General features: G+C 36.8%; 8 protein-coding genes across 13 annotated transcripts; 6 read left to right on the forward strand and 2 right to left on the reverse strand.

Annotated features, from left to right (window-relative positions):
- The first annotated feature begins 37,056 nt into the window (after window positions 1-37,056).
- Window positions 37,057-139,880, forward strand: b3gat1a (beta-1,3-glucuronyltransferase 1 (glucuronosyltransferase P) a). 4 transcript variants are annotated; one of them, XM_030152683.1, is made up of 10 exons: window positions 37,057-37,725; window positions 53,288-53,342; window positions 83,911-84,145; window positions 113,419-113,592; window positions 120,614-120,756; window positions 123,475-123,546; window positions 123,652-124,163; window positions 132,962-133,258; window positions 135,808-135,913; window positions 138,437-139,880. In XM_030152683.1, exons 5-9 carry the CDS (start codon window positions 120,645-120,647, stop codon window positions 135,892-135,894), a joined length of 1,080 nt encoding a protein of 359 aa, XP_030008543.1. In that variant the 5' UTR covers window positions 37,057-37,725; window positions 53,288-53,342; window positions 83,911-84,145; window positions 113,419-113,592; window positions 120,614-120,644; the 3' UTR covers window positions 135,895-135,913; window positions 138,437-139,880. The 4 variants fall into 4 exon arrangements, with proteins under 4 accessions (XP_030008543.1, XP_030008544.1, XP_030008545.1 ...); XM_030152684.1 differs by lacking the exon at window positions 53,288-53,342; XM_030152685.1 differs by lacking the exon at window positions 53,288-53,342 and having other exon boundaries at window positions 83,918-84,145.
- Window positions 139,881-148,046: 8,166 nt separating this feature from the next.
- On the reverse strand, window positions 148,047-171,717 carry LOC115432258 (beta-galactosidase-1-like protein 2). The gene is made up of 19 exons (XM_030153155.1): window positions 171,371-171,717; window positions 167,959-168,147; window positions 167,659-167,727; window positions 167,198-167,293; window positions 166,397-166,505; window positions 164,693-164,785; window positions 164,437-164,518; window positions 163,738-163,802; window positions 163,456-163,540; window positions 161,381-161,524; window positions 160,477-160,557; window positions 158,625-158,731; window positions 156,103-156,249; window positions 155,818-155,889; window positions 153,564-153,642; window positions 153,323-153,410; window positions 151,961-152,075; window positions 149,688-149,804; window positions 148,047-148,580 (listed from the first exon to the last, which is right to left on the reverse strand). Exons 1-19 carry the CDS (start codon window positions 171,472-171,474, stop codon window positions 148,494-148,496), a joined length of 1,929 nt encoding a protein of 642 aa, XP_030009015.1. The 5' UTR covers window positions 171,475-171,717; the 3' UTR covers window positions 148,047-148,493.
- A 4,875-nt stretch (window positions 171,718-176,592) lies between these two features.
- Window positions 176,593-185,474, forward strand: LOC115431698 (beta-galactosidase-1-like protein 2). The gene is made up of 19 exons (XM_030152324.1): window positions 176,593-176,694; window positions 177,241-177,426; window positions 178,377-178,445; window positions 178,556-178,651; window positions 178,735-178,843; window positions 178,956-179,048; window positions 179,141-179,222; window positions 180,256-180,320; window positions 180,510-180,594; window positions 180,860-180,997; window positions 182,351-182,431; window positions 182,558-182,664; window positions 183,067-183,213; window positions 183,319-183,390; window positions 184,148-184,226; window positions 184,428-184,515; window positions 184,815-184,929; window positions 185,038-185,154; window positions 185,292-185,474. Exons 1-19 carry the CDS (start codon window positions 176,636-176,638, stop codon window positions 185,400-185,402), a joined length of 1,899 nt encoding a protein of 632 aa, XP_030008184.1. The 5' UTR covers window positions 176,593-176,635; the 3' UTR covers window positions 185,403-185,474.
- Window positions 185,475-186,113: 639 nt separating this feature from the next.
- On the forward strand, window positions 186,114-193,992 carry ilvbl (ilvB (bacterial acetolactate synthase)-like). The gene is made up of 14 exons (XM_030152846.1): window positions 186,114-186,541; window positions 187,000-187,201; window positions 187,459-187,586; window positions 187,779-188,029; window positions 188,214-188,313; window positions 188,664-188,761; window positions 188,880-189,016; window positions 189,276-189,410; window positions 189,990-190,104; window positions 190,281-190,450; window positions 190,762-190,832; window positions 190,923-190,994; window positions 192,260-192,365; window positions 192,506-193,992. Exons 1-14 carry the CDS (start codon window positions 186,428-186,430, stop codon window positions 192,682-192,684), a joined length of 1,878 nt encoding a protein of 625 aa, XP_030008706.1. The 5' UTR covers window positions 186,114-186,427; the 3' UTR covers window positions 192,685-193,992.
- Window positions 193,993-196,574: 2,582 nt separating this feature from the next.
- fam118b (family with sequence similarity 118 member B) lies at window positions 196,575-205,384 on the forward strand. 2 transcript variants are annotated; one of them, XM_030152847.1, is made up of 7 exons: window positions 196,575-197,033; window positions 197,584-197,673; window positions 197,861-198,170; window positions 201,394-201,621; window positions 202,868-202,996; window positions 203,282-203,579; window positions 204,213-205,384. In XM_030152847.1, exons 2-7 carry the CDS (start codon window positions 197,591-197,593, stop codon window positions 204,281-204,283), a joined length of 1,119 nt encoding a protein of 372 aa, XP_030008707.1. In that variant the 5' UTR covers window positions 196,575-197,033; window positions 197,584-197,590; the 3' UTR covers window positions 204,284-205,384. The 2 variants fall into 2 exon arrangements, with proteins under 2 accessions (XP_030008707.1, XP_030008708.1); XM_030152848.1 differs by having other exon boundaries at window positions 196,577-197,033; window positions 197,918-198,170.
- Window positions 205,385-205,456: 72 nt separating this feature from the next.
- On the reverse strand, window positions 205,457-212,265 carry srpra (SRP receptor subunit alpha). 2 transcript variants are annotated; one of them, XM_030152845.1, is made up of 15 exons: window positions 212,156-212,265; window positions 211,895-212,036; window positions 211,521-211,604; window positions 211,238-211,401; window positions 210,537-210,697; window positions 210,220-210,382; window positions 209,779-209,929; window positions 209,503-209,621; window positions 209,292-209,413; window positions 209,111-209,197; window positions 208,533-208,705; window positions 208,069-208,282; window positions 207,426-207,589; window positions 206,796-206,894; window positions 205,457-206,691 (listed from the first exon to the last, which is right to left on the reverse strand). In XM_030152845.1, exons 2-15 carry the CDS (start codon window positions 212,015-212,017, stop codon window positions 206,563-206,565), a joined length of 1,953 nt encoding a protein of 650 aa, XP_030008705.1. In that variant the 5' UTR covers window positions 212,018-212,036; window positions 212,156-212,265; the 3' UTR covers window positions 205,457-206,562. The 2 variants fall into 2 exon arrangements, with proteins under 2 accessions (XP_030008705.1, XP_030008704.1); XM_030152844.1 differs by having other exon boundaries at window positions 210,220-210,397.
- Window positions 212,266-215,113: 2,848 nt separating this feature from the next.
- On the forward strand, window positions 215,114-220,567 carry tirap (toll-interleukin 1 receptor (TIR) domain containing adaptor protein). The gene is made up of 3 exons (XM_030152850.1): window positions 215,114-215,290; window positions 217,823-218,392; window positions 219,627-220,567. Exons 1-3 carry the CDS (start codon window positions 215,284-215,286, stop codon window positions 219,785-219,787), a joined length of 738 nt encoding a protein of 245 aa, XP_030008710.1. The 5' UTR covers window positions 215,114-215,283; the 3' UTR covers window positions 219,788-220,567.
- An 11,026-nt stretch (window positions 220,568-231,593) lies between these two features.
- st3gal4 (ST3 beta-galactoside alpha-2,3-sialyltransferase 4) lies at window positions 231,594-274,412 on the forward strand. Its single transcript, XM_030152849.1, has 12 exons — window positions 231,594-231,946; window positions 239,954-240,020; window positions 241,731-241,802; window positions 245,448-245,529; window positions 245,823-245,912; window positions 247,787-247,884; window positions 249,650-249,713; window positions 252,492-252,587; window positions 260,267-260,456; window positions 260,870-261,007; window positions 273,127-273,279; window positions 273,401-274,412. The coding sequence occupies exons 3-12, from the start codon at window positions 241,745-241,747 to the stop codon at window positions 273,488-273,490; spliced, it is 1,059 nt and encodes a 352-aa protein (XP_030008709.1). The 5' UTR covers window positions 231,594-231,946; window positions 239,954-240,020; window positions 241,731-241,744; the 3' UTR covers window positions 273,491-274,412.
- The last annotated feature ends 13,946 nt before the right edge of the window (window positions 274,413-288,358 follow it).

Raw genomic sequence — 288,358 nt, forward strand, 5'->3', positions numbered from 1 at the left:
CTTCGTGTTTCACCTTGAAAGTGATGATGAGGGTTTGTTCTTGTTGCATCGATCGGGTGGAGATGCAGATTCACATTTTGAAGGAGTGGCTGCTTGGATAAGGACTGCTGACCTGATAAGTGTGACTGTCGGCTGACATTGGCTGCGTGGACGGTTGTTGAACTCATTAGACTAATGAATGTGGGGGGGCAGTGAATGATGCTTTGGAAGAAGAAGAGAGGGCGAGATAGACTGACCTCTCTGAAGATTGAGGAAAGTGAAATATGAGAGGTCCAGGTTGGCTGTGTCAGCGTTATCTGGAAAGCTGGAGTGTTGGGCCTGAAGGTACATGTGTATAAAATTATTACCACAGTGTGAGTACACTTAAAAACACTTACCAGTTCAGGATGGGCATCTGTGGGCATTCACTATGTACACTTTATTTTGCATCCACATTTTCTAAATCCCTTGAATGTTTTTTTTTTTTTTTTCCAGCATTAATACAGCAACAGGAGGCATTCAGAGATGAAAAAGATCTTGTCGGCAAGTGTAATGCACCAGATGAAAAAAAAAACAAAAAAAAAAACACATAATCACAGAGGAACATCTGCATCTCTCCTTTTTTATAAACAATTGTTTTATTCTGAATGCTCTGCTGCCAGAGCGCTTCCATTAAACCTCAAGCTGAAGCAGAACAAATGTGAATTAAATTGGGTAGCAAGAAGAAAAAAAAATACTAGATTTACTTTTTTATTGTATTTCTGCTTAGCCTTAGTTCTGTATGTACAAAACATTTTTCAAGTAGGGAAACAGAAGAATCCTTTCACCCAAAGTAATGTGTGTTTCACGGTATTTATCTTTATACATTGTGCATAAATACGAAGAGGCAAGGGCCTCAGCTCCAAAGTGAAACCAATACAAAAGTCGTTGTACACTGCAAAAATCTAAATCTTACCAGAGTGTTTTTCTCAATTTCTAGTCAACATATCTCATCCAACCTAAATAGACATAATCACCTAAAGAGGGACTTTTTAGTGAGATATAAGAACTTATTTTTAGAGAATAGATCTTGACCAATATGATGAGGAATTCTTTGGTTCTGGCAGCCATTGTTCTGCTGAATAATTCTTTGTAATGTTGGTGCTATGTCCTTTAATGGACTATTATTGTATTTATTGTTGGTTTGTTGTGATACTGCTGGCTTTAGAACAAATTGCCCCTCGGGGATAATAAAGTTTACCTTGACCTTGAAAATATAATTTCAAGACATCTTACCAAGATAATTTTCACTTGTTCTACTGGCAGATTTTTTTTTTTTTTTTTTTTTTTTTTTTTTTTTTTTGCTTGATATAAGCAAAAAAAAAAAAATTGAATTAAGCAAAAAAAAATCTGCCAATGGTACAAATGAAAATTATCTTGGTAAGATTTCTTGAAATAAGATTTTCAAGATCTATTGTCTAAAAATAATTTCTTATATCTCACTTACAAGTTACTCTTTAGGTCACAGGTGTCAAACATGTGGCCCAGGGGCCAGAACCAGCCCGCCAAAGGTTCCAATCCGGCCCTCAAGACAAATTTGCAAAGTGCAGAAGATATTAACAGTCAAGGGTGTCAAACTCAAAAATAATAGCATAATAACCTAGAATTAATGACTCCAAATTTTGTTCTTGGTTTCATGTGAAAAAAATAATATGACATCATGACTATAAATAATGTCAACACCATTTTTTTTCTCTTTGATTTACTGCAAAGAACATTAAATTCTGATATCCTTTAATAATAAAACATCAATAACTCAAACAAATATGAACAACCTGAATTATTTACAGAAAAATAAGCGCTATTTTAACAATATTCTGCCTGTTTTGTGTGTTGGTAGATCTGATCTGTAATGCACATTTATAAATCATAAGTTGAGGCATATAATATTGATCAGATTTTTCTTCTTATTTCTTCTTATTTTCTTCAGAAATTTCAGTTTTTTCAGGTTATTCACATCTTTTTTGTTTGGATGGTTTGTAAAATGTAAATGTTTTCATAATTTAATGTTTATTTTTGCATATAAAAAAATGGACTTGTCATTATTTATAGGTTATTATGCTGTTATTTGACTGGTGTGGCCCACTGGAGATCAAATGGGTCTGAATGTGGCCCCTGAAAGAAAATGAGTTTGACACCCCTGCTTTAGGTGATTATGTCTTATTTTAAATGTGATGAGATATTTGACTAGAAATGAGAAAAATATACTTGGTAAAATTTAGATTTTTGCAGTCTACTGCCTTTTTGGTTTTGTATTTTTTTTTTGCCAGGACTTATTCTGGTCTCTTCCATTTTATTTGGCACCTCTAATAAGAGATTTGGTTGTCCATCTTTAAATTGTTCCTCCATAAAAATAGCTTTGTTCCTGTCGCCGTCACTGAGCTCAATAAGAAATAGTGACATTGCACTTTACTAATTTATTTAGTTATTTATTCCATTTCTTGCTCTATTTATTATTATTATGACTTCAAATTTTTAAATTTTTTTTATTTTTTAATTTTATGTTATTATCCTGGTTTTTATCCCATACTGTTTTATTTTATCTTTTCTGGTTTTTATTGTGTGTTTTATTGCATCTTGTTTTTATTTATTTGATCTTATTTATTTTATTCTTTACTTATCCATGCTGCTATACCGATGAATGATGAACACTGAGCTCTTTTGTCCTGTCTTTTTGTCCTGTCTGTAAGTGTGATCAAGTGCCTGTCTTGCATGTTCAATGTATGTTTTGTTGTAATGCCAAGGCAATCACCTAGACTGCTAAACCAAATCTACCTACGGTATAAATAAAGTAACCTTGACCTTGATTAATCACCTGAACTATTTGTTTCCAATTGGAATCATTTTCCATGTAAAACAAAACAATAGATTAGGCAAAAGTAGAAGCTTTGTTCATATAAAACCAAGTTATAATCAGAAAACAGCTAAGGTAAGGTTCCCTTCTTTGGCTCGTTCTTTGAGTTCAGTGGTAGAGAATAATATTTGTACAGCTCGATCTGCTTAGTGCTGCAAAGGTTGTCACACTGGTCTTTTGTTTTATGAATTTATTCATGACATACACTGGTCTTGTACTCTCAGCTTGGGTTAGATACTTGTCCATTTAAGTGCTTATTGTTTGGATTGTGTTCTGTTTTCTGAATATTGGTTTTGTTCTGGTTCTGTGGATGTATAGCATCTGTGTACTGCTACAAGCGTTGCATAGTGTTACCATGGTAATACAGGTAGAACTGTGGCTGTCCATGGTACCGGGGGTAACTGGATTTAAGAAGACCGGTCAAATAGAAGCTTTCACCTCTGACTCATCAGGCTCCTGTGGTACCCTCTCTTTCGTCCAACTATGGTCCCTTCTAAGCCAAGAAGCTAACACTCATATTGGAACACTACTGGCTTCAAAATGGCAGTGCAAAAACTAATGGATCCTCCGTCCAATTATATTCAGTGATGACAAACACACACATATCAACTGCATCAACGTTATTAGAATTATTAGAAATCATGAGTTAAATATTCAAATCAAGTGCATTAATAAATCCACCCTAGTTTAATGAAGGAAGTATTGATTACACATCTGTTTCATATTCAACCTGTGCTCATATATGGGTGTAAATATACAAACACATAATGCACACTGGTATGCAGGCACTTTGCTCCTTGAACAAAGGTGAGGTAACAGGGTCCTGTGAGGTTTACAGCCTGTCCTGCCAAAAGTCTGCATGGAAAATTACTTCCACAGGGGGGAAATGACAGTGAGTTTCCTACTGAAAAGGCAAACACTGCTGGGGTGAAATGCAGCAGAGACCGAAGGAGAAATGAGGGTCAATGAAAATATCCCATGGGCTGAGTTTTCTTTTTTTTCCTTCTGTTTCAGCAGCAAAACTACACTTCCACAGTAATTTCACTGAAAGAGCTGGTCATGAAGATTACCCTCATCTCTGCTGGTTTTTGTTTGGGCTTTTTTTGGAGGTGAAAGGACCTACTTTTTGATGTAATGGTAAGGCACCCAGTTCAGCAGAAGACCAAAGATTTCTGCAGGTTCTACTTGACAACACAGCTGTCAGAAAAAAGCACTGCCATTGTGCAACTCTAAGTGTCACCGTAACATTATTTGCCATTAAAGGCTTTAGTTTTTTGTTGTTTTTTTTTACTCTGACTATATAGGCATGAGGTTGTTGGAGTGGATGCTGCATATCCTCCTATCTCCGGCAGGTTTTTAGGTTTAGACAACCACTAGGATTAGGTAAACATCATGGTTCAGTTGCTATTTCTTGATCATTGCTTGTTTTTTGTTGTTGTTTTTTTAAAAATACAACCAGTCTCTTTCTCTGACCTTCACCAAGGGCCATCAGTGTAGAAGTCTTAACATTAAAATTCAATGAATACATATCTGTGCAACTGAAACACTGAATTTCTGATGCACAGGTATTGAAATATCACAGTTAAATACAATGATGTCCCAGAAATATTGAGATTATACGCTTCCATTATTTACACAAGCATACAATGGGCTTACACTGGTGAATGGGTTACCATGAAATTTCTCTATTTTCAATATTTCTGTATTTCTCTACATTTTTTGTATATTAACCATCTTTCTCTGTGTGAAAGAGTATCATCTAATAATAGCAGCTGGCAAAATATCAATAAACAATTCATAGGAGGAGATAATTTCAGAATATATATATATATATATATATATATATATATATATATATATATATATATATAAAGCATTTACAGAAAAGCCATAGTACAAATAACATGAAAATCCTGGAATCTGTTTATTAACAAAGCTGATTGTCTTTAGCCTTGTCCTCTAGATCTTATAAAATTTTATTCTGTTGTATTTTCTTTATCACCACAGGCCTTTACCAAGCAGTATTATCAGCAATCCTCTCACACACAGATTTTTATTGCTGAACATGTATGGTACATTTGACTTTATTGCACTATTTTCCATGAGGACACTGGAATGCTTTACTTACGCTGTAATAGCTTGGTACAATATAGAAAGTATATAGTTTTCTTGGTGGAAAAAGGAATAAAAATGAATTACAAACATAAAAGCATTACACAGTGATACCGTGTTTCATTTTACAGTCCAATTCCTTTATTTTTCCTCTGTTGCCCTGTGTCACTATGGTGAAATTGTAAGGGATGAAACAACCGTAATAGACCCTGAAAAATTAAACTTCTGCGTATGTTTAGCTCACTGAACATCTACAACTACTTTACATCTTTCTAGGAAATCATCCACTGCTCAAATGAACAATAAAGCTCTGCCATTACTTGCAAACCTTTCTGCATAGTAAAGCATACCTAATCTGTGTAGATTTACTGACATTGTTCGACAGTGTACATGGTCACTTGAGAAATAAAGCTGCTGGAGCGGGCTGAAAAGCCACTAAATCTACCAATAAATTACTAAAGTCGCAGCAGAAGGGCAGCAAAACTGGAAATGTAGCACAGTTTCAACAACTTGTCATAAACATATTTGTAAATCAAGAAAAGAATAACCTTCCACAGTAATAAGATGCTGCTTTCCACAGTGTTAGGAGCAGGGCGCTGCTGCCATGCAAGGCGCTGCCTGGCCCTACTGGGAGCAAGTCGGTTTCAGTGTCTTGCCCAAGGACACTGTCGACATCGTGGACAGTTGGAGCCAGGAAGAGGAGGAGACCTATAACGCATTACAATTCTGCGACAGTAATATGTAAGGTAAGAATACTTCAAATAACAGTAACAAGTAATCTAAATGTATTACAGTTTGGAAGTTCTTATCTCAACACTATTTACTTGTGCTAAAAATAATTACAAACCACCCATACTACTGATTATCCCATCTTGCTAGAAATTGCTTAAATATAGTATTGAAAGTCAAACTAATTACATGCTCAAACTACAACCTCCAGTAGGATAGAGAACTGAGGTCAATCACAACACACTGGAGAGGTGATAATCCATCTGGCCTTGGAGGGCTTCAGGAGGCTTTAAGGAGGTGGTCAGGGAGAAGGATGTTTGGACAGCGGTGCTCAGTCTACTGCCGAAATGACCTGCAACCAAATGAGCTGTAAAAGATGCCGAGATGGATAGGTGGGATTACCTTGCCCTGCAGCTATGTACCCTCAGACAGATACTTCAGGTGACTGTAAAAGCTTTGACACTTTTCACTCTCAAGGTGGGCCTGTACTTAGGGCTTGATCAGTGGCAAACAAAGACGCAGAGAAATCAATGCAACAATAACACTTGCTTCACTCCTTGGCCAAATCAATGTTTGTCTGAGATGTTTTTTTGTTTTTTTTTCTTGCCACAATTTATTGAAGCAATTCACCTCACTCCAGTTGAAGAAATGTGGTTTGTCCTAAAGTTCCATTCCTCACAGAGTACACCCTGGAAGGCTTTCCTTAATATTTCACACATCTTCACTTCTAAGTCTGTAACACTTGGTGCACTTCACTCATGGTGATATTTAATCTTCATACTTTTTATCTATCATATATAAAGAATGAGATTAGATCACTCAATGGAGCGACTTCTTCACAGTATACATGGTGATCAATATTTTTGACAGCTTGAATTAGTGCACATTTCGTTGAATTTCATTTTTTTCCCATTTGTACACTAAAAACTAAACTGCTGCTTGGAGCATTGTTGTGTGTTGTTGCATCCTTTGTTTTTGCTATTGACTTCTCATTTCTTGCACCCGTGTGTCATATTGGAGAGTCACAAAAAAATGCTGCAAACAGCTGTGTCGTATAAATAAACAAAAGCCGAGCACAGCTGCATGTTGATTTGTTTTCCTGGACAAGACAGTATTCACTGCTGTCTGCCCACTAATGAGGATTTGAATCCACACTCCGACAAGCACGAACACAGAGCTACAAGGATTTAGCCTCAGTGACAACCACATTGGACATAATCAACATAATTTCAAGGAAATGTTCAAATAACCAATGCACAGTCAAAACATGACAGCCACTGTTTTGGGATGTTTTGTTTTCTGCCTAAAAGTTGTAATCATACAACATTGGAGCGACCCCATTAAACTGTTCTTAGTACAGTTTTCTGCAAAAATATTGAATTCAATTTTTTCGCAAGTGCATAAACCACCTCCTACTTCTCTGGTCCTTCCACAAATATAAGACACTTTTCTCATAAGAATTCCAGGAAATGTCTGAAGAGTCCGTTTCAGAGACTATCCAGAGTTGCTTTGTCATTCATGTGGCACAGAAAAGGGGATCGTCAGAGTCAGATGGATTAGAATAAAATTGAAAATGCTCTGCTTTAGGGTCACATCTGCATGAATTATACAAGCGGAGATGTATGTCGCAGAAAAAGCCGGTTCACTGGAAGTCACACATGGTGATGGTGTTGATGGAGTCATCGAGGATGGCGACATGTTTTGTGTTTGTACTGATAATGAGTGTCATGTGAAAGAGTGGGAAACAACTGAAAATAGAGGAGAGATTGAAGATCGTAAATGATCAACACAATGGTTCTGATATTTTATGGTCTCTGTTTAATCCATTTTGCAGTCACTTAATGAATACACTGCAAAAATCTAAATTTGACCAAGTGTATTTTTCTAATTTCTAGTCAAAATATCTCATCACACTTAAAATAAGACATAATCACCTAAAGAGTAACTTGTAAGTGAGATGTAAGAACTTATTTTTAGACAATAGATCTTGAAAATCTTATTTCAAGAAATCTTACCAAGACAATTTTCACTTATTACATTGGCAGATTTTTTTTTTTTTTTTTTTTTGCTTAATTCAAGATTTTTGTTTGTTTGTTTGTTTGTTTGTTTTTTGGCTTAATTGAGCCAAAAAATAAAAAATAAAAATCTGCTAATAGAACAAGTGAAAATTATCTTGAAAGATTTCTTGAAAGAAGATTTTCAAGATCTATTGTCTAAAAATAAGTTCTTATATCTGACTTACAAGTCACTCTTTAGGTGATTATGCCTTATTTTAAGTGTGATGAGATACTTTGACTAGAAATAAGGAAAATACGCTGGGTAAGATTTGGATTTTTCAGTGTATGTGATTGACGCGACTCCTTTCTTAATGGAAATATCCCAGACATGTTAAGTTTGGAATCTAAGATTGGTGTCAGAGGTCTTTTTTTTATTGGCTCACAACACTGGCCAAAAAAAGGACTTAACACCTGGATTTAACCCATAAAGACCCAAACATCCACCGCTGACTTAAAGCATTTACTGATCTAAACTGCTGATCCACTAATCCTATCTATACATGTAAATAATTGGTGTAAAATGCAATTTCTCATCTTTTCATGGTCATCACATATGACCCATTTGGATGTTCAGAGGCTCCTTAGTTTCCGTGGAAACACTGTCTTCTTCTATAATATTGATTCACCAGTAAAACCCATGGAGTTTAATAAATGACAGTGGATGGACACACTTCTTTTATGTTCAGTTAGTGATATGCACTGAACAAAAATATAAATGCAACACTTGTGTTTTTGCTCCCATTTTTCATGAGCTGAACTCAACAATCTAAAATTTTTTCTATGTACACAAAAGACCTATTTCTCTCAAATATTGTTCATAAATTTGTCTAAATCTGTGTTAGTGAACACTTCTCCTTTGTCCTTTGCTGAGATAATCCATCCACCTCACTGGTGTGGCATCTCCAGATGCTGATTAGACAGCAGGATTATTGCACAGGTGTGACTTAGGCTGGCCACAATAAAAGGCCACTCTAAAATGTGCACTTTTACTGTATTGGGTGGTCCAGGGGGTCAGAAAACCAGTCAGTATTTGGTGTGACCACCATTTTCCTCACGCGGTCTTCTTCATGAATTCTCTGAAACAGCTTTGGAGATGGCTTATGGTAGAGAAATGAACATTCAATTCACAGGCAAAAGCTCTGGTGGAGATTCCTGAAGTCAGCATGCCGATTGCATATTCCCTCAAAACTTGTGACATCTGTGGCATCGTGCTGTGTGATAAAACTGCACATTTTAGAGTGGCCTTTTATTGTGGCCAGCCTAAGGCACACCTGTGCAATAATCATGCTGTCTAATCAGCATCTTGATATGCCACACCTGTGAGGTGGATGGATTATCTCAGCAAAGAAGAAGTGTTCACTAACACAAATTTAGACGATGTGTGAACAATATTTGAGAGAAATAAACCTTGTATGTACACAGAAAAAGTTTTAGATCTTTGAGTTCAGCTCATGAAAAATGGGAGCAAAAACAAAAGCGTTGCATTTATATTTTTGTTCAGTGTATTTTACTGAAAAAGTCACGTTTTCCAGTTTTTCCTGTTTTTATATAATAACCTTTGAATTTACTCTGAGCTTTTGTGAACATCTACATGATCAGTGAATTAAATATAGAAAAATACCAGATTTACACTGAAAAACTACAAAATACAGAGGATAATATTATAATAAATGGTGTTAAATCAATTAGGAAAGGTTAAATAGAGAGAAAATTCCATTTGGAAACTGCCACAAGTCACACTGGGTCCTTTAAGAAAGCAAATAGGTAAGAGCCTTGAGCATTTTTACTACAGTGATTACAACAGTGATTAATACATTTCAGCTGACACAAGTTGTAACTGGTGCACTTAATAGCTTCTCATTTCTGAAACAACTATCAGTTTGATAGAGAGCATAAAGACTGGACAATGCAAAAAATCACAGGGCTCATTGTGTTTGTGAATGAGAAGATCAGCATGACACATTTTCACACATGGACTAACCATCACAGATTCTGTCTTTAAACCTATTGAGGATCTTTGAGATGTGCATGAGAAGACTTTAAGCAGCGGTCCAACTCTCTTTCATCAATACCAGATCTTGGTGGAAAAATGAATGCAACTACGGATATAAAAAATGTATTGTGACATTGCATAAGCGTTGCGTGGCATAGAGGGTGCCGTAGTAAATGTGTCCTGACATCAAAGCTAAAGGCGGTGCAAAAAAATATTGCATGCGATTTTTTTAAGGCCATGCAATGTATGCAACAATATTATTACATGTGAATTCATTTGCCCAATTAAAATAGTAGAAAAGTGAAATGCAGAGGAGAAGTCTCTGTCATAAATAGGTTCCAGACAAAAGTGACAAATATGAAACAAGAAAAAAAAAATGTAAAAGATAAAACAAGATGAAAGAAACATAAAAAACATGTTACTTTTCTAGAACTGAATTGGATCTGAATCATTCACTGAATCATTCTAGCAAAGTGGATTTATTCCACATGGATTTGACGCTGGAAGAATCAGTCAAATGTACACTGATCACTGACAGGTGAAGTGGTAAAAGTGTAGATCATTTTGTTACAATGGGACCTTTCAGGGGGTGGGATATAATAGGAAACAACTGAATATTTAGCCTTAAAAGCTGATGCACTGGGAGCAGCAAAATGGGAAAGTGAAAGGATCTGAGTGACTTTAACGTGGACTAAACTGAAATGGCCAAATGACTAGATCAGAACATCTCCAAAACTGCAGGTCTGGTTGGACTGCAGTGGCTCTACTACCATCTCATCCCAGTAAAGCACTACTATTTCCTTGATTCCATCATATTCACTTTCTGTCAGATAAATCCCACCCACTGACAAAAAATGCACACTGTTACCACTACATCTGTCAGTGGTCATAACATTACAGTTGATTGGTGTAAAGTTTTCAATTGTTTTTAAACAATGACAATTATCTTATCTTATCTTGTTTCACATATGTATTAGTATAGACTCATATGAGGCAAAAAAACATTTAACATTATAATGTAAATGTGTAAATGTTAAATTTGAATTGTAATTCTGCAGTGGATAGCACTCGTGCCTCACAGCAAGAAGGTCCTGGGTTCAATTCCAACACCAATTGATGGGTAGGGATGGGAATCGAGAACCGGTTCTTTTTGAGAACCAGTTCCCAGTAGCTCGATTCCTTGGGATCGTTTGCCTGCCTGCTTAACAATTCTGCTTAACGATTCCGCCTTCGTTGTGCATGCGCGATGACGTCACACGTACGCTGCATTGTTTTGGTCAGAACGTAGCCAACATGGCGTTGAGGCAGAAACGGTCTAAAAAGATGACACCAGGTCCACTTACTTGTAACACTTGCAAAGCTTCCATGTCTTCAAAAGGGTGGAATCCCTCCAATATGCTCAAACATTTGTCCACAGCACGTGATTCATTTACAGGAATGTCACATATTTGATTCGCTACTTAGCGGCACTTGTGAATGTAGCAGCAGAGTGAACGCCGGGCCGGTTTCGGTTCCGGTGTGGGCAAACAAACATCGTAACTCCTCAAATACAAGTTTCCGAAGGTAAGAAGGGAAAGGAAATGAGGTGCACAACAAAGGGAGACAAGCCGAGTCGAACCGGTTCTATGTAGTAGAAATGTGGCAATAGAGGAATTAGTAAAGCATCTTTAATTTCACTTTCACTGTATGCCCCCCCCCGCCCCCCCAGACGGGTCCGGCATCATCTGTTATTATTATTTGTAAAGACTGTATATGTTATATTTTCTGTGCAGAGATGGAAATATAAAAGACAGTTAATGCAAACACACCCGTTTTTACTCTTTTATTCCCTCACCCAATGAGAATCGATAAGAGAATCGATAAGGAATCGGATCAATGAGCAATATCGATAATGGAATCGGAATCGTGAAATTCTTAACGCTTCCCATCCCTATTGATGGGGGTGGGACCTTTCTGTGTGGAGTTTGCATGGTCTCCCAAGTCTGAGTGGGTTCTCTCCGGGTACTCCGGCTTCCTCCCACCATCCAAAGACATGCACTGATAGGTTAATCTAAATTGCCCATAGGTATGAATGTGAGAGTGATTTGGTTGTCTCTACATGTCAGCTCTGTGATGAACTGACAACATGCCCAGGGTGTACTCCACCTTCACCCATAAGTAGTTGGGATAGGCTCCAGCAACCCCCATGACCCTAGTGAGGATAAAGCAAGTTCAGATAATGAATGAAAGAATGAATGAATTCTAAATCTCTATTATTATAAATGTTCATTAAATACCAAATTTCCTATTTTTCTCCTTATATTTGATTTTTCACTCATTTGTGTTTTTTTATTTGCACTTGCTGTTGTATGTTGCTGCTGTTAACTGCAAAATTTTATCTTATCTTATTCAAAAATTATAGAAGTTCATAATTCATGGTCTTTTGCTGAAAAACTTTGTTAAACTCACCAAGGCCATGACATTGAAGTTGAAACAGGCAGGATAAATGTCTGAGTCAACTTACTTAAACGTATTCACTTTAGGAGTGAAAGGGGCTTTATACAGCTCCTTATCCCCCAGTTAATGAAAGTGAAGTGCAAAAAGCTCTGTGTACATTTTGGCCTTTTGGGAGTTGCTCCAGATTAAGAGTGTCAATAAACCACTGACATCAAACTGCTAGCTCTTTTACATAGTGTATCATTGATTGGTGGATAAAACCTTATCCAAAAGAAAATGTCTAATCTTGTGCGTTTTTGAAGTTGCCCTGCATTATGGAGGTCAAAAAACTGGGCTGGTTATCAGAGAATAACATATTTGAATTCTGGGACCACCTGGGGAAAAGGGGGTGTTCGGAAAATATTAACACCACCTCCTATCCTCCCCTGCTGAGGTGCCCTTGATCAAGACATGAAACAGCCCTTTGCTCCAGTGAAGCAGCTGAGAGGCCAACGGTGGATGACGGTGGCTGCACCGGGCAACCCCCCCCCCCCCCCGACATGCTGCTACTGTTGTGAGTACATGGAAGCCTGTGAATATGAAGCAGGGGGATGCAGGAAACGCATGATCACATGACTTGGATAAAGGTCAGAGAGAAGGTGAACAAAGAATTTATTTATTCATGACTGTGTCACAAGTGAGCGCTGAAATCATGCTGTGAGTGTTTTTCTTTTAGAGGGATTTATTTTCGGTTTGTATCAGAATGCTGGAAGTGCATACTGCCCCTTGTCTAGACACGTGTTAAAACTGGTTTATAAAGAATATGTTCATCTTGGCCTGTTATCAATAATGCATCATATTTAATGTACAGTCAGATGCATCATTTATTTAAGTGCTGAAACATGAATATCTCTCTCTGAACAATTGATCTGCACATCAATGAGGAGGATTGAATTACCTATTTAACCTTGCCAACCTTCCCATCAGTAATCAAACAAGGAAGAGAAAAAAGACTGAAAGCATGTACTCGATAACTCTCAGTGTCAAATTCACATTGAGAACGCACTCACATCTTCACATGTGGAGCTGGATTTATTCTTCCTCAGTGTTTGTTTACAGCATTCTATGTAGAAATACCACTCATATTAATATCCCCAGTTAGACGGAGATTAATTCCAGCATCCTTAAATTTAAATAATGCTTTACAGTGGGTCCTCAAACTGATACAGCCGTCTTTTTGTGTTGAAAATTCACAAGCATTGGTAAGTCATTTTGAAATAGGCCTAGGTCCTAATATTATTATGCTTTATTACTGCACAAATCCTGAACTGTTCAGGGGCAGCAGGGGATTAGTGTTGGGATTTTGGATGGGAATATATAACATATGTCCGACAGAGTCCTCCAATCAGGGGCCAGCTATGCACATAAATCCTCATCTCTCTGCAGAGCGTTTCCGTCAGCTGCATTTATAACGGATCTGAAGTGAGTTGAGCTTTGATCTCCTGATGAAACAAATATGCTGACTGAATTCAATATTTCATGTTTTGTTTGCGAGGCTGTTTATGTGCATGAAAGCCCGAGGTAGGGACAGAAGGCTAAAAACAGTGTTGTGCTGCCAGTGTTTGTTTGAAGCCAGGACTTCATTGATTACATCACCAGCTTCAAGGTAGCGGAGGATTTTCCTTTTCCGGCGCTTTCTCACAGTGCTCTAAGTGCACTCCAGTAACCATAAATTTCAAACAAACCTGCCTTGCAAGCAAATCATGGGCATGCGTGAAAAAAAAAACTGCAAACTCCATTCAAATGCAGAGAGTGAATGCCACTTTTATGCTCCTGTTGCTCCAAGCAATAATAAAAATAACAAACATTCATATTAAGTTGAGTCGGTGTACTGCACATACAATATATTTGTCTTTTAGAAACTTTAATGAAGATCACTCTATTTCTCGGAGGGAACACTTCAGCTATAAAGACTAAATAAAGACTATGCACTGAGTTGCTGGGCTAAAACCAACATGTTTTAACACTAATATTTGATGTATGTAAAATGGGTTTTACTAACCTAAAGAGACCCCAATCTGTCAACTCTGATCAACACTACAAAAACATTAATTAATCAATCAATCAAATTTATTTTATATAGGGCCAAATCATAATACAAGTTGTCTCATGACACTTTACATATCCATCCATCCTTCCTTCCTTCCTTCCGTCCGTCCGTCTGTCTGTCCTTCCTTCCTTCCTTCCGTCCATCTGTCTGTCCTTCCTTCCTTCCGTCCGTCCATCCGTCCATCTATCCATCCATCCTTCCTTCCTTCCGTCCATCTGTCCATCCATCTGTCCGTCCGTCTGTCCATCCTTCCTTCCTTCCGTCTGTCTGTCCATCCTTCCTTCCTTCCATTCATCCATCCTTCCGTCCATTCATCCATCCTTCCGTCCATCTGTCCGTCTGTCCATCTACCCATCCTTTCATCCATCCATCCATCTGTTCGTCCGTCCGTCCGTCCATCCATCCTTCCGTCCGTCTGTCTTCTGAACCCGCTTTATCCTCACTAGAGTCGCAGGTGGTGCTGGACAGAGGTGTAAACTAATGAAGTACAAATACTTTGTTACCTTACTTCAGTAAACATTTAGGTTATCTATAATTTACTGGAGTAATTATTTTTTAGCTGACTTTTTACTTCCGCTTACATTTTCACACAATTATCTGTTTTTTCTACTCCTTACATTTTAAAAATAGCCTCATTTCTCCCATTTCATTTCGGCTTGTTGTCGTTCCGGCTTGTCATTGTTCAAATAGAAAAAACCTAGATAGATAAATGGTGCCAGATAAATGGTGCCGTCCAGATAGAGTAAATATGATTGTGGTTGGATTAAAAGTACAAACATATACCATTATGACACCCTATTGGTTTGTACGCGATCCATCGGACCTGCACATGACACAAATCACTACTCCAGCAAGGACATAGCAGACATATGTAGCCTAGTATGAAGATGTCCACAGCAGAGACTCAAGAGAACTCCAGTGTCCCAACCACTCCACTGTATATAGACAACCATACAAGGATAAGTGTTACTAAGCCTGCCCTGGGTACACCAATGTTCTTGTCCAGTTTTTACCCTCAGCCACACTGGCCTGAAGGGCATTGTCATCAGTTCATTGTCTGTCCATCCATCTGTCTATCTATCTGTCTGTATGTGCAAAAATTTTGGTATGCACTGATAAGTCAGGCCACTGGGTGACAGTAGTGTCTCTGATAAGTCAGGCCGAGGGTTTTCAAATTCACGCAAGTTATGTTGTTCTCTTATATCCGTTGTCCTCACAGGTTCCTGCAGCTAAGCTTGGATGTACATTTACATTCCAATAAAGGTTACTGATAACATGCCTCTGAAGTTTGACTTTTTGCACCATTCCAATACTTATATTCAACTAGTCATCATCTCTTCTGCTCCATGAAGCACGTTAATGCTCAGAAGTACACATATATGGTTCTTCAATACATTTGCATTGGCGTTCATTTTCAATAGGCATATATGCAGCTGAAACGGGTAGCCTAGTGCATCCCAAATTTTTCAACATGACAGTCATTATAGCCTTAGTAAAAATGTTTTTTGGGGAGGTAGGTAGTGCACTATAAGCCCCTGTGGCACTGCCTAAGCTTTTGTCCTAATGACCCCCCCACCCCCCCCACCCCCATTTACTTTTATACTTGAAGTAGTTTTGAAACCCGTACTTTTACACTTTTACTGCAGTAAAAAGCTTGAGTGGATTCTTCAGCTTCTACAGAAGTCTTTTTAAACCTTAGTATCTGTACTTCTACCTGAGTAAAGAATGTGAATATTTTTGACACCTCTGGTGCTGGAGCCTGTCCCAGCTACCTATGGATGAAGGCAGGATACACCCTGGATGAGTCAACAGTTCATAAAAATCATCCACACTTTATTTAATAAAAAAAAAGATCAATGCCATCTTCTTAAAATATCTCTTTGGATGCAATGGCAAAAGAATGGAATTGTTTCACCTTAATTTGCTGGAAGTGGAAGAGATTATTCATCCTACTTTGTTTTCTACAGCAACAAAAGCCTAAAGCTCTCGAACAGGACAGGACAGAAAAATAAAATAAAAACCAAAGCTTGTCTCTGCTGACGAATTCAGATGGAAATGTGCTGCATCTGTGAAGGGGGAAGGGGCTGTTATGCAGTGAAAAATCGACACTAAAGAGAAATTTCTCTCTGAAAGCAGAGTGATCTATGTTGTATATTTCAGATATGGAAAACAGGCCCGGGGTCACCGAATAGATAATCTAAAATATGCAGCAAATGTGCTGTTGAGAACAGCTTTCAGTCTTTTTTTCTTTCATTTTTTTTGTTTACACCCTCAGTTCTGAAGTGCCAGACATACTGTAGATGATAATATTTTGTTTGGATGGTAATCATTTACCAACACATACCAAGGAAACCACTGCCTTCTCAGTATAGATAGAAACAACATGACCATATCCTTGATCACTATCACACTTAGACCTTTCAACACTTCTGAACTCTCACACATCAACCTGTAAATGAGCAGCAGGAAAATACTGCACGGTGTGAGCGCGGTTACCTGTAAATGCCTATTTGTGAGGTGATGCATAATTCCAGGAAGTATACTGTGTGAATCTGAAATAAGATGTAGTTTTCTCTTCATTAATGATGCAGACGGGGGGGAAAACAGACTGGGAGTTGGGGTATTGAACTGGATAAGGATACTCAGCGGGATTTAGAAAAAATATCATCTCACTTGTGTAACCATTGAACAGTGAACGCAACATTGAACTCAGCCTCAAATGTGCTCTGTATAACCAATGTTGAAGTAAACATGTTGATTAAATATTGGTATTTTACTGCTTCATGACAGCAGACAGCAGTTTAGTTTTGTAGTTAATAAACTTTCTGTTTTTCCCTCTAAGCTACAGAATTATATTAAATACAAGGACACCAGGATACGAAGACACTGTCAATGATTCGTGAGGTTTGATGTATTAAAAGTAAAACACAGAAACCTGCAGTTGAACAAAATAGAAGCATTATGTAGAAGATCACTGAGGTTAGAACTGTAGTATTTCACATCACCTATTTGCACGGTTTGCTGCATTCTGAGTTTGCAGAAGCATCATTAAGGAACCTGCCTTTTGCCTGTTTGCTGGGGTTGAATTCAGGATGCAATTTATTGGGTATTTGCACCACAATCTGCTCCTTTCTGATGGATGAGCCACATTCTCATACCCCACCTATGTTGTATATCACTACATCAACCTGTTTTAATTTATTTCTCTGCTACAGCTATTGTTCTTGTGAGAGATGACATAATTGGATGAATGAGACAAGCACCATTTCCATACTTTAAACATGAGGACTTTGTTCATATGTAAAAAACCTTTAAAATCAGTGTTGTTGTTGTTGTTGTTGTTGTTGTTTTTTGGATGGATGGAGTTTCTCAAAGAGAACAAAAGGATGTTCCTCAGATACATGTTTCATGTAATAAAGAATAAAGGTCGTACAAACTCTCTATTAGAATATGAATGTACTGAAGGGATGGCCCATTGAGATTCAGCTTCTCAGTTCATGTCCTACAGATAAAAATACAAAAACTATGAAACATACACAAACAAAACAAGACTGTCCCACATAACATGACATGGCATGACATGACATGACATGACATGACATGACATGACATAACATAACATGACATAGCATGACATAACATGACGTGACATAACATGATATGACATAATATGACATAGCATGACATAACATGACATGGCATAACATAACATAACATAACATAACATAACATAACATAACATAACATAACATGACATAACATAACATAACATGACATAACATGACATGACATGATATAGCATAACATAACATAACATGGCATAACATAACATGACATGACATAACATAACATGACATAACATGACATGACATAACATAATATAACATAATATAACATGACATAACATAACATGGCATAACATAACATGACATGACATAACATAACATGACATAACATGACATGACATAACATAATATAACATAATATAACATGACATAACATAACATGACAAGACATGAAAAGACATAACATAACATAACATTATGTAATGTAACATGACATAACATGACATGACATGACATGACATGACATGACATGACATGACATGACATAACATAACATAACATAAATAGCTGCTTCTATGAAAATGGTCCCTAAAAACAGGACAGGGGGGCTAAAAATTCAAACCAGATGTAGACTAATGTTATGAAGCAAGTTTGGAAGCACTTTGGGTCTATTTTAAAAATAAATACTTACTGAGATAAAAGATAAACTATTTTCCAGATAAAACACATTTGTATTTTATTTTACGTCATATTTAATACAAAAATCTGCATGTAACATGGTCAAAAGGACACAAAAATTACATGCTACTGTTTTTTTCTAATATTTTTTTATTCTCTCACAGGTACATTTTGGTAATCAAACTAATTATGCAAGACAGAGTGTTTCACAAAAATGACCACTGTTGCAGAATCATTCGCAATTTATATGCGTTTAAATGAGCAGGTTTAACATGTAATGTGAGTGGACACGATGGGTTACACACAAAACCTGGAATGAGACTGAGATTCATGAAAAACCCACGTCTGGGTTAGAAAAACCACTAGGATCATCAAATTTAACACAGTGTCTTTATTTATAGTGATATATAAGACTGTTTCAAGCCATGTTTTCCAGATCAAATGCACTGATACCTAGGTAGCTTTTCATGCCCCAATTTTGGTCCTATTTTTGGCCCCAATATTTCATTAAAAATTCATTAATTTTGGGCCGGCTCAGAATAAGAGTATAATTTTTGTTGCATTTATCTGAGGTCATCATTAGGTTCATCCTGGGGGGAAATATGTCTACATTTCTCTTTTATTATTGGGTCTAAAAAGCTGGCAAAGTTCCACATACCAAAATGAACCCATTGTCATAGAAGCACCCAAATACACTAAAGCTTGCTCGTTGTCTCCCACCCACGCCCTCAGACCTGAGCAGTTGTACAACAAAAAATAGTTACAAGGACTCAGATAATACCAATTAACCCTTTCATGCATAGAGGTCACTCCAATGGACAGTTATTCAAAGCCATTCTCTTGTATATTCATGGATTTTGTTGTTTTCGTTCCATATCAGCCAACACAGTGGACGCTTATGCATCATCCCATACACTGACATTCAGACCATTACTGTAACTTAGCTGTTCTTGATAAACCTGCTCTGCAGTTACATGTTTTAAGGTAAATCAATTGTTAATTGTTAGACTGTATTTAAACATTTTGTTTGTTTGTTTGTTTGTTTGTTTGTTTGTTTGTTTGTTTGTTTGTTTGTTTCTTTTCAAACAAAAAGTTTTTTTTGTTTGTTTTTTTTTTTCATATTATATCCATGAAGTGAATAATAACTAGTATTGGAATATGTTAAAATGTGAGAAAACATCAGATTAGCAGCATTAAAAATGTTTTAATTTCATTGTTTCCATATCACGTTCCGCTATTGGGATTTATATATATGTTTTTTTGCTTTAAAAATGAAATGCATGGTGTACCTGAGTGGACAATTTTGGAACTAGATGAAAAAAAAAAAAAACCTCAATCACATTGTGTTTTTTTTTTTTTTTTTTTCATGCCAAAGAAGGAATAAAAACGCTCAAGAAAAAATATCTTGACTAAGGTTCTCATAATTCATGCATGAAAGGGTTAAATTAGTACAGAGAGGAGCCATTAGTGTTCCCAGTATTTGTCGCACAAATAAAGCAAAGATTGAAAGCACACACAAATTTAATAAAAGAAAAGAAAACAAAAGCAGATTGTTTTGAAGGGGAGGCAAGGGTTATTGTTTTTGATTCAGTTTGTGTGTTTGTTTGTTTGTTTGTTTGTTTGTTTGTTTCTTTCTTTCTTTCTTTCTTTCTTTCTTTCTTTCTTTCTTTCTTTCTTTCTTTCTTCTTTCTTTCTTTCTTTCTTTTTCTTAACACTCTAGCTAGCAGCAACACTGTTGGTTTAATTCATACCAAACTGGGTTTATAGCCAGTGACCCAGAATAGATCTGATTACATTTTGGGAAAAGTAGGTCAAAGTTCAAAGTTTTTATTAATTTTTTTTTTTTTTTTTTTTTATCTCCCCCCATTTACTTATAATGGGTAAAATTTCAAATGTCTGTAGCAGCAAAACTATTGGTTGAATTCATACTAAATTGGGTTTATAGATTGCCAGTGACCCAGAATAGATCTGATTACATTTTGGGAAAAGTAGGTCAAAGTTCACATTTTCTATGAATTTTTAAAATCTTTTTTTCTTTTCCCATTTACTTATAACGGGGAAATTTTAAAATGTCTATAAAAACAGCAATTTTGTTTCAATTTACTTCAAACTTGGCACATATATAGAGGCAATTGATATGCTGACATCACGACACACATAGACATGATGACATCACCGATGCCCAAACAAACTACAGCATCTGTGAGGGGTGGGGTTTGTTGTGCCTGGCACCACTTGTTTGTTTATTTATTGATTGATTGATTGATTGATTGATTGATTGATTGATTGATTGATTGATTGATTGATTGATTTATTATTTAATTTAATTTAATTTAGTTGCTGAATGAAATCAGCTAGTTTTGTCTGGGTCCAAATGTAATATCACAAAACACATCGCACATTAACCCTTTCATGCATAGTGGTCACTACAGTGGACAGCTATTCTACATCTGTTCCCTTGTATATTCATGGATTTTGTTGTTAAAGTTCCATATCAGCCAACACAGTGGACGCTTATGCACCTTTCCATATACTGACATTCATACCATTACTGTAACTTTGCTAAAGCTGATATGCACTACCATATTTGAATGTAAATCAGTTGCTTGTTTTTGTTATGAGACTGTAATTAACAGGGTTTTTTTTGTTTTTTTTTTTAAACAAGAAGCGTTTTGTTTGCATACTATCTCCATGAAGTGAGTAATGACTAGTATTAGAGTATGATAAAATGTGAGAAACCTTCAGATTAGCAACATTAAAAATGTTTTTCTACATAGTTTTCACACAGTATCAGTAAATACATGTTTTTTTGTGTCCAGCTGAGTGGACATTTTTGCAACTCCATGAAAAATAGGTTGATAGGAAAATTTTCCAATTGCGTTGTTTTGTTTTGGGTTTTTTTTTTTTCATGACTAAAGAGGACTGAAATATTCAGGAAAAAAATCTTGATAGAGGTTCTCGTAATTCATGCATGAGAGGGTTAACAATATTCTTAGTGCATTAAAATGTGACACAACATTGATAGTCTCCTCATTCCCACAGCATCACAAGAAATTTTACATTTTTGGTTGAAATGTTAAAGAAACTACACAGTTCATATGGTACAGAGCATAATGTGAAGTACATGATAGTATACATATTGTAGTATTTGATGCCCTTTGCTGTTTAGTTTGACACTAGTTCATACTTCTGTGGGTTCTATTGAAATATTCAGTCAATTTTATTCAATCAGAGTTGAGTGGTAGTTCACAATAAAAAATATTATGTATTAAGTGTCATAAAGACAATAGAATGTGTTGAATCAATCACAACCAGTAAGGTTGTAACCTATACAGGGAAAAGAAAAGAAAATCAGTTACAAACTTAGGGTTGGGATTTCAAAATGGTTGGCAGAGCTGTTTTTATTGGGCTGCCAACTGTCAGAGTAAAAAACATAAGAGAAAAAGTGAAGAGTGTTTTCTGGAAGTATTTAATAAACTCTGACCTCAACTGAACCATGTGAAACATAGAGGTGAGGCCTCAGCCACAGAGGGTAGCAACAACACAAAAACAGCCGGGTCCTGATGAGACAAAACATTCATCTTTTGAGTCTCAAGTGGAAAGACTTTGGGAAGTACTAGGATAGAGCCACAAAAAATATACAAAAACAAAATATAAATGTGAAAAGGCAAACTTAGAAAGATGCAACAGAATGAAAACAGTGTAAAGGACAAAAAATACATAAAAGATTATAATAAAAGGAGGAAAATAAAATAAATATATGTTAAAATGTAGCAAGATTAAAACCACTAAAGGACAAAAATCTCACTGGTTTACAAGATTTAGAAATGATCTGCCTTGGAGATTAAATGTGCCAAATCTTACATACTTTAATACGATGAATTGGAAAACAAATGACAAAAGTGTTCATTAGGTGATGTTTTCAGTGTATATGATGAAGTGTTATTTGACGTATATACTGGTCGATATAAATTTATAAAATAGATTTATAAATCTTACACTAGACAGAACCTGTAAGGTGAGGGAGTATTAAAGTAGATATGCTAGCTCTGAGACCCATTCTCATTAATTTTCAGATGGCCTTGTGCAGTTATAATATCAGAGTACTTTCAAATATATATATATGTGTGCAATAAGTTTTACACAAAGACTATCTAATCTAAATTATAGAGCAGTAACTTACAACAGAATTTTACACTATATTTGGCCAAGGGGTATTAGAAGTGCACAGCACATTATGTGTTTTTTTTTGTTTTTTGTTTTTTTTTAACTTTGTTTTTCTTTATAAGTGACCCTAACTTGGTAAATGCTCTGAGGCATTTTGCTTGAACCAGTGTAATGAGACAGACACAATTAAACAGGGAACAAGACGAAAAATAAATTCCAAAAACCACATAAAAGACCAAAAATATGTAAAGTATTCAACAAGATACAACAATGTGGAACACAAAAATCAAGTAAAAAACACAAGAGGGAAAGATAAATGATATTAAAAGACACAATATGCAACAACATGGAAAAAAATATAAAAGACACAAATGATGTAAAAGACAAACCAGATATAAAAGATGAAAAAAACATGGAAAGGACAAAAAAAAAACAAAAAAAAAAAAACATAAAAATGATGTAACAGACAAATATGGTATAAGACACAAGACAAAGACATGCAGACAAAGTGATGTAAAAGATGCTACAACATGGGAAGAAAATATACAAGACATAAACGATGTGAAAGACAAACCTGATGTAGAAGATGAAAAAACAAATAAAGGACAAAAAAAGATGTAAAAAAAAAACAAAAAACAAAAAAAAAAAAATAATAATAATAATAATAATAATAATAATAATAATAATAACTAAATAAAAATGACGTAACAGACAAATATGATATAGATCACTGGTCAAAGACATGCAGACAAAATGATGTAAAAGATGCTACAATGTGGAAAAAATATAAAAGACATAAATGATGTAAAAGACAAACCTGATATAAAAAAAAAACAAATGAAGGACAAAAAAGTTGTACAAAAAACCCCAATAAAAATATGTAACAGACAAATATGATACCAGACAAAAGACAAAGACGTGCAGACAAAGTGATGTAAAGGATGCTACAACATGGAAAAAAATATAAAAGACAAAAATTATGTAAAAGACAAACCTGATGTAGAAGATGAAAAAAAAACGTAAAGGACAAAAAAGATGTAAAAAACAAAAAAAAACAAAACAATAAAAATGATGTAACGGACAAATATGATATGGGACACTGGTCAAAGACGTGCAGACAAAGTGATGTAAAAGATGCTACAACATGGAAAAAAAAAATATAAAAGACATAAATGATGTAAAAGACAAACCTGATATGAAAAAAAAACATGGAAAGGACAAAAAAAAAAACCAAAAAAAAGAAACATAAAAATGATGTAACAGACAAATATGGTATAAGACACAAGACAAAGGCATGCAGACAAAGTGATGTAAACGATGCTACAACATGGAAAAAAATATAAAAGACAAAAATTATGTAAAAGACAAACCTGATGTAGAAGATGAAAAAAACACGTAAGGGACAAAAAAGATGTAAAAAAAAAAAAAAAAAAAAAAAGAACAACAAAAATTATGTAACAGACAAATATGATATAGGACACCGGTCAAAGACGTGCAGACAAAGTGATGTAAAAGATGCAACAAGATGAAAACATGACTTAATTTTGTACATTTTGTTCCCGTGGAGCCACGTCATTATCATCTGTGTCTTGCACTGAAAAGGTTTGGGAGCCACCGGTCTGAGGGTTTGCCCTTGAATCACTGGCGTCAGACGGCGTTTTGTTGATGTGTCTGAGTCACTTGTATGTTGAGGAGCGTGTCCAGCTGATGGGCTGATTCAATGTAAATACAGTCCCTCCTCAGCCTCCCTGCTGCTGCCAAAGACAGCTGCTCATCGGGCAGACTTGGCCTCCCGCCACTCCCCTGTGAGCTTTTGAAAACACTGTAAACTACATTCTCCCATGAATTAAACCAATAAAGGATGATTTAGATTAGAATGAACATCAGTCGTATTTTCATATTTATGTGGTCAGAAGTTTATGGCTGCTTGTATTGTGGAGTTTCACACACCTCCAGTCGGGCACATCAAACTCCTTTATTGCTCAGACTAATTAGTAAATAGCCCGCTAATAAATCCATTCAATAGTGTGATATGAGCTGCTGAATGTTATTGTTCTAAACCCTGAAGGCAGGACTAATTAGTCAGTGGAAATAACAGAATCAATCTATGCAAATGCTATAAAACTAAATAAATAAATGACATATTGATTTAAATACGTGATACCGAGTTACTCACTACCCTGTATTTGTAGTTTTCTCATCCATTATGTGTGAGTTTCATGCAAATATTGATTTTATTTCTGTAGCTCTAAGATTTAATGACATCGTGTGTTCAGGGAATTTGTGTCAGCTCACAAAGTACCATGTGTGTGTTCAACCTAAGTTAATGCTGCCAAGGGACAGTGTCGTAACTCCACACCCATTTGACATAATTTCCTAAATGACAGTCAAGTAAATATGACGACAACCACCCAACCGCCCACAGATGCGCTACACCCGTCTGAACAAACATTGTAAGGAACGTTCAATGATTTTCCAGGGGGAATATCTTGAGATTTTACATTTACTTCACCCTTTAACAATACACAAATCAGAGAAGGTTTTAGCGTTTAAAGCAGTGGTTCCCAACCTTTTTTTGGCTCATGACCCCATTATAACATCACAAATTACTGTTGACCCCAGGCATTCAAAACGGAGACCTTTTCTTTTTTCTAAAATTAATTTGTTTTTGATCATCTACTAGTTTGCTATACTATGTTGCAAATAAACGTTAATTTTAGATGACATTTAGTCTATATAATGTATATTATTATGGACGGAGGCAGAAAACCTAGGTATAGATTACTGCACAAAGTGAGAATTTTATTTTCCTTGGTCAGGATATGTACAGTCAGTCCAGCTTGGATTTACAAGGCTGACAATTAATACTGAACAAACAAGAACTCAAACTATGAATTATGAAAGAGCTGCAGCATCTGAAACTGACCACAATAAACATTTGAAAGATAAACAGAACCACAGTGCTTCAGTTTCATCTTCACAGTTTGTCATGTCTTTTATGTACTGAGACTGTCTCTTTCAACTCACCATATATTTTTTATTAGTAAGTTGCTGGCTTTTTTTTTAATCAATTACTGGAAATTTCAGCCGACCCCACGTAGGGTCCCAACCCCAAGGTTGAAAAACACTGTTTTAAAGACAGCTTTAGTAACTTAAAGGTTCAATATCTGTTGGATTCTGTTGGGTTTCTGTAAATTGGCTTAGAGTCTGGTTTTTGACCAACTCTATATATAAAGTGTCATGAGATAACTTTTTTTGTGATCTGGCATTATATAAATAAAATTTGATTCATTGAGTGATTTAATTGGTTTTCCCCTGTACGTCGCTTTGGAAAAAAGCGTCTGCCAAATGCATAAACATAAACATAATATGTGAGATTTACCTGTTTTTGTGAGCTGTGTTGAAGTCTGTGAAGTTTGATGATGTTAATGGACTAAATTCTGAGCTATTTTTGCAGATTAATGCTGCTGTGGAGGAATAGAAGGTGCCCATTGAAGAACATGAGAGTGAACCATCAACTGTGTATAATCAATGGATGGAGGAACCATGATTTCACCCACAGGCTTCTGAACAGTGGTGGCTAATGAAATAATTTTTTGGTAGGACACAGTATCCAAGTCAGTTTTCAGCTGCACGATAACCACATGTCACTACTGGATCATGTATCCTAGTGGTGATATACGCACCTGATCAAAATTTTAAGACCAGTTGAAAAATTGCATGAATTTACATTTTGCATTGTTGGATCTTAAGAAGGTTCTAAGTCGAGTTTCAGAATGCAAAAAGAAGAAATGGGAATGAGACAAAAAAAAAAAAACTGAGTAGGCAATTTATTGAAAACAACAATTAGGCCCAATCCCAATTCACCCCTCAGCCCACCCCCTTACCCCATACCCCTTGACCCTTGCACTTGGCACTACCCCTTGAAATGGAGCTGCAAGGGTCAAAGGTTGAATCATTCCCCTATGAAAAGGGACAACCCTTCGCGACTGGTACGTCATCAGCAGTCATCGATGCCACTATGAACAAATGCCACAACTTTGTTTCCGAAAGTATTCCCCATGCCGTCAGCAGCTCTAACCATCTCTGTTCCATGGGCTTTGGGGATCTTTTTGCGGCTATCAACGATGAACCACAGAAATACGATCTGTAACACATTGAAACAGCATTAAACAGTCGATCAAATGATTAAGTTGTTTACAATGAAAATACATACATTTGTGTGTTTCTTTCATCACACTGCTCCACTTTTTTGCTCTGTTTACCTCCATCTTGCCAACTATTCAAACAGAATTATGGGAAATTTCTCCTACCCCTCCGTTCGTAGTGTGGTCCTGGAAAATCTCCATTTCAAGGGCTATACAGCCCTCCACCTTAGCCCTTCCCCTCTGGCAAATCAAGAATCAGGACAACACTACCCCTTCACATCTATGCACAAAACTGAGGGGGAGGGCCAAGGGGTGACGTGGGATTCAGCCTTAAACTGAAATAGGCTGTTCATCAGCCCATCAAAAGTTTAAGACCACAGCCTTTAAAAGCCAAAACCTGTGCAAAAATGTGGATTCAATGTCATTTTCTCTCTGGTATTCACACTGTCATGACCTCCTGATGGCAAAGGCTAAAAAGCTTTGTCTCTTTGAACGTGGTTGAATTGTTGAGCTGCATAAGCCATAAGGCCTCCGGCAACGCGCCATCATTGCTGAGGTTGGATGCAGTAAGATAGTTATTTTGAATTTATTAAAAGATCCTGAGGGTAATGGACCAAAAAAGTAAAATGGTACACCTAAAGAAATTTCACTGACACTAAGTGGGTGGCTGTCCATCAAGACACAGGGCAATCCGTCGACACAAATTAAGGCCGTTACTGATGCCGACTGCAGCCCAATAACCATCAGATGGCATGTGCCAGAGAAGGGCTTTAAAAACAAAGCACGTCTTCAAAGGTCTTGTCTTCTTCAACGCTGCAAAATTGCCCGTTTGGACTTTGCAAGAGAGCACCAAACAAGGAACATTGAAAGGTGGAAGAAAGTTTTATTCTCTGATGAGAACAAATGTAACCTTGGTGGTCCTGATGGCTTCCAGCGTTACTGGTATGACAAGGAGATCCCACTGGAGATGTTTTCTAGATGGCACAGTGGAAGGCCATTGCCATCATGATCTGGTGTGCTTTTTCCTTCAGTGGAAAAATGGAGCTTCAGGTTGTGCAGGGGCGTCAAACAGCAGCTGGCTATGTGGAGATGTTGCAAGGGGCACCCCTCATGACTGAGGGCCCTGGTCTGTGGTAACGACTGGGTTTAACACTGCAGTTCACAAGGCCCGGCTGACAAAGGACTGAGAACAGAGGAATAACCTCACTCTTTTGAACCATCCTGTGTGTTCCCCTGATCTAAATCCAATTGAGAAACATTTGGGGATGGATGGAAAGGGAAGTTAACAAGATGGACATCAGTTCCAGACAGTGGATTCAAAATAACTGTCTTACTGCGTCCAACCTCAGCGGCAATGGTGCGCTGCCAGAGGCCTTGCTTATGCAGCTCAACAATCCAACAATATTCAAAGAGAGAAAGCTTTTTTACCTTTGCCAGCAGGAGGTCATGACAGTGAATACCTGACAGAAAATGACACTGAATCCACATTTTTGCACAGATTTTGCCTTTTAAAGGTTGTGGTCTTAACTTTTGATAGGCTGATGAACAGCCTATTTCAGTTTAATTGTTGTTTTCAATAAATTGCCAACTCATTTTATTTTTTTTTTTTCTCACTCCCATTTCTTCTTTTTGCATTTTGAAATTCTACTTAGAACCTTCTTAAAATCCAACAGTGCAAAATGTAAATTCATGCAATATTTCAACTGGTCTTCAAATTTTGATCAGGAGTGTATGTACATACACCACTATTTTAAAATATGAATTTATTTTAAAATAAAAATGCGCTGTATGTGTTTTCAGTCATGTATTTTTTTATATGTAAATTTCACACAAAACCAAGCTGTCATACTGACCTGTCAATCAAAGTTTGGTACAGCAGACATCAAACCCTTTTACTTACCCTGAGATCTAAAAAAATTTAGATGGACCATCAGATCACATATGATAAGTTGATGAGACTGGAATGACTTTAGAGAGGGAAAATTTTTTTTTTACTTAGATCAGGGGTGCCCACACTCTTTCAGGTTGTGAGATACTTTAAAAATGAGTGAAAAAAGTCAAAATGATGTGCCTACACTAAAAATTGCTACTCACCTACTACTTAAATTGCTAATACTTTGTATATACAATATACAGGGTGTCCCATAAGTCTCCATACATAGGAAAAATAACCGTTTCTTGACATAAACCATTTTTATTTATATAATATGCTCTATAGGACTGCCATTTTGTCGGGAACAAATTGATCCAAAACACTTCCTGTTTTTTTGAACTTGACAATAAGTTTTGCCACAGTGTCGTGTGTGATACTCGTCCCATGTTTTCTGTTAAATGCGCTTGCAACCATACGACTGCTTGCTGAACCGGCCATCAGGATGATTTCAATTCGTTGCTCTTTATTCAAATGCATTCTTTGGGTTATCTGAAATATAAAGAAATACATGTTAGAACCATATATGTATGGAATGTATTATGTCTCCTATGTATGGAGACTTATGGGACACCCTGTATTAGATGTACTTTGCATAACTACATGAACCCTTATGTTACAATAAAATTCAATACATTCCTGGTCAATACTTTCCTCAGATAACTTGCATAGTCTGGACAGTAGCTGCTGGTACCAACCTCATGCACTTCCATCATCAGTCATGGTGGATCGCTATTTAGACTTAACCTTCATTATTATGAAGATTACAAAAGAAGAAATCTCAGACTGGACAGTCTGTATGTCAACCAAGTGGTAAATGCCAGAGGGAGATAGATAGATGATAGACTAACATCTATGTTTTTTTAGCAGCATGTGATCTACCCACACTTCCTTTGGGATCTACCAGTCAATCATGATCGACATATTGGCCAACCCTGACTCAAGAGAGAAGATCAGTGTAAGTCTATCGGAGCCATTGGTTTATGGAGCCACCCCAGGCACTGTCAGAAGTACTACAACTTAGAGATACATCTGCACTGGCTTCATGTTGGAACTGAGGTCCTTGGTCCTTGGAGTGAATATTATGTATTTAGTAAAAACATAAAAACAACTCACCAGAGTCTTCCATTTGAAATCACAGGCTGTTATCATGAATGAAGGCAAGTGAGACTATCATTAACGTTACCCGATGTCAATGTACTGCCCTGAATGAAACAGACTCCAACACAAAATTGATGTAAGCACAAACAAATCTTACATATTGAGCCTTTAAATGATAATGTTTACCCCATATCCACAGCTGCATTCTAATTTTGGCTGCAGGACCACTGCTCATTTGTTATGAGGAAATGGGGTCATTGCACCACGTCTCCCAGTCTTTTTGACTATCTGCGGGGGTCACCTGGCAACACAATTACCTGCAAGTAATGATACAGTCCAAGGCCATGGAAACACAGGAGCTATAACACAGGCGGTTATTGGTCTGGCCAGATGCCCATGTTTCAGTTTAATGTTCTTCATAACCATCACATACAACCCAGTGTCATTCATCCACACCAGGACGCTTTTACAATGGAGGTGTCTGCTTTAGGGACATGCACAAGTGAGACATCTTAGAAAAACAGTGTCTGCTTGCATAGTGACTCCAAACTGGTACAGTCTGTGTTTACTTATAGTTTTATCGGTCACAAACATACATATTTGTCCTCATTGTATGCACCTCTGAGAAAGAGTGTAATTGTGTCTGACAGAGCCCTGAAACTACCCTTTTCTATTCTTACTCTACTTCTATTTTCCCTGTAAGTGTGTGCCTCTAGGCTATCCTGCAAGACACAAAAGGAAAAAAAAATGCAATTGTGTGAAAGTGTTGAACACTGTGGGCTGAATACAAAATGCCTTTGACAACTGAATTTTTTGAAAAAATGTAACTTTTAGGAAGATAATCACTGTAATTGGTTTGATACACCGGGGAACATTTGTCCCCAACCAGTAACCTCAAATGACAAACATGCTAATAGTGTTTACTGCATATTGCGCACTAGCATTAAGTCAGACAAGTAAACTGAAGGACAGCAGTTAGAATAAATGTTTGTTTTCAAGCTTTTAGCCACAGATCCATGATATGATGTAAGCTATAATTTGTGTCTTTGGTCATTATGACATGTGATATAAATGCAATGGGTGTGCAGCTTAAAAAAACATGAATCATTAGTTTGTGTTTGGCTTACCCTCGCAAAAATAAAAAAGCATACAAGTACAGAGTGTTGATGAATTACAAACGGTTTATAAAGTGATGTAACAATAGCAAGATAAAAAAGTGACATCTTCTTTAACATAAAGCATTCGGAGCACATTTCAAATAAACGGTTGTATCTAGAATAGTGGGTAACAGGCTGTGTCTGGCATACTGATAAGACCTTTTAAAAGAAGACTACTCTATTTCAGATACTGACTGATGAATACTTTTATTTCGAAATTGATTTTTAGTGGTTTGGAAAAGATAATGACTCCAGTTACAATGCACCAAAGAAAGGCATTTGCGAAACAATTCCCAAAGTGCTTCTACTTTGCCAGACAAAGTAGAATTACATAGTCTGGATACAACTCCCCGCTTCAAAGTCTGTCAGAGCATTTGATATCAATAGACCCCCAATGAGGCAAGAGGGGCCTGCCCACCAGGCCTGGCTCCAACACCGGCAGCAAATCGGGGCCCTTTCCATCTGTTGCCCTCAACCAGTGTGTGTGTGTATGCATGCGTGCATGTATGTGTGTGTGTGTGTGTGTGTGTGTGTGTGTGAGCTCTGGCCTACTCAACTCTCATCTCTATCATCTGCTGAACTCCAATGTCTTTCTGTTTCTCTCTTATTAGGTCTGAAAAGACGCACCAGATGGCTTGTGGGTTAGGAAAAAAAAAAAAAAAAAAAATCATGCTTCTCCAAAATACAACGGGGCACCACCCACAGCCATAGTACAGCACTGAATGATTGAAGATGTACATGGCACACTTAAAAAAAAAATGCACATGTAGAGTATATGTACTGGGACCGTACTGGTTCTTGTCTGACTTGTACAAATGGCTTTCAATCCCTAGAAAGGAGTCACAACAACAGATAAATCAAGATCAAGTCTTCAGACGGATCCTTGATATATTGACCCAAAACACACGACCTTGGCTCTATGTCTACAATGTATGTCACACCAGGTACTGTGTGTGTAATCTGTTTGCAAACAGAATAGTCAAGTGAAGTTTATTTATAGCCTTTTACACCAGCATGTTGCAGCAGATTCATATATCAAACACACTTCACAGTCATGTGTCGTTTGGAGTCTCCTGTAGTCTTGACCTACGCCTGGAGACGACGCACATGGAGCAGTGAGAGGCTGAGATTGAAATACCCTTATGCTGTGGGGCAATGTAGTTACGTCAACAATGTAATCTTAATGGGAAATCAATACTGTTAGTCTATGGATGGCTGATGGATTTCTACTGTGAGAATCTGATTTGTTAAATGGAATAAGAATGCACAGCTATAAGAAGTGTATAAACTGAATTTAAAGCACGATAGGCACTGAATGCTTTATATGATGAAAGAAAATATAATCCTATGACTGGAAATAAACATGTAGTTAACAAAAACATTCACCTACTGATCAGCTGTGCTTCAAATAATATTTGGACTCTAAGCCAGACCTCTATTTTTTTTTTTTTTTTTTTTTTTTGTACCCAAGATAAAGACACCCTGAAACAGTCATTATGTCCAGTAAATTGCTCTGTAAATTGCTCTGCTCGATCGGCATCCCACTGTTATATTTTTTTTGATTCTGCAACTCAAGTCGGTAGAGTGCGAGCTGAGTAATGGTCTAAAGCTCAAAATACCGCATGACACTCTGCATCGAAATGTAGCACTCTCTTGCCAGATCATCTGAGGGCTTTTCTTCAGGTTATCCATGCTTCCAGTCGCACACACACCATTGTATTAGTCGCTGTGGTTTATAGAGCAACAGTGACTACATTTTCCAGTATTTTTTTTCATGCTATACAGACAAATTGTGGTAATATATGAGGCGTAACATATAAAAATCCAAATGTGGAAATGTACATTTTATGTTATATACATAGGAAACTTTTTTTTTTCCTCTTATTTTTTATTTTTCCTGGTGTGGAGTCCAGGACACCTCTAGCCTGGGCTGGTTCCAGGTCTGGTCTCCAGGCTCAGAGGAGGTGAACTGGCCGAGGTGATGTTTTTGATCCATCCACCAGACGCTGTCTCACCTCCACAGCAGACAGGCACTTTATTCAGTGACGCCTGAAATTAGATGGTGCACTTCTTTAGGGGATGGAAATGTGGTAGAATTGGTGTAAGGGTAGTCACTGTCAGTCACTAAAGATGCACACGGTGGACTTTATCACTCTAACCTGATTGCTCATGATGCTGAATGACATTTGTCTGTGCATGCAAATTTCCGCTCATTCCACCCAATTTCTGCAATATGTTTCTGCATGTGTGCCACTGTGCAGTCAGTCATGCGTGAGGGAATGCTTTATCTGTGACACAATTGCAGCTCTTCCAGAATTAATTTAGTGCTGCCAAAACCAACATATGCTCTTCTCTTATATTATGATCCTGTATATGCACAAGCTGTCCTCACTAAACGTCTTTATCAGGGATGAAAGATCTGAGCAGTCAGGTCAAATTCATCTACAAAATGAAACTGGCTTACAAGGGCAGAGCTCACACATGAGGTTCATTGTAGTGTATAGATAGTACATACAATGAGAAGCAAGGAAACAGAATAATAACATGAGGAGGTGACGTCAGATTTGTTTATTAGATTCTGTATGACAGGGGTGCCAAACATGTGGCCCGTGGGCCAAAACTGGCCCGTCAAAAGGTCCAATTCGGCCTTTGGGATGAATTTGTGAAATGCAAAAATTGAAGACCCTGGTGCTAAAAGTACTGAAGTCACAAAAAAGTCTGTTAAAAACATTTATAGGGTGAACTTAGCCAGGGGTGCTGCTACCAAATGTGGGTCTCATGAAAGCATAATCGTTATGGACCCTACAGAAATTAACTGTCTTCTCAACCTGTCTAACGGGGGATGGGCTGGGGGGGTGTATGTACGTGGGGGTGTGGTACATCCATAACGTCACTTACCCTAGCGTGAAAAGGAAACTGAAACTTAACATTTTTTTGATGTTCGACTCCTGGCTTTTTTGCTCTCTTATACAGCGGACCTTAGATGAAATTTTCACAACTTCTACCCTGTATCCACTGGACCCCCTCCACCGCTCTATGCCCCCCCCCCACAAATGCTGGGCCCCATGAATTTGTCATGTGTGTGCCCCCCCCATCAGCGCCCCAGGACTTAGCTAATCAAATACAACATCTTTATTTGGTCAACTTAAATTGTCCAAAAATATGACTTCAGTACTTATAGCACCTGGGTCTTCAATTACACTTCAGATATTAACAATCAGTGATGTCCAAATCAGGTTCCATATACAGACCAACATGAGCTCAAGTGGACCGCACCAATAAAATACTATCATAATAACCTCTAAATAATGACAAATCCAACATTTTCTCTTTAATTTTAGTGCAAAAAAGTAAAATTACATGCAAATATTCACATTTACAAAACATCCTTTCACAAACAATATGAATAACATTAACAAATACAAACCACCTTAAATGTCTTAAGAGAAGTAAATGTAATTTTACCCATATTCTGCCTCTTACTAAATGTTTTGTGTATTTGTAGATCTACTGTGATCTGTACATTGTAATGTACATGTGTAAATGATAAACTGAGGCATAATGCTATTAATATTGCACTTATTTTTCTTACAAAATTTCAGGTTGTTAATTTGATTCATATTTTTTAAGGGATGCTTTATAGACGTAAGCGTTTTCTCACTTATTGTTTTACTAGTCCTGCCCACTTGAGATCATAGTGATGTGCAGATTGATACTGAAATATCAGTATCTCCGATACCACATTTTTACACTCTAGAATTGATTCACAAATCCAAATATCGATACTTTTGATTAAGGATGCACTGATACCGATACGAGTATCGAGTATCGGCTCTGATACTCAGTGTGTGTACTCGTATTCGTACTCGTAAAAGTAATCCGATACAAATGTGCCGATACCATTTACGGCCGTGTAACATTCACAGTTCAGTGCAGCAGGTACGCAGCGGTGGAATAATGTGTGGGGAGTGTGAAGAGTGTGGAGATTTTTCAAAATAAATGACAGTGATCAAAGTAACGCTGACTGCAAGTAATGTTAAAGACACAGACGGATATGGACACAGCGTTCTGTCTGTCCTCTGCGTACATTCCATCTGTTTTCCAGGCGCTGGCAGATGCGTACCCAGACGGAGAAGGGTATGGGGCGGTGCGGACCGCTGCCAGCGGAAGTGAAAACGAAACCTATCACTCATTTCTCTTTTCTCTACATGCTGAAGCTTTGCTTTTAAACCTTACCAGTGAAAACGCTGCAATATTAGTATCACATTAGTGTTACCTCTGTCGTCTCCATGTTTGTTATTACTGACTTTCTTCTTCTTCTCAAAAAACTTTACTCTTATTCGTGGTATTTGTCCAGTATGGTTAATTAAGAGTGGCGCCCCCTGGTGGATTAATTGAGAAACGTTCACTCCAACACATTAAATGTCAGTAGCAGTGCCTTGTTCCAGTCAGACTAATGACAACGACAATAAAGCACATTTACAAAAGGAACTAAGAACTGGAATGGGATTATTAAGTACTCGTATCGGTATTCGGTATCGGCAAGTACTCAAATGTAAGTACTTGTACTTGTACTCGGTCTGGAAAAAAGTGGTATCGGCGCTTCGCTACTTTTTATACTTTGGTCATTTGAGGTAATGTATGTCAGGAACACAGTGGATAGTAGCTAAACTTTTGGGATCTTGTCAGAATGATACGCGATTGGTGGGAACTACTTCTTCTTCCGCCTGGGTAAGTGTGTACTGCATCATGCTTCTCAGTCAGTCAACTCTGACTCAGTCTGTACTGAAGAAAAGATGGAACAGACTAAAGATTAAACAGTAAATATCCTATTGTTCCTTGACAAAGGAACTTGTGAATGAGGCAAAGTGTCAATGTTGGATGCTTTTGTTGAAGTGTTACATGTTTAATATTTTCATGTTTTAATGTTAACACGTTCATTAACGTGAATTAATATGCAAGTTTTCATTTTGTAATAGTTCTTAATAATTAAGCAATAATTACTCTCAAGTCTTGTATTCTTTGTGAAGTTATGATTTGAAACACACATTTTTTTTTTTTTTTTTTCTGGACATTAAATGAATTTGTACAAAATATCGATATCGCCGATACCAGCCAGAATTTTACTCGGTATCGGATCGGAAAGGAAATCTGTGGTATCGAACATCACTAGTACCAGGGTGTATGTGTCCCCTGGACTAAAATGAGTTTGACACCCCGGCAATATGTGTTTCTTTAACCCTTTCATGCATAGGCCACTGCAGTGGACAGTTCTTCTCCAGCTGTTCTCTTATATATTCATAGGTTTTGTTGTTTTAGTTCCATATCAGCCAACACAGTGAACACTTTTGCACCATCCCATACACTGACATTCAGAGCATTACTGTAACTTTGCTGTTCTTGATAAACCTGATCTGCACTAACATGTTTAAGTGTAAATCAATTGTTATTTGTTAGACAAGAAGGTTTTTTTTTTGCATATTATCTCCATGAAGTGAGTAATTACTAGCATTAGAATATGTTAAAATGTGAGAAGACATCAGATTAGCAGCATTAAAAATGTTTTTATGTCATTGTTTTCATATCACTTTCTGATATTGGGTTTTAAACACATGTTTCTTTGCTTCAAAAATTAAATGCATGGATATTGTTGTAACTCCATAGAAAAAAAAAAAAGAAAAAAAACCCAACTTGATTGCATTGTTTTTTTCATGCCTAAGGAGGAATAAAAACACTGAAGAAAAAAATCTTGACTAAGGTTCTCACAGTTCATGCATGAAGGGTTAATTTTCTGATCACCTCTTTTCTTCATCCATTTATTTTGTCTATTCCTATTCCCTTGTCCCTCTCTACACAATTCATATTCTCTCTCTCTCTCTCTCTCTCTCTCTCTCTCTCTCTCTCTCTCTCTCTCTCTCTCTCTCTTTTCGTTGCTGCAGCCCACCCTGCTCCGAGCTTTAATGGTACATGCCATTAGAAAGCCCATCTCTGAGAGGGAGGAGGAGGGGGAGGAGGAGGGGGGTGGTCTCAATCTCAGCTAAGAGGCTACTTTAGTCCCCCAACATAAGCACATTCCCAGATGTCCCTGCACGCGTAGAGCCGTCTGAGCCGTCACGACAAGAGCTGCCGCCTGCTTCTCTGGGAACCAACGAGCCGCGGACAGAGGAAGGAGGAGAGGCAGAGAGAGGGACAACCGAGACAGAAGGAAGGGAAAAGAGGAGAAGAGAAGAGAACAGAAGAGGTGAGGAGCCAGCCGCGGAGCTGCACGCGTACATCGCTCCTACTCTGACGTCTCCCCTCACGCGCCTGTTTCAGCGCGTGTGAGCCCAAGAAGAAGAAGAGAGAGAGGAGGAAGAAGAAGAAGAAGAAGAGAGGAAAATAAAACCAGGGAGCTTCTGATCTGACCTCTCTCTCTGCTTTATATCCCCGTCTTTGTTTTTTGTTTTTTTTTATTTTTTATTTTTTATTTTTTTTTTAATCTCCATCATCCAAGGCATGAAGACGGGTGTCAGCTGGCATTGCAGAATAAAACAAAGGGATGCTTTGAATGCTGCCTCTTTTCTGACAAGGGACAAGGAAGAGGAAAGGGGGGACAACACACAGCAGGGACAAAAACAGGATTTCTAGAATGAATGGAAGTCCGTCGCATGCACTGGGAATAGCAGTCAGGAACTGAAGTCTCTGAATCAGGTAAATAAATAAATATAGAATCAGCATATTACTTTGTTTTCCTTTTCTTCTCTGTTTTTTTCTGATTGGCCGGTAGAGTACGATTCACATCTGAGATGCACTTGAAAGCATGCACATAAAGCTGAACACAGATGAACCCATTTCCATGCTCATCATGATTGGAACAGCAGCGGGGGGAGATTGCCATCTTTGTCCCCTGCTCATGTTTACAGAGATGCTGTGGAAGTGTGTGGGAAAATGTACGCATGTTGCATGCCGCAGAGAGACAGTGTGACTTGGGGATAGGAGAGTCAGTGTTGGCCTGATGAAAAGAATTGCTGATAATCCCCCCCCATGATGAGCATTTGGGTGCTGATTTAGCAAAGGAGCATGGGAGAGATTTCTTCTCTTTAGTAAGTGCCAAGCAGAACAGAAATATTCATCCTGTACAAGGTGTAATGGAAATTTATATTCACTGAGTTCAGCTGATACATGCAAATTTATTTCATTTTTTCATAAAATATAAATCTGACCTTCTATAGTGCTCATGATTAAAAAATAATGTGAATAAAATATAAAGTTACTAATACATGAGCACTCAAAAGACAGGTTGAAGAACAAAAAGAAATGTGGTGCGTGTTATAAAGTCTGACAGAGCACTTTTACTGGTGACCCTAGGGAACCGTACACTGCTTTCCAGACAGAAAATAACACACTTGTCTGCACGAGTAAACAAAAAAAGTGGGCTTCGTGGAGAAAAAGAAAGCTTGAGGTGAAGTTAAGTGGACTGTACGTTCTCCTTTCTGACACCTACCTTGAAAATCCTGGCTCTATGTGGAGAAATGCAGTGCTAGTGGTTGTTGTCTTGACCAGCAGGTGCATAAGGAGCTCTATAAAAGAAGAAAAAAAAAAAAATAGTGCAGTGGTTCTTATTCTCTAGTATTAGCAAATAGTAATACCATGTTGTGGCTATTATACTGTTATGAGTGCATGAGGTGCATAACAGGAGATCTTTTGTTCTGTACATTTAGATGGCCACTGTGAGGTAGTGATTAGGCTGAATAACTGCATGAGAAATATGTGTTGGCAATATCAATATTGCAGGGTGCAGTGTTCAATTAAATGTATTTTGGTCAGCAGGGACTCTCAGCCCTCACTGTGGAAAATGTTGCACAGTGTGGCTTCAGTTCCAGAGGTCTGGGCTGTAGTCCTAAGTTCTTACTCATGTGTCGAGTCTCATCACCCTGACTCTGCCTGGAAGTTCTGACCGGCCCAGTCAAGCAGGCTGACACCCACCATGACATCAGGCACACTGGGCGAACATGTTGTCTCCAAAGCTTCTTTTTTTTTTGGTCACAAATAACTTATTATCTATATTAATAAAGGCACAAAAAGGAAAGCACATATGTAGTGTTACAGTATGTGATAGAATGAATGAAATGACACTTAAATGCAGTGAATTAGTGGATTAGTGAACCAGTCCTATAATAAAGTGACCACTAACCTCAAGGCTGTGCATGTATTCATTCACACTAAGAAACAGACAACAGAACACAATAGCATAGGCGTCTTTAGAGAGCGAATTGACCGTTTTATTCTCGTCTTTTCATTCTTGTCTTGATCCTTCAGTTCATGTACTTACATTGACAGTAACACAACACCTGGTGCCTGTGTCTCAGTCTATATGCTTAACATGCAGCAAAAGCATGTGTGTGTCCCCAGCTGTTTCTCACAAGGGTGTTAGCATGCTTCTATAGCTCTGAACTCTCTGACCATGTATATATTTAGTTTCGGCTCTGTCCGGCACTGTCAGCAAATAGCAGCCAGATCTCATTTATGGAAGCGGACAGTTTGTCATTTCATTCTCTGGTCATGGTTGCCCCTCGCCGTGGCAATACAATACAAAAGTTCAGAGGGTCCCCAAATACTGGCCTGGTGTGATTGCAGTTATTTAACAGAATGAAGCTCTAAATCACAGTTTGGAGTTTGCACACAATACAGTAAAATACAGTAATATACTAAACAGCATAAGGAAGTGTTGTGTGGATTAGTTTTGACCATCTGTATTCTTCATAGCTGGTTTATAAATGCTAATAATCCTTAATAAACTGATTTTTTCCCCTCTATATTAACATTTTTTAGTTGCTTGCTTGCGTTTGTGTCAACAAATTGATGGTCTATTTGTTTGTGTAGTGCCTAGAGGACCCTTAAGGTAGCTAACAATAGACCTACAATATTCAATATTTAGAGTTCAAAGACATACTCAAAAGCAGGCTTCATCTTAACATATTTAATATAATTAACATTAATGGAAAAATCACATTTCTAACTGCTTATTAATCAGGAAAATATGATAAACAATTTATGAAATGGCATTAATGACAATGAGTAATAGTAATCAATGTAAATAGGTACACTTATCCTTATTTTTTCATATAAAACAACATTACATTACTAATACATGTCATGATATAGTGTACATTATATGGTACAGCTGCTATATGGGTAAATGTTATATTATAAATGCAGACGTTCTATGTGCATATGTGGGGTACACATGTTCATCACTGATACCTCAGCCACATTTCATGCATGACTGCACAGTATAATGTGTATGATGCCTGACAAGACGGAGGGATTACACTTTGCACAAATGTTTTTAAAGCCACTGACATGATTGTGTTCTGGTTTGGGGACAGAGGGCAAAGTGGGGGTGCCTGTAAAGCATATGTACACCCAGACGTTATATGTACATGCTTTTGAGTGACACTCAAATGGGCAAATTTTATTTCACATGCATGACATCTGTTCAGTATGTGCTGCAGGTTTTCATTTGAAGGTAACAGAGCTTCTCTGCAGATTCAGTCATGGCGCTGTCCAGCCTTATAGGCAACAAAGGGTTAAAACAGCAGACCTGACAATACATATCAACGTTATAACACACAGCAAAGTGTAAAAAAATAGTAGATACATACCTGCATTTACTCTGTGTGTACCAAAACAGAAGATGGATTTCTATGTAATCTGGATGTCAAGATTGACTCTCATTATAATCAAGCATACAGTGTGTTAGGGAAGTGAACATGGTGATTACTGGGGAAACAATCTGCATGGTAAATCCTCAGTGTCATACATATTAAGCACCATACCAGTTTATCACAATGACTCCTCAGAAGGCTGAACTTTGACTTATTTTAATGCCTGCATTAAAGGGTTAAATGCCGAGAACAGACGGTAGGATTAAAGTGCTGTAGCACATATTCATTACACACTACTCTTTGTAAACATGTGCAGCAAGCAGAATCCATTTGAGGAATTTGCATCTTGTGTTGAGCAAGCATTTTGAGGAACAGTAAGAAGAACAGGTTTACTCTTGACTCATCTGTATGTAAATTGTATTTAAAATGCCTTGTCAGCATTGATATAAGAGAAAAGGTTCAAGGTGTATTTTTTTTTAAATAGATAATCAACATTTTGTACTTCCCAATTGCCACAACAGCAACTATGAATGAGACCAGGATATTAGGTGTAAATTATTTCCCTTTGTTATAATTTGTCATTTTGTTTTATTTGTATAATAAGAACCTGAGTCATAAACAGGAAAACAGGGCTGTTCTCTTTAATTAATTTTAAAGGTTGCTTGTAAAGTGAGACATCTGCGGTTGTTATATCTGCTCCTTTGCACTACATCCAACACTAACAGTGCCACAGCTAAAAGAATAAATCAGAAGTCTAAATTGTATGAAAATATGTGGTGACAGTGTTGGACTTTGGCCTGGAGCCGTCCCAAAGGGGCAGGGGCTTAAAACGTACTGGGCACATGTCCTTTTATAATGAACAGCTTAGAAGTAAAGTTATGAGGCCTAAGAACAATCTGTTGGGCCTTGCAGCAGTACTGTTGTACCTCCATGGATTACACTCCATGGGGCACTTAAAATCTGTCTGGCTGCCCATTAAGACAGCCACTATCCTGGCTCATTAATGTCCTGCCGAGGAATTAGAATAAACTGTGCTCCACAGACTTGTGCTGGCAGTGCCTCTCTGTCGTTTCTCCAGCAGTGTTTTTCCCTCCAGGGACAGCAGTTGTTTGCCTGAGGTACATCTGAGCAGCTTGGAGTGACCAGCGCTTCTAAATAATTAGATGTTCAATTCCTCCAAACTGCTGTAGTTGTTGAATTCATACTGAGTAGTTTCAGCAATTTCAGCAAAGTCTCCAAGTGTAATTACTTTGTAGGACATCTCTACTCTCGTTATGGGAGATCTGCTTTGTAAACCAAACATTACACAAAAAACATAAGAATGTGGATGTATGCACAATGAAGGGGGCAATCAGCTCCATTAAAATCAAAAGAACTGGTTGCTTGAGGACAGGTTCAAGATAGATTTAAAGAAATGTCTAGTTTTGGTTTGCATGGTCAACGTACTGTAACTGTCATCTTTCAAAGACACGTCATATTTTTCTTCTGTTTTCTGTGGGATTCGTTCAGACGTAACATGAGGATATGTTTGCTTGACATGTTTGTACTTGCATTGCATTGTGCTTATATAACACTGTAATAGTACAGATGCATCGTCAAGGAGTACCTGAAAATAACAATTAATTAAAGCTGAGGGGACAGAGAAGAAGTCTAGGAGTCTAAGTGTATAGTTATCATAAATATATATATATAATCCGTCAGCAAACTGTCAAATATAAGCTCAAACATCATTTTTCTGAATTAAAGAAACATTCTACAGCTCCACTAGGAATGCATATCCTTGTCTTTTATATTTTGTTTCATAAATTGAAAATTTACAACATTTTAATCAGACAGCTTTTTGCTAACATCTGATGTTTTGCATCTGCTGAACAAGTTTGTCTGAATGTCGATAAAATGAACAGCATCGTTTTGGTTTCACAGGGATTTTCTGTTAAAGCTTGTAATACTGTTTACTGGTTCAATCAGTAATGCTGAATGATTCATATAACTTCCCACTTTTTCTTAATGAATTTTGTTGGTATAATCCCATTATGTGTGTTTGTGGCTACCCATAGTCCCTGGGGGCAGTACTGCTGTGTTTGAAAAAGGGGGTATTAGGGACAGCTGGCAGTGTGGTATCAGTTGTGTTCATATTCATCAACCCTGCTGGAGATTAAGGAGTCGGAGCTAGAGTCAAAGATGCTACTGGAGGCGTATAGTATGCACGGTTACACAGTGTACTGTATTTGCAGGCACACAGGCCCACACACACACACACACACACACACACACACACACACACACACACACATATCCATACGCACAATGATGCATATAGTCTTCTATTTCTACAAGCAAAAAACAATACGCAAAGCTCCTGACCTAGCCCTAGAGCTCTACCTCCCCCACTGTCAAACCATATTCTGCCACACACAGTGACCAAGAATAGAGGCGAAAACACGTATTCTCTCTCCTCTCGCCTATCTTCAGACATTTACTTTGAGTATTACAATTACATAACATGAGAACAGGCAGACCCCCACTCACTCTGCCCTTTATGGCAAAAATGAGCTTAACCTATTATCACTGGTGAGGTGTTCTGCAGAGGAGGAGGTATCTTACTATAGTCTATGTGTTTTCTTTTAGAGTAGATAGCTGGGTTCAAAAGGCTGAGATGATAATTTTAGATAATAACAGAGATCCTCCTGCATTATGATGTGACCTGACAGCACCAGTGTGAGCTGTGAATAAGGTACACTACTATAGTCACGCCAGCTAGTAAAAATAACATCAAGAAATATTTATGTTTAGACTTGTTTTTCACGTATCTTCATCTGCAGTCATCAGATGTGTTGCACATACAGTTGTGGAAAAAATAATTAGACCACCCCTTGTTTTCTTAAATTTCTTGTTCATTTTAATGCCTGGTACAACTAAAGGTACATTTGTTTGGATAAATATAAAGATAACAACAAAAATAGCTCATGAGAGTTAAATTTAAGAGCTGATATTTAGACATTTTCTATGTTTTCTTTATAATAACCAAAATCATTTAAGTTTTTACATCATTGTCTATGGCATTGTACTGACAAAAACAGTGCTTTTAGGCATTCCGTGTTTTCTTATCTGTCTGTTTTAGTCACATGATACACACAGGAGTTAGTACTTGATTGCATAACCATTGTTTTTGATGATTTTTGACAGTCTAACAATTTTTCTTCTGTGACTGTATGCTAGTCAGGTAAATAAAAATGCATCAAAAATAAATATACATGTATGAATCATCCCAGCTCCTGAGTACAGCTTTGGCACCGTTGAAGCAAATATCACACCGCATTGGTTTGATTGAGGAGTTTTCAGTATTTACATTACAAAAGCAATGCGGTCAAATGGTTTCCACAGTATTGGTGTAAGCGATTTCTATGATTGAATGAGAATCATCGTTTATTAACCAGGATGTAACTGCAAACAGGATTAAAAAAAAAAAAAAAAATCAACTTTCAGGCTAAAATCTAGTGTCATTCATGAAGAAAAACAAACAAAAAACCCCAAAACAAAACAAAAAATACCTGAAACTGATTCTGCTCTTTTTAGAATTCTTGCATCAGTTCCTGTGGAGATTGTGGAGCTTTAGTATCACCCACTGCTTTAAAAATATCAACTTATCTTTATAATCTGGCAAATGCGTACTGTTGTCGTAGTGTTTTCGCAGCGGGTCTTCCATATCAGCTTTCAATTTTTATTCTGTGTGACATCCAGTTCCTTCTAGGGATAGCTGCTGTAATTACTTCTAGATTAGACAAAAACACAATACTGCACAACAAAAACAGCCCTGTTTTTGAGGCACAAACAAGCCCTCTCAATTACCCTCTTGAGAAAATCCTGCAGGCTTTGTTGTAAATCCCTCAGCTTTTAGCAATAACTAAGCATTTGTCCACCTCTTATGAGAAAAAAGACACCTTATGAACACCGTTCCTGATTACTTCAGTAAGAAATCAAAGACAAACAAGACTGGCTTGTGAAAATAAACTGTCATTATCCACACATTTTTGGCAAACTAAAAATGTCTAAGTATCTTACAAGTCATTACCCCAAATCATTAAATGAATCAGCAGCAGGACATTAAACTATTGATCTTAAATCCCACCTGCATTGCTGTGAAAATCCCAAAATCCAACACTGACCTTGCTACTAAAATCATAAATAATATCCTGAGGAGACTGAGAATATGTACATGTAATAAACAGACACAACTCTGCATTTATATGTAGCTAAATGTTACTCAAACTCATATTAATCTACATATTAAACACACACAGGTAAAAGTCACAGGCAGTAGGGGCAGCCATGGCCTACGTGGCTGGGCTGAAGGGTTGCCGGTTTCATTCCCTGGACTGGTGTAGAGTTGTTGGCTGATGTGCCCTTGAGCAAGGCACATACCCCCCCCCCCCCCATTTCCTCTCCGGGCGCCTGACATGGTGAGCCCACTGCTCCAAGCATGCGGTGTGTGTGATGCATGATCTAGTGATGGATTAAAGGCAGAAGACAAATTTTGTTGTGTGTGACAAACTACTACTGACAAAATAAAGATTCTTTTCTATTCTATTATAAAAGCTGTAGCAGTAATGATCTATTACTTCTTTTTCATTTTGTTTTTGTTTTCTGCCTTGGTGCATAGTAGTTGTTTTTGTTGCTGAATTACATTCCCAGTCAGAATTGCTTTACCATTTCATTGATCAGAATTGCAAATGCACTTCTGGCAAAACACTGACCTAGATGTCAAGATACTGTAGATTTGGAGCTAATCCTGGCAGCTTCAGTTCATGCATTTAAACTTATGAACTGAATCGACGACTGTGTGTGAGGATTTGAGCCAAAAGAGTCTTAAAAGATTATTTTTTTTGCAAGATAAAGGAGAAGGAAGTACCTTGTCCACTGGCACATTATTTTTATGACTCTAAAGACCTAATGATGATCGAACCACTCGTAAATGCTTTTGTGTGTCTGTATGTGGAGTGAAACTTTGGAACAGTCTGGACATCCAACACAAGCAATGCCAAAATATCCACCGATTTAAACTGCTTTACAAAAATATGGTCTGGTCCCAGTATAAAGATGGAGGATCTTAAAACTGATGTTCCGTAAATACTCTGTTTTAAATGTTAATGTGTGCTTGTTGTTCCTCATCTAGTTGGTATGTGTTGTCCATTACCATCTGGTATTGTTCTTACCATAAATGGTATGTGCTGCTCTTTACCATTAGTGCTATTGTAGTTTTTTGTTTTTTTTTTTCTTACCATTGTTGGTATGTAATTATTGCTGTTCTTTACCATTTCTGCTATTGCAGTTTTTTGTCTTTACCATTGTTGGTATGTTATTATTATCATGTAAGTTGACGGTTAGCTGTTACCTGTGATAACACCACCAGGAATGCACTTTGTTTCTATTTTTTTACACACATTTTGGTTATGCTGTCAAATGAGTTTATTCTAATTTGGTATAGGCCTGTTTTGGTCTATTTTGTTCATTGTTCTGGCTTGAAGTCGAAGAACAGGAGTGAGTATTTAAAACATTATTATGTTCAGTTATTTGATGATGAGAATGGGGGTGGGATTAAATCAGTTTTTCTTCTTCGCACTCCTTTTCGAGCATAAGTGAATGATTTTTTGGGGGGGGAATTTTGAATTTGCTTTTATACTATAAATACTCGAAATAAACAAATGAATGAATGAATGAATGTAAGTGAGTTGTTAAAAATGCATATGTGATGTATAGGTGTATAGAGATGTCCACATAAAGGAGTGCATCTTCTACTTGTGCATTTTAGTCCAAACCAAAAGAACTGCCAAGGCTTGGACACCATTTTCTAAATGATTTTCTAGATCTGAGACAATCTGATTTGCTAATCTGCCCAACAAAAACACTATTAAAACCATGACCATTTTTTTTTTATCCACTGAAGCTGAATATGCTGAACTCATTTTGTGCCATGGTGCAATCATCCTTGTTACACAGTATGAAATAGGATTGGCACAGTGAAAGAGGGCTGTCTGGTTTTTATATTTGGAGTACACAGAGGTAAAGTAGGCAGCACTTCTGACTGTTTTGAATGAGTGAGATGGATAAACACTCATTTGCAACAGGGAATTATTCTAAATTAAATATTAATAAGTGTTCTCCTTCTGTGTTGTATTTACATTTCCACTCCAACATAGTCTAGCCAGTTCTCAATGCAAACTAACACAGAAATGTGTCAGCAGTACATTTATTTCATATCTCAATCTCTAACTTTACAGATTCCAAGCAGCCTTTTTTTTTATTTTTTTTTATTTTTTTTTATCAAGGACAGAAATGAATGGAATAGTTTGGACATTTAAATACGGCAAATGTGTGTGACTAAACGGTGGAAAGAAATTTATGCAAAAGCAGTCTTAGCAGCACCTCTGACGACCTAAAGTGTCACGTGTCATGCTGAGGATTAATAGACGTCTGATCTCCGCCAGCCTCCTGTTATTGTTCTTGTGGTTTTATGTGTGACATCTCAAGTGCAGTAAGTGGCAATTACCTCACTCTCGCGTTGGTGGGTCTCTCAATCACATAATGCAGAGAAGTGTCCCTGAACTACTAATAGGTGTTTTCATAGTAGAAAAATGGGTTTCAGCTAGGATATATATTTCTGCTTCTTATGGATGTTTTGAAATCTGACCTATCAGTTCAGTGTGATTGTCAGAAATCATAATTGTTTAATGCGGTCATTCCCAACCTTTTTGATCTCATGACCCCATTTTAACATTATGAATTTCCGGTTACCCCAGACATTCAAAATGGAGACTTTTTTTTTGCTAAAATTAATTTGTTTTTGATCATATTTGCTATACTACAGGGTGTCCCATAAGTCTCCATACATAGGAGACATAATACATTCCATACATATATGGTTCTAACATGTATTTTTCTTTATATTTCTTCTTTATAGTTCTTCAGCAGTGGAGGACACGCATTGAAATGTGTTCCCGACAAAATGGCAGTCATATAGAGCATATTATATAAATAAAAATGGTTTATGTCAAGAAACGTTTATTTTTCCTATGTAGGCTACTTATGGGACACCCTGTATATTAATTTTAGATGACATTTAGTCTATATAATGTATATTATTATGGACAGAGGCAGAAAAGCCAGGTGTAGATTACTGCACAAAGTGAGAATTTTATTTTCCTTGGTCAGGATATGTACAGTCAGTCCAGCTTGTATTTACAAGGCTGATGATTAATACTGAACAAACAATAACTCAAACTATGAATTATGAAAGAGGTGCAGCATCTGAAACTGACCACAGTGAACATTTGAAAGATAAACAGTACCACAGTGCTGCAGTTTCAGCTTCAGAGTTTATCTTGCTTTTTATGTATTGTGATTGTCTCTCTCAACTCACCATGTATTTTTTATTTGTAAGTTATTATTATTTTTTTTTATCAATTTGTAGAAATTTAAAGTTACCCCATTTGAATTCCAACCCCATAGTTGAAAAACATTGATTTAATGTCAAAGAACAGGATGACTTGTAGTGTAAACTGTGCATCTTTATTGTACGGCAGGATAGAAAAAGTATCATTTCCATGTGGTAGCTATATTAGGTTTTTTGACTGAGTGACTATCTACAAATAATGAGGTTTTGGTGCCTAATAACTGATGAAACATGATGCAAAAAAACAAGATGGGTATTTTTCCCCCCATGCAGGGCTTGCATCTCCTCTCAGATACGTTTCATTGCCTTTAGCTTTGGGCTTTAATTAATACATTTACAGGAGATGTGAGCAGAAAGTCTGACTTGCTTTGCACCAGCATTTATTTGCTAAGCTTATCCACGATAGGAGTTAATTACCGTGAACAAACTGTAAAATAGGGATACAAAATAAAGAGCTTTAACAGTTTATGGTCGTAATCACTTTCAATTTCATGTACTAAAGAAAATTGGCAAGTTTTTGAAAAAGGAGGAGCTGAACGATTCACCAAACACAGGAAACCAATTATGAAATCAAGTTCAATTTAAAAAGAAAAATGCATTATAGGGACGACTAACAGAAGCCTGCTTTTATCCTCTCCGTTTATATATGCAGTCCTGAGGGCTTCAGCTCGGTGCCCCCCAGGCTACAGCTACTGAGCTTGTCTTAACATCTTGACTTCAAATTTAATGATATCCAGTACTGATCACCTGAGACAAAGAGGTTATTATCAACGCAGATGTCTGGACAAAGACTGCATTCCTAGTCCCCATTATTGATCATCGGGGCGACGGTATTTCTAAATTGCATATTTCAATGCACAGGATGGAAACCTCTTTTAAAGGGTTGTCAACCTGCATGTAGAAAGCCATTTTAAATATGTTGCACACTAGCGTTCAACATGAGAAATACAACACTGTGAAATAGCTTTTACATCGCACACATTTATAAAAATGAAAGGCAGGGACATTTATAGTAGAGCAGCTGGAATTTATGGTATTTCACGACGGTACTCAGAAACTCAACATTCCTATATGTGTATTTATTATTCAAGTAGCACTGAAGGAAGGAAGAAACAAAAGGAAGAAAGGAAGAAAAGTGAAATATTGCTATACAGGGTGTATCAAAAAAACTATACAGTTTGAAAAATTACCCCCAGTTCCACATTTGATAATTTTTGGAATTTTCTTTTGTGGATGTCAGTAGGTAGGGCAAGGCCAAGTTAGGGTTAGGGTTAGGGTTAGGCTAACCCTAACCCTAACCCTAACCCTAACCCTAACCCTAACCCTAACCCTAACTTGGCCTGTCCTCAGAGACATTTTCAGGCCTAAACAAGTTGAATTAACTTTGAAAGGCAGGAACAGTTGCCATGGATAAAGAAATTAAATTGACATGGTGGCCAAAGTGTTAATGCTGTAACCTGACAATTTTGTGGAAAACAAGATGGATGCGCATTGTCCCCTCCCATGACCTTTGATTGGATTTAAATCTCACCACTACTTTGCGCAAACCACTTTTAATTTGGATTGCACAATTTGCCCCTGCTCACTCATGCATGAAAACCTGGGTCTTTAAATTTGGACAAATACCCACCAATCCCCTACCTACTGATGTCCATAAAAGGAAACTCCAAAAATTATCAAATGCAGAACTGGAGGTAATATTTCAAAATGTATAGTTTTTTTTTTTTTTTTTTTATAAACCCTGTATTTGGATATGGATTTGTTTACTATGTAGGAACCCCCAGCGCTACCTCCCTGACCACAAATCGGCAATGAAAACGGAGCCCCTACATGAGCATAAAGCTAAATGACTGAGCTACATTTTGCCTCATACTCTGTTAAACTAAAGTCCCTGTGTAATACCCAGAGGTGGAAGTGACTAAACGGAGGCGTAATGGGCAGAGCAGGAATAAGCTTTGTTACTTGTGCCATTGGGGCCAGGTTAATCACCTGCTTCTTGTTCATTCTGAAACCTTTGTATCTTCTTTGAGGTGACTCGGCAATCCAGAAAAAAATTTACAGCCTCTTTTAGACATAGAAATAAAACAATTCACCTGCTCGGCGTAGGTTTAAATGTTGTCATGAACCACAGGACAAAGGATAAGTATTACATCATAAAAATGTAAACATATTTTTTCAGTTCAGGTGCATTTTTGCTGAAATGAATATATTTAAAGAGTTGTTCTTCTCCATATAAATTGCAGTGGACCAGATACCACTGACCCCATATGGCAACGTGTTTTAACTGGTCCTGGTGCTTTTCAGTGGTGTCTCTCAAACACTGCAGCTTATGGTTATATTTATAGTCACATTGGAGGGCGAGGTAAATATATCAGAGCTTGGTTTAGTGCAGAAAAGTCTGCAAAGATGTGAAAAAAATGACTCCAAATCCATTGAGTATTTTTATCCAAACTCCTGTCTCTAACAAAAGCATTTTTAATACCTTAGCCTCAACATCATCACCTTAAACAAAAGCTATCTGCCTCATGTTAGTCACGTATTTTATTACATTACATTTTATTACATTTTCTTTTATCATTTATAGGCAATATGTTATTGTCTTTTAATATATTCCTCTTTTAGCACAATTTTAATGATTTACGTATTTGTCGTTTTAATCTGCTGTATCAGCTTATTGTTTTAAATTGCACTAAATAGTAAAAATAAAGTCTGACTGATCATCTAGTAGTCTTCAAAACTGTTATGGTTAATGTGCACTAATTGCATGTATATTTTTCATTTATATATATATTTTTTATATTCAGGTACATATGCACACACCCAAACACACCCATTAACACCTGCAAACATCATCCTGTTGGAATGTCAACTTAAGTATCTGGTAGCTAAGTTGGGGGATTTCTTCTCCACCACACTATCCCCCCAGTCATCGAAGAACAGGTCAGATGTCAAAGAGCAGAGCAGATACCAAAATATGGATGCATAGTGTGAACATGCTAATATGAAACATATTTCTCACAAATGCTGTTATTATTATGATTATTATATCTACTTGTGATTTAGAAGATTTGGGTACCAGTCCACCAAAACGCTTAGAAGTACAACGAATAAAAACTTACGTACGCTATTAGATCTTTGTGATTATAGAACTTTTCTGATTTTTACATAATAGAACTTCACAGCGTCCCAGACTCCTCTCCTGAAGACACTTTAGGATATTTATCACTATCTGGTCTAACACTGATCTGACCCCAAAGCAGTGCAACAACTGCAATTCAAAACAAAAATGGTATACCCACTAGCAACTAGTAGAGAGGGATATTTTTTTTCCTTCCAGACAGGTGATGTTTGATTGTCTAGTTTCATTTTTAACAGCTCAACAGAACAAGGCTCTGAGGGACCTATTATATACAGGTATCTCGTCTCAAACATATATCCATAGAGCAGTCAAAAATGATTTTAATGAGAATGAATCAGTATTGTAACATTTTGTTCCCACGAGAGACTGTGTAAGTGTAAGTTTTGTCTATGTCTGCCTCATCTATATGTTAGCACAGCAAGGACAGAGCCAAAGTATAGCACTAAGAAGACTTGTTGCAAATTACTACCGTGAACCGCTGTAGAGCAGGTAAAGTGGTGGTTTCATCGAATGCCATCTATTGTAGGTATCCTCGACAGGGTAATAATTGTTTATGCCATGTGATGACGCATCTGGTATATGACGGGGTGGCTTTTCTGATGCGCCTCCTGGTGATCAGACCGGCTCTGTGGAATTGGCAAAGACAGCATTTTCTGATGATTCCACTGCAGCCACTTATATTATAACCTAATGATGTCCAGTGCTCTCATCTCTGTGGTCCTTTTATGAATTATCCATACAACTTCTATCAGGTCTGCCCTCTTAATACTCATGTCCTTTATTTCTGCTTCACCTCCTTTTTATTCATGGGATCAAATTTTGAGATATTATCATCTAAAAGTGGATGTTAGTTCAAGGTTTGTGGAATTTAATTAGCAGAAAAAGAAGACATGAAGGCATAACATTGTAGGTGTGCAAGCGCAGACATAAAGAGCATCTAATTATTTTTCTGACTGAATGAGCCGGTTTCCAAATTCCTTATATTCTCTTGTATTATGCGTGTGTATTATGTGACGTGTGTCTGTGGGTGTACGTCTGTATATGTACCGTGCACATGTCTATTCTGTCTTTTGGATCCACATCTCTTATCAGTGTTGAAACAGAATCATTTGAATGAATGCCAAGAAGCTCCGCTGTTACATGAAGCTCAGTGTAGCGTCATCGCTAAAGATAACTGTAGACAGAACAATGTGTGCACTGAGGATAGGAGTTGAGTTATAATACGCAGTGGGTTGGAGGCCCGAAACAAATGCCCTTGTGTGATTGATTACACGCTACAAGCTAATGAGATAAACAGAGCTTGAATCGATTCAGCCGAGGAGGAATCATGCCAGAGGGGCATATGCAGCCGTGTGCAATGGCTGTATTGACACGCTCATATTCAAAGACCCAATGAAAGAGACCAAGCTGTGCTTTTGAATGAGAGTGGAACTGTGTCCTCCTCCACTGTTTCACCCACTGCTGCAGTCAGGGTCAATGCTGCTCAGATCAAATGCAAATGATGGGAACTGACAAGATGGGTACTTAGTGCTCTACGATCATGGCTAAGAAAACCTTTTTTTAGTCAACGACAAGTAAGACAAGGGCTATGTAGCAGGCAGTCTTGCATTAACTGATGGGTCTGGGAAAGCACCTTTAACTGGAGTGACAAAGTAAATTACAGTATGAGCACATGACCATGAGTCCACTTAAAGGACTGTGTGCTGTAACTGCAAACTCCTCGCTCCACAGCTAATGACATACTGATATCCCAATGCTATGATTAACCAATTAAAACCATCAAGCTTCGCCAAGATGATGGGAAGACGATGAGGGAGGCGGGTGTGATGTTAAGCATGTGTGAACTCAAAAGCATAGGTTAACACTAGAGATGATGATGTGTTTTTCTTCTATAAACTACAATAAACAGCATAAATTTGTGGAGATATATTGAGGTTAAATTTCTGTCGTGACATTTTTGAGCCTGGATTGACCACCCTGAATGCTGTGTCTTTTTTTTTTTTTTGATGCTCACAGACAAGCGTGCCAAGGAAAAAATACGAGCGGTCTCCTGGAAGGACATTCAGAGGAGGTGTGTTTAATTGATTGCTTTCTGATTGTGTCACTCAAGTCTTGTCTGTGCTCCAAAGGACATGAGGGTGAGCCATCAGTCATGGAAAAAGGGGAGGCAGGGGAGAATCTGGCAGAAATGAATGTTTAGCTTTCTTTCAGTCAGAGGACAAAGGGACGAGTGTGTCGCTTATGTGATACTAAAGATGAAAAGGCAAAATAACACGTTTTATCAGTGTCCAATTGCATATAAATTAGCCTTTAAATTATCATACGCCGTTGGGCATGAAGGCATTAGGGAGAAGAGGGACTGTCGCTTCTCCCACAGACCAGCTTTTCACAAAAGAAAGGGGGAGTGTGACATTTCCTGTGGCTACAAAGGAGAGTGTGTGCAGGTGTTAATGAGTGTGTTTGGGTGTGTGCATATGGACCTGAATTAAAAATATATATGCAATTCATGCACATTAACCATAACACTTTTGAACACTGCTAAATGAACAGTCTGACTTTATATTGTACTATTTAGTGCAATTAAAAGATTAAACGACAAACACATAAATCATTGAAATTATAATAAAAGAAGAAAAATATGAAAAGAGAATAATTTCAAAATATATGTGTAAATGATAAAAGAACTTTACAAATAAAACAAGAAAATAAATGCAATAAAATAAATGAATAACATAGGTCAGATAGTGTTTGTTTAATCACATGGTAAATGCATGTATGTAGTTAAACAACTGCACATATATTAACCCTTTCATGCATGAATTATGAGAAACTTAATCAACGATTAAATGATTTTTATACCTCTTTGGGCTTGAAAAAAAACCCAACAAAAAACCAATACAATTGAATTTTTTTTATGAACCTATTTTTCATGGAGTTACAAAAATATCCACTCAGCTGAACACCATGCATTTAATTTTAGCGACAAAGAAACGTGTATTTACTGATATACTGTGTGAAAACTATGAAATAAAAACATGTTTAATGCTACTAATCTGATGTTTTCTCACATTTTATCATACTCTAATACTAGTTATTACTCACTTCATGGGGATGATATGGAAAAAAAACACAAAATTTTTGTTTAAAAAAAGCAAAAAAAAAAAAAAAAAAATCCTGTTAATTACAGTCTAATAACAATTAGCCTTTTTTTTAACCCTCAAACATGTTACTGCATATTAGGTTTATCGAGGACAGCAAAGTTATAGTAATTGCAGTGTATAGGATGATGCATAAGTGTCCACTGTATATGGAACTAAAACAACAAAATCCATGAATGTACAGCTGTCCACTGTACTGACCACTATGCATGAAAGGGTTAAATGTGTATTTGTATGTGGGGTGAAACAATGGAACTGTCTGGATCTTCATCATAAGCAATGCCAAAATATCCACAGTTTTAAAACACTTTACAAACGTGTGGTCTGGTCACAGTACAGGGAGGGCGGGGCTTATAGTTAATTGTTGGTCCATTCCATCCTTGGCTCTTTCTTACCTTTGTTGGTATGTGCTTGTCTTTGTTTATCATGTTGGTATGTGTCACTTCCATTACCATTGTTGGTATGTAATTATTGATGAAATATATTGTATTAAAAGTTTCATTTCATTTCATAACCTTTATTTAAACTCGGAGATATATTGAGGACGCAACCTCATTTACAATATAGCCGAGACAAAACAAAACATTTGAAACATACAATGGACATATCAGAAATACCACAAAGTAAAAGTGACAAAGGCGAATTAAAAAAACAAAACAAAAAAACAAAAAAAACAGAGAAGTCTACTTAAAAAAGGAGCAGCTGGAGGTAAAATAAGGTGGAATTATGGATTTAAAACACTAAATATTTGAAACATACAATGGCATATCAGAAGTACCAAAGAGTAAAAGTCATGATGAACTAAAAACAAAGACATCTACTTATAAACAATAGCAGCTGGAGGTAAAATAAGAATGTTTAAGGCTTTAAATTGTCCTAATGATAAAAAGTTACGCAGACTATCAATTAGATATGTGTAATATACATCAGTTTTCCTAGTCTGTTTACTATCTTTTATTTACATTATTAGGACTAAACAGATGTAATCTTGTCATTAAGGAAGCAAAAGTAATGTGTTATGTTGTATAAATTCTTCCCACTCCTTTTCGAGTGATACATATTTAATTTATTTTATTACAAGTGTACATAACAGTTGCTATATTGTCTTGATCACCTCCATTTATTAATTTATTTTCTCTGCATTAGTTCCTTGTACACACAAAAGTTTTGTTTTTTTTTTCTTCTGCTCGAAGCAAATAAGAAGAAAGAAAGAAAATGAATACAGATACTACAAAAATCCTTTGAAAGAGACAGTGTTGAAAATAACCTCCTAATAAAATAAAAGCTGCTGATTTCTCCCTCATTAGTTGCACACTGAGCCCACTGTAGCAGTGAGACCAGTGATAATCACATCTAATTGACAAGTATTGTCCAAAAGTAGATTCTAACATGCTGAATTCAAACACAGACGGAGAAAACAAGCTATTACACTATGTTCAAAGCTGACTAAAGGGATGAAAATCAATATGGCTCCAGCCACGCCATACTGCTAATGAAAAGCATGCATGCCACGATAATGGATATGGATTTCTTTGTGTGTGGTTCACGTTTTATTCCTGTGTGCTGTTGAAATCTTTATATATAGCTCCACAAAAGATAATTGATGTGCACTCGTGACTAGAGGTGCACTTACATGTTTTAACATCCATTCAAAGAGTTCAATCTCTAGTTCAAAGTCTACAGAAATAGCCTTATTGTATGGTTTATCTTGTTAAAAATCTTTGTGTTGCTAGTAGTGTTGGTCATGTTATTCTAAATGGTTGGCAAATGCTGAAAGCAGTTGAATAATCAGAATTCTTATTTTTGTAAATGTAGTGTCGTTTTGTAAGAACTATTCAGTGTGAGTTTTATTCCACGTTAAAAGGTTGACTCAAGCTGGGCGATTAGTAACTGTCAGAAGAAGAGTGTGCAGATGAACTTTAGATTTCTATTCAAATGGTTAGTGAGGGACAGTGTAAGAGGTAAACATGGTGTGGAAAACTCAGCATGGAATAAAGAGAAAAAAAGAGGAGCAGTACAATATTAGCCATGCTGAGAGAAGCGGGATAGGAGCTTTGAGACACCTCATGTTGCTTGCAATCAGTAAGACTTCTGCTCTGTATCTGGCTGCCTGTTGTGCCTTTATGTGTGTGAATCTTTCATGTCGGTGTGTGTTTTTGTGTATGTCTGTGAGGGTCACATCATTGTATGGCTGGTTAGCCCGTTGTGTGTTATATGTGACTGTCTGGGATGCTGTTACCACGGTAATAGCCTTTGGTTGTCTTAGGAGCTGATGCACAAAGGAGTTGAATAGTTTTAGTCAGACAAAAACACACAGGATGATTTGGGATCATGATGATATTTTTATGGTAGATTTGTTTACACTCTAACATTGTCATATTTCCAAATAACAATTCCGACTTAAGTGTTATACATTACAATATGTGGAGAACAGTAAAAATAAATTCCGTTTCAGTAGCCTATGACTTTTTATTTCAGCTAAAATTTGCTTAGAGGTCTTATTTATGTCTTTGTCCATAAGAAATCAATATAAGTGAATCCTCAAAGGAACTTTGTGTTGGTAAATGCAAGTTATGCAAATTTAAAAGATTTTAGTTCTGTTGCAACATGTTGATGGTCATATGAACTATGTTTTCAGGTCAAAAATGTCCAATTTCGTCACAATTAATGCTATATTTTCATGTCACAAATGGCCAAGTTATATTTTAACTGAATTTACCTGAAAAAACAAATATTCTATTCTTTTAGATTCCTCAATTTTTCTTACAAGATTATACACTACATGTCACATGTTTTATTTTTACAGGTTGCAATATGGAGTATGGTGCTGATCCATCCTGCTTATGTTACGCCAATACATACATTAAGAATGTCACACATCACTTTTTAAATCAACAGTTTTCTAATAATAAGCATTTTTTTAAAGAAATAACAATTCTATATTGTTATTTACTCTTTAGTATGATGATAAACTATACAATAAATAATTCTGATCCTAGTTTTTGCACAGGGTCATTTGTGGAAACGGTGACATGGCTGCTGAGCATCAGTATGATGGGATCTGTAACAACCATGTCACATCCGTCCACTGCCACATTTTGTGTTTTTGTGTCAGCTGTTATTGTTTTAGATCCACAATACTAACATTTATGAATAAGAGGATAATTAGCAATAGTAAGTCTATAAGTTTACCACTAATAAAATACTGGTACTGACCAGATCATCATGGGTAATGTCACGTCCGTCCACCAGCAAAAGTTTTCACATACACGTGCTATTCAAAATCCAATATTTCTGAAAATGTAGCTTCTACTGTCAAATAATATCAGTAGTCTGTGCACAAATTGATTAGCATTATTTCAACACAGTTCTATGCATTTCTTACAACTGTTTTTTTTTTTGGACAAAAATGGCCACTCATTTGACCCCCTAAGTAAATTTTAGCCAATTTACATTCGTATTAATGGAACGTAGCTCTCAGTAAGTATGGATCACATCTGCTCTTACCGATAAGGCTAAATGAAGGAAATGTGGACACTGTTTTCTTTCGAGCACGGGATTTTGTATCCGCAATACAGGCGACTTAATCAGCTAATGTCTGAAGTCTCGTCACTGTGTAAAGAGATAAAACTGTAGTATCAGCTGAAGGTGGTGACTGAGATATAAAGCCTGTCCGTCTGCTTTCATGGATGGATTTAATACATAAATTCAAGTATGTTTACCCCACATTTACAACTTAAATGAGGTAACATGTACATAAAAAAATGATTCTATAAAACTGTATCTTATCTAATGAGTTCCCTGTCAATCTCCTCCTCCTCTGTTGGAAACCCTTTTACACTGTTAAAGATTAATTCCTCAGCTGTAAAGGGAAAACACTGATTATGAGACACTGCCTGACTTAATTTGAGACTTGTTGGAAGATTCGTAGATTGCTGCGGTATTAAATTAAACAATATTTAGTTAGCCCAAGTCTTGCACTTTGGCTTTTCATGGATGTAATTTGAGGTTAGTGAGGCCATACGCAGTGATAGCAGGGGGTTCTATCTGCCAAAGGGCTAAATCTAAATAGATTTAATCGATTTAAATTAAGAGGAAAGGGTATCCTTTAAAGTGTAGCAGATGTTACACTTTACACAAATCTGATAAGTGCACTGTGCGCTTCACATGAACCAATCTTTTAATACCAGGCAGGCATGATGTGAAACGCTCCACTGTTGTGTGATTTTCTCAAGTGAGAAAGTCAGAAAGAAAGGAGGGAAGAAGTGGCAAACATTCAAATACTGTACAATATTGATCACCAAGTCAGTGCAACATTAGAAAACTCATTTTAACAATACCCTGTCATCACTGGAGACATTCAAAATCATTCTGCTTTGCTAACCTTCCAATCAATAAAATCCCATTCACACTGGTCCTTATTGGTGACAGGCAGAGATAATGGGTATTGTTGACAGTGGGGTCCAACCACAGGATATTTGACAGATGACAAATGAACAGTTAAAGACAACTCCGATGCGGCATACTGCACAAAGAATGATGTCAAAGAGATAGTTGTGTATGAGCGGAGTTGATAAAAGTACATGTTTAAGGTATATTAAGTGTATTCCCTGCAGTGTAATGATGGTCTACCCAGCCCCATTTTGGGGAAGCACACAGGATGCTTAAAAATATCAATATCAGTTATATTTATAATATTTATTTGTGAATAGACAGCCCTTTAAAAGTCTGAAGCTGTTGACGTGTGGTGTGGGTAATACACTGTGTGTGGTGTGCATTGTACATAAATTCTACAGTGGAGAAAATAATAGTATCAAAAGGAAAATGTCTGACTGCAAATTGAAAAAAAAAAAAAAAAACACTTTGCGGGTAGTGTCATTTTAAAGTCAGCTAAACTCAGATATATGGAATGCATTTTATTGTGTAACATTTGCTACACAGTACATATATCACCCCAGTCCGCCTTTTTTTCTGTCATGAAAATAAGGATTAAAAATTAGACAAAATGAATGTAAACACACTATAATAGCCCCCAAGGTTGGAAACAGAAAATTGGCCCAGAGTCGGGATCTGATGAGCTTCAATAAGGGAGAAATTGTGATGAATCACTGGGTCCGAGTATCTCCAGATCATGTTGGACATTACCAAATGTAAAATGGTTAGTGTATATCAAAAATATCTAAAGAACAACAACCAGATCTCAATCAATCCAGCATCTGTAGGAGCAGAACATTATTACCACCTGTCTAATGTTGTGTACCACTTCTCCTGTCAGTGGACAGAATGAGTGTATAATGCATGTTCTCTCCAAAGATAGAATCGTTTTGCATAGTTTGACACATTCGTTTAGTTACTATACTCAAGGTAATAGGTCTTTTCAGAATGCTGTGGAGTGACTGATGGATAAACACTTCTTACATTTCAGAAATTCTGAACTATCCCTTTAAGGCAGTGAGGTTGTCAGAAACTGAATGCATGTTTTAATGTGTCACATCCTGAGTTTTAGTTTTTTCCTTGTTTATTTCATAATTATATAATCATGAGTCACCTACACCAGAGTGATCAAAACTAACACTGCTCTAAAATTTAAGCAGGTTGTGAAACTTGCATCAATCACGGCAGTAAAAACTAATAAGCTCTTGTTCGGGGCAGCGGGAACTGAATCCAAAATTATTTTGAAATATGGCTGGAAAGAATATGTCTTTATCAAAAGATCTATGATGCAACAAAGGGAGAAGAAAGACAAAGGCTGAACATTTTCCTCTGGTTAATATTAGCACACACGGCACGTATCTTACAGAGATACAAACACAGAGTTTTCTCACAGGCGAATTATGACAGGAAATGTTAACTCAAATCTATTTGCCCAAGGTAACATCTCAAGGTTAAGAGAAGCCGTGCATGATGTCTTTATTCTGTAAAAGAAAACCTGCTTCTTAAGAGGACCTGAGCACTTTCCTTTTTCTCCGGGGGCACCAACCTACATCTCCACCCACCCTGCCAATAAAATAGGAGCCTAAACCCTTCTGTATGAGCCGCTGTTCTGCCTGAAGGCACCGAGGATGATTCAAGACACTGTGTCAGCTGCAGAGACCCTCTCACACTGCCATCGGTTTGAGGTCAGTGTGAACATGCAGGTGTTTTCTCACATGGTATCACCTTGACACAGGCAGCACTGATACCACCAGCTTGTAATGTAATTGCAACACAGTCTGCTGTTAGAAAGACAGAGCTGAGGCAGGGGATGGTCTGTCAGGATGAACGAACAAGAAGCAATATGCCCTGACTCTATTACTGTTAATTGAAGTAGAAAAAAAGGCGGTATGTGGTTGGGAGATAAAGTGATAGGGGCAGCAGGAGAGAGGTAGAGACCCTACCATAAAAGTAAGCTTATCTAAGATGAACCTTTGCTGGTATATCACAGGTTAATTCAGTGTCATGCCAGGGAGACAGACAGAGTCCATTTTATTGTCTCATTCAGAAGATAGAGCAGAGACGGTATCTCTATCAAGTAAAAAGGCAATTTATCTTAGGAGTTACAACTAATTGTAGATGCATGAAGCCTAAAAAAAAAAAGCTTTTGCAAAAAGATGAAGCGTGATCCACATTAATCATCTGTTTCAGAAGTTATAGAATAACAAGCTCATAAAAAACACATCGTGTGTGTTTTTTTAAGGGGTTGCAATGAGGTTATTGTGCCTTAATCCAAATTACTTCTACAGTACAGGCGTTACAAGCGTCTGGTAATTTCTGCATCTATTATAAGACTGTAGTCACTTTTCCATTGACTCTCAAATTGCGCAAATATAACTTGAGCATAAAAATTTACCCAATGGAAAAACGCCAATTTCACCAAAAGTCTCGCAGACGCTAGCAAGAGGTGGTTTTTCGGGTGTAGCGCAAATGGTACATCATGCAAAACTGCAATGGAAAGACCTTTTTTCGCAGCTAGAGTCAAGTGAATTAAAAAAACAGATGTTGATGTTTATGTTACAGCAAGCGAAGAAGAAGAAGAAACATGTTGCGGTATGTGTGGACACACCAGGAAACCCAATCATTTTTAAATTTAGTACGAGACAGAGAAGTAACATATAGTAATAATGAATATATCTGTAAATCACCACCATATTTACATTCGTCGCTATGTTTATGGAATGACTTCTCGTGTCATCTTGCGATAATAAATAAATAAATCATCACCTTTGTGATTTAATGGAAAAACCGACATTACGCACTTCTGTTTTTTCAACATTTAGTAAATATCGGTAAAGTTTTGCGCAGATGTCCGATGGAAAAGCAACTAGTAACAGCAACAGTTACAGTGAATGAAAGAATATGTCTGTAAATCAACACCATATTTACGTTTGTCGCCATGTTTAGGGAATGACTTCTCGTGTCATCTCACAATAATAAATAAACAAATCATCAATCAGCATTTGTGATTTGAAGGAAAAACCAACATTATACACTTATGTTTTTTCAACATTTAGTAAATATCGGTAAAGTTTTGCGCATAAGTCCAATGGAAAAGTGAATAGTGAGTCAACAATCTCAGGTCCGATGTGGTCTACAGGGTCTGTAAGGTCCACCTCTGCATGAACAGTGAGTGTACCTGCTTTGTTAGGTACCATGAAGTAATGGTACTAATGTAAGGAATGATGTTCAAAGGCATAATGTGGATGTGGACAGGTGTCTAGATCAGCACTTATGTTGGTGTAATGCTCTACAAGTGATGTTCTAATGTTCTTAAATACATGTTCCTAACACCTTACATGTGGTTTTCTTGTATTTTTTATATATACTTCTTGGATTTTTTGCCACTTATGGGTAAAATGCCAAAAATGGTAACTTCATTAACCTTCATTTTCTACATGACAATAAAAAAATGTGAAAATTTCGCAAAAGGTTAAAATTTTGATTTCTGTGACTGCCCTATAAAGGGTTAAAGGCGTGAAGAACAAGCAACACAAGCCGAATAAGTGAGGAGATGGGAGTCTCATTTGTGCTCATCTGTTCCTGTAAGGATAGATTTAAGACATGTTAGGATTCCTGCACCCACCACAGCTCCAATCACATACACTGGCTCTATATTTTATTGAAAACACTCATTCAAATTGCACAGCTTACAGTATTAGTGTCGACTTATCTGACACATTAAGGAGGTTGAGTGGGCGGGGCAAGTGTGTCCACAGACTGTGGAGCTCCGTGTCTTCACGCTACCAAACCACAGCTGTCACAAAGTTGAAATGTAAGACCCAAATATATGACAGTTCTGTAAATTCTATATCTGAGAGAACCTGTATGGGCCTGGCAGTTATTTTGGACGACATATCCTGGAAAAAAATCAGTTCCGCTCAACACCTGACATAACATTCAGACAGGCTAGGCAAAGATGCACTTCACTTCAACGTTTTGACAGAGTGTAGTGACATGACATCACTCCTTACTTTATTTTAGTTGACAAATGCCCCTACCCTTTTTACAAAATCTAACTACCACTAGTTTTTTAAAGCACACCCACAAGATGTATTTCTGTAGCTTTACTTGTGCAGAAATAAGAATAATCTGATATACTCTCCTATTTATGGGTTTCCACTCAGTTCCAGACATTTTTTTAAAACCAAACACTTAAAGATAATACAACGCCTGTTTGCAATAAGATCACCACTGACCTCACCTGTCACTGCTTGATTGCCTGATCTTTGTTTTATCCTCACTACAAGTCCACACTGTGTACTAGTTGCTTTATCTTGGATTAGTCTGCTCTTTTTTTTTTACTCTGCTTATCTTCCAGCAGCTTCATATTTTTTTTATTTTCATATAGACCAGGTGTTGTGGTGAGCCATTTGTTGTTGTAAAAATGTAATAAAATATAATAAAGATAATTGGAAAAAAAAAGATAATACAATAAGCAATGTGATATCCCACTTCTTCCAAAACCAGGTCTCTCTCAGAGTACCTAAACGCCAGAGCTGTAGAGGGTGTCTGGCAAGAGTTGTCCGTCTTTAATGCTGCACATCCAGGGTACTTGATGGATGGCAGAGTAAGGACAGAGTCCCTTACTCCATTCATCAAAGCCAGACAACCTCTTGGGCCTGGTGGCCCCTGTGACAAATGAGGACTGAAGTCCCTGCTGGGGGGGGTGAAAAGGGTACGGGAGTTTTGGAGGAAGTCCCAGCTTGGCCCAAAAGGACAGACACCTCTTGTGTTTACTCTGCATGTGCTCCCCTGGCTTTAGGCATTATGTTCAGAGTTCATAAAGCACCCCTGAACTTTTTGTCTTGAGCAATGACTTGCATGACAAATTGTTCTTTGCTCTTTAAGCTGGGTTCAAAAAGGCCCCAGATTGGTACTTAAAAAGTGCAGTGACAATGAGACAGATGCAGCCGAAGGAGGCTGTGGAGACTTGTGTCAACGAAATCACATTTTACATTTGGAACCGTGAGGAGGCAGGCGGAGGGGAGAAGAGATTCTATTTGAAGCCTCATATCAACTGGAGACTTCAATGCATATTGTTAGAAGGCTGTGGAAATGGGAGGAGAGTGCTGGTTGAAGAGGAGAAAAGGCACATTAACTTGAATGTCTTAGCCGCCTAAGAAGTCCTCTGAAACATGACTGCCTTTCTAAAGAGCGTAATTCAGCTAATACTGTATTTGTGTGTGCGCTGCAGTAGATTCAAGCGTAAAGCTCTGAAATTAATAATGGGATGTATATAGCCTACTTTTATATTCTTGGAAGACAGATGACTGAACTGAATTACCAACTAAACATAGTATAACTGTCTGTTCTTAACGTTTATGTAACAGTTTTATAGGGGACATAAACACATTTGGAGAGAATAGCCATCGTTCACAGGCCCTATAGTCTATAGTTACTACCTAACATGTGACTGTGTGTCGAAATGAGAGGGACATTAACAGTAGTAGGTGCAACTGGTGTTATGCTCTAAGCAGTGAATGTCTGCCGGCTCCGATTTAAGACCGTACATGAGTGGTTTTTATATGGGGACAAACACAGACTCATGTTCTCTGAAAGAAAAAGATAATAAGACTAAACAGAAAACATTACGATCTGGTTGTTTTACCTGTGAAACGTAATTCATGAAAACATATTAAATCATGTGTATCACTATGACACAATCATATCAGTTACAACCTTATTAATGTTTACAATCAGTCTTGTTGTACAGCAGAGTGTATTTTTAGCCAGAATGGAAGAGAGTAGTTTCATGTAGGGTGAGTTTGGTGATTTTCCCTTTGGTTTTGACTATATAAAGAACAAAAGAGATATTAAAATGCATATGTGTTTGGTTTATCATTTTGTGACAGTATGTCAAGCTTTTACCTGTGTCGCAAAATGTATTTAACCTCATGTAAAGTATTGCTGGATCGTGTATTATTCACTGCTGTAGTTGAGTATCTTATATTTATTCATACATACTTTTTCTTTTGATATAGGAGTGGCCCTTAAATTTTGTCGTGCTCTGTACTATGATAAAGATAATTGTAATTCTAATATCATCATCTTATTAATATTAGACTTTATCAAGTGGCATCAAAATTTACCAGTCTATGATCACCAGAGTTCATCTGAATGTTATACAGGGTGTATAAACCCCCCCCCCCCCCCCCAAAAAAAAAAAAACTATACATTTTGAAAAATTACCCCCAGTTCTGCATTTGATAATTTTTGGAATTTTCTTTTTTTTGGAAGTAGCGGTGGGTTAGGGTTAACTTGGCCTGTCCTCAGAGACATTTTCAGTTCTAAACAAGTTGAATTGACTTTGAAAGGCAGGAACAGCTGCCATGGGTAAAGAAATGAAATTGACATGGTGGCCAAAGTGTTAATGCTGTAACCTGGCAATTTTGTGGAAAACCAGATGGATGCCCATTGTTCCCTCCTATGACCTTTGATTGGATTTAAATCCCACCGCTACTTCATGCAAACCAGTTTAACTTGGATTGCGCAATTTGCCCCTGCTCACTCATGCATGAAAACCTGGGTCTGTAAATTTGGACAAACATCCACCAATCCCCTACCTACCGACGTCCATATAAGAAAATTCCAAAAATCATCAAATGAGGAGCTGAGGGTAATTTTTCAAAATGTATAGTTTTTTTTATACACCTTGTAGAACCAACAGTTTTCCTAAAATAGCTGCATACTCAATGAACTGAGTCACTTTTCCCATTTTGTCTCATTTTATCGACCCCAAGGCCTTGAAGTGGTCACAGCTAAAGATTAGAATTCCTCTGTTTTAGTCAAAGAAGCATCCTCTTCAGTATTTAAATCATTTACGTAGTGGTCGGAGGACAGTAACATGACAATATCCAGTGTCAAACGTTTGTGTTCAAGGTCGTCTTTGTTGTGATAGATGAGGTGACGTATTTGACTCCCCTGCTATTATTAAAACAACAGGAAAAACCACCATCTGTGATATTTTAGTCACATTTTTTATTTTTCACGTAGGGATGAAAAAACCTCCAATGTGCACAGCTGTGTTGCTTTCAGAATTGTTTTCCCAGCGCTCTTCCCATAGCTTTTCTTCATCCCTGCATCCTCATGGTGCTCCTCGACAGCTAATTGCTCACCATCCTTATGTTCTAAATCATTCCAGACATCGACATTAGTCATTTTTTTGCAACATGTTTGTTATGAGTGGTATATTTTCACAATTACTGAACATCTGAACATCTGCTTCTGTTGTTTTTTTTAATGGCTGCCTGACTGCTGGCAAAGGAAGTGTCACAACATGATACCTCAACATTTGAGCCTCAAATTAGTGGTTGTACAGTAGGGTCCTTGGTTTTTTCTCTTGGAGGTTAACAAGTCACACAGTAAGTGTTTAACCTAACAACATGATAAAAGAGGTTACAGTAGTCTGCAGTGCTGCTGACTCTAAGTAATCACTAATATTAGCACTGGATGAGCAGCCTTTTAACATTACATAGATCAGGGGTGTCAAACTCATTTTAGTTCAGGGGCCATATTCAGCTAAATTTGATCTGCAGTGGGCCGAACCAGAAAAATAATGACATAATAACCTATAAATAATGACAACTCCAAATTTTTGTCTTTGTTTTGGTGCAAAAAACCCATTAAATAATGAAAATACTTACTTGTATAAACTATCCAAACAAACAAACAAAAAAACAACAACTGAAATTTAAATTACAAAACATAAGAAAATTTAGTCCAATTTTAACAATATTATTCCTCCACTTCTCATTTGTCCATGTGCATTATGGATCAGATCTACAAAGACACTAAACACTGAGGAACAGGCAGAAAAATTGTTAAAATTGTGCTTAATTTTCTTTAGACATTTCAGGTTCTTCATATTTGTTCAGGTTATTCACATTTTATTGATTCAGGATAGTTTGTAAATGTAAATGTTTTCATAATTTAATGTTATTTTTTGCACTAAAACAAAGAAAAAAAATTAAGTTGTTAATTCTAGAATTTTTTTTGCTTAATTCAAGATTTTTTTTTACTTAATTGAAGATATTTTTTAGTCTTAATTCAAGATTTTTTCCTTAATTCAAGCTATTTTTTTATTGCTTAATTCAATTCAAGACTGTGGAATTTTTGCACTTGGCAAAACATCCCAGGGGCCAAACTAGACCCTTTGGCGGGCCGCATTTGGCCCCCGGGCCGCATGTTTAACACCCCTGACATGTTGATGTTTTATTTAAGTATATCTTAAAACTGTAAATTTTTCTGATTTCAGTTTTATGATCAGGAGGCATCCATTTAAACGTTTAGAAAGAAGAGCTGTGAGTTCACTCTCTCTCCCTCTTACACACACACACACACACACACGCACACACACATTGTGTTGGCTTAATTATGAACTGACTTTGACTCTGACTTTGCAGCTTAAACCATCCATGCCCCAAATGCCAAGAAATCCATAAAATCCTTCAACTTCCCAGGGTAATTCTTATCACCAGTGGCTTTGTGAAGTGTCTCAGTAAAGTTTTCATCGCTTCCTTTTTTCTCTCCTCCACATTGCTTTTATGAAGACTGATTTGCAAATCTTGTTTGGTTTGATGTTTGCACATGTTATTGATTTTCTTGAGTGCTGAGGGTGGTAAATAATCACAGTAGATATATTGCTTTCAATGCAAGTTTAGCTTTGTTTACCCAGCCAGAGCTTTTTAATTGCACTTTGTGTGCTCCAAGCTGTGCGGCTTTATATGGAAATTTGTTGGATATAAGAAATGTGTTCAGTTTAAATGGGGTTATTTTTGTTCTCCTATTTTGTTGGTAAATCCTTAGTAAAGTGTACCTGTAATAGTCATGCTTACAACATTAATTGAGCTTTGTGTATTACTTATAAGCAAGAAAGGCGCAAATTCAGTAAAAAAAAAAAAAAAAAAAAATCTCATAAATGCACCACACTGGACCTTTTTATTATGTGAGTTGCAGAACCTATGGGGAGCAGTCATTGCTGGCCAGAAGTAACGTACCCATGTTGATTCCGGGTGCTCAATTGTGAGTAAACAAGGATGAGTCAGTGAGCGAGATTGAGTGGAAAGCACATGTTTGTACTTGTTGCGGGGTGGACGTGGCTCAGGAAGTAGTCCAGTAACTGAAGGGTTGGCAGTTTGAAGCCCGCTCTGTCCTAGTCATATGCTCTTGTGTCCTTGGCGCTTTGAGTATGCGTTCATAGAAACGCACTATATAAATCTAATCTATTATTAGTATTGTTGTTCGTGTAGCCATTAGCTTTGCAATCCACCATTCCACCAATGTCCTAGAAACGTGACTCATCACTGGCCGATAATGTGTCATCTTCGGCTGGTGTCTGCTGCACGGGGTCAGTGACCAGTTCATCACAGCCCAGCTAATCAGACAATCCAATGTCACTCCCTCACTACAGCCATGAAGGAGGCAACATGTCGCTGACCATGACTGACTGATGGAGCAGTGACTCAGTACTCGCATGTACTGTACAAAAGCCAGTATTATACGTGATCTTTTGAAATAGCTAGCAATGAAAATTCACGACAGGTACCCTTTAAAACACTATCATTAATGGTGCACAATAGGGATGTAATGATTACCGGTGTAACGATAAACCGTGGTAAAATTGCCAAAGGTTAGTATTACCGTTTAAATTCTAATTATCATGATAACCGTGTTTGATTTCCGCACTTTTCCGGAGAAAACGCCTATGTAAAGATTTGCTTTTATGTCAAATATTTGAATATAGTTTTAATTTTTTACAATTCTAATTGTATATGCCTAATATTTGGAACCAATATTCACTTTTAAAGTCTTTGAAAAGGTTTGTTAAGCATCTTTGTGTTATTTACGCAATAAATTATATACATTTTTCGAATCGGATTTTATATATATTTTTTGTGTTTTTTGTCCTTTTGTGTTGATATAGTAGGTTAAAGTGATAAAATAATAGGCAGATGAGATAGATGAAGTTGTGCTGAAAAAACCAAACAAACATGGATGTAGTAAACATTTTATATTGTGTATAAAGGCAAAATCAAAAGTACTGAAAAACTGACAAAATAGACTCAGACCACGAAGGGTTAATACTTGAATGTTTCTGCCAACAAAAAGTACATTGTGCCTATTATTTTATTTGGGTTTTTTTTGTTGTTTTTTTTTTTCAAACTACAACATGGTTCAATTATTTCAGTGTGTATTAGTACTTTTTGAACATTTTGAGAACAATTTCAACAATACTGTGATAATAATGATAACCGTGATAATTTTTGTCACAATAACCGGGATATGAAATATTCATATCGTTACATCCCTAGTGCACAACATTTATATTTTAAACCTTTTTGACCATCAACTACTTCTTCAGTGTCCTAATGAAATAAAAGAGTGATTGTTGACATCAGATCCTTCTGAGGAATGATGCATGAGTCTTATTTTGAGACTTAACTACACATTTCAACATGAATACACAGATCAGTCATAACATTGTGATCACTGACAGGAGAAGTGGTAATAATAGTGACTTTGAGTGACTTTGATCGGGGTCGTATTATAACAGTGATGACTGGGTCAGAGCATCTCCATAACTGCAGGTCTCGTTGCGTTTTCCTGGCCTGCAGTGGTTAGTACCGACCAAAAGTGAACTAAGGAAGGACAGCCCAATCTCAGGATTATTGAGCACCTATGAGAGGTGTTGGACAAATAAATCTGATCCATGGAGGTCTGGAGGAGTCTAGGCCTTGGCTCAGAGCTGTTTTTGTGGAAAAAGGGGAAACTACACAGTATTAGACAGGTGATAATAACCACAATTTCTCCCTTGTCAGAGTTGCTCAGATCCTTACTCTTGCCCATTTTCCTGTTCCTAACACACGAACTTTGAGGACTAAATATTCACTTGCTGCCTCATATGTCCCACCCACTGACAGGTCCCATTGTAATGAGATTATCAAAATTAATACCTTATACGACTAATAATTCATCATAAAAATGACCTGAAATCTTAGTAATGTTTCATATCTTTTTGCAAACACTATCTTCACTCTCCCCTCATTTCCATCCACAATTACAGACCTTGGACATTCAGGCTGCCCCTGACTTTCACTCTGTCAAAAACGTTAAAGTATAACAGGTAACTTCCTCTACAGTTACAGAATTTCTTTCAATGTCAAAGGTGAAATTATTAACATAAAACTTTTTTTTTTTTTTTTTTTTTTTTTAAAGTGTGAGCTTCTTGTCTGCTAATAAATGTTCTGCTATGTGCTGCAGGCTTAAAAAAAAAAAGCAGAGCATACATGCTACAGTTGCCCCTTTGGGATCAGATTACAGAATAAGCTTTAGACCTACATGCCCTCCAAATTCATTGTCAGTCACTCGCACTGAGGCCCATTTTTCTGTGTAACACTGTGGAGAATTCTAGGTCTCTTACCCTCAACTGCAGTGCATTCTATCATTCACCTATAAATCAGTTTTTTCCTTTCTTCATTTCTTCTTTATTTTTCTTTGCCTTGAGCAAGTGTTACGCATGGTCGAGTGTCCGCAGGGAAACTCAGTGAGCATGTAGTCTCGATATGACAGGTCAGCTCCCAAATAGAGGTTACTCCTGCAAAACTTATCCACTGAAAACTACTATAGCTGTATTAACACGGTGAAATGTGAGAAAGTGGGTGAAACGCTTGTGAAATGCAGTGGATAGGTAATTGGATTCTGACAAGATAATCAAAATTGGAATCTCTTCTGCCATTAATCTGTTCAGTAAAATATGCAGATCAGAGGATTTATCTTTCAAATAGATTCTGCACCTCTGAAGTACATCCAGCAGGGTTTTTTTTTTAATGCCAGTCAGCAATTAGATCACACTTCTGCCTCAAATGTTTGAAATGTGATCTGCTATGTCGGCATATCTCACCTTCATTAGAGCGGCTGTATCACCAAATACTTACAATTACAATGAAAATCTTCCTAATTGCAGGAAAACCCATCCTGCGACAGAGGTGTGTTCTTCCAGTGGCCAGAGCTGACATATTGCAGCTCCGCAGCAATTAAATGGAAGGAACAAAGAAGCCGATACAGAGTCATTTTCTACATAAAAGCTCCCCGGGAAACTGGCAAAGGAAAACCCTTTTTAGGCTCAAATGATGGTCAGTCTCCTGGGTTTATTCAGTGTGAGTGTGGTTAAAATGCCTGCCATCTGACAAAAACCTTTGTGTCAGTGCCAAGAGCAGAGGTCTAGACTTGCAGTAAGAGTGTATCAAATCAATTATCAGATCTTTCAACAGTGACCACAGGAAGCATTTCATGTGTATGTTTAAGATTAGATGAATTTATACAGAAGAAACCATATTATGAAATCTATTCAACGGAGGATTTTTTTTGAAAGTCTTAAAGCAATCAGAGCTTGAGATGTGTATAAAATGTACAGGACTCCACAGTTTAAAGATGTAGTAAAATTGGCACAGCATAGTGTCCTTGTGTTTCCAAATGATCTACAAAATAGATGAATGTGTGTAGTGTGAGACACAAGAATCCAGCCACATTACCCCCCCCCCCCCCCAATTCTTGCCAGTACATTTAGACGGAAAATGTGCCATTCACCAACTGTGCATGTCTCGCCTCGAATCAGGATGAAATGCCACAGTAAATCTCAGCAACTCTAGCTCCGAACACCCACTGCAGTCACCAGTGATGTTGTGACTATGGAGGAAGCATTGAGTAACAGAAATTCAGAGGTCAAAATCCCCTGATCGAATGTGAAGTAGAGCCTGAAAGAGCACAGAGTGAAGCAGACAGTGCTCTGTCAGGCCTGCTGACGGCACATGGAGGAGGGGGCCTCGTCATTTGTCTCTGTTCTGATCGGACCTGTCAGTAGAGATTTATCTGGTGAGAAAATTTGCTGTTGCCTCGTACAGTTTCTGTCACAGGTCTACATATTTGACTACAGCTAATATTACATAGATAGATAGATAGATAGATAGAGATACATACATACATACATACATACATACATATATGGGTGCTTCTATTAAACTGGACTCTAAAAACAGGATATGGGGGCTAAAAATTCAAACCAGATGTAGACTAATGTTATGAAGCAAGTTTGGAAGCACTTTCGGTCTATTTTAAGAATAAATACTTACTGGGATAAAAGAGAAACTATTTTTCTGATAAAACACATTTTTATATTATTTTACATTATGTTTAATACAAAAATCTGTATGTAACACTGTTTAAAGGACACAAAAATTACACTAATTATGCAAGGCAGAGTGTTTCACAAAAATGGCTGCTGTTGCAAAATCACTCACGATTTATATATGTATATATATGTATATATATATATATATATATATATATATATATATATATATATATATATATATATATATATATATATATATATATATATATATATGTGTGTGTGTGTGTGTGTGTGTTTAAATGGGCAGGTTCCACATGTAACAAAAGTGGACACAATGGGTTACATACAAAACCTGGAATGAAACTGCCAGTTCATGAAAAACCCACATGTCTGGATTAGAAAAACCACTAGGATCATGAAATTTAACACAGTGTCTTCATTTCTAGCGGCATATAAGACCATTTCAAGCTATGTTTTCAGATCAAATGAACTGACACCTATGTAGTTTTTCATGTCCCAGTTTTGGTCCTGTTTTTGGCCCCAATATTTGATTGAACATGCGTTCATTTTGGGATGGTTCAGAGCAAGAGCATTTTTTTTTTTTTTTTGCATGTATCTGAGGTCATCATTAGGTACATCCTGGGGGGAAATATGTCTAAATTTCTATTTTATTATTGGGTCTAAAAAGCTTGCTAAGTGCTGGGTACCAAAATAAATCCTGTTTCATAGAAGCACCCACATACATACATACATACATACGCACATACAAATACATATACATACACAGTTTTAAACCTAGTGTAGGAAGGAGTCATCATATTGTGTTTCTGTCCAAATGACACAGGTCGTCCAACCTATGCACAGCACCGATTAGACAAGGACGCCCCCCACCCCCCTTAATGTTACTTAAGCCCCTTGCTTTATGATAGCAAAGCCCTTCAATTTCCCCAAGCTCCTGTAATTATGCAGGCTAGGGGTATGTACCATGTGACTGTGTTCTCCGGCAGAAGGTATATTACCTTTTTAAGGTGTCAAGGAGAGCTCCTCAGGGAACCTGTTCAGAAGTCAATAGTTAGAGCATGTTAAAGGGATTTTCTTATTGTTTGCTTCACTGCACCAACTGTCACAAGTGTGTTCAATTGCCAATTGTAGCTGAGGAGGAGGTAATATGATAGATTATATGATACATGATTATAGGTCAGTTACAGCCGTGTATCATTAGATATTCGCTGCACTGCAGTAGCTGACTTGAATACCGCATATTGTATTCAGCACATTTAGACACATCTGAGTTTGTAGGTTATTCAATAGGTCAATCTGAGGGTGAAACAGTAGGTTCTTTTTCAAATGAGAATGTACATTACATGTCTGTAGTGTTCTGTTTTGATTGTTTGATTTATAGTGATTGCCATTTTTCTGACAGGCAACATATATTAATTGTTGATATTAGTAAGTGATTGATAGTCTTGTGCAGTTAAAACACGCACACAGTTTATAATCTCTTCAAGGGGTTTCAATAAAGAAATAAAATAAAATAAAAATGTAGTACTAAAGGATCCCCAAAAAGTAATGTGAGATTTTGCAAATGAAAATCTATGTGATTCATGTTTATAGATGAAGTATTGCAGTTGTATTGATTTGGTGCCTGACCCGTACTAGTTTATTTAGTTTTTCTTAATCATTTCTATACTATCAGTCAGCGTCAGTCGAACATCCTTTGATTCAAGAGAACATTCATTTCACTTGGTTCATTTAAAGTCACAGTTTTGCATTTGCTTTAAGACTGAATTAATGTATGAAAAAAAAAATACTATAAGAATGTGATGGTTTTTTTAATGTGTAACCTGTAGAGAGATGTTTTTTTTTTTTTTTAATTAGAAAGTTGGACGTGGATGTTTTAGATTTCCAGATGAATAATTGTCTACAACTAACCTTTCTTGAGGAAGTTAAAGCCATTTATTTGCTCTAATTAAAAAATCATGATAAAACGATCTTGCACAATGTTAGGATCAAAAGACTTTAACTGTAGATTCTCAGAATATCCAAATAAGATTAATGTAGTACCACTGAAAAGCTAGGAAACTCCACTTCACTTTTCTTTTATTATATGAATAAGATCAGTTGCTAAAAACATTTTTTATCCACAGATGATGTGCTCGGTCTTTGGGGGTTAAACAGTTTGTTATACTGAATACAATCGGATTTCTCACAAGTTTAACTGAATTTAATTTAAAATATTTACTATAATATCAGTTGAGAAGTGAAAAAATATAACACAGTCCTGGCTGTTTTAGATATTTTAGTGTGGAAATATTATATATTTTATTTTTAATGATGCAGTCTCCTACTAAGGTCAGCTGGGTGTTATGAATACTTATCACACTGAATATAATGCCGTTAAAAGACAAACAGCATCATATAAGAGATAAATATTCAAAGCAGCATAGATTCTCAAGTGATGATTGTGATAACAGCATCTCATAAACATTCAATGCAGGGAGGTGAATTAACTCCCATCCTGGAGTGCAGCATCACATCCAAAGCTCCCTAAACTAGATGGCAATGCCTCTCTTCCAGTGCCTTGAACCAAGACACGAGAGGAAAAGGTGCTAAGTGCAATCAACTGCAGTTACCTGTAACTACTAGCCAGGAGTAAAAATGACACCCTGGTCCCCTTGACGGTCTCTCTGGGATCACTTGAACTCTGCAGAAGCTGAAAAATGACCCTGAGAGGCTGAGTGACAGCTGTGAAGATGAAAGGCATCTTGTGAAAGGTTATGGTTGCATCGCTTTGGATGTGAGTGAGCCATTAGAGTAATGGTGCTCAAAACATCAACATCAGCCTGTCAGATCAGCCACTTGGAGGGTAATGCAGTGAGGTACAAAGCAGCTGTGAACTGACTGTGTGTATGTTATTGTCCGTACTGCGATGGGCTGTAATGTTTTAGTTCAACCTACAGAGACTTTACTGAAAATTTGTGACATTTTGACACTATATGTTTAATGTTCCCACCCAAGAAATAACCTGGCCTGACCATACTTAGCTTCAGTCATAATCAGAAATGTTCAGGGAGGTGTTACCATAGGGCATGCCTAATGTTTAATGTACAAATTAAAGGACGTTTGTACAAGTAGGGTTGGTTTTCTTATTATTCATGTACAAACATCTTTAAAAGTCAATGATTATCTATAGTTAATAAGGGGCTGTTCATCTGCACATAAAGCAAACAGACAAGAAAGTAGAAATGCTTTGTAAACTCTCTCAGTCGACTATTCAAATAAAGTTTTACCTGGTCTATGTCACAGGATGTACTCTGTTGGAATCATCCTGTCATTTGGTGACTATTTCAGCTCTCGTCCTCCTTTTTTCTGCTATTTGCATATTGCGACTATACTACCCTCAGATAGATCAGTGTTTCCCAACCTTTTTTGAACAAAGCCCCCTTTTTGTCATCATGACCCCACCGGAAAAAGTTTTGTGATGGGGGTGGGTGGGGGGGTTATAGCACTTAGTAACAAGTCGTTGGTGGTAGGGGGGGTCAGTCTGACAGAGCTTACATATTTTGCATAGATTGTGCCCCCCTTGCGACCGGGGGGAGGCATGCAACAGACCTTATTGAGAAGGGGGCATTTGCCATTGTCATAACATACTGCTTGATATTGATACTCATACAGACTAACGCCCCCCTTTATGGTCTCAGCGTCCCCCTCTCAGCTTTCTCATACCCAACACCCCCTGGGGGGCAGTACGGCCACTGTTGGGAAACACTGAGCTAGATAGACACTAAAAACAGTAAGTGCCCATGGCTCAGGAGGTAGAGCAGGTTGTCCAATAACTGTATGGTTGCTGGTTCAAATCCTGCTCTGGTCATGTGCCGTTGTGTCAACACACCTCACCTCTAGTGTCACTCACACTGGAGTATGAATGTTGGCTGGTGGTCAGAGGGGCCGTTTGGCATAAACTGACAGCCGAAACATAGTTTACCAGAATGTGGGATGGAATCACTTTGGGTGCCTTGAAAAGCTAATCCATTCTTATTATTTTGAAAAAGACAGTTCTGCAGGGTCATTTTATTATGGTTGACATACTTTCCTGTATGCAGATTTCTGTCAAGAACACTTGTCCACTCCCATACTATTTTGCAAAAGCATTATAGCCGACATCATTTACATCCACCCAATACATATGTGAGTGATGGAAAGAAATACAGGCTAGTGAAAGAAAGTTATTATTGTTAGTTGTATTAGTATTACATACATCTATCACAAGTGGCATTATTGTCCTATTAATAGCAAATCTTCAACAGTACAGTTTGTTTATATCTGTTTCAGGGCTAAGATGGCAGTGACTTTGGTTCCAACTCACGTCATGCTTTGTAACTTAGATTTCTGTCTTTTATACCAACAGTGAGTGATATTGGAGATAGAAGTGGCTACATGAGACTAAGTGTTACCAATAAATGATGTCCAAAGCCATAAATTCAAAAATGTTAAGACTGACAAACCGTAAATAAACTGAAGCTCTTGCCAGCTTGTAACAATATTCCCGAGTAGTGCACAACAGGGCACAGCCATGAGCTTTACTCTATTTATACCCAGGGCACCAACTAAGATTCTGGCTGTTTCACCCAGTAGCACCTTCAGCCAGCTGACGTTATTCCCCTGCAGCTCCATAGCCCTGGCTCAGGCTGGAAATTCTTCACAGGGATCAGTGTATTCAGGAGATGTGTGGGTGATGGTGACGGTGCTATGAAAGTGTGTGTGGCAGCGGGAAAGAGAGGTAATATTATGGGGGGATTGCCTGTAAAGCCACAACCTTCTCCTGTCCTCTGTCTGTCTCTGAGGGGGATCAGCAGGTAGCATCGAGGGGAGGCTTTTCAAAGGTATTTGCCAACTTGAGGATCTGCTCTTAAGGCTCAGTGCAATACTAAGAAGTGCCACCAGAATGAGCAATTTAATCTTTTATGTTTAAATGGCACTTTAGGTTTTTCTTTTTTTTTTTTTCTTCAAATTGCATAATTTTAAACATATTTCACTGCACAGTTCAGCTGATTTTACTCCTTCCACACTTGGAAAGAAGAGTTTATTTTTCCACAGGCTTCACTGAGTATTCTTTGCGGTGTATTAGTATACTCAGCATAGCCTGCTATCACTCTGGCTATAGCTGGAAAGGTTTAATAGCAATGGCTTTAATCCAGGAGATAGAATTTTGGTAGCGCCAGAGCTACATGAATCGATGCAGCTGTAATATTACTGGTCACAAGACTGAAAACCTGCAACGAGGCCTGACAGCTGCTGGATCAGTTCAGTGATTAACATCATTATTATTAAATCATCTTTAGAGATAATGGGAAAGAATTAGTAATGTCATGTAAGATGTTCACAGAAGAAATATTTGTCTTTTATTTCCACATTTGAGTAAAAAAAATGCACAAGGATGAAAATGTTTACCTTTTAATGCTCTGGTATTTTTCCTGTATGGCCTCTATGACACAATCAGACTCTTAATATAAGCGGTTATATGACATCTGAAAGCAGTAAAGCCTGAGACAGCAGTACAGGGTGAATAGATTTCTTGTGATTTAACCTGTACTGAGCTTTTCTAACACAACCATCAGCCTCAGCTGCTCCATATTGCCATGGCAACCGATGGTCAGGCTAAGCTCAGCACAGTACAGTTTTGGGTTTCGAGAAAACACAAAACACAAGGACAAACAAAGACTGCGCTCCAAAGCTGAGATGAGAAAACGCAGCGTGTTATTGACACCAGACTGTGTATTGTCACAAGTATGCAAATTATCTCGGTAGTGAGAATTCTCAGCTGCATCCATCATCCGGATCTCAATTGTATACCACCTAGAATATATGAGAACGTCGGGGGAATTATTGCTGTAAAATCTCTCAAATAAATCACCTTGAAGATAATTAAATCACATCATTGTTATTATGCTTTTGACATTTCCTTTATTCTTTAGTGTGTGTATAATGAAAGGCTAACATTAAATCTATTGAGCTGATAATCGACTAAATGGGTAATTATGACTTGAGTGGGTGTTTGAGTTCTGGGGGGCTCATGGGTGACCTGCACACTTGATGATTGTTCTTGTAAAAGGATATCCTGTGCTCTGCGGCTTGGCCTTCATTGAGCTGTCAGGAGCTGTGGGGGATGCGGCGCTGTCAGTGGAGCTGCCTGCCTGCCCACCTCCACCATCTATGGGATCGATCACGCTGCTGCCTCCTAGAGAAACCCAACCACCTCAGCTCCTCCGATTTCTGCTGATGGATCACATCTTTCAATAAGAATAGGCATCAGGGCCATACGGCGCTTTTCACAGCAAGGGGCAGAAAGGGAAAAAGGAAGGGGTGGCAAACATGCAGTGGAAAGAGAGACCTAAAGAGACAAAGAAAGACAGTAAGAAGGGACGTGGTGACAAGCATGTTGAACTTTGCCAAGATGGATGCTGAACTTGGACCCGCATGTGCATTATTAATATTGACCACTTACGCAAGAATAAAGACGCATTTACTCACCAACTGACACGCCTGAATAAATCATAGAGCTATTTTCAAAGGCATGATGAACCTTGCAATTTTAACTTAAATGACAGATGTCAGAGAGAATAAAATAAAGGCCATAGACTCTGACATTGTCTCTGACATCGTATTATGATCAAAACTTCAGCTAAAAACAGGCTGTATTTTCTTCTGTAGGGAATTTCCACTTCTTTAAAGCTGGATTTGTAATATATCTGAAATAAAATATTAATCCACCATAATAAAACAACTATGCATGTATTTGCATATTTTATGTTGTTGAGCAAACCATGAAAACGTCTTCAACTCATTTTAATTGAGAGACGCCTTAGAGCAAAATTTAATGTATGAAGCAAGATCATCATTTATCATGTATCAGATACATTTCTGCTCTCAAGGATGTAAAAATGTATATAATACGTAGTCACCAAAGCAAATTCTGCTGAAAATAATGCGTTTCTCCCTCCCTTAGTGCAGTAGGAATCTTGCCCCAAGCAAGTGAGACTGTACCCACACTGTGCAGTATTATTGGTCCATATACTTCCATACACTCAGTGAGTGTGTGTTTTCTGCTGCTGACCTTCACAGTTCCCTGTGGGTGCATCAGGTGGAAGCAGAAAAGATTGTCCCCTCAGGACTTTTGCTTTTTTCTCTTCCAGACTTTTTTTCAGGCATTATAAAACACATCTAAACTTGTGCAACAGTCACTTCATACATAAACATAAGACACAATAAATACTGCGCTGAGCCAGAAGTGTCAGGTTGCATTTTTACACTATTTGATCTGTAGAATTTATGTTAATTTTTATTGTGAGCAAGCTGGATTCTCTTCCCAAAAACAACCTCGGCATGAGGAAACCGGTTCTAAATATGGATGTATGTATGTGTATAAGTGCATTCAGGTTCATCTCTATCCTGATGGGGTAAATTACCAAGTTTGAAGCCAATCGACACTGTCGCTCTCATTGTGTTCTCTCACTTTCTGGTCCTATCTGTCTCCTTCAGTCCTGCTTTCATGTTTTGTCCCCCATTTGTCACTGTCAGAGGCTCAGACTGACGTGGTTGCAGTGGTCAGCCCACGTCAAAGCCACCACAGCTCATTGCACAGTATGAGCTCGTCCAAAAGTGTGTGACATGTGTGTACGTGTCTGCACGCACCCCCGCGCAAACACTTTATGTGTTTGTGTGTGTGTCGAAGTGTTTGGCGTCTGGTCACAGAGCAGACAGAATAATGGCTGAAAAGAGTTAAAAGTTTGTTGCGGACAGTTATATGGAGTTATTATGTGAATTGCAGATGATGGTAACACATGAAGAAATTGCTCTGTTACTGGAGAAATGTGATACTGCCTGAACATTAACATTCAAGCACCAAGTCCGAGGAGGAAAATGTTTATATTTTGTTATATCTTAACAAAAGACAGACAGCTAAAACAGAGCATTTTCAATTGCAACCATATTGTTATGCAGTTAATAAAGACTGAATGCAACTTAGTGATGAACTGGTGACACATCCATGGAATAAGCAGTTTAGTAAACAGATGGATGGATGTTACTTAGTTATGATTTTTTCTTATAACAGCAGCCAGGTCACATAGACTGGAAAAAAAGCATAAAGTTGTAGGTTAAGAGTGTCTCACAGAGATGAGCCGCAAACAACAGATACATGATATCTGTAGTCTTTAATGTTAGTTTGTACATCCTTATTAAAAAAAAAATTATACAAAATCCAATCACTCTCTATAACCTCTGCTCTTGGTTTCCTTAAGCAGTAAAATCTTCCACTTGTCACCATAGCTACAAATGGTACAGAATAGCCAGTTTTATGTCTGAACCTTTAACCCTCAATGAGTATGAACACAGCTTGAAATCCTTGGCCTCCTTTGGTATCTCCACAGTCGAAGCTGATGATTATTGCTGTTTGAGCGTTTTCCATCAGGGTCCTGCAGTATTGCTGTGACCCTCAGGGCAACTCAGTGTCCTTTAAAATGCTTCTAAAAACACACTTTCTAAGAGTTGCTCTGAATTAAACTCTGGTGTGTGTTTTTATGTTATGCTATATTGAGTTTTTGCTGATTTTATTTGTCTCATAAACATGTAAAATGCTTTAATTGCTACAGGATAAAGACGTTTATTCATACAGACATTTTAAAACATGGATATTATATCATATATCCATATCTGTTTTAATAGCTGAGTGAACACTACTGACAGTAACAAATGTATTTAGATTTTTTACTCTTTATTACATTAATATATTGCATTTAGTGCTGTCAAACGATTAAAATTTTTAATCAGAGTAATCACAGGATTGCTGTGGATTAATTTAGATTAATCACGATTAAATATCATTCATTTTTAATCTCTATTAATCGCATTTTATTTTGCATGAGCAAACAGACTCAAGAAAGAAGGGAACATATATGCACTTAACATATTTATTAAACACCTTCAACAGTTTCAACAAAACACCTTGAAACAACTGTTCTGTCTTGTTTTTTTGTTCTCATATTTCCATCCAGAGGACCAACGTGCTGTTTAGTGTCTTCCATCTTTATGGGTTGGTTCTGCTGCCTGTCACTACCGGATCAACTGCCCATATGCTAACTGTACTTGGACCAACTGCCTGAAATGCATTGGCAGAGATGTTCAGAGTCATTCTGTGCTGCAGATGGGTTAATTGTGTTAAAATTTTTAGTCAGATTAATCATGATGATGGATTAATCCACATTAACGCATTAATTTTGACAGCCCTAATTATATTATAATATATATAGCCTGGCCAAAAAAAGTTGCGCACTCTAATATTTTGTTGGTTCTCCTTTAGCTTTGATTGCAGCACACATTCAATGTGGCATCATCAACACAGTTCCATTTATTTCCATCATTTTATGGACATACAACATTGCTGTACCTAGACTTGACCAACTGAACCAACCCCAGATCATAACACTGCCCCCACAGGCTTGTATTCTAAGCTCTAGGCATGATGGGTAATCACTCCATATGCCTCTCTTCTCACCCTGCTGCATCCATCACTCTGGAACAGGGTCAGTCTGAACCCATCAGACCACATGACCTTATCCCATTGAAAAACAGTCCAGTCTTTACACTCTCTCAGATTGATGATTGTTTAAGAAATAAGAAGCTACTATATAACACATATTTATATGTGTGAGTGTTTGTCCGGAGTAGAAGTGCACTGATGTAAACAACTAGTAAAAATTCTTTCAATGTATAAAACCTAAGACTGCATGTGTCACAAGTTAAATTCAGTTTTGATTAGAAACCTTTCTGTACTAATACTTGCATTTCTGTTGCTGCTCAGTACTCTTTTATACTATAATATACCAGTTGTAAACTGTATACTAGGGATGTAACGATTACAGGTATAATGATAAATCGCGGTAAAATTGCAGACAGTTAGTATTACCGTTTAAATTCTAATTATCATGATAACCATGTTTGATTACCGCACTTTTAGGGGAAAAAAACCTATGTAAAGATCTGCTTTTGTCAAATATTTGAGTATAGATTCATTTATTACAATTTTAATTGCATGTACCTAATATTTGGAACCAATATTCACTTTTAAAGTCTTTGAAAAGGTTCATTAAGCATCTTTGTGTTATTAATGCAGTAAATGATATATATTTTTCAAATCGGATTTTATATATTTTTTGTGTGTTTTCTGTCCTTTTGTGTTGATATAGTAGGCTAAAGTGAAAAAAATAATAGACAGATGATATAAATGAAGTTGTGCTGAAAAAACAGATCCCAAACATGGGTATAGTAAACATTTGTTTTTATAGTATATAAAGGCAAAATCAAAAGTACTGAAAAATGGCCAAAATAGGCTCAGACCGCTAAGGGTTAATATTTGAATGTTTCTGCAACAGAAGGAACATTGTGCCCATTATTTTATTTGTTTTTGTTGTTTTGTTTTGTTTTTTTCAAAATACAACTTGGTTAAATTATTTCAGTGTTTGTATCAGTACTTTTTGAACATTTTGAGCACAATTTCAACAATACCGCGATAATAATGATAGCTGTGATAATTTTGGTCACAATAACCGTGATATGAAATTTTCATATCGTTACATCCCTACTGTATACTGTACCAACTCCTCACTGCATAGAGAATAAACACTGTTTTATTTGCCAAGAGCTCTAGAAGCATCATTTTAATATTTCTTTGTAATTGCAGCTAAAGATAAGGTATCCATTGGACTCTATGAGTGAGGGCTAACCCTGAGGTCTAGCTCCGCATCCACTTTTCCACCTTCTGTTCTTCTGTTGGTGTAATTTGGCATCAGAGAACGTGCTTTAAATCCCGGGGCTCAGATCAGGTATCTGTGAGTCAACTGAATCTACAGAGGGGACATTCCCCATGGTTATGAGATAATTACTTTCTTCCCTTGTGACAACCCTATTGAATTTAGATTAGTCCAATAACAAACCTGCGACACCGCGCGCCCTCTGCATTGCATCTTGTCAGGAGGCTGTTAATGTGCCCGACCCTTGTCTCATTTTTCTTGCGTGGCATCAGCTGGTCCCCCTCTACAACCACAGCGGCTGCCCACAGGCAAATACAACCGACACTGTGGCAGATGAGGCTGACAGAGGAAGTCTCATCAATAATGGAGAGCAGTAGCTGGGGGAGTCGTGCAGAGGAATTGTGGTGGAGTGACTGAGAACTGCAGCTGGTGTGTTTGTCCCATTTCTTTCAGATGGACATTTTGAAATGAAGCTCCCCAGAGGGCATGCATAAGAGGAAGGCAGCTATGAATAGATGATATGCTAAATAAGTTGTCAAATTAGTGTTTAGACTGGACATATTTTCACATTTATAGGCTTTTTCCTTCACTCTTTCACAGGAGCTAGACGAATAGTCAAATAAAATCTGCAGGAAAAATGTTTTGTAATGAAGAATTTTCCTGAAAAGCCTTGCAGGTGGCTGTCAGACTGTACTGAGAGGGAGGAAAAAAAAGGTGAAATTCCCAAATTACTATCCAGCTGGTGTCAGCTCTGAGGGTGTAGTCCTGAAAGGCACACCCCATTAATGCAATAACGAAAATCTCATCAATTTCCTGTCTCTCAAGTGGTGTGTAACTTTACCTCATCAGAATCCCGAGAGGACTAGACACACACAGTGATTATCTTTGCTGACAGCTGTCCAGATGCAAACATTTCCACCAGCGAGTCACTAAGAATGACCCGGTGGATGTAACAGTATGGCAGCGTCTCCTCCCGGCTGTCATCCCGCTCACTCCCTTTTCTTCACTTAGAGTTAGAAAGAAGAGGCCCCGTTCTCACACTCGTCTCTCGTGCTTTTGTTTCTCCAGGGGCCAGCTCTGTGGACGTAAAAAAAAAAAAAAAAAAAACAGTTGGGAGTTTGGACATCGGCAGTGACACAGCTTCTCCTCGGCCTGACCACCTTCGATTGAACGCATCTCTGCTATCCAGACGGCACCAATTAAGACGAGCTTTGAGACGGTACCCGACGACACCGAGACAAGAAAGAGAGGAGTACCCTGGAGGAGGGGCCTGTGCCTACTGCAGACGGCCAGAGGACTGCTTGTGAGTATCTCATTGTTATAGAGAAACGTATTTTCACAGAATTGACCAAGCTGATACTTCCCATTCCCATCCACTTTAAGATGTTCCAGTACAGCAACTAAGAAATTGAGTTCATAACCAGAAACTGCTTGAAGGTATTGATTTCTTTGTTAGGAGCAGTGTATTTCTCCTCAGAGATGTTTTTCAAATATGTGATTTTTTATTTATTTCATATTTTTTTTTTTATCTCAGTATAAGCTGTCAGTTACACCGCCAGTCAGGCTGACCTTGACAATTTTCCTTTTGTTCTTCTTTTTTTTTTTTTTTTTTTTTTCCCTCTGTCACTTACATCCCGGATGAACAAACACACCGCTGCCCTATTTATTTGTTTATTTTCCGTCAAAGCAGCTAAATATAAAACTCTGCAAGCATCAGAGGACATGGTTATAGGTAAAGGGGTGATGCAAGAAATAGTAAGTCCACCCACTATATGTCTCCCACTGAACCCCCCCCTCTCTATTTCTGTTTTCCTACTTTCTGATTCGCTTCCTGTCTAATACATGTTCCATTTTCGCCATAAAGCCCCATACCAGAATTGGGTGGAGGACAGGGGCAAAATGATCTGACAGATTCTGTTACCTCCCCTGTCTGTTGTCCTACCTGCCTTGTGATATTATTAGCGGTTAATATTGTAGACACAGCACATAGAGGCACAGGGGAGAGAGCAGGGAGTGGAGGAATATCGGAGAGGGAGGTGTGAGAGCTCAAGAGTCGATGCCGCTGATGACAAAGCCAAGGAAATAATCTCAAGGTGTGGAGGCACCAAATGATGAGATAGTGCAGAGGGAGAGAAGCTGGGCCATTAGGGCCACTGTCCTTGCCGCAGAATGAGAAAATATTGTGATTTCTTCCCGAGAAGTCTACAGTTAAATAAATCAAAACCCTATATTCTTATATTGCCTTTTGCCTGGGACAAATATATGAGTGTATCAAACAATAACCATGAAATAAGACAGGTCTATATAGGTCTTTCTGTACATACACTTACATTACCCTGATACAATATAGCTTAGCTCAAACACTTACTTGCCTGATATTCACATTGGATTTAATATTAAATAAAAATATCCGAAAGCAGGTGCCCTACTGCATCAGAAAAATAGTACTGAGAGAGAGAGTATAGTAACAACAATAATAATGTAAAGTTGTTATAACTATATAAGCCTTCAATGTTTTTTTCTTCTCTTTAGTTTTGATTTCAGTAGGAGTTTGAAGGAAGAGACTTTTTTTTTCTGTTTTAAATTTTTTAAAATTTAGTTTTAGTTATTAAGGATCATAAGGAAAGCCTTGATTAATAGTAACCAAGATGATAGGAAATAATAACTAAGATGTATGTGTACATGTCTCATACTGTGCAAAGTCATTCTATTTTTGTACACATGAACAATGGTGGGGGCTGATTCTACCAGTCATTCTACTTTTTCTTTGTCTTTGTGTTTCCTACACAATAAGGACTAAAGGATTGGGACACATTGAATTTATGTGTTTCATTGGTAACATAGGGTTGGGCTACAAAACAGTAAAAATGTCATAATATAATTTTATGTTGTGGTAAATATAATAGCAATAAATGTTTTTTATTCCATCTTTAGAGGTAATGTTGTTTACATTGTCATCTACACATACAAAATTCTTTAGAGTTTGTTTTCACATAATTTTACTCCACATTTCATTATTTTAAAAAAGCATGCAGGTTTCCTCTGCTTTTCCCCACCACAAAAACATGTTAATTCATCAATACTCCTGACCATTGTATTGATGATGATCTGGAGTCAGTCCTGGAATGTCTTCATTGGAAGCTCACTGCTCTTAGTGTGTGTGTTATGTGCTAATGCTAATACTAATGCTAGGTATTGTGTGTGTATTAAGATTGGGAAAATGCTAAGACCAAATTTCCGTACAGGAAAAATAAATTGATTTAACCTTTAATATTTTAAACTTCATAGTTTTTACCCCTTGGCCAACTTCTGGCTGAAGGGATATTGTAATCATTTTGTCATCTGTCCATCTGTCTGTCCATTCAATGACGTAATCGCATTATCTGAAGAATGCACTGAGATATCTGCACCAAATTTATACTGTGGATGCATCTGGGCATGGAGCAGAAGCCTGTTGAACACAGGTGACCTTGACATACTTTTTCAAGGTCCAATGGCCTTGTGCGGTTAAAATATCTGAGTACTTTCAAATACATATATATGTAATAATTTTTACACAAAGACAATCTAATCTAAATTATAGGGCAGTAACTTTCAACAGAATCTTACACTATATTTGGCCAAGGGGGATTAAAAGTGTGCAGCATGTTATGTTTGAACATTTCTCTCTCTATTTCTGAAATATTTGTCACTTTCAGACCATAAATGATAATTTACAAGTAAATATCTGGTTTCTTTAACTCTCACTCAGGAAGAAATATCAGTGATAGTTATGGACAACAACTGACGTGAACATTTTTATCATGATAATATTTCAGATCAACTGGAATGAAGCTCTGCATGATGAGTCCCACTGTTTTAGTCCATATAGTGCAGGGGTGTCAAACTCATTTAAGTTCAGGGGCCACATTCAGCTAAATTTGATCTGAACTGGGCCGAACCAGTAAACTAATAACAATAATATATAAATAATGAAACTCCAAACTTTTCTTTATGTTTTAGTGTGAAAAAAGTAAATTTACATTATGAGATGGTTTACATCTACAAACTATCCTTTCAAACAATGTAAATAACATGAACAAACTGAAAAAATAAGTGTAATTTTAACAATATTCTGCCTCAGTTTATCATTTCCATGTGAGCATTATAACTTACAGATCACAGCGGATCTACAAATACACAAAACATTTAATAACAGTAAGAATCTTGTTGAAATTGTACTTACTTCCCTTAAGACATTTCAGGTTGTTCATATTTGTTCAGGTTAATCACATTTTTTGCAAACTAAACTTTGTTTTAGTGTAAATACATGAAAATATTTACGTTTACAAAGAGAAAAATTTGGAGTTGTCATTATTTATGTGTTATTATGATCGTATTTTACTGGTCCTGCCCACTTGAGACTGAATTAGTCTGAATGTGGAAACTGAACTAAAAGAATTGTTAATATCTTAGTGTAATTTTTGCATTTCACAAATTCATCCCAAGGGCCAGACTGGACCCTTTGGCAGGCCGGATTTGGCTCCCGGGCCATATGTTTGACACCTGTGATATAGTGTATGATAAGCCTGATACCATCTTACAAGCTAATGTGATAAAATGCACATGAGCATTGTTTTTCTGAAGAGTTCCCTTTGTTGAGATTGTGGCATTCAGCTTTGTGGCCAGTAGCCATAATAGTAATGATGTTTTCTTGCCGCTCTGCATTGCGTTAGATTGTGATTTGCTTCAGCAGCAGTAATGTGTTACTTGTGAGGTAAACTGGTCCCTCGTGTGTTACTTTATATGTAAGAGACAAGCACGATTCCATAGCACCGTAATGATCATAGTTTGAGTGTCACACAAATATCTTAAGTTATGTAATAACTGCCATCTCTTTTAATTGGTGTGAGCTGAATTAGTGCTAATTAATCAGCATAGCAGCCTCTCATCATGGATTTATAGATGGCCATGTTTACTGCCAGGGTGAAATTAACTCTTTCATTCTGCAGGGAAATGCTACGAGATGTGTGGCTGAAACACACTTTCCTTGTCACACACACACACACACACACACACACACACACATACATATATGCAGATGAGACTTGTCTTTTCCTTCTGGCTGTCTCAGTAGAGCTGTCACACATGCTGCTTCTTGGAGCACCAGGAGACCGGGGTTGACTTGAATTAAACTGAGAGGATGTCCTTTCCAGATCTGTAGAGGACCACAGAGACATATCCGCCTCCAGAGAGAGTCAGTCAAAAAGACAGAGAGAGACGGAGAAAGAGAGAGAGAGAGATGAATAGAAGAAAAGGGAATTGGAGGGGAGCTAGAAGATGAGTTAGAAAGGAGGAGCAAGTTAATAAAAAAAAAGAAGTACCAAGAAATTGTCCGTGAGTGAGAAGGAAGGGAGATGAGATGGAGAGGGAGAGGGAGGAGGAAAGTTGAATAAGATGGAGGGAGGGATGATAGCATTGTGTGTGTGGGTGTGTGACAGAGAAAAAAAAGAGAGAAAAATCTCCACATGGCATCCCTGAATATTATTCTCTGTTGCCTTTACTCTGGAAAACACGATCATGATCAGACTAAAGCATAGATTAAATGCAACTTAAGAAAATGAAACATCAATGAGGTGTTTCAATCCCGTAAACAGAACTGAGTGTCGTAGATCAAGTCCCACAAGTTTTCCACATTAGCATAAAAAGTATGTGAATAAATATAGACTACTGTATACAACCATTTATGTACGACCAAACCCAAAAAAAAAAAAAAAAAGTGTCATTCTAATTTAACTGATGCACTACGGTTGTACAAACAGTAAAAGACTTTTTGTTTTTGGTTTAGATTTTACTCTGTCTACCAAATTATTATCAGTTTTTTTTGTGTGTCACAGTGACCTTTGGCCATCAAAATCACTCTGGTATCCAAGTGAACATTTGAGCCAATTCAGATTCAGAAAACTTTATTTATCCCATACGGGCAATTAATTCGCAGCTTACCACAGACATCCGCCCACATCCTACGTGCAACGTGACAAACATAAATAAATCAGTGTGCAAATACAAAACCACTGGAAGCAACTACGAATAAATGCATTTAAATAATCAACAATAAATAATCAATAAATACCAATGTGGACTAAAAGACTAAAAGACTCTATTGGTTCTGCTAACATTAAAAAAAAAAATCATATAAAATGACTAAAATGGCTGCTGTCAGAGTTTAAAAGTGATGGCAATGATGTGATTCTGTCAAGCTGTTCCTGAGGTCATGATTTAACCATAGTGGGGATGGATTCAGCCTTTTTTATATACATTGCCAAGCAAAAACAAAGTCATGCACACACATTTTTGTTGGTTGCCTTTAATTGTAATTTACTCAACAAATGTCACAATGTTATGCCAAAACATTGCATTGGTGAGGGGAGAGTCAGACTAATTGGAATATTCTTCTCTGGTACATTCTAAACATGATTTGAAGCTGATGGATCTTGGTGTTGTCATCTCTGAATATGTGTGTGTCATCAGGGAAGAAAAAGTCCGCTGATGCTCAGACCTGATTTATTCAGGTTCAGCTGACCTCATTTTATAGACACATAATGTAGCTAAACCTAGACTTGACCAACTGAGGCCAACTCCACACCAAACCACATCTTTTTCTTTCCGATCTTTTTCTTTGTCGTGTTCAACAAAGTGCTCCCTAAACACAGAGTCACTTCAGGAAATATCTGCGTCCACACAAAAACAACCGAAAACGACTGAAAATGATGTAGTACAAATGCCAGGCCTGTATGTGGCGTTGTAATGCTCTCGCAAAAACTGGAGAAGAACACGTGGAGCATGCACGCAAAGCTTGCTTGGTTCTACTGGGTCTGATCCAATATTTCCTCCTGGTTGTCCCTCTCCTCGGTAGATCCAAGAGCATGTATTGAATATTGTTAGCTATGGTTGTTTGTTGCTCATTGTAATGAAAGAGTAGCCGAAGATTTTGAGTTAATATTTCCAATAAGATCAATAGCTGTTGTAGCATAAGCACTACTCCATTGTTGTTGTTGTGAAGTGGCGTCTTGCTTCCGGGGTGGAAGGTTTGAGAGGTGGGGCTATGACATCATCGTTTTAGAAAAGTTGCGGTGTGGTTGTACAGATGAAGACGTAAAACTGGCCTTTTTTAAATGTTTCCACTCTGGGACTCGGTTTCAGAAAGTTGGGTTCAGTGACTGAAAACGCTGGTTTCATGTGGATGAAAGGCCTATCCGATACTAAACTTTTGCGGATCGTCTTTATTAGGGGTGTAAGAAAATATCGATTCTGCAATCTTTCGCAATATTTTATTTCACAATACTGCATCAATATTAAAAAGTACTGTATTGATATTTTTAGGTATTTATTCAAATGCAGATATAGTGGAGGTTCATTTTTGTTTTTTTGTTTATATTTTATTTATTATTATTTAACACTCTTTTATTAAATAATGTTAGTTCCTTTGTTGGCATTGCACAAAAATAATGTTCTGATGTTAGTTCTGAACTAATAGAATATGAACATTTGAACAGGATCTTAAACTGTAATGTGTGTAAAACATAATTTAAGTTTGAACACAGGAAAATTTTGTGATATAGCATTAGATCCTGTTCTGATCAAATAAAAATGTGTTTAGTATTTGTGCATTTTTCTGGTGTAATTCAATTCTTCAAGGAAATAATCGTTAAAAAAAAAGGAGCAAACAAAAAATTCCCTTTGTAACAATATCATGATATATTGTGATATATTATATTGTGATCCTAGTATTGTTATTTGTATCATATCGCCAGATTCTTGCCAATACACACCCCTAGTCTTCATATGGACAGGCCCTGAATCAACCCCAGATCATAACACTGCCCCCACAGGCTTGTACTGTAGTCACTAGGCATGATGGGTAATCACTTCATCTGCCTCTTTTCTCACCCTGATGTGCCCATCATCCTGTAACTGGGTCAATCTGGACTCATCAGACCACATGACCTTTTAATTTTGAAACACTGTCCAGTCTTTTTCTATCAAATTGATGGTTGTTGAAGAAATTAGAAGCTACTCACTGCATCGGTTAGTGTTAAAAAAAAACTTGTTTGCAGATTAAATTTATTAATCACTGTAACAATTATTCAATGGAGGGATCTAAACTATTTGATTAGTTAAATCCAGATGGTGATTTCCCTTTCTGCTGGGCAATGTATATGCACTGTGGACATCAAGATATACCGTATCTAAAGAGATGGGACACATGTTTGCAGTACATGAGCAGCTTTGTCTGAGTGTGGTTCTGGTGGTAATTACCCTGCCATCTGCATGAGAAATGCTTTATCTTAGTAAGACTTCAGTTGGACAAAAAACACCAAATGTAGCACATGTTTTACAGCATTTGGGCTAATCTCCTGAATAGAGATGTCCCAGCGCTTAAATAGTTAGGATGTTAGAGTAATATATATCCTAATCTATGATTGTAGACGAGATCTTAAAAGACCATAATTTTTTGTGTCGTATGTTTTATTTATTTTAGTTTAGTTTATTTTTTTGCTCAGTTTACTCGGTTCTTGTTCTAGTTCTTTTTATCATTGATAATTATCACCGTGGCTGTTATTGTTACTATTGTTGATATTTCGTGTGAGGGTCTTCGCCACCTTCTTTTTCTTTTCTCCCCCCTTCACTCTCTCCTTCTCTCTTCCCCCTTTCTTCTCCTTTCCCCTGTTCTTTCCTGTCAGGTCCAGCATCAAAATGTGGTTCAACAAAACCCAAAAATAAAGACAATGAGATATCAAGGGGAGCCTTATATACTTTATGAAGTTCCCCTTGGCAAAGCAAATTTGTTCAGCACAACAAGGCAGCCAAACCACCATTCTGCTGTTACGATGCAGGACAAGACAAGCTGGAAGAGAAAAAAAAAAAAGAAAGACCATCATTTTCTGCCTCCATCCTCCATGAACTGTTATTAACATCAAGTATGCTTCCCATTCTGTTCTCGTCTTCTGTGTTTCTGCCTTGCTCTGGATAATGAACACTCCAGCGAAAAATATTTTTTATAGAATGAAAAATTTAAACATATGTTATTAAGTGAAAATGTGCCTAGTCTTCAAATAAAACAAAATAAATTGTGTTTTCCATTTATACCTGCAAACCAGGTAATCCATGAGCTGAATGAGTTTCAGGGCAGACATTGTTAAATGTGTTACTCCACCAAATCTACCGTAAGCTACACTATTCACATCATCCTTTCTCCCATTTGTCATACAAGCTCTTAGCTCGGTAATGACATAGGTCTGTTGTAAAAAAAAAAAAAAAAAAAAAAATCCACAGACAGCATTTTCTCATTGTAGTTTTAGGGCATCATCTGCTGAATCGTTCTTAATTGAATGATGGAGTTCAAAGGATGAAGCACAGTCAATGTATGTCATTACTTACACAGAAATGAGAGAATGAATTCAAAGTTAATAACACAAATATGTTCGCTTTAGGAAGCTTATAAATTCATCATTGTTTACTTGGTTTTTCCACCTACATCACTGGCGCCTTTGGCAGTTTCCCATAGTGTTAATTGGAGCAAGCAAAGCAAGAATAAAAATGGATAATTTGTAGTGAAAAAGCGTCTACAATAATGACTAATTTTACGTCTGTAAATTAGTTTTTATTCTTTTCAGCTTGACTTATATCCTAGCAGTCATTTCTAAATCCTCTTTAGACCAAGATACATTGTATAATTAAATCTCTAATTTACAGCTCTGTAAATTTTTTTCGGTTTTCTTTCCCAACATTTATATAAAAAAGTCAACTGTTGTCAACTGTTAAAACCACAGTGTACATCAATAGCCTGCAGTATGTCAGGGATGAATGGCTACGAAAAAGAGTACATGTGTGAAGACACCGATTTCTCAGACACGCATAATGTTGTATTGTAAGGTTACAGGGAGTAAAAGGGGGTGCCATGATGCAACTGTTTGCAATTTCATTGTTATCATGAGAAATGTGTCTTAACGTTTCCCTCTTGAACACTGGTGAATTATTCAGGGTGCAGCAATCTGGATTTGGAGTTTAAACCATTGAGACAGGGACAGCATGACACACTTACTGTAATAAACACACACATAGAGTTCACATGTAGACAGAAGTCACAGTGAAAAATGAAACTCATTGGAAAGGATGCAAACTCACTGCTAATGGGCCCTAATGGGTGGAACATTTCCATTCCAGTTTGTTAATTACGTTGCACTCTTAAACTGACAGGACTATTAGTTCTCACTTGTTTTTTGGTATTACTTTTTTTTTTTTTGGGAAGTTTAAAGTTGATTTTTTTTTCCAAAGGGACAGTGCATATTAATAAACACAATATGTGCCAATACACAAGATTATAGCCAACGCTAATTTCCATCTTAAGTCCCTACATAAAACAACATACTTCACGTAAAACAGTACAACCCAGGGCACTCATTCAACAGACAAGTAAAACACATTATACATTTATTTATTTAATAATAATAATAATAATAACAATAATAATAATAATAATAATAATAATAATAATAATAACAATACATTTTATTTATAGGCACCTTTCTTGGCACTTAAGGACCCCATACAGTAAATAGGAGAGTATAAAACAGAGTGAAAAAGCAATTTATTGTTTATTTTGAGCGCTTACAGAATAATGTGCAAGTTCAAAAATTCCAAAATCATTCATTTACAGTCGAAAAGGAGTGGGAAGATGAAAAACTTATTTAATCCCACCCCCCATTCACATCATCAAATAACTTAACATAATAACATTTTAAATACTCACTCCTGTCCTTAGACTTCAGGCCAGAACAATGAACAAAATAGGCCTAAACCAAATTAGAATGAACTCATTCAACAGTATTTACATTATATAACCAAAATATGTGTGAAAAATAGAAACAAAGTACATTCCTGTACTTTAACCGTCACTTTGCATTATAATAATTACATACCAACAATGGTAAGAATAAAACTACAATACCACAAATGGTAAAGGGCAGCACAAACTAGTAATGGTAAAAACAATACCAGAAGGTAATGGACAGCACATATCAATTAGATGATGAACAACAAACACATATTAACATTGTAAGACAGAATAAGATTTACGCTACATTGTAGATAACACATACATTCACACATACACACACAATTTCGGAGTGCCAGAAGACTTTATATGAGATTGTGGAGGCCGGTTTAATTGTCCAATAACCATGATTTTAGATGTTTAATGAATGAGCTGGAATTCACAAGTCTATTTCATAAATGTCAGTTTAACAAAAACTGTACAGCAGGCTGGTGATGTATGTGATGCTGAAAACTTCCTCACTTTTTCACAATAAACTAAAGCAAAATGATTTAACCCCTTTAGCCCTATCGGCCCGCCCGCAGGCTGAAAAAATTATATTCATATTCATCTACTATAAAAATATAATAAATCAGGACAATGGATGTTTTTTTCAACTTTTGCTCAAAGTTTAGACCCTAATGTTAATAAAAGTACATCAAAAGTGTATTTTAGTGCAAACTTTAATGTTCAAACATGATTTTTAATTTTTGTGGGGTGAAATATACGCTATTAAAAATCTCCGACACAAACAATTAATTTCTGCGTATCATCGTCTATCCAGCTGAAAAAAAACAGGCGAGGATAAAAAAATTCTAATTTCTCTTTTAGTTTGTTACAGTTTACTCAGGCATAGTAATAGATACAATATTTTAGACAATGGGAATAGATTCTGTGAGGTCTCTAAATGTCCACAGACACCGAGAACATCCATATGAACCTTATTATTATAAGTATTATAAGTAATTCTTCATTTACTTTGGGTATGTCTTTTTAGGCGTTTTTTCCCCTGAAAATATGGTCAGGGTTAAACAGGATAAAAAAAAATAGGTGAGTAGCAGCAAATTCTATTAAAACACATTTCCCTGTAGATGTGTTGTCTTGTACAACAGTTAAGACAGATGCACCAAAGTCTAATCACCTATAGATATTCACTAAGTCAATACACCTACCAAGAATCTGACCAATGCATCCATTCATGATTTATGTTAGTCAGAAAGAGAGAGAGAGAGAGAGAGAGAGAACACACTACAATGCTTCAGTGGTGAACGGGGTAATAGGCATTTAAAGGGTTTAAATGAGCGCAGAGGATGAATCTGAGTTCAGCATTTGAACAGCTTTATTCGACCTAAACCAATACGTCCCACATAACCGGCTCAGTCTTTCTCAGATATTTTGGGAAATATCCACGAGCCAGCTGGCTGCAACACTGCATGGTACCTGCACACAGTGAGCCTCTGCAAGATTAGATAACCACGACAGCTCCAGGACTTAGTGAGGTCCAAGGGAATTGTAAAAGTTGGTGTTGAGTTGTCTGATGAAACCCACTCATGTACAGACACATACAGGAATACACACACACACACACACACATATGGATATCCTGAAGGCTTTTGATGAGCTTTAATCACTCTGAAGCCCTTCAGAGTGTCAATGTGTGTGTCATTAGTTTGCCTCAGGCCAGTCTAAAAAGCGCCAGTTAACAGGACAACAGCTCTAACTAACGCACAACCCTTCCACATTTGTTCTGTCTCCACTGGGAGGCAAAGAGGGATACACCAACACTGTCTCGCCCTGCAGCAATACAGCCAAACAAACTCCTCTGAGGCGCTCTTGTTTTGTAGCCCAGCATATGGTCACCGTGTAAGATGTTCAGCTTTTGAAAAGAAAAACACATGGCACTTTCCATTCTATGTGATTAGGACATATAGTGTAATAAATTATTCTGTACATTACCTCTTATGTGAGGTGTGGAGAGCAGATGGTTCTCGGTAAACTCAATAAACCCTCTCTAGCTAAATATAAAAACGGTATTGTACATTTATAATGAAAAAAAAGATCAGTCAAAAGCAACAGTGAGAGAGGCCACCCAGTGTTGCATTTCCCAAATAAATAACAAGCTGTCAAATCTAAAAAGCAAAGTGGGTAAAAAGCAAATCTACAACAAATAGAGTCAGCGTGTCCTTCTAAATTTGAGTTGCTTGATTTCTGTTTCATGCAGCTGGAGAAACATTACTGTGAGTGTTTTTCGGATTTCATCACAGAGCGCATCCAGTGCATTGAGGTTTACGATGAACAGCATTTTAATATTGAACTTATCACCGCTTTTAAAAGATATCCCTGAATCCACCGGAGGAATATTCAACAGCAATAGTGGTTCTTGATGTAACCCTAAAATAAAACAATTTACAGTTGAAGGGTTTCGGTTCTGCTTCAACGTAGAGCTGCGTAAAAATCTATCTGTGTCAGTCTAAATTGAACAAAGAAGTAAATCGATCGTAAGTCAGTGAAAATCCCCCTCCACGCTCATCTAGGGTTTTTTCCATAATGAACAAATTTGGAAAGTAAAGGTAATTTCTCTGCTCACTGGCATCTCTAGAAGCTCAGAGAAGGAAGGACATGTTTTTCACTGCAATCAATTCTCGTTCTACAGTTACTGTGGCAGTGAGCCTGCAATGTTGGCCTTTTTTGTTCAAACTAAAGGGATATATGTGCACTTATAATGCAGGAAAATCCACTGTCACATACTAGAATTAAATACAAACTATATACTAAACAATGGCATGTGTAATGTATTTTAATCATATCACAAAAACTAAAATAAAGCACATGAAAATTAGGTTACATATTGTATTTTTCATAAATAAATCCAATTCTCAGTTTTCAAATACACGTTACTGTACTAAAGGGAATACAATGACCAATTTGTCATACACTGTCAGGACTAAGATGAAGCATAATTAAAGTAAACATTTAACATTATTAGATTATCTACGCAAGATGAATGGTTGTGCTATGCCAATGACCTTTCATCTCACTAAGTGTTTATATTCATCCATCCAGCTCGAAATTCCTGTGCTGCGTTAAAGGTCAAGGGGCCAGAGGGTTCAGTGAAACATCAGGCAACACATTCATCAAACTTATGATGATGTGTCACTTCCAGGGGGATGTCAAAACAGGGCAGCTTCATTTGTTACCACGCAAGCAATCAATGATGTATACATCATAGATGGATTTATTGCAGTCAAAGTGATAAATGTTTGAGAACAAGCATCCAGCTAAGGGTAGAAAAAAATATAATTATGATCCGCAGGCGTCATGAGTGATAATCAGATGTGCTATACATGCCCTGACATCAGATGCCAATGCCCGTGTATACTTCTTTGATCAGAATTAGTATTATTCTTCATAAGAAGCTGCTCTGATGAATAGCTGTGCCGCTAGACTTTAAACTGAACCAATTGTGTGGTGGAAAATAGCCTCTGATTTGTGCAATCAGCAGACTTTAAGGAGTGTAAAAAGGCCCAGGCTAAGAGCAGAGTGATTGAATGCAGCTCTGATAACACCTGATTGTAGCTCAGTCCCATCCATAACCTCCCTTCTAACTTTATTATTGTCCGACTCTGCCTTCCTTTGGACTTTACAGCTGGATGGCCTAATTGGAACCATTTTCACATATAATGTGGCAGCCTCGAGGGGGCTCATTATAGATACTGGGCCATCCCACCTCAACTATTCCTCAGCCACCCCTTCATCAGGGTCTTATGCTTCAGTCTAGTGATAAATACAGTAGGGTTCCCTTCAGTCTACAGGCTATCGATCACCATTAGTGGAGAGGGATGTCACGCTGGCTTTCTTGTGTGTGGTATTTGTGTGTGTATGTTTGTGACACTGTGGACACACTACAGAGATGATTCACCTCCCATATATCAAAACTAAACTTAAGTGAAGGGATACTGTAATAGCTGAGCGTTGTTAAAGCAGTGCAGCTGTCTTGGAGTCATAGCAATTAGGGATGGGAATCGAGAACTGGTTCTTTTTGAGAACCGGTTCCCAGTAGCTCGATTCCTTGGAATCGTTTGCCTGCCTGCTTACCGATTCTGCTTATCGATTCTGCCTTTGTTGTGCATGCGCGATGACGTCACACGTACGCTGTATTGTTTTGGTCAGAACATAGCCAACATGGCGTTGAGGCACAAACTGTCTAAACAGATGACACCAGGTCCACTTACTTGGAACACTTGCAAAGCTTCCATGTCTTTAAAAGGGCGGAATCCCTCCAACATTCTCAAACATTTGTCCACAGCATGTGAATCATTTACAGGAACGTCACGTATTTGATATGCTACTTAGCGGCACTTGTGAATGTAGCGGCAGAGTGAACGCTGGGGCGGTTCCAGTGCGGGCAACAAATGTCGTAACTCCTCAAATACAAGTTTCCGAAGGTAAGAAGGGAAAGGAAATGAGGTGCACAACAACAGGAGACAAGCTGAGCTGAGTCGAACCGGTTCCACATAGTAGAAATGCGGCAATAGAGGAATTAGTAAAGCGTCTTTAGTTTCACTTTCACTGTACCCCCCCCTCCCCCCCATGTCATCTGTTATTATTATTTGTATGTACTGTATATGTTATATTTTCTGTGCAGAGATGGGAATATAAAAGACAGTTGATGCAAACACACCCGTTTGTACTCTTTTATTCCCTCACCCAATGAGAATCGATAAGGAATCAGATCGATAAGCAATATCGATAATGGAATCGTCAAATTCTTAACGATTCCCATCCCTAATAGCAATACATAATATCTAATGTGGGATCAACAGATTAGCTGTTTTCAGTTCCTGCAGGATTCACTCATTTAATATCTTTCACATAAGATAAATATATACATAAGATGATTGCAGTGTACTTAACTAAAATGTAGGCACCATCAAATATTCCATATGAACATACTGTTTAGTACATTATAACAATGTGTGTGATTTACATGTCTGAAACCACATGTTGTATTGCATTAGTGCAGGGGTGGCCAACCCTGGTCCTGGAGCCACTATCCTGCATGTTTTAGATGCGTCCCTCTTCCAGCACACCTGACGGTCGTTATCAGGCTTCTGCAGAGTTTGATGATAGGCTTATCATTTGAATCAGGTGTGTTGGAAGAGGGACACATCTAAAACATGCAGGATAGTGGCTCTCCAGGACCAGGGTTGGCCACCCCTGCATTAGTGTGTCACAAAGCAATGCAGTCATGATCACAGCAACATAGGAAATTGACCCTAAAGAATGAAAAGCTCAATACTGATCACACATACTTATCAATAATGTCTGTTAACTGCTGGAGTAATTGCTTATCATATAATCACGCAATTGTTTAACATTTAACAGGTTACCAGGTTACCCTTACGATCAAACATTGCAGATGCTGGTCAAAGTGATGTTGGACATTCCTCCAAGTGGTGATGAGGCTCTCAGGAAGTGACATACTGTACATAAATGTACAGCACAGGTGTAGGAGCACTTCAAACTCCATGCTGTTCAATAAGACTGCATCCAAAGTAAAAAAAAAAAAATGTTTTAAGAACACATGCAATACCCTACATTTTCCTTGTACGCTGAAGAAAGTACTTGACTTGTTAGGTAGATTTATGTTAAACTCATCCTATTTTTGTCCAGATTGTTTTTAATAAGCTAAGTGATATTACAAAAATGAATGAGGTTCCAAATTGTGTCACACAGGCAACATAGAAGCTGCTGGGTTTTGGCTTCCTTTTACATAGTATGAGGTAAGCATCTTTGTATACAGTCTATGAGTAGTATGTCTGAAAACTAGGGCTGTCAACATTAATGCGTTAGCGCAGATTAAGATAAAATAAGAAAAGATATGCCTTTATTTGTCCCACAAGGGGAAATTCCAGGTTACAGCAGCGAAGCACAAAAAGCACGCAAGAAAAAAAATTAATCCATCATCATGATTAATCTGATTAACCATTTTAACGCAATTAACCCATGTGCAGCACAGAATGACTCTGAACGTCTCTGCCAACGCATTTGGGGCAGTTTGTCCAAGTAGAGTTACCGTCGCCCATGTGCAAATGGGCAGTTGATCTGGTAGTGACAGGCGGAAGACGGAACGGTCGACCGACATAAAGTAGTATACGCACTCTGCAGGAAGGAGTTTTCTTTTCACCGAAGCACTTCCAGCATAAGATACCACATTAACGCGAAACATATGTTAGTCTGGGATTCTGCTAGCACTTTGGCTAATGCATTGCCCAGCTTACGTCAAACACGTAAAGTGCATATATTCCCTTCTTTCTTAGTCTGTTTGTTCATGCAAAATGAAACACGATTAATATACATAAAAAAATGAATGATATTTAATTGTGATTAATCAAGATTAATCCAAAGCAACCCTGTGATTAATCTGAATAAACATTTTAATCGTTTGACGGCACTACTGAAAACATACTGTACACGTTTATGAACACATAAGTTTGATGAATGATAGCATTTACACTGAGTATGTAGTGCATGGAAAGGGATTTCAGATACAATAGAAACATGTCCATTCCAAAATGTAAAGGGATATATTATATTGAGGCTATATTATATTTAATTGTAGAGTGTGTGGAGGCCTGTCTCTCAGTGTCACAGTGAACTGCATATACACACACATTCTTTCAGCATCCCAAGGCTTCAGATTGCGTATGGATTTGGCAACAGTGTTGGCTGTGAAGACATGCTGTCAGTCACCATCACTGTGCTCTTTATCTCAGCAAAGTCATTGCTCCGTTGACTCAGTGACACCTCTGTAATGTAGCATCAGCAGACACACAGTCGCTGTGTCAACACTGTTCTGTTGGTGTCATCTTTCTGTGCCCCCGGGTGCTCTTTGAATATGACTGTGGATAACCGCATACAAGCAAAGTAGAAGGACAAATAATAATAGCAAGTGATAAGCAATGATTTGAAAGGCTCCAGATTACGAGGGCTTGAGTGGAAATGTTAAAGGTGTCTTGTTTTTACATTGAACTTCTCCATTAAGCTTGCACTCAACAACATCACTTATCTGACATTTTACCAGAGATCTTTAAATGTCAGCGCTTTGATGATGGCGTTTGAGAATTACTCTTAGTGTGAAGGTGGTGTTTATGTGTTCACCTGTTTAAAACACTGAAGGTGAATGTTGAAACTATTTCCTACAATTTGTTTAGATGAAACACTTTTTAAGTCGTAATGTTTGTTTTATTTAATGTCTGGACTTCAGCCTGTGACTCACAAGGCATAGAAAACCCTTTTGTTCATAAAGTATGCTTGTACAGAAATTGCAAATACAATGAGTCATATGTGGGGTAAACATGAGGAATAATAACCTTAATAACAATAATGTATCAACTAATTACCAGAGCACACAGTCTCCTGGGGGCTGTGTTGTACTGACAGGTTCAAAGCTAATGACAGCATGTCATCTCAATACTGACTAATTATGTAATTAGGAAGATACCAGAGATGGACATAAGTAAAGTGGCAGTTACACTTAGACGTAATTATTTAAGTGCCAAGTTCATCTTCTTTCATCTGACATCTTTAATACCTCCACTTATCTGCTGTGAGGGTTTGCTGGATACCAGTGCTTCATATTTGCATGTGCAGCTAAAACATGGACCCTTTGCAGGTACCTGGTTTTATTCTGTTGGTTACAGAGTTCAAAAACTCCATTTCTCTCCTCCTGAGGACACTGACGTCATATTCAATATCATCATTCCTCACACCACGTATGATACAGATCAGGATTAGTTTAAATATTTCCATCAGACACCCACTGCGAAAGTTATTTTTTTCCTTATAAAAAAAAAAGTCTTGTACAAAGTCTTCATTTTCTTTTCTATTTACACCAGTTGTTTCCCATCCAAAACAAAATCACTCTATAGCACGCTGTCACTGCATCGGGGTCAAATCCCCTAGGTTTAATTAGCCATGATCAGATTCATAATTATATGTATTTTCCCTCCACAAGGGCATATAATTGGGGGACTCCGACGCTAGGGAATCTTTCATCGCAGAAATCTACGGTCTAACCCTCATTAAGGAACACAGAAATCAGCAAAGCCGGTATGCTGAAGTCTGACAGTGAGAAGGTGCAGTGGAGGATCAACCACAGGAAGTTCCACTCAGGAAGCAGGCTTTAATTAGCTAATGAATCTGTGAGCTCCCTCTGCCAACCTTTGACCTTATACTCACGCATAATAAGCCTGTTCACAGTATGAGACGTGTCACATGTGGTTGAAATCAATGCTCTGTACAGCAACACCAATTTTAATGAGATAAATGCTGTGCCATCCCTTTTATTCTTGGCAACTGCTGATGTCACTTTCTTGAATCATTCCAGGAAAATGCAATGTATTGATTTACTGTCCTAATGCTTATTTCAGTTTATTTTTTACAAATACACAAAGAATTTGATGACATTTACATCAATTTCACAGTTAAACCGTTGTCATGATCAGTGTTTCGAGTAACATGTTACAAAGGTAATGCATTACAGTAAAGGATTACTTTTTACTGTAACACAGTAGTGTAAGGCATTACTAATCAATTTTCAGTGATTTTTTTTTTTTAACAATATATTTATTAACACATTTTTTTATATATACACAGATACACTTGTAAATATAAACACATGTAGATGTGTACCTCACTAACAAAGGCACCTGCAACATTACAAGTGTTACAAGTAAAAACAAAAAACAAGAAACAAAAAAAAAAAAAAAATTACAAATAAACAATACACATACACATCACAAACCTCTCAGCCATAAACATTTGTGCATAATTTAATGCCCTGTTACAATTACGGGTATTTGAACTCATTAACCCTGTTGTAAGGTTTATACTTATTTATTCCTCCTCATTGTCATTTGCTAACTCAACACTTTTAACAAATATCTTAAAAGGTTCCCATATCTTTCCAAACATATCCTGCCTTCCTTTTCGTATGTACGTCAGTCTCTCCAAAGGAAAAGTTGACAACATTTGCTTCACCCAGTACATAATACTCGGCCTAATGGTCTTTTTTCAACACATTGCAATGGATCTTTTTGGCATTTAAAAGACACACGTCTATTAATATTTGTTCACTTTTGTTGTATTTATGACCTTTTGGATAAAGTCCTAAAACAAAAAGTGCAGGATCCACTGGAACAATTTTCAAAGTCATTTTTTCTATTGCCATTTTAACCTCCTCCCAAAAAGATGTGATCTTACTGCATTGACACACACAATGGAATAATGTTCCCTTCACCTCCATGAATTTTTTACATATATCTGGGATGTTCTGATTACATTTTCAGTGATATTTTACTCAGTACATGTCCAATTGCGCTTGCATTACAACACACTTTTCACCCATAATTTAATTGCTCAAATGAAAAAAAAAACAAAACAAAACTGTGAGACCTTAAGGAATCAAAAATGCAATTGTAAAGTTCTATTTCTTGTTGATGTTCAGCGAATGGGTGAAGATGGCAGAAGACAATACATTGATCACATGGACGTATGCTCATTGCTAACCCTAACCCTGCTTTATAGAAGCTAGTTGGCATGATCCCTGTGATCAGCACTGACAAGGTAAGCTAACATTTCTATCACTAGTTAGAATTCTTTATCGATTGCAGATTTATCTATTGGCGTCCTGGGCGCCACGCCCCCTGTTTAAACATGGAAAATGTTGAACAAAATGCAAGCATTCCTGCTGGGATTTGAACATCGTACACCATAGCGTTACTTACTGAGCTATCTGTCCACATGTACTTTGGGGAGAAAATTTATGTGTCCCAAGACTCTCCTATCTCTTGTATCGCGGGTGGGGGGTTCCTACTGTGCATGCACTGTTTCTCACAAGAGTCTGTATGTTACTCAAAAGTAATACAGCAGTCAAGTAATACAATTGCATTACAATTCTGAGACAGTAATATTGTAAGAATTACTTTTAAATAACAGTAACAAGTAATATGTAATGTATTTCAATTTGGAAGTAACTTGCACAACTCTGATCATTATTAACCCTTTCAAGCATGAATTATGAGAACCTTAGTCAAGATATTTTTCCTGAGTGTTTTTATTCCTCTTTAGGCATGAAAAAAACAATGCAATCAGGTTTTTTTAAGGAGTTACAAAAATGTCCACTCAGCTGGACACCATGCATTTAATTTTTGAAGTAAAGAAACATGTATTTAAAACCTAATATCAGAAAGTGATATGGAAAACTATGCAATGATAACATTTCTAATGCTGCTAATCAGATGTTTTCCCACATTTTAACACACTCTAATATTAGTTTTTTCCACTTCATGGAGATAATATGCAAAAACACCCCTGTTTTGTTTGTTGATTTACACTAAAACATGTCACTGCAGATCAGGTTTATCAAGAACAGCTTAGTTACAGTAACAGTATGAATTGCACTGTATGGGATGATGCATAAGTGTCCACTGTGTTGGCTGATATGCAACTACAACAATAAAACCCATAAATATATAAGAGAACAGCTCTGAACAGCTGTCCACTGTAGTGACCACTATGCATGAAAGGGTTAATCTATATAGGGCAAATTATCTAAAATGTGTCTTTGGTGTCCATGTGCTGGGTGTAAAAAGTCTGTATGTGTTCATATTTGTAAGACGTCCTGTCTAAATTCAGCTATTTTAAACTGTACAAAACTGATATACCAGCATCTGTTACAGTTTCTAGAAACAGTGGTGTTGATAGATCTTTCCCTGCAGCCTCCCCTAGATGACATTTCCCTTGACTCTACTCTGATCAGAGCTGAGCAGCGCTGACCCAGTATGGCAGGTCCAGGTCTCAGTGGCAGCCTTTGCAATCCTGGTGGGTTTTCTTCAGTCTGCTCAGCCAGCTCTCATAGCCTGAATCATGCTCCCAGGTCCAGCATTGGAAATGTGCCCTGGGTGAGCCGTGCTATAAATTAGTCAGGATAAGTTAAGGGTAGACTGCACGAGGCTATCCCCCATGGTTATCAGCAGAGAAGAACCTGCCTGAAGGTTGGACTCTTAAATCTTTTATCATTGCTGAGGCAGCCCGTTTCAGGCATGGACTAGGGCCATCAATCAACGCCAATGCTCGCAGCTAATGGGCAGTCATCTTTTAAAGACAACAGTTCTCGTCTTAATCAAGCGTGAGAAACAACTATATTGCTGCTACACTCCATTGTTTTTTCTCTAATCATTTATTTATTAAATCAAAGGTGTATATGGGCTCACTGGTCTCTCTTTATCCACTATCACACAGGTGTTAAACATGCAGCCTGGGGGCCAAAACCCGCCCACCGAAAGGTTCCAATCCGGCCCACGGGATGAATTTGCAAAGTGCAAGTTAGGGCATCAAACTCAACAATAATATTATAATAACCTATAAATATTGACAACACCAATTTTTTCTCTTTGATTTAGTGCAAAAAACATGAAATTCTGAAAATGTTTACATTAACAAACTATCCTTTAACAATAAAATGTGAATAACCTGAACAACTATGAACAACCTTAAATGTCTAAAGAAAATTAAGTGCAATTTTAACAATATTCTGTGTTACTAAATGTTTTGTGCCTTTGTAGATCGGATCTGTAATGCATATGTATAAATGATAAGTCGAGGCAGAATACTGATAAAATTGTACTTATATTTCGTAACAAATTTAATTTTTTTCCAGATTATTCACATCCTTTTTGTTTGGATAGTTTGTAAATGTAAATATTGCCATAATTTAATGTCATTTTTTTGCACTGAAACAATTTGAAGTTGTCATTATTTATTGGCTATCATGCTATTAGTGTATTGGTTCGGCCCACTTCAGATTAAATTGGGCTGAATGTGGCCCTCTGAAGAAAATGAGTTTGACACCCCTGCACTATCATGTGTTTAAGGAGTCTGTTATTGTCAATGTAGTTGGTTCATGCAGCTTCTAAAAGCATTTAGCATGATGTGAAACTAAAGCTAGAACATGGTCGTAAACAACAAACATAGCTGTTATTTCCACTCACGCCCTCCCACAGTATCCATACAGTAGCTGCCTTCACTGCATTGCTATTATTAGCGCGACTCAATGCAGGCAGTTGTTTCATGAGGAGTGGATCATATTTTGAAGAGACTCAGCCCGTGGCAGGTGTGAATTGGACTAATGGGCTATGTAACACAGAAGTAGTGTGAAGGAGACCAACGGTAGAAAATGAACAGAGCAGAGCCAACTCAAGCAGAGCGACGCCGAAAGACCCAATTTAAACAAAAAACCTCAAAGCACCATCGTTCTGCACCAGGATGTAAAAGCAAAATGAGTGAAATAAAGTTTTAACGTTTGATATCTGCTCTGACAATGACAACAAATTGTTTCAAGTAGTTTCAAAGCAAAAGATTTATTAAAATAATTTTAGTTTTGGATTTTGGAGAACAAAAAACACTGCATTGAAGACAAATGATAACCCTGCACAATCTTATTTAGCTGTTTTATATGCAAGCAGTAAAAGTTACTGTTATAAATTCCCTCTTAGAGTAAGCATAATGCATATTGATTATAGGTTGGCATGTTAAACATAACTGTTATCTGGGTGTCTGAATGTTTTTAGTCAGGCATCTTTTTGGTTGATCTGTTTTATATTAGGCCAGGGTTTTAAGAGGACAGCTGTGTTTTTTATGTTTGATGGGGTCCTAATGGAGTCAACGTTGCTGTCATGTATGTACTTAACAGCTCTGAGTCTTCTTATAAAGAAGTGAAAAACGTCATTGGTGTCCTGATTATTCCCTAACCAGAGTACGTTCACGGGTAAAGAGGTCCCAGCACAGCAGTCTTACACACTTCAAATTTCCCTAATAGTTACAAATAGTAAAAAATGATAATAAATAAGATTATAGTCAGTGATTCTATTGGACTTAATTTGACTGTAATGTAGTGTTTTTTGTTCCTCAAAATCAACAACCAACGTAATTTGACAAGCAAAACTTTAGAAACATCTTGACGGATCATCTGCTCCTGGTTTAGCTTCAGCACTTTAAAAGCCTGTCCGACAAAATCAAAATTCACATTTAATAACACCTCTAGACAAACTTGTTTTGTGAAGCTGTGACAGGAACATCGATAATGACTGATTGCAGAGACTTGTTTTCTATGGCTCCCCAGATATCCCCTGAAAGCTGTTCCTGCTTTTACAAAGTTGGTGAGATACCAATGAATTCATAAGTAAAAGTGAACGATTGGACATAACAGGACACACTATCTCCAGAGAGTTTCTCTTCCCTGCCGACCAGAGAGTACATCAAAATGATGCCACAGCAAAGCAAGCAAGAAAAAGATGATGTTATTATTGGTCCTTGGGAAATAGGAGATGGTAGAGGCCAAGGGAGCTCAGAAGTCAGAGGCAGACTCGATTACAAAGTTGGAAACATGCCCCCACTTGGTCTTTGAAGACTGAGCTGTACAAATCTGAGTAAGAGAGGGAGGGGGGGGAAACGAAAGGGGGAGAATGTGTGAGCATGCCAGTGCTGACCTGATAGCTGTGATATACTTCACACTGTGAGGAGCCGAGTAATAAATTATCAGAGTTTGCTGTCTAGTGCCTATTAAGGTCTTTTTATAGCCCATATTTACTGTGCAAGTCACAGTGATGTGTTTCAACATATGTATCAAACATATGTCAAATTAAATAGCGGTAAAAAAAAAAAATAAATAAAAATCTTTTTGTAATTATAATTATAACTATTTTTATATTAGCTCTTCTCCTTGAGCTCGTTGAAGTATCTTGCCATTAGTGATAACTTTCATGTTGTCATGGAAACAGATCAGTTTTAATGAGGTAACTTTACTTATGTGATTGTATTTATTGTTTATGAGTTTGTACATGTCCAGAGAAAAAATATGACAGTATTGCAGGGTTCCTGTGGGGCCTTAAAAAGTCTTAAAAGTCTTGAATTTACAAATCTGCATTTAGTACCTTAAAAAAGTCTTTAATGGTAGGTCTTAAGTTATGTTGCCATAAACTTATTTGCTGTATTGTGTTTAAATGTGTCAGTTAACTGTCCAAACTGCAAAGAAAGTAACATTAGTCGACTCAGTTCCATCTGTTCTAACCTGACAATTTATATTGAAATTAAGAACCACACCACCACCATTTCTTCTACTACCGGACATCAAGGACATGATGATGATTATCGCAAGGTTGAATATTCAACAATGTATATGTGTTTCACCTTTCCACTGTAATAGTTCAAGAAAACTTTAATGAAAAATAAGTTAAAAAAATAAATAAATTAAGAACCAATTATCGCTAACTTTGCAGCCCCTAGATAGAAATGACTTGGAATGGTAGGAATCAAGATGTTGGAGTCAATAAATGTATTTTCCTAAATTGTAAGAGTCACAAATTTTTGCCAGTATGGCCACGAAATAGGCATTAAATTTTGCTCTAAGTATTCTTTAAAAGGTCTTAAATTTAATTTGTAGAAACTTATAGGAACCCTGTATTGTGAAGGTGCATTTCAACACTGGAATTTTTATTTTCAAGGCCAGAATTAATTGAAGCTTTTCCTTATCACTGTTCCCTAAAAAAACACATCTACAGACTTGAAGGTGTGTGTTCGTAATTGCATTGTCACACTGTGTAGAGCTGTATTTTTTCTGCAGGTTTCAAAACAAATGAAGCTCCATGCAGAGCACCGAAAATAAAAATGGCGGAGTGAGACTATTACATGTAATACAGTATCACTAACACCGACACTTCCAAATCTACTAAAACAAATGTATTCTTTCACCCCGCTGCTTCACCTTTTGGGGTAACAGTGTTAGTTCAACAATCAGTACAACAATTTCCACATGTGCCATTGTTGCTGTGATTCTTTATTAATCAGCAGCAGGTGTTCCCTTCACAGCTGGTTAACTTGTGCTAATGTGAAAGGCTGTCAAGCTTCATTGTCTGCCATTGGCTGCTGCACTCTGCGGTGGGGGACTGACTTGGTGCATTCTTGCCACATTACACAGTTCAGGTGCCACAGATACAAACAGACCATCTGGGTGCTTGTACGATACAGAGGCCTCACCACCAGTCAGTCCTTCTTCTGTGAATATCTGCTGGTGCTTGATCTGTATAAATAAAACTAATCAGACACAATGAGAAATATGAGTTGCAGTGTTGCACATTTAACATTAATAGTCGTTTTAGACACAAGTGAGTGGATGTGGACAATCTATACCACAAACAATCAAATCAACACCTTAACCCTTTATAGGGCATTGATAACACTGGTCAACAACAAATTTATTGTTTAAGTTTTTTGAGCTGATTTAGGATAATTTTGGTGTGCTGAATCCAAAAATCACATTAATTTTGCTCAATCAGGTCAACTTTCTGAACTATACTACATATTGGCTTTTTAACATTTGTGCTTACATTTATGGGCATTTTCACATCATATGATACAAAATTCTTTCATATTTCTTGCAATAAACAAGTTCTGAAGATTTTACTTTTGCCAATTTATGATTAATGTTTTTTTTAATATTACAGGTGAATGAAATGGCTTTGACTAGAAGATCTTGCAAAAATAAGCCTGACGTATTCTGCTACATCTGCAGTGAATACACCATTGTACCTAACAGGAATCAAGTCACAAGTTTCATAAAGTGTGCTTGTGAAAATGATATTTTTTCTCGTAAAACCTATTTTGGGTGGGAACTATATAAAAAATCAACTGATAAAGTCACAAATATGTAATCAATTTTGTGAGAAGATCAAATTTTTCAAAATCAAATTAGCAAAAAAACCTGACCTGATTGAGAAAAACAGATGTCAACAGATGTCAAAATGGTCCCAATTCAGTTGAAAAAACCTAGACAACTTGCAAAAAACATTTTTTTGTAACCCAGTGTAATATTTACTGATGCATATTTACCTCCGCCAAGGAGGTTATGTTTTTGCCAGGGTTTGTTTGTTTGTTTGTTTGTTTGTTTGTTTGTTTGTTTGTTTGTTTGTCTGTCTGTTTGTTTGTCTGTCCGTTAGTGTGCAACATAACTCAAAAAGTTATGGACAGATTTGGATGAAATTTTCAGGGTTTGTTGGAAATGGGATAAGGAAGAAATGATTAAATTTTGGTGGTATTCGGGGGGGGGGGGGGCCCACGGGGGGGCCCACTGATCAGCCTTGGCGGAGGTCTGCGCTCTCCGAGTGCTTCTAGTTACAACTGATTTCTCTGATATAACTGCAACCATATGATGTAAAAGTGAAACTGGGGGTGGGAGTAAATAAGTTTTACTTCTTCTCACTCCCTTCGGGCTGCTGGGGGTGTATATTAGTAGGGAATTATGGTATATATTTATGTATATTTGTGTGCATGTGATGATATGTGGATGCTGTGTAGTCTCTGTCGTTGTTGTGAAATTGAAATAACGCTGTAGAGTGCACAAGCTCGAAATAAACCAATCAATCAATCATGAGGGGTAGACTTAAATAAGTTCATACTTCTTCCTACTCCTTTTTGACCTTGCAAAATTCAGACTTGCGTGTGCTTGAAGATAGATTCTGTTCATTTAAATGTTATTTTGTTTTTGTCTTAATCTGCATCGTTTTGTTTTATTTTGTTTCTTTGCATGTTCGAAATAGATAGATAGATAGATAGATAGATAGATAGACAGACAGACAGACAGACAGACAGACAGACAGACAGACAGACAGACAGACAGACAGACAGACAGACAGACAGATAGATAGATAGATAGATAGATAGATAGATAGATAGATAGATAGATAGATAGATAGAAATTAGAGCTGCACAATATATTGTTTCAGCATCGTCATCACAATGTACGTGTACGCAATAGTCACATCACAAGTCCTGTGATGTAGGATGCAAATGAACTCAACATGTTCTTATCTAATTTCAACCTGGGTACCTGACACACACTACACGCAGTGATCCACCAATCACAATCGTTCTTAATCATTTTGCTGAAGCAGACCACGCCCCTGCACATGGAGTGAGTCACTGGTAACAACATTGAAAAATGCGTAACAAACAAAAGAAAATCACCGATAAGGAAGATTTAGCCCCTAAAAGAAATCATCGTCAGTTATCTGGAAGTATTTCGGCAACAAGAAGGATGATACTGAAACACGTGTTCTGCGTCGACAGTGTCTTACACCTGTGGCCACCATGAGAGGTAACACAACTAATTTGTTTTACCATTTATGTCGGCACCACACAGCTATTATATCCTTCTGAGTATTTTTTTATATCGCAATTTATATCATAGGGTTAAAAAAAATCGCAATGTCAGTTTTTTCGTGCAGTTTTTAGCATGCAGCCCTAATAGAAATTCTCTGAAATTCAAAATTTCAAATGTAGTGTGTTACTGGAGAACCTAACAAGACTTTATGACTTTTGTGAAATTTTATTAATTTTTTTATTATGTATAAAACAAGGTCAATGAAATAACCATATTTGGTTCCTTACCCATAAGTGTCAAAAAAAATATCCAAGTAAATATACAAGAAACGCACATGTAAGCTGAGAGGAACACATATTTTAGAACATTAGACCAACATAAGTGCTGATCCACATACTTGTCCACATCCACATTATCCCTTTGAACATCCTTCCTTACATTAGTACCATTACTTCATGGTACCTAACAAAGCAGGTACACTCACAGTTCATGCAGAGGTGGACCTTACAGACCCTGTAGACCACATTGGACCTGAAACTGTTGACTCACTGTCCTCACTGTAACTGTTGTTGTCACTGTCTTGTAATGTGTGTGGAAATGACCAAAAATAGTAACTTGCCCAATAAAGGGTCAACCCATAAAGTCCCAGTGCTAGTTTTGTGTCAGTTCCCAAATGATTTTTCACCATTTCTAATAATATTTTGCACTTCACCATTTATTATGATATTTTGCATTTTTCCACTGTAAATCATGTATTTTCCTATTTGTAATTACCTATATTTAATTTAGATATTCTTTTACATTCAGAGTAAATTCAGAAGTTATTATATCAGAACAGAGAAAACTGAGTAAAAAGTGACTTTTTCAATCAAATCTATCATTAACTGAACATAAACCCAGTGTCTCCATCCACTGTTATTTATTGGTGAATCAATGTTGTAGAAGACGACAGTGTTTCTACATTCACTACAGAGCCTCTGAACATCCAAATGGGTCATATCTGATGCCCATGAAAAGATTTTACACCAATTATTCACATATATTGATAGAATCCGTGGTTCAACATGCATTAGTCATTTTAGGTAGGTACTTTCGGTCAGTGGTGGATGTTTGGGTCTTTATGGATTAAATTAATAGTATCATGTAATAAAACTAGGATTTTTTTTTTTAGGTCTTTATCTTCAGCTGGCAGCACTCACCACGTCATGTTTTTTCTGTTAAATTTGTTTCAATAACATAAACGCTGGCCTGTTGGAGGGTCTGGGATTTTGGCAGGTTTCTGTCCGACGCTGTGTTTCCTTCTGTTTTGCTACATCACAATGCATAGCAGATGGGAATGTGCTGTACACAAATCAGAGTGACAGCGTTGTCGTTGTGAGCTTGCATGTAGAACAGTACCTGGCAGCATCTGTGAAGGCTTTCTATGGCTGTTGTTTAGTTATTGTTTTGTCACTACTGTACTTGTTTGTCGCCATCATATAAAGCAAATGCTGGAGAATCTGCACTTAGACATGTAGACTGTTATATTGATTTGTTTTTTTTGTTTTTTTTACACATCTGATGTCAAACTTGGGATTTCAGATCCTCCAGTATGACAATTTGGACAAGAAGTCAGAGCAATCTAACAAAAGATTGTTTTCTGTGTTTTATGTACACATCAGGCACAAGCACTCCCTAAAGCATTACTGGGTCAGAGGCAGTTTGCCTTTTATACAACAGTATGCCTCAGTGAAATGACTCAGAGACTCACGCTGTTCATTTCCTAAAACCCACATATTTGCAGTTCGTATGATTTTGTATCACAAAGCTGCTAAAATACAGTCTTCAGCTATCTGGTTCTGGAGCTGATGCCGCATGCAGACATCACTGGCTGAGTGATGCTTAAGCCTCCACAGAAGCAGCAATTCCTCAGATGTATTTGAATAAGACATGATGCCAGTTTATTTTTGTAACATCCCCCACCCCAGACTCTTGGCAAGCAATGGAGTTGTGACTAACCCTCTTCCAGTTCCCACATTAGGCATAAAAAAAGAAAAAAAAAAAAAAAAAAATAGAGTCTCTGCAGAGTCAATGAGCTAAAAATCACATGTCAATATACAACATTAACCATGTCACGCATGAGCAGAAAACTGCATTGTAAAGCACAGCCGCAGTAAACCACCACGGGAGGGAATCCTCCTGTGAACCTGAATGATGTGCATCCAATCTAGAGTTCATTACATTATACTGACACGCTTTTCCTCAACTAGATTTTCAGCCCGGGCTCTTTGATGTTAAATAATGAACAGCCATCATACAGCCTCAGTGCTCATGTACACATCTGTGTAAGGCGTTTGACTCTTAGACCCTGTCCATGCTGCTCTGACTAAACCTGACTGGCTGACCTTGAATGTCCCATGCTAGTGTCAGTGAGAGAAGGTACACACCGTGGAAACACAACAACAGAAGCATCCACAGTCTGTCACCACTTAATTATATTCACTGAAATATTCTTATCTTGTAGGTCCTGACTCAGAGTTGCCGGTCTGCGTGAGTAGACACGGCAGAAGAAGAGGGAAAGGAAATGGCCGGCTGACATGTCATGGAGGATGTCACCATTATATTGTTCATCCGATATGCAGTGAGCCTGTCCCAGCTGTGCATCACCACTGGTGCCATGATCCAGTTATAACTGTGGGTGAGCATCCAAAGCCTTTTTTTTCATTCATGCAGCTGTATCCGTCAGTATTTCCTGTTGTCTAGCAGACATGCAGGTAAATGTAAAATATGTGCAGTAGTTTTTACTGCTAGAGGTCTTTCAATCAAAACAATTGAAAAAAGTGTAGTAGTGGATGACAGTGGGAAATATCATCGTGTTGTTTTTATTGCCAATGAAAAGTCTTACAGAAGTGAAGTATATTCACATTATTTTACTCAAAGACCAAGTGAATCAAGTAGTCTTACATTAAGGATAGATAGATAGATAGATAGATAGATAGATAGATAGATAGATAGATAGATAGATAGATAGATAGATAGATAGATAGATAGATAGATAGATAGATAGATAGATAGATAGATAGATAGATAGACAGACAGACAGACAGACAGACAGACAGACAGACAGACAGACAGACAGACACTGGAAAAAATCTAAATCTTACAGAGTGTATTTTTCTCATTTCAAGTCAAAATATCTCATCACACTTAAAATAAGACATAATCACCTAAAGAGTAACTTTTCAGTGAGATATAAGAATTTATTTTTAGACAATAGATGTTAAAAATCTTCTTTCTAGAAATCTTACCAAGATAATTTTGACTTGTTCCAATGGCAGATTTTTTTATTTTTATTTTTTTTGCTTAATTCAAGCAAAAAAAAAAAAAAAATCAGCCAAAATCTGCTAAAAATAAGTTTTTATATCTCACTGAAAAATGACTCTTAAGGTGATTATGTCTTATTTTAAGTGTGATGAAATATTTTGACGAGAAATGAGAAAAATACACCTGGTAAGATTTTGATTTTTGCATTGTAGATAGATAGATAGATAGATAAATAGATAGATAAATAGATAGATAGATAGATAGATAGATAGATAGATAGATAGATAGATAGATAGATAGATAGATAGATAGATAGATAGATAGATAGATAGATAGATAGATAGATAGATAGATAGATAGATAGATAGATAGATTTTATTTCAAACATAAGAGGGCAAAAGAAATTCCAGATTTAAAAGGACACTCCAATATATGGAAAGAAATCAACCAAAAAAGAAAACAAATATCACACAAATGTGTAACAATTTCATTGTGTCTCTTTAACAATACTTAATGTCCAAAAAGGAGAAGGAAGAAGCCGAGCATATATTATCCTACCCCAATTTTACATGACTTAGTTAATCAGCTAACATATACATTCCCTAACAAAGAACAGGTCAGTCATTAAATTACAGAAAAAGAGAACAAATGATTACATACCATCAATAACTATTACTGTAGTTCATTGTAACTATATCTCTGGAAAATAAGGTTTTTATACAATAAAACAAGATTATAGCATGAATATTCACAACTACCAACAGCAGGGGGAAGTCGCATACCAGAACACACACACAGCCTCCAAAACCACCACTAAATTAATGCAATGTCTCCACAGACTGTGTCACTTACTCATTGTTGTCTTAGCTCTGATTTTAGACTGAAAACAGCCACAGTAAAACCACAAGTCTCATTCTTTTCCACACAGTTTGGGTTGTCAAGAGCTGCACTAAAGCTCCTTTTTGAGTCTGATCTGTAGATCAACACATGGTGGAAAATAATAAGAAACACTGCGATTTCAGCATCAAACTCTTGTCTTATAATTTAGAGCTGTGTCCAGTGGTGGAAAAAAAAAAAAAAAAACAGTTATGCTTTTACCACTTTCTTTGGATCTCAAAGCTGTTTTTCGCCTGTTTTCATCCTCAGCCCAGTTGTAAAGATTCTGTTTGGTAATTTTATACATTTACATAAAGCTAAAAGTTTTGTCTCATGCCTTCTTTGGATGTAAAGTCACTGTCAGGGCTGAGAACTTCACCATAATTATGTCAAAGTGAAGTCGTACAGGTCAGATTACATGCTACAAATATAAACTAAAACATATGGAGGCTGAAAGATGTGGAAGCTGTATTACTTTCTGGGAAGGTGTTGTTTGTCAGTTTGGCCATATCAGGACTGAAAATCATGAAACGTTTGCTTTTTTTGTAGTTTTGATTACCTGGTGGCTATTCCTCACAAGACGTCCAATTTGCAGCACTGTGATGCTAAATTGCTGGATTATCCCTTCACAGTTTACCAGAGGCGATGTCTCATGGCAGCAGGATGCACCTTGTTAAAACGGAAACAAAACGATTTCTTCTGTCTAAAGACAGGCAAAAAGATATCAAATAACATGAAATATACAGTGAAAAAATGTACAGTATAAAAGGTCAATATATACAGCCGAGGATCTTTGGACTTTTAGGTAAAAAAAAGGCTGAGTGTGTATTGCTTGAAGGATTACTGAAAAGAAGATGTTTTTTTGCCTTAGAGTGTGTAATTGTGAATTTATTTGTATGCAGTTTTAATAGAAAAGTCCTAAGGGTTTATTTTCCATTTAGAAATCCAACTGCACTGTTACATGTTCAAGGCTTTGTTGACAATAAAGGACAAATAATAATGGGATTCTGTTGTTGAAATGCTGCCATGAAAGATGCATTTACTGGGTTTATTAATCAAATGCTTATATCATTAATTTAAGAAGTAGGGAAGTAGTTTCTCTACAGCATTTTTGTGCATGGAGAGCTGCACTTAATGACATTTTCTGCAGAGGACATTACTGTAAATCTTCTCTCCACTGAAGTGGAACAAATACAGTTTCATACTGTTCTGGTTTTAGACCAATTTCTTTATCAGGAGAAAACACCTATAGCCATGGTGTATGATTTGTGTCTGGGCTTATACTTAAGCTGTCACCACCTGATAGCTCGGGGTATTAATGGTTTATTTATTTACATAGCTCAATAAACATAATTGGCATGTATAATTATTTAAGCCTCAATAGGCCGCTGCCTTCCCCACTAGTGGGAGCAGGATCACTGTGGGAAATGCGATGACTTGTTTTCTCATGTGTAAAGGTAAAATGGAGATGCCAAACACCTGTGCACATTGTCATTGTCTGTTTTTCTCCTTTGTTTAATTGAGCAGATCAGTTAATATGTGCAATTTTCCAGTAAGGCTCCACATAAGGCCACAGGCCTGTTAAGAAGGAGGAGAGAACGTCCCGGTGAGAGCTGGTTGAGGGCTGTCGTCTCAGAATACAATGTAAATGAGCAACGGGGCAATGAAACAATAAGACACTGGAATATTCGGTGGATCAACACCATACAAAAAAAATGTACTACAGATTCGTACATGAAGTCAGTGGGCCGTCCTTGGTACAGCTGAGCTCATCTGTTTGTCAGAGGGCATCACCTCCTGCTCTGTAGCCTCCTCCTGTGGCGTCAACTTACATGTAGTAGAATACAGTTGGCCATCAAGAGGGATTGACATATTTTTATCTCTTGTCATGAAATGATTGTGACAATGTGATTTATTCCAAATAGATAAAGTGTAACTGGGACTCATGGGATTATTACACCTGGCCAAAGGTGATTACTGAGGTGGATAAACAGGAATAAAAAGAGAAATGTGTCTGAAAACAGAATTATTGCAACTTTATGGACAACACTGTATGTTTACTATCTATCTATCTATCTATCTATCTATCTATCTATCTATCTATCTATCTATCTATCTATCTATCTATCTATCTATCTATGTATCTACACTGCAAAAATCAAAATCTTACCCGATATATTTTTCTAATTTCTAGTCAAAATATCTCATCACACTTAAAATAAGACTTAATCGCCAAAGCAGGGGTGGGCAATCCTGGTCCTTGAGGGCCAGTATTCTGCATGTTTTAGATGTTTCCCTCTTCCAGCGCACCTGAAGGTTGTTATCAGGCTTCTGCAGAGCTTGATGATAGGCTTATCATGCAAACCAGGTGTTTTGGAAGAGGGAAACATCTAAAACATGCAGGATACTGGCCCTCGAGGACCAGGATTGCCCACCCCTGACCTAAAGAGTAGCTTTTCAGTGAGATATAAGAACTTATTATTAGCAGATTTTGTCTGATTTTTTTTTTTTTTTTTTTTTTTTTGCTTGAATTAAGGAAAAAACTCTTGAGTTGAGCAAAAAAATCGGCCATTGGAACAAGTGAAAATTATCTTGGTAAGATTTCTAGAAAGAAGATTTTTAACATCTATTGTCTAAAACTAAGTTCTTATATCTCACTAAAACGTTTAGGTGATTATGTCTTATTTTAAGTGTGGTGAGATATTTTGACTTGAAATGAGAAAAATACACTGTAAGATTTAGATTTTTTCCAGTGGTATGTATGTATGTATGTATGTATCTGTCTGTCTGTCTGTCTACTGAAAATATAAAGATTTCCTTTTCTTTTTTGTCAGATGGACACAAAAAGTAGATTTTTAACCTTAATGTGTTTTGCTTACAACCTGTAGCCTTCCTCAGAAGGGTCACTTGATGTTACTGTGATGTGTCTTGTCAGCTGTTTTATCCTGTTGTCTGGCGTCCCTCTGAGCACAGCATCCCAGGTTTGGGATAAGGTGTAAGATTCCTCATCCCTGTTCATGGTCCTCGGGACCCGTTTCCTGATCTCTATTGATCTATGGATCTCTATGTCTGTCTGTCTGTTTGGCTGTCTGTCTGTCGTGTTTATTAGAGTTATGGCAGTTTAATGGAGACCGTTAATGTGATATGATGAATCTGACACAGTAAATGATCATTCATGTTCTGTGTATGTGCAACCTCTAATTAACTGAGATTCACAAATGTATGTATGTATGAACAAATGTTAATGAATCTGGTGTGCGTAACTGTTCTAATTGTTAACATGGACCCAACAGGAGCATTCCACTCAGATCTTTTCATATGCACTCTTACAATCTATGAAAAGGAATCTCCTTTAAGATATGGAAAAATTTTACAGAAAAGTAAGAAACAGCATCATTCATCCACAGAGGCTGTGGCCTGGTTGTGCTGGACTAATCTGGTAGTTGTGGATTGATTACGACCAAACCAGCATGTTACTGGTCTCTGAGATGCACCACCATCAATCATGCCAAGTGCATGGAAACAGTCCTCACACATTAGGCATGGCATAGTAAAAAAAAAACAAAAAAAACAAAACATACTTCACACTGTATTTGTGTTTGGCTTTATAAGGACGACATTTGTAAAAGGAAGACCAATTCTCAATTTCTCACTTAATGACATAAGTGAACATGTTTTTGACTGTAAATAAGCACAGACTTATTGAAGCTTGAGATTCACTGGGTTGACTTCTTAGGGTAATGTGTAAAAAGAAAAGGAAAAAAAGAAATGACTGCAATATATCAGAAGATAAGATACAGAGTTTCCATAAAGTATCTCTCCAACTTAACAAATTTATTACAAAAGTAAATGAATATACAAATCTGTGGAAATTATTACAAAATGAAAAGTAGATATTGAAAGTTTTTTTTTTTTTTGCCTCATTTAATTCACCTCTATATGGACACCATTAGTTACACATGGCACATCCAGACCATACTTGATTTTTTGCCATGTTCGCTGCATCATAGCCTCATCAGTGATGCCGATGACATCAAGCATGAACTGATAGGTGGTGGTCTTCCATACTTCTATCCTGTAGTTTCACTGAATCTGCATATTTTGGTTTTGTTTCAATAAACCACAACACACAGTGTGCCTTTTCTTGAGGAGTAGCCATTTTTCAGGGGTTTATTTAACAGAATGTATTTCATCAACAGGGTACCTGAACTACACAAATGCAATGTGATGAAAAACTTTGATAACAATTGAGTACATAGAACAAGTCTGATTTACATATCTCATCAGTTGCTTTTATAATACATTTTTTAAATTGTAAAAAGACTTTGTGGACACTCTGAAGATCACAAAATACAATTCAATAGTTTTTTGCCATTGTAAATTGTTAAGACCCATTGAGTATATAATAATTAGGGTGATGCATTTTCATTGAATGTCACTATGTATGAATATCTGTTCACACGTCACTCAATATCTATAGCACATTTTGACATTGAATATTTACTCAAGTGAGGTTTCTACTGTGTCTTGTTCCTGTTGAAGGTCCAGATTTAGATGAGGATTAGGGCCACTGGAAAATAAATAAATAAAAAAGGTCCAATTTTTTTTTTTTCTATCATTCTGGGAAAAAAAAAAAGTCAGAATTCTGAAAATAAAATCAGAATTCTGAGAAAAAAGTCAGTATTCTGAGGAAAAAAAAGTCAGAATTCAGAAATTAAAGTCTGAATCCTGAGAATAAAAGTCAGAATTCTGGAGAAAAAAAAAAAAAAGTCAGAATTCTGAGATTAAAATCTGAATTCTGACTTTTTTTCTCAAAATTCTGACTTTTTTCTCAGAATAATTATGAAAAATATATTCATTCATTCATTCATTCATTCATTATCTGAACCCGCTTTATCCTCACTAGGGCTGTGGGGGTCGCTTGGAGCCTATTCCAGCTACTTACGGGCAAAGGCGGGGTACACCCTGGACATTTCGCCAGTTCACCGCAGAGCATAAAAAATATACATTGGACTTTTTTTTTTTTCTCCAGTGGCCCTAATCGTCTTCTGTAAGATCTGCATCCATATCCTTGGATTTATTTTTTATAAATATCCTTTGTAATTGAGAGATTAAGCAATATGAAATTTTTGTAGACATTATTGGAAATAAAAACACTACTTGCTCTCAATCAACATGAACAAGTTGTTGATCCAGATGATGGTCTAGAAATAAGTGCTGATAGATTTCATGATTAAATCCTCTATTTGATAGCTATCCATTATATGTCTGGTAATAGGAGAGGCAGTATTGACCCTGAAATTGCATCCACTCCATCACAAAAATGTGTTGATAGAAACATGAATTCAAACTCTGGAAGTGTGTTTAAGGGTCATGAAGCTGAATCATAGATGTATTTTTTCTAGTGTATTCACAACATAGTGTAATTATTCAGTGTAGTGGATATGAGGATGTGACTAAATCTCTTCAAAACTTCACAGAATTGCCTCGATATAAAGTGGTTTCTCCTCTTTCAACAGGTAATGTCGAGCCAAATAAACAATCCTGGAGATGCCGAAGAGAAGAGATATTCTTGCCATCGTGTTGATCGTGTTACCCTGGACTCTGCTCATCACTGTTTGGCACCAAAGCGCTATAGCTCCACTCCTCGCCATCCGAAAGGGTATGCAGTACAGTGCACTTCACAGACATTATCAACCCTGAAGTGGGTCCTTGAACTCAACACTCTTCAGGTTTAGACAACAGACGGTTCATTTGGAGGTACTCAGTAAGCACGATCATCAGCTTCATCAGCACTCAATAACACTCGTTCGGTCATTGTAAACCTCGTCAGCTTCAAAGTTTACGTACATGACGATAGAAGTGATCATTAAAATGTTTTCCATCATATTTTCACTTTCGTTTACAAAACAGTCAGTCCTTACCTAATTTAAAAAATCAGACAGAATTCCTGCCAGTTGGAGCAATTAACAATTTAGATGTCTAATCTACTTTGCTTTTTTTAATTTTAAGCCTCCAGCAGTAAGCTACTGAATATTTTAACAGCAAAACATTGTCCTTTCACCGACACCCTTTCCTGTAAAATATGCTTCATACATTCATTTTTTTTTAATTTTCATGTGAAACTGTAATTTATTGAACAGTTTTCCAGGTTTTATGTTAATTTGTTCCTTTTTTTTCCACAAATTTTCATCAAAATTCAAAGTAAACAGTAAACACAAATATGAAAAACCTGTGATTTGCAATATGTTATTTGCACACTAGCCTGAGATATTAATACATTCATGTGCTTCCTAATTAACCCACGGAGACCCCAAAGCAACAGTGTAAAATGTCAAGTATGTTGCAGAGTAAACCAACCCAAATTAGAGTGGCAGCAAATCAATAAAGCTCTTTGCCGTCTTCTTATAAACTCATGAATGCACACACATAAAGGGGTTAGCAAACAAAGCAGCTTCAGACAACTGCTGTCTGGAGGCCAGACATTATACACATTTATAATTAGTTGTTTTGAGTTTCTGCTGATTCTTAATGCATTAACAATTGCATTTAGAAAAGTCAGAGTCATATTGGATACAGTGAAGATCCAATTACTAAAGATATTAGTAATATCTGACCCAGCTCTGCCCACAGGCTTCTTTTTGTGTTCTCTTTAAAGATGTTCTAGAGGTTTTTGGCAGTGCTCACTGGCTGCTGCTGTTGAACATCTGGCCATCAGCAGATTGTGTTAATCTACGTGCTGCAGAAAAATCCTCTTTATGTTCGAGCTGAGAATGGAGCTCAAGCAGAACGCTGACAAAGATTGCCATTAGCTGTTGCACAATGAAAAAAATTAACAACCTTAATGATCGTATAATTGTATTCTATCAGTCATGACCAACTACTGGGACCAAACTATCACAGCTTTTACCAGTGGTGTTAAATGTTGCACGGTGGTGTTGACATTTTTCTTGCTTATTTATTCAATATGAGATTTCTTGATACTGTCCGGAGGCAGTTCCTAAACATAAGATGATTCCCACAGTTCATTCCATTTGACACTGAAAACAAAATTAAGCCTACTTTTAAAATAAACCCAAAATTAAAAGCTACAACTGTTGAGTTCTGAGTGTCGCCAGCATTTAGCTTTGCTTCTGGAAAGTGTAAGCCTGTCTCTGCCCGAAAGTCTTGCTCCATCTACCAGCACAGTTAAAGCTAAATAATCAATATATTATGTTTCACAATAGTCGCTTTTCCATTGACCCTCAAATTGCGCAAATATAACTTGAGCGTAAAAATTTACCTAATGGAAAAACTATTTCACCAAAAGTCTCATTTTTCGATTAAAAGTTTTTGCGCTGGTAAGAGGTGGTTTTTCGGGCGTAGCGCAAATGGTATATCATGCAAAACTGCAATGGAAAGACCTTTTTTCACAGCTAGAGTCAGGTGAATTAAAAAAACGAATGTTGACGTACGTTACAATAAGCAAAGAAGAAGAAGAAACATGTTGTGGTATGTGTGGACACACCAGGAAACCCAATCATTGTTTAATTTAGCGCAAGATAGAGGAGTAATACATAATAATAATGAATATATCTGTAAATCAACACCGTATTTACATTCGTCGTCATGTTTATGGAATGACTTCTCGTGTCATCTTGCGATAATAAATAAACAAATCATCGCTTTTGTGATTTAATGGAAAAATTGACATTGTGCACTTCTGGTTTTTCGACATTTAGTAAATATCGCTAAAGTTTTACGCAGATGTCCAACGGAAAAGCGACTAGTGACCTCCTTCAATATCTGATGGTTGGCTGGACACCTGAACCCAATGGATGCATCTGAATAATAGTTTTGTACATAACCACCTGGTACAACCTATCATATTAACACTTCAGTTTTGTTGCTATAGAAAGAACACACGTGGTAGACTCGTATCAATCACATAAGAATGTCCCAAAATCTGATCTCTTGTCATTAAAACCAGGATCTATGCATTTGTGCTTGTTTCTGTTTTCACTATCTGACTCTAAATTCTGGTTACCAAAGGAAATCCAAAGCATAAATATTGCGATTTTAACATTTTTCTCAGTCCTGCAGTAAATATAGCCGCTATTTAGGTGAAAACAAAGACAAAATTCAACAACTTAACCTGTTTATTATTAACATAATCCAAGATAGGATGGGAACACATAGGGGACGAGAGTCAGTGGCGGAGTCTGTGTATAAAAAGAGGGCATGTGCACTAGATCCACCCACGTTTCTCTCTCTTTATAAAGAAAAGCCCAAAGGCGACGCTGGGGGGAAAATGCTCATCTCTCTCCTCCCTCCTCTTGCGCTGTCTCTCTGTCCATCAGTTGTGTTATCCTCTCACGGTGCCTGCTTTCGCTTTTTGCAGCCTGTCACCACCTAGTAAAAGAGATCTTTATCATTCCAGAGAGGCTTGCAGTCCGCCACCACCGGCTCTCAGGTACACTTTACCCCCATTGGGTTTAAGTCACCTGAGGCAAATATACAAAGGACAACACAAGGTTGCACTAATGCCTTACATGTCTTCTTATCCCCAAATCTGCAGATGATGGTGTCGAGGGCAAGAGGGACGCAGGTGGCCAGGCGCAAGACTCAAAGGAATACTGTGCCTCAGATAAGGACATTGTGGAGGTGGTGAGGACAGAGTATGTGTATACACGGCCTCCGCCCTGGTCTGATGTACTGCCTACCATCCACATCATCACTCCTACATACAGTCGACCGGTGCAGAAGGCAGAGCTGACGCGGCTGGCTAACACTTTCCTCCACGTTCCCAACCTTCACTGGATCCTCGTGGAGGATTCCCAAAGGAGAACGCCTCTTGTCACTAGGCTCCTGCGTGAAACAGGGCTGAACTACACCCATCTTAATGTAGAAACGCCCAGGAACTATAAGCTGCGGGGAGACACTCGGGATCCCAGAATCCCCAGAGGGACGATGCAGAGAAACCTGGCACTGCGGTGGTTACGGGAGACCTTCAACGCCAACAGCAGTCAGGCAGGAATCGTCTACTTTGCAGATGATGACAACACATACAGCCTTGAGCTATTTGAAGAGGTCAGTGCTACTGCTCTGGTGTGTTTATGTACAATATACGTATGCAGAGTATATGTGTGCACTCACAGTCTACTAGGTCAGTTTTTCTTCCGATGTCATGGTGTCATAAATGATTTATACTGACATGCGGGCAAACTATTAGTTTTCCAACTGAACTAAGATTTAGTTTAGTTCAGTTTAGTTTATTTCAGACACAGACATAATACAAAACATATGGAAGAAAAACAAAAATGATAATAATAATAAACAGTGCACAAATATAAAATCAAATAATAGAAAAAAGAACAACTGTTGTGCCTGAAAGGGAGTAGGAAGAAGCCACTGCTTATCCAGTCCTACCCCACGATTCCAGTCCTCAAGACTGTTAGTGCTTAATCACTTGATATACAACATAAGATTGTGATTATCCATAAACACACCCCTACCAACCTGTACCCCCATACAGTCACATACACATATACAAACACACATACAGTCACATACACATATACAAACACACATATAGTCACATACACATATACAAACACACATACAGTCACATACACATATACATACACATACACACATAGTCACATACACATATACATACACACATAGTCACATACACACATACAGTCACATACACATATACATACACATACACACATAGTCACATACACATATACATACACACATAGTCACATACACACATACAGTCACATACACATATACATACACACATAGTCACATACACATATACATACACACATACAGTCACATACACATATACATACACATACACACATAGTCACATACACATATACATACACACATACAGTCACATACACATATACATACACACATACAGTCACATACACATATACATACACATACACACATAGTCACATACACATATACATACACACATACAGTCACATACACATATACATACACACATACAGTCACATACACACATACAGTCACATACACATATACAAACACACATAGTCACATACACATATACAAACACACATAGTCACATACACATATACATACACACATACAGTCACAAACACATATACATACACATACACACATAGTCACATACACATATACATACACACATACAGTCACATACACATATACATACACATACACACATAGTCACATACACATATACATACACACATATAGTCACATACACACATACAGTCACATACACATATACAAACACACATAGTTACATACACATATACAAACACACATTCAGTCACATACACATATACATACACACATACAGTCACATACACATATACATACACACATACAGTCACATACACATATACATACACACATACAGTCACATACACACATACAGTCACATACACATACACACATAGTCACATACACATATACAAACACACATACAGTCACATACACATATACGTACAGTCACATACACATATACATACACACATACAGTCACATACACATATACACACACATACAGTCACATACACATGTACATACACACATACAGTCACATACAGATATACAAACACACATAAATACACATATACATATACAAACACACATACAGTCACATACACATATACAAACACACATACATACACATATACATATACAAACACTCATACAGTCACATACACATATACACACACACATAGTCACATACACATATACATACACACATACAGTCACATACACATATACATACACACATACAGTCACATACACATATACACACACACCAGTTTAGGTCTACCGCCGTACACCAACACACGTGTGCACCCCCATGTTTTTAAACACAATAGAACAACCTGACAATCCAAATAATGATCACACCCTTCCTTGTGCCAGATATTGTGAAAATAACATTTCTTTGTACATTTTTTTGAATTTCTGAATATTTGGACACTGCTTGAGGTCTACCCCCAACCCATTTCAAAGCTTGACCCCACACATTGATACACACAAACTTTTCCTAGTGGTCCTGACTGCTGGGACTTTGAAATTCCCACATCCCTTTAGGTTATAGCCCCCCTCTCTATGGGCAAATAGTTTTTGTATGTTGTCTGGTAGTTGAATTTTATTGGCTTTATATAGAAGTTGAGCTGTGTAAAAATTTACCAAATCATAGAGTTGTAATAGTTTTGACTGCAAGAATAATAAATGAGTATGATCCAAATAGCCGACTTTATGTAAGACTCTGACTGTATATTTCTGTAATATGAAGAGAGGGTGTAGAGTAGTTTTATAGTTACTGTATGTATAACATACATATAAATACTTTTTCTATTTAAACAACATAACACCAACAGCTATCTGATAAAACCATATCCGTCCATAAATATGAACACTGTGAAACCATTACCTCCCACCATGTGCACATGAACCTAAAATCTGGCGGTCATGGAGCAGCCATGTTGCCTATACGAGCCATCTGGTCACTTTTCCAGTCCACAGATTTGAAGGATTCAGGACTACAATAGGTCATTTCAGTTGCCAATCACCAACATGATTCAGTGTTGTAAAATCTACCTATAAAAGACTGAAATCATTTGCGCTATTGGATATGATTAACTATTTGTGTATGTTCTGGATTTGCACCAACAAATTGGGCACTCTAACCTTTAAAACCTTGACTGTAGAAAGGTCAAATTGGTATCTATAGGTGTTTATTATTGTGTGAAGCAAAAGAAAGCAAGATTAGTATGATTAGTTTAGTTCGATCATTATTATTTAGTGTTACTCAAGGTAGTGTTGTGGTTAGTGTACCTATGTTTTGGTGCCTTAACAGGAACATTTAAATGTGCTAATTGACATTTTACATTGGAATTCCTGTTCAGGTAATCAAACCTATTCTTTGTTTCACCTTTAATTATTTCCAACTCTGTAGCAGACAGTTATTTGCTACCTTTTACATATTATCTATAGCACTCTAGATTTAGAAAAGGCAAAGTAAATGTAGAGCACGTACTGGATAAATAATGTAAATCTTAATTGGATTTGTATTAGTTCAGTAAGTGAAACGTACTTACGCCACACTGACCGGCCATGTGCAGTAAGAGTCTGTGGTGTAATGGATGGGAAGAGGGGGGATGGAACAATAAATTCTCAGTCACATGAAACATTTGTTTAAGCTCTTAACAAGCATAGTCAGGGAACCGGAGCCGGTGGAGAGAAGTTTGAGCATGTAAACAGCACATCTCGGGCCATCCATCTTGACATCAGTTGAATTACCTGAGTGGACACGGTCCAGGTCCTCTGAGTATTAGCCTCAAGTCTTGTTAGTAGTGCAGACGTGGTCCGTAGTAAATGGAGCGCCGGGTATTGACGGGGCCTGTCATTACCTTTCTCTGGGAATCAGCTGAAGTGCTTCGTCTCCCTCAGAAGCCCTCCATCACCTCCAACAGGCTTACTTATGGGCCAGAGTAACGGCCCAGAGGAGAGAGAGAGAAGGAGAGAGGGAGAAAATGAATGAGAAAAAACGAAAAGGTGTCAGTCACGTAGATCGAAAGTAAACAGTGGGCTGCAACCTATAGTTTGCTGACTGTATCGGAAAAAAACTCAGTAGTTTGCTGACATCGTAATAAATATTCAGTGTCTCAACAGCTTGAAAGAAGAAAAAAATATAAGTCAAGTGTAAAGACGTGGTCGAAAAGTCCAAGGGCCAATCATCAATATGTTATTATATTCCAAAATATACAAACACAGCCTGGCCAAAAAACGTCAGCAACTGGATGTAGCTTAGTAAACAGGTAGGAGTTTTCCATTGGCTAATTATAGCAGTGATTATATGTTTTAGCAACAACATGTTCTTTAACCCTAACTCAGTGGTTCCCAACCTTTTTTGACTCATGACCCCATGTTAACATCACAAATTTCTGGCGACCCCAGACATTCGAAACACAGACTTTTTTTTTTTTTAATTAAAATTAATTTGGTTTTGATCGTGTAATAGTTTGCTATACTACGTTGCAAATAAACGATAATTTTGGACAACATTTAGTCTATATAATGTATATTATTATGGATGGAGGCAGAAAAGCCAGGTGTAGATTACTGCACGAAGTGAGAATTTGATTTTCCTTGGTCAGGATATGTACAGTCAGTCCAGCTTGGATTTACAAGGCTGACAATTAATACTGAACAAACAAGAACTCAAACTATGAATTATGAAAGAGCTGCAGCATCTGAAACTGACCACAGTGAACATTTGAAAGATAAACAGAACCACAGTGCTTCAGCTTCACAGTTTGTCATGTCTTTTATGGATTGTGATTGTCTCTCTCAACTCAACATATATTTTTTATTAGTATGTTGTTGTTGTTTTTTTAATCAATTACTAGAAATTTCAGGCGACCCCATTTGAATTCCAGGCAACCCCACGTGGGGTCCCGACCCCAAGGTTGAAAAGCACTGCCCTAACTGATGCAGTGGGTGGCTTCTCATTTTTTTTTAAACAACCATTAGTTTGAGAGAGAACATAAAACTTGGACTGTGTTTCAATGGGAAAACATTATGTGGTCTTATGAGTCCAGATTGACCCTGTTCCAGAGTGATGGATGCATCAGGGTGAGAGTGGGGTTGCTTCAGTTTGTCAGGTTCAGCAAAGTTGTGTGTCCAAAAAATGACAGAAATAAATCTTGTGATAATGCATATAGGGCTGCACGATACTGGAAAAAACTGACATTGCGATTTTTTTTTAACCCTTCGATATATTTTGTGATATGAAATAGCCGTGTGGTGCCGACGTAAATGGTAAAACAAATTAGTTGGCAATAATTGCAAGGCACTATCGACACAGAACGAGTGTTTCAGTATCATCCTTCTTGTAGCCGAAAAATTCCAGATAACTGATGTTGCTTTTCTTTTTGGCACAAAGTCTTCGTTTTCAGTGATTTTCTCTTGTTCGTTGCTCATTGTTCATTGTTGTTGCCAGTGACTCACTCCATGTGCAGGGGCGTGGTCTGCTTCGGCAAACTGATTAAAAACGATTGTGATTGGTGGATTGCTGCGTGCAGTGTGTGTCAGGTACCCAGGCTGAAATTAGATAAGAACATGTTAAGTTTATTTGCCTGCTAAATTGCAGGACTTACGATGTGACTATTGCGCACACGTACATTGCGATGATGATGCTCAAATGATATATTGTGAAGCTCTAATGCATTAGCATATAGAAGTGATGCTGTGGTGAATGTGTGTCATATAGTAGTTGAACAAAATATTAGATTTTTTTTTTTTTTTTTTTTTTTTGCCAGGCTGTGCTTTTAGATAATTAACAGTAAGTAATATTAACCCTTTCATGCATAGTGGTCACTACAGTGGACAGCTGTTCAAAGGGGTTCTCTTATATACTTATGGATTTTGTTGTTTTAGTTCCATATCAGCCAACACAGTGGACGCTTATGTATCGTCCCATACACTGTAATTCATACCATTACTGTAAATTTGCTGTTCTAGATAAATCTGATCTGCAGTAACATGTTTGACTGTAAAAAAAAATGCTAATTATTATTAAACTGTAATTAACAGTTTTTGGGTTTTTTTTTTTGCATATTATCTATATGCAGGTATTGTTAAAATGTGAGAAAACATCAAATTAGCAGCATTAACAATGTTTTTACCTCATAGTATATCAGTAAATACATATTTCTTTGCTTCTAAAATTAAATGCATGATGTCCAGCTGAGTGGATATTTTTGTAATTCCATGAAAAATAGGTTCATTAAAAAAAATTCAATCACATAGTTTTTTTTTTGTCATGCCTATAGAGGAATAAAAACACTCAAGAAAAAAATCTTGACTGAGGTTCTCATAATTCGTGCATGAAAGGGTTAAACACTATCTTGCCTCTGTTTATGTTTTACACATTACTACAGATAAAAAGTACCTGACTGCATCTAACTAATTTATGTGAAAAGAAAAGTGAAAATCAATACTCATCTTGTATACAATGTTGAAATGTAATGCATGATCTGAAATAAAAAAAAAAAAAAAAAAAAACAACAAAAGATGACAGTTCAATTTTGTGTCATCTGCGCTGCCCCCTTAAGGACTGATGAATGTACCCGGTCCCTCCATCTGTTCCTCTTTAGAAAATTTGTTTGTCTTTTATTGCCACTCTGCCTATTCTGAAACCCAGGCACTTTGTCTTTGTGGGATCCTCACCAAATGCAGACATAGACTTGCGCACACAATAAAACTGTACAAACACATCCTAAGGAAGAAGGACTTTGTTGCATTTTCATTTGGCTGGCTGGCAGCAGAAGAAGGATTTGTGCTGTTTTACTCCTCCTGATATTACAGGAGTCAGCAGGCGAAACTCTCATTTTCACTTTTCTCAGCATAGACAGGAACATGACAAACCACCTTGACATTGCCCGTGGAATGTGTGATTTTTTTTTTACACTTTCTTTTGATTTAAGCCGCGTGTATATCTGTGTTACAAAAGAGGAAAATAGGTCAGCCATTGGATTGTGTTGTGGTCTGAGCAACAAGTAACTTGCATAGGTTTTGAGGTAAGCTTTATCCGAGTCTACCCTGGTTTAAAATAAAAACTGCATGGAAACCTGCAAGTGTGAAAGTTCTATTGGAAAAAATGTTGCTAAAAAAATCAGGTTCGTATATAACTTTTAGCTGCAACTCACACTGACACATGCATATAAGCAATCATTATCTCTTCTACTATATAACACCCAGAGCTCATTAAGACTGAACATCCTGCCAAATCTTATCTGGCTGGCTGGCACAGTTGTTTTCCCTAAAGCTCAAACCCACTGATTCCCATAAGCCCCCAGCCCACTTCACGCTGCTCAAACTCTGCTCTACTCTCTGATCCCTGAAGCTGACCACACCCCAGCCATCGCATCACATACAAATCTAATGCGGCAGCTCAAATGCAAAGCGCTATATACAAGCAGATTTTGTTTTAATGTTTGCTTAAAAGGAAGAAGCTGCAGGGCTTTAGATGGAAACTCTGTACTTTATAGGTTACAAATACTGGATACTGTATGTTCACTCATACTCACGTACCTCTGTTGTAAATAGACTTTCCATAAGAGAAGCAGCGGCACCATTATTTCTGCTGCACTGAGTTTGATTAAATGACTGCTGTTTCTAAACCTTCCCCTTTCCTCATTATAAAAACGCACCTTTTATGGCTGCAGCAGCTCCTGCAAGAACGGCAAGGACTCAATGAGAGGCAGACAAAGAAAAGGGCAGCAAGACTGTTTGATGCTTGAAGATTAAAGGATAGAAAAAGAGCAGAATGGAAGTACTCTACCCTAAAGAATTTCTTTGGGGTATGGTCATATAGCCATGTGCTCTAATGGTTTGGTGCCTTCAAAGCGTCTTAGTACTGTCTACATCCGAGTGTGTCTAATTATTCTATGTAAGGTTGAAGAATGTGTGATCTCCATTCATTTAAGAGTACGGCACAATAGTTTGGTCAACAACAGAATGAGTTACAGCAGCAGCTCAAAAAACTCTCCTTAATGCTGGGAGTTGCACAGATACTGTAGTGGCTTTACCTTTGGTGTGGAGGGATTCAACCTGTTGTATTTTTTGACACGTGCATGAATCTTTGTCTTTGGATATGCCAATCCATTTATTGACAAATATCAAATATCGCAATCGTTGTTCTATATACTTTCTATAAATAAACAAAATAGGCTCCTTAATATAAAAAAACACTGAAAACGCAGACCAACTTAATTGAAGCTGTGGCTCACGATCAGAAAATTATTTAGGGGCTGTCCTCACACACACACCGCCCCACCTCACACGGCAGGTATATGTAACCTTGCAACACCCATGATGAACTGCACATGTGGTGATCATCACAGCCACACCCACTAAACAATTATTAATCATGAAACATCAAACATCAAGCAGTTTAAAAACAAATACAAACAAATGATTTTTACAAAATACAGAGAGGAAAGGGCCTGGGGGGGGCGGGGTGTTTTTCATAGTGGGGCTTTGCCACATATGTGCTGATAATATCTAGTTTAAATATGGATAAATGAATATATTATTACTATATAGGACAAAATAGAACATTATATGTATTTATATTATGTATGTATATGTGTTTTTGTTTGTTTTATTTTTGTTCTTTTTAGTTTTTATTAATATCTGGTATTAATATCTGGTAGGAAAATTTGTAAATGGGTATTATCATATTTGTGTATATAGGAAAAAGGATGTGTGATATTATTATTATTATTATTATTATTATTATTATTATTATTATTATTATTATTATTATCATTATTATTATTATTATCGTATTCATACAAAATAATAATTGCTATATAATGATCATAAGGGATAGAAATTGGGGTTAGGAGTACATAAGTTTTTACTTCTTCCTACTCCTTTTCAAGCATGTATAATTTCATTTCATTTGTTTTATTATATATACATACATACATATATATATATATATATATATATATATATATATATATATTTTTTTTTTTTTTTTTTTTTTTTTTTTTTTTTTTTTTAGTTAGTTAGTTAGTTGTTTGCTTATCAATCATTTATTTACCAGTACTTATATTTTGTGGGTTGATTTTTGTTTTGATTTCACTGTCTACATGTTCGAAATAAAGATTTCATTCATTCATTCATTAAACTAAGGTCAAAACAAAAAAGAGGAATAAACAAATAAAAATGTATTTTGCCTCCAACAGATACTGTCTTACTTGTTTCTCAAATGACTGACTTCTTTCTCCCCTTCATTCTTTTTTTTTTTTTTCTTTTTTTACCTTTTCCTCTCTTCGTATTAGATGAGATCGACCAGGAAAGTGTCTGTGTGGCCTGTGGCCTTTGTTGGCGGCTTGAGGTACGAGTCCCCTAAGGTTAATGCAGCTGGAAAGGTCTATGGATGGAAGACGGTGTTCGACCCCCATCGGCCCTTTGCCATCGACATGGCAGGATTTGCCATCAACCTGAGGCTCATCCTCTTCAAGCCGCAGGCATATTTTAAGCTCCGTGGGGTGAAGGGGGGCTACCAGGAGAGTAGTTTGCTCCGAGAGCTTGTCACACTCAATGACCTGGAGCCTAAAGCAGCCAATTGCACTAAGGTAATTCTTTTTTTTTTAAATCATTTACGGCTTTTAAGTTGCTGGATATTAGCATGTTAGTGGATAGAGAATTTTTGCATGTCATGGTACAAGATACTAAAAATACATCAGAATATATAATGCATCTTTTTAGCCCTTGAAGACCCAAACATCCACCACCAACTATTTAATACCTGATGATCCACTAATCCTGTCAATACAAGTAAATAATTGGTGTAAAATACAGTTTGTCATGTTTTCATGGTCATCAGATATGGCCCATTTGGACGTTCAGAGGCTCCGTAGTGAACATGACAACGCCTTCATCTTCTACAACATTGACTCACCAGTAAAACCCATGGAGTTTGAGCAATGACAGTGGATGGAGACACTGGGTTTATGTTCAGTTAATGATATATTTGACTGAAAAAGTCACTTGTTCTTCAGTTTTCTCTGTTTTTGATATAATAATCCTCAGCTTTAACCCTTTCATGCATACTGGTCACTACAGTGGATAGCCATTCTACAGCTGTTCTCTTGTACATTCATGGATTTTGTTGTTGTAGTAGCATATACAGTGGACGCTTATGGACCATCCCATGCACTGCAATTCATACCATTACTGTAACTTTGCAGTTCTTGATAAATCTGATCTGCAGTAACATGTTTTAGTGTAACTCAACTGCTGTAATTTAAACGTTTTTTTAATAAAAAAAAGGTTGTTCTTTTTGCATATTATCTCCATGAAGTGAGTAATAACTAGTATTAGAGTATGTTAAAATGTTAGAAAACATCAGATTAGTAGCATGAAAAATGTTATTTCATAGTTTTCACACAGTATATCACTTTCAGATGATGGGTTTTAAATACTTGTTGCTTTGCTTCAACAATTAAACGCATGGTGTCCAGTTTGTTGTAACTTCATGAAAAATAGGTTCATAAAATATTTCAATCACATTGTTTGGTTTTTTTGGTGCCTAAAGAGGAATAAAAACACTCAGGAAAAAAATCTCGACATAAATTCTCATAATTCGTGCATGAAAGGGTTAATCAGAGCTTTTATGAACATCTGCATAATCAGTGAATTAAATATCGGAAAACACATGATTTACACTGAAAAAACACAAAATACAGAGGATAATATTATAATAAATGGTTATAAATCACTTAAATAGAGTGAAAAAAATATTTGGGAACTGACACAAAAGAAGCGCTAGGTCTTTATGGGTTAATTTCAATCAAGCAATTGAGATTCCAATGCTTCATATAAATTCACCAACTTTTCTAACAGTATACATGGATCGCTGTGCAGGTAATATCTTCCAAAGCTCAGGCAGTAAATTAGTATATATCCATTGCTGTAAAAGTTTCATTTCATTGATTATATGTTTCACACTGCCCACATACACACCCAAACGCACCGCACACAAGTGAAAGGCTTGAGGCGAGCAGCAGCAACAACAACGTCCGTCATGCTCTTTCCACCATTCCCGTTGCAGCCCTCGGTCTGGGTCACTTCACTAAGCCTCTCTCTGGGCAAAGAGGAGTCAGCCAGAGGGCTTTAGCTAGCCGGTATCAACACCACAATCTCCCCTTCACACACACATATACAGAAAGTTATAGCAAGGAAGAGGGAAAGAAAAGGAAGAGAGAGAGAGATACTTTCAGCCAGCTTTTTCTCCTGCTCTCTCCCAGCCATTCAGAGGGGTAAATGAAAAGAGTGGATTCAAGAAGCGGCTGAGAGAGCGGAATTGGGAGTTGGGGGAATGGGGAGGTAGGGAAGTCACACTGATTACAGATGAGCGCAGGGATGGACAGAAGGGCAGGTGGAAAAGGGGAAGGAAAAAAATGGAAAGCCGTGCATTGGCATCCCTCTTCCTTATAATCTACCACTTCAGATGCGAGCGTAACTATTAACCTCCCTCTCACACCTGAGCAAAGTGGGAGTGGGCTCCTGGCACATTTCAAACACGTCTTATGCATAATGCATGACTGCCGCCACAGTGAGATGAAAGGAAAGTGGGTTCCAGCATAGAAGAGAGCAAGGAAAATGAGCTTGACACTTTTTTCTTTCCTCCTCCATTCTCCCTGCCATAATTTTCCTGGTTGTTTGTCCAGTGACTGAGGCCAAATCAATCCAGTCTAAAGGCATGATAGCACAATTGCATCCCTTGAAGAACTGCACTATTTTATTTGCAAACAATTGCAGTGGTACAGCGTATCCATAGTGTGAAACCCTCTTAGTTGGCAGCTGTTTGAAAGTGCCCATTATCCTATGGTCAGGAGAGGACTTAAAGCAACCAGCCTAGCTGAGGGGGATGGATCATATGTTTGTAGAATAATACAGTACAGTCCCTCTTCACTTCCTTCTAATGCAGGTTTCACACTCAAGTAGGTTTTTACACAATCCCAGCAGCAGTGTACGTAGTGGTGCATGCAGCTCCGGCTATAACTGAAAATGAATGTTTTGAAGAACACATTGGCAGAGTGGGAGCTAAAAGCAGAAGAAAAGAGTGGAATAAAAAGAACATGTTCCAACGTTGCTGTTTGTGTTGTGGTTTTCCCACCAGATACTTGTTTGGCACACAAGAACAGAGAAACCTGTCCTTGTAAATGAAGGGAAGAAAGGATTCACAGACCCCAACGTGGAGATCTGAACATTTCCACCAGACTGAGGTAAATAATGAAATAATGTTTCAAAGCACATTTTGATTTTCTTTTATTATGGAACCAAGTCGTTATTTTATATATATATATATATATATATATATATATATATATATATATATATATATATATATATATATATATATATATATAAAAATATGTACAGTGGTGGCCAGAATTATTAGAACACCTGACAGATGTGAAAATATTGACCTTTTTTTGCCTCCAAAAAATGATTTCTTTCTATAATGTTCATGAAGGATACAGATGGTCACTTTGAGCTCAATAAGTATCAGATGAAGTGAGTCCTACTGTTTTTATCCACTTTTAACTTTAATATTTACTTAATGAGCAGGACAGGCTTTGTACATTCAACACAATCACACAGCTGTCTCCTAAGTCTCTTCCATCATCATCAATTTAACCACGATCATGAATCGGCCTCTTCTGTGAAGGAACATGATTTTGTGACATTGACAGTGAAACAGGACTAGCTTATTTTTTGTAAGTAAGATTAACTAAATCTCCTTATGGTGGCTCTATTCTATAGTATAATGATGACTTTGTAGATATATAATTTGTAGGGCTGTCAAAATTAATGTATTAACATGGATTAATTCATCAACATGATTAATCTGATTAAACATTTTAACACAATTAACCCGTCTGCAGCGCAAAATGACTCTGAATGTCTCTGGCAACACATTTCAGGCAGTTTGTCCAAGTAGAGCTACCACCACGCATACGTAAATGGACACTTGATCCGGTAGTGACAGGCAGCAGAACCAACCCATAAAGATGGAAGACACTAAATAGCACACTGGCCCTCTGGATGGAAATATGAGGACAAAAAAAAACAAGATGGAACAGTCAACCAACATAGGGCCGGATCTACTGAAATCCCAATTTGCGTGTAGTAATTTGCTTGTGCAGTCTAGAATTTTGCGTGTGGGGTGTGACCACGGTTTGTGGGTGATTTACTAAGATTGCTTGCACAAATTACAACAGGTGCAAAGTCTTGCAGACTGCCCTATTTCAATGAGGGTTTTGTGTGCACTACTGAAGACAATACGCTGTAGAAACTGCTCTGGGATACACCAGCAGTGACTGGATGATCCAGGCACAGGGAAATGTGACATTGGAGGAGTTTTGTCATAGAAGGTATAGCATGACTCATTTATTCATTTATTTATTTTTCATTTTAAAGGTGTGTGTGTGTGTGTGTGTGTGTGTGTGCGCACGTGTGGGTGGGGGTGAGGGGGAGTTGGATTGAATGACTGTCACACGCACATAATTTTGTCATACTTGTAGCCGAATGTCAGTGTGTATTTTTAATCACAATCATCACAAGTGGAAAAGACTCCCGTAAAGTGTGTGTGTGTGTGTGTGTGTGTGTGTGTTGGGGGGGCATGTTCACACGAGGGTGAAAAATGCGTTCTCTGCATCTCGTTTCATCATTCCGATGTCACAATTAAGCATCCAAACCGTTTGCACCTCCTTTTGAGACGTGCTAAATATAGACACAGTTTCTATGAGCAAAATTGCTTTTGAGTTTGATAAATCACTTTGCGTGTGCTAAATTAATACATTTTCTCCTCCCAGCACACACACAACTGCGTGTAATTGCCCCAAATTGCATATTCATTGTGGCAAACTCACTTATATTCATCATATTCATTGTGGCATACTAACTGGATGCAGACGCGCTATTTTGCACCTTTGAAAGATGCATCCCTTATTGCGCACTGTTAGTAAATCTGTACATTTTTTTTGCGTGTGCAATGAGTTTGCACATGTTTTAATACTCGCAAACCTTTGATAGATCCGGCCCATAAAGTATTATACATACTCTGCAGGAAGGAATTTTCTTTTCACCGAAGCACTTCCATCTTAAAATACCACATTGATTCGAAGCATACGTTAGTCTGGGATTCTGCTAGCACTTTGGCTAACGCGTCGTCCACCTTGTGACAAACATGTTAAGCTCATATATATTCCCTTCTTTCTTGAGTCTGTTTGCTCTTGTAAAATGAAATGTGATGGATATAGATAAAAAATGAATGATATTTAAATGTGATTAATCAAAATTAATCTACAGCAACCCTGTGATTAATCTGATTAAAACATTTTATCATTTCACATCACTAATAATTGGTTTTATAGGTATTTTAATGGCCAAATACAACTGAAACCTCTTAAACATGCCAAGTGTTCAAATAACTTTTTCCACCACTGTAAATATTTTCAAACCATGCTCCATATGTCTCTTTAACAACATTTTTTCCTGCTTGTAATACTCTAAGGGAAAAAACCCAAAATGATCATTTTCACCTGTTCTCACCTTGTTTGACTTGTAAAAAGACAGGTGTTTGCAATATTTTCTAAAGTGCTAAAATACATTTTTAATGTTCTTACAGTCGGGGTGCAATTATAGCAGCTGTTCTTTCCTAATTGTCACCAACCAACAGCTCCAATTGACCTAAATTGAGGTTTAGTGCTCTCTCTCAGCATATCTTAATCCTTTCATTGCAGGTGGTCGGCCATGGACCTGCAGAAGAAAAATGGCCCGTCTCACAATAAGTGCAACCAGCGTTCATGTCTTAATCATTTGGGGAAAAAAAAAAGGAAGGGAGGCCTTGAAAGGGGATTTAATCCTCTCGACTGAATCTGACATTTTTTAAATACGGACTATAACACTACAAATGTATCATATTAAAGCACAGATTAATAAGAAATGGCAGAAGTGCAGAAGAGACGACATAAAGGACACGTCACGGGGGTTGATGTGGATAAACATGACCTGCACCTTCACGGTACGGCGGCTCGCTGAAGACAACCTTACAAAAGAGACAGCACAAGATTAAACGCATACAGCCAGCGGATTCAACCAGACAGGTCTGGAGCAGGTTGAAAAATACCTTACACCTCAAAGAAAATAATAACATTTAGAACTATAATAAACTATGGGGCAAAAAAATGCCTATGAGTCTGGATCTGCACACTCCAGAGAAGCTCCTCCTGGATTTAAGGACAGGGCCCCTACAATCATCAGCCTGAAAAACAACGAAACAAAGACTAATGTGTCTCATGTGGATTTCATTTTGAGCAAACACAAATACAAGGGAAGGAATGTTTTTTTTTTGTTTTTTGTTTTTTTTTTTTGATAACTATGAAATGTTTGCTTTAATTTAATGTAGTTGTTTTGGGTGTTTTACAAGCACTTGACTTGCTAGTTCAATACTACTGACTCTTACCTGCATTTATTCTTGGGTTGTCATTGTTCATTTTATAGTGTCATTATAACTCATGCATTGAAGTCACCACCGTACACTTGAAGAGACTGCTGTTTGATATGTATTCCTTGTGCTTAGGAGCCAAAAATATCAAAATCCTAACACCCCTCTTAGCACTTAAAAACACACAAATGATGTTCCTGTGTGGCAACATGTGTAAATAGTAATTCAACATGAGAACAATCAAAAGGATTAATGACAGTTGTGTAATTACTGTTCTTTGAGTTGTAAAAACAAAACACAACAGAAGTCTCTTAACTCCTCACATACGGCGATGCACACACTCACTCCAGATTCAATACACAGAAAGAGTAATAGCACATGACCTCTTTGTGTTTTAATATAAACTCGCATTCATGAGACTAAGAACGTTAAAACAGCTACATGGAAGATTCACAAATATTGACCTCGAGTCATTGGAGGTTTTCAATTTTGTGTCACTTTTTCGTTATTGCAGGGAAATAATGCTGTGTTTTATCAAGTTAATCCCACGTACGATCTATGCACGATCATATAACAGTAACATGTTAACGTAAAAGCTAAAGGTTACCTGAGTTTTAGCACAGGAAAAGAGAAAAGAGCAAGAGGTGGCATTATTATTATTAAGAATTTCATGTTACTACAGTGCAAGAAATGTTCCTCTACACATTATTCTGCATTATTAACCCTCAAGGACCTAAACAGCTGCCGGCAACAAAATCTCTAATAAGTGTAGATCCACTAATCCCATTAATACATTTTATACAATTTGGGTAAAATGCAGTTTCTTAGCTCGTTATCATTGTCAGATTTGACCCATTTGGAACGTCCAGAGGATCCATAGTGAACATGGAAACACCGCCATCTTCTGCAGCAGTGATTCATGAGTAAAACCCATGGAGTTTGACAAATGTTAGTGGTTGTAGACGCTTGGTTTTATTTTTATGTTCAGTTGATGATACATTTACCTGGAAAAGTCACCTTTTCTTCAGTTTTTTCTTCTCTCTGACACGATAACCTTTGAAATAACTCTGAGCTTTTATGAACATCTTAAATCAGTAAATTAAATATATAAAACTGTTTGCTATTCACTGAGAAATGCAGAGGATAATATAATATAATAAGTGGTAATAAATAAATTAGGTGATAATAATTAGGTGATGTTAAATTTTGGAAGTCGCGCCAGAAATATCTTTCAAAAACTGCTGTGAAATATATCGAAATTTGTAGTTATATTTCAAATAACACTGGTCAACAACAAATTTATTGTTTAAGTTTTTTGAGCTGATTTAGGATAATTTTGGTGTGCTGAATCCAAAAATCACATTAATTTTGCTTAACTTAACTTTCTGAACTATGCTACATATTGGCTTTTTAACATTTTTGCTTACATTTATGGGCATTTTCACATCATATGATACAAAATTCTTTCCTATTTCTTGCAATAAACGAGTTCTGAAGATTTTACTCTTGCCAATTTATGATTAATGTTTTTTTTTATATTACAGGTGAATGAAATAGCTTCAACTAGAAGATCTTGCAAAAATAAGCCTGATGTATTCTGCTACATCTGCGGTGAATACACCATTGTACCTAACAGAAATCAAGTCACAAGTTTCATAAAGTGTGCTTACCGATCTTATTTTGGTATTAAACTTGGTGACCAAGATACAGTTTGGGTTGCAGATTGTGAGAAGATCAAATTTTTCAAAATCAAATTAGCAAAAAAAACCTGACCTGATTGAGAAAAACAGATGTCATTTTTGGATTTAGCGGTGCAAAATGGTCCTAATTCAGTTTAAAAAACCTAGACAACTTGCAAAAAACATTTTTTTGTAACCCAGTGTAATCAGTAAATTAAATATATAAAACTGTTTGCTATTCACTGAAAAATGCAGAGGATAATATAATTAGTGGTAATAAATAAATTATGTGATAAATGATGTTAAATTTTGGAAGTCGCTACAAAAATATCTTTGAAAAACTGCTGTGAAATATTATATCTAAATTTGAAGTTATATTTCAAATAATTGATGCATGACCACGAATATTTGGCCTTTAGATAACGAACATTGGCTTCCCTCTACCTAACAAACCAACTAATACACACTGCTCTGAAGTGACAACAGTCTAATGAAAAAGCACAACAAAATAGTTTTATTTTTGCTAATAATCTGGTACTTTTAACGACACATGTTTAGCATTGAGGACTGAGGTTGACGTACTGTATCATGGCTTCTTTTTGTGTCAGTATCCATCTGCTGTACATTAGGTGGATCATAGAAGGGAGTCTTTGCACCTTTGACATCAGTAGCTGTGACGCTGTACAATTAATCACTGTAACAAAGTTATTCTACACCTCGTATAACAGAATCTTTCCTCTCCTTGATAAATCATCTGTCTGGTGCAATACACAGCGGTGGTTCTTATCTAACATGGCCTAGCAAAAGTAGCTGGAGATAATTCAAATACCGGACCTCTACGCTGTTGCCAGATTATCTCTCCGCACACCCTTCGTCGACACACTCGTACACATCACCTAAAACTTACTAAGATGTTAGAGCCTCCCTGGCTCATCAGCCGAGGAAACCGTGTTATTACATATTTTGGCTGGAGCGTGATAAGACAGATTCAGAGGCAGATATCTGTGTTGTATCGCTCATCAAACTGGCTGCTTTCATTGACTGAACATGATACTGCACAGGGATCAGCCTTTGAAATCACAGACAATGAACCTATCTTTGGATTTGTTCTGTTCTTCAACTCGTCTCCCATTATTTATGAAAAATCAAATTTAATATATTTATTTATGTATTTATTTCGAGTGTGGATGTGCAGTTTAACAGTAGCACTTGTATTTACCCACTGCTCTCTAAAGCAGCATGCACGCATACAGTATACGTAACACAAAAGTTGTTATATACTGAATGACCATTATATTGTATGAATAGACAGACATGCAAACACAGTCTTCTTCATATCACTGCTGTTGATCCAATTGAGGAGTTCTGAGGAGCTTTGAATTGAAATGCATTATTCCTCCTGTAAAACTGTCTGGAATTGGACAAAACGAAGAAGAAAATACAAGTGTAATATTTCACTCAGTGTGTAAACAAGTTAATTTCAACACTGTTTCCATGTTTTCATTTTGTTCTAGCAAGTTTCCTGAATTTAAGTATGTGATGTATCATACATTTTTCATGTGATGTTGTCCAAGACTGCCCACATAATTCTAAATCTTGCTCTTGTCAAAACACTGGCGAACAAAGATCCTGCGGCATACAGATCAGCATGGGGTAGGATAAAAAAAAAAAACAAAAAATAAAAAAACACAAAAAAAACAAAAACAAACAAAAAAAAAAAGATTCTGTGATGTTAACTCTCTGTGGTGTGTCTTAAAGAAGCAGCAAATGAAATATTCTGGACAATTTAAAAGGGCTTCACCTTCAACGTGATGTTGTTACAGTTAGTCCAACATCATATTTCAGTTTTTTCTTAATCTAACAACACATGTATCAAGCAATACCTAATACTCAGAATTAGTCTAATAGAAGCAACCTACCTATACATCAACAGCAGGTTCAGTATTTAATGTCAGTTAATGAGCATTTCCCTCTGAGGGCTTCTCTAAGGCACAAAACACTTTACACACAAGTCCTCCCTTCCCTCATTTCCACTGTCATCTTCCAGCCTCATGTGATTCACATTTTATGCATGTGACTCTTACGGTTGTTTATTTGCCACAGCAGTTCAAGTCTCAGAGAAAGATGTTAGTTGAATCAAGAGAAATAAACAACTCAGAAGAAACTCATTTGTGCTTGTTGTACTGTGTCTATACATTGGAAACCCCCTGTGTTGTACCCGATTCATTTATATACTGAGGATTGGCACATTTGGCCTGTGGGCATGGATTAAGAACTGCCTTGCTCAATGGCGTGCTGATGATGGCTTAAGGCTAAACTTGTACCACTGCATAAAATATGAGGGATGTTTGATTTCTTCAAAATGCATTTTAAACTCGTTCCTGTAAGATATGCATTAAGCGCTGCACTCGTAACATCCTTTTTTTGTGAAGTAACTGTGATCTATCATAGATAATGTCAGATGAGTTTTCAAAAGATGATACAACAACATGCTGGCAGAGCAGGATGTTCAGTGTGAAACAAAACAGTCTTTATTCACAGTTCTTTTTACAAAGTCTGAATTCAATTAAAAAATAAAATAAAATAAGACCTTCCGAAGAAAAAAAATTAATAATAATATTTAAGTTAATAATTAATCTATAATACACACTACTATTCTAACCAAGGTCAGTCCACGCTACAACCCCATTACCTCTAATTCTAATAACACAATTATACAGTGGGAGTGCTGATATTTAAAAGAGTAAATACAAGTTATCACAGCATGACATATCCCCCAGGCTGCAACAAAACTGAAAAGTGGGACTGGTTACAGAGTAGTTTCATGAGTAGTTTACTGGAAAAATGTCAAATGGTTTTCTGGTTCTGCAGTAAAATGATGATAAGATGGACAGACAAAATAGCAAAAAGAACCACTCCAACATATAACTAATAAAATGGAAAAAGTCTGGGGAAGAAATATTAAACAGATAATAATTACCACCAGTAGCTTAATCAATAAAACATACATTTACTGCACTTCCTACAGGCAGGGGTGGAATGTAACGAAGTAAAGGTACTTTGTTACTGTACTTAAGTAAAGAAATTTTTTTATGTATCTGTACTTTACTTAAGTACATTTATGGAGGGGTACTTTTTACTTTTACTACACTACATTTTAGAGTAGGTATCTGTACTTTTTACTCCACTACTTTTCTAATTGTGTTTGCATTACATCCTACTTTTGTTTTCTTCTTTTTGTAAATTGATTGTTTTTCCATGCACACAAAACACTGTGCAACTGTACACATCACCGTAACAAAGCTGTAGAGCACAGGTGTCAAACATGCGGCCTGGGGGCCAAATCTGGCCCGTCAAAGGGTCCAGTCCAGCCCTTGGGATGAATTTGTGAAATGCAAAAATTGCACTGATAATAACAATCCTTTTAGGTCAGGTTCCACATTCAGACCAATTCAATCTCAAGTGGGCCAGATCAGTAAAATACTATCATAATAACATATAAACAATGACAACTCCAAATTTTTCTCTTTGTAAATGTAAATATTTTCATATATTTACACAAAAACAAAATATAATTTCGCAAAAAAATGTGAATAACGTGAACAAATATGAACAACCTGAAATGTCTTAAGAGAAGTACAATTTTAACAAGATTCTGCCTGTTAGTAAATGTTTTGTGTATTTGTAGATTCACTGTGATCTGTAAGTTCTAATGTACATGTGGAAATGATAAACTGAGTGAGATGAGATTATTTTTAAAATGACACTTATTTTTTCAGTTTGTTCATGTTATTCACATCGTTTGAAAGGATAGTTTGTAGATGTAAACCTTTTCATACTGTAAATGTACTCTTTTTGCTCTAAAAGTTTGGACTTGACATTATTTATATATTATTATGTTATTATTTTACTGGTTTGGCCCACTTCAGATCAAATCTAGCTGAATGTGGCCTCTGAACTAAAATGAGTTTGACACCCCTGCTGTAGAGGCACAGCTGATTGATCTTCTCTCCCAAAAGGGTGCGACTCAATTAAAAAAACTTGGAAAATCAACTCCTTTTGAAGTTGAATTATAAATACTGGTAATATTCAGATGTAGAACTGTCTGCCTTGTTGGGTTCATTACTGTGTCAGTAGATTCTGTTTATTGTGGGTCCTCTTTGCAGTTTGAGACCAGAGCTTCTTATGCTTCTACTTAAATCTGTTTACAGTGCTCAGTACTAAATAAGTTGAGCAGTCAGTTATAATGCTGGTTCTTTCTTTGTATATTTACCAAATGCCAATTCCATCACTTTTAATCAATATTTACTTTATTAAGTATAATGGTTGAATCTGGATCAAATACTTTTACTTTTTAAGTATATTTTAAAATGAGTACTTTTGTACTTTTACTTAAATAGATTTTCTCTGGATACTTTTACTTTTACTTAAGTACATTTTTTGCCCCTGTATATTTACTTTTACTGAAGTAAAAAGTCAGTACTTCATCCACCACTGTCTACAGGTAGATTCACACCACATTTTGCATTGCATTAATAACTCATATTGACAAACATATGAACTCTCATGTCATTTGGACATTGTCTTGTTACATTCTTTAAATCACAGGTTGAAACTCAGTGATAAAACGTTGCAGCAAATCAGTGCATTCAGGCATGGAGACATGACTGAGATGATCTACTGAAGAACTGTTCAAATTGAGCATCAGAATGGGGCAGAAAGGTGATTTATGTGACTTTGAATGTGGCGTGGTAGTTGGTCCCTGAGGAGCCGGTTCGACTATTTCAGAAACTGCTGATCTACTGGGATTTTGATGCACAGACATGAAAATATGGATCCACCCTGCCTTGTACCAACAGTACAGTCTGGCGGTGGTAGTAATGATGTGGTGGATATTTTTCTTGGCTCACTTTAGGCCCCGTAGGACCCACAAAGAACCATTCAAACACCACAGCCTATGTGACTATTATTGCTGAGTATGTCCATCCTTTTATGATCACAGTCTTCACACACCTTCTGATGGTGACTTCCTACAGGATAATCTGCCTTGCCACAGTCCTGCATCTTCTAAAACTGGTTTCTTGAACATGACACTGAGGTCCCTGTACTAAAATGGCCCCTATTCACCAAATCTCAGTTCAATAGAGCACCTGTGGGATGTGGTGGAACAGGAGATTCATATCATAGACACACAACTGACAAATCTACAGCAACTGTGTGATGCTATCACATCAGCATCAGTGGTGGCTGGTGAAAATATTTTGTGTCGAGGCGCAGTATGCAAGTCAGTTTTCCCATGCACTATAACCACATATCACCACTAGGATATGCCAAAGCACAAGCACCACTATTTTAGACAAAGCTTAGGGGTATTTCCCCAAAATTTCCCCAATCCTCTGCTATATAATAAAGCAAATAAATGACACAATGTAGAAAATATACCAACTTAATTGTTATTCAGAAAGCAGATTGTGGAGAGATTTAATATGAAAAGTGACATTGTGTAGAAATACCCATAACTGTTCATTTGATATTTTAAGAGCATTATCAAACATGAGATGATCCTTTTTATCATGGAATGCACCTGTGCAAGCAAATTGGTAGAAGCAACCAGGTAAAGGAAGCCACGTCATGATCACCCCAACATGTTTTGTATCTCAATTGCCCTGCACTTTTAATATGGACAGTTGTTTGTACAAGGATTAAGAGCCTAATTACCTCATCTCTGATTATCTGGTCAGTGTGGCTAGCAAACAATATCTACTGAATCTTTCGTCTGTTCAATATAGTGAAAGCATTTGTAAAGTATTTGAAAAGTATTTGAATTGTTTTCAAATACTTTGACAAGAGTACTCAAATACAAATATAACATCATGTAAACTCAAGAAAGTGGCATGAACAAAGATAATTGTTAGACAATCGATATGAACTCAGTTTGAGCTACATTGACTTGATCATGTTAGAATAATGGTCAGAGAATCAATTTTTCCCCAAAAAACTCCACCTCATGAATGAAAATGACACCATATAAACTCTGGATGGTAGCAAGAAAATGGACATTTGTAAGACGATCAATATGAACCAAATTTTATCTCAATCAGTCTATTATTGCTTGATTTATGTCCAAAAAAACTAATTTACGAATACATTTTCAACTAAAGCACCCCATTTGGATGACTTGACATGACATGAATACTCATAGAGAAGCTGAAATCAATATGGTTCTTCCACTAGGGGTCCTTTATGTTGGGTATCAAGGGATAAAAAATCCAACCAAATCTGTCCTAGTTATCACATTCACACCAAGGATATCCGGTAGCGGTGTTCGGGGTAAAACCATTATATCCCCGAAACTCAATTTTGGGGATATAAGTATTAATTTAAATTTTTTAAAAATATTGAAGTCAGTACTGTTATCCACTGAGCTAACCGCTGATATATATTAATATATAGTGGACGTACATCATTTTGTCTTGATCGTTTCAAAGTAGCTCACAAGCCAAAACATTGTGTTCACCCCTGGTTTAGACGATCTTGTGTGACATTAAATTTCTGAGGAAGGTCTTGATTCTTTTTGGGATGTGATGTTTACTCCTGTGGGTGGTGTGTGGGTGGAAAGATTTGAATCCCTTGTATTGGAGGGGGTCTACTGTGCATGCGGCATTTGTAATGAGAGTCTAAACGGTAAAGGGAGAGCCTCAGGTGCAGTTTTTTACTCCCCAAACAGGAAACTCATCACTTGACTGCACACTAAACAACCGAAAATATTTTTAAACTACACTTGAATACAGATTATACATGGTACTCATCATCATCGTCTTCTTCTTCATGTGAGACAGGTGGGGCGGTGCCGTCTATTGTTGAGCCACTAGTCAGTAAAGACAAAACATCTGAGGGATGTTTCCAGCTCTTTGCTGAATCTCTGTCATGATGAATTAAGGCAGTTCTGAAGGCAAAAGTTTCACACCTGGTATTAGCAGGGTGTACCTAAAGAAGTGGCAGGTAAGTGTAACTGTCGCAGAAAAAAAAAAAAAAAAATGCGCTCGATAATAGTGGACTAAAAAATTTCATCTAATTTTTATGGGCGTGGCTTATATCACCAGATATAAATCAATTCAATGAACTAGAAAAGCACTCGGAGAGCGCAGACCTCCGCCAAGGCAGATCAGTGCCCATCCCTCCCCCCAACCCCTGATCACCACCAAAATTTAATCATTTGTTCCTTGTGCCAGTATCAACATTTCCCGAAATTTTCATCCAAATCCGTCCATAACTTTTTGAGTTATCTTGCACACGGACAGACAGACAGACAAACCAACACCGCAAAAACATAACCTTCTTGACGAAGGTAACAAATAAAGGTAAAGCTTTTCAATATCTGACGTACGATTCAAGAATTATTCAACAACATTGTTCAGTGGAGCGCCCCCTTTTAGTTCATAGGCTGCTGAATAGGAATAGGCACCACTCAAACTCATAACTGAAAAACTGGATCAAGGTCAGTGCAAAAAAATATTGAATGGTTTTCCAGTTATGCTCCGTGAATGATGACAGACCGACTGCATTATACATTGGATGGTTGAGTGCTGCTAGTCCAGTCAGGGCCCTGTTTACAGTCCTCCAAAGATCAGATCCCGTAATCCAATCCTCCTCTTTCCCTCTCACCTCCTCTCTTCACTGGACATCAACACTCATGCCATAGTCAGGGCTGCTGCTGAACTGGATCACACCATCTGCTTCATGCTCTTCAAACACTATGATCTGTCATAAAGAAAAAATAAATTACCAGCTTAACTGAGGTCACGGAGGCACAGTTAGAGCTGATGATTGAGCACTAGGTCAAATTATGCATATGATAGAAAGTAGAGAAGCAAAAATACTGAAAATGTTCTTTGAATTTAACATCAACACCAATGTGATTGGGTATTTTCTGACATTTAATACCCAATACAACAAATAGATTAATCAAGAAAATAATCTGAAGGTTAATCAGCAGTGGAAATAATTGTCAGTTTCAGAAAATTCATGTTTATTTCACATAAGTTGGACCTTAATGGTTATTGTACCTGATGGTATTAAGCATTCAAGAGAAAATTGCTCGTTTCCTCCAACAGTCAAAGAATTACGAATAAAACACACATTTAAACATAGATTAAACATAAAACAAATCAGTTGAAAACTAACCAGTGGAAAACAAATGTTTGTGTTCAGAGTCAGAGTGGAGGCTGCCTTTCATCTGAATGGTAAACGTGTAATGCACAGGTACCTGGCAAGGTTATTATCGTTAACGAAAACTAACGAAATGACGAAAACTAGAATTGAAAAAAACATTTTCGTTAACTGAAATAAATAAAAACTATAATTAAAAGAAAAAATGATAACTAACTGAAACTGTATTGTGTGCTGACAAAACTAACTAAAACTTATAAAAATTATGGATAAAATTCCCATCGCTTTTGTCTGTCAATGTCGTATTGATATGAAATCGATTTATTTCACTCGAGCAGTTTTAGCTGGTAGCGCCATATAGCACTTCATGGTCCATCACATCTCGTCACTTGTCATTTAGAGTCGGCTTCTCAGCCTCACTCTACTTGGCAACATGGAGACTAAAGTTGGGAGAAAGCAGCAGAGTCATGAATGGGATTTATTTGAATATGACAGCAAGGAAGATAAAAGATATGAAAAAATTAAAACTAATACAAAACTAAACTGAAACTAAGCATTTAGAAAAAAATGAAAACTAATAAAACCTAGCAAACCTGCTCTAAAAACTAATTAAAACTAACTGAATTAGAGAAAAAAAAAGTCAAAACTAAATAAAACTAAACTATAATGAAAAATCCCAAACTATTATAACCTTAGTACCTGGTTGTCGCCCCTGTGGAGCCACGGCGCTGGCAAATACAGAGTCTGTTGAGGACCAATTGACCAGTAGCGTCCTAGATTTTTACCGTTGACAAAGATGACGCCCTTGCTCCAGCCCTGTGGACAGAAACAGAGACAGTTCAGCAGATTTACACAAAACCAGTCACAGGTGAAAGACAGCACTAGTCACATGACAGATAAGCAACGCAATCAGAGGCAAATTAACAAGTAACAAGTGTTAAGAAGTATTAACCAGTATTTAGTCACTGGATTGTAAATGACCGCATCTTTACTACTATATTACTGGTACTCTACTATAAAAACCCTTTAGGATGTTCTCACCTTTAAGAGTGAATTTGCCAAGTGTAAAACTTACACTGAGGATATTACCAGTCAACGGTGTCGAACTGGTTTTAGTTCAGGTTCCACATTCAGCCCAATGTGAGCTCATGTAAAATTAAAGCATGATAACCTATAAATAATGACCCTAATTTTTCTTTTTGGTTTAATGTGAAAAAAGTCATATTACATGATGCCTATATAATGCCAACTCCAAATTCTTTTCCTTTTAGTGCAAAAAAATAAGATTAAATCATGAAGATATTTACATTTACAAAATATCTTTTAACAGTAAATAGTGAATAACTTGAAAATCAAGTGCAATTTTAACAACATTCTGCCTGTTACTACATGTTTTGTGCCTTTGTCGGTCTGATCCATAATGCACATGTACAAATGATAAATTGAGACATAATATTCTTCAAATTACACTTATTTTTCATGAGAAATTTCAGTTTTTTTCAGGTTATTCACATCTTTTTTTGTTTGGACAGTTTGTAAATGTAAATATTTTCCCAATTTAATGTTATTTTTTTTGCACTAAAACTTGGATTTGTTGTTATTTATAGGATACTATGTTATTATTTTACTGGTCTGGCCCACTTAAGATCAAATTGGGCTGAATGTGGCCCCTGAAAGAAAATGAGTTTGACATCCCTAAATTAATAAGTGTTTCTCAGTGACAGCAGAACTTGTATCTGATTGAGGCCATTGGCTAATATCCGGCTTCACAACTGGAATTACTGACTTTGAGGGAAAATAATGACTTAGCAAATAAAAATCACACCAATAATTCAGCCAGTTACTCTGATGTTCAGTCCAGGTTTATTGATATTTATTCAGGTACTGTATTACTGAGACTTAGATGCTCAGTTCAGGAATCAAATACTTTTACTTTCCAACAGTTTTTTGTCTGCCTTTAAACATCCACAATGATGTAATAAGTCCTGATCACAGTGTACCATCAGCCTTTAGTTTTTAGTAAGTAACAATAATAATTAATAGCTTATTTTACTGTGTCTAGGATGAGATGAATAAAATAGAAGAAAAACCAGTTACTACTACTGATAATACAGCTTTATATAACACTTAGAGACTAAATTTAATGGTAGTTTATATGGGGTAAGGAAGGTCTCAAAATATGTGTGTGCATAAGACAGATATGCGTGCATATTAGCCTATAGTTGTGCAAATATAAATATAGTTGTGCAACAAATAAATATTTGTAAACTCTTGAATGAGTTCAGTCGTACATAAAATGTATTGTGTGTCTTGAACAGAATCAGAATAGGAATGAAAAAATTTTGACAGAGAATTACAAACATGAAATGCAACTTTACGATTGTGCTTTCTCCATCATAAATACGAATTCACCAACGTGACTCCACTGTCAAAAATATGTTACCACTTCACAGGCATTATTTATCAAGCAGGAGATAAATCGATTCCACAGACTGCACATGAGTTCAGGTTCCTTTTATGTGACAAGATAGGGCAGGATCACTATGCAAAATGGCCGACGAAGTCAGAGAACAAAATCAGGTCAAATCAAACCATTTGTATATTGTTTTGACCACGGAGGAGCAACCTGAACACATGTGTAATCAGTGGAATCAATGTATCCTCTGCTCGATAAATAATGCCAGTGAAGTGGTGATGTATTTTTGACAGTTGAGTCACATTGGTGAATTTGTATTCGTAATGGAGAAAGCACAACCATAAAGTTGCATTTTGTGTTTGTAATTCTTGTCAAAACTTATTCATTTGTATTCTGATGGATGAAATACACACAATACATTTTATGTACAACTGAACTCATTCAAGAGTTTACCAATATTTATTTTTTACACAACTATAGACTAATATGCACACATTTCTATCTTATGCACACAAATATTTTGACAACTTCCAAAATGGCTGTCCTTCCTACTCACTGGCAGTTTTATGAAGGTGTCCTTAGGAGAACGGCTCAAGTAGAGTTTAGCTTGCAAAAATGCTGGGAAGGAGGGCCGATGACGCATGGCAATCCAGTGACCGGAAGCTTCCAATCTGAAAAATGGTAAGTACGTAACAAACAATTAAAACATCCATGAAATATAGTTCTCATTGTTAATCTAAAGCACTGTATAGATGTGTAAAATATAGTTATATGTATGATGATACATATAACTACATCAGCAGAATTGATTTTAACCATTCTGATTTTTCCACTTAGACAGATGAACGTGTATTTTATATTTTTTCTCCATAAGTAACTATAAAAGTAAAATATAGAAGATAATACTTCTGGAAAAGACTTTGCTGTTTACAAGCTGAGAAAAGATAGATTCAACCCCTTCAATCCTTACTTCAAAAAGTGCTAAAGTTTGCATACACTAATTGGCCTTGACATTTTTAGAAGATTTCTGGGGTAAAACAGCTGATAATCACAGTACATAGAAATATATAAATGGTACATGTGTTCTTTAAATGTGTATGTATTAACCTTTTTAAGCGCTAAAGTCACAATATTGCGATAAGCAACATCACTGAATAAAACAGACCATCATAGTGTCTCACTACTAGTTAGATGAACACCATGACATGCAGATCATTTTACTGTTACATTGCACCACAGCCTATGTTCTGTGCTTGCTCAGTGATGCGTTTATGTGCACATCCATTGAAGGCCAGGGTTTGCAGTGACAGCAGTGTTACACAGTCTATATTATACATTTAGATGAATCTCTTGTAACAGTGATGGGACACATTGTAATGATGTGACCAGCACATGTAGCATTTCGGATATGACGTGTAAAACTGCATATACTAGGCAGGCTCACATCATCTGACATCTGAAAAACTAATTCGTAGACATATGCTGTAACAGTTACTGAAGTTATACTAAGATTAACTGTATGTAGCTGTCCCTTAAATCAACCTAAATGTATTTTTGCATATGCTTGAACTCTGCTAGTGTTGCTGTTGTGTGCTACTGTATTCGATAAATAAAGGTACAGTCATAAATTTTAGTAATCACAACTTCAAACACATCAATAAATAAATAAATAATTAAATAAAAACACTGCAACAAATCTCAACTGACGCACTGTAATACACACATAAATTTTGGATGCTTGGGATGCAGTATTGAATTTGAAGGCTCTGTTTTCCCTTCTGTATTTTGATATCTTGTTCCTATTGTAATAGTTAGAGGCAGCGGAATAATCAGCTGTATTGAATCAGAGGCAGGCCTATGTAATGACAGTGAAACACAAACATGGAGGGAAATCAGATAATAATTGGAAGACACAAACCTGTTTACAAAGGCTGGCTTCATATCCAGACTATGAATAATGAACTCTCGGAGGAGCTGCTTGTTTAACTCAATATCTCCAACAAGACCTGAAAGGTGAGTAAAATACATTTTCGGTTTTCTCTCCACTCTAAAGATATTGCAGGCAGTAGTTTCTTTTATGGTCTGTAATCAGAAAAGATCGTTCAGTAACACTTGGGCTGAGTATATGTTCTGGCTTCAATATATAGAATAATTTGTACCTTTGCGCTGCTCATCCAGGGTTTCCCCATAATTGACTCTTCCACAGTTCTCCACCAGTAAACCTAGAGTTCTTTTTCCCTGTGGGGGGGGGGGGGAAACCACAAAAAAAACCACATGTGTATATATATATATATATATATATATATATATATATATATATATATATATATATATATATATATATACACACACACACACACACACACAAATATATATATATATATATATATATATATATATATATATATATATATATATATATATATATAAACATAACAGGCATTGCTACATGGGAATAATAAACAAAAATACCTTCAGTTGGAATCCAGTTGTTTTAGTAACAGAATAAGGCCATTAAAATCTGCACTTTTTCACAAGGTTGACTTTTTACATTTGTTGCGATAAATATTCTTTTGTAGATTTGCTTTTGGCTTGATGTTGGAACTGAAACTGTTTCAGGTTTATGTTTATTTAGTCATTATCCATAATACAGAAAATACAAACAAAAAGACTGATTTTAAGACCAACCAACTGTGAATTATGTTGAGACTGAATAGGCTTAGGCAGAAGCTAAATGCTTATATACACCTTGCCTACATTCAAATCAAAAATCAGCTTTTAGGCTACCAACCAAAACATTAAAAATCCTTCCTGTTTGTAGCCCTCAAAAATATCTTTCTAAACCCATGTTTTGAAAACCATTAATGAATTGCACATCTCTAAATTTGTATTCATGCCATTCCATAATAATAATAACCCCAATAACCAGAGGCGGCAAAAGTACTCACATTCTGTACTTAAGTAGAAGTGCAGCTACTTGTGTGAAAAAATACTGTCGTAAAAGTACAAGTACTGATTCAACTGCTTTATTTACGTAAAAGTAAAAAAGTACAACTTTTAAATTGTAATAAAGTACAAAAGTAAAAATTAAAACTGCATTTTTTGCCATGAATGAAACAATACTTATTTAACCAGCCAAAATAATAAAAGTTTCCGTTTTCTAATTCCACAGTGAATGGTACTAACGGGAGTCCTGCACCGGGTCTGGTACCTGACAGGTAACCTGCAAAAACATGCAGGGACGGGTAAATAAAAAAATTAAGAGACTTTTCACAGGTATGGTAAAATTAAACGAAATGCGGGTGGGTAGCGGGCAAAGAAGTGAAAAAATTAAAGAAGATTCATGGATTAAAATAATTATCAGGACATTTAATGATGATGATCATCTAATCTGACTGTGGTTGATCCACAGTCGGTTTGTTTTATTTTGAAGTGAGCTTTATCTCTGTTTATATCCAGCCAAAGACATCATTGAGCAGCACATATTACAGATTTATTGATGGTGTGTAGTTTAGCCAAAAATAAAGCCCTTAAAAATGAGTTACTGTGTAGACAATGCGTTTAATAACGGGTGAAGTTACAGTACTCAGCTTTGCAGGTGTGAGCGGAAAAGTTTGGAAAAAGTGGACCCATGCAGGACTCTGGTACTGACCCTGTACTGGACTCTGGTACTGACCCTGTGCAGGACTCTGGTACTGACCCTGTACTGGACTCTGGTACTGACCCTGTGCAGGACTCTGGTACTGACCCTGTACTGGACTCTGGTACTGACCCTGTGCAGGACTCTGGTACCCTGTGCACAGCCTGTGCTCCTTCTCTCCGTCAATGATTTTCCCTCTGAAGTGACGTATTTTACGTCATCCGTTAAGTTTGAAAAAGTATCGAGCCTATTCTGAGAATGTAAGGAGTATAAAGTACAGACATTTATGCAAAAATGTAGGGAATAAAAGTAAAAAGTTGCCAGAAAAATAAATACTCAAGTACAGATACCTAAAAAATCTACTTAAGTACAGTAACAAAGTACTTATATTTCATTACTTCCCACCTCTGCCAATAACAGAAATACACTGAACTGCTTTTTGTACAGTAAACATACAAACACCTCTGAAATCATATCTGCTTTCCCGTATTGAAAAGAACTTTTGAACAGAGTCTGGGAGTGAGCTTTGTTTGGCTTAGAACATTATTTGCACAGTTTTGTAATTAAACAAGTCATTAAACTTCATAACATGGGAATTTAGAAACAGTGGAGTTGTGTGCACATAACAATCAGCTTTATGGATGAGTCATATAGCACTGTATAATATCACTGTAACCCAAAGCTTTCCCATGCTGCATGTTGCGAAATATTAACAACCTTCCAAAAAGGCTGATAGTAAACTAGGTGTAAATTGAATAACACATAAAAGATACCTTCCCATCAGGTACAGCAAGCTCCAATGTCTTATAATCCAGCACACCAACGAAATGTTTGTCGACAAAAACCTAGAGAGAAAATAAAAAGCAAGCATAAAATAAATGTGGAGACCTGCAGATGTCGATAAGTGTGTGGACAAAGAGAGCTTGTTAACTGCAGTCAACAAGTACACTAATCAGTGGTGTGATTTATGACAAACAGTCACTGCAGACTTCTCACAAAGACAAGTGAAAATGTGTGATTGGAGATAAATATGGTGTTGTTTGTCTTCGTGTCCTCACCAGAGCTCTATCTCTGACATTGTTTTTGGATCTGAGTATTCCGCCACTGGTGACGGTGGTTTCGTACAGAGTGTACCCGTATGACTGACCGTTGTAGTTGTTGGCAGGAAGGTTCTCCATGTTGACTGGTTTCTGTGACTTAAAAGGCTACAAAACATGCAAAAGAAGGATTTAACACATGCACACTTTACCAGTAACACAAGGAAAGCATGATTTTTTAGAAATCGTTAGCCACATAAGTCATATACTATATAGACAAAAGTATTGGGAAACGGTGAATTCATGTGTGTCTTTTCTAACAGGGGGCAACAAAACAATAATGATAAATGTCATAATATAGTTCTACATTGTGATAAATATCATAAATATTGATGTTTATATGTCAAATCAGCAAGAACAGGACATCTTAGGAGCTGTAGCCATGTGTCCCAATATTTTTGTCCATATAATTTTTTAAGTTTAATGGGAGATTTGTCTTCCTCAGTGAGATGTGAAGAAAGTAGATGGTTAGTTGTGGTGGAAAATTATTTACAGTCAGAGCATGAAAAATTTTTAAGGAATTTAGACAGACAGACACACACACACACACACACACACACACACACACACAGACAGACAGACAGACAGACAGACAGATAGATATGTTGAGAGAAATTAAGTAAAAACCAGCATTTTGGAAGCAAAGATAACAATTTAAACAAAACTAACCAATGCAATATTTATCATTATATAAAAGTATATTATGACATCTGTCATGATTGTTTTGTATCCCAGACCCCTGTTAGAAAAGACACACCTGAATTCAGTGTGTCCCAATACTTTTCTCCATATTGTGTACGACTTAAGCAAGTATGGTATGAGGCTAAGGCTTATGTGGTTTTGGGTCCTTTTGGCTCTGCGGGTCGGTGGTTGCCTGTTCTCTCCAGGCCGTCCCTGTCCTGCTGCTGGCGACGGTGGGTGGGGTGTGGTTGCGACTTTCCATGCACACACACACATTCAAACATGCATCCAGACACACACCCACACTTGCCTGTTGTTATCTTTCGGTTATACTGGCTCTGTTGCTGTTTTTGTTTCTTTTTTTTCACTTGTTTGCTATTGATTATTTTATTTTGGACTATTCTGTTTCTCAGTTCACTGATGTTCTTCTGTTGTTGTTACTGTTCTGTTTTTGCCCGTTGTTTGTTTCTGTTTCAGGGTCTGTTTGTGTATAACCCCAGTCCTGTTCTCCCCTCAGGTAATATCCATACAGTAATAAAATCCAACGCATAGGGGGAATTGATCTTCTTGTAGTTCACAACTGTCACCTCGTGGCACCCAGTACATTCATACTAGAGGCCAAATTGCTGAACACGACAAGTTAAAAAAAAAAAAAAAAAAAAAAATGCTTATGTGCTTCTCAAATGGTGACATAACATTTCCTCTATTTACTGTGAAAAAGAATTCCCCCATCTCAAAACCATTCCCCACTCCAGACGGACTTCCTGTCACAATCTCCTCCATAAGTGAAGACTGATCAAACCAAATGAAGCTTTCCTCTTTGCTTTTCAGCGGAATTCTTTTACACAGCCACATCCTTTTGCATACCCTTGAGAGCTGCATTTTGTTCTCTTTAAAAAACAATAAACGCCCCCCGCTATGATACGATTAACCACCTACCTCCTAAAATGCAGATACAATATCACACTCAGACAACCCACTCACTCCCTCTGAAGCCGCTGAAGAGAAGTTTGGCTTTTTCAATGTGGTTGGTCAGGGGTAAAGTAATTGGCAGCGCAGGGGGAAGCGAATATTACAACAGGGAGTAAATAATTAATGTTGTAAGTAACTGCCAGACGTGCTACATCTGTTTTGAATATAAATGTCTCTGAAGAGCATGGTGTAAATATCTCAAGTAGACATGATGACACTCTCCAAACAGGTTCTGTTTTTTTGGCAAAAAGAAGCTCAAACTATGTATTCACACAAATGTACATCAAACAAAGATGCATAAAGTTTATTACTGCTTGTCTCTAACCAGAGGCCAGTGGTATAGTAAAGGATGCATTAAGGAAGAGTCCTTGAATCCTGCAGCAACTATAAAATGCACAAGATCACAAAATAGTTACAGGCTGCAGAAAGTTGTCTTCCTGATGGCCACATAACTGACCAATATGGAAGAAGAAACAGAAGGTTATTTGGTCGGACCTCTTACAGACACATGGACAAACTGTCAAGGAGAATCCGTAACAAATGTGCAAAAATGGTTTTAAGACATCAAACCTAACAAAATTCTTGTAATAAACATATTTTGTTAAGTGTATGCGTTAATAAAATTCTGTAAATGTGTAACCAAGGCCGCTCAAGATAGTGCACTGTAATGATTATCTACAATTGATAAGTAATAAAGTTCCATACACACATTTTTCTGTTGTCTGCAAATCCTGTTTTTCCTTTTTCGGATAATAGTGCAGTGGTGCTGTTCTATTCTCCTTCTTTATTTTGCCTTGAATGTTAGTACTCAATATGCATCCTTAGATTACCTTGTCAGTGAAGTGCAAACTGTCCCAGAGGGACAGGTGCTGTTGGACGACAACAGGCGGGTATGCTTTTCTCTCATGTAGAGAGGGCAGTTCAGGGAGAGGCTCAGCTGAAAAACAAGTAGGAAAAGTGAGGGTATCTGACAGTTTATCTGCATTTCAATAATGTAGTGGATTTACAGTATCCTTTGCACATGATAGCTAAAAAATATAGAGAAACTTTAGAGTTTAAAAAATATGAATCCTACATTTTTGCAAATCTACGTAATACACACACCTTTAATTAAAAACCAAAGGCTAATTATAACATGTAAGAACTAATAGTCTGATTTACAACAAAGTAGCATGGTTCATTTTCTAACAACTGAATTGTTATTTATCTACACATATATCACCATCTTCTCCATTCTTCTTGGCTGTTAAACTTGACAATCCCAAGTCAACCCTACTATTAGTCCTCAAAGTCAGTCTGTACACATTAAAAATGACCCTTGGAAGATGGTTTTAAGCCAATTTGAGTCTGTTTCATCCATCCAAAGCAGTACCCAGTTTGTTACAAAACTCTTTACAATGATTAACCATAGTTCCCTTCCCTCTAACTGCTTTTAAAGGTGTTAAAGCATGTAGAGACACCAGCCGTCCCTATAGACCACGCTTGACAGGATTTTCTTATCACCATGTGGTAACAGCTGGATCACTTAAGAAAATCTCAAAGGATAATGGCTAACACCTTTCCTCTAAATGGCTTCCACCCTTACAATCCATTAGCTTTAGTAGTACATATCCTGTCAAAGGAAGAAGAGACATTTCTATCTGTCATATTGGAATGTTTTTTTCAACAAAGCTACTTGTATGATTCCATGCATTATCATACAGTATTATCTTATACCTAAGAGAACAAGGCAAATATGTATCCTTTGGGATATCAAGAGCAAGGAGGATTTTTTTTCGCTAGTATTCTAACTTTTCATCCGATAACCTGGAAACATCAGTAGCAAGTCAGCTTTATACAAGTGCACAGGCTCTGTTCGAGTCCAGATTGATGTATAGCTTGTTCAATGGTATAAACGATATTTTTGACAGCTCTGAAATAATAAGAAAACCCTAAAGCATATACTGTATTAGAGGTCTATTTAATAAGCACTGCTGTTGTCAACGATCAGTGTTAGACCTCTGACAGACCAGCCTGAATCTGAGCCAAGTAATGTAAAAACTATCCTGCAGGGCCAAGAGTAACTGACACAATGTACATAATTTGACAACAAAATATAATAAAATATCAAGCTGATCTAATTAAAGAATTAGGTCATGTATTTGTGGTTGCTGAGTATACAAGACAAAGCCTACTCAGACTCGCACTCATATCCAGGCCACTGCGCATTGTTCAGCAGACTACAAAACATAAGGATGAATCATGCACAGGCAGCCTTTCAAACTATCTTCAGTCACCACAATGGTGAGCAAATTATTACTTTGTTGTGCTGGATTCAATCCCAGATTGCCAAAAGCTACATTTCCAGCCTTGGCCACAAAACACTTGAGATTTCTGCCCCCAACCACAAAACCATTGTTAAACAAATGGAGAAAACTGCATAAGCAATAAACTTGGTTCAAGGACTAGTATGTAATTTTCCCAATGGGGGGTAATTGAGGGTCTCTGACTTTGGTAGAAAACTCACACATGCGCTGATACGCACAACCCCATATCTAATCTATGCTTGTAATCATATGCAAAGTTATCCCGCTTTAGCCAACACTGAACCGGTTGTACAGGGGAATTAACTTAAGTGGGGAGATGAAAGAAAAGGGAGACAGAAGATGGGGGCCCGTCTCAGCAACAACACAGAACACTCACTGTGGTAGTGGCTGAATAAATTCCTCAGAAGATGGTACTTGGTGGTGTAATCCCCAGCCTCGGATAATGGAGCATCGTAATCTGAAAGATAATGCGCTATCAGAACTGCAGGCAGGGATGCCTCTTCCCACAGCAGACGCTTTCACAGCACTCACATATCATACATCTTGAGACAGCAGCCAACCGAGACATATTTTGGGTTATCTTGACAGAAAATGTAGCTTTTTTGAGGCAAAGAGGTAAAAAAGAATTCAGAAGAGTAAAAACAGGTATGCAGACTGCTGAAGGTCAGAGGTGGCCTTCACTACTGCTGAGTACCTTTCAAAATTCCCCTCTTTTCTGAAGAACGAGGTCATTACAATGTTAAGTACCCTAGAGGAGGATATAAAACCCATTGTACCATCTTTAATTTACATTCTCTTGCATTTTATTAGGTAATGAATTCATTAGTGTGCGGTGCATATTCAAATTTCAAGCCGCTGAAGGTCAGATGCTCCCTAGCAGAGATAGCGCCATCTAAAGATATTTCACATAACCTATCCATGTTTTTGTAAACCCTGCAATTTAGCGTTTGCACAAAGCAAAAAGAATAAGAGTGTATTTACTGACTGTACTTCAATAAAGAAATAGATCAGTAATTCAAGAAGGAATCAAAGTGTATTCTTCATCCCCTATCAACCTTTGGCGCAGAATCTCTATACAAAAACAGCAGAAGTACAAGTAATTGTGAAGGTGAGTATTAAAAAGCTGCTTTATCCTGAATCTCTGTGGCACTAAACCTAATTAAAACCAAGCAACAGATGACCCCTGTAAAGGAAATGTGTTCAAATGAAACAATATGTTTGCTACTAAGGTCACATATAGCAACTTATTGTATGATAAAGACAATAAAACAGAAACATACCGTAGCTTGTTACCATGGGCTTAGGTGATGGTATGCCAATGGTGAACGCCCCATTCATGAAACCGAAATTTGTCCCTCCGTGAAACATGTAAAAGTTGATCGACATGCCCAGCTGAAGGATTTCTCTGACAACAGGCAACATGTCTGTTAAAAAAAAACAAAAAAAACAAATGCAAGGAAGAAAAGCAAAGAAGCACATGCATACAAAAGCCAATTTAATAAAGAAACTGTGACAAAAACTAAAAATAACTCAGTTTTACCAAGCCAGAGCTGCTGTTTCAATAATCCTATTACCCCCAATTAAACTTCAATTGAAACATGAATGGATCCCAGCCACACATTCTATTACAGGTTACTATAAATCATTACAGACCATTGCTGCCATGCATAAAAAGAGGCCAACCTCCCTGCACAAATTAGCTAACTATACTTTGCAGCAAATCTAGCAAAGCCTATAATTAAGGACCCAAACCGAGGTGACTTTAATGATTTCTATCAAGGACATGATTCTTGGTGAATAACAAAGCACTGAGTGACAAAGCTGGACAGAGTTGTTGTTCGGGAGGAAGCAGTGGCTGTGAGCAGCTGAATGTGCTGCAGTCTGCAGAGCAATGAACTGTCACCGGCAAGAATCCACTCTGAATATTCCAGTGTTCATTTCATAGCTGTGACACTTTGTATGTGGTCAGGGTCTTTTTTTCTCTTTTTTCCCTTTTCTCACTTAGAGAATACATAAGGAAGAGTGCTGGGTACTTTCACATTGAGAACATTTTTTTGTTGAAATGTGGATGGCTACGCGGAACGACGAGAGTAAAAAGGAAGCTCAAGGCTGTGCACTGTCTGAAATGAGATGTGTCTGAGAACACTCAAGATGATGATACCAAGGTGTGGGGTTGCTATTAAATTTTACAATTGTGAAACAGGTGTTATCATTCAAGTTATAACTGCAACTGTATTATACGACATAGAAACCCTCTGGCTGTAACATGTGGTCTATTATACGACTTTATGCAGGACATACAGTAAAGAGCATATGAGCCACATTAATATTTACTATGAAGTCCATAGGGCGTAGATCAAGAAAGATGCCTATGTCTTGATGAAATATAGCTGAAAAAAGAAGCCTATCTAGGGAACAGTTTGACATTTTGCAAAACAGACTTTTTCATCTTTTTTTAATAAGATTTAGTTGGGAGGATCCTTCCATGCCAAAAAAAAGTTGTAGTACATAAACAACTTTTACAGTTTCAGCCTTGACTGAAAAATAAACTTGAGTATTTCTTGCTATTTGGCGAGCTAACTGGTGACAGATGCATGTAAATATAGAAGAAGAGGAAGAGCGCAAGATGAATACTACAAAATCTAACACCTTCACCTGAGTTTGGTACATTCAGTGAAAAATCTGTGAAGCATAGCTGTGAACAATTCCGTGCTGAAGTGTTATGAAAATCTGTTACTTTGAAATAGGTGGACCTGAGACAAAGTTAAGAGGATGGCGCACAGACTGTGATACTTGGCTCACATCCTACTATGCATGAAAAGAATATGAATCTCTGAAAAAAGCCAAAAAACTGGAAAAGAAATGACCATATGCTAAGCTGTGTACGTCCCAGCTGCACTGAGTGGGCTCCTTTTGTTAAGGAACTGTACTGTAACAGAAACTGTCTGGAGAATTTTTCTTTCCCAATCCCCATAGCACTGAGTTTGTCCTTAGCCTGTTTTTACCGAGCACAAAAACTTTTTTATTTTCAGCTAAAAGGTTTGTCTTAAGCCTTTCTTCCCCTAAGGCCCCCTACACTGTCTTACCCTCAAGACAGTCTGTTTTACCCTTGGAGATGCTGCTTTGGCTCACAGCACATCTTACCCACGTCTCAAATTAGCTCGAATTATCGACCCTCAGCACAGAGAACACTGTTTCACCCCCAACAAAGAATCCATCAGAAGAAATCCAGTCTTACCCTCATCTCAACACTGTTATCAGGGATCCTGTATCCCTCTGTACAGAAAACCTGTGTACCCCTTTTAAGTGTTTGTTACCTTTGCTGAAACTGTTTCTCTGGGTAAGTCTGTCTTACCCTCAGGTGTATATACATGATGGAGATTGCCCCAAAGATCGAACCAGCCCGACCAGTACTCCATCACCATCTTGGGCTTGTGAGGCTAGGAGAGGAGAGAAATGTTTTAGAGTGGCAGCAGATTCAGACAGTAACACAGCAGACACATAGAAGTAGATCTAAATGTTCACCTGGAATGACTTCTGTTTATTGGAAAAAGCAACGATACCAAATGATTTAAATCTTCAGAGACACGACTTGAAGAACCAACATGTAAAGAAGTGGCTGACAAATAGGACTTACCTGTACTTCATCCAGATAAAGGATGTCTTTTTTATTCAGCTTCTGAAAATTCAGAGTTTCTAGTGCTTTATACAGAAAAGAATAAATGACAATATGTTAATAGTCAAAAATAGACTAGAGATCAAACTTAAGATAGACTGAACATTCAGAAAGTAATCCTAATTAACAGCTTTTGCTTTTCATTTCTTTTCATTGTGTCTGTCTCTGTAGTTACAGAGGCAGAAAAAGAGAAATCAGATACATTTTTACACCATTTATTTTTGTTGTCACTATAGGTAATTCTATAAAATACTAACGAAGGATTAGGAAAGTACTGAAACCTGCACATACCTCCCAAACTTGTTTTTAAAGTACTAATACTGACTTGAACTGTTTACCTCATTCTATAATTATGAGAATCTGATTACAGCTTTAAAAACAACTGCTTTTAATACACATTTGTTTTGGAAACAAGTCAACTTTCTGGTCCAACACAGAATCCCCTCTTTAAAATTTTGAACTGAACAGCAGTTGCCTGACACTGAACTTCCCTTAGCTTTGACCACGTGTCATAGTGAAAAAACACAACACACCAATCATCATACTGTGTGTGTGTGTGTGTGTGTTTGTGTTTGTGTGTGTGTGTGTGAGTGTGTGTGTGTGTGTGTGTGTGTGTGTGTGTGTGTGTGTGTGTGTGTGTGTGTGACTATGTGACAATACCTCCTTTCACTCCCCCTAGTTTTAGTCCCTTCTTGTTGTCTGAGGTCATTAGCAGCTCTGTTATGCCTCTTGATAATAAGGCCTGAAAAGAACAGAGCTTATGGATTATGGAAGTAACTGAACAAAACAGTAAGAATTATTGTTTTGATAGAAAGTAAAAAAGGGAGTCAGTGACAGAAGAAAGAATTAAGTAAGGATGGATGGATGGATGGATGGATGGATAGATGGATGGATGGATGGATGGACTGTTTCTTACCTCCTTGATGAAAGGCATGTATTCTGGATCTTTAGCATAGGAGCCGTATTCATTCTCCACTTGAACTGCTATAATTGGGCCACCCTCTGAGTACTGCACATGAATTCAACAATAAAGGAAGAAAAAGAATAAAGAAAGAAGATATACTACTGTTTATCATCAGTTCTTGACAATTCCTACCATCCAAATAGCTATCTTAAAAAAATAAGCCTCTGTAAAATGAAAATCTGCATATATGAAATGACATGACAGTGATGAAAATAAATACAAAATGGTGCAAAAGATAGTAAACTACAGCAAATCCTCACCTATTAGATCATTTCAACCACACTGGATGATTCCATTGTGTTGTGGATATACACAAAGAAACACAAGGAATATAAAACAAAAACATATTTCAGAAACACACATCAAATACACCAATTCTGGAGATGAAAAGCTTGCTTTGAATGGCTGGTAGAATGTCAGACTCTCATTTTACCATGAGGGTTGGACTCTGCCAGGGCTGTCCTTTGTCAAATTCAGTTTAAAGTTCTTATGGACAGAGATTATAGGCACAGCCAAGGAGTGGAGGATGTCCAGTATGGTGGCCTCAGTATCTCATGTCTGTTTTGGGCAGAGGATGTGGTTCTGTTGGTTTCATCAAGCTGCGACCTCCAGCTCTCACTGGGGTGGTTTGTAGCCAAAAGGAAAGGAGCCAGGATGAAAATTAGCCTCTCCAACTCTGGTTTTTCACCAGAGTTGGGTGAAATGCCTCCTCTGGGTCGGGGATGAATTGCAACCTGAGTGGTGCAGTTGAAGTATCATGAATGAGTGAAAGATGGAGCAACAGATTGACAGGTGGATTGGTGTGATGTTGGCAGTGATGCAGGTGCTGAGCTGAGCTGAACTGAAAGGAAAACCTCTATTTAGCAGTCGATCAATGTTTCTGCTTTTATCTATGGTCACGAGCAGTGGGGTAGTGATCCAAAGAACAAACAATGGAAATAGGTTTCCCCTTCAAGATGGATGGAAGGATGAACTGACAGACGGATGGAATATGTTCAGCTTTGTGTCATCCTGATTTGCGAGAAATTGACCATGATGAGGAATAATGCCATGCAGCCTCTGTGATTTTTTTTTTTTTTTTCAGAATAATATTTGGCTTCCTTTCCAAGAAAATGACAAACGTGTCAAGAAATGCCCCCTCTGCCACTGGTGAAGAATCCTTAAAAAATGTATCTGGGTCTAGATCCAACTATGGGTCATCTTGGCAGAGGACAGTGATAAAGTACAGACCTACTGTACCTTTTGTAAAATATTAATACAGAAATGTGCCATGAGAATTTGAGTTCCAGGCACAGACAGACATCCCAATAAACTCAGTTGTAACACCCTTATTGGAATGAAGGTAAAAATTAAACTGTGGATGATACATTATACAGCAGTTATGCAACAGCTAACAGTGGTTACCACAATCAAGCTAGTTGAGCAGCAATAAATTTATCTTGAAAATAGTCCTATCGAACTGTAAATGGGTTAGCTTTTTAATTATGAGCTTCATTCAAGTTCAAGAACATTCAATAAAAATATTTTCCATTTTAAGCATACATATATATTTTAGCTATAATTTGATTCTTTCATTAAAGTTGTACCATCACATCACATCACAGCTACATATGAGTGGGTATTTTAACATTTTGCTGGTGTTGCAAATGAAACTACCTGATGAGGACCAACTCTCTTAATGAGCTGATCGAAGAAGGAGTTGACTGCATTTGTGAATCCAGAATAAGTTGTTCTCAGTTTCATATTTTGATCCCGTAGCAGCCAACTGAAAAGAAACCACAACAAAAACTAATATCACAAAGTTGCATGACGTGTCTTTAGGGCTTTAACTATTAAACAAGGTCACAGAAACATAAGCATGATAATCATAACATGAGATGCAGTAGAAACCACTGATTTATTACATTACCCCAGAAACACTGATTTGATGATTATCAAATAAATATACCTCAACCTCATTTTCCATTTGAGAAACTTCAAAAAATACCTATTTTCTGATTTAATCTGGCAAACATCCAATTAATTATCAATCTGTATCTATTTTGATTAAAAAGCTTGATGAAATCATCTTTTTGAGTCTAACAAATTGAACAGCTCTTTCTGTAACTTCTCACCATCACACCATGTAATGCATTCATCCTACATTTAAATGATACTTATATAGGTCACATAATACCCTCTAAAAACTGTATGCAATGTATGTCCTGCATAAGCTGTACATTATGTCTTGAAACTAATAGAAAAATGTGACAGCATGCTTCAAATATGAATTATTTCTAATAATTATTTTGAGTTAGCCTACAGCACTACAACTGATTAACTGCACAGTGTCTGGAGGAATAATTCATTTCTAAGTCAATTTAGGCCACTAAGTTAGCACCCATATGCCATCTATATAATAACATTTCACAGAGTACTTACCAGAACTGCCAAGCAGACACTAACCACTATATTTACCTGGGTATTCCACCTAAATCCCACTCAGCACAAATGTACGGCCCTGGACGCAGAATCACCCAGAGACCCAAACTGGATGCAAGCCGAAGATAAGCTCTAGGAAAAAAGAACAAGATGTCTGAGTGTGTGTATGAAGTGGACACAGACAGTCACTGCAAGTTGCGTGCTCTAATAATAAGTGATACATCATTCACTTAAAATAGAGTACTGGTGATGTAAACATATATTTTTCTATTTTGAGACAAATTGTATATCACATGACTTTAACAACACAAAGTGGATATGGCTCACTCATTAGAATCGGTAAGTAAAGACTAAGTATTATAAATTTAAGAACATTATTTGAGATTGTGGAAAAGCTAAATATTTCTGCAGGGCAACAGTGCCACCTGCAGGAATGAATCTATTTTGAGAGAGGGTCTCTGCAATGAATTAACTGCTACTTCTGCAAAAATACCTACTCTAAATCCAGCTGATCTTCAAAGTTAAACACTCCTCGCTCAGGCTCATGCAGGTTCCATGGCACATACCTACAGAAAAAAAAAAAAGTCTTCTTAAGTTAATTAGTATAACTGTGAATTTTACTTCTTGTAATAAATATCTGTTTTTAACCAAAAACACTGATACAAAAACCTTCCTTTACTCCTGCTTCCAGTGTATACTACTCTCCACTATGCAGAGAATACCTGCCAGTGACCGTGTTCATTCTACCTTTAAGGTACTGCATATTTAAACAGCCTTGAGCTGCACTGGAGGCTTACGTTGTGAGAGTATTGAGGCCACAGGCTTTCATCTTCAGAAGCCGGTCCTCCCAGTAGGCTCTGGGCACACGGAAGTAATGAATGGAGCCTCCCAAGATGCGGAAAGGCTTCCTCTCTAGGGTGAACTGAGAGGAGTTGGCCTTCAGACCCTCCACATGGCTCATTCTTCTGACTTCAGCGTGACTCTTCCTTCAGAGGGGCAAAAAAAAAAAAAAAAAAATTCAATTTCAATGGCAGGTCTACTCTGTAAACTGGATGTTCAACTAGATGAAACACTGGCACCAGTACAAGACAGATCCAACAGATCTCAATGATAAAAAAAAAAAACAAGCTTCAAAACAAACATTCCCTGACGCCAATAGTTACTGAGCTGCACCTGCATGGAAAACTCCTGAACAAATACTTGCTAGGAGTACCTTTTATAGCTACCCTATGCTGCTTATTGTTACATGGCTTATACAGCAGCTACTTATCAACTTACCCAGAAGGCACTGAAATGTAACCCTTTCATGCATAGTGGTCACTACAGTGGACAGCTATTTGTATATTCATTTTGTTGTTTTATTTGCATATCAACCAACACAGTGGACACTTATGCACCATCCCATACACTGCAATTCATACCATTACTGTAACGTTCCTGTTCTTGATATACCCTATCTATAGTAACATATTTGAGTATAAATCAATTGCTAATTGTTATTAGACTGGAATTAATAGTTTTGTTTGTTTTTTTTTAACAAAAAGATGTTGGGTTTATTGCACATTATCTGAGTGTGTAATAACTAGTATTATTGTATGTTAAAACGTGAGAAACATCAGATTAGCAGCATTAAAAATGTCTTGATTTCATAGTTTTTACACAGCATGTCACTTCAAAAATGTGTCCACCTGAGTGGTCATTTTTGTAACTTCGTGAAAAATAGGGTCATAAAAAAATTTCAATCACATTGATTGTTTCATGCCTAAAGACGAATAAAAACACTCAGGAAAAACATCTTGATTAACCCTTTCATGCATGAATTATGAGAACATTAATCAAGATTTTTTTTCTCTTTATTCCTTTTTAGGCATTTAAAAAACAGTGATTATTGTGTTTTTTTATGAAGCTATTTTTCATGGAGTTGCAAAAATGTGCATTTAATTTTTAAAGCAACGAAACGTGTATTTACTGATAGACTGAAAACTATGAAATAAAAACATTAAATGCTGCTAATTTGATGTTTTCTCACATTTTAACATACACTACAAACAAAAAGTTATGGATATTTAAAATTTTTGGGGATATTTTTTTTTCAGTTGGGATTTTTGCACAACGCTTTTTACTTTTTTTGTGTGTGAACTGAATTGAAACACATTTTTTAATGACCACACATGGCTTTATTTACAAATGGCAAAAAATGACCAAAAAAAACAGAAATATCCTTAACTTCTTGTTTGTAGTAAACTCCAATACTAGTCACTTCATGGAGATAATACGGCAAAAAAAAAAAAACTTTTGTAGTTAATTACAGTCTAATAACAACGAATTGATTTACACTCAAATATGTTAGATCTGGTTTATCAAGAACAGCCAAGTTACAGTAATGTTATCAATTGCAGTGTATTGTGTATTGTGTATTGTGTTGGCTGATATGAAACTAAAATCACAAAATCCATTAATATACAAGAGAACAGCTGTAGAATAACTGTCCACTGTAGTGACCACTATGAATGAAAGGGTTAAGGTTCTCATAATTCATGCATGAAAGGGTTAATGGATAATACAGTGATCATGTTACACCTCTATTATTATCACTAGACAAAATGAAATATATAGTATTTCCCCATAATAAAACAAACTAAGATCCTTCACTTTTAGATATCAGATCAGGGGTGTCAAACTCATTTTAGTTCAGCGGCCACATTAAGCCCAAATTGATCTGAAGTGGGCCGGACCAGTAAAACAATAGCATAATAACCTGTAAATAATGACGACTGCAAATTTTTCTTTTTGTTTTAGTGCAATCAAAATTAAATTATGAAAATATGTACATTTACCAACTATTCAAACAAAAATGATGTGAATAACCTGAAAAAACTGAAATTTCTTGAGAAAAATAAGTGCAATTTTAACAATATTACACCTCAACTTACCATTTATACATGCATAATATGGATTGGATCTACAAAGGCACAAAATATTAAACCTCCTAAGACCCAGCTATGGGTTTTCTATCCGCATTTGTGGACAAGAGTTTCACAGCTTTATACAAAAAAAAAAAAAAGAAAAGAAAAGAAAAGAAAAGAAAACTGTCCACCACAAAGGACATTCCATAAAAAATTTAAAAACTGCATCTGAAAAAACTGTTGCATCAGAATGTTTCCAATATAGGCACTTATTTCATAAAAAAACAAAAGAACCTTGTACTTTGCTGACATTTCCTGGGTCTTAGGAAGTGAAATACTGCTTGTCTCACCGGGGCTGTGGGTAAGGTGGGTTACAATGGTATTCTTGGTGTTGAGGTTTTGCTATCTTCCGTGCTAATAATCACCAAACGGCAGGACAGTTTCAGCCAGCTTTATTGTCAGCAGCTCAGGGCAACATACGCTGCTTGCGTTCCATCACAGACAACTCTCGTGTCATGTCAAAACAGGATGTACCATAAACAATAGGCAGGAACCAAAATATTAAGAAAGGCAAGAAGAAACATAATAAAAGAATGTATAATATAAACCGACTAAATAATTAAAGAAATAATATGTAAATTACAACATAAACAAATGTCAAAATAATAAACAAAAATTAATGATTTGGAAATAAAATAATATTCAAATTAAATGTTACAGGTGTAATGTAATATTATGTATACACATTATACTAAGACAATTTGGAGTCATTATTTACAGTTTATTATGCTACTATTTTAGTTGAGATCACATTGTTCTGTATGTGGAACCTGAACTAAAACGAGTTCGACATTCTTGGTGGTTAAAATCTTAAGTGTTATTTTAGCACTTTGGAAATTCATCCTGCGGGCCGGACTGGAACGTTTGGTGGGCCGGTTTTGGCCCCCGGGCCGTATGTTTGACATCCCTGTATTAAATAGTCATGACCAATGTCCACAAGTCAACAGTTGAGAAAGGTAGAAGTTCACGCGCGGTTACTAAACAGCTCGTGGACGGTGTCGTAAGAATAGTCATAGATATCTGACTTTTTTACATCTGCAGAACTAAACAAGCCTATTGAATAAAGCAAGAGGTGGGCGACAAGTGGACCTGCAGTGTGGGCGTGTGTGGGAAGTGTGTGTGAAGTGGGAGTGGGTGTGGGGGGGTTTATCCACGTCACACACACACACCCTCGCGCACGTCTTGAATGGAGCTGAATACTAGCTGTCCCAAAGTCAGGAGTGGACGAATGTGTGTGACTTACCTTAAAGAGCGATAAACAATGATCACACCGATAGCAAAACACAGCAGAAGGAAGTATCTTTGCTTCAGAGGCATGCGGACAGAAAATATAGACCAACTTTCCATTGGTAACAACTTAAAAAAGGCGTATAGAGGTCAGTTGTGATCCGCAGACTCCGTCCTAATGTGTTGGTCGAAAAACAAAAACCAGTTTGACAAACCGTGTCATGACCCGGCCCATGTTAACATAGCACAGTGCTATCAAACCCGCATTTCCGGGTTATAAATGTTTTTTTTTTTAAAAATGCGTTTGTTTATCATCTCGTGAGGTTAATGTACACAGCCCTGGTATTAGTTGTCCGCGTGTAATCTATAACCCATACAACCCTGTGACTGCGCGGCTGTCAACTGTTAGGGACCGTCAACAAAGTACAAGCGATTTTAAAAAAACGAAAACTGTCGCTGTTTAGGGCAGGGGTCTGCAACCACGGATCCTGAACCATATGTGGCCCCTTACCTTCTCTCCACCCAGCCAGCATGTCCATATGGGCCCCAGAAGGGTTACATTTGGGCTGCATAGAAGGGTCCCATGTGGGTTTGTCCACAGTTTCCATGGTGGCCCCACATGGGTTTGCCCATATCAGAATCAGAATTAGAGACCTGAATATCTCGTATATTATTTATTCTTCACACTATTTTATCCCACGATATTTATCTTTCATGTCATTTGCACTACTTCTCTTGTGATTTGCACTACAGGGTGGGGAAGCAAAATTTACAATGAACATTTAGTTGTTTTTTCTCAGCAGGCACTACGTCAATTGTTTTGAAACCAAACATATATTGATGTCATAATCATACCTAACACTATTATCCATACCTTTTCAGAAACTTTTGCCCATATGAGTAATCAGGAAAGCAAACGTCAAAGAGTGTGTGATTTGCTGAATGCACTCGTCACACCAAAGGAGATTTCAAAAATAGTTGGAGTGTCCATAAAGACTGTTTATAATGGAAAGAAGAGAATGACTATGAGCAAAACTATTACGAAAAAGTCTGGAAGATACTATTAAAGAAGAATGGGAGAAGTTGTCACCCGAATATTTGAGGAACACTTACGCAAATTTCAGGAAGCGTGTGAAGGCAGTTATTGAGAAAGAAGGAGGACGCATAGAATAAAAACATTTTCTATTATGTCAATTTTTTTGTGGCAAATAAATTCTCATGACTTTCAATAAACTAATTGGTCATACACTGTCTTTCAATCCCTGCCTCAAAATATTGTAAATTTTGCTTCCCCACCCTGTACTTAAATTCTATGTTTTACAAATATCTTAGTTTGCAATACTTTTTATTTTTTAATGTAAATAACTGTGCCTTTTACTGACATTTGTTGTTTTACTGATATTTGTTGTTGTTTTACTGATATTTTTTGTCGGTCTGTAAATTCTTGCACTGAACCGGAGAGCTTTACCTCAGTTTCATTGTATATGGTACAATGACAATAAAGAGATTCTGATTCTAATTTTGATTCTGATTTTGATATGGGCAAACACATGTGGGGCCATCATGGAAACTGTGGACAAGCCCACATGGGGCCCTTATATGCAGCCCAATTGTAACCCTTCTGGGGCCCACATGGACAAGCTGGCTGGGCAGGGGTGTAAGAAAATATCAGTTCCATAATTTATTGCAATGTTTCATTTCATGATGCTGTATCGATATTAACCCTTTGATGCATTAATTATGAGAACCTTAGTCAAGTTGTTTGTTTTTTTTTCCTGAGTGTTTTTATTCCTCTAGGCCTGAAAAAAAAAAAAATGTGATTGAAATTTTTTTTAATAAACTTATTTTTTATGGAGTTACAAAAATGTCCACTCAGCTGGACACCATGAGTTTAATTTTTGAAGCAATATGTATTTAAAACAAAATAACAGAAAGTGATATGAAAACTATGAAATAAAAACATTTTTAATGCTACTAATCTGATGTTTTCTCACATTTTATCATACTGTAATACTACTCATTCATTCATTCATTGTCAGAACCCACTTTATCCTCACTAGGGTCATGGGGGTCGCTTGGAGCCTATCCCAGCTACTTACAGGTGAAGGTGGGGTACACCCTGGACATTTCCCCAGTTCATCACAGGGCTGACATATAGAGACAAACAATCACTGTCACATTCACACCTATGGACAATTTTGATTAACCAATTAACCTATCAGTGCATGTCTTTGGATTGTGGGAGGAAGCTGGAGTACCCGGAGAGAACCCACGCAGACACGGGGAGAACATGCAAACTCCGCACAGAAAGGTCCCACTCCCCGTCAACTGGTGTTGGAATTGAACCCAGGACCTTCTTGCTGTGAGGCACGAGTGCTAACCACTGCACCGCCACTGTGATACTCATGGAGATAATATGCAAAAAACCCTTTTGTTTAAGAAATTTGTTAATTACAGTTAATAACAACAAGCAATTGATTTATACTCAAACATGTTACTGCAGATCAGGTTTATCAAGAACAGCAAAGTTACAGAAATGGTATGAATTGCAGTGTATGAGATGGTGCATAAGCGTCCACTGTGTTAGCTGATATGGAACTAAAACAACAAAACCCATGAATATACAAGAGAACAGCTGTAGAATAGCAGTCCACTGTAGTGACCGCTATGCATGAAAGGGTTCAAATTACTGTATCAATATTTTTAAGCATTTATTCAAATGCAGGCATGGTGGAGATTCATTTTTGTTTTATGTTTTTCTATTTTTTTTTATCATGCTCTTTTATTTATATATGCACACTGGTATTTTGCTCTTTTATTTATAAAATCAAATGGATATTTTGCTCTTTTATCTATATATTCACATGGGTATTTTGCTCTGTTGTTTGTATACTACAAAAGTAGTATTGTGATATTGCAGGTCATACATGTAGTTTTTTGAAATTGATAATGGTTATTTCAAGCATCCAAAAAGCACTTTTTACTGTCTGAAAGAGGCAAATGTTAGTTTTTTTATTGAGAATGCAAAAAAATAATGTCCTGTTGTTGGATGATTCAGGGACTGAACACTGTGCATTCTTTTTGCAATAGAATACAAACATTTAAGCAGGATCTCAAACTGTAATGTCTGTAAAACATTATTTATTTATTTATTTATTTATTTGTGTGATTTTTGTACTGGTAAACCCTCCTGTTAAAACCTTATCTATCAAAACGCTGCATTTTAAGTTTTTCTAGGAAATCATCTTTTTTTAAAAAAAGAAACAAAACAAAAAATATCGCCTTGTTAACAGTATCATGATATATCACGATATATCGTATCATGATCCTAGTATTGTGATTTGTATCATATCACCAGATTATTGCCAATACACACCCCTACTTCTTTCCAGCATGATCAGAAAAATGCAAGGAACATAATGAGTGAATTACATTTAGGATGGTCCAGCTATGAAAATGTGCAGCCTCAACACAAAAAAAAACAAAACAGTGCCTTTCATCAGTCATCATATGTGGCATATACATATACATACACATATACATATACACTACCTTGGATTTGTTTATAGTTAGTCTGTTTCTATTCAAAGCTGACACATGCCAGTGTATACCGACAACTGTAATTGTTTTTCTTTATTAAGCTGTGTACTTTCTTAAAGCAAACCAAGCATTGCTTTATTGGAACAGAAATCCATAGTAAAAGAACGGAATAATAATAAATACACTACAACAAAGTAGATTCTTTGAGGTAAAATGTCAAGGGGGTTAGATAATTTTTTTCACATCCTGACACATTTGATTTTCTTTTGAGTCAAAAATTACCCCTTAGATAGCAAAGGTCATCAACCCTGTCTTAGGGAGAAATGTTTTCCTCAACCTACATGACTGTCTTCGCCATTCATTGAATAAAAAAAAAAACATTTGGTTTGGTTCAAAATAGTTATATTCTGAGTACATATATATATATATATATATATATATATATATATATATATATATATATATATATATACACATACACACACACACACACACACATATATATATATATATATATATATATATATATATATATATATATATATATATATATATATATATATATACACACACACACAAGGGCCGTTTAATAAGTTCATGGCCTCACCCAGAAATACTGGTTGTTATAATACAGGATGTTACATTCTTTCGTGATGGGATAGTGATGCTTGAACATCGATGGACCAAGTGCATTGCTGTAAATGGAGATTATGTTGAAAAATAAAATATAAATTATCAGTCTGTGTTGTTCTGTTCTGGGTGAGGCCATGAACTTATTGAATGGCCCTCGTGTGTGTGTGTATATATATATATATATATATATATATACATATAATTGCAGTTAAGTTATAAGTTATAATTGCAGTTTTGTTGTGTTTTTTTAAATATATATATAATTTTTAAAGCGCTAGTTTGCAGCTACATCACAGCTACAGCAAGTGGGCATTTAAAAGTTTTGCTGCCTGAAAAGCAACAACTCTCTTAATCAGCTGAGCAAAGGAATTGACTGCATCAGTGAATCCTAGTTAAGTCATTCTCAGTTTCATATTTTGATCCTGTAATAGCCTAATGGGAAAAAAAAATCCCAACAAAACATCTAGAAAAAGTAATGTCCCAAACTTCCATCAAGTGTCATTTTTTTTTTAGCTATCAAATATAATCACACAAACTTAAGCATGACAAACATAGGAATCCTTCTGCTTCACATCTACACATCACTTCCTCAAACTCCTCCAATAACATTTCCTAATCCATGTATTTATTAAGTTTGTTTAAATACCGGTCTATATTTTTCAAGTTGATGTTTTCCATCTTATTTATCCTGGAAATAAGATAAATGATTGCTTGAGATATCAGCCATCACATTTCTTAAAATCACCTTTAATTCAGTTACAATGTTAAATTAAGTTTTATTTATCCTAGTGTACTGTCATCTTTAGACCATGTTCTTAAATGTTTTTTTTGTATTCATTCTGTCTTTCATTTGTCATCGCTAAAAATATTGCCTTTATTTTAAATCATTAGGCCAACATTACTGTGCACAGTGTCATGAGTCCCCTTTAATCTGACTGCAACAGAGTGAGGGAGAGAGAGAAAGAGACAAAGAACTATTATATTTTCTCTCTGAAACAACAATAGTTTCCCTTATCCATAGTGTTTGAGGCCTCCCAGCACCATCCTCCCTTCAAATGTTTCTAGACAAGCTCTGGCACGGGGGGGTTCAGCAGTGACAATATTTTTGATGTTTGTGGATTTTGTGTGGATTCAGTTACGTTGCATTTGGATCTATCATCAGTCTCGGTAAGGTTCTTTTCTTACAGTATTTTTACAAATTGGTTAATAAGTAATAGATAATCATATAGTGTTTAGATGTCACAGCTGCATCAATAACCTACTTTTTTTACTCTGCTAATGCATAAAATATACATAAAATACATAACTTTTGTTCTTGCCTTGAATCAAATGGCATCTATTTCTTTCTTCTTTTTTTTTTTTTAGTTTAGTTTAGTTTATTTTGAATATGCAACAAAACAAAATAATCTTACTTAGTCCTTAGAAATAAAACAAGTAGTAAGAAGTCATGGGGAAAAAAACAAAAAAAAACCATATGCATACATATATAGATGACTTCATTTGCACATTCGAAAAGGAGTGGGAGGAAGTATAACTTATTTAATCCCACCCCTTCTCCACACAACAGTCTATCCTTTAGGTTCCTATCAGCAGAATATATGAAAAGTCAAGTCCCTTGGATCTTTTGTAAGTACTTAAACTCACTTATCCTCCTAACATACAATATGTGAAAAGGTGAGTTTGTTTACGTGTACAGGTATTTTTTCCGAACAGATATCACTGTGAATTTAGAAGGATGAGCCGTGCAGAAGGTCTGAAGGCCAACTCCTCTCAGTTCACTCTGGAAGGAGAGCCCTTCCGTGTCCTGGGTGGATCAGTCCATTATTTCCGTGTGCCCAAAGCCTACTGGGAAGACCGCCTGCTGAAGATGAAGGCATGTGGCATCAACACTCTAACAACGTAGGTTTCAGCTGCACGCGTTGTAAGACTCTTGTTGTTCTTGTGGATAAACATTCAATCACAGTACATCAGTTTAAATACATTACAATATGTTTCTGTTACCCATAAAGACCCAGAGCTACTTTTATGGCAATTCCAAAATGTATTTCTCTCTTTTTCTTTTTTCTTTTTTTTTTTTTTTCAATTCTAATACCTGCACTGCAACTCATAATTTTAACCATTTTGATTGATTTTAATCAAGTTTTTAGCTTTTGTTTCAACTGTCTCTTATTCTTGTTTTAATTTCTTTCTTTATTTTTTTCCTTTCTGCGCTTTCCTTTTTATTAATGTTTTATTCTCTATGATTTTAACGTAATTTTATATGTTTCTATGCCTTTGTAAAGCACTTGTGTATGAATGGTGCTATACAAATAAATTTACCATTAAACTTTTCTTAAGCAATTTATTACCATTTATTATTACATTATCCTTTGTATTTTTTTTTTCATTGTAATCATGTATTTTACTATATTTAATTTTCTGATGATGTAGATGTTCATAAAAGCTCAGATTAAAGTTGAGGGTTATTATATCAAAAATTAAGGAAACTGAAGAAAAATATCAATAACTGAGCATAAACCAAGTGTGTCCATCCACTGTCATTTGTCAAACTCCATGGGTTGTACTGATGAATCAATGTTGTAGAAGATGACGGTGTTTCCACATTCACTATGGAGCGTCTGAACGTCCAAATGAGTCATATTTGATGACCATGAAAAGATGACAAACTGTATTTTACACCAATTATTTACATGTATTGATCGGATTAATAGATCATCAGGTATTAAACAGTTTAGATTGGTAGATCCTTTTGTTTGCCAGTGGATGTTTGAGTCTTTATGGGTTAAGTCCATGAATTGAGAAGGAATCAAACAGGACTGCATCACTTTTTGCTGTTTTTTTTTTTTCAGATATGTACCATGGAACCTGCATGAGCCTGAGAGAGGAGCATTCAACTTCCATGAGCAGTTGGATCTTAGGTAAAGGCTTTGATTAGATTCTTCTTTTATTTTCTTTAAAGCTTCATAGTTGAAATGAAACATTCCAATGAGGCACACAGTGAGGTCCTTGACAGGTCTGTCATTCTTAGGGCCTATGTGAGTTTAGCAGCATCAATGGGTCTCTGGGTGATCCTGCGACCAGGACCATACATCTGTGCTGAATGGGACTTGGGCGGGTTGCCAAGGTAACGCCCTTCTTCCATTTACTTTTTTTATTACTGCAATATATTAGCAGTGTGCCACTGAATTATTCTTACTCTTCTTTCAGCTGGTTATTACAGGACAAATATATGCAGTTACGAACAACTTACCCTGGATTTGTAGATGCTGTCAACCTCTACTTTGACAAGCTCATCTCAATTATTAAACCTTTCATGGTAAGTTCAGCTTGTTTTTATACATATTATGTGTCATTAATTCCATCAAACATTATAGCAATACATTTGAGCGATGAAATGTGTTTTTGTTGATTTGTTGTTGTTTTTTTAGTATGAAGAAGGAGGCCCAATTATTGCAGTCCAAGTTGAGAATGAGTATGGCTCCTATGCCAAAGATGAAAAATACATGTCATTTATTAAAAATGTTAGTATAACATAGCAGTGTTTCATTTGCAGTGAAAAGCTTGTTTTACAATGTGAGTTAGAACGGTTGTGTAACAGTTCCTCTTCATACAGAGTCTCCAGTCCAGAGGAATCAATGAGCTGCTCCTGACTTCAGACAACTGGGAAGGTCTGAGATGTGGAGGAGCAGAGGAAGGTAATGCAGACATAAAGAATAGCTGGAGTGGACGGCATTACAGACACAGTGAATTTTATTGAAATGTTTAACTCAAAGGTTGTCTATATAATCCAAGCGCTTAAATTAACCCTTTATTGGGCACTCATAGAAATAGTCTGAAATTCAAAATTTAAACCTTAGAGCAGTGTTTTTCAACCTTGAGGTTAGGACCCCACGTGGGGTCACCTGAAATTCAAATGGGGTCGCCTGAAATGTCTAGTCATTGATAAAAAAAATAAAATAAAAAACTTACTAATAAAAAATATATGGTGAGTTGAGAGAGGCAGTCATGATACATAAAAGACAAACTCTAGAGCTGAAACTGCAGCACTGTGGTACTGTTTATCTTTCAAATCTTCATTGTGGTCAGTTTCAGATGCTGCAGCTCTTTCATAATTCATAGTTTGAGTTATTGTTTGTTCAGTATGAATTGTCAGCCTTGTCAATACAAGCTGGATTGACTGTACATATCCTGACCAAAGAAAATAAAATTCTCACTTTGTGCAGTAATCTCCAGCTGGCTTTTCTGCCAATGAAATTACTGTATTTGGTGCCTTGCCCACATGTAGCAAAAAAAAAAAAGAAATACATATTTTAAAAAAACAAGAGAAAAATACATATAAGGTCATAGGAACATGTATTTTAGAATATTAAAACATAACTTTTATGCTATTACAACAACTTAAGTGCTGATACAGACATCTGACAAAATATGCATTGACCCTTTGAACATCATCCCTTACATTAGTACCATTACTTCATGGTACCTAATAAAGCAGGTACACTCACTGCTCATGCAGAGGTGGACCTTACAGACCAGATTGGACCTGAGATTGTTGACTCACTGTCCTCACTGTAAATGTTGCTGTCACTGTCTTGTAATGCGTGTGAAAATGACCAACAATAGTCACTTACCTGATAAAGGGTTAATGAAACAAAGTGAAATTAATTTTGCTTTACCTGGTGATTCTTTGACAAAATCTTTTCATCTTTGGTATAATCTTAATTGCAGTGTTACGTACAATAAACCTTCAGAGACTGTCATTTGGTGCAATCCAGTACTTAGCCGACATGCAGGTAGGTGGTCGTAATGGATGTTTCATTCTCTCACCATTGTTTCTATTAATGAAGGTCCACTTTATGAATGGTTTCTACCTTTTATGAATGCATAAAAACATTTTTTAAAAAAAAAGGGGAAAAGCTGGACCATTACTAATATGCACTAAGGTGTGTTTTTAGTATAAGTATGTTTTCTGTTTTATATAGCCCCAGAAACCACTAATGGTGATGGAGTATTGGTCTGGGTGGTTTGACGTGTGGGGGGAGCATCACCATGTGTTCCACGCTGAGGGTATGTTAAAAACAGGCCCCCTCTGTGTTTCTAGGGGACATTTTAGCATTGATTTTGACCTCATTCATGATTTGCTTTTAACCTTTGTGATGGCCAGATATACTTTTCTTTTTGACCTATTTCTCTAAGACAAGAACAATGTGTGTCTTCTGGTGTAATTTTACTGAGAAGTGTTGTTTTCTACCCTTAACAATACACATGTACTCCTTTTTGCATCCATTACATCATGCTTTACTTAGTCTATGCAATTTCTGTTGCCTTACAGACATGCTATCTGTGGTGTCAGAAATCTTGGAGAGAGGTGTTTCCATTAATCTGTACATGTTTCATGGTGGAACCAGCTTTGGCTTCATGAATGGAGCGATTGACTTTGGCACCTACAAACCTCAGGTCACTAGTTATGGTTAGTATCACCTTCTGCCACCAAAGATCCGATGTCAAAGAACTACAGCTGCAACCGATTAATCAACTAGGTGCTGGAAGTCAATGCAAAAAGTCCCGATTTGCTTAATCATCTCAAATTGATTGAAGGGAGATATTCTATAGCAGTTTTCCTGAATTGAAGCTTCTTTGTGCGTCACAATAAGTGTCCGTGTGAAACACAACAGTGGAACCAATTTTTAACAGCAGAGAAATGAAGGAAACAAAGCTTTGATTCAGGAGAATTGTGGCAGAATGATTTTTTTGGATCACTTTGAGTTGATTAATTGGTTGCAGCTCTATAAAGAACCGAAGCATTTCAAAGCTAAGATACATTATATTGGCCTACGTTGCATTTTCATTCCCCCCCTTTATACAGGGTGTATCAAAAAAAAACAACAACTATATATTTTGAAAAATTACCCTCAGTTCCGCATTTGATAATTTTTGGAATTTTCTTTTATGCATGTAGGTAGGTAGGGGATTGGTAGATATTTGTCCAAATTTACAGACCCAGGTTTTCATGCATGAGTGAGCAGGGGCAAATTGCACAATCTAAGTTAAAACTGGTTTGCGCGAAGTAGCAGTGGAATTTAAATCCAATCAAAGGTCATGGGAGGGGACAATGGGCGTCCATCTTGTTTTCCACAAAACTGCCAGGTTACAGCATTAAGTTAGGGTTAGGGTTAGGGTTAGGGTTAGGGTTAGGTAACTTGGCCTGTCCTCAGTGACATTGTCAGGCCTAAACAAGTTGAATTAACTTTGAAAGACAGGAACAGCTGCCATGGGTAAAGAAATGAAATTGACATGGTGGTCAAAGTGTCAATGCTGTAACCTGGCAATTTTGTGGAAAACAAAATGGATGCCCATTGTCCCCTCCTATGACCTTTAAATCCCACCGCTACTTTCGGCAAACCAGTTTTAACTTAGATTGTGCAATTTGCCCCTGCTCACTCATGCATGAAAACCTGGGTCTGTAAATTTGGACAAATATCCACCAATCCCCTACCTACCAATGTCCATAAAAGAAAATTCCAAAAATTGTCAAATGTGGAACAGGGAGTAATTTTTCAAAATTTATAGTTTTTTTTATACATCCTGTAGAATTAATTGTTCACACTTTTTAAACTCATGTCATCCACCAGGCTGTTTGAACTGATGTGAATTATGTTGTGTTTTAGATGACGTTCTGTGTCAAAGAAATCTAATACATGCATTCTGGTTTTAATGTTCCTTTGTTATATGCCTTAACCATAAAAAAAAACAAAACAGTGTTAACACACAAGACACAAAAGACTCTAATACCCTGGCAGGTCACCTTAGGTTTTCATTGCAGATTATGACGCTCCCCTGTCTGAGGCTGGGGACTGTACCACCAAATATCAACTCTTGAGGAGTTTATTCAGCCAGTACCATTGTAAGGTATTTTTTTATATCTGTATGCAATGTTTTAGTGACAGATATGTGCAACCAATGTTTAGTCTAACGACTTAATTGCCAAGAACAGTCTGAGTCTGTCATAATAGTTGTTCACTTGTTTCAGCTGAGCCTCTTCCTGAAGTGCCCTCTCCTCAAGAGCGGAAAACATATGACCCTATCGTTGTCCAACAGCATCTGTCACTGTGGGACAGCCTCCACCTCACTGACAAGGTAATGGGAAACAGCTGTCTGATGTGACAGCTGCTGTTAAAATGTGCAGAGCAGAAAATGTATTTACATTCAGAGATCAGAGTGGTGTAAAACCAGGTGAACTTAAGACAGATTGGAAGTCTTTGGTATCAGAGCTTGTTTCTTGCTCTCAGTTTCCACTTGTCTAGATTAGATCTAGTAACATTCTGTACACGCTCAAGACAGATGTCTCATTTCTGGCAGCTCAGGTTTGGTCACATCTGCTTGTCTTTTTTTTTTTTTTTTTTTTTTTTTTTGGAGTACAGCAGTGCATCTAAACTTACTGTGTTTAATTATCCTCTGATTTTTTAATTTTTTTTTAAAAATATGTTTCCATGTTATGACACGTAATTACTGTAATAATATGACTGACTATTCATCCAGCCGTACAGGTCAGATTTACCCATCAACATGGAGAATCTCCCTGTGAACAATAACAATGGGCAGTCTTATGGTTACACATTGTATGAAACCACCATCAGCAGTGGAGGAATGCTTAATTCCAGGAACAACATCAGAGATAGGGCTCTGGTGAGGACACGCCAGATCATATATTCAAATACATGTATCATTGTTTCATATTTATTACATTACATTCATTAATAATCTCTGTACTGTGAATTTGATGGTTTCTAGGTATTTGTGGACAGACAGTATGTTGGAACTTTGGACTACAAGACCCATGAACTGACACTCCCTGATGGAAAGGTCCTACATTTTCTTTATTTCAGGTTTTAACTGGAGAAATCTTATTGCTTATAGCCCCAGCACTTTTTTTTTTGCTCTGAGAACCATCACACTTTATAAACAAACAAAGCACTCGGAGAGCGCAGTCCTCTGCCAAGACAGATCTGCCCCCCCCCAAAAAATGTAATCATTTCTTCCTTGTGCCAGTATCAACATTTCCTGAAAATTTCATGAAAATCCATCCATAACGTTTTGAGTTATCTTGCTAACAAACAAACAAACACGCACACATGCATGCACGCAAACACACAAAGCAAAGTGATCACAATACCTCCTGGTGGAGGTAATAATGACAGACTAACTTATAATGTGTTAAAATACAATGACCTAAATGTGTAAAATGTCATAGGCTGAAGTACAAATAAAAGTATTAAAACCTGAAAAGAGAGACTGGACTGTAAACACAAAATATATAGTTTAAGTGGCTGATCATACCATAGCTGCTAATGTGCAACCCAGTGTGTTATACAATACTATAAAAATACTATACACATGAAATCAAATAATCCATGATTAAAAATCTAAAAGAAAAGAGGGGTTATACATCTTCCTGTATGACTGATAAAAAATAAATTACATAAAAATATTTGTTTAGGTTTGAGTAAAAAGTCATATCTATACAAGTAGAGATAAAGTATGCTGAACTGTTTTATACAGATAACATTTATTTTCTAAAATCCTTCCAAAGTAACACTTGTGTCTTGTGTATTCAAACAAGGGACAAAGGTCATTGTCTTTATTGGTGGAGAACTGTGGAAGAGTGAATTATGGGAAGGCTCTGGATGAACAACGCAAAGGTATAGAACTAGCATAAATGAAAATATAATAGCCCATCATGTCTTGCTTCCATAGCTTTAATACATGTAACACAACTTCATTCAGTATTCACAACATTTTTAACATTATTTAACATTAGTGAAAGGGTTTCTTAAGTAAAAAAGCTAAATCACCACTGTGTGTCAGTGTTTGTGGATTTCACATCTCAAATAACATTGCAGGTATTGTGGGAGACATTCTGCTGGACCACATCCCACTGAGAGGATTTACCATCTTCTGTTTAGATATGAAGCCAGGATTTATGAAAAGGTTACTATCCTACTTTTTACTATCTTGTCCATATTTCACTCAATTTATTTTTCAAACATTCTTCCCCACATACTGTATATTCAGATCTAAATGTGATTACAATATGTGTGTTAATCAATTAGTTAGTTTCAGTTTATTTGGAATATGCAACAAAACAAAGTGATCCTATTTTAGTCCTCGGAAAGAAAACAGATTGCAAGAAAACATAGAAAACTAATACATATACATGAAAACAAAATATGACTTCATTTGCATATTCGAAGATTGTGTGTTATAATGTATGTGCAATCTTGTTTAAGATTAACAAATTCAGGTCAGTGGAAATCTGGCTTCCAGTGCACCTCGCTGCCAGGGTTTTTCCAGGCCAGACTGTATGTTGATGGTCCCCCCAGAGACACGTTCATCAAACTCCCTGTAAATACATGTCACCTTTCACATTTAACTACATCTAGCAGTTTGGTGGTGTGATAATGCATCAGCTACTTTTAGCCTATTTACTGATCACACCTCATCCTTCTACAGGGGTGGGGTAAAGGTGTTGTGTTTATCAATAACCAGAACCTGGGACGCCATTGGTTCGTTGGTCCTCAGCATTTTCTTTACCTCCCTGGACCTTGGCTGAGAACTGGAGAGAATCAGGTAAAGTCAGTCTGTTTAGTACGTAGTAAAATGTGGTGTGGTGGTCGTTTCCTATGGAGTTTGACCTTAGCAGTTGTTCCCTACATGTAACTGCCTTTGTACCTTACAAGCTGTGTAACTTTCTATTCTGTTTTCAGATCCTGGTTTTTGAGGAGCAAAAAACAGATGGCCAAATTGTCTTTGCTGCAAATACTGATCATGGAAAGACAATTGATGTTTATAAGCTTCCTTTCTGCACACTTCTGTAAAAATGCTACAACGATACAAACAAATAAACCATCTTAAAATTGATGTGCTCCTTATACTATCGACTGCCTTTTGTTTGAAAAATAAATAAAATAAACATTGCACCACGTATGACGATTTTTTTTAATCCCAAGTCTTAAAACAATTGAAAATGTTGCACAGTGCAATTCTATTTTTTTTTTTTTTTTTTTTTTTTGCACAGTGCAAATGACACTATTGCCTTGTGACTTTTGCCATCATTACAGAACCACAGAAATATTTTCTGATTTGTCAAGTCTTTTCGTTACAGTATGAACTTTGCTCTATTGAGAGATAGTCTATTTGAACCCGTGACCTCTGACAAGCTTCTCATTGGACAAAGGGCTTGTCCTTCACCCTGGCGACGCTGTCATCTCACAGAAGCGCCTAACCCACACATCTACACTACTTCCACAATAAAAGCATATAACAGGAAATAAAGCACTCCACTCCTTCGCAATAAAAGTTGAATGTTTGTAAGTGTGGTAGGCACAGTTATAGTTGTAACATATGGAATCAACTTTATGTTCAGCTTTAAAATTTATAAATATATTTTTGCGTATGGCATATATGGACGCGTATTTTTGCTAATATGAACAATTACTTCATATTGGAATTTGTAAAATTATTTGTGAAGCTTTATTTTGAAAATCCAAACCGGAAGTCCTGCATGTACTTCTGTTGGACTTCACCTGTAAATAAATCCGCTCATGTTCCTGTGTCGAAACAACAGTTGAGGAAAGACAGCTTGGTCGTTTTAACCAGCAGAAGTGTCGGCTGTATGCCCTTCGTAACCTTTCGTCGGTAACTTTATATTGCGTCATTTCGTAGTCTGCGAGGCGAAAAATTTAGCACTTTTTTAAATGAGTTCAGTTGTAAGAGGTGCTTCAGTGAACCTTAGCCTAGCCTAAAGCAGTGAGCCCCTGAACGGAGAGTTAAGACAGGGTTTACATATTTACTTTACTTCACCAGAGTTTTTGCAAATAAAGGTGCGTTTCCGCATCCGTACATGGAGGCACTTGGAGCCCTAGGGAACCTACTCGGATGCTGTGCTGTCGCAGGGCTTTGTGGGTTTGTGTTTGCAGCCTACAAATGTGGCTTACTTTACCAGTTGTTTCACAAGGTATGTGTTCTCAATATGTGTAAATACTGTATCTTTCTTTTTCATTGTTTTAATGTGTGTGTGTTTTTTTTTTTTTAATGTGTTGCACAGTATAGTTGCAGAGCCTTAAGTGTATTGTCTGTCTTCACCTTAAGAAAACCACCTGAGCTCTGTAATTTGAGCCAGGTGAAAGGTAAGCAGGACTCCCTTCATTCAAACTTTGACCAGCCTTGTGGTTTTCTATCACAAAGGCTATCATAACACCCTGGCTGTTGAGAAGGATTAGTGGGATTGCACAACACCCAGATGCACATCACCATGTCAAGCCTCAACAATGATGTGGTTATTTATGGCGGTCAAATGACCTTTATAGGAGCAAGTGACAATAATAGTTTATGTATGAGGGCTTTTTTTTTTATATAGTTTACCAAACATCAAACCCTGTCGTCTGTCTAACTGTGCCTATTGACCTGCTGCAGGCGGAGACAAAAAGCCCACGGAATGGTGGTGAAAGTGTGGCAGAGGTCCTCCGAGCACATGGAGTCAAGTATGTTTTCACCCTTGTTGGTGGACACATCTCACCAATCTTGGTGGCCTGTGAGAAAGTGGGAATCCGCATTGTGGACACAAGACATGAGGCCACAGCTGTCTTTGCTGCGGACGCTGTAGCACGGCTCTCAGGTACTGGTTTATTTCAAAACACAAACACAAAATAAATAATATAAGTCTAGTTTGAGCACATATTGTCTGTTGTAGATTTCTTGAGGTGTGTCTCAGTTTCTTTCCCAGACAAATAGAAGTGTAACTGCTTTTGTTAATAGCTCCTTTTCATATAGGTGTGGCTTGATGTTAATTTCTGATGGTTTGACAGGAGGTTTAGTTGGTCTGTTCAGTCAGTTTTGATATTTCATTTCCTCACTCTCCTGATATGCCACCAGGTACTGTTGGTGTAGCAGCAGTGACTGCTGGTCCAGGCCTAACTAACACTGTGACAGCAATGAAGAATGCTCAGATGGCCGAGTCTCCTCTGCTGCTCATTGGTGGAGCTGCTGGTACACTTCTTCAGGTGAGAGTTGATAATGGGTTCACATTTAGTAGTAAAAATGATGGGTGTACCTCTGTAGGCTGTGCCCTAGAGTAGTTTCCAGTTTGTAGAGGTGGGTTTTGCTGCTATCAGATGTAGTGTGTAATACCTTTCTTTATCTCAACCATTCTCAGCTTCAAGGTGTAACCAGTCTGTCAATGGTGTTTGTCACAGGGTAGGGGAGCACTGCAAGATATTGATCAGATGTCTCTCTTCAAGCCGCTGTGTAAGTTCTGTGCTTCTATCAGGACTATCAGGGAGATTGTGCCTACAGTCAGAAAAGCCCTGGCAATCGCTCAGTCTGGAACCCCTGGTCCTGTTTTCATCGAGTTTCCTATTGACACGTTATACCCCTTCCACCTGGTGTCCCAAGAGTTTGCTGTTAAGAATCCTCCCAAAGGTCTGGTGGGAAAAATTGTCAATTGGTATGTTATCATTATATTTTATACATACTATTACCAAAATAAAAATAAAAAACCTAACCTACTGGTATCACTTATATTATGTGATGCCTTGAAATCCACCTGCTAGTGGACATTTTTCTCTTTCCCTTAATTTAAGCCACATTCAGCCAAAAGGTCTCATTTAAGGGTGTGGTTTTCTTCTAAGGTATCTCAATAACCACCTCATGAACCTGTTTGCCGGGGCATGGGAGACTAGAGATGTGTCTCCACTTCCTGTTGACATCCCACAAGCGACAGATGACCAGGTAGGCTGTGGTGTTATTTTTCACTTCCACCTGATGTCATTATGATGCCACCGAATTGTATAAAATAATAGTGATTATTATTATTATGATGATGATGATGATTATTATCATCATCATCATCATAATTATTATTATTATTATTATTATAATAATGATGATGATGATTATCATAATAATAATAATAATAATAATAATAATAATAATAATAATAATAATTATTATTATTATTATTATTATTATTATTATTATTATTATTATTATGATAATCATCATCATTATTATTATTATTATTATTATTATTATTATTATTATTATTATTATTATTATGTATTTTTACATCTATTAATCAGGTCCAAAAATGCATAGAGCTTGTGAGTCGAGCCAAGAAACCTGTTATTCTAATGGGTAGCCAATCAACACTGCCACCAACACCAGTTGATGACATAAGGTAAAGGACAATAATGTTGACTGCTTTTTAACTTTTCCACCGTGTTTTTCTCTTCAGTCTTCTGAAAGATCAATTAACTTTAGAAGTGGTCATCTGTTAAAAATATTTTGCATTACAGGAAGGCACTGGAAGATCTGGGCATCCCTTGCTTCCTTGGAGGCATGTCCCGCGGCATGCTGGGAAAAGACAATCCCATCCACATCAGACAGAACAGGCGAGAAGCTCTGAAGGAGGCTGACTTAGTTCTCTTGGCAGGTCTGACATACAGTCTGATTCTAATATTACTGTTTCACAAATTATAGTAATAACAAAGGTGTTTAGCAACATTGTTTTGAAATCATCATAAAATTACAGGAGGTACAATGCTAATAACATACGAACGTGGATGTATTGTTTTTATTTCATTTCAAGTCATGCATACTTAACCTAAACGTTCACAGAATGGCCACTGTTCCAATTTGTAGTGTAACATGTTTGATTTAATAGTGGCATTCTTTGTGTTCTTTGTTTGCAGGCGCTGTGTGCGATTTCCGGCTGAGCTATGGCAGAGTTCTGAGCAGACGCAGTAAAATTATTGCTGTCAACAGAGATAAGACACAGCTGCTGAAAAACTCAGATATATTCTGGAAACCAACTTTGGCCATCCAAGGTATGTAGTCAACAACTTGATGACTGAACTTGTTTGAATATACAACAATTGTAAGTTCAGTCAGATGTGTCCACTATCCTTGCATCAATATCTGTTCATACAGTTCTCTGTACTAGTTACGAATGGCAACCTACATGCAGCTACCTGAACCTCTGAGCCTTTGAACGAAGTCTAACCAGGGCATCCATTAGTCCATGAGAATGCTTGTCAATATGAAGACATTCTTTCATGCTGTTCCTGAGATATCACATTTAAATATAAAGGGAACAGTTAAATGTACTGACAGACTCACAGAAATGGGAGACGCAGTGGAGATGTTTCAAGATGCTGCTTTTCAATCATTTCTTGGATGGAGGGGAAGGTGCAATATATAGATTACGTGTAATACATAATTGTGTTTATGCTGACTCCAAAACTTTGTGACTGAGTGTGTTTTGTCATTGTATGTGTCCGAATGTGAATGCAGCAGCCTGTAGCACTATTGTCCAAAACAAATTTCCCGTATGGGACAATAAAGTTTATCCTGGTTCTGATCCTGATTTAAGCATCTAATACAAGTCCATCTTTCCTGTGTTTTAGGTGACATTGGTTCATTCATAGTGCGTCTCTCCAAAGGCCTGAAAGGCCATCGGTGTCCAGTAGAATGGCCACAGAGCCTCAAAGCACAAGATGCAACCAAAGAAAAAGCAAACAGGTAAGAAAAACTAGTATTTTCCTGTCCAACACGTGCTTGTTTATAGTAAACTGATCACTGTCCCTATGATGAATTTATCTTAACTGAGCAAATACACTCTGTTTGATTATTAAGATTAACAAGGAATTGAGCTGTAACTACAAAATTGTTACTGCTGGACATTTTCTGCATCCTAGGTCTAAAGCTGATGAGAAGACTGAACACCATTTGAATCCCTTGAAAGTCCTTCATTGTGTGGATGAGCTGATGGCAGAGGACAGCATTATTGTTGCAGATGGGGGTGATTTTGTAGGAAGTGCTGCTTACATTATGAAACCAAGAGGACCCCTGCGCTGGCTAGATCCAGGTAGTGCAAATAAACAGCTGGTTATTAATTAAAACAAAACATGTTTTTTTGTTTAAATATGAGACCATAAGCCTAGCATTTTGACACTGAAGTGAAGTGATAAATAATTGTTCTGTTAAATTAAAAGGGAGGTCCAGAAGTGCATAGAAGCAGCTGCAGCCCATAATTACAGATTTATTATGTCATGCTTAATGTTATTATTTGTTAATTGATTTTTTTTAGCATTAATCAGTTTATTATGCGGCTAATTTTGCTCTCGTTCCAGTCATACTGTATATGACCATGATCCCACAGTTCTTTTGTCCCTGCAGGAGCCTTTGGGACTTTGGGAGTAGGTGGGGGATTTGCTTTGGGAGCAAAACTGTGCCGGCCTGAATCTGAGGTTTGTGAGTGCAGGCATTATCTGAATGCACTTTATCATTTCATCACTTCCTTGTGTTTGTCATTAAAAATACTTCTCGTGTTCTTGCAGGTGTGGATAGTCTATGGAGATGGTTCTTTAGGATACAGTGTTGCAGAGTTTGACACATTCACTAGATTCAAGGTAAAACTCTTTAACAAACTGTTTATACAACAGTTAACGCTTTTATTCGAAAGGTTTGATGCAGACTCCAGTACATACAGTGCTGTACATTAGAATGTGTATTTACTGTGTGAATAGATCTCTTTGGACTCTTATTCATCAGGGGCTCTTTCTCTTACCAAGAATAGACCTATTTTTGCTGTACAACATTAAATATCCAGATACATAAAATATTATGTTTTAGCAGTTGCGATGCTAACCCATAAAGACCCAAACATCCACCGCCGACCAAAAGCACCTACTGATTGAAAATGTTTAATACCTGATTATCCACTAATCCTATCAATACATGTAAATAATTGGTGTAAAGTGCAATTTGTCATCTTTTCAAGGCTCTGTAGTGAACATGGAAACACCGTCATCTTTTACAACACTGATTCACCAGTAAAACCTATGGAGTCTGAGAAATGACAGTGGATGGAGACACTTGTTTTTATGTTTAGTTATTAATATCTTTGCTGAAAAAGTCACTTTTTCCTCAGTTTTCACTGTTTTGTGATATATCTGAGTGTTTATGAACATCTGAGTTTTTATGAACATCTACATGATTAGTAAATTAAATAAAGGAAAATACCTGGTTTTCACTGAAAAAGTGCAAAATGCAGAGGTTAATATTATAATAAATGGTGATGAATCACTTCAGAAAGATACGTAATGGAGAGAAAAATTTATTTTGGAACTGCCACAAAAGTAGCACTGGTCTTATGGGTTAAATGTGTCTGCAGGAGCCAAAATTAGGGAGAAAACACCAGACCTTGAAAACAGACACTTTATCTCTGCAGGTATTTCCTCTAGGTCCAAATCAAAAGACTTAATTAAATTGTTTCATGCTGTTATGGAAAAGTGAAGCCGCTTTTCCAAGCTTACACATTGAAACATGGAGTACAGCAGTAGAATGGCACCCAGTTTGGTTCTGGTCAACAGGAATTACAGCTGTCGATCATGTATTTAACCCTCCTACCTGTCTGAAAGTGCCTGTGATTAGACAAAGTCTGCACTGTGGTATAGATTTTCTACACTGGTCTCGTATCCTCCCAGATCCCCTTAAGTCACAGTACAACATCTCGAGGATGATTCTGGATTTTTTACTCAGTGATGTTTAATTATTGACCAATACAGCTTTAAAGGCTTTGTCAGTAGAATAAATCTTGCTTCCCTTTGTAACACCAATTTAATGCCTATGTTTGCATTTGTTCCAAATTCCACATCTTACTCTTTTCTCCCAGACACCAGTTATTGCTCTGGTGGGAAATGATGCATGTTGGAGTCAGATCGCTAGAGAACAAGTTCCCATGCTTGGTAGCAACGTGGCCTGTGGTCTGGCATTTACAGGTACATTTCATTTGCATGTGATGATGATGATGTGAGGTTGCCATGAAGCTTCACACATTCTGAATCAGATTGATTTATATTTATGTATAAGGTATGAAGCGTTCTTAACCATTACATTATATTTTCTCTTTTTTTCACAGATTATCATGTAGTGGCAGATGGTTTTGGTGGTAAAGGCTTCCTTATAGGACGTCAGGATGAAGACAGGATGAGTGACATCATTAAACAGGCACAGAAGGAGGCCCGGGAAGGAAAGGCTACACTTATAAATGTTCTTATAGGGAAGACTAACTTCAGAGAGGGCTCTATCTCCGTATAGTACAAGCAGTAAATTGCTCTACCATCTCTTCAGCCTCCTGTGTAAGTTTAGGGTGGGTTTCAATGAAGACGATACCGTTGGATACTGTAAAGGGCCCTGCCCTCACCACGTCTTCTGCTTATCTTTTGTGCCCTTTAAGCCATATTTGACTTTGATAAGAGGAAATGAATTTGGAAAGTGTTAATTTACTGCAGGAGGTCATTATCAGTCAGCTGAGAGCGCTTGCTTCTCTTGTCATACATGTAATGAATCTGCAAACGCTTGAAGCAAGTAATCAGTTATTGTGAATGGACTACTAAAAGGATGAAGTTATTATTATTATTATTATTATTATTATTATTATTAAAAAGAAGAAGGGAAACATGGAAAAGTAAGGAATGTTTTTATTATAAAGATATTCCTATCTGTAAGAGCTAAGTTTCATATATTTTACCTTAAACAGCCTGTTGTAATTTCAAACCGTCATCCACATAAACCAGTCACTAAATTTGTTTCTGCTCAAGAGCGACCTTTGGCTTGCTAACTGTGACCACTATGCCTTTTTCTCCTTAACAAAGCCAAAAAATACAATAAATGTTGCAGTCTTATTGCTGTAATATTTGCTGTTTCATGAATTGGGTTAAAAATGATGCACAAAACAATCTTCCTGAATGTTAATAATTACAAAATGTATGCCTTTTTAATGTCTGTGTCTTCAAATTTATTAATATATAAAACTACGTGTCGACTTTTGTTCTTTCGAGATACTAAACACTAAGGTGAACGAAGTGATGTTGGTCGTCAATGAAAGCGACTTGACAAATGATGTATTGCACTGTAATTAGAATTATTCACTAACTTGATGAACACAAACATGGATCAGACTTAAGGGAATCTGATCGTCAATTCTCAAACTGTAAAAACAAAAATGATGAGTGGAGTTTTAAATGATCAAAGTGACATCTTTGGGAAGCTCATTTTGTATTTCCTTGATTTTACAGATTCCAGACTATTTTTAATAACTGTGTTAATGACATTAAAATGCTGTAACTACAACTTTAATTATATTCAGCCCTGTACGCAGAAGCAGCAGCACATAGATCAGTATGTATATTGAAGATTGGATCTCATTTTAGTTGCACCTGTTGTGGTACATTTCATTGTTGCAGTGTGTGACTTCATGACTTTATCTACTGTGCCGCCTTTCTCCTGTTTTTAGCAACACTGCAAAGCATACTTATGAATGCAACCCTACACCTGTACTTACAGAAGAAGCGTCCTGCAAAACAGTCTGATGAAACAGCAGAAATAAATAATTCAATCAACTCTGAGTTTAAATGAGTATATATGTGCATGTTTGTGTTGGAGTCAGCTTCTACACTGAAGCAGCTCAGCAAGTCAAGAAGACCCCCTGTTGTGTGAAGGACGCTCATGGTGGTCTCTGACTGCATTGTGGCCCCAATAACATAATGACAGCTCATTTTTGGGCGACGGGGTGTCACTTGAGACGTCTCCCAGCATGACTCCTCTCCAGGGACTTCACATAAGGCTCGTCTATAGGGACACCAGGAGCTCTGAGCTGTGCTTCAGCAGAGCAACAAATCCTTAAGGGCCTGTCACACACACACTGTGGTTTCACAGTCTGAATAGAAATATCCATAAATACACTAGAAGAATATATAATGAGATTATAACATATAATAAGGATTTCCTTTGTAAATAAGCCATGATTTTGCAAGTCTGTTAATTGTGAAGTATAACCAGTCATGTGTTTAATTAATTCCATGTTTAATTGAAACATCCATTTCTGGTGAGTTTCCTATAAATAAAAATTCTCTCTATATAACTTTTTATTCCTCAAGGGGCAACTAATTTTAACAGTTTTCAATTTGGTTCTGACATCAGCCATTTCAGATGTACATCATGCAATGAAAGTAGCTTATGAAACACAGGTAATAAGTCAATAGACACATTAGGTATTCAAAACTGACTACCACACTGACTCATTTAGCAGCCCTGATGGCAGAGTGAGCAACTGAATTTCAGTTTGTTTTCTTCTGAGGCACATAACATTACCCTGACGACATTATCGTGAATCTGTCTTTAAGGATGTAGTCTGCTTGGCTTAAATAAAAATGTAAGATGGTGGACATTATACAGAATGTGCATTAACTACTGCTATTTACAAACGGGTGAAAGAGTGTGTGGAGAGGTCAGTAACTGTTCTGTCCCATAAACGAGTGTCAAAAGCAAAAATTAAAAGGAGGACATGGAGCCGTCCTCACCTTTCTCCACACTTTGCACTTTGGTCTACATATAGAGCAGAGCTGTGTCTCAGAACATTTAGTTATTCTTCCCCTTTCTTTCTTTCTTTCTTTCTTTCTTTCTTTCTGTCTTTCTTTCTTTAACAATAAATATCTGAAGATGTCTGACAAACTTAGATGCTGAATATTGGACTTTAATAAGAATATGCCAAAATGTATCCATTGTCTTTATTTTATTTTATTTTAATGCATTAAATCATAGATGGGGAACAGGAATCAGGTATTTAAGCTCCATGACACTGTGTAAATGTCTTTTCCAGTTATTGCTCCAGTTTTAGATGATGCAGTTTCCTTCCTTTGGACTTTTTATAGATTTTCTCTTTCACCACAGAGTATTTCATTTTTTGGGGTCAAATTTAGATGTTTCCTCTATGAAGAAATGCTTGGCTAGACACTTATTATCATCCATCATGTCTCTCAGGTCATTTGTGGTTTGTTTCAGCTCCACCCTTTCATTGTAGATCGTTTCTATGAGAAGATAAATAACCCCATCACAACTGATAAAAGTGCTCTTTCAATGAAAAATATTAGGGTTTCCAACTTTTGCCTTGACAAACCATTTTTAAACTGAAATACTACACACTACAACATGAAATTGATTAGATATGAAAAATACTGTGTTCAGTCAGGTAATGTGCCTGGAAACCTTGGCCTAGTTGCATCAAAGTGTGGTTTTTATTTTGAACAGAAGATGGCAGTCTGGTAGTAGTGTATGTTTACTGAAGTGTGCTGACGTGTTCAGTGGGCTATGATACTGAAGAAACTCTGGGTGAGTGTCCATAAATAACAACATCAAAGAGCTTTTTGTGTAATTCCAAACAACAATATTGTTTTTTTTTTTCTGCAATTAAGTTATAAACTGTGCATAAAGCCTCGTGGCCTCTCAGTAAGTTCTGATAACAGTTAAGTTTAATTTATTTATCGTATATATTTGTAATAATAGATACTCGTCGAGCAGATTTATGTGTTGTTTTCAGATGTTTTTGGCAAAGTTTTGATCATGCTAAACTTGAAGGACACATTACAAATAAAAAAAAAAGCGATGTATTACGATCTGGAAATTGAATAATAAACGCAACAAAATACAATACAATAAAATAAAGAAGATAAAATGAAATAAATAGTTTGTTTTATTGGCTGCCCCTGCGCTTGTGTGACGTCACACAATCGGAAAGACTAGCTTTGCTGCTTTCATGACTCTTGGGAAATTTGGAATCTCTAACCCTATCGTGTAACACTGAGGTCACAGTTTTTTTTTATGGTAAAGTATTATGATCTGGAGAGCTATTTATAATATTTTGGTGATTTATAAAACATAATAAACAACATATTAATCATCAGAATTTCAAAATATTCAATTTATCTAACTAATTAAAATATATACTTTTTTTTTTATTAAGCGCTACTTTAGTGTGCTTGAGAACTTTTTATTTATGGAGAATCAAGAGTTTTTATTGGCGTGATTTTATAGACTAATAAGACTCTATATGAGGCTAATCTCGCAAATTAAATGAATTGTGACTGCAGTTTTTAAAAGCTCACATTATTCGTACGGTACCTGAAGGCGTCATGAGACCGGGTACACATCACTGCAGGCGGCGACTTCAACAGCACCGCTAAAGTTACACGGAGAGGTAATGTTTAGGACAGTCACCGAGGAAGTGGTGCAGGTTTTACTATTTACCAGCAGTCAACTATCAGCATTGTCAACTAAGAACTGTCAGGAGGGATATATGCGGCTTTATTTACTGTACCGTCATTATGACAAGTAAAAAACAGACCTGTCCGTACTGTTAACAACCTTGGACTTAGCTAACTTGGCTCCTAGCAAAAACAAAGTATCATCTTTCCGCTATTTACGTATTTTAAATCTGTTTACTTGTTATTTATTAGTGATAAAGTGTTGTTTATGTTAGGTTAAGGTTGATTTATCTTTAGGTTAGAGTCAAACAGCTTAAAACGGCTGCAGTTTTAGTCATTTTCACGTTATTACCGAATATATTATAAAATTGAGAGCAGAAAAAGATTGGACGGACTCTTATCAAGGTAAGTTATGGCACTTTACTACTTTTAATAGGTTTTTTTTTTTCTTATCTATGAGAAAAGTAATGGTAGAATTTAATGCGGATTGGGTCAGTTCTATTCACTAATTATCCAAGTCTTGACAACAATAATTAGGTAAAGTAATAAAACGTGAAATGACTATTAATTAAATAAATCATTCTCAACATCACTTTTATAACCTGAGGAAGTCTGATTTAGACAGATTCACCCGGAACTTCAACATTTATGACACAATACCAGATGTAAACAGGTAACATAAGTTCACTAAGAAATAAGACTTAAGTATAGAAGTAATCATTGCAGTCTGATAGGATTGTTAAGATTTCACTTCATCACTTCTGTTCTGGTGACTAGCATCAGGATGTCATGAGAGGTAGAATTCTTACCAAATAGAAATGTGTTTCCTGGTGGGATAATGAGTCATACAAAAAATACTATCCACGTGATTGACCTTTCATTGTTTACTAATGTTGTTGTATTTGATCTGGCCTCCCAAAATTGCATGTGGTTGATCATCTCTCTTTTTAAACAGGAGCTGAATGGCCTCTGTTGTGGTAGTGAAAACTGAGAAGCGACCTGCAGCTGATTCTCAGGATGCAGACTCAAATGCAAAAAAGCCCAGGTAAGTTCAGGAGCTGTCTCTCACTCTACTCCTTGACTTATTCATCAGTTTTGTCAACAGAGCTGATTGAAATCTTTGTTTTCTTGAGTTGTTAATTGTTGCCAGTCTTAGATAAAGGTAGGTTTCAGTTTTCACTGCATGCTAGCATGCTTGAAAATGGTTTGTTTAACCTTCATGCTGTCGGAAGGATGTGGGAAGCACCATGCTTGGAACCATCATCACTCAATCTCTGCCTACCCCAAAGGAAACTGCTGCCCAGCTTGAAGACTAAGCGAGCTCCTGAACTCGTCCTAGTGATTGGGACAGGGGTCAGCTCTGCAGTGGCCCCTCAGGTCCCCGCGCTCCGCTCCTGGAAAGGCCTCATCCAGGCTTTGCTTGATGCAGCCAATGACTTTGACCTGCTGGAGGAGGAGGAGAGTCGACGTTTCCAGAAGCACATGCAGGAAGATAAGAATTTGGTGCATGTGGCCCATGACCTCATTCAGAAACTTTCCCCGGTAAGACTGCCTGAGCCTTTTTCCTCGTCTTTCCTTTCAGTACCACTCTGTCGCACATGTACAAACACATGGCAAACAGACTGCCAGCTCACTGTCCTCTGTTAAGCCAGGGACGTTTTGTTTCAATCAACTTTCCTGGATTGAGATAAGACATCTTAACCTTATCTCATGTAAAAATGTGTAGCTAGTGACACAAGGCTGATTTGTGGAGGTTTTTCTCGGAAATTAATCTTTTTGAGACAGACACAGGTTTTTGTCTATTGATCTAGGATGAGTCATGCAGGCAATGAGCAGGCTGCATTTGCTTCTTAATTTTTGTTATGAAGACCACTGCTGTTTTCTAGTCGTATAGCACCCAGATGGAGGCAAGCAAGCCGAAAACCAAAGTTTATTCTTTTCTCCTCTTTTGGCCTCTAAAAAGTAATTTGACACACTGTATGCAGAATAAAAAAAACTACACAAAAATACTTTTCTTTGTAGAAAAGTAGCTTTTGAGCTGTCTCCTTAGTTTTTAAAGTTTGAGCTTTGATGAGAACTGATGAGAAAAACAGATAAGTAGTCGGCATAAGCAAACTAAAACCTCCCTTGGTATTGTAAATAACCTTCTACAACAGTGTTTAATGAAACATTAACACTGTATAAAATGATGTATTATCTTCCTTTTTTGGTGTAAATAACAGCTTCTGTAATAGAATTAAAATGAAGAAGTTGTGGGTTTGCTAAGCAAAAATACAAACACATAATAGCAGAGACAGTCTGAGACGCAACCAGCATCATCCACCTTATTGTGTGATCACTGAGTGACTCACTACAGGAAATAAGACTGCAAGATTAATCATACTAAATTATGTTTTCATTTCATACCTCTGTACTATCTTTTTCTCTTGAATAAGATATACACAGGTCTGTACCAAAATAGACGTCATTTACAAGGGGAGCGTCATTCTCTTAAACTGTAATTTGTGAAATGAAATGTCATGTAGATTTTGATGTAGGTCTGTTGTCTTCGCGAGGACTGGTCTGGTCTGGAGCAGGTCTGGCAGATGGGAGCCTTAATACCGTTTGCCTCCTGTGTTAGTCATGTCTCATCGCACCTTTGACATTGATAAAACACGCTTTGTTTCAGCCGTCAGTGTGTTGTCACAAAGGGAACAAACAGCGCTTTTATGGCTTTATCCATTCCGTTTATTTCAATCCACAGTTGTGCAGTCTTCAGCCTACTGCCGTTGGCTACAGACACAGCAGGCGTTAGCATGCTGGAAAAAAAAACAAATATAGAATAATGTGAACCAGCAGCCTCCCAGCCCCATTTTTCCACTGAGACAAGAGTTATAGGAACATGCCTGTTAAACACTGGGACTGACGTATTCATTCTTAAGTTATGATTGGACCACATCAGAGAACCTCATCAGAAATGTGAACTTAAAAAGTCATATTTAAGTCAGATTTAAGTCATAATATTTATCTAAACCTCCAGTTCAGTTTGTATTGATCACTGAACAGAAAGTGTGTTAGTGGCACAAACATGTTCTGGCAGAAAAGTGCTGTAAGAAAACTGAAGCACATGACAATCTTCAGACCAGTTAATTCCACTTGAAGTACTGAGTGAGAGTTTAACCCACTTTTCCAGGACTTGTGTATCAGATGGATTATGGTGGTCTGTAGGCATACGACATCAGGTAATGAGGGTATAATCTGACGTTGGCGCTTAAGGAGAAAGCTTTTTGTGTAAATGGGAAAAACAAGGCTAATAACATCTCCAATGACTAGTTTATCTGCTCAAATAAGGCAAAAAAAATGTATCTGGCCTTTTTGGATGTTAATGAAGACTGACTATAAGATTTGTTGTATTATGTGTGTGCATGGATTATGAAATCTTCCAAAACTCTTTCCTTTTCATCATTGTTATATTGGTAATTCCCAGTTGTCAGTCAGTACCAGTTTGTAATCACATCTAGTGATATCATAAATAGTGATATCATAATCTGTGACTAAAAAAGACTCATTCAGTTCACATGTATAATTTCAGAGTGAATATTTAGAAAACTGAGTGGTGTCCTTGCACTCCGTTTGGTTATTACATAAGTTTTGAGACAGCCCATAGACACAGTAATCAGGGCTGGTCCTGTAGACACTAGATGTGGATAATGAGCTTCTTCCTGTGGAAAGGACTCCTGCTGTTTAGCCCATTAGAGCTGTAATCTCTGGAAGTCAGCGGAGCATTTCCCTGTGCTTGGATCACCTTGGTCACTACAGCACTGTCCTAACCGTTGCTATTTTTAGCCACCAGATTCTTCCTACTAATTTTTTCCTCTTTATTTTACAACAGGCCCTGCCAGGTAAGAGGAGATTTATACTGCATAGTCACAGCCATAATGTCATGACACAGGTTGATGGTACTGTAAGGGGGAATCCATGATCAGGGAGGGCAGTGGAGTCTTTATGGATGCAGTGTGTTCTCACTGTTCCCCAAAGGTTCTTTAATCTTCCCTTGTCACTCAGTTAATCCTATTTTTCTATTATTGTGACAAACAAACCTTTAGTTCCAGTATACTGTGAGTGTAGTTTTTAATTCTCCATAGTATCAATTATGATGTACACAACAATATTCATCTCTTAACTCAAACTCAGATGAAAACAACTGTGCACGTTTATTTTTACAACACTGAATGTACTCTTTGCCAGGTCACATGGCGTGATAAGTAAAACCACGAACTCAGGAGTGCAATCCCATTAAAAGGCAGTGCATTGTGCATTTGTGCATGTGCTCAACATCACAGTTGGGGCAAAATCAACAACAAATCTTCCAGTGCAGCTGTAGAGCAAGTCTGCACATTCTTGTATACTTCATAAGTGACACAACATGTTTCAGTTTCCTATAATCATGTCTTTATTTAACTTCCTCCTGGTATGCTGGTGTTTTACAACTTGCCTCTACTTCCTCTCCAACAATTGCCAGACTACACACAAGGCTTTTTACAGGTGCCAAGGATTAAAATCACAGTATTAAATGCTTTCTGTCTGCAGTTTATCCACACGCGTGACTGTATAAGTAAAGTGTTCCAGCTATAAAGGTCTTTCTGGAGTAAATATCACAGTCTAATCCATGTACAAGTGTTTGGATGTGAGTCTATTTAGGATTTGAAGCCTTTAAACTTGGTTAGTGCAGAAAATACTAAATAAAATTTTAACCCCCTTGCACATTTATTATTTATTTTCACAGAGAACAGGCAATGTGCGATCCACGTTCTTTAAGGATTGCCTGTATGAGGTGTTTGATGATTTAGAGTGCAAGATGGAGCACGCAGGGAAACATCTACTGCGATCAGTGCTGCAGTTAATGGAGAGTGGCGCACTGGTTCTCACTACTAACTTTGACAACCTGCTGGAGATCTACGCTGCTCACCAGGGCACCAAACTGGAGTCTTTGGACCTGACAGATGAGAAAAAGGTAAACTGTGCTTGTGATTATGGTATGGGATTTATTGATTTTTGCAGCCACAATAGACTGTGTAGACAGTGCAAAGGTCACAGCAGCCTACATTATAGCGAGCACTTTATTCCAGTCAAACAAGGCTATGACTGTGGGGGTTTTCAAATCCTGACACATTTTCAATGCAAGTTGTCACAGATGTCCTGATCTCAATTCACTGACACACTCACACATGTCCTTCAGCCCTAAGGATGGGGGGAAAACCATATACAGGGTTTCCCACGGGGTCTTAAAAAGGTTTGAATTTACAAATCTACATTTAGTACCTTAAGTACATTTAATACCTACCTAAAGTTTTTAAAAGGTATTAAAATTGATATGGCAGATCTGACGTTATGTTGCCATGAACTTGTTTGCCGTATTGTGTTAAAATGTGTCTGGGAAATGTCCAAGTTGCAAAGAAAGTAACGTTAGTCAACTCAGTTCCACCCGTTCCAACCTGATAATTTATATTGAAATTAGGAACCGATTATCGCTAACTTTGCAGCCCCCAGTGAGAAATGACTCGGAACGATGGGAATCAAGGCGTTGGAGGAAATAAAGATATTTTCCTAAATTCTAGGAGTCACAGATTTTTGCCAGTATGGCCATGAAATGGGCATTAAATTCTGCTCTTAGTAGTCTTAAAAGGGTCATAAAAAGTCTTAAATTTAACTTGTAGAAACCTATAGGAACCCTGCATATACGAAAATGGGATTTATTTACATTGTAGCATTACCCTTAGATGAAGCTTATCCAGATTTGTGAAAAAAAAGCTTTGCCCTGAAAGAGCCTTTTGTCTGTAGCAGTTGGATAAAGGTTAAAGTTCTATCCATTAGTCAACTGTTGTCAAATTTTATAGACTGAACAATATTTGCTGTTTGCTCAAGACTGGGCTGAAGAGGAAGCATATGTTTCCCCCTTAAACAATGCTTTGTTTCACTCCTGACCAGTTTCTTCACAAAATTGCAATTTTCCAGTTATGCTCTCTACATCCCAGTTAACCTAAAGTTTATTTGTTAAATACACCACAAATTCTCAAGACTTATCCAGTTTTCTGAGAGACCAGTTGCTTTGCCTCTCAGTTCTGGTATTTATGCCCCGTCTCCATCAGGGCTAATATCCTCTCACTGGTGTTTTAAGTGATTTCACTTACTGCCCAGCCAGAACAGGATTGAGTGCAATGGACTGTTAACTTAGTGCTTGTGTGTATGTGTGTGTCTAGGTGTTGGAGTGGGCTCAGGAGAAACGGAGATTGAGTGTTTTACATATCCACGGCGTTTACACCAACCCTAGTGGAATCGTACTGCACCCTGCTGGTTACCAGAATGTACTAAGGAACACTGAAGTTATGGTGAGAATTTAAATGATCCTAATTTGTGAAACTAGGCTTTAGTGCATATATATATATATATATATATATATATATATATATATATATATATATATATATATATATATATATATATATATATATATATATATATCGTTACTCTGATAAATAATAATACCTCAAATGTATTATATGAAGGCACTAAATTGGATTATTAGAGAAGTCTATGTATGTGTTGCTTCTGTGTCCCTGCTCTTTTGTTCTGTTATAAAGTTAAATAATTTATGTTTCTGCTGGTTTCAACAGCGTGAGATCCAGAAACTGTATGAGACCAAATCATTTGTATTCCTCGGCTGCGGGCGTACAGTTGACGACACTACGTTCCAGGCGCTGTTTTTGGAGGCGGTCAAACACAAGTCTGACCTGGAACACTTCATGCTTGTACGCCGTGAGGATGTGGGGGAGTTCAAGAAGCTGCGTGACAACATGCTGGACAAAGGAATCAAGGTCATCTCCTATGGAGACGAATACGCTGATCTCCCTGAGTACTTTGAGAGGCTCGCCAATGAGATCTGCAACAGAGATGTTTCTACTAACGGCTGGGGTAAGGAAATCGGACAAATGTACTTAAAATTAGTGTCCGTTTTAGTTTTTCTTCTCATCATCATAACCAAGCTTCTGTTCAGTTTGCATATTTGTAGTATGTTTTCACTGGAGGGTGACCCTAGGATACCATTGGTTGGTTGCTTCACCTGTTATTTAATTTAACAGTAGAATCTGAAGTATCTGAACACCTGCAACATAAAGGCTCAGGATCACTGTAGATCATCCTCCAGTTATTCAGTGTGTGGAACTTTGAGCTCCAGCTTGGTTGATGTGAACTGTTTATAGTGTAACGTCAATTACAGTGTACAACTGGAGTCCCAACATTTATCTGTAGGAAATAGGAAATGTTCTAGGTTCTTTTTACGTTATAGTTGTATTAGGAGCTTAGGATAGCAGGACTTCATTCTGGTTCCAATGTTGTAAAACGCATGAGGGTGGAGTTACAGTATTTAAGCCTGCCATGATGAAACACTGACAATTAAAGTAATCCTGATGTAAAGATCTAAGACTATTCCTGTCAGGTCATCTGGAAGGCTTTACTTTTTTTGTCATTTAAGTGATCCAGTTACCTTCCTGTAGTACTCCATGTTCTCTAAATTTCTTGAATTAATTTTTTTTTTTCCATCTACAGGGTCCCCGTCACAAAACGGGGAGGAGCAGCAGAATGGCTTTAACACACAAAAAAGCCTGCTGCAAGGTTAGGACTGAATGCTTCTGTTTGACATCAGGCTGTGGCTGCTTGGAGGAGACATTTGCAGAATAACACACTGTGTCCTGTCCTAGGTTGTATTCTTACTGCATGCTGGTAGTGATTCACAGTATCCAAATACCTGCTGCTATTCCCTTATGCACAGATACAACTGGCTTTGCAGTATTGCATGCTTGACAGTGAGTGGCATCGTTTGATTGCGCTTTGTTACTCAAGTATTCACTCGAGTCCTTCCTTCTCTTTTTGCCACAGACTATCACTCTTGACAGGCACACAGTTGGAAACACTGTCAGTCATTTTCTCCCCACAGCTCCATTGAGATCAGTCTCCACTACTGGGGAGTTGTATTTGGGGCCGATTTCATTCACTGGATTTGGGAATCCAGTAATATTATGGGCCTCTGGAGACCTGAATGCTGTTGCCAGAATTTTACAGATGTCCTTATTATCCCTTATTAGGTCTTGTTTAAAAGGGAAAGTAACGATCATCGTCACTACAGGCCTCTGCTTTACTGTTATTAGCAGTGTCCGAAAATAAGCCTCAGACACAGCTGTTACACACTGAGGTATGCACAGATTTCTCCTGATGTTTGGAAACCAGAATAAAATAAGTTGTTAGTAAAGATAGAATAGTGTGTTCTCACTTGAACTTATCATCCATGACTTAATCCACCGACCGCTGTTGACTGTGTTTATGATTCATTACTCGGACTTGAATGTTAACAAGCAGAAGCACCTGCATACTTGTCTTCTATTATTCCCCTTTGAAAGATGCATTATGTTTAAGTTATTATACACATTACATGGTTTTAACTGAAAATAGTCTTATTGTTATACAGTATGTGAAGTTTGTGTTTGTCATGCTGAACCCTGAAACCAGGAAATTGTTATTTGCACACTACGGGGTGAGTAATGGGGGATGGATGATTTGTCTACAAAACACACAATAATTTTCATTTTATCTTCAAATGTTAAGTTAAAAATGTCTTTCTTGTCAGTAGCCACTCCTGTGCTAAAAAAATTATTTCTTTTTGTATTTTTAATACTTACATGGTATTTAAGTACTATTTTCAAAATAAAACTACTGTTTTCCTATTTGTCCTGTTGTTTGTATGCCTTCTGTTCCTGTGCGACATCAACAGAAAAAGTTTCACTGTACAGGCCATCTTAGCATATAGCAGCTTTATTTAGAAATGTTTACATTCTCATAAATTAGCTCAAACCTTCTGTATAATTAAGTCTCTTATATTGCACTACCACAAATTAAAAAGGGGGCAAATATGTTTAAGACTTATTATTTCATCTTATAAATTCAGAAGAAATCACTGACTTCTTCTTCAAATCAGAGGGGAGAACATAAATTAAACAGTGACACTACACAGAAAGTGTAGCCTTCAATCTGCAGACAAAATTAAAAAAAAAAAAAAATGTACAAAATATCTTTTCACCAACCGTAAATTCAGGGATGAGGGGTCTCCAGTTTTTCATGTAGTGATAGATATTGTGTTACTTGTGAATTAGGACTAGTGTACCACAGTTTTAGTGAGTTCAGGTTTTGTCAATGTACTGTCCCAGTTTACAGTCTTACTTGAATTCATTATTTTCTCCCCATAATATATTTCCAAGCTCTTAACAGGGGAATGTGACACTAGTTTTATAAATGCTGGTATTCACACCCACTCTATGGCTGACTAAAAATATTACATCTTGTCAAGACTGGAGGGAGGCGCTTCTAATCTGACCTACTGTGGTAACACTTGGGTAACCACAGAGTGTTTACTAAGAAAAAAAAATGAGACAGGCACTATGGTCACTTAGCTTTCCTCAGGCACAGGCCACAGCTGAAATGTCACATCCAGCGAGCCTGACCTCACATACACAAAAAGGGGATAAGTGACTGACAAAATGCCAGGTTGAAAATTTTTAGAAGTCTTTACTGTGTAAACCAGTACACTGACAATTTTGACCTGGGTCCATTAGTTTGTTAAAATCATATGAATGTGATCTGATGTACCTTTAAAAATGATGCAAAGGGAGGCTCCTGTGGCGTTGTTTCTATTTGTTCTGATTTCGTAACATACAGCTGCTCTCTAACAGGACAGAATAAAAGTCCTGTGCAGAATTAGAGTTTTTCATTTGATGCAAAATAGAAAGGGCAGAACAGGACGATGACGGAGTGGCAGGCGAGCAGAGCTGGAACATCTCACGGCAGCACAGAGAAGGTTTTGTTGGCCTTGTTGCAATGATGAATAAACAGCAAAACATGCAGCCACTTAAGCCTTCATCAGGGCACCGACTACTGCGCGGGCGTTCAGGCTGCGCAGGTCGTTGTAGGTCTGCCCTGTACCCACGAACACGATGGGCTGACCTGTGATGTACGTCATTGAGATGGCAGCACCGACCTGTGAATGAGGACGACATAAGAGTGCAACAGTAAATTATTAATATTGTTATCGTCATAACACAGTTTTGACAGTTAATGTCCTTAAATGCGTGTTAAAAATACCTTGTCGTCAATGGTGTCGAACTTTGTGAGAACAATTCCATCAATGAGGCGAGGTTTGTCAGACATGGAGTGGTCTGCCAGAGCCTGATTGAACTTTACCTGAGGACAGATGGAGGACAAAGCTGATTCATTTAAGGGAAAACTACAGATGTGGCACGGTTTAATATGTATAGCGGCATCTTTCCATCTGCTACGGAAGTGTGGAGGAGGAGGTGGGGGTATCTGTGAAACATGACTCAAATATCTGGCGCAACAGTGACACCTGCTGGAAATTCACTACAACAGCATTTTGATCAGCAATGGCAGCATATCAACATGTGAGCTTCATGTTCTAGGGGTTTTGCAGGGCTGTAAATACCTTGAAGCGTAAGATAACAAAAACTGTAAACTGGCTTCAGTCACCAAAGCATACATGAATTATTGATTACCACTCGATCTCACCTGTGATACTTGTAATAAAATATTAAATGTACTTAAGAGAAAGCAGTAGTTTGCTTTTTCATCAAGTCTTCCACAGCTAGATTTTGTGACAGCATTAACGGTGAAACTAGATTTGCGTCAAATTCACTGATGAACTGACAACCAGTGAATTTGTTTGCATTATATGTATAGATTTGTTTGTTGTCTTACCAACTGATCCACAGCCTCATTGCCCACAAGTGCCTCTCCGACAAACAACACAAGGTCAGGCATGTTGACAGCAATAAGTTTGGCCAGTGCTGTCATTAAGGGGGCGTTGTCCTGCATACGCCCAGCAGTATCCACCAAAACCACGTCAAAGGCCTGGTTGCGGGCTGCAGACATGAACCACAGCAGGTATTAGCATGACCCAACAAAGGGATACATTATACATCATTAATAGAAATGACTTACACTCGTGGGAAAAAAAATTAATAGACCACCCTTGTTTTCTTCAGTTTCTTGTTCATTTTAATGCCTGGTACAACTAAAGGTACATTTGTTTGGACAAATATAATGATAACAACAAAAATAGCTCATAAGAGTTTAATTTAAAAGCTGATATCTAGCCGTTTTCCATGGTTTTCTTGATAATAACCAAAATCACTTCAGTTCTTACATCAATAGCTATGGCACTGTACTGCCAAAAATAGTGCTTTTAGGCATTCCATGTTTTCTTTTCTGTCTGTTTTAGTCACGTGATACACACAGGAGTTACGACTTGACTGTGTAACCATCGTTTTTGATGACTTTTGATGGTCTAATAATTTTTTCCAGGACTATACGTAAAGAAGAATTTAAGATTTTTTTTTACCATAGGCAATGGCCTCCATAGCAATTCCAGCAGCATCCTTCCCATAGCCCTTCTCATAGAGCTGGACTACTGGCCGTCCTCCGTGCTGCTCTGGAGGATGTAAAGAGTTCAGGCGACGCTGATGAGTACGAAGCTGCTCTACTGCTCCAGCACGAAATGTGTCACAGGCTGCGATGAGCACTGTAAAACCATTCTCAATCAGCCAGAAGGAGATCTAGACCAGGACACAAAGGGGTTTGGCTTAACACAAATGAACAGGAGATGGACTCCAAGCAGACATACTGTACTGTGAGGGAAAAGGGTTTTACATCACATTCAGGAGACAAACAGCTGGCATTCATTTTTAGATAAATGTGTATTAATTTGCTGACTTCACATGTAATATAAAGAAATACATTTGAATCTGTACATGTAATTTAAAGGATAGTACAATGAAAAAATGCCTCAACAGTAGCATAGCTCACCTTGGCTAGGTTGGTGGACTTTCCAACCCCATTGACACCACAAAATGTGATGACAAAAGGCCTTCGTTGACTCTGCGCCTCCATGACATCTCGTAGAATATCCACCCTACGCTTGGGCTGCAAGATCTGCACCAGTGAATCTTGCAGGGCCTGCTTTACTGTTGAGGCCACAGCTAAACAAGCACAAAATAAAAGATGCTTGTTAAGTTTTCTCAGCATCACTTATTCCTTAGACATACTTGGCACACCAGACACAAAGTCTGACATTTCATTATGGTTAACATATTTTACCACTGAAGAATTTCAGAAAAGGGTTGTATATGTAAAAGTAAATGCTAACGATACATATATTAACCATTAATATTAACAAGATTAACAATGATGACAAGATATACTGTAGTTATCCTCAATAACAAAATGGTCAATATTATTAAAATGACAATTTAAGTAGATTGTTCAAGCTGAAACAAACATTTCCATTCTGCATAAGTGTTCACTCTTGTACCAAATAAAACACATTAAAAAAAAACAACCCTCAGATGATTTGCTTTCACTCCAGCTAAAGTAAAGTTACTTACTGGTGAATGTGCCCATGACTTTGCCCTCCAGTTTTTTGGCTACAGAGTCACAGAGCTGGGAGGCAATGTCGGCTGCTACATTCTTTGCTAATGGATGATAAATTAGAACAATGAATCACAAGTCCACTTTCAAATGCTGCAGAAAAACAAGATACTGGGTGAGAGAGATGTGATGTCATACCGATGAGGTGGTCCCTCATCTTCTCGAGGACTGACTCCATGTCTTCCCGAGTCAGGCTCTTAGAGCCCACCAGACCTTTCAGCATCCCAAACATGCCACCAAAACCACTACCTTTTTTGGAGCTGAGAAGATTTAACATTATCAAACAACAAAGCAACAAAGATTATATTGTAGGTTAAACAAGTAACACAAAAAGAAAACACTTTCCTACCTTAATTTGCTTGTTTCATTGACAACAACTTTCTCATCTTCCTCTTCCATATCTTCTTCTTCACTGGACTCATAATCAACAGACTGCAGATCTCCCTTCATGGAGCTCAACTGCATCCCCTAAACAAATAATGAATGACTTGGCTTCAGAATTTTTCTTTTCTGGCCTTTTCCAATAGCAGAGTAGTAGAGAGGAAATGGGAAAGAAGGCCAGACAGACAGATAGAAGGTACATGCATCAAATGTCACCCTGATGGTAAAACTACAGTATACATACAACGTCAACTTGTCCTTCCTGGATCAGGTCACTGCCATTGGTGGTATTGTCTCCATTTCTTTCACTGTAGTCCAAATTCTTGGTACTGCTACCACCCAAAACCCAAACACGCATTTGCTTCTCCTTAGGTTTCTGAGGCTTTGGGGACTTACTGTGAGAAAGATGATGAAATGATGGTTTCAGGTTATAGTTATACGATTATCACTGCATAAGAACTTTACAATATATTCAACAAATGTAGTTTATTTTAATAATTGTACACTAGTTTAGTGAGTAATGATAAATCTAAATAAAACTGCATTTAAGGCGCTCATAAAGGATAGTGCTGAGTCAAATCCGTAATAAAAGCACAGACTTTCCATAACGTTCCCAGCTGATATTCAACATTATGGACAAACCAGACAGTGGTGGTGCTTTTTACGTATGCATCTTGTCTCTTACGTGGGTTTTTCAGCAGGTCCTGCCATGCGTTTGCGAAAGAACTCCTCTCTCTTCTTTTGCATGATCTCCTCTTTAGTCAGTCCCTGGTCACCATTCTCAGTTGTCTTCTGGTTAGTGGATGGTGCCTTGGCTTGATCCCCTTTGGCTGGCTCAGCTGCAGGAGCTGATGAAGGATGAGATGAACAAAAATCAAGACAATTCATACAAATATCATTTGTCAAACAGCATTTTATATGAAACATAGGAAGCGTTCAATTAAAATTGAAATGTTACTTTAGTTGTTGTACATGTTTATTATCACTACCTCCATTACTCACCCTCCTTTTTGGTACTTTTATTCTTCTTTCCACCTTGTTCCTTGCCTTTATCTCCACCCTTGATCTCAATCATTGACTTCACAGTTTTTTGGGATTTTCCTGACTCTTTGAAGGTCCTCATGAGGGCGGGGCTTCGAACTTTGCTGCTCTCCTCCGCCTCTCTTTTGGTATGAGTCAGTATAACAAAGACATTAATGACATTATATTAATAAGAATGCTTTTCTTTTTTTTTTTATTCGTCACTTCACACAGCTTTGTTGGTCTGTACAGAACTATTCTGATATATTATTTCTCACATCAGCTGAGGTAGCAAGCTGCATATTTCACTAATTGCAGACACTGAAAAATATCCATCCCTTAAGTAATTCACTGATTTTATTCTATATTTTACTTTTTATTTTTCTTGAGCTGATGGACATTGAATTTCTCCCTGAGGTTTAATAATGTTAATCTGTATATGTAGCCTTATATCATTGCTTAAGTTATTAATTATAAACGTAAGTCACAGTGAAACAAATGAATGAAAGAAAGTCATTCATTAACCTCGGAAGAATTTGGAAATCATCGTCAAACTCAAAGTTGTTGGTGATGCGGTTTACAAATGTTAATCTGTATCAGTATCCTTATATGATTGCTTAACTTATTAATTATAAAAGTAAGTCACAGTGAAACAAATGAATGAATGAAAGTCATTCATTTACCTCAGAAGAATTTGGAAATCATCGTCAAACTCAAAGTTGTTGGTGAGCATCTTCAAGGCTCCCTTTTGCTCCAGTTCATTCTTATAACGATCCCTAAAATGGAGCTGAACATCATCTATGAACTTGTCCACATATGTCAGCGTCAGGATCTTTTGAAAACCCACCTTCACGGTAAAAGAGAAAAAAGAATAACAACACATCCTGAGATTAACATTAGCCAGCAGGTTTTTTTTTTTTTTTTTTTTTTAATTCGTGTTAATTTAGTCAAAAAAGGGAGACTTACCACAAAAATCAACTCAAACTCATTGTCCAGCTTGTATTTAAGACTCAGGGCTTCATGAGTAAATGAATTGTTCCCGCTACGTTCCTGTAACAACACACACGTCTGACATGTCAACATGAGCCGGACAGCCATCTGGTTACAGCAAGTGTTAGCCTGCTGCTTTCTTTATATGATAAAGATTAGCTCAAAGTACAAAACAAACCAAACCCAGCTCATCCTTCTTAAAAACAAGTTCTTATTAGCAGTAACACCTCATACACAGACTATTTAGCCTACCGTTACGCAATATGCTAGCGTTTGCTACATATTAGCCTTAGCATTAACTGTCAAAAAGCTATGGCTAAATGAGACAAGAAAATCTTATTGTGACTCACCTGAAGGATCACGGAGCGGATAAGGGCGTTTACAGGCCCAGTAAACGATTCAGTAACTCCAGCTCCCTGAAAACACCACAACACTATCCCCCCTTTGCTGAAGATGGTGAAGAAATCTAGCATCTTGCCTCCACGAATCTAACTACATGAGAATTACAAGCAAAGAAAGAGAGAACAGAATGACACGGATGTCCTCTTATCCAGGATTTAGCAAGAAAGTTGAAAGTTATAATGGCTACTTTACAAACAACTGTATCTTACCAGAAAATACTTGAGCAGATTAATCCCCCACAAGACAGGTACAATCCACCACCAGTGCAAAACAGTTTTAGACACGTCAGATGCAGGACCGGAAAACGCTGTTCTCTTCCGGTGTTGGATTTTTTTCCTCCGCTTTCTGGATGTGGCGCATGCGCACTCTAAAAAGTATACGGCCATGCTGGATACAACCATGTGGCAAATCTGTGGGTTTTAAAAATTAATGCAGAGTCATCCCTAGTGAGAAACAGAGGGGTATAGATGCAAGAATAGCCTGCTTTGTAACTCCTCAAGGATATACATTTGCAGAATATTGAATATTCATCAACATTATTTTGTTATTTACTCACACACACACACACACACCTACATATATACATATACATACACACACACACACACACACATATATACACACACACACATATACATACATATACATATATACATTTACACATATATACATACACACACACACACACACACACACACACACACACACACATACATATATAAAAATATACTATAAATGAGAATTGAGTTAAATCCACAACGTGATAGAGGAGAAATTTATCGCATCTAGGAGTTCTGTGCATTATTCTTATTATTATTGTTATATTTAATTTTATTATTTAATTAATTTATTTTTACCATAAGTACTCTATATGTTTTAGTAGTGTAGCCTATCTGAGCCCTAATTGTGTAGGCAGAACCTTCTAACACACATTCATGCATATAAACCCATTTGTGTGCATTATAGTATTCACTCAAAATATTTGACCATTGACTATTTAAAAAAATTATGGCTACAAAGTGACACTTAATATAGTTGAATAGATTAACCCTTTCATGCATGAATTATGAGAACCTTAGTCAAGATTTTCTTTTTTCTGGAGTGTTTTTATACCTCCTTAGGAATAAAAAAAAATTGCGATCGAGTTTTTTTTTTTTTTTTATGGAGTTACAAAAATGTCCATGCGTTTAATTTTTTTAAGTAAAGAAATATGTATTTAAAACCCAATATCAGAAAGTAAAATGAAAACAATGAAATAAAAACAGTTTTAAGGCTGCTAATTTGATGTTTTCTCACATTTTAACATACTCTAATGCTAGTTATTACCTCCTATAATTTGCAAAAAACAACTCTTTTTGTCTAACAAATAACAACTGATTTACACTTAAAAATGTTACTGCAGATTAGGTTTATCAAGAACAGTAAAGTTATAGTCATGGTATGAATTGCAGTGTATTATGGGATGTTGCATAAGTGTCCACTGTGTTGGCTCATATGGAACTATAACAACAAAACCTTTGAATATACAAGAGAATAACTGTCCACTGAAGTGACCACAATGCATGAAAGGGTTAAATAGATGAGATACCTTCAAATATAACTATTAAACATAAAATAATAAAATCTTTGGTTGAAATATTTTGGATTTACTAATAATATATTTATTCATTTTTTTCTTTTACCTTATCCTATGGACCAAGTTTTTGTGTCCTTAATAAAGCTTGAATGAATGAATGAATGAATGAATGAATGAATATGGCAAAGATTCAGTAAATCCAAATCAATTTTACAGGGAAAACTGAAACATGTACCTCAAAGCCACTCCACAGAATTGCCACACAAGTTATTATGCCCACACATCCATTTACCAGTCGCCATACAATACATGGGAAATATGTGGAGCATTAACAAAAGTCCCCCAAAAAAACAAACAAACAAACAAACAACTGACTAAAGTGGAAAGTATTTAGTGTGACCTTTAATTTTGTACTTATTGTGTCTTTTGTTCAGACAATAAGAGATTTATTACATAAATCTGGTGTTTCAACATGTCTGACATTTCTTATGGTTTGGGCTACTTTCTGTCATAGAAACACATGTCACATTAAATAATGTAGTCTCTAGAAGTTGTTTAGTTATGAATTGTCTGCTGTGCACATATTTCATGGATTTCATTGTCACATATGAAGAGACTGACAAATAAATTATGTGCCCATTTCAACCCTGCAATAACAACAAAGCTTAAGGTGACTTCTGCACCGTACTGTAGCCTACATGACTTTTTCACCCTATTGTAGATATAAACCGCATTTAATAGACCATTAACTGAAAGGAAGAAGTGGGTGAGAAGTAACTGCACTAAAGAAGCTGTTCATGTCAGAGCTGGCTTCCTGCTTCTGGGTACCTGGGAACTGTAGGCTGTTAAAATTAGTTCCAGTGAATAGACCTATATATAGCCTTAAAAAACAAAATGAAACAGACCCATTATTAGCTATATCCATTTGCTGACAGTGATCTGAATGAATGTTGACTATAAATAATTGGGAAAAGTACAGCTTATGGTTTTACTACCTTCAGTTCTAATAACAGTAATAGTAAAAATAATAAAAATGAAAACAATTATCGAAGACAATGCTTCTCAACTGGTCTTCCATGGGACCCCAATTTATCAATTTTTATAATGTTAGAATATACACACACGATTCTAATGATAATCTAAGTAAGCAACACAACTGCACAATTGAATTCACTCATAAATAAGACTTACAAGATAAATTACAAAAATCAACTTTGGTAACTCCATATGAAACACTTAGGTTTGTATCTGTATGGCGTTTTGCCTATAAAAATCATTTGGTCAAATATTTGCTGCACAATGGTAACAAGAACTTATTGCAGAATTTGACACTCTGTCAAAAAAAAAAAAAGGCTGATACCACATTGCATTTAAAGCAATTAAAAGCAACACACACTTCACACTTTTTTAACCATACACTTCACGACCCCCTTGGAGTGAGTCTGGGTTTAAGATAATGAAACATGTTCCTAAGGGGTTAAATGTTTGCTCAGTGAAGTTTTTGCATTATACATTTGACTTCACAAGTGAGGCTTCTCTTTTAGCAGTTAGCAACTTCCTCTTTATTTCAGTGATATAAGTAACACTTGGCAAAGACTTCACTTTGTTAGATTCATTTACATTTGATTTTCTGATGCAAAAATAATCCTCAGTGGTACGTGGTCAGGGCTGGAGACAAGTGAGGCATGAAACCACAGGACATTTACTAACTGGACACCCTTTGAGGAGGAGGTGAACAGACATGATAACAATGTTAACAACATGCATGGTGAGTTGAGGTTCTGTTCTTCTAATTTCACACGTGTCTGTTTTGTATTTTCACTTTGATAGTTTTGTTTAATACTTTACTGTTGTTCTTCATAAATTGCAAGAACATTTCAGAAAATTAAATAATTTAGTTTGAAATCTAATTTATTTTATATAAGGATAGTTAAATTTGATTTACATATTATGGAACACACACAAAAATAAACATTTTGTTTATACAAATTGCATCTTTTATTCCAAGAATTAACATTTAGTTCTTAAAAGTTTATTCACCAGCCTTTGATGCCAATGATATTTAGGTTTCGATAATCTCTAGTGAAGTGTGAAAGAGCCAGGTCATTCGATATTGCCTCCACCTACATCCTTCCAGCTGTATGTCACGATTTAAAAAAAAAAAAAAAGAAAGAAAAAAAAAATTCTATCAGCTTGATCAGAAATGAAAAATCCCTACTTCTCTACTCCAACTACTAGGACAAAATAGGAAATAAAAGGGAAAGTTTGGCATTTAATATAAAATAAAAACGTACAACACAAATGGAAATAACATAAATAAATACATTCAAACTTTAACATTTCACTTAAACGTGTCTTTCAATCACCTGTAAAATGTTCAAATTGAGATTTTTCAGTTTGTTTCTAATATAAAAAGAAAGTTGTTTACATAGAACTGAGTACTACATGCTACTGTCAGTTATAGTCCATTATTGTACAATGCTCAGCTGTCATGAGATAAAATGAGGTAGTGTGACATTTTAAATTAGTCAATGGCGAACAATAAATAATTGCATCTCTTTAAACTGCAGCAGTGTGTTACGCAGTTCTATAGTTCCTATATAGTGGCTGTTATAGTTATGTAATTTCTGAGTTCTCTCCACATATTCTTGCTGCTGCTCATCATCCACAAGTTAATAGGTTAATTGGTCATGGTTATTTTTGTAATCAGTTAATCTATCGATTATTTTCTTCGACTCAATTCGACTAAAGGATTAATTGAATAGGTGGGAAAATAATAGTAAAAATGTGAAAAAGACATGTCTGAAAATTATAACTTGTCCTTTATTCCAGAACCAGCTGAAACAACAACCACAAAATAGTATAAAAGGAAAAGGAAAAAAAATTATATAGAAATAAGTCTACAGTATAAAAGCATATAAGGAAATATAGATATATAGAAATAATAATAACATAACATTCTATATAAAAATATCTCACAAAGTCTAATGACATCTATAAACAATATGTGCACTGCAGTCTTCAACATATTTATATCCAACTTACTGACATCCTAAGATGTAACTAACACAACTTTGTGTTGATCCTGGTGTCATATGTTTACTTTTACTTTTACTTTCATGTCCTCTCATGCTCAGTCAGTCTTTTTAAGTGTGTTTGTGCTTGTGTGTGGGTGGGTGGGGGGTGGTACTGATTTTTAAACTTATATGTAAAGCACTTTGTGCTGCATCCTTAATGTATGAAAAGTGCTATATAAATAAAGATTGATTGATTGATTGATTGATATGTGTCACAATAAGTGTCTGTATGAAACACAACAGCAGAGCCAATGTTTAGCAGCAAATTAAGGAAATGAAGCACTGATTCAGGAAAAATGTGATCAAATATATTTTTTGAATTAATTCAAGTCAATTAATCATTTAAGCTCTAAATTGCTCATAGATTTGAATGTCAGGGTGAATGACTGTTCATCTGTAAATGCCAGCCCTGAGCTGGCGACACATCCAGGGTGTACACCACCTTGCTCCTTGGTAGCTGGGATGAAAACCAGCACCAGTTAAGTCAGAAACAACAATCATGTGACATCAGTAGCGGCAAAATGACTGGAAAAAACACAAAAAGTAGAATGACAGAATAAAGCACTGGTGTGAAGACAAACATCCCAGCCAGCATGTCCATGTGGGCCCCAGAAGGGTTACATTTGGGCTGCATATAAGGGTCCCATGTGGGTTTGTCCGCAGTTTCCATAGTGGCCCCACATTTGTTTGCCCATATCAGAATCAGAATTAGAATCAAAATCAGAATCAGAATCTCTTTATTGTCATTTGTACCAAGTACAGTGACATTGAGGTAGAGTTCTCAGGTTCAGTGCAAGAATTTACAGACAGACAACAAATGTCAGTAAAACAACAACACATCAATAAAAGGCACAGTTATTCACAATAAAAAATAAAAAAGTATTGCAAACTAAGATATATGTAAAACACAGAATTTAAGTAGTGCAAATAACATGAGAAGTAGTGCAGATGACATGAAAAATAAATAACATGGGATAAATAGTGTGAAAAATAAATAATATGAGATATTCAGATCTCTGATTTTGATTCTGATATGGGTGAACACATGTGGGGCCACCATTGAAACTGTGGACAAACCCAAATGGGACCCTTATATGCAGCCCAGATGTAACCCTTCTGGGGCCCAAATGGACATGCTCGATGGGATATACCTCGGGTTGGTAGGATGAGGGCTACAGTAAACTTGTTCAGATATCTGTACAACTGGGTTCCTTCTGTTACAGGTTGGTTCCAAAAACTTTTTAAACGAAGACTGACTTTATCAACACATGAGGAAGAAGCCAGAGGGACGACTGTCAGCAGTGTACAACCATCAACCTCATTTACACCATCACCAAGAAAGGCCCCCATTGAGCCACAAGCCATTTTGAACTCGCCACAGCGATGGACACGGAAATATGACGTGTTGGTGTGTCACAGCCTTGTGGACAGCGATACCGAAGAGGCCATACGTCTGGTGTCCTTCCTGGAAAACTCCCCTCGTAGCCTCAGGTGCTTTTTATGGCACAGGGATACTTGTCCAGGAGGAGCAGTTTCCACAGAACTATGCCAGGCTGTGCAGGACAGCCACATCAGGGTACTCCTCATCACTCCTCACTTCTTAGAAGACGACTGGTGCAAGTATATGATGCACCAAATTCTGGCAGAAGGGCCGATGTCCAATCAAATGATTCCTCTGCTTCAGGGCTTGTTGTTTTCTCAGTACCCTATGGAAATAAAGTTTCTCTTCTACATTGACCTGAGCTCTAACCGAGACAGAGGTTACGCTCTTGTCAATAAAACTGTGTTACAGTGTGAGTAATAGTTAATTTCCTCAGTCATATGTAAATATAAAACAGAAAAAAGTCTGCTGAGATCTGATTTAATTTAACCCATAAAGACCCAAACAGCAATTGGCAACTAAAATAATCAACTGATCTAAACTGTCTAATACCTGTTGATCCACTAATCCTTTCAATACATGTAAATAATTTGTGTAAAATACAGTTTGTCATCTTTTCATAGTCATCAGATATGACCCATTTGGACGTTCAGAGGCTCCGTAGTGAACGGGGAAACGCCATCACCTTCTATAACATTGATTCACCAGTAAAACCCATGGAGTTGGATCAATGACAGTGGATGGAGATGCTTGTGTTTACATTCAGTTATTAATATTTTTGCTGAAAAAGTCACTTTTTCCTCAGTTTTCTCTGTTTCTGATATAATAATCTTCAACTTTAATCTAAGGTTTGATGAACATCCACATGATCAGTGAATTAAATACAGGAAAATACCTGATATACTCTTAAAAAATGCAAAATACAGAGAATAATATTATAATAAATGGTGATGAATCACTTTGGAAAGTTTAAATAGAGAGATTTTTTTTTTTTTTTTTTAGATTTTTTATTATTTTTATGTTCAGTTATTGATATCAGTGCTGAAAAAGTCACTTTTTCACTTTCTTTGTTTCTTCACCCTCAACTTTAATCTGAGCTTTTATGAATATCTACATCAGGGGTGGCCAACCCTGGTCCTGCTATCCTGCATGTTTTAGATGTACATGTCAGGTGTACACTTTCAGCACACCTAACAGTCGCTATCAGGCTTCTGCAGAGCTTGATGATAGGCTTATCATTTGAAGTAGGTGTGTTGGAAGAGGGGAACATCTAAAACATGCAGGATAGTGGATCTCCAGGACCAGGGTAGGGCACAACCGATCTACATAATCAATAAATCAAATACAGGAAAATACCTGATTTGCAAAGAGAAAATGCAAAATAGCGAGGAAAAATTTTGCAGTCAATGGTGAAAAATCTCTTAAATAAAATTAGAGAAAAATATAGAGAAAAATTAATTTGGGAACTGCCACAAAAGTAGCAGTGGGTCTTTATGGGTTAACACATTACAACAGAACTATACTATAACCGTCTTTTTATTTTCACATGGATGTCAATTAACGTTTTAATTCTTGTGACGTGCAAAAAATGTTTCACAAGTTAAATCCTTGTTAATATGAATAATAAGAATATGTTTCTTCTCCAGATCTGAGAAACCTAGTGAAAAATGGGACGCCACTTGACTGCGACAGTAACAGCTCCAGTGGATTATGTGGGGAATGCAGCAAAGAAGAAGGCGGTGGGACCTCCAAAATACAAGACTTTGAGAAAAGTGGAGGTGACGGAGAACAGAACGGGTCATCTTAGCAAGAACTAAAGCAACACCAAGAGACTAAATAAGTACTGAAGTACAGAAATTAAGGAAACAAGTACTGAAATTAAGGAAACTGAAAAATATGTCAGTCATTGTGACTTTAGTTTTTTCCAAATGTTGTAAGAACGGTAAACGGTCAACACAGGGTGAAGGAAGGATGTTCTCAAAGTGAACTGAGTATTTTTAACTCCAAGAAGCACTGAGGCATATTTCCTGTTTCAGATCTACAGAAGTTCTGGCTCAACTAGTTTAACTGCAATTCCACTAAATGTTTTTAATAAGCATTTGTAAGTACAGTCTAATGTTTACATCCCATAATTCAGTTAAATTGCAGTTTACAACTCGATACTGTGGGAGTACAGACCTTTGCCAAGGGCAATAACCCAATGTTCTTCTTCTTCCACAGTATTATCAAACCATACATATTGATCTACATTTTCCTCTTTTTTTTATCCGTTGGTGTAACTGTCGTATCAACAGTCATAGTTTTATTTACTTACATTGTATTTTACAGCTGTCCACTGTTAAAGAAAGAAAAAAAACATTTCCAGTCACTGTCCTTTGTATTGATCTGCTCCAAATTGAAGAGGTTTATACTTTTCCTACTTTTCCACCAAGTTTAATAAAAATCTGTGCAGTTTTTACAAAATCCTGCTGTCAGACATGTCGACAGGGACATTAATATGAGTAAAGTGGTGCTGTCTAAAGATCACCTCGCCTCTTTACAAAACAAATGGTGCCAGGCATAACAAACCACGCGCCTTGCACGTATTTCGCCCATTTTAAGTAAATGGGAAGATTTTTAAAAATTCATTCATTCATTATCTGAACCCGCTTTATCCTCACTAGGGTCGCTGGAGCCTATCCCAGCTACTTATGGGCAAAGGCGGGGTAGACCCTGGACATGTCGCCAGTTCATCGCAGGGCTGAAGATTTAAAAAAAAAAAAAAAAAAAAAAAGAAAAAATCATAAAAAATTTGAACTTTGACCTCCTTTTCCTAAAATGTAATGACATCTATTCTGGGTTACTGGCAATCTATAAACCCAGTTTGGTATGAACTGAACCAATAGTTTTGCTGCTAAAGTGTTAACAACCAAACAAAGACACAAACAAACAAAACCAAAAACAATACCCCTTGCCTCCCCTTCGGGGGGGGGGGGGGTTAAAAAAAAGTGTGACATAACCCAAAGCATGTTTTATATTTTAAATTCTTCAAAATAGACACATTTTGCTTTTATTACTGCTTTGCAAATTCTTGGCATTCTCTCGATGAGCTTCATGAGGTAGTCACCTGAAATGCTTTCCAACAATCTTAAAGGAGTTCCCAGTGATGCTGAGCACTTGTTGGTCATCTGTGGTCCATATCATGTCATTTAAATGAGAAAGTGAGTCCAAATTTTGACTGGTAGTATGTCTATAACAGGGGTGTCAAACTCATTTTAGTTCAGGGGCCACATTCAGCCCAATTTGATCTCAAGTGGGCCGGACCAGTAAAATAATAACAGTGAAAAAAGTAAAATTATATTATGATCAGGTTTACATCTGCAAAGTTTCCTAAAAAAATCTGAATAACATAAACAACTTAAATTGTCTTAAGAAAAACAAGAGCAATTTTTACAATATTATGCCTCGGTTTGTCAGTTTATCATTTACACATATGCATTTCAAACGCACAAAATATTGAGTAACAGGCAGAATATTGGTAAAATTATATTTAGTTTTCTTAAGACATTTCTGTTTGTTCATATTTGTTCAGGTTATTCACATTTTTTGTTAACATATAGTTTGGTAATGTAAACATTTTCATGTAATTTAACTTTTTTCCACCAAAAAACAAAGAGAAAATTTAGGGTTGTCATTATTTATAGGTTATTATGACAATATTTTACTGGTCTGACCCACTTAAAACCTAATTGAACTGTATGTGAAACCTGAAATAAAATGATTTTGACACCATTGATTAATATCTTCAGTGTAATTTTTGCATTTCACAAATTCATCCCACGGGCCAGACTGGACCCTTTGGCGGGCCGGATTTGGCCCCCGGGCTGCATGTTTGACACCTGTGGTCTATAATCTCCTTTTTAGAACAGCAGTGAAGTGTACAGTAGTAATAAAAGTGATACACTATCTACCACTAGGTGGTGTGTTTCTCTATGTATCTGAGCATCTGTATGACTACTATGTAGGAGATACAAATCATTACAATCTGATATCATATTAGTGTGTATATTCAAGCACAAAGAACACATTGATGACAGTAATCTCTTGCATGCCTGTGTGTTAGTTTCAGTGAGTTTATATGTGAAAGGGAAAGTTTACAGACAAGGGAAAGGCCCACTTGTGATGAAACTGAGGTTACTTTCCTTTACTGTGTTAAAAAAGGAAGTGTAGCTCAAGCTAAGCAAAGACACGGCTTCTTTTTCTGACCATGAGCAGATTTAGTAAAGCTGTTTGGAACACGGTCTGGACACACTGATGAACTGGAAGGAACACCTCCTCTGTCCAAAGAGAAAAAAAATGTTTAGCTTTCTGAGAACTAAGATTAAATGTCCTTGGCAACACCTTTCCTTGTTAATCAAAGATAATGGCAGTGCTTCTTTGCAGATCGTTCCCATTTGTTGCGTGTCAGGTACTCGCTGAACCGAATCATTTGTGATTTTTTATTGTTAGTTTGTTTATGACAGCAACATATGTTTTCATTTTCATGAGGAAACATCTGCCTCCAGGAAGTGTTACATATTCTCTCTATTTTTTTTTTTTTTTTTTTTTGTTATAAATGCTACATCATTCTTCCACTTTCCCCTCCCCTTAAACAACAACAGACATTTAGGACCACAATAAAAGACCCCCAGATAATCGCCTCTTTTGCGGCATGCCAGCATAGTAACATAAAAATTTAGACTAATCTCTGAACGGCACAGATGTTCTATGAGGATTTTGTTGTTACTAAAACAAATCCTCCTCCAGATGACATGTATACACAGAGTGAGATACGGTATCTAAACACCTCAGAAAAAGGCAGCCTCTTTCATTCTGTAGCAAAGCGCTTGAAATATCAATATGAATTAAATAATAACACTGGATGAAAATAAACAGACCAAATTCAAAGCTGAAAGAACTCTATATGCTAAGTATCTGCATCCCAATACTGGTACAAGATGGTGTGCTTTGGAGAACCACCAGCTCTCAGCTGTTAGACACCATGGTGGTCTCCACTGGGTGTGGGGGAAATGACCTTTGCGTTTATCTGTGATGAGTTAACGAAGCTTGTCGTGTTACAGTGAAGCACCAGCTGCTTAAATTAAAGGACTGTGGGAGATCCAAACATTTTATTGGGTTTCTGGAGAAAAGCAGCCAGTGAGACATGACGAGACTGTAAGCATTCAAAACAGTGGTTTGAAAATCTATGTCTAACAATATCTAACAACCACTGCAACATCTATTTCATAAATGCTTTCACAGATACTTATGATCCACCACAACAATGCAGTTTCATATAGTTGCACTGGTTTGGTTTCTCTTCTAAACCCATAAAGACCCAAACATTCACCAGCGACCAAAACCATCTACTGCTGAAAAAGGTTTAATAACTGTTGATCCATTAATCCTATCAAAATGTGTAAATAATTGAGGTAAAATGCAGTTTCTCAGCTTTAAATCCTTAACAGATATGACCCATTTGGATGTTCAGAGGCTCCGTAGTGAACGTGGAAACACCGTCATCTTCTACAACATTGATTCACCAGTAAAACCCATGTAGTCTGATAAATGACAATGGATGGAGACATTTATTTTTATGTTCAGTTATTGATATCTTTGCTGAAAAAGTCACTTTTTCTTCCATTTTCTGTTTCTTCTCCCTCAACTTTAATCTGAGCTTTTATGAACATCTACATAATCAATAAAGCAAATATAGGAAAAAACATGATTTGCACTGAGACAATGCAAAATAACGAGGAATAATGAATGAATGAATGAATGTTTATTTCAGTTAAATACAAAATACAAAACACATACATATTGAAAAAAAACAACAAAACAAAACATATGCATATTAAAAAACAAACAAACATAAAATTAACACATTTTGTAACTGAAAAAGGAAGAAGCTGAAGTCGGAGGCTTATTTCTGCTTCTCCTATTCACATCCTTAGTTCAAGTCCACACCTGAAGTTGGAGCAGATAAATACTTAAACACAAATTATACTACATTCAGTGTTATAAGTCATTTTGTAATCATATTACTTTCATAGCCCTTCATAATTTGACAAATTAAATTCTTTTTGAAACTCAACAGTGAGCTACACAATTTCTCTTCATCCTTCAATTCGTTCCATAGCTTGACACCAATAACTGAAACACTGTGATATTTAACGTTTGTTCTTACTTTACATTTTTCAAACACAAACATCCCTCTTAAATTATAATGTCCTCTTAACTTAAAAATTTTCTGAATACAAAAAGGAAGGTTTTTACTTTTAACGCAAAACATAAATTCCATTGTTTTTAAATATACAATATCAAAAAATTTTAGTAAACCGGATTTTACAAAAAGTGGATTACTTGATTGGAGATAACCAGCTTTGTTTATGACTCTAATAGCTTTTTTTTGGAGTTTAATTATCGGGTCTAAATTAGTTTTATACACATTGCCCCATATTTCCACACAGTATGACATATATGGCATTACAAGTGAACAATACTGCAATCAATGGTGAAAAATCACTTAAGAAATGTTAAATATAGAGAAAAATTCATTTGGGAAGTGCTACAAAAGTAGCAGTGGGCCTTTATGGGTTAACATATTACTTACTATATTACACATCACTTTTTCTTTAGTTTTCTCTGTTTTTTTTCAGTTTTTTCAACTTTAATCTGACCTTTTATGAACATCTATATCCGGGGTGGCCAACCCTGGTCCTGGAGAGCCACTATCCTGCATATTTTAGATGTTTCCCTCTTCCAGCACAACTGACGGTCCTTATCAGGCTTCTGCAGAGCTTGATGATAGGCTTATCATTTGAATCAGGTGTGTTGGAAGAGGGCTACATCTAAAACATGCAGGATAGGGGCTTTCTAGGACCAGGATTGGCCACCCCTGATACATGATCAGCAAACTAAATATAGGAACATCCCTGATTTCCCCTGAAAAAATGCAAAACACAGAGGATAATATTATAATAAATGGCGATAAATCACTTAGGAAAGGTTAAATAGAGAGAAAAATTCATTTGGGAACTGCCACCAAAGTAGAGCTGAGTCTTTATGGGTTAATCTTGTTTGTTTTCATTCTTTTGCTGCTCCATCAAACTACAAGACTAAGACTTGCAGAGACATGCATAAGATTTGTTGCACATTACATCAAAGTCGGTATTATGCAGCGAGCAAACAAAACTATGCATTTCCCTGTGCATCTCCTCATTACTGTTGATTTCTTCCGTCTCTGTCAGTCTTAAAAAAAGATCTCTTCCATTGTTTTCCGCAGTCGGTGCAGACAGAATGTCAAGTACCCGCTGTTTCCTGAGTCAGAGATGAATTATTGACACAACCTCATAATGACATGCTGTATAGGAACCGGGAGGCTTGATGTATCATCCATGCCTTCTCAGATTACAGAACCGTGGTCCCTAGCCAGTAAACAGTTGTTCAACATATAATCACAAGGTTTACATTTGCGCATAGCGATTATGTTGCCAGCAGATACATTAGAAAAGGTATTTATACAGCCTTCATTCTCAACCTAATTTCTATTCTTATAACAACGTTCGCTTAAGGAATACGTAACAGGGCAACAGGTGTACTTATTTTTTGATAGGGATCTGAAAAAAAACCTGATTTACAGCCAAGAGCTCTTACACACACAGATATATTTAGCCTTAATTAAGGTTACCCTCAAATATATCTGACTGGTATTTGGATGAGTCTGTATCTGTTTTGAACAACTCCGGAGGCAAGATATTAAATATATTTATAGCTCACATTACTACTTCTTCAAAGGTAATAAAACTTAGCATTTTGTATGTTCCCACGATGCTACAATGCTTCTCTTAAGCTAAAGGCCTGAACACACCCCTACGTTTTAGGCCTTATCAAAGACATTTCTTTGGGTTAACATGGTGTCTGCATCTGTTATTTGGTCAAAAATACACATATTTCATTTTAACCATTGCAACACATTTAACAGGATTATTTTCTACCATTTTTGTGTTAATTTACTATTATTTAAACACTATCCTGGGTTTGTGTGCTAGTTATTTTACACTTTAAAATGTGTAAGTTCAAGAAAACACACTCATGAGATATCTTCAGTTGTTTCTTTTATGTTGTATTTCAAAGTCTTTTGTTGTACACTCAAAAACTGCTCGTTTCCTCCTTTATTCAGACTCAGCATGCAGCTCAATTGTTTGGGGTGGTGCCGCCCAGGATTTCCTGCCCTTTTTTTTTTTTTTTGTGGCGTTGGTGATGTCTGGCTGATATCACTGGTACATGGATTCAACATATTCATTTAGTTGGAAAGAAGGGTATTTGATTTCCTTGTTGAAGCACAAGCTAAACTGATTTGGTGGTAGTAGTAGGAAAGATACATAGTCGACTTAAAGACATTTGAGACACAGTGTTGTCAAAAACATGTTTGCTTTTTGCTTTGATTTACTTTAAGTTAATTCAGAGAGATACTCATCATTTTCTTTGTTTCACACATGAGATGGAGAAGTACTGCCCACCTTACACTATAACACACACAGCTGCTTTATATAGACAGGCCATAAATTATTATCATGACATATCGGTGAGATTTAAAAAAAAAAAAAAAAAAAAGTTTATTTTTTATTTTCAACATCATGTAGCCATGTCAAGTTTACTTGTTTTATTACAAATTGTCTCATGTATATTCTGTATTTTATTCTATTTTTTGTATTTCATTGTGCTTTATGTGTTTTATTTACAATGTTTTAGGTATTTTTATAGCTTTTAGAACCCAGTAAAGCTCTGAGGTCAACTGACTCAGGAAACATAGTCAGTCCAGAGTGCAAACTATACATGGTGAAGCAGCTTTAAGCTGTTATGCTACCCACACCTGGAACAAGCTACCAACTAAACTGAAATCAGCCCCAAATGTGAACATTTTTAAATCCAGGACAAAAACCTTCCTGTTTTCATGTGCTTATGAGTAAAGTCTTTTCAATCTTGTCTTTTAAATGCACTTTTTTTGTTTTAATGTCTTGCTTTACTCTATTTTAATTTTAATGTAGGATTTTAATATAAATAATGTCTTTCTTTTATTCTGTGAATGCATTTTAAAGTCACATTTTATCTCTGATGATTTTAATGTCTTTTTGATTTTAATGTAATTTCAATGTCTTGCTTTTGTCATGATTTTTTTTCTGCCTTTGTAAAGCTCTTTGAGTTACCCTGTGTAGGAACAGTGCTATACAAATAAACATGCCTTGCCTTTTATAATGCCTTTTTTATTTTACTGTAGAGCACTTTGGGTCTCTGTGGTTGTTTTAAAGTGCTCTATAAATAAAGTTAGGTTGGATTAGAATTAGAATATTAACAAAAGGTTAACATTAGAGTCATATTTTGGGTGAGACATCATAATCTAAAGCAGGGGTGTCAAACATGCAGCCCGGGGGCCAAATGCGGCCCACGAAAGGTTCCAATCTGGCCCATGGGATGTTTTTGCCAAGTGCAAAAATTCCACAGTCTTGAACTGAATTAAGCTAAAAAAAAAAAATAAATAAATAAAAAATCTTCAATTAAATAAAAAAAAAAAAAAAAAAATCTTGAAGTAAGCCAAAAAAAAATCTTCAATTAAGTAAAAAAAATCTTCAATTAAGTAAAAAAAATTTGAATTAAGCAAAATAAATAAATAAATAAATAAAAATCTTCAATTAAGAAAAAAAAAAACCTATTGAATTAAGCCCCCCCAAAAATCTAGACTTAACAACTCAATTTTTTTTTCTTTGTTTTGGTGCAGAAAATAACATTAAATTATGAAAATATTTACATTTACAAACTATCCTGAAACAATTAAATGTGAATAACCTGAACAAATATGAACAACCTGAAATGTCAAAAGAAAATTAAGCACAATTTTAACAGTTTTCTGCCTGTTACTAAGTATTTAGTGTCTTTGTAGATCTGATCCATAATGCACATGTAGAAATGATAAGTTGAGGCATAATATTGTTAAAATTACACTAAATTTTCTTCCGTTTTTTAATTTAAATTTCAGTTTTTTCAGGTTTGTTTTTTTTTTGGATAATTTATAAAAGTAAGTATTTTCATAATTTAATGTTTGTTTGTTTTTTTTTTACATTTAACCCTTTCATGCATTGTGGTCAATTCAGTGGACAGTTATTCTCTTGTATATTCATAGGTTTTGTTGTTATAGTTCCATATGAGCCAACACAGTGGACACTTATGCAACATCCCATAATACACTGCAATTCATACCATTACAATAACTTTGCTGTTCTTGATAAACCTGATCTGCAGTAACATGTTTAAGTGTAAATCAGTTATTTGTTAGACAAAAAGAGTTGTTTTTTGCATATTATATGAGGTAATAGCGAGCATTAGAGTATGTTAAAATGTGAGAAAACATCAAATTAGCAGCCTTAAAACTGTTTTTATTTCATTGTTTTCATTTTACTTTCTGATATTAGGTTTTAAATACATATTTCTTTACTTAAAAAATTAAATACATGGACATTTTTGTAACTCCATAAAAAAAAACACTCGATCGCAATTTTTTTTTTTTTTTTATGCCTCAGGAGGTATAAACGCAAACAAACAAACAAAAAAATCTTGACTAAGGTTCTCATAAGTCACAGGTGTCAAACATGTGGCCCGGGGGCCAAATCCGGCCCGCCAAAGGGTCCAATCTGGCCCGTGGGATGAATTTATGAAATGCAAAAAACTACACTGAAGATATCAACAATCAATAGTGTTAAAATCATTTTAGGTCAATTCAGTCTAGACCAGTAAAACACTATCATAATAACCTATAAATAATGAAAACCACAAATTTCTCTCTTTGTTTTAGTGTAGTGCGTGGGTTCTCTCCGGGTACTCCGGCTTCCTCCCACCATCCAAAGAATGCACTAATAGGTTAATTGGTTAATCTAAATTGCCCATAGGTGTGAATGTGAGAGTGATTGTTTGTCTCTATATGTCAGCTCTGTGATGAACTGGCGACTTGTCCAGGGTGTACCCCGTCTTCGCCCGTAAGTAGCTGGGATAGGCTCCAAGCGACCCCTGTGACACTAGTGACGATAAAGTGGGTTCAGCAAATGAATGAATGACTGAATGAATGAATGTTTTAGTGTAAAAACTGTAAAATTACACAAATATGTTTACATTTACAGACTAGCCTTTTGCAAAAAACTTCAATAACCTGAAATGTCTTAAGAGAAGTATGCAGAATTGTACCAATATTCTGCCTGTTACTACATGTTTTGTGTATTTGTAGATTCACTGTGATCTGTAAGTTCTGATGCACATGTGTAAATAATAAACTAAAGTGTAATATTGTTAAAATTGCATTTATTTTTCTTCAGAATTTTCGGGATATTCATATTTGTTCATGTTATGTTCAAGTAGAGTTTGTAGATGTAAACTTTTCATTATGGAATTTGACTTTTTTCACTCAAAAACATAGAGAAAACTTTGGTGTTGACATTATTTATCAGTTCTTATCCTATTATTTATATTATTTTACTGGTCCGGCCCACTTTAGATCATATTAGTGTGTATGTGGCCCCTGAACTCAAACGAGTTTGACACCCCTGTCATGAGTCATGCATGAAAGGGTTAAACAAAGACAAAAATTTGGAGTTGTCATTATTTATAGATTATTCTGTTATTATTTTACTGGAGATCAAATCAGGCTGAATGTGGCCCCTGAACTAAAATGAGTTTGACACCCCTGATCTAAAGCATTCACTGATGTGTGCACAAAGCAGGATCTAAACCACAGGTGTCAAACATGCGGCCCGGGGGCCAAATCCGGCCCGCCAAAGGGTCTAATCGGGCCCTTGGGATGAATTTGTGAAATGCAAAAATTACACTGAAGATATTAACAATAAACGGTGTTGAAAATAATTTTAAATCAGGTTCCACATACAGACACATTCAGTCCAGTTAGACTTCAAGTGGGTCAGACCAGTAAAATATTATCATAATAACCTATAAATAATGACAACCCGGGCGACATGGTGGTGCAGTGGTTAGCACTCATGCCTCACAGCAAGAAGGTCCTGGGTTCGATTCCAACACCAGTTGACGGGGGGTGGGACCTTTCTGTGTGGAGTTTGCATGTTCTCCCCGTGTCTGCGTGGGTTCTCTCCGGGTACTCCGTCTTCCTCCCACAATCCAAAAAACATGCACTAATAGGTTAATCGGTTAATCTAAATTGCCCATAGGTGTGAATGTGAGAGTGATTGTTTGTCTCTATATGTTCAGCCCTGCGATGAACTGGCGACTTGTCCAGGGTGTACCCCGCCTTCGCCCCTATGTAGCTGGGATAGGCTCCAAGCGACCCCCGTGACCCTAGTGAGGATAAAGCGGGTTCAGAAAATGAATGAATGAATGAATAATGACAACCCCAAACTTTCTCTTTGTTTTTTGGTGTAAAAAGTTAAATTACAAGAAAATGTTTACATTACCAAACTATACATTTACAAAAAATGTGAATAACCTGAACAAATATGAACAAACAGAAATGTCTTAAGAAAAGTAAATGCAATTTTACCAATATTCTGCCTGTTTCTAAATGTTTTGTGCGATCATAATGCACATGTGTAAATGATAAACTGATAAACCGAGGCATAATATTGTTAAAATTGCACTTGTTTTTCCTAAAAAAATTCAAGTTGTTCATGTTATTCAGATTTTTAAGGAAACTTTGTAGATGTAAACCTGATCATAATAGAATTTTACTTTTTTCACTGAAAATACTTATATTTACAAAACTATTCTTTCACAATAAAATGCAAATAAATACATAAATAAAAACAAAGATGAACAACCCATGTTTAAGTGTAAATCAATTGTTATTTGTTAGACAAGGTTTTTTTTTTTTTTTTTGCATATTATCTCCATGAAGTGAGTATTAGAATATGTTAAAATATGAGAAGACATCAGATTAGCAGCATTAAAAATGTTTTTATTTCATTGTTTTCATATCACTTTCTGATATTGGGTTTTAAACACGTTTCTTTACTTCAAAAATTAAATGCATGGATATTTTTGTAACTCCATAGAAAAAAAAAACAAAAAAAAAAACACTTGATCGCAGTATTTTTTTCATGGCTAAACACTGAAGAAAAAAATCTTGACTAAGGTTCTCATAATTCGTGCATGAAAGGGTTAATTGGGGTTTTTTTGCACTAAAACAAAAAGAAAAATTTTAATTTGTCATTATTTATAGGTTATTAAGTCATTATTTTACTGGTCCGGCCCACTGGAGATCAAATTGGGCTGAATGTGGCCCCTGAACTAAAATGAGTTTAACACCCCTGTTCTAAACAGACCTCTATCTTCTCTGTTAAAGCTTTATACTATAAAAATCACACCCGGAACTCTCCAGATGTTGTTTCCTAGGGGATAAAAGTCCAGTTTGAGGCGGATTGAGAGAGAATAAATCATCTGATTACAATTACCTGTAAATCACATGGAAGCAGTTCTTTCTACTTCAACACCACAGACATCAAGTTTCAGCTTGTTCACTTCTGCAGCCATGGTATTTGGCTCCTTTCTCCAGCGGCCAATGCGCGCACACACCACATGCGCATGCGTAACTGTGTTGGAGTGGAAAAAGAGAACGCGCTGTATCAGAGAGAAAGCGTCCAAGTTAACCGCTATATCTGCCCGAGGATTCATGTCATCAGACCGACAGTACACAGCCCTCCTGTCGCTTATGTGTTTTTTCTTCACGCTCTTTTCTTCAGAGGGATGCGTCTCCATGTTCACATCACATCACTGCTTTGACGCGTGTGAATGCGCCTCAGGCAGACGCTGTTCCTCGTTTTTCTCACGTAGTGAATATTACCAAAACCAACGTGAACTTGGTTGCAACATCACTGTACAGTCCATCAGACCCGATCCAAGGATTAAACCTCATTTGTCGGACAGGATACTGGTGGTAAGTCAAACTGTTAAAGCCCTTTTACCCGTGCCAAAAGCTGTCCATATGTGCGCGTACATGTGTCCAGGGAAGGAAGAGAACTAAAACTGTGATCATGAGTCCGTGTTCTTTTGAGCTAAGATTTAATTCAGATGGTGCTTTTACTTTTAGTGTGAAGAGTTTTAATAGTCAAGAGTGTGGTGGGAGAGAATTGGCATATGTTAAAGATGTTAGTAAAGAAAAAAAAAACATTTTGAGAAAGAAATCAAGGCAAATTTTATTATTGGGAGTTCAATTTTTTCAGTTCTTGCTTTTTGTGTAGTTTAGCAATACTTAAATAAATACATAAATAAATAAAAAATTGCCACACAGACTACCACTCCAGAATAAAGTGCCACACCATTAAATAGTCGTCATGAAATAACCTGTTTAACACAGTATTTCTACCACTATTGAATTTTACAGTTACAGTAAACAAGTATTTATTTTTGACTTGTTTACCACAAATATGGATCTCCATGCTCAATAGATAAGACAGTGGTTCCCAACCTTTTTAGGCTCGTAACCCAATTTTAACATCACAAATTTCTGGTGACCCCAGACATTCAAAACAGAGACTCCCCCCCCCCCCCCCCCCCCCAAAATTCAATTTGTTTTTGATCATGGCATCTGTTAAAGATATTAGTAAAGGACAAAAAGTAAAAAAAAAACAAAAAAAAAAAACATCTATTTTGAGAAAGAAATCAAGGTAGATTTTATTATTGTAAGTCAAAAAATGATCAGTTCTTGCTTTTTATGTAGTTTAGAAATAAATAAATAAATAAATAAATAATAAATAATTGCAACACAGACTACCACTCCAGAATAAAGTGCCACACCATTAAATAGTCATCATGAAATAACCTGTTTAACACAGTACTTCTACCACTATTGAATTTTACAGTTACAGTAAACAAATATTTATTTTTGACTTGTTTACCACAAATATGGATCTCCATGCTCAATAGATAAGGCAGTGGTTCCCAACCTTTTTAGGCTCGTAACCCCATTTTAACATCACAAATTTCTGGTGACCCCAGAGATTCAAAACAGAGACTTTTTTTTCCCCAAAATTCAATTTGTTTTTGATCATGGCATATGTTAAGATGTTAGTAAAGAAAAAAAAAATCTTTTTTGAGAAAGAAATCAAGGCAAATTTTATTAGTGGGAGTTAAATTTTTTCAGTTCTTGCTTTTTGTGTAGTTTAGCAATACTTAGATAGATAGATAGATAGATAGATAGATAGATAGATAGATAGATAGATAGATAGATAGATAGATGCCACACAGACTACCACTCCAGAATAAAGTGCCACACCATTAAATAGTCATCATAAAATAACCTATTTGACACATTCAGTATTTCTACCACTATTGAATTTTACAGTTACAAATATTTATTTTTGACATGTTTACCACAAATATGGATCTCCATGCTCAATAGATAAGGCAGTGGTTCCCAACCTTTTTTGGCTCATAATCCCATTTTAACATCACAAATTTCTGGTGACCCCAGACATTCAAAACAGAGACTTTTTTTTTTTTTTTTCCCTAAATTCAATTTGTTTTTGATCATGTAATAGTTTGCTATACTATGTTGCAAATAAACGTTAACTTTAGATGACATTTAGTCTATATAATGTGTATTGTTATGTACGGAAGCAGAAAAGCCAGGTGTAGATTACTGCACAAAGTGAGAATTTGATTTTCCTTGGTCAGGATATGTACAGTCAGTCCATCTTAGATTTACAAGGCTGACAATTAATACTGAACAAACAATAACTCAAACTATGAATTATGAAAGAGCTGCAGCATCTGAAACCGACCACAATGAAGATTTGAAAGATAAACAGTACCACAGGGCTTCAGTTTCAGCTTCACAGTTTGTCATGTCTTTAATGTATGTGATTGTCTCTCTCAACTCACCATATATTTTTATTAGTAAGTTGTTGTTTTTTTTATCAGTTACTAGAAATTTCAGGTGACCTCATTTGAATTCCAGGCGATCCCACATAGGGTCCCGACCCCAAGGTTGAAAAACACTGAGATAGGGCAACTTGAGGCAAATTGTCAGACCGTTGCCCTTTCTAAGTGAGTGTGCTGTGTGCTCGTCCTTCAGTGAGTCAGTTGAAATCAATCTGGGTTTAAGAAACATGCTTTGGTAGTAGAGACTGGAACACCTGCCCTCTGAGAATGCCTCAGCAATCCACATTCTTGCTGTCACGAATAAAGATAAAAACATCTTATGTGAAGCGAAAGAGATAAAGATGGACAATAAACATGGTGCATCAAATATAGTCTGGTTCTTATCTTGTATCCTCCTTATAAAAGTACCCAACATTATTACCTTTGAGCTTTTAAACAGTTTTATAAAATTTAGTTGAATATGGTCAAAATTCACAGGATACCAACATGACAAATGACACAGAGTGACAGAAATAATACATTTCTGTCTTTGTCCACAAGCAAGGCTTTGAATTTGCTGTTAGAAATCTTTAAAATGTCCTTCACAAACAAGAAGACAATGAATTCGTTGCATTTTTGAAGAGAATTTACAGTCACGTTTGTTGCTTCTTTTTTTTTTTCTTTTCCACAAATGCGGTGAAATGTCAAGCTGTCAGATCTTACTGCACCTTAGCTTTGGAATTTGACAGTGCTTTCTTCTTTCTTTTCATGCAAATGTGTGCGTATCATGTTGTGCAGACGGTAGAACTACAAAAGCCCAAGGAAATCGTGGTTCAGTATGTTAGTGTGGGAAGACTCTGTGATGACCAACTGGAAATGATCAGCTGCTGCCAATGTACAACTGAGCAAAACTTCCTCCATGCAACTAATTAAGACCAGACTCCCCTCCAGAGTAGTGAGTAGTGAGACGAATATACTGAGTCACGATACAGCATGCATGTCTGCGAGTCTGCAGGCTCTCAAGCACAGGGGAAATGCTACACTGTTAGATTTACTGTCGCAGAGCTGCACACAAAGGAGTTCATTTGCAAATCAGTTTGATAGTAAAGATTACAACAAGGGCTGGACAGCAAAAAAACGCAGCATCAATTTGTAACAATTATGGGATCATTTGCAACAGATATGATGTAGTAAAATTCAGCCAAGGCTTTAACTGATGACTATGTGCCATCATCATTTTGTGTTCTAAATGTGTCAATGCATGCATGAATGTCTGAAATTGTCAGTTTATATTGATTTAACCCATAAAGACCCAGTGCTACTTTTGTGGCAGTTCCCATATATTTTTATTCCTCTAAATCACAGGTGTCAAACATGTGGCCCGGGGGCCAAATCAGGCCCGCCAAAGGTTCCATTCCGGCCCTTGGGATGAAAGTGCAAAAATGAACCTGAACAGTCTAGGTCAGGGGTGCCCAACCCTGGTCCTCGAGGGCTACTATCCTGCATGTTTCAGATGTATCCCTCTCCCAGCACACCTGACGGTCATTATCAGGCTTCTGCAGAGCCTGATGATAGGCCTATCATTTGAATCAGGTGGGTTGGAAGAGGGATACATCTAAAACATGCAGGATAGTAGCCCTCGAGGACCGGAGTTGGGCACCCCTGGTCTAGGTTGTCCAAATCCTTTTGGTTCAGGTTCCACATACAGACCAATGTGATCTACAGTAAAAATAACAACACAATAAACCCATAAATAATGACAACTACAAATTTTCTTTGTAAAAAATTATGTGGAAAAAATTTAAGTGAAAAAAATAACATTACACTGTGAAAATATTTACATTTACAAAATTATTCTTTCACAATAAAATGCAAATAAATAAAAACAAAGATGAACAACCTGAAATGTGCAATTTGAACAATATTCTGCCTATTACTAAATGTTTCGTGCATTTATGGATCCACTGTGATCTGTAGTTGTGCTAATAACAGATATAATATTGTAGAAATTGTTCAAATTTTAGTTCCAAACTCCAAAATTGAATGAAAAATGAAATTTGTTTTTTCAGGTTATTCACATCTTTTTTGTAAAATGTAAATATTTTCATAATTTGTTGGGGTTTTTTTTGTACTAAAACAAAAAGAAAAACTTGGATTTGTCATTATTTATAAGTTGTTAAGTCATTATTTTACTGGTCTGGCCCGCTCGAGATCAAATTGGGCTAAATATGGCCCCTGAACCAAAATGAGTTTGACACCCCTGCTCTAAATGTACCCTTTCTAAAGTGATTTATCACCATTTATTGTAATATTATCCTCTGTGTTTAGCATTTTTTCAGTGTAAAACATGTATTTTGTTATATTTAATTCACTAATCACATCCTCCTGAGACCCAGCAATTCATTTCTGTCCTCTGTAGGGGACAAAAGTACAAAAAAAAAAAAAAAAAATGCTGTCCATTGCAAAGGACATTCCATTAAAAAATAAATAAATAGATTAATAATTCTAAAAATGTATCTGAAAAAACAATTGCATTATGCAGTTTCCAATCAAGACAATTATTTAATGTAAAAAAGCTAAAACTTTCACTTTCCTGGGTCTCAGTAGGTTAAAGATGTTCATTAAAGCTCAGATTAAAGTTGAGGGTTATTATATCATAAACAGGAAACTTGAGAAAAAAGTGACTTTTTCATCAAAATATATCATTAACTGAATATAAAACAAGTGTTTCCATCCACTGTCGCTAATCCAACTCCATGGGTTTTACTGGTGAATCAATGTTGTAGAAGATGATGGTGTTTCCACGTTCACTACGGAGCCTCTGAACGTCTAAATGGGTCATATCTGATGACCATGAAAAGATGAATAACTGTATTTTACATCAATTATTTACATGTATTGATAGGATTAGTGGATCAACACATATTAAACAGTTTAGATCAGTAGAAGACTTTGGATGTTTGGGTCTTTATGGGTTAATAGGAGAAAAGCATAGAGCACTTTGGTCCATTAACAAATCAATTCTGAGAGATATAAATTTATGATGAACCCATTAAAGAAATTTAATGAGAAACTACTGAAAATGAAAAAAACATAGTGGTAAAATGACCTTCTCTGTAGGTATACACCTCAGTTTTACTTTCTACTCTGGTTCCTCATTTAAAGATGCTGTGTGCCATGCCAACGTGTTTTTTTTTTATATAAAATGGTTTGATTATGTCCTGCACTTTGTTTCTGTTTTTTTTTTTTTTTTTTTTTTTTCTCATATAAAAGCATTCAAAATGTCACAAATGGGCACCAGATTTAGCTTCCCTGACTGGATTAAATTCTTGGATTATGTGTTTGAGAGGTGATTTTCCATTGTGAGCAGACGGCACATGTGATTGTCTTTAGAGTGTAGCCGTGGTTGAGAGAAATCAGATGGTAGGTGAAAGAGCTTTAGAGAAGAAGGTCATTTTTTTTTTTTTTTTTTTTTTTTTGTCATTTATGTGTGCGCTGAGTGCACTGCAAGATATTATAGTCTACAACTTTACAGCCAGACCATTAAATCTTACAATAAATCTGAGGGACTTGTAATGTGTAAAGTATGCTACCGGAACTGTAGTCTATATGCAACGCTGAAACCTCAAACATCAATGAATCTGTATGATTTAATAGGAATGAAAGTTACATTATTTGTGTAGATCTTTCCTCACAGCTATTCTTAGAAAATACAAAGCCCTCCTTTTGATTGCTAAGGTGTTAGATAATGTTACACATTAGCCCTTTATAGAGCACTCAGAAATACTCATAGTGTGTTATTGGAGGACTTAATAAGACTTTAATACCCCGCCCCCTGAATGGGAGGCAAGGGGTATTATTACCTGTGCCTGGAGGTGTTGTGATCGCTTTGCTTTGTGTGCATGCGTGCATGTGTGTTTGTTTGTTAGCAAGATAACTCAAAAAGTTATGGACAGATTTTCATGAAATTTTCAGGAAATGTTGATACTGGCAGAAGGAAGAAATGATTAAATTTTGGTGGTGATCGGGGGATTAGTACCCCTAATAGTATCCTGTGAACTCTGGCATAAGATCTCATGGTGAGCTGATGTAACAATCATATTATTGCTTCCCTGTTCCCGCATTAGTTGGGGGGTGGCCCGATCACCACCAAAATTTAATCATTTCTTCCTTGTGCCAGTATCAATATTTCCTGAAAATTTCATGAAAATCCGTCCATAACTTTTTGAGTTATCTTGCTAACAAACAAACAAACAAACAAACAAACAAACACACACGGGAGGCAGATCTGTCCTGGCAGAGGTCTCTGCTCTCCGAGTGCTTTTCTTGTTTTTGGTTTGGTTTGTTTGTTTGTTAACACTCTAGCAGCAAAACTGTTCATTAAATTTACACTAAATTTGGTTTATAGATCGCCAGTGACCCAGAATAGATCTCATTACATTTTGGGAAAAGTAGGTCAAAGTTAATTTTTTTTTTTTAATGAATTTAACAAAATTTTTTCCCCATTTACTTATAATAGGCAAATGTTCACATGTCTGTAGCAGCAAAACTATTAACAGAATTCATACCAAATTGACGTTATAGATTGCCAGTGACCCAGAGTGGATCTCATTACATTTTAGGAACAGTAGGTCAAAGTTCAAATTTTTTATGAATTTTTAAAGTCTTCCCATTTACTTATAAACATTTACTTATAATGGGCAAAATATGTGCGAGGGGCGGGGTTTGTTTTTCCTGGCACCACTGGTTACTTTTGTGAAATTTTTCAAAATGTATTATTGTTATGTAGAAAATAAAGGTCAATGAAGTTACCATATTTGGTTCCTTACCCATAAGTGGCAAAAAAAACCCAAAACGAAACAAAAAAACAAGAAGTAAATCTAAAAAATACAAGAAAAATATATGTAAAGTAAAAGGAACATGTATTTTACAACATTAGAACGTGACTTTTCGAACATTAGACCAACATAAGTGCTGATCCACACCCCTGTCCACATCCACATTTGTCCCTTTGAACATCATTCCTTACATCAGTACCATTACTTCATGGTACCTAACAAAGCAGGTACACTCACTCTTCATGCAGAGGTGGACCTTACAGACCCTGTAGACCACATTAGACCTGAGATTGATGACTCACTGTCCTCACTGGAACTGTTGCTGTCACTGTCTTGTAATGTATTTGGAAATGACCAAAAACAGACACTTGCCTGATAAAGGGATAAGAAACATTTGTTATTGTTGTTATTAAAGCTTTAATTTTATGAATGAAGATAAGTATTGGTTTCTGATGATGCTCTGTATGACATTAGAAGCTTTCTTAGTCCTCTGGAATTTAAGAGGAAGTGGCTTTAACTAACTAATTTACTGACAATATTTTCCCATGGAGTGCTTTTGCCGGAATTACTTCCACAGTGGTAGCTGTCTGACTCATCTCTAATCACTACAGTGTGTGACTAAGCTCTTTAAGTGGTCTGTCTGCATTTCTTTCGGGATCTGAGGTTAGACTCACAGCATTTAAAGCTTTAAGAACATCTGCGGTGAAGGGCATTTCTTTTTGACAGGGCTAAATCTCACTCTGCCGCTGCTCTGTTGGTCCCTCACATCTTAACGGCTGCTGCCAGCGTCCCTCACGGAATCACACTACCCAACACTTGACCTCCTCTGCTCTCCTAGCCAGTCCCCCCCCCAGCCCTCCCCTCCTCCTCCCTCAGTGCCGCAACACAATCAACCATTGTGATGCTCTTTTCTTTTAGCCTGCGGTGTCTGTGAGGAGGTTCTTTGCCTCCTGTTTGGGACCATCAGTGTATCCAGCTGTTGAAGGTCCCTCAGTTATGATCAGGATGGATGTGACATCTCGGATCTTGTACAGGATGTTGATTAGAGGGCTGTATGCTATAAAAAAAGACGGAAACTATCCCCTATCAGGACTACATGTACTGATAGCTCCGCTGCATCCGTCTCGGAGCTCTAATTACATATTACGTTTCCATTATGAAATTATGTCGGTCTTGCATGTTTAAAGTTTCCACTTTTGGAGTCACTTTCCTTTCAAAGCTGCATTTTTTTCCTGTTACTACAGGGAGGAGCACTGACTAATTACATCTGAACCGCAAGGACAAATTCACTGAAAATGAAAGAAGGAAAAGGTAAGATTTTCAGTCTGGTTTTTGACGTGTACTCTGTGGCTGTTTAGTGGACATTTAGACTGCAATTACCATAATGAGATAATAATAATAACAATAATAATAACCCATATCCATCCATTATTTACATGATCTCAACATGCTTTGATTCTGTTCTGGCAATAGGAGAAAAAAAATAGCCAACAAGATCTACTCGACCTCTCAGTATTTGTATTTAATCTGCCCATTCCTCCAAAACCAAACAATTTTAATGTACGATGATATATACTGTAGCAAAGAAAAGCAGAATACAATGAAAGATTTTGAACTAGTAACAGTGATTGTTTTATTACTTTACTTAAAAGTCCAACAAGTAAGATTTATGGTGATTTTAGGGGGATATAAATGAAAAAATTGAATATAATAATCATTACTGTGTTATCATTTTTTTGTATAATGACATAAATGAGAGGTGTTTTAGTTTCCTTTATGTTGAGTTGTTTGTATTTGCAGAGTGAGTGGACATTTGTGTTGACTACCTGTAAAGTAAACGTAATCAAAGTTACCGGAATATAGTCCAGTTGTTTATAATTTTAGTCAAAGCTATTAATACAAAACAAAATTTAAAAAAGATGTTTGCTTAAAAAAAAAAAGAGGAAGGTACCTTTTAAATTATCTTCCATCCAGATTCTTTAGTGATTTCATAATTTCTAAAACAATAACTCAGGAAATAAACAGCACTGCTTCATATCCGTTCAGGAGGAAAACACACCCAATCTATTATAAGACAAAAGAGACCTTCCCCTGGTCCAGGAGGCATCACATTCATATCATATCCTCTCTTTTATGAAATGCCACAATTTTTTTTTTTTTTACTTAGAAAGGCTTGAGTGTCCACATATTCTGCAGTCAAATCCACAGAAGGTCCCTGTGGTTGTGTGAATCGATCATGTGGTTTCCAATCTTTCGCTGTCTCCATATTTTGGCAGCATGGTATACTCGTAGATTTACAGCAGTATTACATTACTGTTGTTGCAATGTAGCAAGTACATGAGCACACATGCACAACTTAAAATAGACCTTCAGCTGTGCACACCTCAGTTCCCTCTTGATTTCTAGTGATGTGTTGCTTCTCACAGTGTCATCAATATTCAGTGTAACAATTTGGGTTTCAACGGCTCAGGGCACTGCTAAAAAAAAAAAAATAAAAATTGTGGATAAGTGCACTGTGCATTGAATTGTTAGCTGTGTATAGATTTAAAGGCTTTTTAATCTGATTTAAGCCGTAATCTGAGCCCAAGCGCTTTTAAAACACAGCAGAACCCAGAACACAGTGCTGAAGGTGATGTGATGGTGCAGGATTGCAAACGTCCTTCACATCGAGGCCCGAGTGTGTCATTCCCGTATGATCCTCTTAAACTTATCAGCCTTCATCTCCCTAATACTCTCTCTTTTTCTTTTTGTTTCCCTCTGCTTTCTCCCCCTCTTTTATGTTACTCTTTGACCTCTTTACATGATCGTGTGCATGCCTTTTTTTCGTTTTTTCTCGACCACTCCTATTTCCTCAAACCTTAAGGTCTGGGTTGTGTTTGTGAAAGAGTGTTACCCACTATGACTCAAAACCTGAAATGACTATTATTTTGTTTCCCTTTTATCTTATCTTCTCAGAACTGAGGGACACTATAAAAAAAGTGTTAAAACAGTGTCATTTGTCTTTTCTCTACCCATCACTAGGATAACATCATGTGATGTGTGGACATGACAGAACCAAGGAGCATGTGAAGATGTCCCAGAAGGCAACTAAAAGTAAGATTTTTTGTTAGTGGTAGCTGACGAAATCTGCACATAGACGATTTTCTTCATTAGCTGTTGTTAATGTTGTCAATGCGATTTATTGTGAGTATACAGGAGATTATTTACAACTGACTTTTTTGTCTTTGTTATGAAGCAAATCACCATTCTTGTATGTAATGAACAAAGAATTAAGAACCATTATGACTTTTTTGATAGATAGATAGATAGATAGATAGATAGATAGATAGATAGATAGATAGATAGATAGATAGATAGATAGATAGATAGATAGGGTCCAATCAAGCAGTGAACATCAACATGAAAAAGTAAATTTGCAGACATCATTTATCAAGTGGCCTCATATTTTTAGCTAAAAATCTTGATTTTATGGAACTGTTATCCATTTTAAAATACCACTTGTAGAAAAAAAATTACAACCAATTTTATCGTTTGTGCTTTTTATACCACAGCCATAGCTCAAATTTGACACTAAAAATTATATCTAAAAAATTAGAAAATGTATTCAGTCTGTTGATTATATAGATGATTAAGTTTCAAGTATTAGATTTTCATTATTTTGTAAATATTATTGATATTTATGAGTTTGAACATTGTGAGTTGCTTAGAAGGTCCTGTCCACGTGTTACCACAAAAATACCAATTTTTAATTTTCAAGTTATTTATAATTCAGGTATTTTAGTGAAACTTTCAGTAAATAATGATCTTTTGATACATTTTGTGTGATGCATACAATGGTAAAGAGTCTTCCACGTGTTACTATGGCAGCCTGTCCATGTGTTACCACATTCTCATATCAATAAAACAGAGACTTTTCAATATTTTACTCCAAAATTTATTTTCAGCATAGTTGAACATAATATCTAAAAGGTTTTGTCCTACTTGAAATCAATTTCTGTCAAGAACCGCATGTTTTGAATGTTTGCGTAAAGCTTAAAAAAATTGCTATCCGTTTCAAGTCCACGTGTTACCGAACAGTAATTTGACATTTTTCACCTAAAAATTGTATTTCCCCAAATTTAGTTATACATAATGTTAAAGTGCTTATAAAAACCTGCTCAAATATGTGTAATACATGCATATAAGTTACTCTGCTTACCTGACAGAGACTGTTGAACACAAAATGTATGTACGTGCTACTGATTGATCGGACCCATAAGCAGTATAGAAGTATAAAAACATAAAAAAATAAAAAGCAGTATAGAAACAGTTAACATTATGGCCATCATAATTTATACTGAGCCATTTCAAGTGCTACCTGGTAGATGAACAACTTTTGCAAAGCTAGTCTTATTCAGTGTTATGCTTCTGGCCACACAAGAGGATTCTGTTTCCGTCAGATACTTGTAAAATGCTCAAAGTCAGAGCTCGGCGATCTGTTTTATATCAGTTATGCACAATTTTGACCCAGCAATGGTTCACTGTAGGCTTTAGCATAAATATTCTTCTGTCTCTAGATGACTCTTCACTGTTTCCATCCTCCGCAGCAGAACAAGCAAATAATTTCATAAAGATATAATTCATTTCCTGACCACAGAACTATAGAATTAATTATTTCAACATATAGAATTATAATTTCAGCATAATAATACCATAGCACGTAGTTTTTTTTTTCTTCTAATTATGTGAACTGTGAGCTGCTGTAAGTCTATCTTGTTTTGAAAAGTGTCTTATACCTGTAAATGTCTGCTACTGAAGGATAAGATAAAATGATAAATTAATGTGTTTAATCTTGATTTTGTTTTCTGAAAATGGCAAAAAATACCAAAATTGCAAAATTCATGTAATATTACCACTACTACTACTACTACTACTAATGATAATAATAATAATCTTTATGTAGCACTTTTAAAAACAGCCATTTACAAAATTACCAATAGCGAAGAATCAGCATCAACACACAATCCCGATAAGTGTTATAAAAGTAAGTAAGACCGAAGTAACTCAAGTAAATAAATTCCTCTGAACTCTTTATTTTTCTTGCAACCTGTTTACTTCTTATAAAATATTAATTGTGAATGTGTTTCTCCAGTCATATACAGCGCATAGTTTTAGTAAAGAATGAATGTATTTGAGCTAAGCTTTGTGTTCAGTTTATGTGCCCATAACATTGAAAAAATCAGGATTACATTTTTTTGTCCATAGTACTCAGTTCTTAGATAGACCATAATGTAACTGTGACCAGGGTACGTGGCAGTGTTTCCTGTAAACCTGTACATTTGCCTGTATTCATATTCATTTCATTTCCATGTTTCAGTACTGATACTACACCTGTTTCAAACTGAAAAAGTCACGTTTTGTGTATTTCTTCAAAACTGTTTAGTTAACTGACATCACACTTCTTTTCAGAGTGTCTGTTATTGAGATTGTTTGTGCATTTTGAATGAAACTGAAATTGGATGTTGACACTTTGAGACCATGTTGTGTCATATGCAAAAGGTAATACATGTTTCTTATTACCTCTGCCAAGGAGGTTATGTTTTCATTGGGGTTTGTCTGTCTGTTTGTTAGCAAGATAAGGCAAGGCAGCAAGGTTATTATCGTTAACGAAAACTAACCAAATGATGAAAACTAGACTTTTAAAAACATTTTCGTTAACTGAAACAAATAAAAACTATAATTAAAAGAAAAAACGATAACTAACTGAAACTGTATTGTGTGCTTACAAAACTAACTAAAACGGATAAAAATTATGGATAAAAAATTCCCTTCGTTTTCGTCTTTGTCAACGTTGGATTGATACGAAATTGATTTATTTTCCTCAAGCAATTTTAGCTAGCGGCACCATATGATATTTAACGGTCCGACACTTCTCGTCACTTGTGGTTTCCAGTCGTCTTCTGGTTCCCACTCTACCTGGAAACATGGAGACTAAAGTTGGGAGAAAGCAGCAGAGTCCTGTCTGGGATTTATTTGAATACAACTGAGAAGAAGAGAAAATATATTTTAAAAAAAAAACAACTAAAACTAAACTAAAACTAAGCATTTAGAAAATAACAAAAACTAATAAAAACTAGCCAACCTGCTCTAAAAACTAAAACTAACTGAATTAGAGAAAAAAAGTCAAAACTAAATAAAACTAAACTATAATGAAAAATCCAAAACTATTATAACCTTGCAAGGCAGGTTTATTTCTATAGCACATCTCATATACAAGACAGTTCAAAGTGCTTTACATAAAACATTAAAAGCTTTACAGCAGGGAAGCAATAAAAAGTATGGGTATGAGAGATAAAGAAAAAAGAAAAGATGAAAAACAACAGATAGATAGATAGATAAAACAGATAAACAGATTAAAACTTTAGGCTTAAAAGAGACAGTGCAGATCTGAACTTCTGAATAAGAACTCTATTCAAATGCAGCTGAGAACAGGGGGGGGTCTTTAACCTGGATTTAAATAAACTGTGTTTCAGTTGATCTGAGGCTTTCTGGGAGTTTGTTTTAGATAACTCAAAAAGATATGGATGGATTTTGATGAAATTTTCAGGAAATGTTGATACTGGTACAAGGAACAAATGATTAAATTTTGGTGATGATCGGGGAGAACACTGATCTGCCTTGGTGGAGGTCTGAGCTCTTTGAGTGCTTTTCTAGTTAACGTTGTTGCGTTTTGCTTGTTTCTGTCTTCTGTGTCTGCAGCATGGTGGCTTAGGCTTCTCCCGGTTCTCCTGTTCTTCATCTCCTTCATCACATACTACTGTTCCTACGCCTTACTTCAGAGGTAATTACACACAAGCTAACATAACCATTTCCACTGCTTTGGTAGTGAGGTCACACGGCTGCAGAAATGCCCATATCTGGCAGAAAAGTCAGCTCATGAGGTCTGTGCTGAGCTGTGCTGAGTCACTAAAAGTGAAGTAGTCTGAGCTGTCGGTCACTTTAGACCTTCTCAATGTGCCCCTTATTGCACTTTTTTGACTGGTCTGGATACAGTTACTGGCACACTTGGTTTTTATGTATTCCGCAGTAATTTTCATGCCAGTTGTGGTGATTGTCAGTGTGTCTGTCTTGCAGCTATGGAGGCACCAGCAAGTCTCTGAACAGTAGCAAGTCGCTGTGTGGTGGCTGGCTAACCCAGAAGAAGTGGGAGAGCCTTAACTTTAAGTGAGTAATGGCATGTCTGTTTTTTTTTTTTTTTCTTCAAACTGCAGGGAGTGGACGGCTTATTAAGGGAGGATGAGATGCCAACATTTTTATGTGAATTTAAGGTGCCAGGTTCCCCAGGACTCTTCTGGCCTGGTCTTTACCAGGCAAAAAAAAAAAAAAGTATGTTTTAGTGAAAAAGAGCAGGACTTATTTAACCCTTTCATGCATGAATTATGTGAACCTTAATCAAGATTTTTTTTCCTTAGTGTTTTTATTCTTCTTTAGGCATGAAAAAAAAACAATATGATTGAATTTTTTTTTTTTTAAATCAACCTGTTTTTCATGGAGTTACAAAAATGTCCACTCAGCTACACCATGAATTTTATTCTTGAAGCAAAGAAACATGTATTTAAAACCCAATATCAAAGTGATATGAAAACAGTGAAATGAAACCATGTTTAATGCAGCTAATCTGATGTTTTCTCACATTTTAACATATTCTAATACTAGTTATTACTCACCTCATGGAGATAATATGCAAAAAATAAATATTAACAATTTATTTCCACTCAAGAACCTATCAAGAACAGCAAAGTTACAATAATGATATGAATTGCAGTTTATGAGATGATGCGTAAGTGTCCACTGTGTTGGTTGATATGGAACTAAAACAACAAAACCCATGAATATACAAGAGTAAAGCTGTAGAGTAACTGTCCGCTGTAGTGACCACTATGCATGAAAGGGTTAAAGAAAAAAAAAAAAAAAAAAAACCCTTTCCATTTAAATCATGATTACAGTAAGCTTTAGTAATTCAACTGGAAAGTCTTGATGAAATAGTTGAGAGGGAGGGCTGATAAAAAAAGCCACTACTGCTATAAAGTGCTCTTGATAAAGTTGCATTTCTGGAGGTAGACAATAGCTTGTTTGTCCTCCTCAGGTTCTGCCTTGTTAAGTAGTCATTGTTCCACATCCACGAACCACTTCTCAGCTGTTTGCCTCTGCACCTCTGCACTTATGTTACTGTGAGTCCTTTTATGTGTTCCATTACAAAATAGTGTTATGATCTCCAGCTGTGCTTTGTGCCATCCTTCAGTCACTGTTTATTAATTCATCTCAGTAGACCTGTCACAGCCACATCTGACCTTTAAAACAGTCAAATCGTAACACTTTAGTTTATCCCTGTAACAGAGGGTGATTTGCATTCTTAAATCACTTCACTGTTTGGTCCTTTTGGACTTAGGGACCCCCTCCAGGCAATCACAGTGACATTTCTTTAAATAGAGACCTCTCCTGAGCTTTATCCTGATCTCCTGCAGAGAGCTAGTTGGCACACAGAAAGTAATAAACGTCTCTGGGACTTCTTGTCAGTGACATTAGGCCATAAAGAGGTGGAGTCTACAGCCAGCGAATGCAAAAATCAACCGTTTCACATATTACAACCTGCCACATTCGTCTCACTCCGTAGACTCTGTGAATGTTATTGTTTTCTTTCGCCTTTCCTAAGCGATGAAATGCCAGCAGAGGACTTTAATAAGGGAAATTGCTATTGAATGACATCATGTAAATGGTTGGTTTGCTTATAATGAGTCTGGTTTACCTGCCTAATAGATACCAGAACATTTGGGAACATTAAGGCCTCCTCAGTCAAGCTGTTTTCCATGTGCTCCTATGAACATGGTACTCATTGGCAGCGCAGATGGTATTGTCTATTGTGTGGTTCGAAAAGCCCTGAAACAGTCAAAGTTTTCTCCTTCCTCGCTGTCTTCGTCATTCGTATTCTGCCTCCTCTCGAAGCCACAAAACCTCCTGTAATATAATTCATCTCTGCAGCGAAACCCTGTGCGCAGTAATATGTTGTAATAATTTCTGTTCTGATGTTTCCCATGCAGCATTAGTAGGCAGAAGGAGCTCTTTCTGAAACTGGAGGATTTCTTCTGGCGAGAGCATCTGTCAAAGCTAGTATTACCATATGGCATTAAGGGCAGTGGTATGTTGACATTATCCTCTATTTTTTTGTGTTTGGTTTTGGTCAGCACATGTCTAACAGTCTGATGCTAGCTCTTCTTTAATAGTAGCGAATGGTTTTAATTTAATCACATCCTTTGACGTCCTTTGACTGCACTTTATGCCTGGAAACTGCCATTAAAAATGAACTGATGAAATACAGTAAAAATGTGCTTAAAATTCTATATTATTTTATTGCTTTAGCCCTATCAGCCCGCCCGCAGGATGAAAAAATTATATTAATATTCATCTACTATAAAAATATAATAAATCAGGACAATGGATGTTTTTTTCAACTTTTGCTCAAAGTTTAGACCCTAATGTTAATAAAAGTACATCAAAAGTGTATTTTAGTGCAAACTTTAATGTTCAAACATGATTTTTAATCTTTGGGGGGGGAAATATATGCTATTAAAAATCTCCGACACAAACAGTTAATTTATGCATATCATCGTCAATCCAGCCGAAAAAAAACAGGCGAGGAAAAAAAATTCTAATTTCTCTTTTAGTTTGTTACAGTTTACTCAGGCATAGTAGTAGATACAATATTTTAGACAATGGGAATAGATTCTGTGAGGTCTCTAAATGTCCAGTGACACCAAGAACATCCATATGAACCTTATTATTATAAGTATTATAAGTAATTCTTCATTTACTTTGGGTATGTCTTTTTAGGCGTTTTTACCCTGAAAATATGGTCAGGGTTAAACAGGTTAATGAATTTAATCGAGGTCTTCTCTCATTATATTAACCCATAAAGACCCAATGCTACATTTGTGTCAGTTCCCAAATGAATTCTCTCTATTTAAACTTTCTTAAGTGATTTATTACCATTTGTTATTATATTATCCTCTGTATTTTTGCATTTTTAAGTGTATATCAGGTATTTTCCTGTATTTAATTCACTGATCGTGTAGATGTTTGTCAAAACTCAGATTAAAGTTGAAAATTATTATATCAGAAACAGAGAAAAGTGAGGAAAAAGTGACTTTTTCAGCAAAGAATGTAAAAACAAGCATCTCCATCCACTGTCAGTGATCCAACTCCGTGGGTTTTACTGGTGAATCATTGTTGTAGAAGATGACAGTGTTTCCGCGTTCACAATGGAGCCTCTGAACATCCAAATGGGTCATATCTGACGACCATGAAAAGATGACGAGCTGTATTTTACACCAATTATTTACATGAATTGATAGGATTACTTGAACAACAGTTACTTCACTTTTTATATCAGTAAATGATATTGGTCACTAGTGGCTGTTTGGGTCTTTATGGGTTAAAATAAAGGTTGAATGAATGAATAAATGAATGCTACAAATGAACTTCTATTATTCTTGAAAACTCCTTGGACAGAAATTAGAAACAGACAGATTCTATGGCTGTAAAAACCAGCGTGTTAATTTTCCCAGTACTAATATAGGGCAGTATCTGACAGTGACCCTGACAGAGACCCAAACAACAACAACAACAACCCAAACAAGTTAAAGGCACTCTGCAAATCTGACTTTAGAGCCATCTTTTGACCTCCTTTGACTGCACTTTATGCCTTGAAACTATAATCAAAAATGAACTGATGGGGAAAAAAAGAAAAAATACTAACCTCTATAAACAGGCACCTACTGTTATGCATGCTATTTGATGGTTCAAACCAGAATACTGTCTTTTAGGTGTTTTTAATGTGCTTCATTTGGTTTGATAAACCTCTTAAAACTTTTTTTTGTTGTTTTTCATTCTTTTTCACTGCCCAGAGCTGCTGCTACTGAAAGTTCTTGCTGTAACTGCAAATTATCAGGTGCCAGCCAGTATTGAAAAGTAAGTATAAGCACATCCCAGCCAGATGGTGCAGAACACTGTGTCCAAAATCACCCATTACTCACTGTATATCCAACCATATAATGAAGCTGGTGTGTTGTAGAGCTGCCCACATGTATAGTGAAAATGTTTGTTCCCTGTGTAGTTGATCCAAAATATTCGTGCTTACGTCTTTTGGCCAGCAACCCCACAATGCAACACGTCACGTTTTACAGATCTTGCAAATTAGAGTTAATTCACATGCTGAAATCCCAGTTTATTGCTCACTGAGTGACTTACTTAGTGTTTATGGAAGGAGTTGTGAATAATGGCGTGAATTCAGACACAACCTCACACTTTTTTTTTCTTCTTTTGGAAACATTTGAAAAGAATCTCTGCACACTCCGATATGCGACAGGTGCGATAGAGAAAGGCAAACGCTAGAAGCAACAAGAAACACTCTGCACTGTTTCACTTTAATACATCGTTTCCATCCTTTATTGGGCGTGGTCTAAAGGACTGAAATATGTTAAAGTTAAACCTTAAAGACCTAGAGCCATTTTAGAGGTGACTTCCGAATAAATTGTTTCCTTCATTTAACACGTCCTTAGTAATTTATCACTGTTTATTATAATATTATCCTCTGCATTTTTACATTTATCAGTGAAAATCTGGTATTTTTCTCTAATTTAATTTACAGATCATGTACATTTTCACAAAATCTTAGAGTAAAGTCAAACATCATTATATCAAAACAGAGAAAAATATATTAATGATATATCTTCAGCACAATATATCATTAACCTTCCTCTTGTGTTAGGGTCAGCACCGACCCATTTTAGTTTTTAAATGCATAAACAAACCACATAAAATTTGTTTATTGCATCAAGGCTTTTTGATTTTGTCATAAACCTCAATTTCAACAGAATAATATACTTTTTTTTTTTTTTCACTAAATTGTGAATTGTGAAATGCTGTGGTTGAAATTATGACCTTTGTGGCGTTAGGGTCAGGGTTAGGATTATGAAGCAATAACTAGAGCCAAAACTGAAATCATAAGTGCACTGTCAGCCAACATACTGACAGCCAGCTCCTCTCCCAGTCATGTGAGCTTTTGGAGATTCTCATTTTACCTTCTTATTCAGTATACCTGCACAAAAACAAAACAAAGACGGGCATGTCCAGACGTATGAGTTCGATTCAGTACAGAGTTGGTGACTTGCAGAGTGCACATTGATAAGTATACTGACAAAAAAAAAGGCCCAAAGGCTCACACCAAAAATATTAAAACCAATATTCTCATGGATAAGGAGGCGTAGCAAGGAAACCAAGAGATGAGAAACAAATTGGATGATAGATAATTGTTTTTAGTGTATTTTACAGCTGATTTAAGACACGGGTCAAAACCGACCTGTTAACATAAGAGATGGTAACAGAAAACTAACACAAGAGTGAACGTAAAAACAAGTAAGTAAGTAAGTGAAGTTTATTTATAGAGCACTTTTCAATAATAATAATGGATTAGATTTATATAGCGCTTTTCTATGAACGCATACTCAAAGCACACACAGTGGATCCACTATTCATTCACTCTCACACTCTCCCTCTGGTGGTGGTAAACTACATCCTACATCTGTAGCCACAGCTGCCCTGAGGCAGGCTGACGGACCACCAAACCACCAAGCATTCATTCACCAGTGTGAGTAGCAGCACTGGAGGCAAGGAGGGTGAAGTGTCTTGCCCAAGAACACAACAGCACATGGACAGAGCGGGATTCGAACCGCCAACCCTTCGGTTATTGGACGACCCGCTCTACCATCTGAGCCATGGCCACCCCTTTTCACAGACAGAGTCACAAAATGCTTTATCAAATCAAAATCAAATCAAATTTACAGAAACCCAACAGAATCCTCCAGGAGCAAACACTTGTGACTGGTGTCAATGGTGAGGAAAAACTTCCCTTTAACAGCAGAAACCTTTAGCAGACCCAGACTCCTGAAGGATGGCCGACTGCCTTGACCAGTTGGGGTTAAAGAGAGAGAGTAAAGGAGGAGAAAAGAGAGAGCGATAGAGATATAGAGAGACTGGGGGAGGTAGGGGGAGACACAAGGAGTACATGTAACACTGTAAAGTAGCAACTTTACATTGCAAAAAACAAATAAAACAGTACAAATAAAATACAATTAGAATACCCGTAAAACACAATACAGTACCATTAAGAACAGTTTAACATATGATGAATACACAAAGTGCAATCAGTGCAACAAATATCTAGAACTAGTGCCATTTTGTCAAACTACTTGAATTTTACTGCTAAATCAGTGTTTCAGAATGCGGGTCATATCTGATGCTGCTGAAAGGATAAGAAACTGCATTTGATCTTATTATAATATATTGATATAATTAGTTGTTTTTAAAGGGTTAAAGGGTTTTGGATCTGGACACAGGCTAATCATCATTTTTTGTCTTTTATAAATTACCACAGAACATACTACAGTTTAATGATAATTATAAAATATTACATTTCTATTCTTGATGGCATTGCTCACTTGATGGTACAACAATCACTGGTACCACTTCATTTACTCATAAACTTTTAGGATGTTCAAAAACACGTTACACCTGTGCACATATCTGCTCTCACAAGAAATCTACGCTGTGATAATGCAATTTAAATATTAATGGAAGGTCTGTTCTTTATCGTGTTGTCAAATGTGAACAGCAAGATAAGAAATGGATAGATAACCTTAACCTCATGTGATAAGAACATGCATGTGTGTGTTATTCATGTCTCCACAGCCTTGAATGCAGAACCTGTGTAGTCATAGGCAATGGATTTGCCATTAAAAACAGCTCCTTGGGAAGTATCATCAACAAATATGACGTAGTTATTCGGTAAGTACACAAAATGAATAATTATAGTTTTTTCATGAAATACAGTAAAAATGTGCTTAAAATTCTATATTATTTTATTACTTTAATGAATTTAATCAAGGTCTTCTTTCATTATATCAACCCATAAAGACCCAGTGCTACTTTTGTGTCAGTTCCCAAATGAATTCTCTCTATTTAAGTGATTTATCACCATTTATTATTATTATATCCTCTGTACTTTGCATTTTTAAAGTGTATATCAGGTATTTTCCTGTATTTCATTCACTGATCATGTAGATGTTCATCAAAACTCAGAATAAAGTTGAAGATTATTATATCAGAAACAGAGAAAACTGAGGAAAAAGTGACTTTTTTCAGCGAAGATATGAATAACTGAATGTAAAAACAAAGCATTTCCATCCACTGTCATTGATCCAGTTCCATGGGTTTTACTGGTGAATCAATGTTCTAGAAGATAACATTGTTTTCACGTTCCCTACGGAGCCTCTGAACGTCCAAATGGGTCATATCTGATGACCATGAAAAGATGACAAACTGCATTTTACACCAATTATATACATGAATTGATAGAATTAATTGAACAACAGTTATTAAACATTTTAGATCAGTAGATGGTTTCGGTCACCAGTGGCTGTTTGGGTCTTTATGGGTTAAAAAATAAAGGCTGAATGAATGAATGAATGAATGAATGAATGAATGCTACAAATTGACTCCTATTATTCTTGAAAACTCCTTGGACAGAAATCAGAAACAGACAGATTCTATGGTTGTAAAACCAGCGTGTTGATTTTCCCAGCACTAATGTAGGGCAGTATCTGACAGTGACCCCGACAGAGACCCAAACAATCCGGCCAAGTATAGTTCTGTAGTGGAGAAATGAAAGTATTTAACTTGCTCAGGGACAAAGGCACTCTGCAAATCTGACTTTAGAGCCTTGGAATGAACACATGCATTCTGAGTTTTTATAAGCCTCTTTGAAACAGCCAGAATTTGGCCTGGCCACAATGCATTTTTCTCCCCATCAGCCCCTCCTCACTTACAATCCCAGCCCCCCTCCCCTTCTCAGAAGCTAATCATTCCCGGCCAAGCAGAGTAAGGTTATTGACATTCAGAGTTCAATGCATGCCTGAGACTTTGACGTCATCGAACATGGCAAGATTCTATTTAAGCATGTCCAGACTTGTGTTCCCCAAGTGCTGACTAATCTTTTACCCAAATAAAAATGTAGGCTGGGGCACAATCACGACTAATGTATCAAGGAGTAAATAATTTGGACTCGACAGGTTTTAGTAAAAGGGGAAGTGGTCCATTCATGTACGAGTCAGTGGTGTTACTGTAACTGTAATGGAAAGCAACATCAAAGTGTATTAGAAATCCATGGTGCATGCACTAGGGCGGCGGTTCTCAACAGGAGGGGTGCAGCCCACTAGGGGTCTTCACTCAGAGGGGGGTCTTTGAGATAACTGTGATTGTTCTAAGAAAAATACAGAAAAATACACTATTGACCAAATAACAAAAGAAACAACTATCTACCGTAGGCACAGGTGTCAAACATGCGGCCCGGGGGCCAAAACCGGCCCGCCAAAGAGTCCAATCCGGCCCCTGGGAGGAATTTGTGAAATATAAAAATTACACTGAAGATATTAATAATCAAGGATGTTAAACAATAAATTTGTTGTTGACCAGTGTAATATTTTACTAGTCTGATCCACTTCAGACTGAACTGACCTAAAATGATTTTAAGTTTTTTGAGCTGATTTAGGATAATTTTGGTGTGCTGAATCCAAAAATCACATTAATTTTGCTCAATCAGGTCAACTTTCTGAACTATGCTACATATTGGCTTTTTAACATTTTTGCTTACATTTATGGGCATTTTCACATCATATGATACAAAATTCTTTCATATTTCTTGCAATAAATGAGTTCTGAAGATTTTACTTTTGCCAATTTATGATTAATGTTTTGTTTTTGTTTTTTTTGCACAATGACGATTTAATATTCAATTTACAAGTACTTACCTTTATCAATATCTATTATTCAATTTACAGGAATTAAAGTTTGTAACACTTAATAAATACATCCTGTTAGAAAATGATTTTTTTTCTCTTAAAACCTATTTTGGGTGAGAACTATATAAAAAAATCAACTGATAAAGTCACAAAAATGTAATCAATTTTATGAGAAGATCAAATTTTTCAAAATCAAATTAGCAAAAAAAACCTGACCTGATTGAGAAAAACAGATGTCATTTTTTGATTTAGCAGTGTAAAATGGTCCTAATTCAGTTGCAAAAACCTAGACAACTTGCAAAAAACATTTTTTTGTAACCCAGTGTTATCATAATAACCTATAAATAATGAAAACTGCATTTTTTCCTCTTTGTTTTAGTATAAAAAAAAGTACAATTAGAAAAAAAACCTTACATTTACAGACTATCCTTTTACAAAAAACTATGAATAACCTGAACAAATATGAACAATCTGAAATGTCTTACCAGAAGTATGTGGAATTTTAACAATATTCTGCCTGTTACTAAATCTTTAAGTTGTGATGCACATGTATAAATGATCAACTTTGGGGTAATATTAACAATTAACAATGCACTTTTTTTCTTAAGAATTTTCAGGTTGTTCATATTTGTTCATGTTACGTTCAAGTATGGTTCGTAGGTGTAAACATTTTCATAATGGAGTTTTACTTTTTTCACTCAAAAACATCAAGAAAACTTTGGAGTTGACATTATTTATTAGTTCTTATCCTATTATTTATATCATTTAACTGGTCCAGCCCACTTTATATCATATTAGGCTGTATGTGGAACCTGAACTGAAATGAGTTTGACAACCCTGGCCTAAGGGTCAAAACACAGTAATGTCCCATCAGAGAGCGAACTTTAATTGATTGTCATTCCAACATTTATTTCAATATAAAGTAGCTCCTTGTTTTGGATATTCCCTTATGATCCAAACTAAAGCAAAAATGAATTTAAAAGTAAAAATGTGGGTCATTTAGCAACACTAACCTGTCAAATTGTCTCTAAAATGTCCCGTCGGAGAGATTTTGAATACCGTGTTTTGAGCCCTAAACAAAGGCCGTTTCTCAATACCAAGAACGCAGAGTACGGTCTTGTGAACTTGGCGACTATGTATGGTCATGACAAGAACGGTTCCAGAGAATGTACTTCCTAAGAACTCAAGTCTATCTGTAACTGGAACAGCTGCATACTTGTGAACTTTCCTCCCTGTCTCTGTTGTATTTCCATCATCAGTTCCCAAATGTATTTCCCTCAAATCACCACAATGTTACTCGATTTGATTCCAATACATTTGTACTAGTATTTACTTGTCATTTATACATTTTGTGTACATGTTGTCGGTTCAGCCGGGCACAGCCGCTCGAGTCGGCACGAACTGCATGTTGGGAGTTACAGGGTGGGGAAGCAAAATTTACAATGAACATTTAGTTGTTTTTTCTCAGCAGGCACTACGTCAATTGTTTTGAAACCAAACATATATTGATGTCATAATCATACCTAACACTATTATCCATACCTTTTCAGAAACTTTTGCCCATATGAGTAATCAGGAAAGCAAACGTCAAAGAGTGTGTGATTTGCTGAATGCACTCGTCACACCAAAGGAGATTTCAAAAATAGTTGGAGTGTCCATAAAGACTGTTTATAATGGAAAGAAGAGAATGACTATGAGCAAAACTATTACGAGAAAGTCTGGAAGATACTATTAAAGAAGAATGGGAGAAATTGTCACCTGAATATTTGAGGAACACTTGCGCAAGTTTCAGGAAGCGTGTGAAGGCAGTTATTGAGAAAGAAGGAGGACACATAGAATAAAAACATTTTCTATTATGTCAATTTTCTTGTGGCAAATAAATTCTCATGACTTTCAATAAACTAATTGGTCATACACTGTCAATCCCTGCCTCAAAATATTATAAATTTTGCTTCCCCACCCTGTATTTCCCAGCCAAGTCTACACCAGTCACCAACCAGTGCATCCTTGGTTTAAGCTAGCTGACAAGAACATCTAGGTATTCCATGCATTCTTGGTTTATGCGAACTTGCAATTGGAACAGCACATGGGTGATTGATGACGTTTCATGAGAACGCGAGAACGGAAGAACAGACAGGAACGCATGTTGAGAAACGGCTAAGTAGTCAAAATAACTGCCTAATGTGATGAAAACAAATAAATGAATGAATCAAAATGCAGTGTGGGGCAGTAATATGGACATACACACTATTAAAGTCCATGTTGTCCAGATCTCAGTATTTTTCCCTAATATACACTCAAGGAAAAAAGAAACGCACCATTTTCATTTTCTCTATTTTTTTTCAGAAATATGACAGTTATTGCAAAATTACAAACTACAGGGTGTCCCATAAGTCTCCATACATAGGAAAAATAAACGTTTCTTGATATAAACCATTTTTTCCTCCGCCAAGGAGATTATGTTTTTGCCAGGATTTGTTTGTTTGTTTGTTTGTTTGTTTGTCTGTCTGTTAGTGTGCAACATAACTCAAAAAGTTATGGACAGATTTTGATGAAATTTTCAGGGTTTGTTGGAAATGGGATAAGGAAGAAATGATTAAATTTTGGTGGTGATCGGGGGTGGGGGGGCCCACGGGGGGGCCCATTTCCAACAAACCCTGAAAATTTCATCAAAATCTGTCCATAACTTTTTGAGTTATGTTGCACACTAACGGACAGACAGACAGACAGACAAACAAACAAACAAACCCTGGCAAAAACATTACCTCCTTGGCGTGGAGGGGCCCACGGGGGGGGCCACTGATCAGCATTGGCGGAGGTCTGCGCTCTCCAAGTGCTTCTAGTTATTTATATAATATGCTCTATATGACTGCCAATTTGTCGGGAACACATTTAAATGCATGTCCTCCACTGCTGAAGATCTATAAAGAAGAAATATAAAGAAATACATGTTAGAACCATATATGTATGGAATGTATTATGTCTCCTATGTATGGAGACTTATGGGACACCCTGTACAATGAGTTCAGTACTGTCCTGAGTCAAAATTAAATGATTACCTCCGCCAAGGAGGTTATGTTTTTGCCAGGGTTTGTTTGTTTATCTGTCCGTTAGTGTGCAAGATAACTCAAAAAGTTATGGACAGATTTTGATGAAATTTTCAGGGTTTGTTGGAAATGGGATAAGGAAGAAATGATTAAATTTTGGTGGTGATCGGGGGTGGGGGGGCCCACGGGGGGGGGGCAGACCAGAAAATTTCTGCACTGATCAGCCTTGGCAGAGGTCTGCGCTCTCCGAGTGCTTCTAGTTGTTTTCCTGGTTCCAGTTGATTGATTTTGATTAGTAATGAGAACTGTATTTCTGTATTCGTCACCCATGTCTGCTCATGAGTCAAACTCACAGATGAATTGGACCTCTCTTCAATTGTGCACAACCATTCCCTATAAAAAGACACCAAAATGGAGCAAAAACACATTTGTCCACAATGCCACAACTACTGCAACCGGAGAGAGATCGGGCCACATTGGGCCGAAACCTGTCACGGAGATGTGACAGCCGATTGGCACGGTCCTGTGCAGCGGTTGTAACACGCGGTCGACCAGATCTGGGACGGTCGTTGGAGGAGCCGGTGGTGTGGTAACGCTCAGCAAGGCATACAATGGTAGAGTGGTGGACTCCCAAACACCCTGGCTACGGCCCGTCTGCTCCGTCCAGCTTGAAACATGCCAAAGGCCCCATCTCTCTCCGGTTGCAGTAGTCGTGGCATTGTGGACAAATGTGTTTTTGCTCCATTTTGGTGTGTTTTTATAGGGAATGGTTGTGCACAATTGAGGAGAGTTCCAATTCATCTCTGAGTTTCACTCATGAGCAGACATGGGTGAGGAATACAGAAATACAGTTCTTATTACTAATCAAAATCAATCAACTGGAAGCAGGAAAACAATCATTTAATTTTGACTCAGAATCGTACTGAACTCATTGTAGTTTGTAATTTTGCAAGAACTGTCATATTTCTGAAAAAATCGAAGAAATGAAAATGGTGCGTTTCTTTTTTCCTTGAGTGTACATATAAATAAAAGTAATGAACTATTTAGAATGAGGTAACTCTGGTGCAGCAAAGGCTTTAACATCAAGATCAGACACATTTTCCCACAGTGCTCATATGTGTTTACGCCTACATTAATTTTAGTACATTATAACACTGCTTTGCAATTACACGTGTTGACAGGAAGGACATACAGTCGCGGAAAAAATTATTGTACCATCAAAAGTCATCAAAAACAATGGTTATGCAATCATGTACTAACTCCTGTGTGTATCATGTGACTAAAACGGACAGAAAAGAAAACATGGAATGCCTAAAAGCACTATTTTTGTCAGTACAATGCCATAGATATTGATGTAAGAACTTAAGTGATTTTGGTTATTATCAAGAAAACATGGAAAATGGCTAGATATCAGCTCTGAAATTAAACTCTTATGAGCTATTTTTGTTGTTATCATTATATTTGTCCAAACAAATGTACCTTTAGTTGAACCAGGCATTAAAATGAACAAGAAACTGAAGAAAACAAGGGGTGGTCTAATGATTTTTTCCATGACTGTAGTTTCACTCAACTTTCACCAGTTTCACCATCTTAGCCACTGTTGGTGTGCATTTTCATACAAATGTCATGCTATGTGTTTTAAACAATCGCTTTAATGAATGTTAGTGTGAAACAAAATACTTTTGTCATTGTTGTAGTAAAACAGACAGGAGGGAAAAGCCTTTGTCGTATGTAGGGGAGACCTGGAGTTGTATATTTGACACAAGGAGGCTTTGGCGGCAGAAAAGTTGAGACCACTGCACTAGACTATGGCCCCTGAACCCATCCACATGCAAGATTACATATCAGTTTCATATTCATGTAACGTCAGCATAATCCGTGCATTATGTATGAACACACTGTGAGCCATAAGGTTGGAATAATTTTGTTTTCAGACACATTCCTCTTTTTATTCCTATTTATACACATCATCTTTGAGAAAGTGCAATGATTACATACTGAGTCTCAGTTAGACTTTATTTATCAAGAATAAATCACACAGTCACAATCATTATATGAGAAGAGAAATATGTTTAATTCTAACTTCATGGGCAACAGTGTGTAACAGCAGGTAAAATCTGTCACCTAACCATAACTATTTCTCATTAAGCATGATGGACTATTGAGCAAAAGTGAAATTGGAGTATCCACATGTCTGTGACAAGTCAAAATAAATGTAAGATTTATCTGATTCTTACTTAGATGCACAAGAATTCATCATCATATATAGTAATTAATTGTGTGGAATGCTGAATGTTGTCCAGAGTATATGATGATGTTTTATGTGTCTTTTATACTTCTAGTAACACTTTTTAATGCTGCTTTTTTTGTTTTTTTTTTAGATATTTATGCCGTCAGGGTTTTTCTTTTATAGTTTAGTTTTTATACTCTTTTATATACATTATTTATACTTTTTTATGCCACCTAAGACGATTGCACTTTTTAAATTTTCATTGTACCTGTACAATGACAATAATGACATTCCTCTTCTTCTAATTTGTATAGTTCTGCGTTCATTATCAGCAGAAACAAACCTGACAAGTATCGGTCCTGAATGCTCTTGCATCTGTCACTGTTTCAGATTGAATGATGCACCAGTGAGGGGCTATGAGACGGACGTGGGAAACAAGACCACCATGAGGTTCTTCTACCCTGAGTCGGCCTCCTACAACCCGGCCCTGCACAATGAACCCGGGACACTTATGGTCCTGGTGCCTTTCAAGCAGCAAGATCTACGATGGCTTAAAGAGATCCTCTATAATGAGAAGAGGGTACAGGATATGTGTGAGAAAACACTCTCTCACACAAACACACACATACCGTCTCACTCCCATTCTCTCTGAATATAAACATACTCCTTTTAGCCTGTTTTCCACTTCTTACCAGTCATCCATATCAGCAGCAAATACTTAATGATGCCACTGGTCGCTGGGGTCATATGTACTTTCCATAGCCGAATGTTTCTCTCTGTTGCTCCTGGCACCTCCGGCCTCCTGCTGCTAATAGTTGCAGGGTCATTACCCTCTAATTTGCACATTGATTTAGTTGCCTCCAGACATGAGGGAGTCGAGGTTCTTTTTTCTTCTTGCATCTGTTTGTGTGAAAGAACAGTGTCTTATTGTCTCTTGGTCCATTCTCTGTTTCCTTATCAGTGATTTGTTTATATTTTATTGATATTTTTCAGGTCAGAAAAGGCTTTTGGAAGCCTCCTCCCCAAATCTGGTTGGGTGACGTTAGTAAAATCAGAGTGCTGGACCCTCATTTTTTGCACCAGACAGCAGAACGGCTGCTAAAGATCCCGCTGTACCCTAAGAATAAACAGGTAAGCGATCACTTCATCCCAGCCAATAATATCTTTGCGGTGATCATCTGAAAGTTGTATTGCTGATGCTTCTCTCCTGCTACGAGTCATTAATATCGACCATTTCAGGCATCCCCAGCAGTAATTTTCCAGCTATATAATCTTCTCTGTTGTTTGTTCCTTTTTCCCATACCTCCCTTTTCTCCTTTTGCCCTTCACTGCCTCCCACATGAATGTTAAGAAGGCTGGATAGAGCATCCACTGATTAGACACAGCTCTTAAAGTGATATGCCTTGAACGCTGTGATAAACAGTTTACTGGAAGAAGTATTTCTCTTGCAATGTAGCTGGGTCAATGGTAATTTTGTGGATCCGTTTACTGCAAAACATGATGAAGATTAGCTTCTGCTTGGCATTCTGGCATCTCATTACAAGATAAGCTTCTTGTGTCTTCTCGTCTGCACAGTGCATCTCTGGGAAATAATTGGCCTTTGAGGGAACGCCAAAATATTGTATAAACTTTAACCAGATGCTATTTTTTAGGAAAAAAAGGGACAGTTTCCAGTGTTCTTTCCCTGCAAAGCTTGTTGTTGCTGTTTTTGCAGACCAAGCCCAGATTCAGTGACCTTCAACATTTTGACATGATTTCAAGGTTTTATTGCTTCTCTTTCAATAAATGTGGTACCTTTTAAGCAGAAAAAGCAAATTAAAGCACAGTGGTAACAGTAAACACACTTAGGAAACTTTAACTTAATTTAGCTCTAATAAATCATGATATATAACATGTTTTTGCTGTGCGCTATTGAGCTGTTTTCATTGCACAAATGGAACCCTGACTCTGTGCTTGGCTGTGGAGCTTGGATTTTGAAACAGCCTGAATTCTGACTTGCACTATTACTCATGAAGAGTGAGGTTTTTATTGGCCCTTTGCATCCCATCTGCCAAGTGGGCTTGTTATGTGTTCGGTGAGGATTGTCTCTGGGCTGATCATGGGCCCAAGCCAAGTTTTGTTTTGGTTCTGCTTGTTCCCCTCTCCTGAGTCTTTTTAGTCAAAGAATGACAGGGTGTTACCCTTTTGGACTACAGTACAAACACAACTGGCTGGTGCATGAGAAGAGTGAGCAGTGGGAAGGCAGAGATCCTACAGGCGATCAGCGGGCTCACCCGACAGGAGCTCTGCACCATCTGCACAGACTGTATGGAAAGGGTGAGGGGGAGAGGATGGTGGGCAGGAGGAGGAGAAACACAGAGGGATAGTGTTAGAAGAAGTGGGGCCTGCAGCTACAGAGATATTTCGGTGTAAAATAGTTAAAACTCTGAAGCGGTCCCAAGCATGCATTCTTATTAAACATTTGTGATATAGTTTTACAGCAGTATCAGGAAAATCCACATTTCGCTCTCTGTGCTTATACTATCTCATCATCAGTTGTCTTTAGAAGACTTCCTCTTTGCAGATACTCCCTCCATACACTAATGACCCCACCAGATAGGCACCAACCTGCTCTACACACAGACAAACCCACACTCATATACAATACACTTAAACTCTATGTTGCTCCCTATTCCTCCTCTGTATTTCGACATTGCATGCACACATGTACACATTCACAGTGCTGTAATGTTCACACCCCTCTCCCCAAACACAGGACTCTTGTAGGTCTGGCTAAAACTGGTGACAACATGCAACCCCCCTCACCCCGCTCACCAAGGCTCCACGGGCCCGAGTCCAAACTATGCGCTGGGCCGCTCCAGAGCTTTGGTGTTCGCTTGTGTGTTTGCGACCACATGAGGCTAATACACACAGAATGTCAGCTGTGCATGTCAGGGTGCTCTTTTTGAATTAAAAATGGAAAAACAGCAGCTCTAGTCTTTGTAATAGAGATCTGATTTTGGTGGAATGTTTCAGGGGAAAGGCCTCTCAGGTTCTGTTATCGAAGCTATTGTAGTCGTTGAATAACTTTTATCTGAAGTAGAGCCTGGAGATAGTAGATCCACACTATTTTTGGTGAACGTAACAGCGAGTGTAGCCTGGCAACGTGCACACAGGAAGGCACACACTTCAGTGTAGCATGCCTGCAGTCATACTCTTTCTTTCATGCTTTCTCATCTAGAAAACCAGACCACTAACCCAGCTCAGAGTCCTTTGTGACCTGCTGGAAAAGCAAGAATATATTTTTGGACGAGTGGATCAAGATCTATGATTATACCCCTTAAGCCAAATGGTTGGATGAAGGACTTGTATTCTGGATGCTTGGGTTAATACTGGTAAATCTGATATTGTACTTTTTTTTGTTGTTGTTGTTGTTATTTTTATCAAGTTCAGTGGCTCTTAACGTAGCTCCAGAAAAAAAAAAAAAAAAAAAAAATCCATGTTTATAGGGATTTCATGGCAAAAAAGCAAACACATATATATCAGATACATGATTATTTTCATCAATATTCATCCTTTCACTCAGTTATCATTGAATTATTGTTTGCCCAAACTAGAATCCCTTCTCAACCACGCTTTCTACTTTTTGCAGTTCCATTTATAAGAACTAATGGTTTCAATATGGCTTTAAACAAAGCAACATAGTGTTACATTGAATCTGTTGTCAGTTGTTGTTTTAGGAAAAAAAAAAAAAAAATCAATGTTTTGGGTGATCAGTAAGCTCTGGTGAGTGGAATAGTGGGAAGAGAGCCATTACAAACAGTGCTGTGTTCACTGGTGGGATACTGGACAAGAGGAATGTCATTGCAAACTGGGCTCAAGCAGAGAAAACTTGATAACACAGAAAGCAGCAGAGGAGAGTGATCAAAAAAGGCTGTTGGGAGAGTGAAAGTTTCTTCCATCTTCAGGTCATGTGGAAGTGATTCTTCAGCCTGTCCTTGGAGGACATGGGTAATCACTGGCAGCCACATGGAAAATAGGGAGCAACACAAGCAATCTCTGTGCACAGCAAGAGCCCACCAGGGACAACACAACAAACATGCCTCAACTCATTAAATCTCACATTAGTTTTACTTCTTGTTTTTCCACAAACAAGCAAAAAGATGTCAGGAAGGTCAGTTAATGTCCTTTTGTTTTTCAGTGCGCAGCAAGGGCAGATTGCACGTGATAAGCAAGTGAAAGTGCCGTGGCTCTGAGACAAATACAGAATGAAACGGAGGATGGTGATGGCATGCAGCATAGAGCTGACTAACAAATCACATTTTCATTGTCATCGCAAAATATGCATGCATGGTAAACATATTGCAAAACACTGCCTGAATAGCAATGAATAAGAAAGAACTTCTTATCCACACACATCATGTGCCACAATCAGAATGCAACTGTTGGATGTATCAGATGAAGCCCTGGGTACAAGGATCATTCACAGAAACTCCCAGCTAACCATGAGCTAATCTCATATTAACTGGTGTCAAATTGGGGGCTGCTTAAAGGTTGGTTTGCTTGTTTAGTCATATTGTCACTGCAGTATTGAACACAGTTAGTGCATGGTGCAGATTTTTCTCATATTGTTCAGATGTCGAGTTATTTATAATCTCAAAGTGTCCATGATTTTTTTTATTGTTCTTTATGACATCTTCTCTAGCCAAACCAGTAGTACGTTGGTAGATTTGAATTGCAGAAAGGCTGTTTTTTGACATTACTCCAAAGTGAGCTGAAGTATATATGTAAATATGTGACTAATTTATGATGCTGAATGAAAACTTCATTGATAAAAGTTATAATATTCAAATGTGCTCAGGACATACAGTCACGAAAAAAATTATTAGACCACCCTTGTTTTCTTGAATTTCTTGTTCATTTTAATGCCTGGTACAACTAAAGGTACATTTGTTTGGACAAATATAATGATAACAACAAAAATAGCTCATAAGTGTTTAATTTCAGAGCTGATATCTAGCCATTTTGAATGTTTTCTTGATAAAAACCAAAATCTTTTAAGTTCTTGCATCAATATCTATGGCATTGTACTGACAAAAACAGTGCTTTTAGGCATTCCATGTTTTCTTTTCTGTCTGTTTTAGTCACATGACACACACAGGAGTTAGTACTTGATTGCATAACCGTTGTTTTTGACGACTTTTGATGGTCTAATAATTTTTTCTGTGACTGTAGATTTTGGGGAGAGCAGAGCATGGAGGTGAACACATACAACCTCTATTTGGATGTTATTGTTAAATACTTTTTGTATTTTTAATGTGAAAAGCATTCTGGTGCCAGAGCTTTAAAGCAACTATGCATGACAAAAATTGGGAGGGATTATAATTCACATAAGTGTTGTGGAGGAGTTATGTCTTTGCCATTAACAGTGTTTTTAATTTATATTAACAGTATAATCTGTTAAACTTTTCTGTAAAATATTAAATAGGTTATTTTAGTTTGGCCCTGACAAAGGTCTTTTCGAATATGAGTTGCATCTTTAATAATGCATTCAGTGCGTGCTGTTTATCAGAATCTTTCTCAAAAGGTATTAGAGGGAAACTGGCATCAAGCTGTTACTTGTTGGAATCAAAAGCGTGCTTTTCTTCAGAAGAGGCCGTACTGAGGTAGTTAGTAAGCTGCTGGAAAACAGAGTCTGCAGGGAGGGACCGATGATGTGCAGTCAACCCTCTGGCAAGCAAATAAGACCTTTAGAGCGCATGAAAAATCAAGTCAACCAACAAGGGAAGGAGGAGTTGCATATTGTCTGTGTTGTGTTTTGTATCTGATCAACACACGCTGTCATCATGGCAACATTATTTAGAAATGGATGAGGATTTAGCAACCAGCTACAGAGACTAGAAAGGGTCATAACTTCCACTAGATGTTTTTGTATTACATATAATATGGTTTGTTCTGGTTTACAAGAGCCACATGCCATCACACAATGGTATGTGTATGAGGTCATATGCAGTCATGCTGGTTAAAGGAGTTGAAGAAGGTGGCTAAAGCCTTATGTATCTGCAGTGGAAGCTGATAGCAGTCTCTACTGGTCTATGTTGCCATCTAGTGGTGAAATGAAGGCTGCAGCATTAGGGTGGTTCAAAAATCATGGTAAAAAATAAAGTTTCAGATAATCTCAATTAGAACCCTGCATTAGGTTTTGGCATTCAAAAGATGATTTAGGAAAAAAAAAATTGGAAGAAAAAGGAGATGTTTTAGAGGTTGCACAAGTTGCTGGAAGTTTCCTGGAAATGGACTAATTTTGCATTTTCAGCAAAGCCGAGCTGACCTGCTAAGAGAAGCAGCAGTACTATCAAAACCAAGGTTTGAGTGTTTCATCTAGCAATATATGTATGAAGTAAGGCCGCCCACATCTGTGGTACTTGAGTGAAGAATTGGTTGTCCTGGCATTCTTGGACTCCAGTGTGACACGAGCAGAAGCAGCTGATGGTTCACAACATGATGGAAAATGAAGGTTCTTTCGGTTCCACTAAAGTGTTGGGATGCCCTGAAACAAGCAGATTATGAAGGGAAACAGATCAGTGATTTTGTCACCACCAGCATGATGCGTTTCTTTGAAACTTTGGATCTGCCACAAGCATTCTTCAGAATTCCTCCAGAAGACTGGGCTGATGATGCAGACTTTCAGAAGGTTGCTAAAATTGTGCATTCCAGAAAAGTTGTCAGTGATGTTGCTGAAAGAGGGGTGGAGCTTATTCAAGACTTCAGCTGTAGCCGAACAAAAAATGAAGATCACAAACAGTACTTGCTCAAAGTCGTCAAAGAACACAGGAAGATTTTTTGTAATTTCAATAAAGCAACAGTGGTTGCTGGACTTTCTAAGTAACATTTTAATACGAGTTGCAGTTTGATTTTGAGAATAAAATTACAAATTCTTCTAATATGCCTTATTCATTTGGCTAGTTATGTTATAGTAAATAGAGCAATCTGTACGTGTCTTGTGCAACCTCTGAATATTAATTAATTTGCATAAAATTTGGACCAAAGTAATTTGGTCAGATATGGAACCAAATGCCGGGTTCTAATCCAGAGAATCTTCAAAAAAATTTTTTTTTTGGACCACCCTACTGCAACATAGTCACATGCCCAATAGAGTGTCTTTGAAAAGATAAAGATACACAAATGATACATATATTTTTGATGAAAATGGTTTAAATATTCCTTATATTCATATTTTAAAGCCACTAATAATTTATTTTAATGTGTTCTCATTCTATAAATACATATGTCTGACAATCCCATTAAATATTTATTGGGGTTTATGCGGGTCATCAAAAAGCCTTGAAAGTCATAAAATAGATTTTGTGATAATTAAGGCCTTAAATGGCATTAAAAAACATTAAATTTGATGTCCAGAGGCATTAAAAAATTAAATACACTTGATGGAAAAAAACATTGTTATTCATGATTTATTTTGCTTATATAAACAGTTAATAATTTTGAATGGAAGTATAGTGTGATTGACAGGCGGAACCCTTTAAGTGGTTATTGTTTATGGCTGATACACCAAGTCACAACACCAAATGCTTGGAATGCAACGTGCTGTGAGCATGCTCATGCTGTGGAAAAAGAGCGGACGGAATATTAGCAAATGTTGGAAAAATGGGAAAATGCAAGTTTCAGCAGAAGTGATTGGAGGAGGAACTGTTCAGAACCTGGTTAAAGTCTGTTGATGGTAAACTAGATATAAAACTGTATCCGCAGTTGGACGTGGGCATTATATTTGTTTTAAGTGGCATTTAAAAGGGCATTTAAAAGCATTAATTTAGATTTTCTGATACCTGCAGAAACCCTGTTTACACAAACAGGTATTTTCAACTCAGTTCTTATGAAATTCACCACTAGGGGTCGCCAGACTTCAGTTTACGCTACAGCTATCAGCTTGGGGTGCATCTGAATAGTCCTTGACGCTTAGGAAGGTTGACTGAGTGAAGTGAGCCTGAAGTATTACTGTCAGCCATGATAAGAGCTGTCCAACTTCTCTAAATGCAAAGGAAAGAGGCTTCGTAGGCTATTGTAGGATACACTGGACCATCCTGTACAGAAGGAAAGGACAGAATCTTGTCCCATGATTCACTGAAGTCGCATCGGGTTTAAGTTTAGTTTATTTGAAAGGGGACAATGCAATTTCATAAAACACATGGTTACACATGGTTAAAAAAAGCCAGAATTAGCCAGTGGGCTAGTTTTCATCAGTAGTCCCCTGGCCAAGTTTTAAAAAGACAGTAAAAAAAAAAAAAAAAAAAAAAAACATTTACAGGAGAAAGACATGGTTAGACACTTGATAGGGCACTAATGTAACAAATAACATATACATAACAGACTGTTAAGAGAGCACAAAACACACAATACCTGTACAATATAATACAAGATACATATTCGAACACTTACTATACAATTAAAAGAGAATAAGACATCACAACATATCACGACAACATTTGATCACAACATCAAAACATCACAACAGGTTTGTCTTTTAATGTTGGCAGCTGTACAGGGTGGGGAAGCAAAATTTACAATATTTTGAAGCAGGGATTGAAAGACAGTGTATGACCAATTAGTTTATTGAAAGTCATGAGAATTTATTTGCCACAAGAAAATTGACATAATAGAAAATGTTTTTATTCTATGTGTCCTCCTTCTTTCTCAATAACTGCCTTCACACGCTTCCTGAAACTTGCACAAGTGTTCCTCAAATATTCGGGTGACAACTTCTCCCATTCTTCTTTAATAGTATCTTCCAGACTTTCTCGTAATAGTTTTGCTCATAGTCATTCTCTTCTTTCCATTATAAACAGTCTTTATGGACACTCCAACTATTTTTGAAATCTCCTTTGGTGTGACGAGCGCGTTCAGCAAATCACACACTCTTTGATGTTTGCTTTCCTGATTACTCATATGGGCAAAAGTTTCTGAAAAGGTATGGATAATAGTGTTAGGTATGATTATGACATCAATATATGTTTGGTTTCAAAACAATTGACGTAGTGCCTGCTGAGAAAAAACAACTAAATGTTCATTGTAAATTTTGCTTCCCCACCCTGTAGGTGTTGATAAGCCACATTTTCAATTTTTTGTGAAGGCCTTGTATGTTGTAAGCAGTTTAACCTCCTCAGGTACTGGGTTCCACTCACTAGCACTCCTCACTGACCAGGCCGATTTACTGAAAGTGCTCCTACGCAGAGGAATGGCACAGTCACCTCTGACAGAGCCTCGAGTGACACGCTCAGAGCTGTTTCTTTGTCTAATGAACTCTGCCAGAGGATCTGGAGCCAAATCATGGGTGACCCAACTATTCATGAAAACAAACGATCAACGTGACAAACATCATCTTACACCACAACTGTCTGATATGATGATATGTTTTGTACTTTAAACAGTTATGCGTGTAAATTGTGAAGTTATTTCATCAGAACCTGTGCTTAGTTTGGATGAGTTAGACCAGGGGTGTTAAACTCATTTTAGTTCAGGGGCCACATTCAGGCCAATTCAATCTCCAGCGGGCCAAACCATTAAAATCTCTCTCCCCACATTCAAATCCAGACTCAAAACTCACCTTTTCAGAATAGCCTACCCCCCATAAGCTCTAATCTCCATTCTACTACTTCATTTCTATATATCGTAATTATTTGTTTTAATCTGTTTATTTCTTTGTATTTTATGGATTGTTTGTTTTATCTTGTTGTACAGTGTCCTTGGGTGTCTTGAAAGGTGCTTATAAATAAAATGTATTATTATTATTATTATTATTATTATTATTATTATTATTATTATTATTATTATTAAAATAATAGCGTAAAAACCATAAATAATGACAACTCCAAGTTTGTCTCTTCATTTTAGTGCAATAAAAAACATTAAATTATGAAAATATTTACATTTACAAACTATCTTTTCACAAAAAAGATGTGAACAACCAGAAAAAAAATGTATTTCGTAAGAAAAGTTAGCTACATTTTAACAATATTACGCCTAAACTTATCACATGTACATGTGCGTTACACACAATGTTACACAAACATAATATTGTTGAAATTTTGAAGTTTGGAATGTGGAACTAAAATGAGAATGTCTACAATATTATGTGTCAACTTATTAACACAACTTACAAATCGGATCTACAAATCCACAAAACATTTAATAACAGACAGAATATTGTTAAAATTATACTCAATTTTTCACATTTTTTCTTAATTGTTCACGTTTTATTGTAAGGGTTATTAGACTAGTATGTTACTTTAGATCACATTGGGCTAAAACCAGTTCAACACCTTTGACTGTTAATATCTTCAGGGTAATTTTTGCACTCCATAAAATCATGCCGCGGCCCGGACTGGATCCTTTGGCGGGCCGCATGTTTGACACCTGTGAGTTAGACCTTCACAGCCAATAATTCATATCACTGATTAGTTTTTGGCTCCTTCAGTGAAAGATTCCTCAATAAAATGTAAACTGCAAGGGAGAGAAATGCAGTGGAATCAGTCTGGAGGAAGTGTATTTGTGGGTGAAAATGTTACTATAAATGTCAGCGGATGATGTTTAATTCATGAAGCAAAATTAAAAATGACCACATGACAGCCACTGAATGTGTTTATGAAGTTGGTGCAATAAGCTGGCGCTGATGTAAGCTAATAGACTTGTAGACATAACTTATATCCTCATGTTTATTTTGTATAAATTTAATATTTAATGCTGATTCAGGATCCATATTGACAAATCGGAATAGACAGGGTGAGTGTAACTGTCTGATAGTGAAGGTTTATCTTTATCTGTCTTTTATTTAGGCCTATTTCTGTTCCAACACTGGTAATAAAGTAAAATTTTAACTGCACTGGCCACGTTTATATCTTCCAGATGCATTTGTGTAGCTCCATTTAACCTTTTTGAAGTGATTTATTACCATTTTACATTTTTCAGTTAAAAGCAGGTGTTTTCCTCTATTTAATTCGCTGATTTTGTACATGTTAAACTCACAGCGCATTCAAATGGTATCATATAAAAACATGAAAAACTGAAGAAAAAGTGATATTTTCAGCAAAAAGTGTCTACAACCACTTTCTTTTCTCAGAATACATGGATTTTATTGGCAAATCAATTTCATAGATCATGCATTCCACATTCAATACAGAGCCTCTGAAGATCCAAACAACACATGCGTGAGAAACTGCATTTAACTTGAATCATTTCACAGTATTGATAGGTTTAGTGGTTGTAAAGTTATTAAACATTTTAGATCAGTAAATGCTTTTGGTCACTGGTGGCTGTTTAGGTCTTACAACATGGGAAGAACTATCCAAAATGCTTTTTTTTTTCTTCAGAACATTGTAGGTTCATCATGGTCAACCCATGTAACATCCAACTAATGGAAGAACGACCAGATTCTCTTTTCCTAAGTCCTAATGAATTCTCCTTACCATCTTCACTAAACCCACATTTTTCACCGAGGCACTGGAACAGCGATAAGGAGACATACATAGCAAGAATTTTTTAACCCATGAAGACCCAAACATCCACTGGTGACCAATATCATTTACTGATATAAAAAGTGAAATAACTGTTCATCCACTCATCCTATCAATACATGTAAATAATTGGTGTAAAATGTAGTTTGTCATTTTTTCATGGTCATCAGATATGACCCATTTGGATGTTCAGAGGCTCCGTAGTGAATGTGGAAACACCGTCATCTTCTACAACATTAATTCACCAGGAAGACCCATGGAATTGGATCAATGACAGTGGATGGAAATGCTTGTTTTTACATTCAGTTATTAATATCTTTGCTGAAAAAGCCGCTTTTTCCTCAGTTTTCTCTGTTTCTGATATAATAATATAATAATAATAATAATGTTCAATTCTAATCTGAGTTTTAATGAACGTCTCCATGATTAAATACAGGATAATACCTGATACACATCTTAAAAAAAACCAAAATACAGAGGATAATATTATAAGAAATGTTGAAATATTGATTCACCAGTAAAACTCATGGAGTTTGATTGATGACTGGATGGAGACACTGGGTTTATGTTCAGTTAATGATATATTTTACTGAAAAAGTAACTTTTTCTTCAGTTTTCTCTGTTTTTAATATAGTAACCTTCAACTTTAATTTGAGCTTTTATAAACATCTACATAATCAGTGAATTTAATACAGGAAAATAACTGATTTTGAATTTAAAAATGCAAAAATACAGAGCATAATACTGAATAAATGGTGATAAATCACTTAACCTCCGTATGGGTTTTCTGTCCACATTTGTGGACAAGAGTTTCACAACTTTATTCAAAAAAAGAAAAGAAAACTGTCCACCAAAAAGAACATTCTATAAAAATTTTAAAAACTGCATCTGAAAAAACTGTTGCATCATGATGTTTCCAATATAGGCACTTATTTAATAAAAAAAACAAAAAAAAAAGCTTGTACTTTGCTGACATTTCCTGGATCTCAGGAGGTTAAGAAAGGTTAAAAATAAAGAAAAATGAATTTGGGAACTGCCAGAAAATTAGCTCTGGATCGTTATGGGTTAATGAACTTTTCGGACACACACTTTGAAAGAGTTGTCTTTGCAATAAATCGGTGGTTCCCAACCTTTTTTGTCTCGTGACCCCATTTTAACAAGACAAATTTCTGGCGACCCCAGACATTCAAAACGGAGACTTTTTTTTTTTTTTTTTTTGCTAAAATTAATTTGTTTTTGATTATGTAATAGTTTGCTATACTATATTACAAATAAACGTTAATTTTAGACAATATTCAGTCTATATAATGTATATTCATATGGACGGAGGCAGAAAAGCCAGGTGTAGATTACTGCACAAGGTGAGAATTTTATTTTCCTTGGTCAGGATATGTACAGTCAGTCCAGCTTGGATTTACAAGGCAGACTATTAATACTGAACAAACAATAACTCAAACTATGAATTATGAAAGAGCTGCAGCATCTGAAACCGACCACAATGAACATTTGACAGACAAACACAACCACTTTGCTTCAATTTCAGCGTCACAGTTTGTCATGTCTTTTATGGATTGTGATTGTCTCTCTCAACTCACCATATATTTTTTTATTAGTAAGCTTTTAGTTTTAGCAATTACTAGAAATTTCAGGCAACCCCATTTGAATTCCAGGCGACCCCATGTGGAATCCCAATCCCAAGGTTGAAAAACACTGCAATAAACTGCCATTCTGTTTTGTTTGTTCCAGGTTCCAGTGCACCCCACCACAGGTATCCTAGCTGTGTTTGTTGCTCTAAACTACTGTGATGTCGTCCACATTGCTGGTTTTGGATATCCCAATTCAAAGAACCAAAAAATCCCTATACATTACTATGGAATTGACACCATGAAATCTATGAAGGTACATTCACACTGGGTCTAATGTGTGTGTTGGAGGAGATGTTTGCTTATTCACTAAGCGTTAAGTTTTATGAATACTGATGCACTTTTTTTTTTTTTTTTTTTTTTTTCCTCTTTTGCAGAATTCTTACCATGACCTCAATCATGAAGCTGAAGCCTTAAAAAGACTGGAGGATGCCGGGGCAATCTTGTATCTTCATCCACATTTATGATACACACACACGTGCATTCACAAACACTTTTCTTGTTGATCCAGTTGACTTCATCCAAAAATGGTTTAAAGTGTTGAATCTTCTATGAATTGGGTTCAGGTCATGAGATCTGAACCTGAACTAGCTGTGCCTTCTGCAGTGGAATGGACGATGTTAATCTATCTGGCACCTTATACGTCTTCTGTTCTGCCCCAAATACAAAGAACTGCTGTTTTATATTACATTCTTCTAATTCGCAAAGCAGGATGACATTTGGTAGCATGGCTCTGATAATTTGCTTTGTAAGTATTTTTTACCACAGTAAGTTAATTCCTGGACACCAGCTCTTGTTGCCGTGACGTTGATGATCTTCCTCTGATGCTTGGGGGGGGGGTTGTTACGTAAGTTACCTCTGAAGTAAATGGACGTATGGCTCACTGTGTAATTCTCCATGCTTAAATTGAGCTTTTTGGATAGTATGGGGTGATAACTGCCACATTTCAGATATACAGCGTACACAGAGTTATTACGTCCAGAGATTGTATGAATATTACTGAGCTGTGAAGTAAATGAATGAGGTCAGAAGAACCAGTCTGGACTCTTTCTGTGTACTTGTTTGTTTTTTTCCAAGTCATATATTTTCTTTTAAACTGAGCTGATTTTCTTTAATAACATTATGAGTAATTGAAATTTCAAAAGAAATGTATTTCATTTACATTTTAGTAAAAGTAATTTGATCACAAGCCTGATTTGCACAGTTATCGGGATCACATTGATTTACTTTTCGATTTTTTGGACTGGGAATACTACTAGTGTATTGTGCTAGGTTTTTAATTTATTTAATCTTTTTTTTTTTTTTTTTCATAACTGGTAAATGATACCACTGGATATTTTTTATTGTACAGAATGAAATGCATTTTCAATTAAAGTTAATTCAAAATCACATTGTTTTTACTGGTCAAATTTAATCATCCACAAACTGTTTCACCCTCTCTGTATCTCATCTTATTTGTCAAGTTGTTGATAGTCACATAAAATATCAAATCCCCTTAAATAGAGCACCTAACATATTTATTAGACCATCGCCTTATGTAAGGTTATGTCACAGCTGACCTAAATAAACAACACTGGTATTTACCAAATTCATTTTTTAAGTTTCTCTAATGGTTATACACTGGTATGTAAACACTCTTGAACTGAAATGACAGAATTATTATTTTTATTATTGTTTTCAAATTTATCATTTTACAAAAAAGTAGAAAAAATAGGTAAAGCGCATTGTTATTTCTTGATTAAGATACCAAATTGTAGTTATTTACTTGCATCCCTGAACAGAAAAATTGGTTTTAGTGGCTGAATGTTATACGTGACTAGTTTGTGACTTAGAAGCCCAGTGAAATAAGTCAAGTTTGGTAATGAAGAGGTGAATTCAGTTCCTCATTCTTGTTCAAAATGTTGAAAAATCAAGAGATTTAGACAGACTTAGACAAACTTTATTGTCATTCAGGTATGCACAAAGTGTATACAGAATGAAATGTCATTGCATTTAGGCTCAGGACAAGAATCTAAGGTAAAGTGCTGAGTTATATAGATAAATAATGATAAAATACTACTATAGCTATACTATAGCTCACTCTAAATGAAAATTAGTCCGCATTGAAGCACATCATGATGCTGGATGGTCTGGAGACAAATAGGGAAAGATGGTCTAATATATTTGTTAAGTACTGTATATCATATATTTGGACAATCACATGCTGTACATGCACTGATTGTCCAAAAGCAAACCTATGCTGAGCTGCTGCTGTTTGGCCCTTGTTAGTACCAATGTTCACCACTAGATGGCAGAGAGCATCTGGTGCATGCACAATATACAGGACTTTACTGCACTGCACATGGTGCAGTCATGCAGCAGCTTTGCTGAAAGTGCCGGGGGTAATGGTAACAGCAAAACTAGCACAAGCTCATGTGCTACACAACACATGTACAGTACGAACATCTGGAAGAGCAGAAAACTGCACAATGCTAAAATGACTAACATACATTTGCTGCTAGCGACAGATGATGGTTTCTACACTCTGTACACACAGCCTTCTATTAGTGTTGACAGAAATGGAGTTCTGCCCTTGGCACCCATTAACTAGTCTTACTCATATGTTACGGCATCAGCTGGGATAGTTTTCACTTCTATAGCAAAGATCAGAGTGAAAAAAATAAAATTTTTTATGATTTCAGTCAAAAAGATGCATTATATTTGCTGCACTACAGTTACAGCTTCACCTTATATAATAAAATTATAATAACAGGAGATTACATAGTTCACAATAGCACCGGTATTCTGGTGTGAGTGTGTAGTTTTCTGAATGTAGGAAGTGATGTGCACTTCAGTGTGCTTTCAGATGGTTTGAATAATGATGCAGACCTTTCGTTCAAGGTCAGACTGTAAGACAGATTCCATTGTCCTCAAAGTATGATGGAGTGAACACCGTCCGCTGTTTTACTGGCTGAACTTACTGCGTGCATATGAAAGAATGAATCGATTACTCGTAAAAAACTCTGTCTTTGTGCACTACCTCAGCTGTTTTCTGTGCTTAGCCTAAATCCATGAGTGTTCACTGCACACTACCAATACAAAGATTCAGAGCAGTTTGCAGCAGAGAAAACACCCCAGTTGTTTTCTACCCTCATTCCAGTTTTAATGGAGTTGTCAGTTGTTGTAGCTAACAGATATTTTTGCACCTGACAACCTCTGACATCACACAAAACACCCTTTTCAGCCCTTTTAGAACCCATGATTCTAGTGCTGATAATCCTCCATTATGTATGGAGAGATAATTGTCTGTTAATGTAAAACCATCCTTTTCACCCCTCCCCATGCATTGAAAGAAGTTCAAAAGCACACAAGTAGCACATATATTCATATTACACACCTGCTATATAATCACATGGGCCGCAAGTACACATGTGATACTCTGGGTGACCCCTGTGAACATACAAAAACCTACAACTGTCTGAAGATGCATTTCACATCTTTTCAACATATGTGCCATTATGAAAAAGACGACGGATACTTGATATGCATTTGTTTTCATGGCAAAACAGGGAAGTGTTAAAGAAAGAACCCTGTCACATTACGCTTCATGGGCTGTGTTCGCTTCCCTTACACAACAGGGAGTTACATAATTGAACAGGATTTGTGTGAATCTGCGGGCTGTTTATATGAAAACTGAAAATCAGGTCAGGCTTTTGAGGAGAATGTATTGTACTGTAAGCACACCTTTGAACCGTCAAGTCCAGGGTGTGCTTCAGTATGCAACAAAATGATCAGTTCTGTACAGTGCTGCATGCCGGTGAATAAAGCATCATCCGCTACAGTGAGTGAATATATTTTTAGCCTAGGTCGCCTCTTGTGAATAAAACCTCTGACCCCGACACCAATGTTGCATCAAATAAGCCATATAAGCCCGTTTCTGCATGTCCTGATGACCAAATGAACCAACAGCTGCAACAAACCAATGTAATTCATTTGAAATGCATAGGTTTGAACCTTCACGCAGACCCTTTGGACACTATGACCTTAAATGCATCGGTTTTGATTTTACAAAGTAGCAGTTTCATCGAAAAATATATGGTCCGTAATGATTACTGTGCCACTTCGTGTGGATGTGTGGTCTCATGCAGGCAGAAGCTCTGACAGTGTGATTGTTATTACAGTATATCTCATTACACCATCTGCTCTCTGCACTGTGCTCCCAGGCTGCCAGTGCAACATCTTACTTCAGAGCAATTGTTCTCGACTTAAGAGACTAGATCAAAAACGTTTCTTGCCCGTTCTTCACGGCGACATGGTGATAAACATATTAAATATTAGCATAAATATAGAAAACATCAACATGATTTGGAGGTGAAGCCCTTTTACTCAAAGAAAAATTGCATCCCTTGAGTTATTGACCTGATGAGATATACAAAATCTATTACCCGAGGCCTTCTTTTATGCAGCATTAAAAAATAAAGACACACTGTGGTGTATGTAAGGAGACCAGTTTGTGTGGGAAGATGCAGAAGAGGTACATGGAGCCGGCTACCTAGAGAGAGGGCATCTGGCCTGGCTCACTGATAACTCCCCCACAGCCTGAAGAGCTGCCATGAGTCAGGTGCTCATGCAAACATAACACTACCATGGAAGCGGGAGAATAAGTAGGAAATAAGAGGAGTGTGGAGAAAAAAAAAAAAAAAAAAAAAAAAAAGCATAAGCTGCTTTTCTCAACTGAGTTTTGCTAGTTCTGCTTTTCCTCCATAAAGCCCCTTTCCTGACTCTCATGTGGGCACTGCCTCCGTGTGACGTCAGGTTTCTACCGATTCCTTCCCACTGAGAGGCTTTGGGCTGAAAAAAAAAAAAAAAAAAAAGCACATCTAACATACGGTGTGTATTGCACAGTTTTCATCTGGAGCTGAAAGGGAAAAGTGTCAAAAAATAGTAACAGACGATAAAAAAAAAAAAAAGAAAAGAAAAGAACGACTAATTTGCAACAGTTTATGCTAAGTGGTTCCATGTATCTGTTGCGCAGCTCAAAAGGTCAGCCAACTCAGCTGATTTAAAGGCTAACACAGCATCATTGTTTCCTCACAGGCAGCCAAAGGGAGCATTTTATGATAGCTCAGTATTTGTATTTGTTTAGAACACATTAAAATACTCCATTTAATGCCAGCATAACATAAACTAACTAACATATATGTTATGCATCTTACCTTCTGATTTCTTCTTATTTGGTTTAAAAATAGTCTTTAACAAATTCTTAAAATTGTTGCGTAAACAGTGATAGAAGCAAAGTCAAGATAGAAATATTCTGTTGTATGTTCACACACATTTGCACATGCATGACCAGTTCTGTAAAAATAAACCTGACAACCGGGCCCACACCGGATAAGCATGGTTGTAGAACAGTGTGATAAACCATCAGTGTGTGATGTTTTCTGCCTCGGAGTGAACAAAGCACTCATGTAACTGAATTTCTTTTGGATATTTTTTATTTTTATTGGTTTATTTAACCCATAAAGACCCAGTGCTACTTTTGTGGCAGTTCCCAAATGAATTTTTCTCTATTTTTAACCTTTCTTAAGTGGTTTATCAACATTTATTCTCATATTATGCTTTGTATTTTATATTCTTAAATAAAAATCAGGTATTTTCCTACATATTTAATTAATTGATCATGTAGATGTTCATAAAAATTAAATTTAAAAAATTGAAATTAAAGTTGAGGGTTTTTATATCAAAAACAGAGAAAACAGAAGAAAAAGTGACTTTTTCAGTAAAACATAACATTAACTGAAAACAAAACACGTGTCTCCATCCACTATCACTGATCCAACTCCATGGATTTTACTGGTGAATTAATGTTGTAGAAGATGACGGTGTTTCTACGTTCACTACAGAGCCTCTAATCGTCCAAATGGATCATATCTGATGACCACGAAGGATGACAAACTGTATTTTACACCAATTATTTACATGTATTGACAGAATTAGTGGATCAACATGTATTTAACTTTTTATATCAGCAAATGATTTTTTTCCGTGGATGTTTGGGTCTTTATGGGTTAACAGGGACATTGTACATTACTGCAGTTATCAGGTTCATCTCTCATGAATAAATTAACTGGAATCCCAGTAAATTTATTCATGAGAGAAAAGCTTACTCAACAAATACCATGTATTCACAACAATCTGTCAGAAGTGGGGTTGTAGATCAGAAAATAGGGACTGGATTCCACTTTGTCTGAAACTCCATACACTTTGGTGAACATCAGCAACATTTAACTGATTCCATGTAGAGACACCGTGGAACTCTGAGCCATACAGTGTTGGGAGTAACGCGTTACACAAGTAATACATTGCAGTAACAGATTTCTTTTTGCTGTAACGCAGTAGTGTAAGGCATTACTAATCAATTTTCAATAATATTTTACACCGTACATGTTCAACAGCTGTTAGATTACAACACATTTTTTGCCCATAATTTAATTGCTCAAATGAAAAATACAACAAAAAAACCCCAGCAAGATTCCGAGACCTTAAGGAATCTAAAATGCGTCTGTAAAGTTCTATTTCCTGTTGATGTTCAGCCAATGGGTGTAGATGACAGAAGACAGTACATTGTCCACATGGACGTATGTTCTTTACTAACCCTAACCTTGCTTTAAAGAGGCTAGTTAGCATGATCCCTGTGATCAGCAATGACAAAGAAACCTAATGTTTGACTAGTTAGCTAACTATGACTAGTTAGAATTCTTTATCAATTGCAGATTTATGTTCTGGCGTCCTCGATGTCATGCTTGAACATTTAAAATGTTGAAAAAAATGCAAGCATTCCTGCTGGGATTGAAACATCATAGGCCATAGTGTTACTTATTGAGCTATCCATCCACATGTACTTCAGGGTGCAAGGCTCTTCTATCACTAGTATTGGGGGGGTTGGGTTCTACTGCGCATCTGCCATTTATGATGAGAGTCTTTGTAAAATTCAAAAGTAATACAGGAGACATGTAATACATTCTGAGATAGTGATATGGTAAAGTAAGGAATTACTTTTAAAGGAGTGATATCTTGCTTTTTTAAATGGAATTATGCATTTTAAAACATTTCCCTGTGGTCTACATAAACTGTAAATCAGTGGTTCCTAACCTTTATAGGCTCATGACCCCATTTTAACATCACAGATTTCTGGCGATCCCAGACATTCAAAACAGAGACATTTTTCTCTTTTCGATGTCTTAGTGGGGCCAGGCAAGTGAAGAAATCTTTCCACTCTCTGTTTGGTCCAGTTTTCTGACTGCGACTGTGTCCAGGCAGGTTGAAGAGTAGTAACACTGGTCTACAATTTTTTAGAAATGATTTGTTTCAGACATTAACTGTGCTAAATGTTACGTATTTTAATAAGATTAATTGGAAAATAAATGACAAAAGTGCCGGTTTGCTGATGTTTTCAAGGTATATGATTAAGTGTTATTACATATTGGTTTATGTACATTTATATAATAGTTTTATAAATCTTCCACTAAATAGAACCTGTAAAGTGAATGTATTCTAATGTGCACAGTGTTTTGAAGTAGATCTTGTAGCTCTGAGACAAATATTCCTTTTGAGTCAAACCCATTCTCTTGTTAATTCTTGAGTTTCACATTTTGACCCAAGGCTGTATCTTGGAAAGTTCAGCCAACCAGCATTTTTGACTTGATTTTTCTTTATCAGTGACTCTCATGTGATAAAATTTCCTTACTTTTATTCTGGAAGCATTTTCCTTGTAGACCAGTGTAATGTATGCATGTGGTCACATGATCAGGTCACTCAAGATATGCCCTCTCAGATATTACATCCTGCATTTTATTTGAACATGATTTTTATTAGGAAAAATGTGTGTTTAAATTATAATGAAATATATATTGAATCATTAAAACATATTTTTATTAGCAATTTAAAAAATAAAATTTTTATCAATTACTAGAAATTTCAGGTGACCCCACGTGGGGTCCCGACCCCGAGGTTGAAAAACACTGTAAATGCTCTGCTTGGGTCTGAACTCTTCATTAACTAAATTCCACAGGTCCATCTTCAACCCTATTTCTATGTAATGACACAAGAGAGGTCGTTTTGAGCGCTGGCCCTTTAAATGCAAATGAGCCACTTCACGCCCCACCCCCTCCAAGTTGTTGTCCATGCTTTCTGTCCCGTTCAGCCACTTGTGTTTGTTAATACAAACAACAACTGAACATTTTAGGTAATCGGCTTGATGTTTATCAGTTAAAATTTGCTTAGAGGTCTTCAATAAAAATCAATCTAAGTGAATCCCCAAAGGAACTTTGTGTTGGTAAATGCAAGTTATGCAAATTTACAGGATTTCACCTCTGTTGCAACATGTTGATGGTCATATGAACTGTGTTTTCAGGTCAAAAATGTCCAATTTCATCACAATTAATGCTATATTTTCATGTCACAAATGGCCAAGTTATATTTGAACTGAGTTTACCTGAAAAACAAATATTCTATTTTTTTTTAGATTCCCCAGTTTTTCTTACAAGATTATATACTACATATCACATGTTTTATTTTTACAGGTTGCAATATGGAGGATGGTGCTGATCCATCCTGCTTATGTTACGCCAATACATACATTAAGAATGTCACAAGTCACTTCTTAAATCAACAGTTTTCTAATAATAAGCATTTTTATAAAGAAATAACAATTCTATATTGTTATTTACTCTTCAGTATGATGATAAACTATACAATAAATAATTATGATACTAGTTTTTGCACAGGGATCATTTGTGGAAACGGTGACATGGCTGCCGAGCATCAGTATGATGGGATCCGTAACAACCATGTCACATCCGTCCACTGCCACATTTTGTGTTTTTGTGTCAGCTGTTATTGTTTTAGATCCACAATACTAACATTTATGAATAAGAGGAGAATTAGCAATAGTAAGTATATAAGTTTATGACCAGATCATCATAGGTAATGTCACGTCCGTCCACCAGCAAAAGTTTTCACATACACATGCTATTCAAAATCCAATATTTCTGAAAATATAGCTTCCACTGTCAAATAATATCAGTAGTCTGTGCACAAATGTATTAGCATTATTTCAACACTGTTCTATGCATTTCTTACAACTTTTTTTTTTTTTTTTTACAAAAATGACCACTCATTTGACCCCCAAAGTAAATTTTAGCCGTTACACAAATAAATGTACCAAAGACTAATAAAAGTGGGTTTAGCAAAATGACTCTAGTAACAAGTAATCTGTAATATATTACAGTTTGGAAGTAACTTGCACAACAGTGGAGCCATATGAAACAGTTATCCCACAAAGAGAGTGACTTGAAAATCCTGTCCTCCTCCTGTTGTGCCAAAAAGGTGAGGGTATAGGCTGGCACCAGTCTGTCTGTCAGTCTGTTGGTACATCTGTCTGCTTATCCTTGAGGACTCTACCTCTATAAGACAAACTCACGAGCTACAGCAGTGGACCTCTCACTAGAAATGCACCGAATGACACCAAACTACACTGGATGTTCAATACATGAGGGACACACGATACCTGTCACTTCTTGTTAAGTCTGTTGCTGTAAAAAGAAAACTAACACAAAAAAAAAAGGATAAGTGAGCAAGTTATTGATTGAATGACTTGTAAGGTGTTTTCCCAGACGTGTGATGTTCAGTGTCAGTGACCTTACACCTACACAAGTCTTTTAAACTTCCACTAACACAAGAGCATGAGACGTTGATTTAATGCATGACTGATGCTGCCTCCTCCTCACTGTGGAGAAACAGATGGAAGAAGGAAAAGCGATTGAAAAGGTTTAGCCTGTTCTCATTATTCATCGCTAATATATCTAATAGTGCTCTTCAAACAGCTGATGGTAACCTGCGCTGGCACAACAACAAAAAAAAACCTAACCTTGACACTCACGTATGTGTTTTTTGTCAATATAATTTGTATATTTTAACACGTTTTCTAGGCGGTTCTACGTGACTGATGTGACGGCACCAGCAGGGCACGGTGATGACAGTCCCTCATGTTGCTGGTTCTTTTATGGCACACCCTGAGTATTTGTTCTTCAATAAAATTGTTTGCTGACACACGGGTGCTTCACTTATCAGGTCGTGTTGACTGTAAATCTAGACGAATGGTTGGAGACGAGTGATGATGGGATTGGTCATGCTGTGTGCAATCTTCCTGTTATTGTTATATACAGATAAATAAAAGTCTGTTGTTGTGCACTGTTTTTTTTGTTTTGTTTTTTTTTCCCACTCGCTTTTGTCTGTCTCTTCCTCTGGCTTCGGCTCGGAAATAGACCACTACCGTTTGTATAATTGTGCGACATATTACGCTCTTACGGGAAAATGTTTTTTGGCTTGTAATATCCACTTACATAGTAGAGTGTTGTCGCTTTTTCAATATCTAATCGACTTTTTTGGAGCAAGCTGAAGCCTTTTGTACCTGTCAACCACCTCTCGATATGGTAATGCCCACCCACAATAGCAAGAGGTCAACTCTCTCTTTCTGCCTCTCCCTATCTGCTTGTAATACAGAACTTGAATAAAGACGACAGAAAACAATGTAATAACACTCTCAGAAGTGGACGGTTTCATAATGCCTCCAAAGTATTTTTTCCGGTCTAAATTATATTCATAACCAAATACTCAAGTGGAATAAATGAACTCCTCGTCAGCTCTGTCATGACATTGGGAGTGTCTATTTTGTATACAGATTGTACGCTGTTCGGATGATTGACAGTGGAAATACCACTAGAATGCCCGTATAACATTGTATACTTTTTCTCATTCAGATGGCCTATTTGAAGATTTAACAAGATTAAAAAGCATGCCAAATCATGCTGCAGAAAGCATTTATTCAAAACCCACACTTCTATATATCCTCTATGCTTTGCTGTTAAACATCCAAATTTCAGTTTTCTTTTACTGCTGTAATAACAACCTTGTGTCTTTATTTTGTTTATTTTTTCCATATTTCTGTCTCAGTTTTCCCCCCACATACGCAGAGAACAAGACTCCTACTGTACTCTGAGCTCGGTTTTGCCATCTGGGGCTAACTTGAGAATGATTCAAGCCTTCTTCTCCCTGAGCTCTTAAATGACAGAGATAGATGATGCTGTCATTAGAAGCAGTGGAGCTCATCTACCGGCCCCTATTTGCTGATTTTTGTGAACTTAACCCTTTTTTTTTTTTCATGTGCTCCATTAAAGGCACAGGCAGTTGTAAAGCTATGACTATACCCGCTCTAATCATGCAGTTCTTTATTCTTGAATTTAATGCGGTTTATTTTAACAGTATAGCCTGGCTGGATTTCAGATGGTATTCTCTTTTTTTTCCACTATATCTGTGTGTTACCCTTTTAAAAATCCACCTCGCCATATGAAAGAACAACATCTTCTGAGCTGCAACTATATGCTGAAAATGCACGTCTTTTCATGTGCTGTTTTCTTTTGTAGGGATTTAGTCATTTTAATACCATCACATGCTTCCTCATATGTATGTTCCATCTAAACAACTCTCTCCTGATAGAAGATACTGTCAGTACTGTATGTCCTGTCCAAGATGATGGCGATTTATTTAACCCTTTAACAACAGCAGTCTCTGTGGCGCCGCATTTTGCACTTTACAGCATTCAAATTACAGCAAAAACTGCCACTTTGGACCACCTAAAACAGGGGTGTCAAACTCATTTTAGTTCAGGGGCTACATTCACCCCAATATGATCTCAAGTGGGCCAGACCGGTAAAATAATACCAATGAAAAAAGTAAAATTACATTATGATAATATTTATATTGACATCGTTTCCTTAAAAATCTAAATAATGTGAACAACTTGAAATGTTGTAAGAAAAACAAGTGCAGTTTTAACAATATTCTGCATCAGTTTATCATTTACACATGTGCATTACAACTTACATTACAATTACAAATACACAAAACATTTAGTAACAGGTATAATATTGATAAAATTGCATTTGCTTTCGCCAAGACATTTCACGTTGTTCATGTTTATTCAGGTTATTCACATTTTTTTGTAAAAGGATAGTTTGTTAATGTAAACATTTTCGTGTTTATAGGTTATTATAACAGTATTTTTCTGGTCTGACCCAGTTGAGATCTAACTGGTTCTTATGTGTATGTATGGAACCTGAAATAAAATGATTTTGACACTATTGACTGTTAATTTCTTCAGTGTAATTTTTGCATTTCATAATTTCATCCTACGGGCCAGATTGGACCCTTTGGCGGGCCGGATTTAGCCCCCGGGCCACACGTTTGACACCTGTGACCTAAAAGAAGCCTGGTCTAATGACCTAGATGAAACCGTTACTGAGAGTCAATGGACTAAAGCACAGGAACGAGTCCACTCCTCTTCTATCTGTTGTAGACATGAACTGCTGCAGTTTATAATCTTGCACAGGTTGCATCTGTCTAAATTGAAGATGTCCAGGATGTTCTCTGGAGTGGACCCCCTTTGCGATCGTTGTGGCCGCAGCTCGGCTTCACTGGCACACACATTTTGGACATGCCCCAACATCACCACCTATTGGACTGACAGACCTTGTCTAAGATTTTTAATAGACAGATCCCTCCAAACCCAATAACAATAATGTTCAGTGTGGAACCAACAGGAGTGGACCTTGATACTAAACAGTAGTGATGGGACTTTTGGCTCTTTGAAGGGAGCCGTTCAATCAGGAGCCGTTCACTGAAAAGAGCCGTTCAAAAGACTGGCTCTTTTATGTTTTTTGCATTATTTTGAAACACCAATGTTTTAATGACTAGATAGGCTACATGTGATGATTGGCATTACATTTTAGAGGTGTTTAATTGGCGCGGCAGTTAAAATGATCTTACTGTAAAAAAGAATAGTTAGTTAAAATGTGTGGGCTAAATACATGACATGAGAGGTGACATTAGGCAAATGCTGGAATTTGACCAAAAACATCACGGTACATTATGTGGACTAGTCTGTAGGCTAAAAATGGAAAAGAAAATAAAACATTTTCTTATGAAATAACATTTTATTCTCCTCAAAACAAGAACAATAAATGTGTGTAAACATATGGAAAAAATTGCACAAAACACAACAGTGATTAATCACTGCAATTCCTTAAATACCTGAACTATAGTGCAATTCTCAGAACAAGAATAGTATGTTGGTAAACATACAGAAAAAAATGCACAAAACACAAAAGCGGTTTATCATTGCAATTACTTAAATACTGCAAATGCCTTAACAACTGTAGTGCATTTTCCCTCAGAACAAGAACAATAAATGTGTGTAAACATTGGAAAAAATTGCACAAAACACAACAGTGATTAATCACTGTTATTAATCAAAAAAAAAAAAAAAAAAAAAAAAAAGAACGGCTCTTTACAAAGACTCAGTTCCCATCGTTCATTTCAAAGAGCCGTTCAAAAGATTCGATTCGTTCGTGAACATCACATCACGACTAAACAGAGTGTCGTTTTGAAGTTTGTGACACTACTGGCCAGACGCCTAATTCTGTTAAACTGGAAGAACAAAAATCTTCCAACTCATTAGGCTCTGATGAAAGACATTATGCAACACTTACTTTTGGAGAAAATCAAACCGTCACTAAAGATAATGTAGAGTTATTTTATTCAATTTGGCAGCCCTTTATAGATTACTTCAGGTTAAGTAAGTAGGCCTCCTCCCTTTTTTTTTTTTTTTTTTTCTTTCTTTGTGTATGTGTACACGTGAGTGTGGGTGTAATGTTCTTGTTCTGACACACATATATTGGATACTATATAAGACATTTCTTTTATACTGTCATTGTTCTAATTTCAATAAAAAGAGTAAAAAAAAAAAAATTACAGCAGAAGCTGACATCCCGAGCTTTCTGACACTTTAAAACCAGTGTTGTAGGGCAGCCACGGCCTAGATGACTGGAGAGACGGCTTGTGACCGATGGGTTTGATTCCCTGGGCTGGCGGAGAGTGGTTGGCTGATGTGCCCTTGAGCGAGGCATTTAACCTCCCATTTACTCCCCGGGCGCCTGATATGGTGGGCCCACTGCTTCTACCATGCAATGTGTCATGCATGCATGCATGATCTAGTGAGAGGCAGAAGACAAATTTCAGTGTGTGGTGCATGTGCATGTGAACCCCTACTGACAAAATACAGATTCTTCTTCTTCTTGTGCAAGTTACTTCAAAACTCTAATACGTTACAGATTACTTGTTACTGTTATTTAAAAGTAATTTGTTATTTTACATTATTACTGTCTCAGAATTGTAATGCGTTACATGACTCCTGTATTACTTTTGCATTACATACAGATTCTCGTCATAATACCCCCAATACAAGAGATAGAACAGCCTTGGGACGCATACATTCGCGCCCGAAGTACATGTGGACGGATAGCTCAGAAAATAATGCACGGTCTACAATGTTTGAATCCCAGCGGGAACGCTTGCATTATTTCCCCAACATTTTACATGTTCAAACAGGGGATGCAAATAGCTAAATCTGCAACTGATGAAGAATTCTAACTTGTCATTGAACCGTTAGCTTACCTTGTCATTGCTGATCACAGGGATCATGCTAAATAGCTTCTGTAAAGCAGGGTTTGGGTTAGTAATGAGCATACGTCCATGTGACCAATGTACTGTCTTCTGCCGTCTTCACCTATTGGCTGAACACCAACAGGAAATAGAACTTTACAGATGCAGTTTTGATTCCTTAAAGGTGCAGGAGACTTTTGTGACCAGTTTTTCATCAAATCTGTAAAACCTCAGTCGTAGCCTAAATATCATGAGTCTGTAAGTCTTTCTGTGATTACTCACCTGAATCTCTTGCATTACGGTGAACAATTTCAATGTGCCATCCACCATAAACAAACCATGTGTTTACAAACAGAGCCGGGAGGTAACTCATGCATCTTCGGAATTTTGTCGCGACGTGCATTGTGGGAAAGGGAGGTTCGCGCACCCACCTAGCAGCAGCAGCTGCTACAGACACGACGCGGAAACGGCAGGAGCTCCTTTCCCTCTATGCATATTCCTCCAGCTGTTTCCGTGTTTCAGCCGCATCCGTGTCGTGTTTGTTTCATCCATATAATATCATATGGTTTCGCTGCTGCTGTCAGGTGGCTGCACAACCCTCACTTTCCCACAATCCACGTCACGACAAAATTATGAAGATGCCCAAGTTACCCCCCAGCTCAGTTTGTAAACACATGGTTTGTTTATGGAGGATGGCACAAAGAAATTGTTCACCGTGAGGGAAGAGATTCAGGTGAGTAATCACAGAAAGACGTAGAGATTCATGATACTTACACTATGCCTGGGGTTTTACAGAT

The sequence above is a fragment of the Sphaeramia orbicularis genome, chromosome 13 (genome assembly GCF_902148855.1).
Source record: "Sphaeramia orbicularis chromosome 13, fSphaOr1.1, whole genome shotgun sequence".
NCBI classification, from domain to species: domain Eukaryota; kingdom Metazoa; phylum Chordata; class Actinopteri; order Kurtiformes; family Apogonidae; genus Sphaeramia; species Sphaeramia orbicularis.

Bases quoted from the DNA above. Each gene is read 5' to 3' on its own strand.
- b3gat1a (XM_030152683.1), top strand. From the start codon at position 120,645: ATGCCGAAGAGAAGAGATATTCTTGCCATCGTGTTGATCGTGTTACCC. The intron at 120,757-123,474 runs GTATGCAGTACA...CGCTTTTTGCAG, and splicing joins ACTCCTCGCCATCCGAAAGG to CCTGTCACCACCTAGTAAAA. The intron at 124,164-132,961 runs GTCAGTGCTACT...TCTTCGTATTAG, and splicing joins GCCTTGAGCTATTTGAAGAG to ATGAGATCGACCAGGAAAGT.
- LOC115432258 (XM_030153155.1), bottom strand. From the start codon at position 171,474: ATGGAAAGTTGGTCTATATTTTCTGTCCGCATGCCTCTGAAGCAAAGA. The intron at 163,803-164,436 runs GTATTGTCACAT...TTCTGTATAAAG, and splicing joins ACTAGGGGGAGTGAAAGGAG to CACTAGAAACTCTGAATTTT. The intron at 163,541-163,737 runs GTAAGTCCTATT...CTCCTCTCCTAG, and splicing joins TTTATCTGGATGAAGTACAG to CCTCACAAGCCCAAGATGGT.
- LOC115431698 (XM_030152324.1), top strand. From the start codon at position 176,636: ATGTTTGTGGATTTTGTGTGGATTCAGTTACGTTGCATTTGGATCTAT. The intron at 180,595-180,859 runs GTATGTTAAAAA...GTTGCCTTACAG, and splicing joins CCATGTGTTCCACGCTGAGG to ACATGCTATCTGTGGTGTCA. The intron at 182,432-182,557 runs GTAAGGTATTTT...CACTTGTTTCAG, and splicing joins TTTATTCAGCCAGTACCATT to CTGAGCCTCTTCCTGAAGTG.
- ilvbl (XM_030152846.1), top strand. From the start codon at position 186,428: ATGGAGGCACTTGGAGCCCTAGGGAACCTACTCGGATGCTGTGCTGTC. The intron at 187,202-187,458 runs GTACTGGTTTAT...ATATGCCACCAG, and splicing joins CGCTGTAGCACGGCTCTCAG to GTACTGTTGGTGTAGCAGCA. The intron at 192,366-192,505 runs GTACATTTCATT...TTTTTTTCACAG, and splicing joins CTGTGGTCTGGCATTTACAG to ATTATCATGTAGTGGCAGAT.
- fam118b (XM_030152847.1), top strand. From the start codon at position 197,591: ATGGCCTCTGTTGTGGTAGTGAAAACTGAGAAGCGACCTGCAGCTGAT. The intron at 198,171-201,393 runs GTAAGACTGCCT...TTATTTTCACAG, and splicing joins TCATTCAGAAACTTTCCCCG to AGAACAGGCAATGTGCGATC. The intron at 202,997-203,281 runs GTGAGAATTTAA...TGGTTTCAACAG, and splicing joins TAAGGAACACTGAAGTTATG to CGTGAGATCCAGAAACTGTA.
- srpra (XM_030152844.1), bottom strand. From the start codon at position 212,017: ATGCTAGATTTCTTCACCATCTTCAGCAAAGGGGGGATAGTGTTGTGG. The intron at 211,402-211,520 runs GTAAGTCTCCCT...TTTACCGTGAAG, and splicing joins AGTTTGAGTTGATTTTTGTG to GTGGGTTTTCAAAAGATCCT. The intron at 210,398-210,536 runs GTGAGTAATGGA...ATTTTTGTTCAT, and splicing joins TAAAAGTACCAAAAAGGAGG to CTCATCCTTCATCAGCTCCT.
- tirap (XM_030152850.1), top strand. The intron at 218,393-219,626 runs GTGAGTAATAGT...TTTCTTCTCCAG, and splicing joins CAATAAAACTGTGTTACAGT to ATCTGAGAAACCTAGTGAAA.
- st3gal4 (XM_030152849.1), top strand. From the start codon at position 241,745: ATGTGTGGACATGACAGAACCAAGGAGCATGTGAAGATGTCCCAGAAG. The intron at 247,885-249,649 runs GTATGTTGACAT...TTCACTGCCCAG, and splicing joins ATATGGCATTAAGGGCAGTG to AGCTGCTGCTACTGAAAGTT. The intron at 252,588-260,266 runs GTAAGTACACAA...TCACTGTTTCAG, and splicing joins AAATATGACGTAGTTATTCG to ATTGAATGATGCACCAGTGA.